The following is a 242,573-nucleotide window of genomic DNA, read 5'->3' as shown; positions in this document are numbered from 1 at the left end:
TCAGAAGATCTGAACCTTCTTAGTTACCAGTTTGCCACTCTCGTTCATTAAAATGTGTTTTTAGGTCAGGAGAGAAAGAGGTCAGCAGTGATGCACATTAGCTTTCAAATCGATTTCCAAGTAGAGTACATCATCGTCATTGTAGAAAATTAATGAATTGAAATAAATTCTTAATCCTAGATCCTCGCTGTCTGTGTAGAAGTTTGTGGCTGAAGGATAAAGAGCAGACAAAACAAATGATTTCATTCAATGTAACCCTTTCAGACTGGATCTGTCGCAGATGACAGCAAAATACCACACGCTCTTTGAACTACTGAAATTCTTTAATCATTTACGTCAAGGGTGGGAAAACTAAGTCCAGGGGACATAAGTGGCCCGTTAACTAAATCATATTGATAATCCTTATTAATGTTTTGTTTTCTCTGTCATTCTGGTGTCTCCCCATAGATGTTGAACTAAAAATAGTTATGTAAGGTTATTCATGTGGTGTTGGAAGATTTGTTGCTTTTCTGACGTATGTGTGTGTTTTCCGAGTTGGACGGTCATTTTTCCGATCATTCCAACCCCACATGAAAGCAGCATTTCCTTAAGTTTGCTTTTTTTTTTCCTTACAGGGACAACAACCCACTGGTGCAATTGGCTCTAAAATGAAAACAAAAGCCTCAGTATTCAAATAAAAGTTCCATAATGTTCTGTTATAATTTTCTTTTCAATCAAAATTAAAGCATATTTCCATCCAAATTTAATGTTATTCCTTTTTCCTATGAGGTATATTACCAAGACATGCATCAGCTTCTGGTCTGGTCCTTCTTTCGTGGCCCACAGGTCAAAAGGTTTGTCCCCCCCCCCCCTAGTTTACACAACTGACGTAATTCCAAGATATTCTGACATGATTTTACTGCGATTTTGTTGCATATTGGTCTGACTCTGCATCAGAATCAGTTCTTTTACGTTGATTGTGTAAACATTTCACTAAGCATATAAGCCCAAGGCTCCCAGCTTTAGAATCTGCTGGAATTACATTAATAGCATAAAGGGTTGAAGATTTATGGGAACTCAAAGGAATGTCAACACTGGAGGTGAAGTTCTGGTGTTAAAGGGTTCAAAATGGATCAAAGTCAACCAGCTAATGACTTACAATTATTTCTGCCAAAGGTGGATCTTTAAGCAATTAAGTTATAAAGTCATCATGCTCAAGGTGTGAACTATGAAGAATAGCACAGTCACTTTCAAACATACTGTACTTATGGTGTCAGCTGTGGATGCAGTTTTTTTAACGGAGAACAACTTCAAAGACAAAAGTTCCAACAAATTGGATTTGTCACAGGCTGCACAGTGGTGGAGTTTGCAGGTTCTTCCCATGCAGGCTTGGGTATTCATCAGGGGGTTCGGCTTCCTCCTACAGTACAAAAAGATGCTTCATAAGGTTAATTAGTATCTCTAAAATTGCCTGAAGGTGTGCATGTGAGATGGTGTGAACCCTGTATCAGACTGGCGATCTGTTCAGGGTGTACCATGTCTTTGACAAACAGTAGCTGCTTTCCGAACCAAACCCCGGTGACCCCGACAGTGATATAGTTTTGAAGATGGATGGATTTGTCACGGAGCAGTTTTGAAAATGCAAAATGTTACTCTAACCATGAGTCTTCTAGACAGCAAGTGAATGTGTGTTTGAAATTGAGTAACTGTTAGACCGGTATGACATGAAAATACAGCGTGGAGGATAAGTGTGCTTCATTTTTAATCCTGTTCTACATTTACTGCAGCCAGACAGTAAACAGAACCTCCTTTATTGTGATGCCTAACAGTTGTATAGCGCAAGAAATTACAGTATATTTCCCAAAAGACGTGTTTCATAGGTAAAGCCAATAAGCTGTTAAGAAAAGGCACAGACAGGTACAAGCAGGCAGCAGTCTACTTATTATCACTGCACCCCTCTATATAAACAAGTAGAGACTTATAGAAAATAGTTGTTTTTGTTTTATTTTGCAACATTTCTGTAGTGGACTGAAGAGTTTTGCGTAAATATGATTGTAGGGTTTACAAAGTGGGAAGAATAATAAACTGGTTAATTATTGTTAAGTTTTCTCCACAAATGACATTTAAGTCATCTTTGTTTTTATGCATGGAGACGAGGGTGGGTTCCACCTCTGAACAGCTTTCCAATCTATGGGAGTTGATCTGTATTTGTCATAGGGCCTAAGGGTACACCAGTTAGGCAGAGCAAGACTCCATCAGGACCCAAAGTACGACTTTTTTGCAGCATGAAATTACCCACATACAAAAATAAAGGCACAGCGATATGCAGGGGTGTCCTACCCTGTTCCTAGAGAGCCACTGCCCTGCTTGTTTTGCAGCTAACCCTGCTGTAACCCTTGTGCTATCCTAGGCACTTTAACATTGGGAGTTGGGTCATCTAGACCCACTAGACAGTGCTCTGAACCTTTTTTCTTCAATGATTTGTGATCTTCACTGGTGTCCATGGATTACATGAAATCTTTCCACCTTTATCCACCTTTGTCATGGTAGGGAGAACACGTCAATGTGAGGGTGGGGTCATCTAAGATAGCACAAGGATTACGGTAACTACTGATTAGCTGGTGTAGGTGACCCCAGTTTCTAATTGACTGAAAACGCCCAATCCGAGTAACCAACAGCAAGAAGGAGAGGACTGACTAAAAAACAAGTTAATAATCTTTATGTTTTTACAAAAAGGGGCTATAAGACAAGAAGCAAACTATTTTAATGGATTATAAAAGGAAGTATTAGATAACTAACATTAATATAAAAAACAAACCTGTCAGTTTGTTTGAGTTATCTTAAAGTCCCACTGCGATCATCTTTTGATCTATTTTAAAAGCGTTCCCAGTGGTCTTTTAATAATGATTATGCTATTTTTAGAAAAATTCATGTCTGTGTTGTTTTCTAAGACAAAGTTTTTGCAGAGTGACAGGAGTTCATCAAAAATATGCCTCTGAGTTGTTTACACGCTCACCCACTAGCTTACAGCCCCTCACACCCCCAACCTATCATTTGTGATGCAACAAAAATAGTGAGGAATATCAAAGCTCTCCAGCTGTACAGTTTTGAGCCCAATGACAGCTTGGACGAGGAAAACAAAGACGTACATAGATCCATTTGTCTACAAGTGGATGCATCAGAATGGAGCAGAGCAGAAAATGTTGCCCCACCCATTGTAGTTTCTACGTCACAGCTACAAACATTTTCAAACTGCGTTTTCTTGACTGCTGGTCATTGACAACAATTTGAAATACTTAGATTTTAAGCTTGATATGTCCTCCATCGTTAGAAAAATGCGACAAAAACACGTTAAAAACACAATTTTCATCGGAGTGGGTCTTTAATGTTATTTGTTGAGCTATTTATAGGATGTGTTGGAGTAATAAATTAATTATAATTTAATATAATTAATTAAATTATTAAATACAATTAAGTAGAATAATTCTAGCATTTCGTCATGAATAAACTAAATTGTTCATTTTTTATAATAAAGGTGTACATTTTACATTGGGGTTGGTGCAATATTTAGTTTATCAACCGAGTCCCCAATGCTTATTGACATGGCAGTGGTGGGTCGCTGTTCTCCTTTTTATAAGTGCTTCAATTTGGAAGTCAAAGGTTAAGAATAAGAAATGGCTCCACCCCTCTGAAGCCTATACACACCTACAAACCCTCTTTATTTCTACTTCAAGAGCTTAGGCTAACTTGTCAAAATAGATTTGAGATGTGATGCATTGTCAGCATTGTGCACATTACTTAACATAGAAAACATCAGAACATTTCCAGTTGCTCAACAATGACAATTCAGCACAGCAGAGCTTCACATGGAATCGTTTTTTCCCTGCTCCATCTTGAAGATGATGCAAAATGTCAGCAAACCTAAAGGAAAGTACCTCATGATTGTATTATGGACCATTAAAGATGAGAAATCAGCTGCGACGGTTCTCACAGAGGTTCTAAAGAACGCGCTTGGCAGAGGAGAATCAGAGCAGAACGTGGCAGCATGACAGTTTTTATTTCATGGCTGCTGGTTGCTCATCTTTGACCAGACATTTTGTGGTCGAGCATCAAATCCCAACATCGCCACAGTGATCCTGACGATTACGCCCAGATTAAACACCAGCTCACGGTCACACACACAATAAGGCACACAGATCTGCTGGATTGGCAGTGATCTGTCAGCTTTAGCGGGTGTACTGCTCCTGAAAGCTCCAGTCAGTTCTCTTCTGAGCTTAAAGCGCTCATTTGCCATCTTGTCCAAAGCAAGTTTAATGCCTGCAATTACAGGGGGTCTGCAAGCAGGCAGATTTGGAGCGAGGAGGCTTGGCAGGAGAGTTTGCCTCGCATCAGGGCCTTTTAACAGAGTAGTGATTTGCTGCTGCTGGTGCTGAAGCCGCCTGTGTCGGCTCATCAATGGAAAACTACCCTCTTTATGGTGGAGGCAGGCGGCACTAAGCCTAAACTGCGAAGAGAGACACAAAAAGTCTCTGGCTTTTTAACGAGTTGTTACTGGCTCTTTTACACACTGGAGGAATTTTTTGCATCTCTGCACTGCAAGCACAAACGGAAATCAAAGTGCTTTCAGGAACACTTTATTTTTGTGTGAAATGGGTTCTATTTTAATTGAACGTTACGACAGAGCAAAGTCAAGGGTGTGAATGAAGCAAATGAAGGGTACGGGCCTGTAAGACATCTGCAGCAGGGCCAACCGCAGCGTGTGATATGGTGCATTAATTATGCATGAAAGTCTAGGGAAAACTCTTTATCTCACCCAAATGTTACATTTTTCAGCTTTGATTTGACTTTGACTGTGTTTTTGAATTTATTATCACAAGATTAACTAAATAATCTTTAGACTCTGTGAAGTGTGAAAATCTCAGGCTGGAAAATTACATTAATCCATATCAGTGGCAGCATTCATCAGTAGAATGTCAATAAAGCTCAACAAAGAAACCAAGTTGAACTCATGCTAACTATTAATTAATAGTCTTCACATAAAGGCTTTCATTTCACAGAAATTCCGACAATGTTACATTATTTTCTTTTGACCAAATTAATGATTTACATTGAGCACTTCTCGCAACCAGATTATTGTAATCTTGTTAATGATAATCCGTTACTCCCCCACGCTGGTCTTGGAGTGCTATGTCAGAGCATCTTTGTGGAAGAACTGGCACTGAATGCAGCTGTAATCTTCGCTGTAGCTTCGCATCTAATGAAAAATATAAATGGGCAGCTGGCTGCAAAATAGCAGCGATTTGGCCCTGAAATGATTTCTTCACATTTAATTAAAAGAGCTGCAACACAGAGGCACTCTGGCACACACTCGCACACTCTTGTGCAACAGTAAATAATGTTTTTCAATTTTGCCTGTGCCTTCTAGCACTGTTGTCATAAAAGCCCTTTGCGTTGCAGGGATGAGTGATTAGCATAACAGTGCATTTTTGTGCTCTAGGAGGTTTCTGCACTTCGGTGTGGCTCCAGCTCTCAGTGTGATCCATTAAATGGCCTCTGAAGTCCTGGCTATTGATTAACGGGTGTCAGTGCCCTGTCGGGTTTGAAGGACGGGATTCTGTTCGGCAGAAAATCTGCTAAAGTCACACTCGCATCCCCCTCCCACCTCCTGGACTCAGTGCCACGGCTGCAGCCTGATCTTGGGGCCACGGGGGAAGGAGAATCAGCAGGGACAGGCGGCAAATAAGGTCATGAGGAGGACGGAAGAACTTGTGAAAGAAGGAAATTTAAGAAGAAGCAGAGATTGGGGACACATCAGTGCTTTGTGCTTCTTTGGATTTGTCTTATGTTTGAAAAAAATTATATTATTATGTGTCGCCTACCAAGAGACAAACTGTACTTCAGTTTGTCAAACTTTGGCCGAACAGCATCTCTATTCATTGCATAAAAAGTGTATTTACAGACCTATTTTCATTATTTTTACTTTCTTTGCAAGACAGGATTCTGTGAATTACCCAGTTCAATGAATATTGTGTTTATAACATGTTCTTGTGGCATTTTTCTCATAATGGAAGACAAATGTAGATAGAAAATTAAGCATGTAGCATAACGTTTTTGAGTTTTATATCATTGTAAATCAGGAGCAGACGAAAAAATTCTGTTGGAAAGAGCTTGCAGCAGTAACATACAGTAGGTGCTACACTCATCAGGCCATGCACAAACTTCCTGCATTCACTTGTAGATGACTATATATATATCCATGTCCGTCCTGTTCTCCCTCGTCCAAGCTGGCATCTGCCTCAAAACTGCACTGCATTTTTTTGCACCGGCTATGTTATGTTGTGTTTTTGAAGGCCTGTAAAATGGCGGGAGAAGGTAAATACACTTATGATGGAAGGGGGCGGGGTTGCTTCAAGTTAACGGTTCAGCCCACGATTTAGAGGTAAAATTTTTATCTACTTTTAACTTGTCCTGTCCAACAGCTGAGCAACACACTCATCTCAGGACAATCTAGAATCATCAATCAACCTGTGAAGCATGTTTCTAGACTGTGGGAGGAAGCCGGACTGCAGGGAGAAACCCCACACATGCACGATGAGATCAAGCAAAGTCCACACAGAAAGGACCCTGCTGGGATTCAAACCAAGGCCATCTTGATGTGAGGATAGGGCACTAACCATTCCACTAATGTGCTACCTACTGGTTAGCTTATTCCTCATTTTTTTCTGGTTATGATGATGAGACTTCAGCTATCAAGAACTGTATTTGTTTTGCACTGGATTCCACCAGATAAAAGAAAAAAAACACAATTTCTATATTTTGGAAAAACAGAAAACTTTGACTCAGTTTGGCCTTGGTAAACTTAACTGTAATTGGTTATGCTGCTGTGGACTTTGACTACCAGGGGGTAATTTTCAGATGCTCTAGGTTTTTTTCCTTAACAGGAGTTCCACTGTTTTTGTGTTTGTATTTCTTTTGCTTGTTTTCTCTGTCTCCTAACGTCTCATGACAGATGGTCACCCTTATTCAGTTTTCATCAAAGTTTTCCTTCCATTTATAGTACATAGTCATCCTAAGGCAAACTCAATGGTAATACACCTTGAATTCTTCAAAGAACCCAGTTTGTCACCTTTAATTTCAGTTAGGAACTTTTGGGAATTATCCAGAATAAATTGGAATAGAATCATTTGAAATTATTAGTAAAACATTTGATTACAATGGTAGCAAAAATATCGTTTTTTAGTTATTTTTTATTTTCTATGACTCGGCTCCTGAATTTACAAAGAAAAATTCAAACCTATTCAAATATATTTACATTTATAAATATTTTTTAACTACAAATCCTGCATTCCCACTGTTTTAAAACGGACATCTTGAATCTGACTGTGGCATCAAATGAGCCTGCAGAATTAGCCATTTTTTAGATGCAAACAAGGTGATTACATCCTTTTTTATCTTTTTTCAAACACTGTTGTGGTGCATGGCACAAATAAAAGCCCAGATCCAGTTCACCTCCCTGCACAGAGCCAGGCGGTTCTCAGTCCAGAGCTGGCTGCAGCAGTCCAGTCAAAATAATGAGCTATTTTTCTCACAGAGACACACTTACCCACCTCAGTTTGCAGGATGGTCCCTTTTATTTTGTTGTAGTTGTACCTGGCAGGAAATAACAGTTATTAGATGTAACTACTGTGAGTAGCCCTAAGAGCACTGATGTTAAGCACATTGCTATAGGCAATAGAAAATGAGTTCACTGACTCACATTAGCCAGGCTGAAATTAAAACCTGCATGTGGCTGCTGCAGGAGCGGCCACGTCTTGAACTCTTTCCAAACCAGGTAAGTGGCATTAATGGTTTCCTAAGTTTGTTATGTTCAACAGTCAAGTCCGTTTTTCTATGAATGTAATCAAAAGAGCAGTAATGGGTGTGAAGCACACGCCGTTTGCACCTGATTGCAAAGGATGTTAAATGAGGTGCAAATATCTCAGCTTTTTCCCGACAAAAACCACAGAGAGCACAAATACATTTTAAGCGAAAGGCATGAGATGAATAAAAAATCTGGGGCTTAATGTCTTATTGTTGTCTACACTAATAGTTCACAAACATGGTTGGTGCAGCATCACAATGTCCAGGAGAAGCCCAATACATTTAAATGTGAAATTTCCGACATTTAAATACTCAGCCTTCCAGATATTATGGTATGCAGTAGTTCAACTTTTTGATGTTCTGGTTATATTTTAGACTTAGCTATTACATAAAAGGTGGTAAAAGGTTTTAGACATGTATCATCTGAAAGATACAGTTTAGAACATCACAAAGAGATGTCACAACAACCAATTTGTGCCATCAGTTATTTTTGACCATGTTTTGTTGGGGTAGCTGGAGTGGTAAAGTGGAGCTGTATGCCTCAGTCTTTTGATGGATTGATAAAAAAGGATCTATGCTCTCATGGAATCTGGAAAAATGACAGGACACATTATTGAAATGCATTATGATCAACGCTGGCCTTTAGATTTTGTTGATTTTGAAGTTTTCCAACCAAGAATATGTTGTGGTTTTATCAAAAAGTCTTTTTAAGCTGCACTGGGCCACGATGTCTTCTAACACTTGTATTACAGCTGCCCTTACGGGTGGATATGGGCTTTCTGCAGATGAAAAGTGAGCAAAATCTTTATGAGTTTCATAGCTGGTCCGCACAAAATTCAAGGCTATAGACTGTTTTTTCTACGGCCATGCTGCGAGTCACAGGTCGTAGAAAACACTTACACAAGTTAGGATAAGTAATGCGACAGAAAGTGAGATGCAGTCATGCAGTCAGTCTTGTGGATATTTCATCTTTTTAACACCCATCCCCCAAAAACCCTGCAGACTGTGCAAGGAGTCCATGAATGCAGCCTGACTGTTAAGCTGCATTCTCACCGAACGCAATTTATGTGTCAAGGCCGTTTAGTTTCAATGTTAAGTCAACGTACAGATGGGACCCTGCAGAGTAATTTTAGCATCAGGCGCGTTGCAGCAGTCTGGCTACAGTACCCTTCAGGCATCATGGTGCAATTTGGGCGTTGCTACACGTCTAGAGTTCAAATATCTGAACTTTGTGGAAGAAGATGCGTTGTATCAACCAATCAGCAACTCAGCTTTGGCATGTTGATGACAGGATCTGCTGGTGAAGTCCAGAATCAACATAGAGGAGCAGCTGATCATTCACCTGAATTTTTCATTGAGACAACAATAAAAATATTTTTCGAATTTTTATTTTTATTTGTTTCCCTGTTCGGACTGATGCAAGACCCCAAGTTGTCAAACTGTGTCACAGAGAGACAGAAGTACCGCCGAAACCAGCCGTCATTCAGACTCTTGTAGTAGATGGTGAAGGTCACTGAAGGCCTACTGGGAGAGTCTCTGAATGATATCATGAACCCAGACATGAAGATGTGTTTACTGACGTTTTTGTAGAGCTCTTGAAAATAGATAAACCTAAAAATAAAATAAAATCATCTGTGTGTTCCATGCACTGTACATGAGATATACAATCAATGCTTTCATGTAGAGATGAGGTTAAAAACTTTGGCCCTTCATACATGCATCAGGAGGGTCAAGTTTATGAACACATTTTTGACCAAATGTCAAGCAACAAATTTGATGCGCGTCTATAGAAAGGTGGCAGACGGGAATTTGACATGCAAATTGGGTTTCAGGGATAATGCAGCAACAGAAAGGAGGAAATTAGACAATCAGTTTGGTGTGATCATCCGACAGGCCCTTAATATTTGTGCGTGGCCAGTAAGAAGCCAGGTAGCACATATTACTAATGACTTGCGTGCGGCGTAAAGCCACCACACGACAGGTTAATGTAAATGCAACTTACATTAGCCTTACGGATACATGACGATACACTCACATTCCATTTTCATGACGTCCATTAAGGGGCCGCACAAGCCTCAAGAGACACACCTGACAAGACACACCTGTGCTCCCTTAAGATGCAATATAATATAATCCTGGTTATTAAAAAAATAAATAATAGAAAAGGCCCTAAAGATTCTTAAAGAAGCCAACCGTAGGTTAGATGTTTTTTTTAGATAAATGGTGTGCTATAATATTGAATATGGGCACTAAATATGTTTTAAACATGTTCTCTCCATTCCTCAGTGAGCCTTTTTTGGCATTTTTGGTTTTATGTTTCTTCTGAAAGAAGGTTTAATTTCACAAATCCCCTATCTGTAACAGGCAAAGTTCTGCTTTTCCACTCTGAATAAACTGCAGTAGCAGCAGAACAAATAGCTTCTTCTTCTTTCTCTTTCGGCTTTTCCCATCAGGGGTCGCCACAGCGAATCATCCTTTTCCACCTCACTCTATCATGGACATCTTCTACCCTAACATTAGCCAACTTCATGTCCTCTGTTAAGACATCCATGTATCTCCTCTTTGGCCGTCCTCTTGCCCTCCTGCCAGGCAGCTCCATCTCCAACATCCTTCTACCAATATATCCACTATCCCTCCTCTGAACATGTCCAAACCATCTCAGTCTGGCTTCTCTGACTTTGTCGCTGACACAGGCAACATGAGCCGTCCCTCTGATGTACTCGTTCCTTATCCTGTCTAACCTGGTCACTCCTAAGGAGAACCTCAACATCTTCATCTCCGCTACCTCCATCTCAGCCTCTTGTCTCTGTCTCACTGCTACCGTCTCTAACCCATAGAGCAGAGCTGGTCTCACCACTGTCTTGTACACCTTTCCTTTGAGTCTTGCTGACACTCTTCTGTCACACAACACTCCTGACACTTTCCTCCAACCGCTCCAACCTGCCTGCACTCGCCTCTTCACCTCTTTTCCACACTCCCCATCACACTGAACTGTTGACCCCAAGTACTTAAACTCCTGCACCTTCTTCACCTCAGTCCCCTGTAACCTAACGCTTCTACCTTGATCCCTCTCGTTCAGACACATGTATTCTGTCTTACTACGACTGACCTTCATACCTCTTCTTTCCAGAGCAAACCTCCACCTCTCTAGCTGTTCCTCCACCTGCTCTCTACTCTCACTGCAAATTACAATGTCATCCGCAAACATCATTGTCCAGGGAGATTCCTGTCTTACCTCGTCTGTCAGCCTGTCCATCAGCATAGCAAACAAAAAAGGACTCAAAGCTGATCCTTGGTGTAGTCCCACCTCCACCTTGAACTCCTCTGTCTGACCTACAGCACATCTCACCACCGTCATACTTCTCTCATACATGTCCTGAACTACTCTGACATACTTTTCTGCCACTCCAGACGACCTCATACAGTACCACAGCTCCTCCCTCGGCACCCTGTCATACGCCTTCTCTAAATCTACGAACACACAATGCAGCTCCTTCTGACCTTCTCTGTACTTTTCCATCAACATTCTCAAAGCAAAAATGGCATCAGTGGTGCTCTTACGGGGCATGAAACCATACTGCTGCTCACAAATCTCCACCTTCTTCCTAAGCCTGGCTTCCACTACTCTTTCCCACAGCTTCATTGTGTGGCTCATCAACTTTATTCCTCTATAGTTGCTGCAGTTCTGCGTGTCACCCTTGTTCTTAAAGATTGGGACCAGAACGCTTCTCCTCCATTCCTCAGGCATCTTCTCACTCTCTAAAATCCTATTGAACAACCTTGTTAGAAATTCCACTGCTGTCTCTCCTAGGCACTTCCATACCTCCACAGGTACGTCATCAGGACCAACGGCCTTTCCGCTCTTCATCCTTTTCAGAGCCTTCCTAACCTCATCCTTTCCAATCTCTGCTACTTCCTGCTCCACAACAACCACATCTTCCTCCCTTCTTTCCCTGTCATTTTCCTCGTTCATCAGCTCCTCAAAATACTCCTTCCATCTTTTCTGTACACTCTCTTGGGTTGTTAGCACCTTTCCATCTCTGTCCTTAATCACCCTTATCTGTTGCACGTCCTTCCCATCTCTGTCTCTCTGTCTGGCTAGCCTGTACAAGTCCTTCTCTCCTTCCTTTGTGTCTAACCTGTCATATAGCTCATCGTAAGCTTTCTGTTTGGCCTTTGCCACCTCTCTCTTCACTTTACGCTGCGCTTCCTTGTACTCCTGTCTACCTTCCTCAGTCCTTTCTACATCCCACTTCCTTTTAGCCAACCTCTTCCTCTGGATGCATTCCTGTACTTCCTCATTCCACCACCAAGTCTCTTTACCGTCTTTCCTCTTTCCAGATGACACACCTAGCACCTTCCTACCTGTTTCCCTGATAATCTCTGCTGTAGTTTCCCAGTCCTCTGGAAGCTCATCCTGACCACCCAGGACCTGCCTCAACTTCTGCCTAAATTCCTCACAAGTTTCTTCATTCTGTAGCTTCCACCACTTGGTCTTCTTTTCTGTTTTCCCTCTCTTCTTCTTCCTGACCTCCAGAGTCATCTTACACACCACCATGCGGTGCTGTCTGGCTACACTCTCTCCTACCACCACTTTGCAGTCATTAACCTCTCTCAAATGACCTCGTCTACATAGGATGTAGTCCACCTGAGTACTCCTACCTCCACTTCTGTATGTCACTCTATGTTCCTCTCTCTTCTGGAAGTAAGTGTTGACTACAGCCATTTCCATCCTCTTCGCAAAGTCCACCACCATCTGTCCCTCCAGATTCCTTTCCTTCACACCAAACCTGCCCATCACCTCCTCATCGCCTCTGTTGCCCTCACCAACATGCCCATTAAAGTCTGCTCCAATAACAACTCTCTCTCCTCTGGGAAAACTCTCTATGACCTCATCCAACTCACTCCAGAATCTCTCCTTCACTTCTAACTCACAGCCAACCTGTGGCGCATACCCACTGACTACATTCACCATCACCCCTTCAATTTCTAACTTTAGGCTCATCATCCTGTCTGAGACTCTTTTCACCTCTAGAACACTGTTTACAAACTCCCCCTTCAGAATCACTCCTACCCCGTTTCTCTTCCTATCAACACCATGATAGAACAGTTTGTATCCTCCTCCAATACTACGTGCCTTGCTGCCCTTCCACTTTGTCTCCTGCACACACAGTACATCTACCTTCCTTCTCTCCATCATGTCTGCCAGCTCTCTGCCTTTCCCTGTCATTGTGCCAACGTTAAGAGTCCCTATTCTCAAACCTATGTTCCTGCCTTTTCCCTTCTCTCTCTGGCCACGGACCCTTCTGCCTCCCCTCTTTCTTCCACCAACAGTAGTCAAATTTCCACCGACACCCTGTAGGTTAACAGCATCGGTGGCGGTCGTTGTTAACCCGGGCCTCGACCGATCCGGTATGTCTAAAGTGTTGTGGATGATTCGCATGGTTTTTTTTGGCAATTTTTTACGCCGGATGCCCTTCCTGACGCAACCCTCTCTATTTATCCGGGCTTGGGACCGGCACAGAAGTTACTGGCTTGCAACCCCTGTGGCTAGATTCGCAGAACAAATAGCAGCAGAACAAATAGCTGCTATGCGTTTTGTCCTTGCAGTTGGACCACTGTTATCATGTAAATGTTCTTGCGCATTCACAAGATGTCACCCGCATAAAGACACAGTAGCTGGGCATTTTCCACCTTTCCTGTGAGATTCTGTTTCTGTGTGTGATTTGGTCTGTTCTGTGGAATCAACATGTTTAATATACATTGATTACCAGCTGCCTCTTTCAAATCATAACAAACGCGCGCTGAAATGCTTTTCGTATTGTATGAGAATTTCAGCAGACTTCAGAATTTACCACAATAATAGGAGAGTAAACAGAAACCAACCCAATGAACCACAGTATATAAAGACGTGTTGAACTTTCCGGCAAAAACACAGCAATGTTCAGTGTATGCAAGATGGTTTTGTCAAATTGATGCAGACTTAGCATTACCTAACGCCCTTTGTTTTTCATTCACAGTTACCATGTTAGCTTGCAGCACATATGATGCCTGAAATGTTTGGGTTTGTTTGTTTGGGTTTAAAGTATGAGTTGTTATTTTTAATTTGTAGGTTTCTAACTCTCTCTGCCACCGTGTGAAAAAACATGTGACATCGGCAAAGAGATTTAAAAAAAGTTGTCAGTAATGAGGCATTCAGCAAAAAGAGATAACAGCTGAGATCAGAACCATGTGGAACACCATAGGAGAGAAAGTAAATGCTGTATTCCTTATGCAGCAACTCATTTTAAAGCTACTTTCTGAAGAAGGGAGATAAAAAGTAACTCTGTTACATTACATCACCATTTTAGATCTAAACTAGTTTAGACAAGCAATTTAAAGGCCAAATTTTTAAAGCGTTCCCAGTGGGCTTTTGATCATGATTATGTCCTTTTTAGACTAAAGTTTAAATGCAGTTTTAAGCTTTATTCTCTTTTTATACTAAATGTCCTCCATCATTAGAAAAATGCCACCAGAACATGTTAGAAACACCAAAAACAGGATTTTTATCGGAAGGGGTTCATCATACAAACAAGTCAATAAACTTCTTTCTGAGCAGAGTTCTGCTTTAAAACAACACGATTTTAGTGCCAATTTCACTTTGTAAGGAGGTGTTTCTTGGTAAGGCAAATAAAAAAAAGTGTCTTTTCCAAAACATATATTTTGTTTAATTGTAAACTACTTGTGGTAGTCCAGGCACAGAGAAGATTTGAAATTGTAAGGCTGAGTTCATCTGGCAGGCCTTCATCATGCTGTCATGCCGCCTTAAGGTAAAACATCACAGAAAACACTGTAACACTGTCTGGTGTAGACTGTAAAAGTGGAACAAAATTCAAGCTGATGCAGCCTCAAAAAGACCATGTGTGGCTGCCAGGCTGTGTTTCAAAGCAGCGAGTTGGGTAGAAAAAAGGGGCCAGCAGAGATCATTAGCATGCTTGTGAATGGCATGGAAACAAAGAGCAGATTATGCATTTGCATGTTTGCTGATGAGATCGAGGGGTTTAGGTTCCTAGACCCGGCTTGAATCCTAAATCCCTCTGAGGGAAGGAAAAGGTCCAGGATTGAGGGGAGTATGGGGAGAAGCAGACCTTTTCGTATGGGGGGGAGTGTAATGCTGGGGTTTTGGGAGCAGATGTCCCAAACTGGTAAAGAAAAGAAAAGAATACCAAAGGGATTGGTAGAGTCCGAGCTTAACTTCTTTTCTCGATGAATCTGCGAAGTATCATTGTGAGGCATCGGGGCGGATCGCAACGCTGGGGCTGCCAGTCAAAGTTTTGAGAGGTTGTTTTCAGAGCCGCCTTTGTTGTGGCCTGTGGGGCCTGACAGCAACAAGATGCTGAAAGAGGAGGCTAGCTGGCTGACTTCAGGGACTCTCCTTTACATGTGGAGGGATTTACAGTTCACTGCAAAAGATGTAGTGAGACGGGGAACAAAAACAACTCCTCGCTGTGAGCAGCAGGGAGCCAGAATGTCGCCTTGTTACCGGGGTCTGCAGCGGCGATGGTGACAGTGATGTGGGTCACCGCAGGTTTTTAATTAAATGGGAAGAGGGGTTCTGACTGAAATTCAGCATGATCTCTCTTTTTTTTTATCGCCTGAAACTACCTGTATATTCAAAAATAAATGGCCTGCCAAGCATTTGATGGCTTGGCTAGAAATCCCAAACGCTTATACTGCCTTGGCTGCTTTCAAGTAATCATCCCCATGGTAACACCTGACACCAGCTATTCATCACGCAGCCAATATAAACTCCAGCATATTCACAACAAGCCGCGTAGTCAACTTTTTACATCAGCTGCTCTGACAAGTAGTGGATCACAGAGCATGTCAGTGCATGATGATGCATTCAAAAGCAAATCTTATTAAAGCTTTCCCGCCTGTGTGTGTCTTTGTGTGTGTGTGTGTGTGTGTGTGCGACTCAGGACGCGTCCATGCGCATTAAACTCCCCCATTATTAACTGTCAATCATCTCCTTTAATATGACAGGTAAAAGAGAATCAGTTAATGTGCAACTGCCTCTAATGGGCTACAATTCAGTCAGCTGACTGGGATGTGGAGTCAATAAGTGAGGCTGAGCAAGCACTGAGGCTGAAATGGAAGTTTGGAGGGGGTCAAAACTAAACTGACGGAGGATGTGCAAATGGCACAAATGGATCCTTTTCTAGTACTGCTGGGTTTGAACCATCTGTGAGTAAAACTGGTGTTTTTCCTTGCACAGGGCTAGAGGGCACGCATGACAGAAAGAAGGGAAAGTGAGCAAATACTATTGGGATGTTGACAGACACAGCTTCTCACCACTCCTTACCACAAAAGGTTATGTATACAGAAACACGTAGTGCACATACTGTTATTTTTTTAACAAAATAGATTTTTTATTGGAGTAAACTTTAATGTAAAGAAAACCATGTAGACTCACAACCTCAAATTTGTTTTTTATTTATTTATTGGAACATATGCTAAAAAAATCATCATAGATGATTTATAAAAACAAAACTGATGTTTTCACTGACAATATTTGCAATTAAATCACCAAATATGCTCATTTTAATGAATGAATTTCATGATGCTCGTTACAGATCTTAACCCTGTAAAGCCCACCGCCTCATTCAAATTTTTGAGATTTAAGATGCTTTTTAAAACCTTTGATGAAGTCAAAAAAACATTTACATTATCATTGGTTTTATGAGTTATAGATAATATTATTGATGAGACTTTAAGTGATTTTGTAAGATTTGCTTGCAGTAATGTTTAAAATGCAAAAATATTGACATCATTGTAAAAAAAAACACATTTTTTACCCATGCACTGTGAATAAATTGATGCACACATTTGTAACATGGTGTAACTGTATTTCAAAGAATTAATTATCAACTACTTTTGAATTCAGGTAAGCAGGTGATTGAAAGCAGGTAATTTGAAATAAGCAAAGGGAGACTCAATGCAGAGAAAATATATGTAGTTAATTCTCTGATAAATATGGCTAAATACATTATACACAAGTGTAAATATGCCAACAAAAAAAACAGTATTTTATGCTTTTCAGAAAGAAATGGTACTGCATGTAAACAGTATAAAATCCTCCACTAACAAAAAAGCTGTCAGAACAGTTGAAACATGGTCTCTTTTGAAACTTTATCAGATTCCTTTGCCTTTATTATTTGGTTGAATGCTATAAAGCATTCAACCCTTTGTTTTCCTGTTTCTCTTTATTGGTTGAATGCTATAAAGCATTCAACCCTTTGTTTTCCTGTTTCTCTTTATTGGTTGAATGCTGTAAAGCATTCAACCCTTTGTTTTCCTGTTTCTCTTTATTTGGTTGAATGCTGTAAAGCATTCAACCCTTTGTTTTCCTGTTTCTCTTTATTTTTTATTCTTTACGCCTATCTTCCGCCGTTTTTCGCCGCTTAACTCCTTCTACAATTTTTAACCGATTGTAACCATTCAACTTTTAAAATGTTCAGCTCTTTCTGCTTATTTGTGCTATGACTTTTGGTTTTTCAAATCCTTTTACTTTTTAAGATATTCCAGGTTTTCCGGGAATTTTTGCTCCATTGAAATACATGGAGAATTTTTCGTGCAGAAGTTCACAGTTAAACTCCTACAATTTTTCACCTATTTTAACCGTTCGACTATGAAAATGTTCAGCTCTTTCATCTTATTCTAGCTATGACATTTTGGTCCTTCAAATCTTTGAACTTTTCCAGATATTCCCGGATATTCCCAGATTTTCCAATTATTTTGCTCCATTGACCACACCTTTGCTTCTTTAAACAATTGTAACTTTAACATTCTTTTGGCTAGAGACACCGTTCAAATATTGAAATGTTCACAAGGTTTTGGACTTCAACATAAGGTTCAAAATTATTATGGGATGGCAACACCACCTACAGTTTGGCGGCCATTTTGTGCCAAAATGTGAGGCAATTTTAAACTTCTTCAAACTTTCACCTATTTTTACCATTCTACTATTACAATGTTCAACCTTTTCAGCTTATTCCTTTCAGCTATGACTTTTGGTCCTTCAAATCCTTGAACTTTTCCAGATATTCCCAGATATTCCCAGATTTTCCAATGTTTTTGCTCCATTGGCCACACCTTTGCTTCTTTAAACAATTGTAACTTTAACATTCTTTTGGCTAGAGACACCGTTCAAATATTGAAATGTTCACAAGGTTTTGGACTTCAACATAAGGTTCAAAATTATTATGGGATGGCAACACCACCTACAGTTTGGCGGCCATTTTGTGCCAAAATGTGAGGCAATTTTAAACTTCTTCAAACTTTCACGTATTTTAATCCTTCTACTATTACAATGTTCAACCCTTTCAGCTTATTCCTTTCAGCTACGACTTTTAGTCTTTCAAATCTTTGAACTTTTCAAGATATTCCAAGATTTTCCAGGATTTTTGCTCCATTAAAATGCATAGGGAATTCTTGTGCTTAACCTCTTTTACAGGTTTTTACTTTTTTTAACCATTTTACTTTTAAAATGTTGATCTCTTTCAGCTCAGTTCAGCCATTTATTTTACACATTAAGCTTTCTTTCAGCAATACAGCATTCAACCCTGCATTTTCTTCTGGAAATGCAGCTCCTTCTAGTTGGTTGAATGCTATAAAGCATTCAACCCTTTGTTTTCCTGTTTCTCTTTATTTATTGGTTGAATGCTATAAAGCATTCAACCCTTTGTTTTCCTGTTTCTCTTTATTTATTATTATTATTATTTATACTATCTTCCGCCGTTTTTTGACACTTAACTACTTCTACATTTTTTAACCTATTTTTACCATTCAACTTTTGAAATGTTCAGCTCTTTCAGCTTATTCTTGCTATGACTTTTGGTACTTCTAATCCTTGTACTTTTTAAGATATTCCAGTTTTTCCGGGAATTTTTGCCCTATTAAAATGCATTGGAAAGTTATGGTGCAAGAGGTTCCCGGATCGACACCCAGTTCGGACACTTGAAATCTTTCTACCATTCACCTTTTTAAATGTTCAACTCTTTCAACTTATTACAGATATTACTTTTGGTCATTCAAATCATTGAAATTTTTAAGATATTCCAGGATTTTGCAGGATTTTTGCTCCATTAAAATACATAGGGAATTCTTGTGCTTAACCTTTTTTAAAGGTTTTCACCTTTTTTAACCATTTTACTTTTAAAATGTTGAGCTCTTTCAGCTCAGTTCAGCCATTTCTTTTACAAATTAAGCTTTCTATCAGCAATACAGCATTCAACCCTGCATTTTCTTCTGGAAATGCAGCTCCTTCTAGTTGGTTGAATGCTGTAAAGCATTCAACCCTTTGTTTTCCTGTTTCTCTTTATTTATTATTATTATTATTTATACTATCTTCCGCCGTTTTTTGACACTTAACTACTTCTACAATTTTTAACCGATTTTTACCATTCAACTTTTAAAATGTTCAGCTTTTTCAGCTTATTATTGCTATGACTTTTGGTACTTCTAATCCTTCTACTTTTTAAGATATTCCAGTTTTTCCGGGAATTTTTGCCCTATTAAAATGCATTGGGAAGTTATGATACACGAGGCGCCCGGTTCGACACCCGGTTCGGACGCTTCAAAATTTTTTACCATTTTACTTTTAAAATGTTCAACTCTTTCAACTTATTACAGTTATTACTTTTGGTCATTCAAATCATTGAACTTTTTAAGATAATCCAGGATTTTCCAGGATTTTTGGCTCCATTAAAATACATAGAGAATCCTTGTGCTTAACTTCTTTTACAGGTTTTTACTTACTTTAACCATTGTATGAAACAGTTCAGCTCATTCCTTTCCTTCAAATCTTCAAATTTTCATTAATTCAGCCATTTTTTCAATAATTTCAGGCCTTGTTTAACCCCTTTTACAATTTTTTTACCTCCAAAATTTTTTTTTACCACCACTTTTGGTCCTTTAAATCCTGCGACTTTTCAAAAGTGAAGGCTCATGGGAAAGTGTTGATTCCCAAACCATGAGTTAGGTGGCTGTTACGAGAAGTGACTATCATGTTTTTGCACCACATAAGTTAGTGGTTTAATGAAAATAAATGCTGTATCACTCAGCTAGCTAGCTAGCTGATGATCAATATATCTCTCCATCACATGGATGTGTGTGCAAAAAGTAATGGCGCATGCATAGTTGAGAGAATAGATCTTGAAGCTCTGCATATGCCAGAATATCTCCTGCTGCAGGATGTGGCTACACTTTTACTGTCAAATGATTAGTGCTTTGTATTACAACATCAAGGTTTGACGTCATTGTGGGATGGAGACTGTTTGGCAGCCATTTTGCGTTTTTCAAATTTGAAACCTCTGTTTCTTTCAACCAATATAACTTCCACATACTTGTAGCTAGAGACACCGTTCAAACATTAAAATGATCACAAGGCTTTGGACTATTAAATACGTTTATAAATCATTATGGGATGTCGACACAACCTACTGTTGGTGGCCTTTTTATGACAAAATCTGAAGCAAATATTGCAATAAACTTCATCCATGGCTGGAACTGAACATATTGAAATTCACTGGGTCTGGACATATAAGGAATGTGGGCGTGGTTAGCCAACAAACTTCGTTGCTAAGGACGTCCAAAGGTTTACTTTTTCCGATTTGTCTGAAACTGACGTCGATTTGTTCGTCATCCCATGCCGACCCAAACGTAAAATGGTTGCTATGGAGATAAAATTAATAGAAAAGCCGCCATTTTGAAAAAATTGGATTTTCTGTCAACTTAAAACATGTAGCTTTTACCAATATGATACTCTTAAACAATGTGGTTTTTTGAGTCAGTTGATGATGCTGATGCTAGCACTTTCAGCCATTTTAGCATCATCTTCAAATTTTCAACAGTACATCCATTTTTTCAACAATTTCAGCTTTCATGCTTAACTCCGTCTACAAATTTTGACCTGTTTTGGTCATTCTACTTTTACAATGTTCACCTTTGACTTGTGGTCCTTTAACTTTTCAAAATATTTCAGGATTTTGCAGGCAGTTCAGCCATTTTTTTTGAACAATTTCAGCTTTCATGCTTAACTCCTTCTACAATGTTTGACCTATTTTAGACATTCTACTTTTACAATGTTCAGCTTTTTCATCATATTTCTGCTTTCATTCAGCAATACAGCATTCAACCCTGCATTTTCTTCTGGAAATGCAGCTCCTTCTAGTTGGTTGAATGCTGTAAAGCATTCAACCCTTTGTTTTCCTGTTTCTCTTTATTTATTATTCTTTACGCCTATCTTCCGCCGTTTTTCGCCGCTTAACTCCTTCTACAATTTTTAACCGATTGTAACCATTCAACTTTTAAAATGTTCAGCTCTTTCTGCTTATTTGTGCTATGACTTTTGGTTTTTCAAATCCTTTTACTTTTTAAGATATTCCCGGTTTTCCGGGAATTTTTGCTCCATTGAAATACATGGAGAATTTTTCGTGCAGAAGTTCACAGTTAAACTCCTTCTACAATTTTTCACCTATTTTAACCGTTCGACTATGGAAATGTTCAGCTCTTTCATCTTATTCTAGCTATGACATTTTGTTCTTCAAATCCTTGGACTTTTCCAGATATTCCCGGATATTCCCGGATTTTCCAATTATTTTGCTCCATTGACCACACCTTTGCTTTTTTAAACAATTGTAACTTTAACATTCTTTTGGCTAGAGACACCGTTCAAATATTGAAATATTCACAAGGCTTTGGACTTCAACATAAGGCTCAAAATTATTATGGGATGGCAACACCACCTACAGTTTGGCGGCCATTTTGTGCCAAAATGTGAGGCAATTTTAAACTTCTTCAAACTTTCACCTATTTTTACCATTCTACTATTACAATGTTCAACCCTTTCAGCTTATTCCATTCAGCTACGACTTTTAGTCTTTCAAATCTTTGAACTTTTCAAGATATTCCAAGATTTTCCAGGATTTTCCAAGATTTTTGCTTCATTTAAATACATGGAGAATCCTTGAAAACCTTTGTTGCTTTCAAGCATTATAACTTTAACATGCTTTCAGCTAGAGGCACCGTTCAAACATTGAAATGCTCACAAGGCTTTGGACTTCAACATACGTTTTGAAATTATTATGGGATGGCAACACTACCTACTGTTTGGTGGGCATTTTTTGACAAAATCTGAAGAAAATATTGCAATAAACTTCATCCATGGCTGGAACTGAACATATTGAAATTCACTGGATCTGGACATATAAGGAATGTGGGCGTGGTTAGCAAACAAAGTTCGTTGCTAAGGACGTCCAAAAGTTTACTTTTTCCGATTCATCTGAAACCGACGTTGATTTGTTCCTCATCTCCAGGCGACCCAAACATAAAATGGTTGCTATGGAGATAAAATCAATAGAAAAGCTGCCATTTTGAAAAGACTGGATTTTCTATCAACTTAGAACATGTAGCTTTGACCAATATGATACTCTCAAACAATGTGTTTTTTGGAGTCAGTTGATGATGCTGATTCCAATGCTAGCACTTTTGGCCATTTTAGCAACATCTTCAAATTTTCAAAAGTTCAGCCATTTTTTCAACAATTTCAGCTTTCATGCTTAACTCCTTCTACAAACTTTGACCTATTTTAGCCATTCTACTATTACAATGTTCAACTTTTTTAGCTTATTCCTGCTATGACTTTTTTTCTCAAATCTTTGAACTTTTAAATATATTCGAGGATTTTTGCTTCATTAAAATACATGGGAAATCTTATAGCTTAACTTCTTATACAGTTTTTTACCCACTTTGACCATTCTACGTTTAAAATGTTGAGCTCTTCCAGCTCTGTTCAGCCATTTCTTTAGCAAATTCAGCTTTCATTCAGCAATACAGCATTCAACCCTGCATTTTCTTCTGGAAATGCAGCTCCTTCTAGTTGGTTGAATGCTATAAAGCATTCAACCCTTTGTTTTCCTGTTTCTCTTTATTTCTTTATTATTATTTACACTATCTTCCGCTGTTTTTTGACACTTAACTACTTCTACAATTTTTAACCTATTTTAACCATTCAACTTTTAAAATGTTCAGCTCCTTCAGCTTATTCCAGCTATGACTTTTGGTTTTTCAAATCCTTGTACTTTTTAAGATATTCCAGGTTTTCCGGGAATTTTTGCTCCATTGAAATACATGGAGAATTTTTCGTTCAGAAGTTCACAGTTAAACTCCTTCTACAATTTTTCACCTATTTTAACCGTTCCACTATGAAAATGTTCAGCTCTTTCATATTATTCTAGCTATGACATTTTGGTCCTTCAAATCTTTGAACTTTTCCAGATATTCCCGGATATTCCCAGATTTTCCAATCTTTTTGCTCCATTGGCCACACCTTTGCTTCTTTAAACAATTGTAACTTTAACATTCTTTTGGCTAGAGACACAGTTCAAATATTGAAATGTTCACAAGGTTTTGGACTTCAACATAAGGTTCAAAATTATTATGGGATGGCAACACCACCTACAGTTTGGCGGCCATTTTGTGCCAAAATGTGAGGCAATTTTAAACTTCTTCAAACTTTCACCTATTTTTACCATTCTACTATTACAATGTTCAACCCTTTCAGCTTATTCCTTTCAGCTATGACTTTTGGTCCTTCAAATCCTTGAACTTTTCCAGATATTCCCGGATATTCCCAGATTTTCCAATGTTTTTGCTCCATTGGCCACACCTTTGCTTCTTTAAACAATTGTAACTTTAACATTCTTTTGGCTAGGGACACCGTTCAAATATTGAAATGTTCACAAGGTTTTGGACTTCAACATAAGGTTCAAAATTATTATGGGATGGCAACACCACCTACAGTTTGGCGGCCATTTTGTGCCAAAATGTAAGGCAATTTTAAACTTCTTCAAACTTTCACCTATTTTTACCATTCTACTATTACAATGTTCAACCCTTTCATCTTATTCCTTTCAGCTATGACCTTTGGTCCTTCAAATCTTTGAACTCTTCCAGATATTCCCGGATATTCCCAGATTTTCCAATGTTTTTGCTACATCGGCCACACCTTTGCTTCTTTAAACAATTGTAACTTTAACATTCTTTTGGATAGAGACACCGTTCAAATATTGAAATGTTCACAAGGTTTTGGACTTCAACATAAAGTTCAAAATTATTATGGGATGGCAACACCACCTACAGTTTGGCGGCCATTTTGTGCCAAAATGTGAGGCAATTTTAAACTTCTTCAAACTTTCACGTATTTTAATCCTTCTACTATTACAATGTTCAACCCTTTCAGCTTATTCCTTTCAGCTACGACTTTTAGTCTTTCAAATCTTTGAACTTTTCAAGATATTCCAAGATTTTCCAGGATTTTCCAAGATTTTTGCTTCATTTAAATACATGGAGAATCCTTGAAAACCTTTGTTGCTTTCAAGCATTATAACTTTAACATGCTTTCAGCTATAGGCACTGTTCAAACATAGAAATGTTCACAAGGCTTTGGACTTCAACATACGTTTTGAAATTATTATGGGATGGCAACACAACCTACTGTTTGGCGGCCATTTTGTGCCTAAACGTGAGGCGTTTTTAAACTTCTGTTTTTAACCATTTTACTATTGAAATGTTCAACTCTTATAGCTTATTCCTTTAAGTTATGAATTTTGGTCTTTCATATCCTTGAAATTTTCAAGATATTCCAGGAAATTCCAGGATTTTACAGGAGCTATGCTCCATTTAAATACAAGCATAATCATCGAAAACCTTTGTTTACTTTAACCATTGTAACTTCAACATGCTTTCAGCTAGAGACACCGTTCAAACATTGAAATTTTCACAAGGCTTTTGATTTCAGCATTGGTTTTGAACTTATTATGGGATGGCAACACTACCTACGGTTTAAATGCCATTTTGTGCCAAAATGTGAGGCAATTTTAAACTCCTTCAAACTTTCACCTATTTTAACCACTCTACTATTTCAATGTTCAACTCTTTCAGCTTTGGGCCATAAAATACGGTTAGAAATCATTATGGGATGTCGACACAACCTACTGTTTGGTGGCCATTTTATGACAAAATATGAAGCAAATATTGCAATAAACTTCATCCATGGCTGGAACAGAACATATTAAAATTCACTGGATCTGGACATATAAGGAATGTGGGCGTGCTGAGCAAACAAACTTCGTTGCTAAGGACGTCCAAAGGTTTACTTTTTCCGATTTGTCTGAAACTGACGTCGATTTGTTCGTCATACCCAGGCGACCCAAACGTAAAATGGTTGCTATGGAGATAAAATTAATAGAAAGCCGCCATTTTGAAAAGAGTGGATTTTCTATCAACTTAGAACATGTAGCTTTTACCAATATGATACTCTCAAACAACGTGTTTTTTGGAGTCAGTTGATAATGCTGATTCCAATGCTAGCACTTTTAGCCATATTAGCAACATCTTTACATTTTCAACAGTTCAGCCATTTTTTAACAATTTCAGATTTAATGCTTAACTCCTTCTACAAACTTTGACCTATTTTAACCCTTCTACTATTACAATGTTCAACATTTTCATCTTATTCCTGCTAGGACTTTTGCACCTTTAACTTTTCAAGGTTTTTCCAGTACAGTTAAGCCATTTCTTCAGCTAATTCAGCTTTCATTCAGCAGTACAGCATTCAACCCTGCATTTTCTTCTGGAAATGCAGCTTCTTCTAGTTATTATTATTATTATTTATACTATCTTCCGCCGTTTTTTGACACTTAACTACTTCTACAATTTTTAACCGATTGTAACCATTCAACTTTTAAAATGTTCAGCTTTTTCAGCTTATTATTGCTATGACTTTTGGTACTTCTAATCCTTGTACTTTTTAAGATATTCCAGTTTTTCCGGGAATTTTTGCCCTATTAAAATGCATTGGGAAGTTATGATGCACGAGGCGCCCGGTTCGACACCCGGTTCGGACGCTTCAAATTTTTTTACCATTTTACTTTTAAAATGTTCAACTCTTTCAACTTATTACAGTTATTACTTTTGGTCATTCAAATCATTGAACTTTTTAAGATATTCCAGGATTTTCCAGGATTTTTTGCTCCATTAAAATACATAGAGAATCCTTGTGCTAAACTTCTTTTACAGGTTTTTACTTATTTTAACCATTGTATGAAACAGTTCAGCTCATTCCTTTCCTTCAAATCTTCAAATTTTCATTAATTCAGCCATTTTTTAATAATTTCATGCCTTGTTTAACTCCTTTTACAATTTTTTTACCTCCAAAATTTTTTTTTACCACCACTTTTGGACCTTCAAATCCTGTGACTTTTCAAAAGTGAAGGCTCATGGGAAAGTGTTGATTCCCAAACCATGAGTTAGGTGGCTGTTACGAAAAGTGACTATGATGTTTTTGCACCACATAAGTTAGTGGTTCAATGAAATATAATGCTGTATCACTCAGCTAGCTAGCTGATGATCAATATATCTCTCCATTATAAATGGATGTGTGTGCAAAAACTAATGACACATGCATAATTGAGAGATTTGATCTTGAAGTTCTGGTTTCACCACAATGTGTCCTGTTGCATGATGTGGCTCCACTTTTACTGTCAAATGAATAGTGCTTTGGATTATAACATCAAGGTTTGAAGGCATTATGGGATGGAGACTGTTTGGCAGCCATTTTGTGTTTTTCAAATCTGAAAGCCTTTGATTCTTTAAACGAATATAACTTCAAAATACTTGCAGCTAGAGACACCGTTCAAACATTAAAATGATCACAAGGCTATGGACTATTAAATACGTTTAGAAATCATTATGGGATGTCGACACAACCTAATGTTGGTGGCCTTTTTATGACAAAATCTGAAGCAAATATTGCAATAAACTTAATCCATGGCTGGAACTGAACAAATTGAAATTCACTGGATCTGGACATATAAGGAATGTGGGCGTGGTTAGCCAACAAACTTCGTTGCTAAGGACGTCCAAAGGTTTACTTTTTCCGATTTGTCTGAAACTGACGTCGATTTGTTCGTCATCCCATGCCGACTCAAACGTAAAATGGTTGCTATGGAGATAGAATTAGTAGAAAAGCCGCCATTTTGAAAAAAGTGGATTTTCTGTCAACTTAGACATGTAGCTTTTACCAATATGATATTCTCAAAAAAAATTGTTTTTTTTTGAGTCAGTTGATGATGCTGATGCTAGCACTTTTAGCCATTTTAGCATCATCTTCAAATTTTCAACAGAACATCCATTTTTTCAACATTTCCAGCTTTCATGCTTAACTCCGTCTACAAATTTTTACCTGTTTTGGTCATTCTACTTTTACAATGTTCACCTTTGACTTGTGGTCCTTTAACTTTTCAAAATATTTCAGGATTTTGCAGGACAATTCAGCCATTTTTTTGAACAATTTCAGCTTTCATGCTTAACTCCTTCTACAATGTTTGACCTATTTTAGACATTCTACTTTTACAATGTTCAGCTTTTTCATCATATTTCTGCTTTCATTCAGCAATACAGCATTCAACCCTGCATTTTCTTCTGGAAATGCAGCTCCTTCTAGTTGGTTGAATGCTGTAAAGCATTCAACCCTTTGTTTTCCTGTTTCTCTTTATTTATTGGTTGAATGCTGTAAAGCATTCAACCCTTTGTTTTCCTGTTTCTCTTTATTTATTATTATTATAGTATCTTCCGCCGTTTTTTGGCGTTTAACTACTTCTACAATTTTTAACCTATTTTAACCATTCTACTTTTAAAATGTTCAGCTCTTTCATCTTATTTCTGCTATGACTTTTGGTTTTTCAAATCCTTTTACTTTTTAAGATATTCCAGGTTTTCCGGGAATTTTTGCTCCATTGAAATACATGGAGAATTTTTCGTTCAGAAGTTCACAGTTAAACTCCTTCTACAATTTTTCACCTATTTTAACCGTTCCACTATGAAAATGTTCAGCTCTTTCATCTTATTCTAGCTATGACATTTTGGTCCTTCAAATCTTTGAACTTTTCCAGATATTCCCGGTTATTCCCGGATTTTCCAATGTTTTTGCTCCATTGGCCACACCTTTGCTTCTTTAAACAATTGTAACTTTAACATTCTTTTGGCTAGAGACACCGTTCAAATATTGAAATGTTCACAAGGTTTTGGACTTCAACATAAGGTTCAAAATTATTATGGGATGGCAACACCACCTACAGTTTGGCGGCCATTTTGTGCCAAAATGTGAGGCAATTTTAAACTTCTTCAAACTTTCACCTATTTTTACCATTCTACTATTACAATGTTCAACCTTTTCAGCTTATTCCTTTCAGCTATGACTTTTGGTCCTTCAAATCCTTGAACTTTTCCAGATATTCCCGGATATTCCCAGATTTTCCAATGTTTTTGCTCCATTGGCCACACCTTTGCTTCTTTAAACAATTGTAACTTTAACATTCTTTTGGCTAGAGACACTGTTCAAATATTGAAATGTTCACAAGGTTTTGGACTTCAACATAAAGTTCAAAATTATTATGGGATGGCAACACCACCTACAGTTTGGCGGCCATTTTGTGCCAAAATGTGAGGCAATTTTAAACTTCTTCAAAATTTCACCTATTTTAATCCTTCTACTATTACAATGTTCAACCCTTTCAGCTTATTCCTTTCAGCTACGACTTTTAGTCTTTCAAATCTTTGAACTTTTCAAGATATTCCAAGATTTTCCAGGATTTTCCAAGATTTTTGCTTCATTTAAATACATGGAGAATCCTTGTAAACCTTTGTTGCTTTCAAGCATTATAACTTTAACAAGCTTTCAGCTAGAGGCACCGTTCAAACATTGAAATGCTCACAAGGCTTTGGACTTCAACATACGTTTTGAAATTATTATGGGATGGCAACACAACCTACTGTTTGGTGGGCATTTTTTGACAAAATCTGAAGCAAATGTTGCAATAAACTTCATCCATGGCTGGAACTGAATATATTGAAATTCACTGGATCTGGACATATAAGGAATGTGGGCGTGGTTAGCAAACAAAGCTCGTTGCTAAGGACGTCCAAAAATTTACTTTTTCCGATTCATCTGAAACCGACGTTGATTTGTTCCTCATCTCCAGGCGACCCAAACATAAAATGGTTGCTATGGAGATAAAATCAATAGAAAAGCCGCCATTTTGAAAAGAGTGGATTTTCTATCAACTTAGAACATGTAGCTTTTACCAATATAATACTCTCAAACAACGTGTTTTTTGGAGTCAGTTGATGATGCTGATTCCAATGCTAGTACTTTTAGCCATTTTAGCAACATCTTCAAATTTTCAACAATTCAGCCATTTTTTCAACAATTTCAGCTTTCATGCTTAAGACCTACAAATTTTGACCTATTTCAGCCATTCTACTATTACAATGTTCAACTTTTTCAGCTTATTCCTGCTAGGACTTTTGCACCTTTAACTTTTCATGGTTCTTCCAGTACAGTTGAGCCATTTCTTCAGCTAATTCAGCTTTCATTAAGCAGTACAGCATTCAACCCTGCATTTTCTTCTGGAAATGCAGCTCCTTCTAGTTATTATTATTATAGTATCTTCCGCCGTTTTTTGGCGTTTAACTACTTCTACAATTTTTAACCTATTTTAACCATTCTACTTTTAAAATGTTCATCTCTTTCATCTTATTTCTGCTATGACTTTTGGTTTTTCAAATCCTTTTACTTTTTAAGATATTCCAGGTTTTCCGGGAATTTTTGGTCCATTGAAATACATGGAGAATTTTTCGTTCAGAAGTTCACAGTTAAACTCCTTCTACAATTTTTCACCTATTTTAACCGTTCGACTATGAAAATGTTCAGCTCTTTCATCTTATTCTAGCTATGACATTTTGGTCCTTCAAATCTTTGAACTTTTCCAGATATTCCCGGATATTCCCAGATTTTCCAATCTTTTTGCTCCATTGGCCACACCTTTGCTTCTTTAAACAATTGTAACTTTAACATTCTTTTGGCTAGAGACACCGTTCAAATATTGAAATGTTCACAAGGTTTTGGACTTCAACATAAGGTTCAAAATTATTATGGGATGGCAACACCACCTACAGTTTGGCGGCCATTTTGTGCCAAAATGTGAGGCAATTTTAAACTTCTTCAAACTTTCACCTATTTTTACCATTCTACTATTACAATGTTCAACCTTTTCAGCTTATTCCTTTCAGCTATGACTTTTGGTCCTTCAAATCCTTGAACTTTTCCAGATATTCCCGGATATTCCCAGATTTTCCAATCTTTTTGCTCCATTGGCCACACCTTTGCTTCTTTAAACAATTGTAACTTTAACATTCTTTTGGCTAGAGACACCGTTCAAATATTGAAATGTTCACAAGGTTTTGGACTTCAACATAAAGTTCAAAATTATTATGGGATGGCAACACCACCTACAGTTTGGCGGCCATTTTGTGCCAAAATGTGAGGCAATTTTAAACTTCTTCAAACTTTCACGTATCTTAATCCTTCTACTATTACAATGTTCAACCCTTTCAGCTTATTCCTTTCAGCTACGACTTTTAGTCTTTCAAATCTTTGAACTTTTCAAGATATTCCAAGATTTTCCAGGATTTTCCAAGATTTTTGCTTCATTTAAATACATGGAGAATCCTTGAAAACCTTTGTTGCTTTCAAGCATTATAACTTTAACAAGCTTTCAGCTAGAGGCACCGTTCAAACATTGAAATGCTCACAAGGCTTTGGACTTCAACATACGTTTTGAAATTATTATGGGATGGCAACAAAACCTACTGTTTGGTGGGCATTTTTTGACAAAATCTGAAGCAAATGTTGCAATAAACTTCATCCATGGCTGGAACTGAACATATTGAAATTCACTGGATCTGGACATATAAGGAATGTGGGCGTGGTTAGCAAACAAAGCTCGTTGCTAAGGACGTCCAAAAGTTTACTTTTTCCGATTCATCTGAAACCGACGTTGATTTGTTCCTCATCTCCAGGCGACCCAAACGTAAAATGGTTGCTATGGAGATAAAATTAATAAAAAGCCGCCATTTTGAAAAAAATGGATTTTCTATCAACTTAGAACATGTAGGTTTTACCAATATGATACTCTCAAACAATGTGTTTTTTGGATTCAGTTGATGATGCTGATTCCAATGCTAGCACTTTTAGCCATTTTAGCAACTTCTTCAAATTTTCAACACTTCAGCCATTTTTTCAACAATTTCAGCTTTAATGCTTAACTCCTTCTACAAACTTTGACCTATTTCAGCCATTCTACTATTACAATGTTCAACTTTTTCATCTTATTCCTGCTAGGACTTTTGCACATTTAACTTTTCAAGGTTTTCCCAGTACAGTTAAGCCATTTCTTCAGCTAATTCAGCTTTCATTCAGCAGTACAGCATTCAACCCTGCATTTTTTTCTGGAAATGCAGCTCCTTCTAGTTGGTTGAATGCTGTAAAGCATTCAACCCTTTGTTTTCCTGTTTCTCTTTATTTATTATTATTATTATTTATACTATCTTCCGCCGTTTTTTGACACTTAACTACTTCTACAATTTTTAACCTATTTTTACCATTCAACTTTTAAAATGTTCAGCTCTTTCAGCTTATTATTGCTATGACTTTTGGTACTTCTAATCCTTGTACTTTTTAAGATATTCCAGTTTTTCCGGGAATTTTTGCCCTATTAAAATGCATTGGAAAGTTATGGTGCAAGAGGTTCCCGGATCGACACCCGGTTCGGACACTTGAAATTTTTCTACCATTCACCTTTTTAAATGTTCAACTCTTTCAACTTATTACAGATATTACTTTTGGTCATTCAAATCATTAAAATTTTTAAGATATTCCAAGATTTTGCAGGATTTTTGCTCCATTAAAATACATAGGGAATTCTTGTGCTTAACCTTTTTTACAGGTTTTCACCTTTTTTAACCATTTTACTTTTAAAATGTTGAGCTCTTTCAGCTCAGTTCAGCCATTTCTTTTACAAATTAAGCTTTCTTTCAGCAATACAGCATTCAACCCTGCATTTTCTTCTGGAAATGCAGCTCCTTCTAGTGTTACATTTGTTTTCTTCTTATGCTATCTTCCGCCGTTTTTCGGCACTTAACTCCTCCTACAATTTTTAACCTATTTTAACCGTTCAACTTTTAAAATGTTCAGCTCTTTCATCTTATTACTGCTATGACTTTTGGTTTTTCAAATCCTTGTACTTTTTAAGATATCTTAGGATATTTCAGGATTTTTTGCTTCATTGAAATACATTGAAAAAAATCTTTGCAAACCTTTGTTTCTTTCAACCATTATAACTTCAACATACTTGTAGCTAGAGACACCGTTCAAACATTAAAATGATCACAAGGTTTTGGACTATAAAATACACTTAGAAATCATTATGGGATGTCGACACAACTTACTGTTTGGTGGCCATTTCATGACAAAATCTGAAGCAAATATTGCAATAAACTTCATCCATGGCTGGAACTGAACATATTGAAATTCACTGGATCTGGACATATATGGAATGTGGGCGTGGTTAGCAAACAAACTTCGTTGCTAAGGACGTCCAAAGGTTTACTTTTTCCGATTTGTCTGAAACTGACGTCAATTTGTTTGTTATCCCCAGGCGACCCAAACATAAAATGGTTGATATGGTCATAAAATCAATAGAAGAGCCGCCATTTTGAAAAAATGGATTTTCTGTCAACTTAGAACATGTAGCTTTTACCAACATGATACTCTTAAACAATGTGATTTTTTGAGTCAGTTGATGATGCTGATGCTAGCACTTTTAGCCATTTTAGCATCATCTTTAAATTTTCAACAGTACATCCATTTTTTCAACAATTTTAACTTTCATGCTTAACTCTGTCTACAAATTTTGACCCGTTTTGGTCATTCTACTTTTACAATGTTCACCTTTGACTTTTGGCCCTTAAGTTTTCAAAATATTCCAGGATTTTCCAGGACATTTCAGCCATTTTTTCAACAATTTTAGCTTTCATGCTTAACTCCTTCTACAATGTTTGACCTATTTTAGACATTCTACTTTTACAATTTTCAGCTTTTTCATAATATTTCTACTTTCATTCAGAAATACAGCATTCAACCCTGCATTTTCTTCTGGAAATGCAGCTCCTTCTAGTTGGTTGAATGCTGTAAAGCATTCAACCCTTTGTTTTCCTGTTTCTCTTTATTTATTATTCTTTACGCCTATCTTCCGCCGTTTTTCGCCGCTTAACTCCTTCTACAATTTTTAACCGATTGTAACCATTCAACTTTTAAAATGTTCAGCTCTTTCTGCTTATTTGTGCTATGACTTTTGGTTTTTCAAATCCTTTTACTTTTTAAGATATTCCAGGTTTTCCGGGAATTTTTGCTCCATTGAAATACATGGAGAATTTTTCGTGCAGAAGTTCACAGTTAAACTCCTTCTACAATTTTTCACCTATTTTAACCGTTTGACTATGAAAATGTTCAGCTCTTTCATCTTATTCTAGCTATGACATTTTGTCCTTCAAATCCGTGAACTTTTCCAGATATTCCCGGATATTCCAATGTTTTTGCTCCGTTGACCACACCTTTGCTTCTTTAAACAATTGTAACTTTAACATTCTTTTGGCTAGAGACACCGTTCAAACATTGAAATGTTCACAAGGCTTTGGACTTCAACATAAGGTTCAAAATTATTATGGGATGGCAACACCACCTACAGTTTGGCGGCCATTTTGTGCCAAAATGTGAGGCAATTTTAAACTTCTTCAAACTTTCACCTATTTTTACCATTCTACTATTACAATGTTCAACCCTTTCAGCTTATTCCTTTCAGCTATGACTTTTGGTCCTTCAAATCCTTGAACTTTTCCAGATATTCCCGGATATTCCCAGATTTTCCAATCTTTTTGCTCCATTGGCCACACCTTTGCTTCTTTAAACAATTGTAACTTTAACATTCTTTTGGCTAGAGACACCGTTCAAATATTGAAATGTTCACAAGGTTTTGGACTTCAACATAAGGTTCAAAATTATTATGGGATGGCAACACCACCTACAGTTTGGCGGCCATTTTGTGCCAAAATGTGAGGCAATTTTAAACTTCTTCAAACTTTCACCTATTTTTACCATTCTACTATTACAATGTTCAACCCTTTCAGCTTATTCCATTCAGCTACGACTTTTAGTCTTTCAAATGTTGAACTTTTCAAGATATTCCAAGATTTTCCAGGATTTTCCAAGATTTTTGCTTCATTTAAATACATGGAGAATCCTTGAAAACCTTTGTTGCTTTCAAGCATTATAACTTTAACATGCTTTCAGCTAGAGGCACCGTTCAAACATTGAAATGCTCACAAGGCTTTGGACTTCAACATACGTTTTGAAATTATTATGGGATGGCAACACAACCTACTGTTTGGTGGGCATTTTTTGACAAAATCTGAAGAAAATAGTGCAATAAACTTCATCCATGGCTGGAACTGAACATATTGAAATTCACTGGATCTGGACATATAAGGAATGTGGGCGTGGTTAGCAAACAAACTTCGTTGCTAAGGACGTCCAAAAGTTTACTTTTTCCGATTCATCTGAAACCGACGTTGATTTGTTCCTCATCTCCAGGCGACCCAAAAATAAAATGGTTGCTATGGAGATAAAATCAATAGAAAAGCCGCCATTTTGAAAAGACTGGATTTTCTATCAACTTAGAACATGTAGCTTTGACCAATATGATACTTTCAAACAATGTGTTTTTTGGAGTCAGTTGATGATGCTGATTCCAATGCTAGTACTTTTAGCCATTTTAGCAACATCTTCAAATTTTCAAAAGTTCAGCCATTTTTTCAACAATTTCAGCTTTCATGCTTAACTCCTTCTACAAATTTTGACCTATTTTAGCCATTCTACTATTACAATGTTCAACTTTTTTAGCTTATTCCCGCTATGACTTTTTTTCTCAAATCTTTGAACTTTTAAAGATATTCGAGGATTTTTGCTTCATTAAAATACATGGGAAATCTTATAGCTTAACTTCTTATACAGTTTTTTACCCACTTTGACCATTCTACGTTTAAAATGTTGAGCTCTTCCAGCTTTGTTCAGCCATTTCTTTAGCAAATTCAGCTTTCATTCAGCAATACAGCATTCAACCCTGCATTTTCTTCTGGAAATGCAGCCTCTTCTAGTTATTTTTATTCTTTACACCTATCTTCCGCCGTTTTTCGCCGCTTAACTCCTTCTACAATTTTTGACCGATTGTAACCATTCAACTTTTAAAATGTTCAGCTCTTTCTGCATATTTGTGCTATGACTTTTGGTTTTTCAAATCCTTTTACTTTTTAAGATATTCCAGGTTTTCCGGGAATTTTTGCTCCATTGAAATACATGGAGAATTTTTCGTGCAGAGGTTCACAGCTAAACTCCTTCTACAATTTTTCACCTATTTTAACCGTTTGACTATGAAAATGTTCAGCTCTTTCATCTTATTCTAGCTATGACATTTTGTCCTTCAAATCCTTGAACTTTTCCAGATATTCCCAGATATTCCCGGATTTTCCAATTATTTTGCTCCATTTGCCACACCTTTGCTTCTTTAAACAATTGTAACTTTAACATTCTTTTGGCTAGAGACACCGTTCAAATATTGAAATGTTCACAAGGTTTTGGACTTCAACATAAGGTTCAAAATTATTATGGGATGGCAACACCACCTACAGTTTGGCGGCCATTTTGTGCCACAATGTGAGGCAATTTTAAACTTCTTCAAACTTTCACCTATTTTTACCATTCTACTATTACAATGTTCAACTGTTTCGGCTTATTCCTGCTAGAACTTTTGCACCTTTAACTTTTCATGGTTCTTCCAGTACAGTGCAGCCATTTCTTCAGCTAATTCAGCTTTCATTCAGCAGTACAGCATTCAACCCTGCATTTTCTTCTGGAAATGCAGCTCCTTCTAGTTTTGTTTCATTTTATTTTTTATTTTTTTTTTTTTTTTTTTTTTTTTTTTTTTTTTTTTACCTTGTCCTGTCCAACAGCTGGGCAAACAGATGAGAGCTGAGGGCCTCTTGGGTTGGACATATTTTACTTTAACAAGAGGGGTTATTAATCTTCAGACAAACCAAAGGTATGTCTGAATAAACCCCTTTTGTAATTGAGGCCAAACTTTATTAATTTCAAACATGTTTGAAGATCTTTGGTGTTGGACCGGACGGAAAAGGAAAGAGGGGAAGAAGAGAGAGGGACGTTAGAAAGAGGGGGGGAAGGAGGGTGATAGTAGGAGGGGAAGGGGGATAAGACCATGAAGCAGCATAGAGCAACAAGTTTACTGGTTGTTAATCACCATGGTAAGGCTCAAATGCAGTACAAAAAGGGCGGAGCCTGTCCACACACACACCCAAGTGTCAAACACACCTGCTAGTTGCAAAAATGTCCATCTGTCGACATGTACACAAAACAGATAGTGCTCACACGCATACTTATGCCTTAAAACCAACTAGTGTGAAACATTTCAGTCATTCAGTCACGCAAACCGCCAGTGCAAAGGTGAGCCAACACCCGTGCTCAGGTGAGTGCTCATGTTCTTCTAATATGGATGGTGGAATGTGTAAAGAAGTTTTGTTTCATTTTAGCTTAACCTGTTTTACATTGTTATTATTAGGGTTTTTTGATTTATTGTTCATTTTCCTGGCGGACGTGAAAATTGTATTTTGCATACAGTGTGGAGTTTTGTTTGGTACTTTTGTATGTGCAATATTGTTAATAAAGATTATTTAAAAAAATGAAATGACCAGCACAATCCCTTTTACTGCCCCTAGTGGACTGACGAAGAACTACAGGGCACAACAACTCGGACCAAGTTATATAAAATGGGATTTTAAGAAAAGTTCGGATCATGCTAGTGAGCTAAGAGTCTCGAAAATGCATACATACAAATGGTCATAGGCTGTAGGGTCAATTTTTTTAAGGGTTAAACACCAAAACAGCAAGATATTTTAAAAAGATTATTAAAATAAGCTGATTGAAATCAGTATTTTACTGTAATTACCTAAAAAGGTATTTCTACACAGCAAAAAGGGAAGAGGCTCTGTTTCTTGTAAAGGATGATAACAAAAAAATATTTAAAAAATACTTTAAACACAATGTTAAATAACCCTAACTAAAAAAAAAAAAAATCACAAAAAGTTGTCATATTACGACGGAGTTTTAGGGCCACCAAAAAAAAAGTAAAATTACGAGATTTTATCTCGTAAATTTAGGAGATAAAAGGTCGTAAATTTACGAGTTTTTATCTTGTAAATTTACGACTTAAAATCTCGTCAATTTGCGAGAAAAAAGTCGTAGATTAACAAAGAGAAATCACAGAAGTTGTCTGTTTATCGGAGCCTAGCTTGAAGATAAAATATGTGTAGCCTTTTGAGAAGCTTTATTTCCAGATTATTATAGGTTTAAAACAAAAAGATTCTGAACCTTTTGATGATTCAAAATCAGATTATTGTCAGTGGAGCCGTCTTTCCTGGGTTCAATGTCAGTAAAGCGGAGTTTCATCTGTAAAATAAGGAGCTCAGAGACACGTTTGGGTGTAGAGGACCACTCCAGCCTTTGTTCTCCTTTTCATTCACATAACCTGAAGTTTATTTGTCACTTTATGTCATGAACCTGTCATCGGAACGCCAATACGGAAGTAAACAGTGTTACATATGCCCCCTCCTCCAGATGAAACGTCCCGTTTTAGTATAAAACAATAAAGATGAATGAAAATAGTCTGTTATTTTAGCATTAGAACGTTGACAATGCCAAAAAAGTGCTCCTCCTCGGAAGGAAGCATCACACAGACGTAGAGATCTGGTCTTTGGTGGAGGAAGAAAGGATTCAAGGGAAAAGCTGTAGGGGTACCGACGGCTTCGGGCTGCAGAGATCCTGCAAACCACCCACCAATAAATAAAACTTTAATAAATCATTAAATCAAACAAATGAGCTTCCAGAACATTTGGAACGTTATCAATAAACATTAAGATCACCTGTTCAACTAAGTTTAGTTGTTCTGCTCTGTTGCTGCGCGACGTTCACCTGTTGCTCTGCATGCTTACCTCCACTTTAATCTCGTAAATTTACGAGATAAAATTTCGTAAATTTACTTTTTTTTTTTTTTGGTGGCCCTGATACTCCGTCATAATCTAAACTGCGAACATCATTAAAAGGTTTAAATATTATGGAGATATCTCTGTACATAGGAGACAAGGTAAAATAACTGTTCATCATCTGCACTATTTAGTCTATCTTCCGTTTACGATTGTATTGCACTCAACAGGGCAGAGCAATTTCTTTTTTCAGTGTACATCACAGATATTTTATGTGAAGACTTTAATAAACTGGAAAAACAAGAAAAATATTAATGTAAGTCAATGCAGAAATCTGCTGTTTGATCATATCAGCTTGGAAAAAATTTCAGCCCAAAGTTCTAGTAACTTTGAAAGAATTCAGTCTCTCTGGTCTCCCATAGCTAACTCCATGACTTAGGGGGTGGGGTGTCTGATCGTCGCTGCTCCTTGTCTGTCTGCCATGGTTTGGGGGTGGGAGTTGGGGCCCTCAGGTGCCCGGTGGGGGGCGGTGGGGACTCCGTTAGTTGGGGGGTCGGATCCGGTGTCTGGTTGGGGCGGGCTGGGGTGCTGCGCGGTCTTCCGGGCTCGGGTGTGGCGGGTGTATGATTGGTTGAGTGGTGGTCTGGCTTGACTTGGGGGGTGGTCTTTTTGCCTGTGCTGGGGTGCCTGGGGGCGGGGGCCTGGGCTTACTCTGGTGGGGTCTCTTTGAACACCGGGGGACAGTCTACCAGCTATCCCCAACTTACCCTCTTCCTCACATAAACTCTTATTAGGGTGATGGTGGAGGGTCAGCCTGCGATGCACTTTGGGGGTTGGAGCTACTTGTCAGTGGTCCCCCTCCCATGGTTGCCGTATGGAATAGCCCCCCCCCCCCCCCCCCCTCAGTTTTTAATGCCCCTTAGACGTTCCAAGCGCACCCCCTTGTTACTGTTAATTTGTTTAAATTAACCTTAACAATAAATACAACTACAACAATAAAGTTGTTAGTAGGCTGCTAGAAGTTTGAAGCTGGGGTAACTCTGGTGCACTGGGGTTCTGTCCTGTATTCTCGCCTACTACTACTCTCCTTCTCTCCGCTATTCTTGACCATTTATTTATCATATAGTTCTCCATGCCTCTGTTTGGTGCAGTGCGATTCATGTACTGTCCCTCTTTTCATCTCCCTTCCTGGGGAGTGGGAGTGCTTCCATATTCCGGTTGGCTCATCCGTGCTCCTGTACCTGACCGTGTACCTCATCTCTGCCTTGCCTCTACTACTGCTCCTACACATAAACCTGGCTGTGGATCCTGTCTCCGGCTCATCTCGCGCCCCCAGCCATCCCCTAACTTCATCTGGATAAAGATAATTTGCTAGACTTTAAATATGTAGTTGTTGAGTTAGATAAGTTAATTCTTCTCTATGAGTTCTGGTACATCGCCTGTCCCTCCTGGGGGAGGATCCCTCCTTCATGTGGACATCCCTGAGGTTTATTCTTTTTTTCCGGAATCCTTTTTTTTTTTTAGGAGTTTTTCCTTACCGCGTAGGAGGGTCTAATGGCAGGGGTGCCATTAAGAACACCTGATTGGAAGAAAAATGCGTCATATAAACAAGCCGGAATACTCTGCCCCGATCAGACTCGTTCGGATCAAAATTTCATTCCGATTGTGTGTCACTTCTGCTCTGGTTTAACGTCATGCACAGACGTCATGAATAGAGGCTCCAGAGAAAGCTTTGGAGCTCAATCAGGACCGACCGGCTGCTCTGCGGAGGCCCGGTGCGAAGCGCCGCTCTGCCCTCGCCCCACTGGCTCTTCGCCTCTCCCCTCCCTTACACCCCTCACGAGGGGGTTGCGGGGGAAGAGCGCTTCGTGCCCTGTGACGTCTGGACCCTGCGCGGGCTCGGGTGCCGGTGGACCGAGAGAACTGTATCTCTGAGCAGAGCAGCCGGGTTTATAACTTGTGTTTGAGGGGAGGGGAGGATGCTTTGTTACGTGTTCGTTTTGTTGATTTGTTTTGTTTGGAAGACTTCGGACTGCGATCTGACCCGCCGCTCTGGGTTAGTGGCACTAGACAGTGCTCAGGAGAACTGAAAAAAATTCTTACACAGCTGAGGAAGTTCAACTTGCCTCAAAGGCTGCAGATCTTTTTCAACAGGAAGGAAGTTTAGTTATAAAAAAAAGAAAAAAGATATCACAGAACACTGTGAGCTGAAATGTTTTTCAAATATGTTTGATGTGTTTCATCTTTTTTCAAAATGACCCCGTCTTACCAAGCGTTTCCTTTGCATTAAAAACACTGTATTTGTCAGTCACAGATCCTTCTAGTTGTCCCACTTAAAAGGATGAGGTGTTAAGTATTCATTATAGATAGGCCTACTCTTCAACATTAGCTACATTTCCACTGAATATGAAATTGCGCAAATTGGATTTGCAACAATTAATTTGCCTGATGGAAGCAGGAAAATCTCAAACAAATTTACATTTACCGAAAAAAGTTTTTGCAATGAAAACCCTTTTTTCAAACGAAATGAGTCACTTGACCAACAACAGGATTGGCAATGCGCTTCTTGGTATGGAAACTGGCCGCCTTGGGCACTGCACAGTGGTCTGCTGCACTAGAGGTCTCACAACATCGCACAGCTCATCCAAAGTTGAGCGTGTCATGAGGAATTGTTGGATCCACAGCTCCTCTGTAACATCACCAACCACGATTTCCCAAAATTACTTACGGTAATCTGTAACTGCTCCCGAGCTTGCCAGTCCATCTCCTGAATAAGACGCCGATGTCTCTTTTGCAAGAGGATGATGAGCGCTAGTGCCTCGGCAGAAATGTGTATATTGTTCACATCAGTTGCAATGTTTTTGAGTGACTTGTTGCGTGAGTGTGTTTGTGTTTTTTTGCATAATTATGATTTAATGGAAACAGTGTAACTGTGGAATTGTATTTTTTTTTTACATTTCTAAAGTTTCAATAAAGTTTTGCACACATGTGGGATGGAAAATGCAGCTTGTGACAGACAGAAAGTCTTCTTCTTTCTCTTTCGGCTTTTCCCATCAGGGGTCGCCACAGCGAATCATCCTTTTCCACCTCACTCTATCATGAACATCTTCTACCCTAACGTTAGCCAACTTCATGTCCTCTGTTAAGACATCCATATATCTCCTCTTTGGCCGTCCTCTTGCCCTCCGGCCAGGCAGCTCCATCTCCAACATCCTTCTACCAATATATCCACTATCCCTCCTCTGAACATGTCCAAACCATCTCAGTCTGGCTTCTCTGACTTTGTCGCTAACACAGGCAACATGAGCCGTCCCTCTGATGTACTCGTTCCTTATCCTGTCTAACCTGGTCACTCCTAAGGAGAACCTCAACATCTTCATCTCTGCTACCTCCATCTCAGCCTCTTGTCTCTGTCTCACTGCTACCGTCTCTAACCCATAGAGCAGAGCTGGTCTCACCACTGTCTTGTACACCTTTCCTTTGAGTCTTGCTGGCACTCTTCTGTCACACAACACTCCTGACACTTTCCTCCACCCGCTCCAACCTGCCTGCACTCGCCTCTTCACCTCTTTTCCACAATCCCCATCACACTGAACTGTTGACCCCAAGTACTTAAACTCCTGCACCTTCTTCACCTCAGCCCCCTGTAACCTAACGCTTCTACCTTGATCCCTCTCGTTCAGACACATGTATTCTGTCTTACTACGACTGACCTTCATGCCTCTTCTTTCCAGAGCAAACCTCCACCTCTCTAGCTGTTCCTCCACCTGCTCTCTACTCTCACTGCAAATTACAATGTCATCCGCAAACATCATTGTCCAGGGAGATTCCTGTCTTACCTCGTCTGTCAGCCTGTCCATCAGCATAGCAAACAAAAAAGGACTCAAAGCTGATCCTTGGTGTAGTCCCACCTCCACCTTGAACTCCTCTGTCTGACCTACAGCACATCTCACCACCGTCATACTTCTCTCATACATGTCCTGAACTACTCTGACATACTTCTCTGCCACTCCAGACAATCTCATACAGTACCACAGCTCCTCCCTCGGCACCCTGTCATACGCCTTCTCTAAATCTACGAACACACAATGCAGCTCCTTCTGACCTTCTCTGTACTTTTCCATCAACATTCTCAAAGCAAAAATGGCATCAGTGGTGCTCTTACGGGGCATGAAACCATACTGCTGCTCACAAATCTCCACCTTCTTCCTAAGCCTGGCTTCCACTACTCTTTCCCACAGCTTCATTGTGTGGCTCATCAACTTTATTCCTCTATAGTTGCTGCAGTTCTGCATGTCACCCTTGTTCTTAAAGATCGGGACCAGAACGCTTCTCCTCCATTCCTCAGGCATCTTCTCACTCTCTAAAATCCTATTGAACAACCTCGTTAGAAATTCCACTGCTGTCTCTCCTAAGCACTTCCATACCTCCACAGGTACGTCATCAGGACCAACGGCCTTTCCGCTCTTCATCCTTTTCAGAGCCTTCCTAACCTCATCCTTTCCAATCTCTGCTACTTCCTGCTCCACAACAACCACATCTTCCTCCCTTCTTTCCCTGTCATTTTCCACGTTCATCAGCTCCTCAAAATACTCCTTCCATCTTTTCTGTACACTCTCTTGGGTTGTTAGCACCTTTCCATCTCTGTCCTTAATCACCCTTATCTGTTGCACGTCCTTCCCATCTCTGTCTCTCTGTCTGGCTAGCCTGTACAAGTCCTTCTCTCCTTCCTTTGTGTCTAACCTGTCATAAAGCTCATCGTAAGCTTTCTGTTTGGCCTTTGCCACCTCTCTCTTCACTCTACGCTGCGCTTCCTTGTACTCCTGTCTACCTTCCTCAGTCCTTTCTACATCCCACTTCCTTTTAGCCAACCTCTTCCTCTGGACACATTCCTGTACTTCCTCATTCCACCACCAAGTCTCTTTACCGTCTTTCCTCTTTCCAGATGACACACCTAGCACCTTCCTACCTGTTTCCCTGATAATCTCTGCTGTAGTTTCCCAGTCCTCTGGAAGCTCATCCTGACCACCCAGGACCTGCCTCAACTTCTGCCTAAATTCCTCACAAGTTTCTTCATTCTGTAGCTTCCACCACTTGGTCTTCTTTTCTGTTTTCCCTATCTTCTTCTTCCTGACCTCCAGAGTCATCTTACACACCACCATGCGGTGCTGTCTGGCTACACTCTCTCCTACCACCACTTTGCAGTCATTAACCTCTCTCAAATGACCTCGTCTACATAGGATGTAGTCCACCTGAGTACTCCTACCTCCACTTCTGTATGTCACTCTATGTTCCTCTCTCTTCTGGAAGTAAGTGTTGACTACAGCCATTTCCATCCTCTTCGCAAAGTCCACCACCATCTGTCCCTCCAGATTCCTTTCCTTCACACCAAACCTGCCCATCACCTCCTCATCACCTCTGTTGCCCTCACCAACATGCCCATTAAAGTCTGCTCCAATAACAACTCTCTCTCCTCTGGGAAAACTCTCTATGACCTCATCCAACTCATTCCAGAATCTCTCCTTCACTTCTAACTCACAGCCAACCTGTGGCGCATACCCACTGACTACATTCACCATCACCCCTTCAATTTCTAACTTTAGGCTCATCATCCTGTCTGAGACTCTTTTCACCTCTAGAACACTGTTTACAAACTCCCCCTTCAGAATCACTCCTACCCCGTTTCTCTTCCTATCAACACCATGATAGAAAAGTTTGTATCCTCCTCCAATACTACGTGCCTTGCTGCCCTTCCACCTTGTCTCCTGCACACACAGTACATCTACCTTCCTTCTCTCCATCATGTCTGCCAGCTCTCTGCCTTTCCCTGTCATTGTGCCAACGTTAAGAGTCCCTATTCTCAAACCTATGTTCCTGCCTTTTCCCTTCTCTCTCTGGCAACGGACCCTTCTGCCTCCCCTCTTTCTTCCACCAACAGTAGTCAAATTTCCACCGACACCCTGTAGGTTAACAGCATCGGTGGCGGTCGTTGTTAACCCGGGCCTCGACCGATCCGGTATGTCTAAAGTGTTGTGGATGATTCGCATGGTTATTTTGGCAATTTTTACGCCGGATGCCCTTCCTGACGCAACCCTCTCTATTTATCCGGGCTTGGGACCGGCACAGAAGTTACTGGCTTGCAACCCCTGTGGCTAGATTGTGACAGACAGAAAGTAAAAAAGAAAATCCAGAAAAGCCCATGATTAGAAGAATGATTAGTAGATCCAAAAATGTTTCATTCTTAACGCTCTAAAGCATGATGCTTCCAACTCCATGCTTCACAGTTGACATGGTGCTCTTGGAATTAGTTTCTGGTAAACTTGATATGTTTAGGCTTAAATTGGGTAACTTTTGGAGCACGGCACCTTTGGAACACAACATAACAGTAACCTTTGGTCCTTTTGTCGCAGCTCCCTTCAAGTCATTGATCAGTTCCCCTGTTTGGTTCTAGGCTGTTGTGTCACCGTTCTCCAGATCATTTGTTCCCCACCTGGTGAGATCTTACATGGAGCCCCAGGTGGAGGGAGATTGTCATTGATCTTTCTTCCATTTTCTAATAATTGCCCCAACAGTTGATCTTTTCTCATCAAGTTGTTTGATTATTGTAAATAGGTTCATCCCAGTCTTGTTCATGTCTACAATTCTGACCCTGGTGTCCTTTGACAGCTCTTTAGTCTTGGTGTAGAAGTTGAAATCTAATTGTTTTAGGGAGTGGTTAGGTGTTTTTTTATACAAATAACCAGTTCAAACAGGCACCATTAATATGGAGGATAAAAGAGTTTGTGATGCTACATTCACACTGGACTTGGAAACACCTGTTCAAGCATTCACTTCCAATGAAAAGTCTATGTAAACGCAGGCATATGTGTGTTTCAGGCTTCTGCATTCAAAACTCTTGGTTTCTAATCCAGTTTTTAAGTTGGTATTCTGGTACTATGTACAAAATGCGTGGTCACTGTGGGCGCTTGAAAGTTAACCTAGGTCGAACATTGACCAATCAGGGACTTGGATTTGGTATTGGCATATGGATACCGTCATTTTTAAAATACATAAGTGCCAGCCATTTGAAAATTGATCAATGTGGGAAATTAAAAATTACGGTCACAAAATTTTATGACACAATGTCTTTCATATATCGGAACAGAGTTGTTCACACCAAGCCACTTACAACTGCAAGTACATGAGCTTGTTTAGGGTAGCGACAGTCCAGTGTGAACACTGTATACTAAAAGCGTGTTCAAAAATCCCTGTTCAGCACAGTCTTGTTTGTTTTTAGGAAAGAAGTACATATTTTCTGCACCGTTATGCAAATATATTTTTTAAAAACCAATAAGTATAAGTCCCTGAATTCTGTTTTTGTCTTGTCTCACACAGTGGAGGTGTATCTATGATGAACATCACAGATCTCTCTCATCTTTTTCAGTGGACAACTTGCAGAATCAGTGACTGACACTTCCTCCCCACTGTAATCACACACTTTTATGCATTAGAGGAATCAATGCAAGGGTCAGACTCATTATTGAGTCTACTTATAGAATAAGTAAAGCTGAATCTGATTTTCAGCTACTTTACATGTCTTTATATAATAAAGGAACCTTGCACTTTTAATTTTATTATTCAAAACTGCAGCTTAGTGACCATAACCAATTCTTTGTTTAAAATTGTAAAACATTCAGAGCCTTCAGGACATTGCAGATTGTACTCTTAGATTTTCTCATCTTGTGGTTTTTGAAATATCAAGCTTTTTTATGTCTATTAAAATTGAATGAAAAAAGCTTCAAAACCCTTTAAAAGATAAATGTATTGAGCTAAACCTTCAGAATACTTTCTGCAAGAAAGATTGCTTTAACTGAACAGTTCAGCTACTTTTGAAAATTCTTTGCAAATATTCTTTCCTATCTGAGAATTTTTTGTTGATGATTACTGATCTTTTAACCCAGCCACTGAAAGACGAAGGCGGGGTACATTCTGCACAGTTACTCAGTTCCATCCCAAAGCAGCACAAACTTAACCCTTGTGCTATCCTAGGCACTTTAACGTTGGGAGTTGGGTCATCTAGACCAGTGTTTTTCAACCAGTGTGCCGTGGCACACTAGTGTGCCGTGGGAGATGGTCAGGTGTGCCGTGGGAAATTACCCATTTTCACTGATCTAAAAGCATTTACCATCTCCAGGATATCAGTTCCTTGTTCATCCAAACAGCCCCTGATAAAACACTGAGTAGTTAGGAATATGAAAGATTGTAAAATACTTTTTTTCTTTGTGTTTATTTGATTGAATTAAATACATTTTGATAAGAATGACAGTACCGGGATTTAGCTGCAGCTATAGCTGTTTTCTGAAAAGTCTTGCCCCTTTTACTGTCTCCACCAATCATTCTTGGAGGCTTAATCACATGTCATCAGTCTGACCAATCAGAAGTGGTTAAAGTCTTCACTTCCTTGTTCTGATTCTGCTCATAAAGTCGCTTAGTTATAACAAAAACACCAGCTAAAGCTCGTCTTTAGCTGTGTAGCTTTCCGCTGGACTAACTTTTATTACATCTTTTAGAAAGAAAACAGCTGCAACTTCCAGCTTTTTCTGCCACAATTATCACAAAAATGCAAGTGAGATTGCAGAGGGGCTCCAGATCAATACAGACTATGAGTTTTTCCTTTTTTACATTTTTGGATGCTGGTGTGCCACTGGATTTTTGTCAAGGTTAAAGTGTGCCGTGGCTCAAAAAAGGTTGAAAAACACTGATCTAGACCCACTAGACAGTGCTGTGAACTTTTTTTCTTCAATGATTTGTGAACTTCAAAGGTGTCCATGGATTACATGAAATCTTTCCACCTTTATCCACCTTTGTCATGGTAGGGAGAACACGTCAATGTAAGGGTGGTGTCATCTAAGATAGCACAAGGGTTACAACCAGGCAAACTCTAAATTAAGTTAATTATTTTTAAGAGTGTGTGTGTTCAGACTGGACCCATTTGGTTTGCGTAACCCTTGTGCTATCTTAGATGACCCCACCCTTACAGTGACGCGTTCTCCCTACCTGACAAAGGTGGATAAAGGTGGAAAGATTTCATGTAATCCATGGACACCAGTGAGGTTCACAAATCATTGAAGAAAGAAGGTTCAGTGCACTGTCTAGTGGGTCTAGATGACCCAACTCCCAATGTTAAAGTGCGTAGGATAACACAAGGGTTAAAATGAATCAGAGTTCTTTTATGGAATCTGAAACAAATATTCAGTCTGAATATACCCAAGCCCACCCTGGTCCGGGACCAGGAACCGCTCTTTGAACCATCTCTCGAGGTGATCTTGGTTCGTTTCCAATTGAACTGATCTCTGAGTCGTTATGAGATCCTAACTCTGAATAGGTTCTGTGCTCGGAGCGGAACAACTAGACCAGGGGGCGGCAACCATTTTTACTCAAAGAGCCATTTGGGACCGCCTCTAATGAAAAAAAGCACCCGGAGCCACAACCCGTTTTGACATCATTATATATATTATGCATGTTTATATTATATCAAGGTTGATCTTCAAGGACATGATTGTAGATAGCGGTCCAGAAAAGACTAAAAAAAAAAGTCCTTCTTTCTTTCCATTGTCATGTTTATTAGTTACATGTTTATTTGAACATTATTGTTTATGTACTGATGATAAAAAACTACACAGTGAGATTACACAAAGATACTTTTGTATTAACAGATGAAGCCTTTTATTACAAAGACAGAAAGCAGCAACCATCGTATTTCATGCTCTGCTGTAAATCGTTCAATGCGGGGAGCGTGGCATATTTTGAGGCATTTGGCGCTGCTGGCTCCGTACGAAGCATGTGCCTCGCAGCTTCCTTGATGAGATCGTATTTATCGGGCGAGGAACTGCAGAGCTGATAGCAGGAGGAGAAACGCAGGGCGGCTTCAATAAACACTCCGGTTGTTGGTCTTCTGCCGGGGCCATCATGTGCCGTGGGGCAGAAAAAGACTTTCTGATGACAGAGAGTTTGCGCTCAGTGAATTTAAACACGCGTCTGCAGTGACGTATGTGTCAGAGGATGTCCGATTGGCCATTCTGCATGTCAATCAAGTCTCGTCCTTTTCGGTGAGGATTTTGATTGGCTGGTGGATTTTTGAGAAGTACTTTTTTTTAAAAATCTTCTCTGTCCCGCGATCTACCCTCATGTCCTTGAAGATTGATCGCGATCGGCGTAATGAGCACCCCCGCTCTGAAACATACATCAATGCGCATGCGTGTTTAAAAACACTAAGTGCAAACTCTCTGTCATCAGAGAGTTGCTCTCTGCCCCGCGGCACGTCAAGTTCCCGGCAGAAAACCACTCCGGATCCGGAGTGTTTGTTGAAGTCGCCCCGCGTGTGTCCTCCTGCCATCAGCTCTGCGGTTCTCGCCGATAAATACGAGCTCATTCATTAAGGAAGCTGTTTTTTACGTTGCACGCGCTTCGTATGGAGCCAGCAGCGCCTTCGAAATGCCATGAAAAATGAACAAACTAAAATAAAATTGAATTTTTATAAAATACTCATTATTTTCCAAAGTCACAGGGAGCCACAACAGAAGGATGAAAGAGCCACATGTGGCTCCGGAGCCATGGGTTGCCGACCCCTGAACTAGACCAAAACGGCCACCATAGCTTTTCTGGGATATTAAGTAAAGGAGCAACAATGGTACGCAGCAATTCCCTGAGATGTGGTCAGATGAATGCAGGCACAGTAAAACAACGATTAACGTGATACACATTACAACTCATATACATTTTGTACATTGTGTAACATTTTCATGATACACTTAAACTCTTATTAGTGTACTTTCTTAGCCATCGTCTGCTCAGTAGTAAACTTGCAGCATGACTCCACTGTACCAAAGTACCAAGTAAAAAGTGTTTTATCTGACGTTTATACAGACGTTCAAAATTGGTCTACAAAATTTAGGATGTAACCAGACTGGAAAAATCCTTTGTTCCAGATTGAGTCCTGAACCTTTGCTTTTGGTCTGTATTCGAGACCACCTCTAAAAATGGGTCAGAGAGTGGTCACTGGTCCCGGACCAGGGTCTGCTTGGGTGTATTAAGACTGAAAATTTGTTTTGGATTATTGGGGGAAACAAACTCTGGTTCACTTAAAGTGGACAAAACGTGTTCAGTCTGAATACACACTTAAAATTTGAACAAGTGAACTATCCTGACAAGGACTGCAACGTGCAGGACTTTCATTATTCTTTCTCTTGTTCCTTTGCCCCGCCCTCATAATTCCTAACAAATGAGCGAAGAGATCATTAGTAAAATTTGCTTGACGGCAGTCTGAATACAGACCAAACGGAAGGTTCAAGACTCGATCCGGACCAAATTAAGTGGACTTGGTCCGTACAACTGTCTTTTCCAGCCTGAATACACTAAGCATAATTTAGAATCTTATCCCATGTAACTTCTTAAGATACTTTATTGTTTCCAAAGTTACTAAAAAAAACCTGAGCATTTGCAACCTAAGCATCCATCATTTGAACCAAAAGTTATTTTACATGAAGCAGTACTGGATATCGTCATCCAATCAGCAATGTCTCATGTACTTACCTTCTCCGCTTTCTTATTGTGTTTCGTTTTTTTAACAGTTCATTTAGTTTTTTGAAATTAATTTATTTTTTCTGAAACGTTTTTTTATTTTGTTTTTTTGAATTTTTTTCTAAATATATATTTGCTTTGCTTTTTTAATTGTTTTCTTGCGTCAAGTAATTTGTTGATAACATATAAAATGTCTTCTAAACTTGACAAGCAGAAGTCAGCAGGAAAGCCCTCCACAGCTGCTTTTTTGGCAGATTAAAACTAATCATGTTCCACTATGCTTACATTTGGCCCAACCTTTGGGCAAGGTTTTGTTTACAGATTAATATGGACAAGGGTTAAATGCCTACAAAGCAGTTTCCACACAGCAGTATGTTCTGGTATTGACGTTTGTTGGAAGCGTCCGTTTAGCCCAAATTAAGCACAGCACTGTAGTCTTTGAACCTACTTGGCTGCATCAGGAATTCACTGGGCTGAATGTTAAAATCAGCATGCATTAATTGCGTGTGTGAACATATTATGCGCCTGCATTGTCGAGGGGAAAGCTGGAACATTGTTTGAAATATAGATTGGTTCCACAAAAATCAATCCACTGACTTTTCGGTGACCCTTTCCTTTTTTTTTTCCAGCAGGTAAAGGTTGAGCGTTGTGGTTCCTGGTGTGATGTTAAAAATGGATTCCTTGACATTTCATTGGCTACATAATGAGCAGGTTTAATCTTTTTCACTCAGCTTTCTTGTGGTTTAGTCAGTTCATTTGTCCACAACTTTGGTTGATTATGAAAAATTGCAAAAATTGCTTTCCCATCATTTTCACCTGCAGCTCGCATATATTGGCACTAATTATGCAGCTAAACTCATATGGTAAACATGTGCTAATGTAAGCATTGGGTGCAAGGCTCCACGTGGTTTTCTTTCCTTTCCTGCCTGTGTTTTATTTTCAAAGCCTGCAAAGTATTTCAAAGTAAGAATCTGGCATAAAACTGTCTGCTCTTTGCAGGGTTCATCAAGCTGAAATAGGGAAGTTCATTGTTTTTTCTTTCCTCCAGCTTCAAAGCGTGGAGCAGAAGAAAGCTGTGCTTCTGACTATGAGAGGTTCACTATCTGCGGACTGCAGATAATGAATTGGTGTCTGTTAGCTGGACGCCTGCGCCTGTCCGCAGAGAGTCGCCATCTCGCTCAATCGAAAAGCAGCACGCTCTTTAGTAAGGTAAATCCTGAATCCCTCCAGGTTTAATGTCTCCATCAAAAGAGGATCAAACACAAAGGATTAGAGCTACATAACAAAGGTAAAGTGTGGAGAGGAGTCTTCGCTAAACTCCAGAGCTCTTTTGATTCCGCTCGTCTTTGCCAAACCGTAGCTATGGCAACAGAGAAGAGGAAAGTGTGCAGCAATGATAAGAGTGCGACAGGGGGATGAAGAGGTTGACAGATCATTTTGGAAAAGCCTGACCCCTCTGCAGAAGGACTGTGGTCTTGTCTCGGAAATTAATACCATACGCAGATGGTGTGTTGAGATTGACAGTGTTGGACCCGGTTCTCTCTGGGAGAGCAATTTAACACGTATGATACTACAAAGTGTTAACTTCAGACGCGAGTGAGGGTATTTTCACAGGAAATTCCTGTGACTGTGGGTCTCTTCTTCGAGTCCTTTTGGATTTATCTCCTCTGCCAAGCGTACTCTGCTCCACATTGTTAGGAAAATTGGCACAAAACTTCTCCGCCACGCCATTAGCTTTGCTTTAGCGCGCCGCTTTGGTAAACGGACGCTCAGTGTAAAGGATTTCAGCTCAAAAAGGTACCAAATCACAAAAGGTGTCACATCCCCACACACTTGCCCTCTGCTCATTTGTTAAAGCCGCTCTTCTAGCAAACAGGATTTTGTGTAAACAAGTCAAGAAAAAAAAACTATAGAAAAACCACTGGGAATTCTCTATTTCCTCCCTTCATCTTTGAACACATGAAGGGAGAAGAAAAAAGCGAGAGGAAGAGCAACGTACAGTAGCAGGGCCTGCAGCCTGCCTCAGGGGCAGCAAGCCGGATACAGCTTATGATTTGACAAACAACGTTAGTCTTTGCACCACTGATGCAGACAGAGTGTACTTAATTAGCAAAAATGGACACTAATTGAGCCCCAGCTGTATGAGCAAAAAAAAAAAAAAACGATGAGAATCTCCCAGCACACACCAACCCAAGAGCTCAGAGTCTCTCTGATCCTCCTCTCCCGCATGAGCTCCGTCTGTTCACTCTCTGAGCGCAGTGGCTTGTTAGCACGCTGTGAGATTTGTAAGGATAATGAAAACTTGAGAGGAAAGCATAAAGGAGAGGGACTTCAGGAAACAACATCATGCCATGCAAGTGCTGCACTGGTCGGGGAAAAAAATAAAAAAAAACTTCCGTCCTTCTAAGCAGTAATTAATGATTCACATGCAAATGTTTTCGCCTGGCGCTGAAATGAAACATAACTGTTTTGCAGCATCATTTGCACATGATGTTTGGTGAAGGAGTGTCCAAAGGTAAATGAGATTTCAGGGTTTCTGCCACAGTGATGAAGCTGCTGTTGGTGAATAAATGAATCCAATAAACTTGAAGGTTGACTTTGCTGAAACATGCAAATGAGCTTTTAAAGATGCAAATGTAAATATTGCACACTAAAAGAAAATTGCAGCCAGAGGGCAGAAGTGGTAAGGCGGTATAAATATGTTGTTTTGTGTCCACAGGGAGCTTCGAGTTGTGTGGAAAAGCTTTAAATCGATTAATTTATTTGATTGGAGCACGCCGTTAGCTACAGAGGGTTTTATTTCTTTAGCATTGCATTAAGCAACCCATTTTCTTCTGGGTAGGACGATAACTGTGGGAATGTAAACCATGGATAGAAGTCTGATCATTCCAAAGACCCTTCCTGTTAATCGTCCATGTCATGCTGCACCGCACCAAACCATGCCAACTAAACCGATCATTATCGGAAACTGCAGCTCATTTGCATTTATCTGCAGCGTGACTTTTAAGACATGAGACGGGCATACATTTATTATGCATTTTCCTGTTAGAACAGGAATTTCCAATTAGTTATTAAAACCCCCAAAACCTGCCAGCCCTGTGTCATTAAACTAAATTAGACTAAATCAGTTGTTTAAAATGAATTATTCATGTCCACCATGTTGTTGTCTATTTAGCCAAATCTTCAAAACCAAGATTGTGGGAGGATTAACGCCTTAAGTTTGTTTTTAAAAGGTCTTTTACAGGTTTTGTTCAGTATTAGATCCCACATTTTTCTTTGTTAACATGTTGAAATGTTTCAGTTTTTCATGTTTATTTTTCCTGGTTCTTTTTATCACTGAGCTTTGACTCAACAGTTTCTTCTCGAGTCTGGGTCCTCCAAAAATCCTATTCTTGGCAAAATTATTCAACTTTATGCACCCAGCAGGAGATTTTTGCTGCAGTGGTATGTCTCCATAACTATTTTTTTTTCTATTTCAATTTTTCTTAAGGCCTTATATCATGCAAAATCAAATTTTGTTTTAGTTTTTTGGTGTATTATAATGGTAATTCCTCACATGGCAATCCCAAAGCGGTGTTTTGCTTCACTTATGCATATTTGAGCATTCTTCTAAAGCCCCGCTCTCTGAACAGCAGCCCCTCCCGATCCACGAAAATGAGTGGGTCCTCACATTGTGATGTTACAAAGTGGACGGGCCAAATCCTATAAAAATTATATGGAAAATATTCTTCTAGGCTCTTTTTTCATTCAAGTTTTAAGTTTCCTTCCTTCTGCTTTAGTTTTTCGAAACGAGATAAAAAAAACTAAGTCTTGCTGTCCTGTTCAGACACAAGATTCTGTTGGATCAAGCAGTTGCAACATCTAGCCTAAAGCTACGTTCACATTGTCCTCTGCAACTCATGTTCAAGCGACCACTTCCAATACAAGTCCATGTGAATGCACTTTTCGGGTTTCTGCTTTCAAAATTCTGGTGTTCACGAGTTGCTACACAAGTTTTTAACTTTGGTGAATGGTAAATGGCGTATACCTTCCTTGAAGGCCCAAAGCGCTTTACAGTCACAGACCCGTTCACCCAATCACACACCGGTGGCGGCTCCACTGCCGAACGCTAACCATCCACCAGAGGCAAGGTGGGGTTCAGTGTCTTGCCCAAAGACACTTCGACACATGGGCGGGTAGGGTAAGAATGGAACCTGCAATAATCCGATCAGAGGTCGACTGCCCTACCGCTGCTCCACAGCCGTCCCCGAAAACAAAGTTTTCAGGTTCTACATATAAAACAAGGGGCCATTGAACACACGTTGAAAGTTAAACCAGGTTAAACTTTGGCCAATCAGGGATTTATGGATGACGTTCCTTTTGATTCATGGAAGTGCCAACCGTTTGAACATTGATTGCGGAGGAGAAATGAATAATTGTAGTTTGTGCCCAGACAGAATTACATGACACCAAGTCTTTCACATATCAGAATAGAGCTATAAAAGAAAAAGTTAGGAGAAAGATTTCACACCAAGCCTCTTCCAACTGTGGCAGACATGCGCTAGTATCATAGTCTGTAAATGGAAATGGACACAGCCGGGTGTGACGTCACCCATAAAAAATGCCTTACCTCGGGCTCCAGTGAAATGAAGCCAATTAATTTGGAGCCAATCGACAGTGATTGGTCTGAGTCAACCTTTCTATGGCAACTACTGTCGCCAATCAGGAGTTAACTTGTTCAAAGTCCACACCCCTTCCACTGAAAGTGGCTCGGGAGAATCTGTCAATCAAATATTCGAGGTGGGGGCCAGCAGGCACCGCATGCTTTTACTGAGGCGTTTGATTGGGCAGTTTATAACTTGAAAGACTTGCGATAAAGAAAAACTATCATGGAAAAAAAATTAGGATTAGCAGGAAGATGTTGAGATGTTTGGAACGCGAAGAGGGAGGGATCAGTTTGTCCAGTTATATTTACAGTCAATGGCTAGTATTGCACGCATAGCGACTGTCACGTTTGAACACCATGTCCTGAACGCGCATTCAAGAATGTATTTTTAGCGAGTTCCTGAACGTCTGTCAAATGCTTGATGTAAAGGTAGCATCAGTCTGTCACATCTGGTTTTTGTAAAGCTGTCAAGACTTTACAAATGAGACTGTAGCTTCAAAAAGACAACGTTCTTTATTTGACAGCAACATTTCTGACTCCCACATATGTGTCTCTCTAAGAGAATGGTGGGAGAAAAAGGGGGAGTTGTCCAGTTTGAGTGTACACAGATGCAGGAGTAATTCAACAACCTAAAGTTTGCTTTTTGTTGGTTAAACATGTTTACATGTAAATCAGTCAAACAAACAGTTAACATTGATTTATCCTCACATCAGTAAATATTTTTTCCATTTCTTTGTCTAAAATTTCGTGGAGTTCCTTTTCATCAGCTTCTCCCTAATGTGAGACTGAACAGAGCTTGTGCTCGATGAAGCTTTTTCTCTTTTCCTACAGTTATTTCGCACAGGTTAGTTTATAGTTTTGAAGAGTTCAAACATTCCCTGCTGTGCGCTGCAGGGCTGCAAAAGGCTGTGACTGGTTAACCTGCATTTGACCCTTGTGTGTTTGACTGACAGCAAACGCAACACCTTTGATGAGACTCCTCCTTGCCGTCCTTACTGCTGCTGGGTGTGAGCCAAGTGTGTCGTAGTGCTTTTGTGCTGTGGTAAAGCCGGTTGAAATGCAGGACATAGTGGTTTATTTAGCCTTAACATGCAGACTAGCCCCTCATGCTAAAGCTAATAGAAGTGCACAGGGCTCTTTCACATTGAGATTATATGGGACTTGAGTTAAAAACAGCAGTGCATTTAGATAATTCACCCAGACATTTTTTTTTGTTTGGTGTGTTTCCCAGTTGAGCAGACCAAACTTGCTTGATTGTTATGCTGCTACAACAACTACTTTGCTTGGTGATGGTCTTTATTGTAACCTTTAGTTGATGTTGGTTTAACCCTCTAATTCTGAAGCTTTAGCTACCACTTCCAATAAAAAGTCTATGTCTTTAAAACATGCATTCAAAACTCTTGCGTTTACAACTAACTACGCAAGTTTCTACAACCTTTTTTGGGCTCTACGTCCAAAACTCTTAGCCATTGAATGTGTGTTGTCAGTAAAATCAAGTCGATCTTTGACCAACCAGGCACTCGGCTTTAATTGTGACACATGGATCCCATCCTTTTTAATTAATTGAACTGCAACCACTTAAAAAATGATCATGAAGGAGAAGTTAATAATTGCGGTTTGTGCCCGACTGGAAATATATGACACCTAGGCCTCTTCCAACTGCAGGTAGCAGACATGCGCTAGTAAACAGTACAAAAAGAAAAAGAAGTCCCTCCCTGCTTGTCCAGTGTGAACACCACGGGATATACTCCAAGAACCTGCATTCTGCACTAAACGCAGGTTTTTGAAGGCGCATCTCGGGCCCGTTGTGAACGTAGCTTTACTCTTCATCTGTTTACTCAAATACTGTAATTCCAGCAGAGTTGGAAAAGGAGGCCTCACGCTGACATGCAACACTTTACAGTAGTGGAGTGCTTGCACAATCAACATAAATCAGCATATTTTGTCGCAGAGAAAAGCAGCTTTGTGCTGTCACGCAAAACTTAACCAACATTAAGTGTTACATAATAGCGCAAAGCCAAAAAAAAAACAAAAAAAAAAAACGCTTTTCTTTGCATCAGAATCAGCTGATTCACATTGGTCGTGTGAAAAGTTGAAGAGTTACGGTAAGTTAGAGTGTGTTTAGTTGTCGCCAACGATATCTCCAGTATCAAAGGTTTTTTCTTTTTTTCTTTTTGGTAGTGCACTCCTTCAATAATCTGCTTCGTGTACCCAAAGCAGAATAAAGCTGGTATTTGCTGCCAGAGGATTTAAGTAGCAGATGAATGAACATGTTTTTAAGCCTTTTTGAAATGCAGTGGTTAAGCTTTTATTCGAGGTGTGTGTCTCAGAGCCGCAGTTGCCACTCAGAGGTCTGAGTTGGCCTTCCGTCTGCCAGAAACAAACCTTCTTACCGGCTGATTTCCATTTACACAAAAACAGCAGAGAGCTCTGTTTAATGTAACTACGGGAATATATTCCACTCATCCATGTGCAGGTTTCTGACAGATCTAAACAAGAAGTGGAAGTTTGGTGAAGTGAAGGGCACACTTGATTTAATTAGACGGAGCATTTTCCCCATTGCTGATGCATAATCCTCTTGTTTTTTCCTTTGCTCTGCCTTCAAATTATTTTCCATCATACAGTAATGAAAGTCGGTGCTGATTGCAGCCACACTGGTGGATCTGCTCATTTAAACACATTAACATAGTTTTCAACAACTAGATGAGCTCTTGACAAAAAAGGTTTGATTAGAAATGGTGGTTGGTTGGGAAATGAAGGTTGGAAGATCTCATTTAATTCCGCTTTGAAGTGTTTTAAATGACAATCAATGAGTGTGCGTCCCTAATGCCCAAAAAGGTCGCGTTCAACAGTTTATTTTTTTTATACGCATTTCCATATTTCAGCGATAAATGTCATAATCTTTTAATGCTGCCCTGTACACAGCAAGGTAATATTCCGCATTCTAGTCGACATACCAATACGGTAATCCATCCTAGCTTCTTCTTAGCAGGAAAACTAAACCCCATCTCTGGATTGTGGCATCAGTGTAAACGAAAGCCTCAACCCATAGTTGTGTGTCAAATGGTGTGTCAAAAGAAAAAAACGTTAAAAAGAGGATGCATTTTCTGTAAATTCTGTAAACCTCACATGGGCCAACCCAAACTTTCAAAATAGCTCATTATTTAATATATTACTCTGTCATTTAGTTTTAATATAATTTCCAACCCCTAAAGCCCTTTTAGCCTGCAGATAAATACATTTCTATTCTTAATGTTGGCCCATTTGGATAACAATGCTGTGTTATCATTTTGCCATCAAATGAATATTTATTATTTGAATTATTCTAATTTGGATGATCAGCATTCTCCTGATTTTTTGCATTTGTTTTCCTCACTTCATTTGAAATGAACGTCTGGTTTATTGTTTTTTTATAAATGCGTAATTAAACAGCCTAAACATGTATATTTGCATTGCTCAAAAAAGATGAAACAGAAGTGCAACAGATGTGTTTTCTTATCACCCCTCTATGATTATTTCAATGTAAATAAATTGTTGCCCAGTACTTATATGTCAGCAAAAAAAAGTCCGTCTAACCTGTTACATCAGAAGTGTGTCTTTTTTTGTTGTTGCAAAAGGTTTTTTAACTTTTTAATTAAAAGAAACAAAAATAATTGCTTTCTTCTTAGAGAATTACTTTCCGAAGGATGAAGGAAGGAAGTTCCTAAGTTATAGTCAGATGTTTTCAAGCATATTTTAAAAACATCAGTTAAGCAGAAATGCTGGGAAATGTCTCAGCGGAATATAATGTTTCCTTCTTTGAGTTTTTATTCGGTCTGTGCTCATTTTAGCCAACACCACCCTCAAAAGAGCAGCCTTTTATGTGAAGTTTGCAGAGCGTATGCTTCCGTGCTTTCTAATCAATACCAACCCTGCCACAACTGTGGAAGAATATTGGCAAAGTTGGCTGTGTTTTCTACTTACTCTAGGTTTGGAAATTTTACACACAAATTTGCCCTGTATTGTAGTACATTGTCAAAAGTAATTTAGTTTTTCTTTTTCTGCAATAGTACTATATTTGTATTCTATGCAGCAGCAGGACCTTAGGCTTTATTTTGCTGGCAAAAAAAAATATTCTTTCATTATCCTCCCATCTGTGAGTTTATGCCCAGCTCTTACAAACACAAGCTGCTGCTGACAGAAAAAAATACTTCAGAAACGAATCATGAAAGTATTCAAGCTACAGATCTTTAGATCACGTAAGGGCTACACAGATGCTGTGTATATTTATTGCTCTGTTGGGTCAAAAGGTCAAGACTGGTGTCACCAATGCCTGCCTGTCATTTCACATACACAGTTGTCCTTTTACTTCCATCAGGGTTAATCCAGATTATTCAAGGTAAGCATTTTTGATTGATGTAATGCCATGACGTTTCAAAGCCTTCAGTAATTTTGTTTTTACCTGAAAAGCTTTTTATGATAGTTCCATCTTCATTTTGATCTTTTAGAGTCTACCTCACATGTCATCAACTGGCACTGTTTTTATCTAGGTATAACCATATTTTTTTTATTAAAAATTACCTTAAACTGTACGCATGCCACTGGATTTAAGAAGATAATCCAACATTTGAAAAAAAAAACACTCCAGAGATTTTTTTTCAAAAAAAAAATACGCCTAGAGCAGATTAGATAGCACATTCATATTCTTGGAAGACAAGCATATAGAAAAATACCAGTATTGACTTGCAAAAACAAATAAAAAAAGACAAAATTATGATGTAGTGTTTCTTAAATGTATTTTGTAAAAATAAAGAATGTTAGCTTCCCTGGGAAAGTCTATGCCAGGGTACTGGCGAGGAGAGTCCATCCGATAGTCAAACCTCAGATCCAGGAACAACAGTGCGGTTTCCGTCCTGGTCGTGAAACAGTGGACCAGCTCTACACCCTCATAACCCTTGTGCTATCCTAGGCACTTTAACATTGGGAGTTGGGTCATCTAGACCCACTAGACAGTGCTCTGAACCTTATTTCTTTAATGATTTGTGAACCTCACTGGTGTCCATGGATTACATGAAATCTTTCCACCATTATCCACCTTTGTCATGGTAGGGAGAACACCTCAATGTAAGGGTGGGTCATCTAAGATAGCACAAAGGTTAAGGTGGTAAGGGAGTCCCCCGTGGTATCCTTTGAAGGGTGTTCAAGAGCTTGGTTCTCATAGGTCTCCTTAATGCACCCCGGCTGTTCCCGGTGCATGTTGGACTCCAGCAGGGCTGCCCTTTATCACCAGTTCTGTTCATAGTTTTTATGGACAGAATTTCTAGGTGCAGCCAGGGGCTGGAGGGGCTCTGGTTTGGGGACCACAGGATCTCCTGTTTGTTCTTTGCAGATGATGCTGTCCTGTTGGCTTCATCGAGCCGGGACCTCCAGCGTGCACTGGAATGGTTTGGGGCCGAGTGTGAAGCGCCTGGAATGAGGGTCAGCACCGCCAAGTCTAAGGCCATGGTTCTTGACCTAAGAAAGGTAGTATCCCTTCTCTGGGTGGGTGGAGTGCTCCTGCCCCAGGTGAAGGAGTTTAAATATCTTGGGATCTTGTTCACAAGTGAGGGAGATTGACAGGCGGATCGGAGCAGCGTCAGCAGGTATGAGGTTGCTGTACCGGTCCGTTGTTGTGAACAGAGAGCTGAGCCAGAAAGCAAAGCTCTCAATTTACGGATCGATCTTCGTTCCAATACTCACCTATGGTCATGAGCTCTGGGTTTGGGCATTTTTGCTTAGACTGCTGCACCCGCGACCCGTTTTTTTTGCCGTAAGATTACTGAGGATCTTTTTTTTTCTTTCAAATTCTGTTTCATCAGTAGTTTTTTTGGTTTCTTTGTTGTTTTTCGAACCCTGAATTTTAAAAGCAAATTGTACACCATGCTCACTACCTTTTTTTAACAGCAAATATGATATCACCAATTTCACAAAGTAAAAACCTACTAAATATGATCATTTTACAGAGATTATTTATAAATCTACTGGTTTGCAGTTCTAAACACCCATATGGTTCGAATGGACAAATTCCAGTAGCCGATGTTCAAAATCATCTCTTGGGGCACACTATGGTCAGGTTTAACCCTTGTGCTATCTTAGATGACCCCACCCTCACATTGACGTGTTATTCCTACCATGACAAAGGTGAATAAAGGTGGAAAGATTTCATGTAATCCATGGACACCAGTGAAGATCACAAATCATTGAAGAAAAAAGGGTTGAGAGCACTGACTAGTGGGTCTAGATTACCCAACTCCCAATGTTAAAGTGCCTAGGATAGCACAAGGGTTAAAGGAAGCTGTCTATAAGTGTGTTCTTCATGAAAGATCTCACCTTCAAGTTTGTCAGTTTTCTCTTCTAGATTGTTTTCAGCAACAACTTTAATCCTTATGCTATCCTAGGCACTTTAACATTGGGAGTTGGGTCATCTAGACCCACTAGACAGTGCTCTGAACCTTTTTTCTTCAATGATTTGTGATCTTCACTGGTGTCCATGGATTACATGAAATCTTTCCAACTTTATCCACCTTTGTCATGGTAGGGAGAACACGTCAATGTAAGGGTGGGGTCATCTAAGATAGCACAAGGGTTAAGATAACTTTTTACTTTAGAAAAGAAATCAGATAAATTGTACTACCAGTGTGATTTATTTGTGCTGGACCCAACACTTGCAGAAATTCATCCCAAATTCAAACTGAAATCCGTTCCAAAAACAAGTGGCTGTATAGCATTATTCATACAGCCAATCAGACGTTTGGTTTTTATTTGGCTTGTGTTTGGCTCAAATAAATGGACATGTCTGTCCAAATCTTTGACTGGTGGAGCCATCACCAACAGCTGCACAACTAGACCTATTTGGTTGAAGAAATGTACAAATTACAAGTACTACTTGTGTAAATATTTTTCTTTTTTAATAACCACTGAGTATAATCAATGGTGTCAATGATTCTGTGCTTTCAAAAAAGTAATTCACATTTTAGGGAATTCCAGTTTGCTAATGTACTCAAAATGAGCCAAAATATTGAATGTTACATGAATTAACAAAAGTTATTGTGCATAAACGCACCCAGAGTGGTTGTAGAAAGTTTTTAATTAATTTGTCATCATTATATTTTTAACTATATGGGTCTAAATGACTGGATGGTACTGCCGTTGGCTCTAAATAAGGCTAAAGACTCAAAGTTTTAATAAGTCATGTATCCTCGTGTAGAAATGAAAAAAAAAATGTCATGAGCAAACAGGATCAGAATTGGTAAACATTTATGACCAATTCGACTGCTGTTCTCTGGCATCTTTCTCAAAATTAAAACCTAAGAAATGGAGGAGAGCATCAGGGGGCAAAGCTTCTGTCCGTGCAGCTTTATTGAAAGATTGCTTGGTGTTTGCTTAACAACACAACTCTTGGACAGAAAGACATTTATAAGTCTGAAAAATACCTCAGGCTTCTTTCAAGAGACCTGGTGAGGATATGAATGAAGAGGCAGTCTTGGCATCAGCTGCAAGACACTGAATTTTTCATTTACAATTACATCTTTTTTTCCTCCCTAACTGTCTTCAGCATTGGTGTTTGTTTGTTGTGTATTTTATATGTGAAAAACACAGTTTTGACAATTACCTTACAGTTTTTCACTAGTGTACTTCCATTTAACCCAGAAGAACACAGACCCATTTTACCTTGAAGACCAACTCCAGTGTTTTTGGTTTTTTGACATGTTCTTGCAGCATTTTTGTCATGATGAAGGACAAATATAAAATAATTTAGGATTAAAAATGTGTTTCTGAGTAATACTTTATTCAAATTTTGGCTGAAAATGGCATAATCTTGGGAACGGTTTTACAATACATAAAAATATAGTTGGAGTGGGACTTTAAAGAAAATGTATCTGAAATAAACCAAAGACCAAGTGGACCACAGGAAACATTTCCAATGTTTTTAACTATTTTCACTGATGTTACCATAGGTTCTTATGGGTTAAAGACAAAGGAAAAGAAAGCCTCAATGTCTTGTTAACCTTCTTACCATTCTAGCACCAATGTACATACAGCTTCTTTCAGAAATTACAAAAAACAGAAGCTACCAAATGAGGTTTGGAAAATGATTAAAATTTAATTTGAGAATTTGAGGCAAAAAAATAGGAACCTGGGGTTGGGGCGGGGGGATGCCCGGAACTCCTGGGTGGTGATGGGGTGCTCGTCTGGGGCTGTGGGCGTCCTTCTCCGGTGGGGCCCTGCGTTGGGCGCTCCCGGCGCGGCGGGGGGGCTGCTCTCCTGGTTGGGCTGGGGCGGCACTCTCTTTCCCTCCGTGCCTCCCTGCTCTCTGGCTCTGGGGGCCTTGCGGCGGTCCTGCTGGCCCTGGCCTGGGTGGCGGGCTTGGTCGCCCGGGCGGCGGTTGTTCCCTGCCGGTTCCCGTGTGGCGTTGGGGGGATTTCGGCTGCCGCTGCTGCTGCGGTGGGGGTCTTGGGGTGGGGATGGCTGGGCACTCTCCCTCCTTCTTGTCACATTCCACCATCCATTTTAGAAGAACATAAACACTCACCTGAGCACAGGTGTTAGCTCACCTTTGCACTAACAGTTTGCATGATTGAATGACTGAAATATTTCACACTAGTTGGTTTTAAGGCATAAGTATGCGTGTGAACACTATCTGTTTTGTGTGCATGTTGACATGTGGACATTTTTGCAGCTAGCAGGTGTGTTTATAACATTTGAGTGTGTGTGTGGACAGGCCCCGCCCTTTTTGTACTACATTTGAACCTTACCATAATGATTAACAACCAGTAAACTTGTTGCTTTATGCTGCTTCATGGTCTTACCCCCCTTCCCCTCCTATTATCACCCTCCTACCCCCCCCTCTCTCTAACGTCCCTCTCTCTTCTTCCCCTCTTTCCTTTTCCGTCCGGTCCAACACCAAAGATTTTCAAACATGATTGAAATTAATAAAGTTTGGCCTCAATTACAAAAGGGGTTTATTCAGACATACCTTTGGTTTGTCTGAAGATTAATAACCCCTCTTGTTAAAGTAAAATATGTCCAACACAAGAGGCCCTCAGCTCTCATCTGTCTGCCTAGCTAACAGTTTTTTCTAAATAAACTTTAGGGCCCACGTCAGCACAGCACAGAACTAATGTGCTGCAAGTAACCCCTAAGAACCTGTTCACACTTGACAATCTGAATTGTTACCAAGGACATTTGACTACAAATTCTAGACTGAATCTTTTTAACCTTTTTTCTCAATTGAAAAAAATTCAACTCAGACATCATTCAGTTAGGTTTTAGACCCCCTTAACCAACCGTAACCTCCTAAACTGAACAGTCATAGGTCAGCAGTTTATTTTTTTCACAACTTAAAAATTAAATAAAGTAGAAAAGTGTTAGTCTCATCATTTGGTTAAAAAAAATGAACATTTTTGTTCAGGCTTTAAAATCCTGTGTGGGAACGTTTTTTGACTCAGGGGTCAAAAAAGGTTCTAAGTTTGAAAGAAGGGTCCGACCAGGACCAGACGCGTGGAGTGATTTAATAATCCACCTCATAAGAGAAAGAAATAACATTGAATCATTGAATTGTTAATAAATATGTATGTTTTAAAACAGAAGATCATGGAGTTTTTATGTTAAAACTGTGGCTTTCATTCTCATTTTAGTGTCAATTACACCAATAGGTTGATGTCCCTTTAGGAAAAACACAAACTCAGAGAAATGGCGTGTTGTGTCTGACTTGGAGAACACACATGCATGTCAGAAAAACAACAAATCTTTCAACACCACATGGATGCAGAACAACTTTCTGTTCCTAAACAAAGGTCAGGGGATTTGTAGTGCACCATCTATAGGGAGATACCAGAATTACAGGGAAAAGAAACAGTTGATGTTGTTGTTTCCCTTTCGGGTTTTCCCATCAGGGGTCGCCACAGCGAACGAGTCGCATGGTAAACTTGGCAATGTTTTACGCTGGAAGATTAAATAGTTTCACGGGCCGTTTAGTAGTTTGCCCATGCCTTCTTTAGTTGAACAAAGGGATTTTATGACACTTTGTTTCATAAAATTCATTTCACAATTGTATCACTTGTGTTGTTTTTCAAGATTAACACTAGAGAATAGTCCTAAAAATGATGATTTCCAGTAAACCTCACCTCAGCAGCCATCGTAGCTCCTTCAACAACAACAGACTGCTGGGTTTGTTGTTTTTCTTATGTGCTTTCTCCACATCTGACACTTCCTTTTTATGTAATCAAGAGTTTTTAAGAAGTGAATGAACGTATGTTTTGGTGGAAGGGTTGAAAAAGAGATGCCCCAGGGCTGACTTCAAACAAGACAGAATTTGCAGCTCAAGAGAAACTCTGTTGCTTTAAACCAGACATCTGTTCTCTGATTCTCAAGGAAGAAAGGAAGGCTGAAAGGAAGCAGTCTGGGCTTTGGTGCCAAGGAGCCTCTCGTGTAAATCTTTGCCAACTTATTTGTCACTGTGGCCTCACTGACCAAGCCAGCCAGCCCAGATAATGACACGGTCATCTGCCGGTTTGTTTCACAGCACGCAGCTGAAGCCTGATGACACGCTGAACATCAGATGGGGAGGATGGGGGGAGGCAGAGAGAATTCCTGAGTGGGCTCATCCCTGGCTGTTAACACCAAGAAGTCACTGAAAGTTTATTGCTTGTCCATTTGCAAGCTTTCCAAGAAATCCAAGAAATGGGGTTGGGGTCAACTGCTCCTTGTGTTTACATGGAGCAGATTGAGGGCCTTTTCACAAGACACCACATGTTCTGTGCCAGAGTGGAGGTGACCACAAATAAGGGATTGTTTGGTTGCCGTGAGGGCTGCACAGAGACACAGAGTGATTGGCAATCTCACCTCACAGCGAGTAGGCCTTGGTTTAAACCCTACCTCGGATCTTTCTGTGTGAAGTCTGCATAGACTTTATCTGGCTGCCCAAAATCGTGCTTCACAACTTAATTGGTGATTCTTAATTGCCCCTAGGAGCATATGTGATTTCACCACCTGTTCAGGGTGGATTTTTCCTTCACTCAACAGGAGCTGGTTTGGTTTCAGCACCCCCGTGACCCCAGAGGGGTTATGAAAATGGATGATTGGTTGCTCTGGGGGAATGCCTGGCCTGCCTGCAAAGGTGAGCCATAGCACAGTTTGTGCTGTCAGACAGAAAACATTGCGAAGTTGTCTGTCTTCAAGGGTTTATTCAGACTGGACATATTTGGTCCGCTTTAACCCTTGTGCTATCTTAGATGACCCCACCCTTACATTGACGTGTTCTCCCTACCATGACAAAGGTGGATAAAGGTGGAAAGATTTCATGTAATCCATGGACACCAGTGAAGATCACAAATCATTGAAGAAAAAAGGTTCAGAGCACTGTCTAGTGGGTCTAGATGACCCAACTCCCAACGTTAAAGTGCCTAGGATAGCACAAGGGTTACATGAACCAAAGTTTGTTTCCCTTGCAAATCTGAAACAAATTTCAATTTGAATAACCCCAAGCGGGCCCTTTCCGGCACCAGGAACTGCTCTCTGATCCATTTTTAGTCTCAGTTCGTTTCCAATTGGACTGAGTTTCGGTTCGCTCTGAGTTTCTCAGTCTGAATAGGTTCTGTGTTCGGAGTGAAACATCTGGACCAAAACGGCCCCCATATTCGGGCATTAGAGGATGCAAACGGAATAGGAAGGAAGCAACCATGACGATAAGCAACAGAAACCCATTGATAAAAACAGGTAATCACAGCAACAACCTTTAGTACTTTTTTGAAACACATTGCTTCTCACACTGTTTTCCTAATGATCCATATGTCATGAACACTTATCAGCGTACCTTCTTAGCCATTGTCTCCTCATTAACCACCACGAAGCATCCCTTCACCATACCGTACCAAGTAAAAAGTGTTGTACCTGAAATTGATCCAAACATTCAAAATTGGTCAGCGAAATATAAAGTTTAAATGGGAGAACAATCCTGATAAGGATTGTAAAGCGCAGGATTTCAATTTTTCTTTCTCTTGTAATTCCTGCACACGAACTGAAGACATTTTTAGTCACAAATGCATGGTTCAGGACTCAAAATCTGCAGTGTTATCTATTCTCATATGTCATTAAATAGTTAAAAAAGAAAACAACTGTATAATATAGCAAATGCTTGATGGGACAGACGTAAACCCCCCCTCCTACTTTATCAAAGTCTGTTGAACAAGCATGGCACGTAAAAAACATTTTGAGCAGAAAGTAATCAATAATTGTCAATACAGCAGAAAACAAATATGCTGTAAATAGACCCTAGGAACCTATTCACACCTGATATCTGTACTGTTCCCAAAAACATTTGACCAAAATGTCAAATTTGCTTGCTCAGAGTAATTTTTTTGTGCTGTGCTCAGGCATTATTTAAACAAGCAGTTTGACGGCGCCTTGTAGAGGCGGATCAAAGAATGGTTCTGTGGAGTATGAAACCAGTCTTATCACTATACATGCCGGGGTTCTCCAAAGCTTCACGGCAAAACTATAAAACACGTGCTAAGGGGCTGCACGGTGGCGTACCCTTGCCTGACAGTGAGAGGGCCCTGGTTTGAATCTCAGCTGGCTCCATTCTGTGTGGAGTCTGCATGTTCTCACCACGTATGTTTGGGTTTTCTCCAGCTGCCTCCCACAGTCCAAAAATCGTAGGCAAATTGCCCCTAGGTGTGTGAGCATGTGAGTGTTTGTGTGTGAGTGTTTGTGTGTCAGTGTGTGGCCCTACAACAGATGGATGGATGGATGGATGGATGGATGGATGGATGGATGGATGGATGGATGGATGGATGGATGGATGGATGGATGGATGGATGGATGGATGGATGGATGGATGGATGGATGGATGGATGGATGGATGGATGGATGGATGGATGGATGGATGGATGGATGGATGGATGGATCTGTGTTGAAAGTCAACAACTCAAAACAATCCTGACTGGAAAAAAAGTTTTTCCTGAAAACAAGTTCAAAAATATAGAATATTAGATGTTTCCCCTGTGTTATAAGTGAAAAAACCTGCCAATGGAACTAGGAGATTATATCCTATACAGATTTCTAGACTACAAACACTCACGTTTTGGGATATTGTTTAAGATTAATTTGTCATCAAAGTTAAAAACAAATCTGCATTTACCTTAAAACCTTTGTCCTACTGTTGAGAGTCAATTAGATCCTTTTGGTTTCCTTAAAACAAGAAATTATGTTTCTTGAAACAAGAGCACCCACTAGCCATAAATAAAACGTCTGCTTCAAAATATATAAAGTAAAATATATAAAGTTAAATAGATAAAGTAAAAGAAACTTGTTTATTCGAGATACTACCGAGATTTATTGTTTTTACATTTTATTGAAAAGATACTAGAAAGTTAGTTTTGTCTAATTTCAAGTGTGTAATAAGATATGTACTGGACAAAAATACTTGGTGAGTTTTTTTGCAGTGCAGCATGTTGCAACAGTAAACAACATATAGATAAACCAGTAAAAACCACCTCTTTACCTCTTCTTTTTCCGACATATTAGCCCTTCTTCTTTCCAATTCTTTCCATTTGGTCTAAAGCTAAACCAATCAGAACATTTCATGGTGCAACTGCATGAGAGGCTGAAAACAGTAATGCCTGAATTTATACCTGTATTGATGAATGAAAATTATGTGTGTAACCCTTGTGCTATCCTAGGCACTTTAACATTGGGAGTTGGGTCATCTAGACCAGTGTTTTTCAACCTTTTTTGAGCCACGGCACACTTTAACCTAGACAAAAATCCCGCGGCACACCAGCATCCAACAATAAAAAATAAAAAAAAGGAGAAACTCATGGTCTGAACTGATCTACAGACCCTCCGCAATCTCATGTGCATTTTTGTGATAATTGTGGCAGAAAAAGCTGGAAATTGCAGCTGTTTTATCTAAAAGATGTAATAAAAGTTAAGTTACAAGATTTAAAAACGGTTTGATGTGTGTTCGTTGTGGTTTCAAGACGTTTAACAAGGACGACTCATTGTGCGCTGAGACGCTGTCACTTTAACCCAATGCATCATGGGAGATGTAGTGCGAACAGCCGCGGAACGCAGACAGACTCGGTTCTCTGAGCTTCATTGTTTTCTTCACTTGTTCCACAGTCTGATACCGGATTCTGTGGAAAGCTGCACCGCTATTAAGCTGCAGAATCGGAACAAGGAAGTAAAGACTATAACCACTTCTTATTGGTCAGACTGATGACGTGTGATTAAGCCTCCAACAATGATTGGTGGAGACAGTTAAGGGGGCGGGACTTTTCCTAATACAGCTGTAGCTGCGGCTAAATCGCGATACCGTCCTTCTTCTCAAAATGTCTTTAATAGAATCAAATAGAAACAAAGAAAAAAGTATTTTACGATCACCCATGTTCCTAACTTCTCAGTGTTTTATCAGGGGCTGTTTGGATGAACAAAGAGCTGAAATCCTGGAAATGGTAAATGTTTTTAGATCAGTGAAAATGGGTACTTTCCCACAGTACACCTGACCATGCCGCAGCACACAGGTTGAAAAACACTGATCTAGACCCACTAGACAGTGCGCTGAACCTTTTTTCTTCAAAGATTTGTGATCTTCACTGGTGTCCATGGATTACATGAAATCTTTCCACCTTTATCCACCTTTGTCATGGTAGGGAGAACACGTCAATGTAAGGGTGGGGTCATCTAAGATAGCACAAGGTTTAAACGAGTTCTTGTGCCATTTTTCCCATAATGGAGGACACATACAGAAAGAAAATTTAATTTCTAAGTATTTCTTTATTCAAATCATTGTAAAAGAGGAGCAGACGAAAAAATGCAATTTGGAAAAGCCATTAGTTGTGACATATGTGCGGCATCGGCCGGCCACAAGCTCCCTCATCCACCTGTATGACTAGATCCATGTTCGTCTTTGTTTTTTCCTTGTCTGGGCTGGCATCTAGATGTCAACATTGCTCCAATATTGCCCTACTATTTTGTTGCACCAGTAAAGTTAAGCTGGAGGTTCTGAAGGGCTGTGGACTAGAGGGAGAGCTTGTAAACAAAGGGATGATGTGAAATGAGGGTAGGCTTACAGTCCTGCCCACAACTCAGAGGTGCATTTCTAATCAACTAGGTTTGGTATGGGTAGCCTGGTTTGAAGAAACTTCTTGAAGCTTATACAGTTTCTAAACATTGCGGAAATACAAGACAGTAGCATGAATATGTGTGTAAAAACTATTTGATCTTCAGATTTCAATCGCCCTCTTGTTCTTGAACTTTCCAAGTGGAGCTCAACACAACAAAGAACATGCTGCAGCTGCCTCAAATTCAAAGCGCCTCTAACAGAGATGTTCGTAACGGCGAAGAAGACGCCTGACTGGCTTAACAATAGACCACGTAAAGCCTGAAAAGACCCCAACTCTGAGACATAAATTAAGTGTCATCCTGCCTCTTCTCCTGTATACGTGTTAATTAACAATAACGCAGGAGCAACAAGATACATTATTAATGGTGGTTCCTGTGAGATAATTAAAAAGGAAGCTTTTAAGCACGTCTGCCCAAGCCGAGTGTGCACAGCGGGATTATTGTTGTGAAAAGAAATCCTCCTAAAATAGAGCCCTGAAAGGAGACCAGCAGCTGATCCCATGTGTGCTGTGGGCAAACAGGAGGCGATTGGGGGCCAACATTTTGTTTGCCGAGGTGAACAAATGGTGACAAACGATGGCAAATTGGAGTGAAGGCCCCCTGCCGAGCTATGGGCTGCACACCAGGGGCCCAAAGGAGCAGAGGTTCACGCTTTGTGGGAATAAAGATGCACATGTATGAAGTCACCGAAATGCAATAAAGTTGGAGGCGACTCTGCAAAAAACAGCCGCAAAACACAACAATGAGATGCAACGAGGAGGCATCGGAGGAGCACAAAGGCTCAATGAATGTGTAATCCAGTGGTTCTCATGAAAAGAGCTGAGCCTCGACTGAAACTGCATCTGGACTAATCCAGTGTGACATGCAGACAGATGGAAAAGAAGGTTTTCCATATATCTTTCAGCTTGTAGTCCAAATTTCCTCGCCTCCTCTGCAGAGTGAAGGAAGCTCTCTGCGGTGAAAAGGTTACTACAACAGGGGCCGGCTCCAGCCATGTACAAATAAAACTGTATTTCATTTAATTGGCTGGATCAGACAAAGGTTTTCTAATTTCCCCAGGGAATCGTAGGTTACCAACGTTTTACACCTGGATAAAGAAGAGAATGTGTGAGGAATCTAAAGTGCTCCCTTTTCTACGCTCCTCCCACGGAGTTCTCCGCACAAATTCACTGTTCTTTTCTTTTTGGAGTTAACCCCGATCAAACATTTGTCAACCTGATTTTGTCGGCCTCAGACCCACCGTGGCATGTGTTCTGGTGCGAAGCGAACACTCTTACAGCGTCTCCCTCCTCCACACAGGCTGGGCATTGTGTGCGGGCAAAGATGAGATTTGCATGCATGTTAAACTGGATTACACATGCAGGCTCTGGGAACCTGGACCCCTGCGGTCTCCCTTCAGTGTCTGGGCCCAAAACCAGAGACTTCTGCTTCTTCTTCTTCTTTCAGGCTCCTACTTCAAACACATCTCACAGCTTAATTGGCTCAGAAAGCCCCCTCCTCCCTAAAAAAGAAAACCCAAAGGTTAAAGTCATAGATATGGGAAACAGAAAGTTTCTGTTGTCTTTGCAGCTGTCTGCCGGGGCTCCACATCCATCAACAGTCCCATTCCTAACTTTAGGAGAAATGTGTGTGTGAAAGGGTTAATCTTCTAAGTGATGTGTTTAATCAAGAGTTTAATCCTTGATCTGAGGAGGCTGTGTTTGACAGGGCAGATAACAGCAGCCAAATCCTAAAATAGCTGATGATGCAACAACAATGTGCCAGGAGGTGCAAAAAGAAAATTAAAAAAAAGCATTTGATGAATTAATTCTCCTTTCATTTCTGTGTCAATACTCCGCTTGATCATCTCTGCGTACGATAGTGCTCTGCGGTCAAGTCTCTCCAGCATTCATCAGAGTATTTATAGTGCATTCGTTGACACCAAAACAGCACTAAAGCAGCTGCAAACAGACAATAAAACGTCTGGTCTGAAAGCACTGGTGTGTCATTACATTTATTCTTACGTGCATTAAAGTAAATCATCAAATACTGTCTTCTTTAAGCAGCTAAGCCCCGTGGAGCTTCTCCGCTCAGCAGGATTATAAATGAGATAGGATTTAATATTGATCCTCGGCTGACCTCCTATGAGGTTCTCATCATTTGATAATATTCTCCACGCATTCTGTTAATGAGATCAGTGGGCTCCCACTGATAAACTTTGACCTGTTGACGAAGGATCAGGTGTTTACTTGATAATTTTCCATCTTTCGCCGGCAATGGCTGGGCTCGGCGGCATATTGAGCCGTGCTGGGCGACGCCACCTTCAAAGGCCCAGACCGTGACGCATCGGGTAATTTTTTTGCCTCGCACTGGAACGAAAGCGGTTGATGAGCAAATTTAGTGTACGCACAGAGGCAGGAATAAAATCCTGCCTTCACAAAGCAACACCAGGTCCACCGGCGCGCCACTATACCCTAAATGAGCCTGATGATTATCAGAATATATTTCCATTGCTATTACCACGGACTCCAATCAGTGAGAGCGGCTGGCTTGGACTCAGCGTGAGAGCATGTCCCAGAGGCATTAATTCCTCTAAGGCATTTCAGTTCGGAGGTGGATGCCTAGTGTGGGTGGATGCAATTGATTCCGAGTTTCCGAGACACGCAAAATACAAAAGGGCAGCGATGAAGAGCTGAGGAAAGGTTGGGGGGACTCGTGATATGCATAACCCTTCAAGGGCCACATGTAATAAATCAAATCATTTACCTGCCTAGCGGCCGTGCTTTCTGAATCTGAGGAACGAGTCGTGAAAAATTGTGATTTGTATTCATCCATAGTGAGCCACACTCTCCCTGTCCCCTCTACTCCTTTTCCACTCCCCTGTCAGCTCATTAGTCGCCCAGCTCGATACTGCTTCAAGGTGTGAATCCAAACTCATCTAATTATGCCTGAACACACTCGATACAGATAAAGAAAAACTTTTTTTTATGCATAATTAGTTTGGAGAAGCGTGTGCAAAATCGTTTTACACACGAGTGCTGGACAGGAGCTACAAGCAGGCAATGACATGCAAAAGTCAGAGTCTTAGTCAGCAACCCTGCAGAAAGCTGTAAATCCTGGCAGGATACCAGACACGGCATCTATTTAGAAGATTTCTTATAAACAAGAAAAATTATGGACGAACAGGGGGCAACAAAGAAAGAATTATGGACTGAAGATAGCTGGGATGCATGATTTCATCCCTGATTCATGGCTAATAACTCATCTGTCCTCTGCAGCCTATTAACAAGCAACCTCAGTCCAGCTAATGCCATCAGGGAGAGAGGATGATGGCGGCTCCATGAGTAGAGCTGTTTCCTCATAAACCTTCATCTCTGTCAACACCATTTTAGCTTAACACTAGAAAACGGAGGGCAAAACGCAGGCTCTGACAAAAGTCTTGTATCTTTAATAAAGTAAATAGGCACATACATCCATCAGTCTGTCATGTGAGCACAGAAATGCAAAAGAAAAGGCTGGATTTGACGTTGAAACTGCGTATCAGGGCGGCACGTACAGCTGCACGCGCTTTTAAATGACCAAAAACAAGCAAAAGAGGCAGCTGTGTTCAGCCATTAAATCCCTTTTCATTTACATTTAAAATACAGTGTGTGATTGCACAACACAGCCTTGCAGCAGAAAGGGAAGCAGCCAGAAAATGGAATGAAATTTGTGTTGAGCACAAATTTCAAAGCTTGTATTTTTCAGCTTGAGGGCTCATTCCAAAAACACTTCTCTCTTTTGCAGAGGACGCTGCAATATTCACCTGGTGAATCTGAGATCTCAGTGCTGCACTTAAAAAAACCCAAGCATGGGAGCAAGATTAGCCCTGACAGAGGAAAACTTTTAGCAGGGCCAAATTGATGTTAATGCCCAAATACAAAATTAATGTAAAAAATTGTTGTTTTATAGATATAAATCTAAAAGAAAAAACAATTTACTTAATAAACATTGATGAGTGCATGGCTATAGGAAATGGACACATTGGAGATGGTACCATGGAACAGCAGAGTGTCAGTTAAACTTAAAACGTTTATGAGAAAAATACCATTGAAATACTTACACCTCACATATCACGTTTAAATTACGTAATTGGTGCACGAATAACTAATGAACTGCACATAAACAGCGCAAAAATCACGCACAATTCATGTTCTACATTAAATTTCATGTTCTTTACGTGGTTTATTCGTACTTCTTCTGTGGTTTTAACTTGGTTCATTCATGGTACATCTGTGAAAATTTCCTGTAGAGACCACAACATCTCACTTTTTCTATGTGTATTCATGTATGACCAATTGCAATATGCGCAAAATGAATGTTGTGGCTGTGTGACACGGCCTTAGGGAAGAATAGCTTCCAGGTGAAATGTAACAGTTTAGTTTCAAACTCCATGTATCAACAGTATTACCAAAATTCTCTTTATCAGTTAATTTTGTTCATATCTGTTTCATAGGACTGTTGCTTTTGGACTCATTATTTTATTTTTAGTTATTCTTTCATTGAAATAGTAGAAAACTGTAACACTTTCTAACATGTCTGAGAAGATTCTTTATCCAGGTCTTATGACAGGATTCTCTTTTTCAAGGCAGCTGGACTTTACAAGGATGATGTAAAAGAGGTTTTGTCGCTTGTTTGAGTAGCATTTTCACTGGTACTGGTGGTGCAGTGGTCAGCGCTCATGCCTCACAGTAAGGAGCCCCTGGTTCAAATCCACAATGGATTCTTTCTGTGTGGAGTTAGCGTGTTCTCCCTGTCGTGCGTGTATTTTCACCGGGTACTGTGGCTTCCTCCCACAGTCCAAGAACACACTCTATAGGTTGATTGTTATTTCTAAATTATCCCAGGGTGTGCATGTGAGAGTACATGTCCCTGCAACAGACCTGTTCAGGATCGACCCCACTTCTTTTTAACGGTAGGCTGAGTAGGCTTCAGCAACCCCATGAGATTTGGGATCTGAAGACGGATGGATGCTTTGAAGGTGTGACAAAAAGTTTAAGGGCTAGATGTGGTGTGAGTCACATGGCCCAGATTGCTGTTGTGTCTTCTTGGCCAAAACTGGGATGTTAACAGTAATGGTGGTGATGTGACAGGGAGCAGAGGTGGAGAAAGTGGAGGACTTTAAGTACGGAGAAACAGAAAATGTGAGAAAGAGGTGAGTGAAGCAGGTTGAAATGGGTGGAGGAAAGTTTCAGCTGTGATGAGAGACAAAATAGTGTCAGCAAGTTGTTGGTTTAGAGACTGAGAAAGAGACAGGAGGCAGAGCTGGAGGAGGTGTAGATGAAGATGTTGAGGTTATCTTTGGGAATGATCAAGGTGGAATCAGGAATAATTACATCGGAGGATCAGATCATGGTAGATGTTTTGGAGATAAATACAGGGCAGATGACGATGGTTTGGATACATTGAGAGGAGGGACAGTGATGATGCTGGTAAAAGACCGCTGAGGTTGGAGCTACCAGGAAAAAGGCCAAGAAAAAGACAGAAGAGGTTGTTCCCGCATGGAGTCAATGAGGACATGACAGTGGTTGATGTAGACTACTAGAATAGACACAGTTTTCTGTCTCCACTTAAAGTATATTACTTTTTCTTTAAAACCATCCAATAAAATATCATCTTCATTGCAAAAATGGCTTACAAAACCAATTGTTTTTTTTCCGGTTCCGTGTGTCTCTAAAATGCCATTACCTTCACCTCTCTGTTGCATGACTACGGCTCTGCATGTTTGTCTGTTAAGGTTTTCCAATATTGTTTTAAGCTGTTTTTCAGCTTTTTATTTGTCATTGTACCTTGCTTAGCCATAAATATTGAAAATGAAAAATAAGGCATGCAGGTTTAAATCCAGATTAAAAATACATTACTGTAAAACATAAGACGAGGAAATCATGGGTAAAAATCGTGCGGAGGTTCAAAGGGAGTATGTTCAAGCTTGACCCGAATCTCTACTCTGTTATTGCTCGAAATGTCAAGTACCTGAATTTGCTGATCAGGCCGTGCAAGTACTTGTATATATTATGTCCTTGAGCCTCAGAGATTAAAATTTCCATTTCAACCCAGAAGCTTCTAAAGTAAAAATACAAAATAAATACAAAAGCAAGCGACACATGCTGTGTGCAGAAGACTGTAAAGGTTAGTGGGCCTTATCTGCAATTATGCAAAGGCACAGAGACGAGCCGGAGCCTTGCTCATTGGTACAAAGAGAATCAACAATGCCTTCATGTAGCTTGCAGCGTCCTCCTCTGATTGGCTGACGTGCAGCGAGCGGCACATCCTAGAGGAGAACATGAGCAAGAACAGCTGACTGGACCCCTCGCACCTCGTCAGAACCTGAATTATGAATGCACGCCATTAAAATTTAAAGCCCCCCACATCGTAAAAAAGATAGAGAGGGCAAGCGAACAAGTTTTTTTTTACACCCAGTGATACCTCAGGAGTGTTTGTTTGGACAAGCTGAGCAGGAAAAGACCCAGAAAACAACAAGCTGGTTTAATTACATGCAAGGCCCTTGCTTTACTCTGCTGCAGGAAGGAGAAGAAAAAAAGCAAAAAAAAGAAAGAAGCAACAAATCTGCACAAGCTTTAGTTTCTTTGCTCCTGTCAGCTGCGCTGACGTGGAGCTGGTGAGATGTTGACAACTCCACTTCTGCACTCATTGTGTCAGTCGGCTCGCTTTCAAAGACAAGTTTGTTGTTTCTCGTTGGAGGAAGAAAGAAATCTGGGGACAACGAGAGAACATTCTGCCACACAGGTCACCAAAAAATACACTCTGATATTTATTAATCAACACCGCTGAGTATAAATAGTACTATTTAAAAATAATGTCTTTCATCCTCAATTAAACCTCCCAACATCTGACATGAGAGCAATGGTGCCCCCTTGTGCAAAATGTAATTAATAGTCTGATCTTGACATGTATGGGGATGGATATAAACCAACAATACAGGAAGCGCAACATTTCAAGTGACACACACGAGGGTAGGAATTCCATCTTCAGCCTCCAGCTCGTCTCTCGGCGTGCATCTCTATCCTCCGCTGTCGGAGCTCTGGCCACACTGCACCACCCTGGGCTCCACCAGGCGCTTGTACGACAGAGCCGTCATGACCTGCAGACGTGAGCAGAGGAGAAAGTTTGGAGAGCAGTAAGTGGTAAGTATGGGCTTTCTGAGACCTGCTGAGTTAAGGACTTTCCTGCCACAACCCCCTGCAGCTCTGTTGGGTAAAGTTCTGAACATGCAACTCCAGAGTTAATCTTTTTTGTTTGTCCTTTTAGGGCTACTGTAGGAGGAATACTAAAAACAAAAAAGCTACTGTAAGCTAAATTTTTCTAAGTAGATTACAAAGGAACAAGAACTTTTTTAAAACTGTTAAATGCTAAAACCTTTTGACTGGTGATCAGCTCAGTGTGAAACTACGTTCTCACCATCACCAATGTGCGTTCAAACAGCTACTTCTATTGAAAAACTATGCAAACCCGCTTCTATGCGTGTTTCAGGCTTCATCCTTTAAAACTCTCGTGTTCACGCGTAGTTTTGCAAGTTTCTACGACCAATTTTGGGCACAAAATAGAAAATGCACACCACTGAATGTGTGTTGAAAGCTAAACCAGGTTAAATTTTGGCCAGTCAGGGACTGGCTGGATTTTGGTAGTAATTTGTGCTATCTTAGATGACACCACCCTTGCATTGACGTGTTCTCCCTACCATGACAAAGGTGGATAAAGGTGGAAAGATTTCATGTAATCCATGGAGACCAGTGAAGATCACAAATTACTGAAGAAAAAAGGTTCAGAGCACTGTCTAGTGGGTCTAGATGACCCAACTCCCAACGTTAAAGTGCCCAGGATAGCACAAGGGTTACACTTGTGTTTTTTACTTGTCTTTTAATAAAAGTCTGCAGCCTCTGCACACTGCCAGTTAAATATGTTTTTTTGTGTTTTACACATTTCTTCTTTTTTTTTTTTGTAACCTATTGTGTTAAAGTCTAACTCTGATCATGTTGTTTTCAGCAAAAAAAAAAAAAAACTTGTTTTCTAGGACAGTTTCTGCAGAGCGGCAGCAGTTCATTGTAAATTGAATTGTGAGCAGAGCAATCCCCCACCCCCCCACACACACACACTTCCTGTCACCCATAAGTCTTTGTTTACATGCTTTTCTATTCGCTTACAGCCCCTCACACCCCCAACCTAACATTACAAGTGCACCAAAAATGGCAAGCAATATTGGAGTTATCCAGTTGTACAGTTTTGAGTCAGATTCCAGCTCAGACGAGGAAAACAAAGACGTACATGGATCTATTTGTCTACAAGTGGATGCATCAGAATGGGGCAGAGTAGGGAGCTTGTGCCCCGCCCAGCAAATTTTTTACGTCAGAATTAAAAGCTCTTTTTCAAGTTGCATTTTTTTTCATTTCAAGTAAAGAAATTCTCAGAAATGCAATTTTAAGCAAAAATTTCTTAACATATGTCCTCCATCCAATGAAAATGCTGCAAGGACGTGTTAAAAACACAATTTTCATTGAAGTGGGTCTTTAAAACCTTTTTGCTTTCTGCGACATACTTTAATTTTGTGTTTTTGTGTATGAAATGAATCACATTTTATACATTCTCTGCTTTCAAAATAACAACTCTGAAAAAAGACTGTAGTGAATCCAAAGAGCTGATTCTACTTACTGTGACCATTAGAAGGAGCACCAGCATCATGCCCAGCATTACGTACAAATTGTTGATTAACCCTCCTGCCCACAAAGGGCCCAAGATAGTGGCCAGGCCCCCAACTGAGCGCCGCACGCCTTGGCTGAACCCTTTCAATGAAGCATCACAAGACAGAAAGATTTAAGTATTTTAGTAGAACACAGCAAATTAGGAACACAGTCTATCTGTTTTTACATTTTTTTTGGTCACCATCATGCACACTGAGCAGCAATCTGTTGCTCTAAAATTGCTTACTCGTCCCAACAGCGTCAGCGTGAAAATGTGCTGACCTTGCGTCTTTTCTGCAGTGACTTTGGAGAAGAGCGACACCTGCGACACAGCCACGAAGGGAAGGCCCAGCAGCTGCAGAAACACCCCGATGATGAAGGCCGTCAGCTCCCACCCATACCCACCTGCCAAAGAAAACCACATGTCTGTTCCAGCAGCTTCTTCTCAGCCCTTATCGACACGACAACAAACTTTACCGACTCCCAAGCATCTGCAGTTGAAAACGCAAGCAATTTGGTGGTTTGAGGCACTTTCGTTCCAGATTTTTTAAACAATGACAGACCTGGCAAAACTGAGATCAGAGCTATAACTTGGAGCTTATGTCATGTAGCATGGCCAAACTTTAACTGTTCTTGACACGTTTCTTTACAATAACCACCTGGTAACCTGTCCTTACAGTGATGTTTCTCTGAAAGCAAAGCAGCCCTGCATCATGATGCTGCCACCTCCTACATTAGACTTCCCTGAGTGTTTTTCTTTTTTTTACCATAACATCATTGTAACCAAACCAGTTTAGGCATTTGAGGTAGAAGTTTGTTTTTGATATCTAAGCTAATATTAGACATTACTTTTGCTGAATTATTTAGGTATTCAAAATGCAACTTCAAGAAAAATGGCAGTTGTTCAGTTGCATAATATTTTCTGAAGGATATCATTCCGGTTTCATGAGACAGACTTTTACTTTTTAAGGTTGGTCACAATCCTATAACCGAACTTTGTTGGATTAAAAGGCAACTTTGGTTTAAAGACATATTTAGGAAAAAGATCAAATTCTTTACACATAAATACAAACAAACGGAAAAAGGTCGATAACTTTTGAAAAAATTGTAAAGATAAGAAATTTAAAAATGTTTAAAAGTGGGACATTTTGCCTTTTTTACAACACATCTTATTCAAGCCACTTGTAACATTATACTTAAAGGTGGCCATGCAAGAAGGCCATTTACTGTAAAGACTTTGGAAAGATTGAAGATTATAAAGTTTAGAAGATGGACAGATATTGTAAGGTATTGTGTAATACCATAGAACAAAGGTCTTCTTTCTCTGTCGGCTTTTCCCATCAGGGGTCGCCACAGCGAATCATCCTTTTCCACCTCACTCTATCATGAACATCTTCTACCCTAAGATTACCATAGAACAAAGGTATAATCCAAAAACTTGAGGTGTTTGAATAAGACAAACTGATGTATTTTTCCCAAAAAACGTAGACAACAGGACAAATAAACTGATTAAATTTACACCTTTGTCCAATAAAATGATTATTTAAACTTCATGCAAGGGCAGCAGATGTCTGTTAAAGGACAGAAAATGTGGCTTGGAGAATAAATGGAGGCATCCATAGAAACCTCTGTAACATTAGACTGCTTCACTATTGTGGATCAAGTGGAAGTAGCATCAATTATTACGTCCTCCAAATCCTCAACGTGTCTGTTAGACCCAATTCCCACTAGACGTTTTAAAGAAGCTTTTCCCCTAATTAATGATCCCATATTAACAATGATAAATACCTCTCTGGAAACGGGTTACGTGCCACAGTCTTTTAAATATGCAGTTGTTAAACCTCTTCTGAAAAAGCCCAGTTTGGATCCTAGCATCTTGGCCAACTATAGACCGATATCAAACCTGCCCTTTATTTCTAAAATCCTAGAAAGAGTTGTAGTTAAGCAGCTTTACTGCCACCTACAGGACAACAGCCACTTTGAAGACTTTCAGTCGGGATTTAGACCCGTCCACAGTACGGAAACTGCACTAGTTAGAGTCTCTAATGACTTGTTATTGGCCTCAGAAAAGGGACTAGTTTCTATTCTGGTCCTGTTGGACCTCAGTGCAGCCTTTGACACTATCGACCACAGTATTTTACTCCATAGACTAGAGCAGGACATAGGGATCAGAGGATCTGCTCTCCAGTGGTTTAAATCCTATCTGTCCGATAGGTATCAGTTCGTTAATGTAAATGGCCATTCCTCTCAGTGCACTCGAGTCAACTATGGAGTCCCACAGGGCTCAGTCTTCGGACCAATCCTGTTTACGCTTTATATGCTACCCCTAGGAAACATAATCAGGAAACACAGCATTAATTTTCATTGTTATGCCGACGATACGCAGTTGTATTTATCCATGAAGCCTAACCAGAATGACCAGATAGAGAAACTGAACGCCTGCATCAGTGACATCAAGACCTGTATGACAATTAATTACCTCCTCTTGAACCCAGAAAAAACTGAGGTCATTATACTTGGTCCTAAAAACCTCAGAGATTCTCTGTCTTCTCAGATAGTCTCCCTGGATGGCATAAGTATAGCCCCTAATTCCACAGTTAGAAACCTTGGGGTTTTATTTGACCAGGATTTATCATTTAAGGCTCACATATCTCAGGCGTGTAGAACTGCCTTTTTTCACCTGCGGAATATTGCTAAGATCAGAAATATACTTTCTAAGAGTGATGCTGAAAAACTCATCCATGCATTTGTTACGTCGAGGCTGGATTACTGTAACTCCTTGCTAGCAGCGTGTCCTAAGAGTTCCTTAAGAAGTCTCCAGCTTGTTCAGAACGCAGCAGCTATATTGTTAGCAGGAACTAGCAGAAGAGATCACATCACTCCTGTGTTAGTTTCGCTCCATTGGCTCCCAGTTGATTCTAGAATCAAGTTCAAGATCCTCCTGTTAACCTATAAGGCCTTACATGGACTGGCCCCGTCCTATATTACAGTTTTTCTCAGTCGCTTTAGTACAATTCTCAGATCAGAATGAAATTCCCAAAACTATTTGTTCAATCTTCACATCATGGTGTCACTTGTGCACATCATATAAGCCGTTTCTCACTTCTTTGAACAAGTTCCATTACTTTGGTACATCCATGCAAATGATTATGTACAATTCTCTGCTCTTTGCTACATTATCAATTGTTTATGTCATGTTGATCAAAATGTATTATATAGTTCACTGTGCAATAGTCTTACTCCTCAAAACTCCTAGTCATTAGTTCATCGTATAAGTCATTAACTACAAAATGGTTGACCAAGTTGTCATAATGTGACAAACATATTTCGCTGCATTGCAAGAGAGGATATTCGCTGTGATGTGGATGAGAATTTGTTGCCTAACATACAGGAACGACAAGAGGTGTAGGAAGACCACACCAATTCCTACTGCACTGCCTGTACTGTTGGACAGAATATTGTCCTATCTTTTTTTTCCCTTTGTGTTACTGTTTGCAGTGGGTTTTTTCTATGTTGGTATGGCATGGTCTGTCAACAAATTACAATATGAACAATAAAAGTGTAAATGTGAATCTTGTCCAGTCTCTCGCAATCAAACAAAAAAGGTGTAACTTACATTTTACAATTATTGTCATCAAAACTTTAGCCATAGTTTACATCAGAACCTCCCTCTAAAGTACACACTTATATTGACAACATGACTAAGTAATTTGACTGTCTTGTTCGTAGACAATGACACAAAGACTTGACATTCTGATGGCACTGACATGTTCAATGACATGAAGACTTAGTTTTGAGAGATGAACTAAAGATTTTGAGCAAGTTACAGGCTTTTGCAAGAAATCCATAGTGTTTTGCTGTTTGTACAAATTGTTTTGAGAAATGCACACACGTATTTGCAAACTTCAATTCTGATCTGAGAATTGTACTAAAGCGACTGAGAAAAACTGTAAGGACCTCATAGTCCCTTACCATCCAATAAGAACACTTCGCTCGCAAAATGCAGGACTGCTTGTGGTTCCTAGAATTAGTAAAAGTACGGTTGGAGGTAGAGCGTTTAGCCACCAAGCCCCTGTCTTATGGAATAAGCTCGCAGCTCATGTAAGAGAGGCCGATTCAGTTTCTACATTCAAAGTTAGACTGAAAACATTCCTCTTTGGACAGGCTTATTGTCAGACTAGTTAGTATTTAGAGATAATTTAACTTAATGTTAATTTGTTTAAATTGAACTTAACAGTAACTATTTGTTTTAAAAGGCTGCTAGAAGTTGAAGCTGGGGTAACTATGGTGCTCCGGGGTTCTGTCCTCTTTTCTCTTCTACTTCTACCCTTCCTCTCTTCTCCATTCTTGATCATTATTCATCATTTAGTTCTCCATGCCTCTGTCTGGTTCAGTGCGATTCATGTATTGTCCCTCTTTTCCTCTCCCCTCCTGGGGAGTGGGAGTGCTTCCAGACTCCAGTTGGCTCATCCGTGCTCCAGTTCCTGACCGTCTACCTCGCCTTTGCTCCCGCTCCTACACCTGGCTGTGGATCCTGCCTCTGGCTCATCTCTGGCTTGTCTCTGCTCTGTACCTGACCGAGTACCTCGTCTCTGCTCTGTACCTGACCGAGTACCTCGTCTCTGCTCCTGCTCCTACACCTGGATGTGGCTCCTGTCTCCGGCTCGACTTGACTGTCCCCACAACCACGGCTGGATGAAGCTCGTCTGCTGGACTTTTATATATATATATATATATATATGTAGTTGTAGATTTAGATAAGTTAATTCTTCTCTTAGAGTTCTGGTAAATCGCCTGTCTGTCCTGGGGGAGGATCCCTCCTTCATGTGGGCACCCCTGAGGTTTCTTCGTTTTTTCCGGAATCCGTTTTTTTTGGGAGTTTTTCCTTACCGCGAATAGGGGGTCTAAGGGCAGGGCAAGCAGTGGCGGTTTTTGATATGGGCGATGTGGGCGGTCGCCCAGGGCGGCACTTCATAGGGGGCGGCATTTGCCGTGCCTGAGGCGTTACACATAATGTGCTACATACTATATTCAAAGAGGAAGCTTTGAGCTTTTAATTTGAAATTGCTTCAGCAGCCGACACTTAATGCTTTTAGTTTGACACATCAGAGTCTTAAGAAGGTCTTCCTCCTATTTGCTCTTCACACTTATGGTGCAAAAAAAACAAAAAAAAAAACAAAACAAAAGAATATCTCAGAGTGAAACAACGTAAAACAGGCACATGAAAAGGAATTAGGCAGAACAAACACCCGTGCTCAACCCAATTTCGAAAAAAAGCAGGTAATGGAGATTATTTCCCACAATTCTTTGCTCCGACACAGCAGACCCGATGCGCACGTGACCACGCCCTCTGCTGCAAGACGCTTGCGGCCACACCTCTTTGCGGTAGCCTTTGGAACATAAGTCAAAAAACTCGAGAGGGGAGCGCAACTCACCGGTGGCTGGCTGAATCACACTAAGAGGTGATTGGGAGTCTTTTTCTATCTGACAATCAACTCTGGGCCGCAGCTGCGCCTCCCGTCATAGAGACGGAGCCGCGTGTGTCAGAGGGAAGGGGAGGGGGAGGGGGGATGAGATCAGACCATTTTTTTAGGATTGAGTTTTTTTGGAGGACTTCTGCTGTTGGTGTTGCACAAATTTAGGGAAATACCAAATATTTTTGGAGTAATCCCACTGATGAGTTCTAAGATTTAGTCTTTAATGTTTTATAAGACCTAGACATGTTAATCACAATAAGTTTTATTTTTTAGATCTAATCCCTCTGATATGTTTCACAAAGACACACACAGGACGTCACACATTAAGAAATTATTGCTAAAAATGAAGCAGGAGTCCAGCTCTAAAAAAAATGCTCTAAAAAATGACGAAAGAGCAAAAAAAAATGGAATTATTTGATATGTAATTTCTTATTAATATTTCCAGGCTTTCTTTGTTTTGTCCTGCAGCATGTTCATATTTGTATAATTTTGACAGAATATATTTATATGGAGAACAAAATATTACAAGTTATTTAAGGTTTAACTTGAGTTATGCTGGATTAATGTTCCTGTTTTTATTCATATTTTTGTTCAAAAAGTTCAGTTTAAAAGGTTTAAAAGTTTAGCTTTAGTGTGTTCAGTAAATGTTTATCTTCTTCGGCCCAAAACCTTAAGCGTGTTTTTAACTTAGGCCCCTGTGTGACTGAGTTTGACCCCCCTGTAATACGAGTCTAGAAAAGTCATGCATTTTTTGTGTAAAATGGCTAAATAGAAGATAGGGAACACAACAGGATGTTGTCAAATTTTGTATGTGTGCGGGGGGGGGGGGGGGGGGGGGGGGGGCGCTGGTGGGGTTACTCGCCCAGGGAGTAAGTTAGTGTAGAACCGCCACTGGATGCAAGTATAGCTTAGTCAGTTTGTTAGTTCATTTTAGTATTTTCCTATTGAACTCTTTGTATTTATGATCCTTTTGAGTTCATGTTTTACTTCGGAAACCCATCGAGACGACTGTTGTTGTGATTTTGGGCTATACAAATCAAATTGAATTGAATTGAATTGAGAACATCTAGAGACCAATTATGGTATTATATTCGGTCTGTAGCGTGGTCAGGAAAGACCATGAAGCTACGTTCACACCGCCCTCGGCAATGCAGGTTTAAGCGACCACTTTCAGTGAAAGAAGCACGCACTCAAGCTTCCACGTTCCAAACTCTCACGTTCATGCATGGCTACGCAAGTTTCTATGACTGTTTTTTGGGGTTCTACGCCATAAAATGCGTGTTGAAAGTCAAATCATGTCGAACTTCGACCAATCAGGGACCCAGATTTGGTAATGACGATGAATGATGCAACACATTCTCAATCCAACTTATCATATATGGATGCATAGGTAGGGACCCCCTCCCCGTCACATTTTGTAGCTTTGGGTGTGCCCAATTTAACGGTTTCCAACTTGCTGCCTGCTCTGACTTAATGAATTTGACTAAGTTTTAAAGTTTCTGACGTCTGCCTTCAAAATTGTAATAAAAGAAAAGAAAAATAAACGAAAGGTATTTTTCTATTTTCCTCAGATAATCTAAAAGAAGTGCTAAATGCGTTGCCTTTCACCTAAAATAGCCTACATTGTTATATGAAACAGAAATGAAATGGTTGAAAACATAAATCAATCAGCAGCGTTTTATATGTATTAAATTTATATATGTCTTACGTTTTACATTTATCTTCATATATTATATATATGAAGAGTGGGGATGAGAACGTGTTGAAATGGCGTCCCTTTTAATTCACGGAAGTGCCAACCATTTAAACCTTTAAATTTTTTGACAATGGAGGAGAAATAACTAATTGGGGCTTGTGGCCGGAATGAATTCTATGACACCAAGTCTTTCACATATCGAGATAGAGCTGTGAAAGAAAAAGCCTGGAGCAAGTTTAGCGAGATTTGCACCGCTTTGACATTTTGCACCAAACATCTTCCAACTGTAGGTGGCGGACAAGTGCAAACAGTAGAAAAAGGAAAAGAAGAAGCCCCTCCCTGCTTGTCCAGGTAACGTATCAAGAATGTACGTTTAGCGCGTTCAGGAATGTGCGTCACGTGCCTGATGTGTACGTAGCTTGAGGTATACACGGCTAGAGACTCCTTAAAAGATTGAATAAAATACTGTGAAGTTTTTAACAGTTTTAACTGCCTTGAAGTTTCTTAGCATCAAATTTGGAAAGGCATCAAGCAAAACGCAGAATATTATCAAACTATTCAGATAAATAGAAAAACCTTTATGTCATTCCTGAGGACCTTCGACCTTTATTTCTAAAAAATGTTTACGTTTTATTTCAAAAATGTCTATGTTATTCAAAGGTCTTATCTGACAATTTTTTATACCAACGATTTTATTTCCGACCAAGAATTAAGTAGAATTTGATCTAATATTTGTCTTACTTTTCTTGATTTAATCTTCTGGTTGTTTTTCTATTTAACCATCCTCTCAGATATTAATTTGAATGACTGTGTGACAGATCGTTCCTCAGTTTCCTCTCATCTGTCGGCTTCCTCCACAAACTGCCTGGCACCGCCACGCAGCCCCGTCTGAAAACCAAACCTCTGCCAAGCCTGGCTGCTGCTCCGTCTTTGTTCCCTGCTGCTCTGCCTCACAAACATCTTTCATACCAGCGTCGGATGAAAATGCAATTTAGCCAATTAACATCATTCCAAGAGGTCCATCAAAAAAGTGGCCCTTTCTCTTCAGCTTTGTTTGAGTCTAACTGTTACGAACAGCAAACAAATGCAGACTTTGCTTTAACAAATAGTGTTTTCTTGTAATTAGATTACTGTAATCCTTTTATCCGTGCTCAGGCTCTACCCAGCTGCAGCACCTGTCACTGTGAATCAGAGCAATTATTGTAAAGACCTGCAGCAGGCCAGCACGCAGCCTAAGGATGTCCCTGACAGATAGCACGCACTCCATCCACAATATGGTCCTGCACAGCGGCTTCAGCCACACAGGGGGAATTTGGCTTGCACTGCGAGCCACTCTGGAGTGTGAATCTGCGTTCTGGCGGGCGAGTTAGCACCTCGAGGGTTGCAAAGGAAAACCAGGCACCAGACACAGGCGAAGCAGCAGATGACCAGGCCTCCAGCCAGCACGGCGCGGTCCGCCACCTTCCCGCTCAGCCAGCGCACAAAGAAGAAGCCCAGGATGACCTCCACCCCACACAGGCTGTACATCAGGCTGTTGCCCAGCTCCCCGAAACTGAAGTAGCGCTGCGTCATTGGAGTCACCATGGTCTTGGAGAAAGAAAGAGAGGGTTAGAAGAAGTACCAGAAAGCATGCCAGCATTTTCTCAAACAGAAAAGGAAAAAAACACCCCCCCCCCCCCCCCCCCTTGCACTTTTCTTGCTCACTTGTTGCGTCAGATTTTCTTGAGGCAGTAGTTTGTTTCATTAAGTAAAAGACTACCCAGGCACTCATTGTGCATTCAGTTCTGTGTGTGGCACGGAAAGAAATGCTTGCAGACTCTGGCTGATGAACTCGGCGGCAGCTGCTCTCACCTCCAGCGCCGTCTGATTGAAGAGAGTGATGAACTGAGCCGTGAGGACAACAACCACCTCCTCTCTCAGGAACTCTGCACACACAGACAATCCAAGAGAACGTTTGACTCGGACCTTCACAGGCGTGACGAAATCCTTCTGCAAGACGTCGGTCTTGAAAAAACAATGAAAATGCATGAGAAAAATAGATTTTTTAATAAATAGGGAGGTTTGATAACAGCTTTTCATGGAACAAAAAAACCCCTTGTGGACTTTGAGGGGATGAAGACAAGCAGGGCTGGATGCTAAATTTGGAAGTCTACGGCAGATGGCCGAAGGAAAAGCTTGATATAACAGCGTGGGATCTACTGTGGTTTGGTTCTCTGCGCTAATATTTACTTGATTAAAATGTTTACCACATTAATATGTGTGGATCTTCTGTCCTGGCTCCAAATACATGTTGAAGTAGATTCAAAAGGAGCATTGCAGTGATTTTATTTGTGCAAGACTTTAAGTGGAAAACAAGAAAAGTTGGGGAAGAAAGGCGACTTGAGTGACTTTAACTGTGGCAAAGAGTGTGAGTAGAGGTATTTCAGAAACTGCTGATCTACTAAGAGGATTTTCACCCACAACCATCTAGGGTTTATAGAGAATAGTCTGAAAAAGAGATACACTTCCAGTGAGCAGCAATTCTATGAGCAGAAATGCCTTGTTAATGGTAGTGTCAGTTTTTTTTGCTTTCAACAACACGAAAGCATGGATCCATCCTGCTTTGTATCAATGGTTCATGCTGGTGGTAGTCTAATGGTGTGGGGGATGTTTTCTTGGCACACTTTGGGCCCCTTTGTACCAATCAGTTCCAACGCTACAGCCCACATGAGTCTTGTTGCTGACCATGGTCATCCCTTTATGACCACAATGTATCATCTGCTAATGGCTACGTCCAGCAGGATAACACACCATGTCATAAAGCTGGAATCATATCAGACTGGTTTCTTGAACAAGGCAATGAGTTCACTGGACTCAAATGGCCTACACCATTAACAGATCTCAACTCAACAGACCACCTTTGGTATGTGGTGGAACAGGACATTGGCATCATGGATGTTCAGCTGACAAATCTGCTGCAACTGCTTGATGTTGTCATGTCAAAGTGGACCAAACTCTCTGAGGGAAAGTTTCAAGTACCTTGTTGAATCAATGCCACCGAGGATTAAGGCAGTTCTGAGGGGCAAAAGTGGGTCCAACCCGGTACTTGCAAGGTGTACCTAACAACGTGGCCAGTAAGTGTACATCCCACTTAGTTTGGCACCATCAGTTGGTGATGGAGTTCTTGATCCAACGTACTTAACATCAAAGATCTAAAGTTTTTCTTTTTAACTCTTGTTGGATGTTAACCCATGGCAGTTTTGAGCCAAAAACATCACAAAAATTGAGATTGAACAGTTTCTATGTTTTATAGCAAAAGATCAGATATGTAGAGATAAACTAAAAATGTATAAACCCACAAACAAAGCAAAGACAAGGTCGAAACAATGTGAAAATCATCTAAAAACAGGCAAAGCCCTATTAAACTACACACAAAAAGTTTCAAGGATTTCTTTCCAAAGAGTATCACCAGTGATGTGTCATTACCTTTTCATGTTTGTTTTAGACCGAAAAATTCAAAGCTAAAATCTTTTTTAATTAATTTACAATAAATTTTGAATGATACAGCACCAGTGGGGGGTCAGTTTCATTCCTGCGTCATTCTAAAGAGTCACTGTGACTGGCAAACTCTCCGTTGAGTTCAGTGACTACTGAGGGTTGAGACAGAACATCAGAAAAAGCTGAAAGCAGGAGTCAGTTCACAGCTGAAAATAGAAATAAAAATGTATTCTACTGAGTTTGGCACCTGCTAGACTTTTGAAGGTTCTTGACAGGTTTACAAAAAAAAGTGCTGGAGAATCTTTACTTCAAGAGATGGAAAACTAAGCACACCGTAGCAGTGAACGGACACACTTATCAAATATGCCAGAGCAGACATCCTCCACTTCTGCTAAGTTTCTAGAATTGCAGAGTGTCTTTGTGACAAAAAAAAAAACAGGAATCAATGAGAGGAACGCTGCCCACATCACCAATTCCGTCTCCATTTCATCCGCAGGTCAACCGCAGCAAGCCGGTCAATAAACAAGGAGGTCTGTGAGCCGTCCTCTGCTTCATCTAAGAAGGGTGAGAAAATCGATGGAAGGCTTTGACGTGTGCACGCACTAAAAACTTTAGAACCGCTTCGCTTGCAGGGACTACCTGAACCCAAACTCCATGTCAACCTTCACCTATGCAGAGTGAACGAAAAATTATTTATCTCCATCAATGACATTGACCACTCACCTCTACTTTTCATTGAAACAGTGAAAAGCATCATGTTTTTGTTTTAACCAATGAGACAACAAAATTTAAACGCGTCACTTCTTTTCACTGTCCGTATTAGAAACAGACAAATAAATAAGCAATCATGAGGGCAACGCTAATGGAAAATTGGTGCTCAAACTACTGAGGAGAAATTAGCCTAAGATGATGAAGTCTCTTTGCTTTTGCATAGTCCTCTTATGTCCGTCCTGTTTATTCAGGCTTCAGCTGTCAGACACATTTGGCTCTGAAGTGCTCTGTCAGACAAAAAGGTACAGCGGCTGCATAATAAGTCTCCACACTTTGGTTTTCAAGCTTTTGAGTTCCTTCAGACCTGGCCCTTCATTCATCATTATCTGCTGCTCATCCAGCGCCTATACTTCAGATATCGCTTTCAGTTGTTCTTTTTTGGGTGAGGCACTGAGGCTAGCAGGCAGAAAAGGGCTTAATCGGTTTCAGTTTCTTAATTCAGATCAACACAAAACCACAACTGCAAACAAAATTGTGTTCATCAAAATGTGATGTTAAAAATTGACATTTGTGCTTTAAAATGTACTTATTTAAAGCTATTTTTGAAATACATTTGATTCATTTTTTTAAGTTTTTGTTAAAACACTGTTATAGTCCCACTCTGATCATCTTTTGATCTAATCTAAAAATGTTTCCAGTTGTCTTTTAATTATGAATATGCCTTTTATTTCGTTTAATTTCTGCAAAGCGGCAGTAGTTCATTAGAAATTTGCCTCTGAATTTTGAGCAAGACTGTTGGGGCGGACCAACCCCGCCCCCTTCCCCTCCCTGTTTCTCAGAGTCAAAAATGAGCTTTTTTTCAAACAACATTTTTTTTTCATCTACTCCTGAATCACCATAATTTTAACACTCAAAAACTCAGAAAAGCAATTTTGAGCTTAATTGTCCTAATACATGTTCTACATTATTATAGAAAGGCCACAAGAACGTGCTAAAAATACTAAAAACTCAATATTGATCAGAGTGGGTCTTTAAGGAAGTGCTATCTCTTGCAAATGGATGTAAATACAGCATTTTATTTAAAAAAAAAATAGAACATAATACAAAAACCCATGTTATAACTACTGACTAGGTACTGTTTTTTAGCATTTTCTTGCTAATCCTAATTTTTTTATTGATATTTTGGCTGTAGTGCAAGTTATTCAAGTTATGAACTGACCAATCAGAGGCCTCAATTAAAGTAGGGGGTCTCACATCAAACATTCAGAACCACACAAAAGATACCGGTTTAAAGTGAAAGGAATGCGGACTTCCAAAAAGCTCACTCCTGATTGGTGAAAGTGGTTGCCATGGAAATACTGACTCAGACCAATCACTTATGTACCGATTGGCGGTGTCCATATCGTGAAAAAAATGGTGACAGAATTGACTTCATTTGGTTGGAGCTGGAAGTAAGTCATTGTCTATCTGTGATGTCACACTTGCTTCAGTCCAGTTCTCTTTTGCAGTCAATGTTTTTACCAAAGGAATATTTCTAGGAATGATCATAAATGCCTTTAATGCCTTTATCTCTGCATTTTAGAGGTCAGTGGATGAACAAAATGTCAGTCAGTTTTGTGCATGAACATTATAAATAAGAGTCTGAGTTCCCCCAGATCTTAACCTTAAATGTCCACTTTATTTGGGCACTTTTGGGGATGAAGACTCACTTTAACTCCCTCCTGAAAAGTTGCGTCAGGAAAAATCCAACGACAACACATTGCTCACATGCAAACTTACTATGATGCAAATCCAATGTCAGACACTCGATGTGAGATGCATGTAGGCACACATGCGATAAGACACACACATGTGCAGGTCTGATCAATATGCAGGAAATCTGAGCTGACGTGCAGGAGTGTGCCACTGAAGGGGAATCAATGCAGCAGATACAGAACATGTGTATTGGCGGTGACACGTCTCGCTACACCGATCCCACAAATGAGCCGAAGAAGAGCTGAGTGTCATTGCCCAGGACAGCCAGTCAGCCCTCACTCACCTCTGCTGGCGCTGAAGTTTTTGAAGGGGTTCGCGACTCCGTGGAGAGAATGAGTCTCGGACAAGGAGGAGGAGGAGGAGGAGTCCCCCAGCTGGTCCAAGTTGACAGCTCTGTAGGTGTGTGCCAGCTGCTCATCACCCCTAATCAACGGCGCCTCCTCTTCCTCGTCCTCCTGTTTCATCTCCATCCGTAGGCCTTCCTCCTCTGATTTAATGGGAGGTACGTCCCAGTACAGAGCCAGGACGACAAACTGGAGCAGCAGCCACAACAGGCACATGAAGATCTGGTAGACAGACATGTTTTTATGACATGAATGCAAACAATGTGCAGGTCACACACAGAAAACTGAAAGTTTTCCTTTCATCGGCTCATCCAAGCTGCATCAAACCTTCAGGATTTTTACTAAAATGTCAGGAAAAAACTGACAAACACAAGTTATTGCAAGCTTGGGCTTAGACACAGGTTTTCATCCCTCTTCTGAGGAGAGTAAAAGAAGAGAGCCTACGAGAGTTCAAAGTGCAGAGCAACTATTTCTGACAGTTTTTCTTTTGTCTTTATCTGGCTGCTGTTACCCCGGGAGACGTGTACTTGTTCACAGCAAAAGGCCCCAGTTTGAAATCACACAGCCGCAGGAACAAGTTGAACGCCGGCCCTGGAGAAAGAGGAGGAAGGGGTTTAAAGATGTGAAGGCAGCCGCCTACACCTCAGCCAACATCTTACAAGACAACTCAGAATCCCTCCCAGAGTCGGATATTTTCAGAAGAAAAGGAGAAGCTGAAACTGACCGATGAGAAGGCCAGCCTGTCGACAGGCCATTACAGCTGCAAAGATACCCGCACGCTCCTCCGGCAGAGTGCTCCGAGTCAGGAAACCGAAGATGGAGGAGCCCGCTCCGGCGCCGATACCTGAGAGAGCAGCAACATTATTGTCATCCTTGAGCCATAAAGACCAAAATATCATTCATGAAACAGGTGCAGAAGATGCACAGCTATAAAAATGTTTAGAGAAAACTGAAAAGCTTGGTGGGAATAGTGAAAATGAAAAAAAAATCTTTTGAAGAGCAAGAGGCTGATTTGAAGGGATGGAGCCTGTTATCTGGAAACATCTCCATCCTTCTGTTTTAACTCTCCTCCCAGTTTTTCTCTGCGGGTCAGACCAACGAGGAATGTCAAACTGAGTGAAATACCACATCTGAGGGTCAGACGGATCTGGTTGAGTTCGATAATGCTGCACACTTCAATGGAAATTCTATTTATGACAGAACAGATAGATTCATACTGACATGATGATAGATGTCACTCGGCACAATGAAGTCTGAACATGACGGTGGACCAGAGCACAAAGCAAGGTCCATAAAGACATGGATGACAGAGTCTGGTGTGGATGAACTTGACTGGCCTGGACAGAGTCCTGACCTGAACCCAATAGAAAACCTTTTCGAGCAGAGACTGAGAGCCAGGCCTTCTCCACCAACATCAGTGTGTGACCTCACCAATGCGCTTTTGGAAGAATGGTGAAAAGTTCCTGTAAACACATTCTCAACCTTGTGGACAGCGTTTTCAGAAGATTTGAAGCTGTAATAGCCACTAAAGGTGGACCAACATCACATTGAACTCTATGGGTTAGGAATGGGATGGCACTTCAGTTTATATCAGAGTCAAGGCCGGTGAGCCAATACTTTTGGTTATGTAGTGTCACTAAAATATTCCAAAAACAGGTAACCAAAATGAAAATTTTCAGTTTTTCTAAACTCATCATCTACTGTGCAAAAAAAAAAAACATCAAAAGATTCAGAGAAACTGCAATTAGTCACTAATGATGACAGAGTCGGCTGAGGATAAATGAGTTCTGTACCAGAAAACATAGACGCAGATGTTAGATCCTGCAGCGTGAGCTCAACACTTTCTGTGCTCTGTACCACACACTGTATGACAACCATTATCTAAAGTCTCTGCATTATTCTAAAAGACAGAAATATTATATTTATATAAGTCATGTTGAGTTCTGATTTAGGAAAAAGCTTAAGTTTGCCTTACAGTTGCTTTAACTATACAGTCAGAGTTACTTCTGACAGACATTCCTTTGTTTCTAACCTTGTTACAGAACGGGTGTCAACTAATTAGCTGGTGGATGTGCGCCTGAATGAATCTTTTTAAATGTATCTCTGCTCTTTTTTTTAATTCAATATAGACTCATAAGACTTAAAGGTATTTTGTATTTTTTCCGTAAAAAAATGGGATCAAAATCCTGATCTTTCTGGAATTTGTGTTGTATGAGAACAGGATATTACATCCCTAAACAGATATTACATTTTAATATTAGGCTAATAAATGTATATTGGTTTTCTTGTTACTGAAATAATAGACATAAAGTTTCACAGATGAGAATATAGTTAGATGGTGTACTTATAGCGGGACAGCTGTCAGTTCTTTCTCCACTCAAATTTCTACCCCTATTTGCAGGAGCGGTTTTAGGTACGGTGAGTACGGGGGGCCACCCGGGGCGGCGATTTAAAGGGGGTGCCAGCTCAGCACTTGGGTCGGAAAAAAAATCTTCGCTGCTATGGTTTTTTTTATTATTTGTTATATCACAGCGTTTGGAATGGCCTGAAACCTGCAAATTTGCGCTCGCAGCAGCTGAGAAGACGCCGAAAAGTATGTGAAGAAAAACGGGAGGGATGGAGGGAATCGGTTCAATTGTGGGTCTCTCCCAAATTAAGTGGATAGATGGGGGAGGAGGGCGGGGAAATCTACTTCATATATTATACTCAAAGTCTACTATATTTCACCAGTGCTGCCAGGATGGCCGACTTCCTGCCCATTGTGGCAGTTTTGATTCTAAATTAGCAGGCAACACTTTTGGGCTCTTTGGGCGGGTGGGCATATTTTGGGCGGGCTTGGGTTCAGTTCAGTGGTTCCTTATTGAAACATATCTCAGCAGGAATGTGCAGTCAGGAGAGTCAAGTGCCTCACATGTAAACCCTCTTTGCCATCGTGAGAAACCAATGATATAATAAAATGTGACCACTAATCTGTTCTGTAAATGCAATTTATATGGATGACTTTTCATCATCTTTAGACTTAAAATCCCTGTATTTGGCGTTTCCAAAATTAGGTGAAACAGCTCATGGAGCCCAGCTTCGATTCCGCAATCCCTAATGAACCTGTGCTTTTAGTTTCTTTAGTGAATTATCAACTATTGTAGACATTTTTATTTGATGTCTTTATTTTCCATATAAAACGTATTCTATGTTTGCCTGTCGTTTATTCGGTGTTAGTATCTGTCATAAAGCTGAAATGAAAAGACAGACGGTGAAGTAGACGGTAAAACAGCTGAGCTTTTTGAGATTTTAATAAATAGGCTAAACAATAGATCATTTGTTTATGAATAAAACGTTTTAAATAGGATTTTAACTGTTAGTTTTGCCCAAAATTAGGAAAACACCAAATATTTTGGAGGAATTTTTATATTTAACCTTTATTTACCCAGGAAATGTCAATTGAGATTAAGGATCTCTTTTTCAAGGGAGACCTGGCTAGGGGGAAACAATAAATTATATTTACTATAAAAATTTAAACAAAAATCAGAGTTTATGTAAAACAGGTATGGTTAAAAGTGACTTTCTCCTCCATTCTCAGCCTGGATTTAAAAATATTCAGAGGAATGAGCTCTTTTAATTTCCAGCTTTTTTGGTAGTGTTCCATGTGGAGGGGGCAGAAAAGATAAAAGCCTTCTTTCCCAGGTCAGCACGGGCAAATGGAACAGCGAGCAACAAAAGGTCATTGGAACGCAGTCCAAATGATTCTACAGTCCTCAGCTTGATCGAGCTGCATATGAAGGAAGGTAAATGTCCAAGAAGAGATTTGTTAATAAAAAAAAATCAATTTCAAGTGAAAAGTTATTTAATTAGTTTTGTATGTCATACGAACACCCAAAAAAGTTTTTCAAAGCCATACATTAAACCTCATCCACCAAACATAAATTAACGGTTGATTAAAAACAATGCCAGGAGTCCAGCTCTGATAAAATATCACAAGAACAAAAAAAACTGAATGATTTGATTTGTTTTTTGCTGACAAGCATAAATGTCATTTTTATTTACAGGCTGTGTTTGTTCTGTTGTGCAGCAAGTTCATATTTGTATCATTTGGAAAGTTCATATTGTTATAGAGAAATATTATACGTTGTTCAATGTTTGATTTAATATTAATATTCCTGTCTGTTTTGGTTCAAATTTATGTTCAAAAAGTTAAGTTTTGAAGGTTTATAAGTTAAGTTTAGCTTTAGTTTGTTCAGTAAATATTCAGCATAAAGCGTAAAGCGTGTTTCAGATTTTGGCCCCCTATGCACACTGAGTTTGACATCCTTGTGACACAGGTACAGTAAACCCTTGTTTTTCGCAGGAACCCGTGACAGGCAAAATCCGCGAAGTAGAAACCTTTATTTTTTTACAATGAAATACTTTTTTATCATACATTAAAAAGAAATAACAAGCCATTTTACAGGCTCAATGATTTGAGAAGTAAAAGTACTGTAGAAACGTTTTTTCAACAAATAACTTCTGTACTGTACTGTCAAATAATATTTTAATCATCAAAGTGAACAGAAGGCTTCAAATTGCGGAAATTAGCCCCGCCCACCGCGACCCGAGTAATTGGATTAAACGGGAGAAATTTTAAAATGCAACACAATGTACATGCAACGATGTAAATCCGTGAAGTAGCGAAAACGTGAAAAGGAAACCGTGTTATAGCAAGGGATTACTGTATATAAAATTCATGCATTTTATTTTTTGTGTAAAATGGCCAAATAAAAATAGAGAACACAAAGCAATGTGTGTGTGGGGATAGGAGGGGTAAAGGGTAAGGGCACCTGAGGGGTTCTCGCCCGGGGAGTAAGTCAGTGTAGAACCGCCACTGACTATTCGTTCACATACAAGGACTGTTTTTTGCACCACAAGAATAGAAAAGTGCTCAGAAAAGAGCCGCACTAAGCATTATTTTCTAAAATCCTCCATGTAGTTTATCTGCTTGGTCTTTTCCTGCTCTGATATACTACAACACACAGTACAAGGCCATCAAGGCTGATGGCTGTTGGTTGAAACAAAACAAAATCACTGAATGATCCAATTTAACTGCATGTAGCTTCAATTGATGCAGCGTTCAAAACCTGACACTGGTTTTAGTGAATTCTACACCCAAGAGTGAGAAAAGATGTGTGTTAGTTGAGGAATTGTGCATCAAACAGACAGCTAAACTGGACCATAAAAACAGGCTGATGAAAAGATAAAACAACACCAATCCAGCCAACATTGTCAGTCATGCCTATCCGCTGGTCTAAGACACATTCTTGTAGCACTTCCCAACTTCACTAAGACCCGAAGTGTTTTACAGTCAGTCGTGTTTGCACACACATTCATATAGTGATGGTGGCAGAGCTGCCAAGCAAGGCTCATGTGCCTTGCCCAGGGACATTTTGACACATGGAACTGAACCTTTCCAATTAGAGGTTGTTCTACCTCATGAACTTTAACATTTTAACCTCAAAATATTACGCTTTTTAAAAGAAATTGAAGGTACTTTAGACTCATAAACAAAGTTAAGGAACATGCTTGAATATCAGTGTTTTTAACTGAATACAAACATATAAACTACTTTGAACACCATTAATGGCAAATATAGTACTTCTACAGAACCGTCTTAGAAGGCCCAAAGAGCTTTACAGCCACAATCCAGTTCACTCATGCACACACACATCCACACACTGATGAACACTGGCGCCAACCTATAGCCACCAGGAGCAATGGAGTGATATTTATGCCACCTGCCAACTGTGGGGTTCAGTGTCTTCACTTCGACACATGGGCAGGCAAGGCATGAACCAAACCTGCTATCTTCCAATCAGAGATCAATCACTCTATGAATGTATCGTGCATTACACATATTTCTGGCTGTTTTTTCATAGGATTTTTAATACTTTTTACTCTTGTTTTGTTATTATTATGTACAGAGACGTTTAAAGTTGCTGCAGTCTAAAAGAACTCATTGTAACTATGCCACTAATGGGCTGGCCCCACCACCGCCTGTCACGGCTTTAGGTTCTTTGCTTTTGTGTTCTAGTTATTTTTTGTTCTGTGGCGTTTTGAGTTTAACTTCCTGCTTTATTTTGTAGTATTTCCTGTTTTGCTGTTGTTTTTGAGCTTTACCTTTCCCCATCAGTCCTAAGTATTTCCACCTGTGTCTTGTTGTCTTGCTTGTATTTAAGTCTTGTCTTCCCTTCCTCCTGGGCTGGTCCATATTGTGTTGTTCCCTGGTTTTGAGTGTTGTGTAGGTTTGAGTTTCGAGTTTCCTAGCCTGCTAAGCAGTGGTTTTTGGCTTGTAGTCTTTTGTTAATATTAAAGCCCTGGTTTCCCCCGCTGCCTCCTCATCCTCTCTGCGCCTGGGTACTTCCCTCCTCTCCCGTAACACCGCCACACTAACAATCCAAACAGTGAACAAGCACATAAATTCCCAAAGACAAGTTTAATAAAAAAATACTATTGATACCCATGAAGGTCAAACAAAAAGGTATTCATTAGAAAAAACAAAGCATCCTGTTGCTCATGTTTTAGTAATGAATGAAAATTGCTAAGTCAAGGACTTCTACCACAGTGCAGGACTTCAATAAATAAAACTTGAGGTGTATTATTTATTTGAGCTGGAGTGAGTATTAAGAAGCTGAGGGAAACAGCAGTTTTCACAGGGAGGTTCAGTTTGCTGCGTCTGGTAAAGAGATATGGATCAACGGTTGATTATGATCTGCTGCAGCGATGGGGACAGATGAATGCTGAGGGTGCTGATGGTTTAGATCCCTCTGCCCGCTTTGAATAAAACTCAAAAACATTACCCATTTAGTGTTTCTTGACACAAACCAGAGGTGGACGTAGAGATTGAAAACCTACACCTCTACTGCACTGTTGCACACCTCATCACAGAAATGTCAGCTCTTCACTCCAAAAAACCTGCTGAATTTTTGTGCAGCTAAATATCTTACTTGGCCAACTCTAGGTAGGTCCTTTTGATAGGAAGGGATTATATTATGGGATGCATGAATCTGAAATACAACCTTGTTAAGGAAAGCACTTTCACTTGAGGGTGAGATGTGGGTGCCCTCGAGGCCACATGTGGCCCTCGGGGCTCTTTTTATCTATGTGTGTATTAAAGCCAACCCTAAATATAATTGTGTTGTCTTTTCACCAAAATAAGAGTCTTTGTAGCGCATAAACATTAAGCACATTAGAAATTTGCCTCTGTGTTGTGGGTGGGACCATTGGCGAGGAGCAACCCCGCTCCCATTTCCTTTCCCCATTGCTGAGAGCTTGGATCAGGGACCTTCCTGCCCACACAGCGCATTTTCTAAGCAGTAAATAAGATCTTTTTCAAACTGCTCTTGATTTACAACAATTTGACAAAAAAGAAACACTGAGAAATTCAATTTTAAGTTCAATTTTCTTTATTTGTGTCCTCCATCATCAGGAAAAACGCCAGGCTTTTCTTTTAAATTTGAACTGTTTTCTTTTTTGGTTTGTTTTAAATGCATTGAAAAAAAGCATGTATGTATCTCTGTCGCCTGCATTTCTAAATTAAGATGAGTTAAAGAGGATTTAAAGGACTTTACCACCACCTTACCCCCCACCCCTACCCCCCACTACTATATCAGAATTCACGTTTATTCACAATAACCTTTTAAACAATCCAAACTAGAGCTAGATTATTTGAAGCAGCCCACATGTGCCGAGTGATGACTTATTTATGACATGTATACACAGCAGTGTGTGTGTGTGTGTGTTTGTGCGCGTGTGTGTTTGTGTGCTACCTGCAACAAGCCGACTGCATAATAGCAGCCACTTTGAATACCCGAGGAAATACATGAAGTTGCCTGAGGAAAGACAAACAGAAACCTTAATTTGAAGTTTAAATTCAAAAATGCTTTCATATTAAACTCATAATTCTTTTTTTTTTCCCTCAACCGTGCGACTGCTCTGCTCACTACCATTCCATTTTACCCCCATCAGAAACAGTCACCATTTTTCTTTTATATTTCTTTTTTTTGCTGAAATAAGCTTTAACTGAATGGCTGAAACCATGTATTCAACATGTTTGTTGTTTACACGCTTCTTCATGCTTCCTGCTGTCAGACAGCCTAGTTTGATTCACTTTATGGCTTGAATACTCACCAGCAATCTCAAAGAGATTGGAGAAAAGGATGATAGATTTCGTGGTTTTGCTGCGATCTGACCAGAAGCCAAAAAGTGGGCCGGTGAGCAGCCCACTCAGACTGAAGGCTGACAGACCCAGTCCCAGAAAGTAAGGCGGAGCCTCCAAAATCTGCAAATACCTCCATATTGTAGGTAGGATGACGGCTAAAAAGCATAAGAAGATGAGTTTTAACTTTAGATAAGAGGAAGTTGTATTCCTGATTGTATGAACTTACCATACTCTATGCCGCTCAGCATGAAAATTAGTCCAATAGTAAAAAAAGTGAGGTTCCTTTTTCGAGTGTTATCCATTGTGCTAGTTTTCTTGCTGCCTTTCATACACTGATCTCATGCTTTTCACAAAAATGCTGTTCACAGGCCCTAATTAGATAACAGGAGCCTTAGAGTTTCCACTTAAAGCTGCTGCCCCAGGCAATTAAGAGGAATAAGCCGTACCATTGTGCAACTTCATAAACAGGGAACAAAAACCAAAAACGACTCTGCAAAAATTAGCAAATCCTGAAGTTCTGGATTAAACACCGAAGAATTATAGAGCTGAAAATACCATAGTCCAGTGTCAGAGTGGTCATCTCCTATTTATGCTATTTATGCATTTATGTTAACGCAAGAATTCTCTTTGAGTCCCCTCCAAAGTGTGCTGCCAAGCTGTGAGCCTCACGGTCAGCACAAGGTCTCAGGTTGCCAGGTGAGGCAACATATCCTTTGCTTTATACATTTTTAATCTTGTTTTCTTCAGTTTCATCAAAAGAAATGGATTCCACCACAACTCTGGAAGGAAATGTACAAAGCCCCTTTTCTTTTTGAGGTTATACAGATGAATAATGTTCTGCTTTTTACATAAAATGGGAATGTTATGGAGATGTGCCTGCAAACAACCGCTTGAACTGTTGTTTTTGTTTAAAAGGGAATTTTTTTCATGAAATTTCTTTAAAAAGACACCTGTTATACATGAAAGATTAAGTTAGAGGCATCCAAACAATCTTAACTATGAAACACGGAGGTGGTAGCATCATAGCTGCTTTGAACTTGCTTTTGAACTTTATAGATCTCAAATTAATGTAAGGCAGAATAATTATGTGGTCAGTACATCAATCAGTATGTAAAATCCTATGTTATGTTCACACCAGGCATGGCAACACGCTTTCAAGCAACCACTTCCAATAAAAACTCTATCTAAACGTGCGTAAATGAGCATTTCTGACTTCTGCGTTCAAAACTCTCGCATTAATGCATTAATGCAGAAAAACACACAGCCATTGATGCGCATTGTAAGTTAAACCAGTTGAACATTGACCAATCATGGACTCAGATGTGGTAGTGACGTATGGACGTATGGTGTCCCTTTTAATTCACGGAAGTGCCAACTATTGTAGCCACATTTCTTTCTTGTATCTGTAACAGAAATGTATTACTGTTAATACAAAAAAAGTAAAACAGAGGGCACTTTTTTATGAGGAAAAAGTGGAGGTGCTCAAGCACCCCTAGAGCCCTATGAGTGCACATGCCTGCATCATGCCCGGTGTTATGAAGCTTTATGAGTTAGTGTAGATGATTGCTCCAAATACACAATAATTATAAACATTGGTATAAAGTAACACCAAGACCAGTTTAACCATCAGCAGCCTGAAGTCCAAAAACTGACTGTGGTACATTGGGATTTCAAAGATGCTGTAATTAAACTTGAGCAACCTACTTCTAACCATGACCATTAGCCTCTTAGATGTATTTATAATAACGCTTTTTCTTCAAAGCTTGGACAAAAATGGCGCAAACCAACTGTGACTGTTTAAAAATGATTAAACTGAGGACCTTCAGTCAGGATTTGGAGAATTTCATGGTACTGAAAAAGCTCCAGTGAAGGCCACCACAAAAACTGTTTACTTTTAGATCATCAATGCATTTGACCTGAACATGTCATTGAAGCATTACGCTGGTTTAATAAAGTTGTGTTTATCTGATAGATTAGAGCAGTTTTTTTCAACCAGTGTGCCGTGGGAGGTGATCGGGTGTACTGTGGGAAAGTACCCATTTTCACTGATCTAAAAGCATTTACCATCTCCAGGATATCAGCTTTGTGTTCATCCAAACAGGCTCTGATAAAACACTGAGTAGTTAGGAATATGAAAGATTGTAAAATACTTTGAGTTTATTTGATTCTATTAAAGACACTTTGATAAGAATGACGGTACAGCGATTTAGCTGCAGCTACAGCTCTGCTTTCTGTATAGTCCCGCCCCTTTAACTGTCTCCACCAATCCTTCTTGGAGGTTTAATCACACGTCATCAGTCTGACCAATCAGAAGTGGTTAAAGGCTTCACTTTTTTGTTCTGATTCTGCTCAAAAAGTCTCTCAGTTCCAAAAAAAATACCAGCTAAATACTAAATACCATACTTAGCAAACAAACTCTAGAATCAAATGATAGGAAGTAATGGTAACCAACTGTCAGAGATGGGCGGGTTCCTCAAGAAGGGCAAACTTTATTTAGACACAAGAAATGTTTTAAAAGCTATTCAATTCTCTAATGTTGACTTGGGGTTCAGTGATAAAAAAAATAAGAGGGAAAGTCAAAATAAGGGACTTTTTGCAATACAAACTACTGCTTCATGGGGAGCAGGGAGCTGGAGCTCAACACAAACGTGCACACATGAATCCATACGGTAAAAAAGGAAAAACAAAACATTATGGTGAATTTTTATAAAGAGGACTGCGAAGTTACCAAAACAAACCAGGAGGGTGAAGAAGCTGAGGTGAGAACCACCATTGCCAACCCTCCACCGTCAACAAAAAACAGTAAACAAAACAGAACAGCACGTACCTGAATATCACACAAACACACAGAGCATAACAACCCAGCAGATTTGAGCCCAAGTGCTAGCAGAGGAAGCAGAATTGGGGAAAAGCTCAAGTGACAGAGCCCTCATTTATTAGGCCTGTTTACAAACCAAGAAGTACCAAAAAAACAACACCCAAACTGATAAAAAACCTATTACATGTCATTTTTATAAGTTTGCTGCAAGAAAATTGACCTTGTGTCTTTACTAGCTAACTTGAAGTTCATAGTTTATGCTTCCAGAGGTTTGGGGCTGCATGGAGGTGCAGTTGTTAGCGCCCTCACCTCACAGTGATTTGAACCCAGCTGGTTCAAATCCCAGCTGGGTCTCTTCTGTGTGGAGTTTGCATGTTCTTCCTTTGCATACACTGACCAAAAATGTAAACACAACACTTTTGTCATTGCTCCCATTTTTTATGGTATAAACTCAAAGGTGTGAAACATTTTCCACATACACAAAATAACCAGTTCTCTGAAATATTGTTCACAAATCTGTCTAAATCTTGGATAGTGAGCACTTCTCCTTTGCCAAGACAATCCATCCCACCTCGCAGGTGTGCCATATCAAGATGCTGATTGGACAGCATGATTATTGCACAGGTGTGCCTTAGACTGGCCACAAGAAAAGGCCACTCTGAAATCTTCAGTTGTATCACACAGCACAATGCTACAGATGTTGCAAGTTTTGAAGGAGCGTGCAATTGGCATGCTGATAGCAGGATTGTCCACCAGAACGGTTGCTAGGGAATTGAATGTCCATTTCTTCACCATAAGCCGTCTCCAAAGACGTTTCCGAGAATTTGGCAGCACATCCAACTGGCCTCACAACCGCAGACCACGTGTAACCACACCAGCCCAAGACCTCCACATCCAGCATGTCCACCTCCAAGATCGTCTAAGAACAGCCACTCGGACAGCTGCTGAAACAATCGGTTTGCATAACCACAGAATTTCTGCACAAACTGAACAGAAACCGTCTCAGGGGAGCTCATCTGCATGCTCGTCGTCCTCGTCTCGACCTCACTCCAGTTCGTCGTCGTAACCGACTTGAGTGGGCAAATGCTCACATGCGATGGCGTCTGGCACGTTGGAGACGTGTTCTCTTCACGGATGAATCCCGGTTTACACTGTTCAGGGCAGATGGCAGACAGCGTGTGTGGCGTCGTGTGGGTGAGCGGTTTTCTGATGTCAATGTTGTGGATCGAGTAGCCCATGGTGGTGGTGGGGTTATGGTATGGGCAGGTGTATGTTATGGGCGAAGAACACAGGTGCATTTCATTGATGGCATTTTGAATGCACAGAGATACCGTGACGAGATCCTGGGGCCCATTGTTGTGCCGTACATCCAAAAACATGCTTCATAGGTTAATTTGCCATGCAACAGACTGGCTACCCAGTCAGGGTGTACCCTGCCTTTGCCCAACAGTAGCTGTATTGGCTCCAGCAACCCCATGACTTGAAAGGGATTCATCAGGATCTGAAAATGGATGGATGCAGAATAGTCTGTTTCATAAACAAAAACAGGGAGCTTTACGGTCAAATTAGCTGGATTTTTAGGAACAATCAGAAACTAAAGGTGACTAAAGGACCAAAGTGTCTAATAGTGGATTAGACTGTTAGATCAGACTATTTTCCAACTCGTTCTCACTAGCTTCTTTAGGAACTTTGACTCTTTTGTCTCAACACAGGTGCCAACTTTTTTTTACATTCTGGTGAAGTTTCTTCATTTTTACCCTTGCATCACAGCAGCTCATTAAGCGGGGGATTGTATTTTTTTTTTTTAAAGGTTGTTGATGATTTTTAAACTTTAAAAATGCTATTTGTGTCACTACATCAATACAACTACAAGTTGTGGACAAGCCTGAAATAGATTGATATGTAAAAATCCACATGTTTTTGTTTTTTTGCTTGTTTGCTTTCTGATAACAGCATGGTGTAAGTCGTATGAAACCCTCTCAACAGAGTAGGAGGAAGGTGCAGGAACATCTCTGCCGGGTGTCATCAGGGAGTCTAAACTGAGTGCGACACCGCTGTTTGTTTTCATATGTGCTTCCTCCCTGTTTTTCAAGCTGCTGTTGAGTTCCTAGCCTTGGGCTTGTTGTGTCAGCCGGACTGTCAGCCTGTCAATATCTCCTTCTGTTTTTCAGCAGCCCATGAATTATAGAAGGCTTTCCCTAATTGTCTGAATAACACATAAATGTGACCAGCATCTTGCTCACATATTGCAGTTTTCAAACAGTTTCCAGAGTGATGGTAATAAAAAGGTCACAGGACTTCTTCTTTCACAAAATATTTTCATATTAAGCTGTGAAAGGAAGAATATCAATCAAAAAGGGAGTTCATCCTCTCCACACTTCAGCGTCCTACTTGCCTCACCTGCTGTGGTTTCTATAGAAACACATGAGGGTGGAAGATGTTGTTGCTCTCACCTTTGAGCTTTGGTAAACAGCAGCAGGCTCCCTCGTGAATAAAGTCCAATGTGGCGCATGCGACCCAAAAGCAGCACACCGCAGCCTGTTGGATACAGGAGCTGGTCAGCTTGTAGCCAAACAATATTTGACTTTCAGATAAAGAAGGGGGCCTGTCAGGTGGATTTGAAAGACCTGGGAGGTGACCGATAAAGGACTGGGCATGTTTTTAAACGCAGCTTCTCCCCGGGGGTCATTTAGCATCCCCATCAACATCAACCTGCACGGCGCTCGCAGGCGGCAGACACGGTAAGAGCAGGCAAATGAGTGGGCCAGACTTTGTAAAAACACTGTCAGGGGTTCATCATGACGGCAGTGTCAAACCGGCTGATACTGGAAACCGGGATTTTAGATTTAATCTCCAGAGAAATGATATGGGCAAATACAGTTTTTATCATCCGATGATTAAGAGCATGTAGAACGTGCTGGAACCTGATCACAATTAGATCTCAGTTGCGCCTCGAACACTAAAATCAGTCAGCTTAATAAAAACTGGTGAACAGCACTATACTTGTACTTTAAAAACCCACTCCAATGAAAATGGTGATTTGGACATGTTCTTGTTGCATTTTTCTCACGATGGAGGACAAACATTTATAAAGAAAATTAAGATTAAAATAGCATAAACTAAAAACTGTACGGCTGGATGGATCCAGTGTTCCTCGACATTTTTGTTGTACCGCTAATATTAGGTTGGGGGTGTGTGGGGCTGTAAGCTGTAAACAAATGGGTGACGGGGAGTGGTGTGTGTGTGGGGGGGGGGGGGGGGGTTGCTCCATGCCAACTCAGAGGGAAACTTCTGATGAAATACTGTAGCTCTGCAGAAAATGTCCTAAAAAACCACACAGATTTTTTTGGGTTATAAACGACACAACACTTAAAGATTCCTGGGAACGTTATTAAAATAGGTCAAAAAGAGATCAGTGTGAGTTCTTTGGGACATCACATGAAGTGCCCCACAGGTGGTTTTGACTTTTTTTGAAGGTCCACAGCTCAAACCTGCATCCTAAGACAGCAACACCTGATTGGGTCTTTTCCATGTTTGCACTGAAACAGCAAAAAAAAAAGAAGAAGAAAAAGAAGTGTTTAGGATTTTAAGCCTCTTCTAAATTAGATACTGACGTTTGAGCTGTTCAGATGGTCTTAAACTTCTTTATTTTCAATGTCCTACTGTGATGTTATTCATAAAAAAAATCATTTTTATCACAGTTAGAATGTTATTTTTCATTTTCATTTTGTTTGATAATTGCTTTTAGGAGAAGCACAATGATGACAAGTGTGTAAAAATGTGCTTCAAAAAAAGGAGCAAATTCTTCAGATTGGGCAACATGGCTGAATTTAAATAGATCTTTGTATGGTAGATGTGCTTTTACTTTTATAAAAAGCATTTTTTAACCATGACAAAGGCCTATTTCGGCCATGATTCATTAAAGTTTGTTTCTGTTTATGAAATTTTCCGTTTCATCCTGGATCCTCACATCCCTGGGGGTTCTTGTCTGCGTTCATGTGTGTGAACATGTGTGTGTGTGTGTGTGTGTTTGGGTGAGAGGCACAGGGAGCACTTCCACAGCTGCTCCATGCAGGAGCGGGACCACTGGGGGGAGGGGCACCAAGACCAGGGAGCTCGAACCCAGAAGCAATCATCGAGCATCGGGGAGGATCGAGCCATTCTGCTGGGCTTCACCATGATGGCCTTCTCCGTGCTCATGTTCTTTGTGGTCGGCATCACCGCGGTCAAACCGTTCATTAACAGGTAATCCCATTCAAAGCCAACGGTGACTTATTCTGATGTCACAAGTTCCTCTGTGGAATGACATACAGATTTAGCCACTCCCATTGGGTTTAAACATTTGCATAATGAGAAAGATTGTTTTTATTAAATTTATCCAAATGACAAACAAATAGAATTAGATAAATAGACAATCCAATGAAGGTCTTTGCCCTGCCCCCTTCAGAGTTGTTTTTTGTTTCTCTGAATCATTAGATAAAATTATGCACCGCAGATGATAAGATTAATTATGTATGCTCAGTTTTAATATTGAGAAGCAATATTTCAAAGTAATTAGCCCTTTTTTATGCACTCTTTTCTCAAATTGCACAGTTTTTGTCCATGTTGAGTTCTAACAACTCTCCAAAGCTACGTCCACACCGCCATCAGAGACATTGTTTACACGTCCAAAGAAAATTCTACGTAAACGCTCGTTTACAAAAGTTTCTTTAACCATTTTTGGGCTCTTCGTACAAGGAAAACCAGGTTGAACTTTGACCAATCAGGGACTCAGATTTAGTAGTGACGTGTGGACGGCGTCTTTTTTAATTCATGATAGTGCCAACATTTTGAAAATTGCTCATAGAGGAGAAATTAAAAATTAATAATTTAATAATTATTAATTTAATAATTGCACATAGACGAACGCAAGAAACACAAATGGATTACGTTTTCCGTAGGCATGTATCACAAAAGAACGTGATTTCATACATGGAAAATGCAGAAAATATACGTAGTGGCTGTGTGACACGACCTTTAGACATTCGACAAACCTGACATGATCTTCTTAAGTTCCTTGATTTTCTCACAAGCCTTTTCGAGGAAGTTCTGTTGTGGGTTTTTTAAGCATTTGTTACCTCCACTTCAGTTAGTTTGAGACCTGTGGCTGTAATCAGATTTGCAATAAACTCATTTTGTGGAAAAGGAAGTTATGACCAATAATTGAGAACAGCTTTCATCCACTGCATGACACTGTGTAGATGCTGTGCAGGTCTTTCAGAATCCATCCCCCAGTGCAGGAAGAAGCATGACCATCGGGCAAATACATCCACTGCAGATAAACCATTCAGCAGCCTGAATATGCATGTTGGTTTTTACCTGCAAACAATGAATGGTAATAAATCGAAATGTTGTTAATTTAAAATTTTCAGACACTCTTTGACTTTGCACACCTGCTTACATATTTCTTTATACATTTATAATTATTTATTTAATTAATGAAGGATGAAGCTTTAATGACATTGCTTATCTTCTCTTTTTAACATTGTGTTATTTATGATCTGTTGTGAGTAAAACATTGGTTCTAGAGATTCAAAGTCTTAATTCATGTTCCGTTAAAAAGAAAACAGCATTAGGGCTTTTAAGATGCAAGTTAACAAACAGGAATTTCTGACAAATGGTTATATTTTTGAAAAGTAAATAAAGTTAATACAAGTTCAGGTAATTTTTCATTTGAGCTTTCACACTTTATAAATTAAAATAGACATTTGGTCATTTTTAACATCTATTTCTTATGATAAATGTAAAATAAGATAATGAATACCTTAAACTTTTTGGCCATTTTAACCCAAAATGTGAAGCTTGCCTCGTATATAACGGAGGCATCAAAAAACATTGTTCTTATTTATCCAAACGCCTGTGCCATTCAGCTTTGTTTGAGATTAAAAATCAGTCAGAACCAAAAAAAAGAAACAGATTAAAAAAAAAAGGAAGAATAATAACAGGAAGAATTGCCCCGCCGAGCACAAGATCTGCTCATTAAAAATCCTTTTTGACCCATTTATTGAAGTAATTATAATTCTCACAAATGCAATCAGGGAAAAGTGTGCAGTAATTTACAACAATAACACTGACTGTGTGTTTTAACCCTGAACTCAAATCCAAACGTCGGCTGTACTGATGGGTATCTTACATTTGACTTGGACTAAGAGAAGCCTTTGATATTCGCATGCAAACGGGGACAGAATGACAAGTTTTTAAAAGCTGGACGACCAATTAAATTCAGTTGGATTTGGAGCATCTTTGAAGGTTTTAACATTCTGCAGTGGAGCTTTGCTCAGTCTGGTCGTGAAGGGGGGGTAAGGCACAGTCTGTACAGGTCGCCCCAGTAAACTACTTTTGAACTAAGTCAGTGCACCAGAAAAATACCTGAAAAAAGAGACACTATGGCTAGGTATTAAAATTTACTCAGAAATTGATCAAATATTTTATCCTTGCAATTGCTTTTAAAAGCTTACTTTTGGAGGTTTTATTTGGAGGCAAAAGGTAAAAACCTGATCCGATCCTAATTACCCAGAATGCCACAGCAGGGGTAAGTAAATATTTGATTTTTTTCTGCCATTTGATTTTTTTTTCTTCCAGTCACTGGGAGGAGAACAGCAGCTGTGTGCTACAGCAGACCGCCATCTTGGAGAGGTGGGTGGACTGCAGGGGTGTGAGCTCCATGCCCTGCCTAACGGTGACGGTTTACATCAACGGCTCTGTTGATGAGGTTTTTCTCCACTTGGACGAAGAGTCAGTCTTTCTACCGTCTGTAGTAAGTGCTTGCAACCATCCTGTTTTCCACTGCAGCCCCAGAAAGTTTACAATTGTTGACTCAAAATTTGAGTTTACAAAAATCCAAACTCACTGTGATCATGTAGGATAAGATAAAATATATATGGAGCTGTGAGATCTTCAAGATGTGACGTTAATGACAAAGTCAGCAGAGGGGATCAAACTCAGGTACATAGGGCGCTTTTCTGTTTTTTTTTAGCGTAAGGATGGAATGGTTAATGTTTTCTGCAGAAGAAAGACAGCAGGAGGTTTGGGTCTGGCATCCAGTTGGATTAGCTGGATGTTTTTTATGGGAGTTAGGGAACAGCTTAACATCCAGGCAGTCCAACCATGATGTAACAAAATTCTGTGGCTCAACATGAGAGTGGTTAGGGCGGAGCTACTGTTGAAACCCATTGATTGGCTGAAGGCCATTTGGATAAAAGAAAGCCCCAAGAAAGCAGCTGTATTCCTCTTCGCCGCCCGCAATCTTCTCTCAAACAACATTAAATGCTTTATATGTGCGAAGGACCAAAAGGCAAATGGAAATACATGAGCTGCTTAATGACCTCCACTGTTTTTGTTACTGCTGTTGGCTTCCCCCCAGATGCGCTGATGGTCCAGCTTTGAGTGGAAACGCTCACCTGAAATACCTGGACCATTCTAAACCGGACCGGACAGCTTAGTGGAAAAAGGCTTAAATGTTTCCTGGTTCCCAAAGAAAATGTCAGGTTTCCTACTGCTGTCAAATTTAACCATCTAGTATGGTGATGAAGATGTAACCCTTGTGCTGTCCTATGGGGTCAGGATGACCATTGATGTGTTCTCCCTACCATGACAAAGGTGGATAAAGGTGGAGAGGATTTCCTGTAATCCATGGACACCAGTGAAGATCACAAATCATTGAAGAAAAAAGGTTCAGTGCACTGTCTAGTGGGTCTAGATGACCCAACTCCCAATGTCAAAGTGCCTAGGATAGCACAAGAGATAATCAAAAATAGTTGATTTTTTTTTATCTGCTGGAAGTTCACCTCTTTCTTTTTCAATCAGACACTGAAATTCCGCTTTATTCTGACTGTATATGAGACCTGGCGTAGGCGAGTGTGATGCCATCCATAGAAAATGGTTCAGTTCCAGGTCCAATGAAATGAAGTCAAATCAGGATCAAAACAGTTGCCGTTTTGTTGTGATACAGCCGGTGATACACCATGTGGAAACCAAACGTCGTGGTTGGTCCGGATCGGTCTGAGTCATTGTTTCTGTGGAAACCACTTTGGTCAATCAGGAGTGAGCTTGTTGGAATTAGGTTGTTTAAATCAGGATTATGAAGAAAGTGGTAAAAAAAGGTTGCAGAGCAAGAATTGTTATTCTGACAAATAGAATGGCAGTAATACCTGTTTACTTCTTAATTCAAGTCTATGAGATTTTGGTCTCTTGGAGCCAGCAGGCATTTCCTGTTTGAAACGCTAGGGGGGAGGGGTCACTCAGTCCGGTTCTCTTATAAAGCCAATGATTCAGACACAGAATCAAGTGATGGTAACGCCTTTCTTCCTTTGCAGTGCTTTTACATACCAAACTGTCAGCTGAGCCATGAAGAACTCCACAAGGAAGTACAAATTGTAGAAAACAACCTGACAGGTCACCAGGGGAGCACGTTCCCGTGCTTCAGCAGCCAGAAACCATACCTCAGCCACGCCATCTTACGCAGGAAGTACACACTGAGCCGGACCCTGTTTTGCCTGCTCTGGCCCTGCCTGATGCTGGTGGGGGGAGTTGCGCTAGTAGGCCTGGTAAAGCTGACACAGTGGCTGGGCCGCCTGTCGTCTAGGGCGGGCAGCGAGGCGGCCAGGTGCCGGGGCCTAGCCGACACAGAGGGCGTTCTGTACAGGCTGCTGCAAGGCTCCAGCCCACAGTCTCCTACCTGATATGCCGCAAAAGCAACCAGGCCTGCACTGGACAAAGTTGTTTTGAGGAACACTAAAGTTTGAAGACTCAGGCTTTGCCCTCGTCACTTCTTCAGTGCAGCCTGATCCAAACACAGACCCAGCAGTGACTGACAACATGAAAGGTCAAAGGTTAAGTGAAGGTCTGGATATGATCCAAAACAAGATCTGCACAGATACTTCAGCCAAAAAGAACTTTTTGTAAAAAGTTGGATCTTTAAAAGACTAATAGACCTGCACTCCACCAAGGAAAATCATTGCAACTCTTCTAAATTGTCTGTTTTTTAGCTTCAATCCAGGACCTTGATTTTTTTATTTTTTTATTTTTCAAAAACTCATTTAAACTGGAATTTATGTTGTCAAGAACCATATCAGCCGGAAAAGCCTTTGCTCATGAACCGACGGTTTCAAACCAACCCCCATCCTGTTGTTTTAAATCAGCTTCAGTGAGGCTGATGATGAGAGGCCCTTAAAAGAACTTTCTTTCAAAGAACATCCAGCCCAGAAGAACCCACTTCAGGAGCAATCGGAGAGCAATTGAAACACAAAAAAGCGGTACAGTCCGACCTCTCTGATGAGCCGTCACCATCTTCTGTCAGAGCTCTGAGATAATGGAGTTACTTTAGTTCATGGAGAGGTCCTTTCTGACAACGATGGTTAAAAAAAAAACTTGAAATTTTTATTTTTATTTTGGGGATGAACTCTTGTGCTATGACCCCACCCTTACATTGACGTGTTCTCCCTACCATGACAAAGGTGGATAAAGGTGGAGAGGATTTCATGTAATCCATGGACACCAGTTAAGATCACAAATCATTGAAGAAAAAAGGTTCAGCGCACTGTCTAGTGGGTCTAGATGACCCAACTCCCAATGTTAAAGTGCCTAGGATAGCACAAGGGTTAAACAGTTGAGGCATGAAACCAAAACAGCAAATTAAAAAAAAAAGGTCTTTTGGGGAAAAAACTCGTATGTTGATTCAAAGAATATCAAAATCTTCACCTAACAACCATTAAAAATAAGAGTCCTCTACTGCTGAGTCTCATGTTTGGGTAAATATTGAATACTGTATTTGCTTCAGTAAATAGAATAAAGTTGGATTTTATTGGGGCTAAAAAGGCTCAGATATGATTGACAGATGCTTTATCCTCTAGTTCTTGAAAAAATGATGCATACCGTTGGATTTTTAAATGCACATTGGAGGACCCATTTTATATTTAGACCAGTTTTTCTCCTTTTAAGAAACATTTCTACTTTTTTCCCCTAATAGTGATTGTTTGACTGTTTTTCTTCACAAAGAGCAACATTTAATAACACTTTGAAAACGCTTTAAATTTGACAATAGAAATATTTTACAAATATTTCCTCCATCCAGATGCATTTTTAAAGAAAAATTCGGAACAAAAAAAGATTAAATCTAAAATTTGCTAAAGAATGCTTGATCATTGCTGTGAGCAATCAGGAGATGTCCTATCAGTGCCCTACCCGCCAATTTTAACTGCACCTTCTAGTACACGCACCCTTTAACCCACAACAACAATGTACACTCCAACACACATGAATACACACAAATACTCTCCTTGGGGACCCCTCTTCTCTTGGGCGTCCTCCCCCTGGGCAAGAGGGGGCGGCCCCTGCCTTGCTCTCTCCTGAACCTTGCGTTGGCTGGGTGAGTGGCTGCCTGGAGCGTGGTGTGGGTGTCCCTTGGGGGACCTTGGCTCGTGCCTGGGGTTAGGGTGGGGGGATGCTCAGAACTCCTGGGTGCTGGGCTGGGGGTGCTCTCCCGGGGTGGGACGTCTGGTTGGGCTGGAGCTTGCACTCTCTGTCCCCCTATGCCTCCCTGCTCGCTGGCATTGGGGGCCCCTGTGGCGGTCCTGCTGGCCATGGCCCGGGTGGCAGGCATGATTACCCGGCGGGCGGTTTTCCTCTATCTGCTACCATGCGGGTGTTGGGGGGTTCCTGGCTTCCACTGCTGCTTCGGAGGAACCCTTGATGTGGGGAGGACTGGGAACTCGCCCTCTTTCTTTTTACGTTCCATCATCCACCTCAGAAGAACATTAACACTCACTCGAGCACAGGTGTCAGCTCACGTTTTCACAAATAGTTTGTGTGACTGAATGCGTGTGTTAACGTTAGTTGAGTTACGGTATATCCATGTTTACTTGTTTGTATGAGAACATTTTTGGAGCAAACCGATATGTTTTTAACATTTGAGTGTGTGGACAGGCCCCGCCCCTTTTCAATTCCAGCAACTTGTTGATTTTGGATTCGTTGTGACCCCCCCCCCCCTTCTTTTCTGCCCAGTCGAACAAAAAACGGTTACAAATATTTTATAAAGTCTAGTCTAAATCACAGGAGGGGTTTATTCAAACATACACCTTGTGTGTCAAGATTCATAACCCCTGTTGTAACAGTAAAATATGTCCAACTCAACAGGCCTTCAGTTCTCATCTGTTGGAAAGGAAAAGGATAAAATAAATAAAGTCTCTAAGTCTGAAAAGGGAAGATGTCTTTATTCAACAGCAGAATAAATGAATGCATACACGGACGTATGAGAATGGTTAAACATGTTATTTTGAAGTAGTGTTACGATATATACACACATACATGATGAGGCTGCTGCTTTTGAAACCACGTGGAGCGGTCTCCACTCATGTTTTGTGCTTGCGGACTTCCACACGAGCGCTCGGAAAAGTCCTGGAGAACTTCCACCTGCGGCAGCTGGGAGGCCGGCTGCTCTGGACCGCCGTACGACGGCACAGCATGCTTCCTCCTTTTTTGGTTTTTCATACATATATAGGTTTACATTAAAGTACAAAAATATATTACCTCTGTAATGTCACTTTTTTTTTCTTTTTTTTTTTCAAAGGAAAACATTTGCACAAATAGAAGCGGCACCTTTAACTTTCATTACAACTTCTGTCCCCTCCAAAAGACGCAATTCTTCTTCTTACTTTACAGGATTTTCAAGTAAACACTGTCAGAAAGACTTGAGGAGTTCCTGCTTCAGTTCAGTGTGACAAAGGAAGCAAACACAACAAAAAACAAAGGAAAATGTCGCCTTTCGGTGAGTGGATTTCCAGTCGGGGTCCTGCCCGCTGCTCTGTATCCTGCACAGGAGCATTTGATGGGATCAGTTTCCAGGGTTTTTAGCAGAAAAACTCCCGTTTGACACAAAAAAAACAACATTTTTTTAAAGTCTCGACTAAGTGGACCTACTGAACAGGAACCTGTGCAGCGATCGCAACACCACAGGAAAGGCATAGATCTGGTGCGGAAGGTCAAGAAAAACATCACTTGGGTTAGTTTCCTTTTACATTGAGGACACAGGTCTGACTGAAAAGGACAGATCAAAGTTAGACACATGGCTTGGGTCGAAGCTACAAAGTTCGTAAGAAGTTCAAAGTCCTAAACGGGCTTCCTCACAGTTGCTTTTTGCTGGTTTAGAAGAGGTTCCTCGACCGGTTCGTCCGTGAACAGATTCTTCTCCGGCCGCACTCCGACCTCTACTTCACCCACAGTCGGAGTCGACGACTTGCATAGTGTGGCAGTGGGGGAAAAAAACAAAACAAAAAAGAGCGAAAGAAACACTACGCACGTGTTTTTTTTTTGGGATGTTTAAGCAATGAAAAAGAAAATCCCAGCTGGCTTCAGAGGCGTTTCCTCTGGGCCGTCCATGGATGATGGAGGCTTCAGCTGAGCACACAAACTAATACTGAAACAAACAAAAAATACTGCAGAGATCAGTGCTCGAGTACAAGCCTTGGAATTGTAGTGATTCTTCTTTAAACAAAGGGACTGCAGAGTAATGAGATTACACTTTGGCTCAGTAGAAAACGTAGGAACAGAATGCATACGAGGGAGAAGCTGCACAAAAGACAGTTTTCTGAGGAGACGTAGGGTTTTCTCTGGGTTCTTAAATATATTGGTTAGCTGTGTAACTAGAGTGTTGTGATGCCTTCATCGCGCTTAGTGTCTGCACATCTTCAAAACAGCTTGTAGTAGTAGGTTAAAACATGACTGGAGAAATATTTCAAAGTAGAAAATAATCTGTAGAGGTCCACTTCTTTTTGTTAGGTTCCTATGAGGTATAGCTTCATCTTTCTTTCTCAAAGTCATAAATGAATCCAGACCTTTTGAGGCTTTTTGGGGTGGCAGACAATTTTTTTTTTTTACTTTTTAAAAAAAAAATTTTCTAGAGTGCAGTTGTCGCCACGCTGCTTTAGTTCATAGCGTGCTGGCGGATTGTGTGGAAGATCCAGTCCATCTTGGTGGTCCAGCCGCCATGGTGGGCGTCGTTCATCTGCTTCATGAAGTAGTCCAGCGCCTCCTGCTCGGACTTGTCCAGCGCCAGGGTCTTCCTGATGTACGCGATGTCGTCGAAGGACTGCAGCTCCGGCATGCCGGAGCCCAGCATCATGGAGAACAGGTTGATGAAGAGGTTGGCGTGCTGGCGGATGGCCAAGTAAGCTTTGTAACACATTTCCTGAAACCTGAAACAAAACGGAGGGAAGTCATCTTGAACATTTTTTGAGATCTTCTAAGCCAGAGGTCTGCAACCTTCAACATTTTGGGTAAATTACTCACTGACCACAACCCAGTAGGAGGTGCTTATTTGCATTTATGGTCATTTTAGCATTGCGATAAATATAAATAAACTATTTTTTTTTTGCATAAATAAAGCATATACAAGACGATTTTTTTCAAAATATGAAATAGTTTGTAACTTTTGACACGACTTACTTTCAAAATAAAAGACACCCTGAGTCACATAGGATCATTTCAATGCAGTCAATGAATAATAGGTGGTGTGATGTCAAAAAATAAAACAGTTTTTTTAATTGCATGATGGAATGTTTTTTTATCCTTGTTGGTGTACCTCAGCCAAAAACTTTTAAATCTAATGAACTAAATCTAAATTAAAGCTAATTAAGTGGCCCTTACCGGATTTTTTGGATCACATGGACCGCTTAAAGTCCTGAAATTTTAATAAATAATAAAACCGTCCCTCTTATGAATTCTGCTTACTGACCTCAGATTGCTTTACTGCGATACATGGTGCCTAAAAATCAGTCAAAATGTTCGACTTTAGTGAGCTACGAAGCTGCACCACTTGATGGATTGTTGGAGCATCATGGGTACTGTAGTCAGGAGCCTGGCAGAGTGATGTCTGTTTCAACTGTTGATTGAGTTGACTCATCTGACTGTTTTGTTTCACTTAATGTGCAATATAGTCAGAAAAATACGTTACTTTTTAAAATGAAAAACATTGTATTCTTCTTTAACCAGACAGCTACAGAGAAGGGGGTCAAAGAGCCACATGTGGGTCCGGAGCCTCAGGTTGGTCCCTGTTCTTAGCCAAACATGCTGCTGCATCCATTTACCTTTCAAACTCCCTGGTTTTGGTGCACTCCTGGGTTCCTTTGCTGATGACAATCAAGAAGTCCTGTGTGAGCACAAACGGGACGCGCTCTCTCTTGTAGCCAAACTTCTTCTTTTTGTGGTCCAGGAAATGACCAAAGTCGATGTGAAACAGCTGAGAACCACACGGACACAGGAAATACAGATGGTTAAGGTATCAAAAACAAAAAGATGTTCTCTGCTTTTGGTTTTTGCTGTTACTTTGAGTTGGGTTTTTTCCAAGTAAAACCTGAAAGATGCGGATTTTTTAAAGTCTGCTGTCATCTGCAGCAGGATGACAAACATGACACCTCACCTCACATATATTCAAATGACAATCCATAAAAACAAACAGTTTTTATTTTTTTTACAAATATTTGTTGAAAAGAAGTATTTGTGGTTGTGTAAAAGACAATATTGGTCCATAAAAGTAATGGCTTTCTTTCTTGCTGGAGAAAGCTGGATGAGATCGACGACGACTCATTTATAATTCAAAAAAAAGAAAATACCATCAATTAACTGCCGCTGCAGAGCGTTTGGCAGATTCTGCGACTTTACTCTTGCTTTTAAATCCACATTGTTTCTCTGTTGGCGTTTCGTTCAGCTGTCTCGCAGCGGGATCTGAAGGGAGCGGGTTTTTTTAACGCTCTTCAAAGATCCTTTCTGCATTTAGAAGTTGTTTGGTGGAGCTGTGGTCAGAGAGCTCAGCACACGTCTTCTTCAGAAATCTAGACGGTTCAGTGCGTGTTTTCGTACCTGTCCATCTTCTTTGACCATGATATTGCTGTTGTGTCTGTCTCCTATACCGAGGATGAAGGTGGCCACACAGTAGCCTGCACAGGACCGCGTGAAGAGATCAATAGCCTGGTCGTACCTTAAACAAAAACAAAAAAAAACAAAAGATGAAAGGTTTTGTAGATTTCGCACGGGTCTCCGTTTCCTCGTACTCACATCTCTCCCTTGTTCTTATCTTTGATCCACTGGTGCAGTGTGTGGCTGTTGAACTGCAGCGCCCCCTTTAGACCTCCCTTGCACTGGATTTGCATGATGGTGTGAGAGTTCCTCACCACCTCGATTAAACCCACGCAGTCCCCGATGGACAGGCAGCCGTACGGAAGCATCCTGAGAGGAGAACACACTGACGTAATAGCAGCCTGGAGTAATACTGGCAAAAAAAAAAAAAAACGGCATTCTCCATCCTGCACTAGAGGATGCCAAGCAGAACATGAAAAGGTCCCGAGGTCTGTGCATGTGTACTTGCATCCCTGCTGTCATGAGGAACTGGGGGGCCTACCTGAGATCAAGGCCCTGGTTTTGCCAGATGTTCTCCATTATCCTAATGATCTGCAGCGTCAGCATGTCCTGCCTCAGATCTGTGGAGAAACAGGGAAGCGAATGAGCGCCGCTTTGATCAGCTGCGTGATGCATTATGAAGTGGGGCAATCAAGTGATCTGTGAGGCTGCGGCGCCACGCACAAGCTGCTGCTAGGAAGCTGCGTGTGGAGGAATAGGGTCGGCGCTGCAGGGGACCCAGCCCAAAAATACATAAATAGATAATAAATAAATAGATCAATAGATCTTACCGTCTCCATTTTTGAAAATGATCTCGTTGTTCTGAAAAAGCAGTTCTGACATCATGTCCGGGTTTTCCCAGTTCAACCAGAGAGGCCGCTTTGCCGAAGACATCATCCTGCACTCTTCCAGGCTGAAACAAAGAGGAAAACACCTTCAGATGCTGCTGACTGCAGCTAACAAGCCAAACCTCCACAGATCCATCATTCCTACGGAGAGACAGACTGCTTCTACCGAAAAACACGCCAACGGTTTTAATTCCAGGAGCTGAAAAGGCTCAGGGAGGACCTACAGAGGGAACATTTCAGAGAGCAGACAGAGGATGTACCGCAGGTTTCCCAGCTGATGTGCTGGATTGAGAGGTGAGGTGAAGCTTTGTAGTGCATCCATGTAGTCGGGCCTCCTCATCTGCTCAACCAGAAACTTCATTTGAACCTTCAAAAAAAAGAGAAGATGAAAGGCCTTCAGTGTGGTGTGTGGCATCTCCTACTCCTCTAATGCTTCCAATGAGGTAATCCTGCCAGCAGAGAGGTTTGGGAATGACGGCATGCACCATCTGGTGGTCATGTTGGGGAATCACAGCTTTTGTTTTGTTCAATCAAATGGAGGGGATGAGCAATTGAACATCTGTTGATTTCAATTTGATTGATGATCTTTAAAGAAATCACAGAGCCTGAATCATAACATGAGCAACAGCCGAATTAAAGCTGAGTGTCGATTGGCTGCTAGACAATCAGAGCAAAGCTCATTGGTGGATTAACTCGGGAGTTCTAGCTAAAGGAAATGGCAGGAAATTCAGTTAAAAAAAAAAAGAAAGAAAAAAAGCTGGGCATGGATCTTACTTCCTGCCAGAACGCTATCAACCCTCACTTGAAGCCAGACCTTGCGCTAGGCTTGGATGAGTTGAAAAAAAAAGTGCCAGCTTCAGTTATTGACTGCATATGAGAACTGGACTGAGACCCCTCCCTTCCAAACAGGAAGTGCTCACTGGCTCCAAGATGCCAAAATCCCATAGACTTCTATTGAGAAATAAATAGCTACTACTCAGTCATTATATTCTTGTTCTGACAGATTTTTTCATGGTATTTTTTCTGTAGTTATTCAAGATAGAAATTCACCAATCGGATGTCTCAATAAAAGTATGCGGTCTCATGTCGAACATTGACGATGTTTGACAGATTTTGTGTAGCCCGCTTTCAAGTGTGGACTTTCATCAAGCTCACTCCTTTTTGGCATAAGTTGTTGTCATAGAAACGATGGCTCAGACCAACTCGGACCAATCACTGCTTACTAACGTCATCTTGCTCCAACATGGAGGTGTTCGTTTTTGTGAAAAAATGGCAACTAAATCGACTTGATGGGTTGGGACCAGGAATAAAGCCATTTTCCATGGGTGAGACCCCACTCTTAGTTCTCATATGGTCAATGGCTTCGCAACGAGTCTCCAAACTCAGCAGCAACTGCTAACTACTCTGGTGCCATCTCCAAGTCTGGTAGTAAATAACAAGTTCACTTTAACCAAGTGTTTCTGCGTTTATTCACACTCCAATGATTTCTGGCTCTCCACAGAGATGACTGCACATCCACATGTCTCCACTTCTCCTGCCCTGAGTCAAATATTTGCTGCTTTGTGCTGAAGACCTGGTGAAATCAATGATGACATCGCCTCTCTGGACGATCAGAGAATCGTGATGGTTTCATACACCATCTAATGTCTGCAAACAGCCATTTACCTACAGCTGAGGTGAGCTCCTGCCCCGCCGGGCCTCTAACCCCACCACCATCGTGTCATAGAGAAGGTAGCTTTGTCTGTAGGAGTGATGGCTGGACTAATGTCAGACAGAGATATTGAACAACTTCCTCCTTAGGTTTTACAGAACGCGGCAAAAGCTGATGCTACAACAAAAGTGTCTGGAGATCCTGATCCTTTTAGCTTTGGCAGAAATGCCCACTAATGTTATCCGCTGTGTGACAGCAATGCTAAGACAATCCTGGCTGACCACACCAGAGGACGGCTGTTCATTTTGGAAGACTAACAACTGCAGGCTGGACTGTGTGCCATCACCATTCCAACAATATGTTTTCATTAGGATAATATCCTGGACTGCCACAGCGCCCCACAGTGGCTGGAGGACAACTGGTGGACAACTTTTAGCTCTGATTGGTGACCCACTATGATACTTTGATAGATCTGAGTTATCTTTTTACAGAAGAAATCTAATTCGGACGTTCGGACGTTTTTAATTAGGCTTGATACAAAATATTAAAGCGGTGCAAATCGTGCTCCAGGCTTTTTTTCCCCACAGCTCTATTCCGATATATGACATGTGAAAGACTCGGGTTGTGTCCGAATTCCCACCCTAACCCCCAACTACTAAAAACTATATAGTGCGACACTGTGTAGTGCCGTGAATTTTAAAAGCAATTCGGACACCATGCTCACTACTCACTACTTTTTTTTTTTTTTTTTAAACAGCGGATATGACGTCATCGATTTCACAAAGTTAAAATGGAATTACATGAGCATTTTGTGACGATTATTCCACTGTCCACTGTCATCTGAAGATAAAAAATGTTGATGGTTTATCAAAAAATACATTTAAATACATTTTTTTGGTTAGTTCAGACGCAATGCATCATGGTCTATATTGGCCGATCTAGTGAGCATCGATGAACACTGGTTTTTCACAGAGACTTCTGCGATTTGGGAACTGCACTACAAAAGCACTACAAAATGGCGAACGCACTATATAGTGGTTAGAGTGGGAATTCGAACAGACCCTTGGTGTCATAATTCCAGCCGAGCACAAACTGCAATTATTGATTTCCCCATCATGATCAGGTTTGACATGGTTGGCACTTCTGTGAGTTAAAGCGGACGCCATCTAAGCGTCACTACCAAATCCGAGTCCCCGAGTTCAACTGGCTTAACCTTTAACGCGCGTTCAGCACGTTGTACGTAGAGCCCGAAAACAGACTTAAAACTTAAAACTTGCGCAGCCGCGAGTGAACACAAGAGTTTTGAACACGGAAGCCCAAAAGGTGCATTTCTGCACGTCTACATAGACGTTTTCACTCCCATTCACACTGCGGGCAGTGTGAATGTAGCATAACAAGAATTCTCCCACTGCTGCCTTTCCAGCCCCATATGTTTGTCTTCCAGCACATGTTCCAGTCTTTATCATCCATCCATCCATCCGTTTCCTGTCCCATCAGAATAATCGATGCTCATCTCAACCGAGTGCGTTTCTGCTGGACTTTTTATTGGGACTTTTTCTTCTCAACTGCCACCTTTAAAAATTGCAATTAAAGTACAAAAAAACATAATAAATCCTTTGACAGCGACACCTAAATAAAACACCCTTTGACACACCATAACTCTTTGACTGATTATCCGACCGACAATAACTGATTCTGAGGTGGAGAAGCGTCATTTCTTTTCTGCTTTGCACCAAAAGTTGCTTTTCTCTACAACAGAATCAGCTAGAAATACGTTAAATGCGTAAACGGTTGAATAGTTTTGGAAGTCGAAAACATATCAAGCATTAATAAAGATCAGTGTTATTGTTTTTGTCTTTAATGTAGCACTTTGAGACTTCCTTGGTTCCAAATTAGCTCTATAAATAAGCCAAAAGGAATTTTCCTCCATTATAATTCCAACTATATGGAAACATTTACAATAATACTGATAAAAAGTCCTGAGAGAATTTAGTTACATCTGCCACCAACATCTAGAATACCAAAATGCTATATGAAACCCCTAAATGTCATCCTGCTGCCTTCTCACCGCCTCCAGCCAACCTAGAAAACCAAAGAAGGCAGAAAGGAGGCTTCTTCACCTTCTTCTGCAGAACCTGGCAACTCTGCAATCCGACACGAGCACGAGGCAGAAACGACACAATCTCTCCATCCGTCTGTTTGTTCTGTGTCACATCACTGAAGAAACCCCCTGAGTTTGGTATTCACACCGGAGCTCTGCAGAAACCTGCGCCGAGCTCCTTCCTGGTCAATTCTAACACTAATGACTGCAAATGTTACATTTCACTACCTCCAATGATCAGATGGAACTGCTGTCTAATTCTGTTTTAACCAATCATCACATTAATGGCGGAAATCCAAGCCCTCCTTAAAACAAAGGGTGGAGATGGACCGATCGAGAAGATGGACAGAACACAACATGTCTGACCCAACCATGCACTTCCTCCACTCCTTCCAGTGGTTTCCATCAAAATGACCGCAACAGTTTGCAGGTCATAGTAGATGTTGTGGGGCTTTGGCTGTTAGTAAACAGCGCAACAGAAAAATGAAAGCACATGCCCGGACTGCTTCACAGCGCCAGATAGGTGCAGATGCCAGACGCCACAAAGGCTCAGGTCAGCAGCTGCCAGGTGTCACGTTACCTTCTGCGCCTCATCTTTTTTCTCCTGTTTGAGGAGGTCGGTGAGATTGATTAGCTTCTCCATGGCCTCCACCTGCCGGCTCAGGTGCTTCAGGTACATGCCACAGGCCCGGCAGTAGGACTCCAGCAGCAGGCCGAACCGCTGGCTCACCGTCTTGTTGTGCATCTCTGATCTTCATACATAGAAACAAAGGAGGGAAAACAGAAGAGGATGTAAAACATGTCGAGCCTCTGAATAGAGTGAGGAACGTTCTCCAAAACCGTAATTAAAAGTTATAGACCCACCCCAAGGAAACTTGTATTTTCCGTGTTTTTAACATGTTCTTGTGGCATTTCTCTCATGATGGAGGACATGTATACAGAAAATTATGCTTACATTGCATTTCTGGGTTTAGTTGTGAATCAGGAGCAGATGAAAACATAAAGTTAGAAAAAAAGATTGTATTGCATCCACTTGCAGAAGACTCGCCATTTTTGTTGTGGGGGTGTGAGGGGCTGTATGCTAGAGGGAGAGCGTGTAACTGTAGCGCCAAAGGTCCCGCCCACTACTAAATAATAATAAACTACTGCTACTCAGCAGAAACCAAGGCCTATAAAACATCTGGGGTTTTTTTTTTATATTTTGGCTAAAAACAGCATAATCCTAATTAATAGACCACTGGGAACGCTTTCAACATAGATCAAAAAAAGATCGAAGTAGGACTTTAATCCAATTCCAGACTAGACTGGTTCAAACCAAACAGTTTTCCACATTTACACCTCCACTTTCCCCCTGGAGGAACTTTTAGGCAACTTACTTTAAATGCCAGAAGAAGAAATGTCCTATCCTTTGATTGGTTAAAGCCTTTTTCAACAGGAAACGTGCAAGTGGGTTATCAAGGTACTGCTCATATTTTAAAACCTGGACAAAGGTACAGAAAAGATGAAACCGATTAGTGTTTTTAGCTAAACACCAAAATACTCAATATTCCCATTTATAATGTCTTTCAGAAAAATCCTACCTGAACCAGCTGAATAAGATACTGAGAGAGTTTATCATCAGTCAGGTATTTCTCAAGGCACTTGACGGCAAACTCTCTGATCATAGGATCTGGGAAGTTGCAATCCAGCAGCTCCATGGCTTGTTCTGGCTTTATTGCAGGCCAGTCTTTCAGAAGGCAATACATCTACAAAACAAAAAGGAATCATTTAGAAAGCCTCAGTGTGCAAAACTCTTCCCACACGGGTTTACCACTGCCGAAACCTAAACTCACCTGAGCAACTTCATCCCTGGAGTTCCACTTCACAGCCAGGAGGATTTTGGGAAGGATCTCGGGTATATTGATGCAGGAATGCCTAAATAAATGGGAGAAAATGCATTTATTTCATTATTATTATTTAATAAAGGTCGCCAGGATGCATCTTTTCCATCAAAGTGCTTCCAGATTTCAGATTCTAGCACAGTGAAGACGTGTAGGCACGTGTTGCAGCAACAAGCATGTTCCTATTCACAGGTTCCACATGAAAACATGGAATCATAAGTCAGTAGTTGATAACTTCATAAAGTGGCACACTTACTTCCACTGAAAACGCTCATTCCCAACAGAAAACCGAATTTTGCACATTTATTTCAAATTAAAGTAAATTTTAAAAAAAGTAAGCTAGTCCGAAAGTCCTAAAGTATTTTAACCCACATTTTACGTCTGGGTGTAAAAAAAAATACACAATGGAGGGACAACTGTGTTATTCCATTGGCCAATTAAAAGTCCTAAAACAGGTTGAGTTCTCCTGCGAGTCTGCTGAAGCTAGTTTTTTATTGCAAATTAGGCATTTAAACGCTTGAAAATTCTAAATAAAAGTGGAATATTAGGCTTGCATGAGTCAGTGAGTCCAAAGACAAGCAGCATTTAAGTCAAGAGCTGTAGACGTAGTAAAAAAAAAGGACCATTTGCAGCATCTTATGTGTTAAATAAAGATTATTATTTTAAAAGAACTGACTTTAGAAGAGGAAGACGGGCAATTTAAAATCTTTTTTTGTTGTCACATTATATAGTGTCAGTGAAAGCTGCTGGGTGTAGAGCACACAGCAACACTCCCATCTGATGTTTCCAATTTGCAGCCTCATTTGTACCGAGGGGTTTTAATATCAACACTGAATACATATGCAGTCGGTCTGTTCGCGGTGGAGTTTATAAACACCAGCCAGAGTGTGGCAATGAAAACTGTGTTTGGAAATACACACTGGAAACACTGAGGCATCAGCCTGCAGTTCAAAATGAGTCACTGGGATACAAGCCATCCCTCTGCAGAGACTCGGACAACAAGCGGAGCTTCAAACCCCAGCCCGTGTGTCAGTGTGGCTCCTCACCTGTGCCTCCACAGGAAGTCCTTCTCCTGCTCAGTGATTTCTGACAGCGGGTCTCTGTTGCACACTTGCCGGAGCTGCTCGTTGTCGTTGTCGGTCAGGGGGTTGTCGCGCGCCAATCTGTTACTCTAAAGTCGAGCGATGACAGTGCAACGAGACAGATCGATGAGGAGTTTCATCAGCGGATAGTTTACACAGTTTTGCACCAGCAAAAAGGCGGGCCGAGGCGTTTGACACAGAACTGCAATGAGATCTCAGGACGTTCTCGTCTTACCAAGCCGGTGTGGCTGTAATTGAAACCCAGCTCTCTGGATATATTCCAGTTGGCGTGCTCCTCCACGTACGCCATATCTGGAAACTTGACGGGAGAGCTGAACTGTTCAAACTCCAGCTCCAGACACGGGGTTTCCTTCATGAGAGAAGAGGATGGGAGGGGGAAAGGTCACTAGGGGGGGGGATCACTGTGTTTACACAAAGATGCATGTGTCAACAAGTTATGCGTAGGATAAGAAGATAAGACGCTTAAAGCAAGGGAAGTCTAAGACCGGCTCGGAAACTGTCCCGGCTGCTGATGAATGTAAACGTTATGGTAACAAACAGAGAAACAGCAGTCTGGGTAGGAAAAGGGGGCAAATGAGGTGGAGCTTCACAAGCTGCTCTCATCTTTCATTTTCAGCTTTTCTTTGTACATGTCCTTCATCATCAGAAAAATGCCACAAGCACATGTTAAAAACACCAAAAACAGCATTTTTATCAGAGTGGGTCTTTAATGCACAACTCTGATCTGCTGCTCCAGATTTTCTTTGTGGATGACACTTTCTTTTGATTGTGAAATATCAGATTCTAGCGTGAACGGACCACATGTGTCGTAGAACAATGTCACACGACCAAAAGTGGCATTTGGGCTGGAAGTGCTGGGGGAGTAAATGAAAGAATCCATAGATTCATCGAGAAAGAGAAAAGCAAAAACAATCCTAAAACACTTCCCAATAACAGTGAAAAGTGCCACCTCCCTTTATTGACCAAGATCTTATTTTCTGTTCCATATTTTGATACAAACTTGGACTAAATGTTGCAATTTCCCATCGACTCCTACTGTGAGAAAATTGATTTGAAACTATTAATAAACCTATTTAGTGTCTGATTATAAAAATCCTATTAAAAAGTTTTGCTGTGTTTTCGTTTCTTTTACCAAGAGCTCAAATGTGTGAATTGTTAGAGGCGCTTTTATTTTATTTTATTTTTTGTATTGACAGGTGGGAGGTCTCAACAAAACTCCCACTTTACTTCCGCTTGTAGAGAAAAGTTGATCAATGTCTCCATTTAGAATCTAATGGATCCATCAAGGATCCATTCAGTGTATACTTGTTTGTGGTACAAACACATTAAAACTGTCCAGAAACCTTTCAGACGTTTAGGTGTGCGAGAAAGATTTGAAAGGAATTGAATTTGTTCTCACTTGAAGAGTTTAGATTGTCCTAAAGAAAATCAGATATAGCAAGAAAAAGAGAGGAAGATGCTCCTTTAGGCCTACAGTTCAAGACAGCACTTATAACCTGATATCAAGTAACTTATTTTTATTTTTTAAGATGTTCTACCAGCAAAGTTTTTTTTTCAATGTTCTCAGTTAATGAATTAAAGTTCACAGTTTTGATGCATTATTTTCCTTCCTTTTTCTAAGATAAAGTATGGACTCATGTGATTACAATTAAATTCTAAAAATGTTCAGAATTCACCATCGAGTTTCCCAATAACTTTCCATGATCCACTTGTATTCCCCAGAAGGATGAATAATTTGGATTTGATCGCTATGGTAACTGATCAGCACTAATAACATGCAACAGATTCATCTAGAAATAGTTCCACCTAACATCAAAACAGGATTTTACAGGAAGAATCAACACGTTTTTATGGATTTATAACAAGATATTCATTAAATGTTTAAATATTGAATTAAAAAAAAGAAGAGTAAAGAAATACATCTATAATCCATTCATTTCAATATTTCACTTTTATATTTTTCTGTAAAGAACAACTTTACCAAACACAAACTTGTCTTGTAGTTCAGGTGCCTGCCATTGTGTTCATTTAAATTATTATACAAATTAAAAAAAATTATTAGCCATTTATTCAATATAAGTCATTTCTCAGAGAAAATAAAATAAAGATAACATTGAGGTCAGGGTTCATTTTCTTAACCGGCACATGAATAATCCGGTTCCTCTAATGAGGCCAAAACAGATCAGAGTCCAGTTGTAAAACGCTGAGCAGCATTTTTACGCACAGATTAAAAGAATTCAAATGTGTCCTGAGACACGATGGTGACTTTGTGCTTTTGGCCTTAATGAGTTGATTGTTATCCGTTTTATTCTATTCATTGTCCTAGCTTTTATCATTAAAAACCCTGGCATTACAGATAAAGATACTTTATTGATCCCAGCTTGGGAAACTAAGTAGTTGCAGCGTCCCGCATGCAGGCTCAATTACAGATAAAGGGCCTGCCTGTTGACATTTCATCATGAGGGATGCGGGATGGCGGGTTGCTATGTTGACGCCTGTGCTTTCACCTTGTTGGGGTTGGAGCCTGTGACGCCGATGGGGTTGAGCAGGTCCTCCAGGCCATGTGGGACAGGCCACAGGTTGAGAGCCATTTTCCCTGCTACCAGCGTGTGGGTGTAGTCAAACAGGTTGATGTTGCCCCAGGCTAAGGGACAATGTTCCTGCAGGAAGACAGAGGCGGCATAATGACAATCATCAGAGAAACAATAGCTTGGGGCTGTGGAACAGATGGGCGCGGCACAGAGCTGAAGGAAGTCCCTCATTTAACATGTAAGCACTAAACGGCACTGGACCATGAAAGAAAGACAAAAGGCTAACCTCAGTTTTCCTTTTTGCCACTTCTTAAAAGTCTGCAAATATGCTGAGGTTTCTCTGGCCGACATTTTCATGGTTTTCTCACAAAACAGCATATAAACTAAGTGTGACGACAAGATTCTCCAACAAAAATGTTTTAAACTTCTAACATTTATGTCACAACGCTTCTCTAATTTAAGATAAATCAAAATAGATTCTATTTGTTCTAGCTGGAAGTAGCTCAACTATTGTTTGTTCTCTTTGTGCACAAACTGCTATCCTTACTTACAAAAAAAACTTTGTTCTTATAACAAATAAATCATATCCAAATATGTCGTATGGTATAAATAAATTGAGAATTAAGTTGTTTATCCTCTCTGTAGTATTCTACACTTGTTTTTTTATTAACATTAAATCTTTCATAGTTAATTGCAACGTTTAACGAGGCAAAAATTGGTTTTATGTGTAAAAGACTAAAGATTACTAGTTTGATTTAACATTGAGAGCTTTACAAGGAGTTGTCTATTTGTCTGTGTGTACGGAGAGGCGTATGCTAAGCTCCTCTATGGGCTAAGTAGCCCTTGAAGACTCACTCCAACCATATATGATCTATTGTAAGTGTTCCTAGTCGTCTTAATTATGTTTTTTTTTTTGTCAAAATCATTTTTGCTGAAATGCAGTAGTCTATTAGAAATTGGTGCAAAGCACCCCCGCCCCGCATGGTGTAATCCAATCTTGACTTTCATGGTAGTGAGTTTTTAAGAAACCCTAAAACCGCGTGTAACATTTGTATCATTTTTATCTGCTGAAAGAATTTCATCAAACAGAGTTTTGCATCTTTTACTGCTGTGCTACACCGCTGTAAGATCCTACTGATCGGCTCAACTGGTTCCACGTGAAAAACAAGCACAGGTGAAGGTATATGTTGGTGATCTTTGTGCCATATTAGAGCCAAAGTGATTTCTTTTTTTTTAAAGAAAAAGGAAAAATGATTTCTGGCTACATTAAGGCACCATTAATCCAGATTCTAGGCCTCAATGAAATAATTCTTTACTTCTGTACTTTTTCAGTTCTTCCTTGTATTGAAGATGTTAACTTAAAGACAAAAAAGTAAATATCTGCAAAAACTGCCCTGTATGTATTTATATCACAGCTTCTTTCTCAACAGCTCAGACATGTTGCAGTGCCCCCTCATCATGGCAGATGGAACCTACATGCCTGACACCTCACTGCATTTTCTGATTTTCCCATTATATATATATATATATATATATATATATATATATATATATATATATATATATATATATATATATATATATATATATCTTTTCAATCAGAGATAAAACAATTATACAGCTGTTATAACAACGGCTGCCCTCAGTCTCAGAATTGGACATTTCACAGCTAACCTCTTTGGCGCCCTTCCTTCCTTTCACAGAGCAGATAGAGAGGCAGAGTCGAGCAGCTCTGGGGATTTCTAGAATGTACATGTCGTAGCTCAGCCACTCGTTCCACCTGAAAACACCCAAAAGCGTTAACTCACACTTCTGTCAGACATCCAGATGGAGTCTAGTCCTGGCGTCTTTCATACCTTGGGTTTGAGCAGGGCACACGCAGGGTGTTGACGTTGTCACACAACTGCTCCCCACCGTGGTATATTCCAGTCCTGACATAGATCTAGAAGGAATATAGAATCCAAATCTAAGACAGTCAAACCAATGCTGGAGAGGTCAAACCCTACAGATGTGTGGCAGCTATACCTTGTCGATATCTCTGATGTTTACATTGACGTAGGTGGCGCAGAGTATCCGGATCTTCAGCATTCCGTTGATGGTCCAAAGATTCTTAGAAGAGGTTTCCCCGTTCATGTAGGACGTTGCCGTCGAGATGCGCCTTGCGTACGACGGCATGGTGAAGTTGTCTGAGGGCAGCTGGGAGTACAGGCTGTCTTTGGACATCAGCATCAGGTTGGGCATCCTTCCCAGCATGATACAACTGCGCACGTACTGTTAGGAACACCGGAACACTTTCAGAAATAACATTCCCGCCAGGTGACACTTTGAAGATCCCAACTTGTCACAATTTAGCATTAAAATGAACAGAATTACAGCATGAGAATTATTCAAAGAGGAGATTACACAACGGCAAACACAGATGCCCCTTTGGAAATTGGATCTCTGTTTGTGGAGGAGCGAGACGTGTTTGTGAGCAGCAGGTGGGAACACAAACACGTAGGCCGCCATCTACCCACCAAATCAGGCTGCCACCGTTTCTCTGCTTAAGACATCAGCTAAAAATGAAACCCGTAAGAACTGATGGGGGCATCAGTTTAACAGAAGATCATCAGAGATGTGGTCTGTGGACCACATGGTCTCACACTATTTTCTGTTTTGGGATCTGGGTTCTTGTGGGTTATACAATAGACAAACACATACATGTTTTTCCTTGAAAGAAATAACATCAGATAGAAACGTGCCCCCATAGTTTAACTGCATGTAGTTTCTGGATTAAGCCACGCCAAGTATTTCATTTTTCCACAAATGTACAAAAATTCCCACTCCAATCATCTTTTTATCTGTTTTAAAAGCATTCTCGTGGTCTTTTAATTATGCATATACCGTTGTTAGCCAAAAATCAAACCACCCGTGTTGTTTTCTAGGACAAAGTTTCTGCAGCAGTTCACAAGAAATTTGCCTCCGAGTTGTGCGCAAAACCGTTAGCGCAGAGCAACCCCGCCCCCCTTCCCCTCCCTGTTGCTGAGAGCTCAGAGCACGGAGCTTATGGCCCACCCAGCATGTTTTCTACAAAACAGATTCGCTATTTCTTACAGAATGTTTTCATCTGCTCCTGATTCACAATGATTTCAATTTAAAAAAAGCCATTTTGAACTTCATTTTCTTAACATATGTCCTCCGCCAACAGAAAACTTGCAAAAGACCAGGTAAAGAACACAATTTCCATCAGAGCCTTGCCAGTCTGGTCCAGTCATCAGATCTCAGTTTTGTATCCGTCTCTGTTTAGAGTCAACAGATCACTAACGGAGGAGGAGGTCCTATGGGTTGAAAGGCTTCCTGTAACAACATCCACTATTTTCACTTGTTTGATCTGCAGGAAGAACATTTCAAAGCAAGCGTTGTGCAGCTTGTAATTGTTGCTGATAAATAGCTTCGTCTAGCTTCATCTTATTGTGGCAAAAACGCTTGTCGAACGAATAAAAGTGTGGCTACTTTTAACATATTCATTCATATTCCTGGAAAGCTGTGAGGAAGTCGGAAAAATCTGTTCCATCTGTGTTGAGCAACCTTTGATCCAGATGAAATCTGTACATTTGTTCACTTTGGAGCCTCACACCACCCACAGCTCATCCTTCCTTCTCTCCATGTTTAAAGCGCATTTGCTGAAAGTGATGAGTAAAACTAGCTGCTCTGAGTGTTTTTATGATGGGATTGATTACAACGGGGTTACTGAACCACTACAACATACAGACCTATCCCAGAACTTGAGCATCTTTTCATTGGTTCAAACAGATCCTGTCAAACACTTTATCACCTACAATTGTTGCAGGATCGTCTTCCTCCTCTCACTCAGGAATGCACACGGGTGACACTTTACTGCAATAATGTTTTTATTATAGAGAACTATTTTATCCTGGACCAAATTACATCAGATTGAAGGTATGATCAGTCAATCCTGCATTAAAAACAAACCGCAAGTCTTTGTTTTTTTAAATCCTAAATGCAGTACTGATAAAAACATTTAGCCAGAGAAATATCAGATCAGTGGATTGTTCCTCTTTAAAGCAACATCAACACAGAACGCGATTCGCGTGTCATGGGCGTCCAGTTTCAATGTTAGGACCATGTATTGAGCGCTGGACGCGATGGTCAGGCAGCAGCGCCTTTCGGGCATTGCAGTGCATCGCTAATGTTTTCAGACTTCAAATATGTGAACTTTGGAGAAGTGAATGTGTCGTGTCAGCCAATCAGGGACTCCGCTTTGGCTGGGTGGAGTCCCAAACCATCTCAAAGGACAACCTGTTCTAATCCTGAACTTTGTGATATTTCTCTTATTTGCATCAAGACAAAAAATGAAAAAAAGATCCTCAAATTTAATTCTCATCTTTTTCTCTCCTCCGACTACTGCAGGACAGCAAGTCCTTAAACTGTGTCAGAGGGACGGACATAATGCTGAAAGCGACAATCATTCAGACGCAGCTCCTCCTGTAGATGGTGAACCTCACCGTACTGGGAGAACCTCTGAATGACCTCATGAACACCAGACCAGGAGACATGCCTATCTACGCTTTTGCAGAACTCTGTCAAATAAATGAACCTGATCTCCTTTAACATCATCCGTGTCTTCCATGCACTGACTGTTTATAAAATACAATCTATGCTTCCATGTAGCGATGAGGCTTTTGAAAGTAGCTTTTACCGGGAGCGTCACGTTTATGAAAACATTTTTGGACAAGCGTCGAGCAGCAAATGTGACGTGCATCAAAAAAAGGAGCAGAGGACTCGAATTTGACGTGCGAAGCGGCGCGTTCGGTGTGAACGCAGCATTAGAGGACTGACATCTAAACAGGAAAATTAGATTACCTTGTACTGACTCAGAGGATATTTCTCCAGCAGGTACTCGTCACAGCCACAGACTTTGAGGATGTACTTTCCCTGATACTCCTGGACGCACATCTTCAGCTGTTCCTGTGACAGCAGCATGCTCCGCGTCTTCTTACGGATGGCTTCGGCGATCACCTGCTCCGGCACACAGTCGTGGCTGATCTTCAAGGTGTACTTCTGTTTGTCGTTGCTGGGTGAAATAATCACCCAGATGACAACAATGATTTGACCTGAGGACAAAGGGAAAGAAACATCGGCAAAGACCGAGCAAATCAGAAACTTCCAACCAGTTGATTTGTGTTGTACATTAATGGCCAGAACTCTTTATATTTTTTGGTTAATGTGACTCACAGCCACGAATCTGTGCAACATTTCCATAGAAAAATATAAAAGTTGCCCAAAGCAGGAAAAAAAACAAAAAACAAAACATCACCTTTATCTAGCTTATTATAGATGTGCCTGGGAAGGTCTGTCGAGGATTCTACGTTTGGGGGGTAGACGTACAAAGCTCTGCTATGTGGGCCGTTATTGTCTCTGAGGTCCACCGCTTCTTTGCAAACGTTTAAAATGTTCCTTCTGAAGTCCTGTACTTCCGGGTCTTTTACCAAATCAAACTCACAGATAGGCATTCCAATAGCAAAACCTGTAAAAAATAAAAACAAAAATAAAACGAGGAAGTGAAATCCTTTCATCTATAACAGAGGAATGTTTTCATAACATGTAGCAATTAATACACTGTAAAAAAAATAAACGGTATGTGTTCAGGATTATTTAGATAGTGCTTGTAAGTAAAGACAAGGATACTTCCTGCTATGTTAGATTAAGGAGGGTGTGTATTAATTGGAAGATCAAACGCTGAATCATACCTATTTCCCTGCTGAGAATTTTCTCCTCTCTGTTGCCCACTGGCTCAATAACTTTGAGGAAGGCCTGGAAGAGCCTAAGATCACATAACCTCCTGGTCTCGTCGTAAAACTCCTCCCTCTCCGCCTCTTGGGTGACGCTGACGAAGATGTAGGAGCTTTCTTCTTGGAGCAAATGGTAAAGCGGGTACTTCCTGGCCTCCTTGAAGAGCTCGTGCTTGACGGTGACGAGCGTGGCTTCTCTGAGGCACTCCAGTGACAGAATCATGCCATTGGGCAAAAGGCAGTCCACCACAATGCTGGGGGGCATCAAGTGCATCCCCCATAATTCTCCTGAGGAGGGTCTGGGAGGCATGGTTATGTTCAGAACCTGGTAGAAACCAGATCGGTAGTGTCAACCAGCTGTGGGACCGAAAGAAGAACAGATGAAGGGTTTCTAAGCTGTATTTACAATCTAATCAACATTCAACTTCATTAAGTCAAAATAAAAGATCAATATTTTACATTTTTCAAGTTTTTAGGGACATTTTGCAGTTTTTTAGCAAAGGATTTGCTAAAAGTGCGACTCCAATCATCCTCTGATCTATTTTAAAAGCTTTTCCACTGCTCTTTTAATTAGAATTATGTTGTTTTCAGCCAATTGTTTTTTTAACTGTTGTTTTCTAGGACAGTTTGTATGGGGTGGCAGGGGGTTCATCTGAACTTGACTTCTGAACTGTGGGCAGCACAGTTGGCACCGAATAAGCCCACCTCATTTCCCGTCATCTCTTTGTTTACACTCTGGCCCGCTAGCCTACAGCCCCTCACACCTCCAACCTAACATCCCTGGTATAATCTTGGAGCTTTCCAACCGCACAGTTTTGAGCCAGATGCCAGCTCAGCTTAGGAAAACAAAGACGTACATGGATCTAGCCGTCTACCACCATGCATGGTAAATGCATGAATGGAGCGGCAACTGTAGCACCTACGTCATTTTGATTTGATTTGATTTGATTTGATATGGATGGATGGATGGATAGATGGATAGATGGATAGATAGATAGTCCATCGTGAGAAACAGCTCACAAAAACATAATAAAAACACAATTTTCTTTTAACCAGCCATAAATTCAAATTATAGCGCATTTAAATTCACTTTGGTGTACACTCGTTTAGTACTAACGCCTTAGATTATTAGGTGTGGCTAAGAAAGAGAGTTTATAGTTAATTTTAAACCAAATCTAATTGACGAAAAGGCGTGTTATGTGGTAAGAAAGTGCTAAAACATAATTTGAACGATGGGACATTAGCGTAAGAGTGAAATGATAACACTCCAGCGTTAACTGACCTTATCATGTAAACAAACCGGCTAGTTAGCAAAGCTATACCTCATTTGATACTAAGAGTTCAGTTTTCAGCTATTTTTTGCGGCGAATTCTCGAAGAATGAGTTTGAGTTGTGTTCGTCTTTGACGCTTTAACTTAAATTTTGATTTTCTTGCAAGCTAGGTCGGTATGCTAACTAAGTTCACCAACTAGCAGATCATGTCACCTGCAGACTTAATACCTCCCTTTGTGTACATAATCTGACGGTATTATAATCCACAATGAAGTCAACATCGTTTAGTTTTAGTGAGTGTGTCCATTAGTAAAAATAAATAAGATACATTACCTGGTTTAGTTAGCTAACCGCAACCGGTTAGCCACAAGCTAGTCACCCAGCACAGTCATTAGCAGCGGCTAGCTGAGGTAATCCCATCCGTGCACGCGATTACTCCATCGAAACAACAGTTTTTAGGCGTCGGGACGGTCCGGTTAAAACCCAGACCATGTGCCCTTAGCTCCCGGTAATGTTGTTAACGTGCTGCAGTGGGATACGACGTCCGCAATAGTTGGAGGTGTTCGTCATGATCGTGCCGCCTCGAAAACAAGCTGCTCCGTTTGATTTGATACCACGCTAGCTCCGCACGGAAAGCGAGTTTGCTGTCCTCGAACCGCCCCCGCTCACGCCGAGAGGTTAGCAGCTGGACAAGCAGTTAGTCCTCCCGATGAAGAAACCTGGGGAAGCCCGCACAACTGCGTCTTGAAGGGTCTACTTAATTGAGCGCAGGTACAACGGAGAACCGTGGTGCGCTCAGGCTTTAGCGGGACACAAAGAGGGGGTTTAAAGCTCCTTTGGACAAAAACAGGTTTTGTCCAAAGTTCTATTTATTCCACCCAAGACTTCTTCTTCCTCTTCTTCCTCTTGTTCTTCTTCTTCTTGTTCTTTTCCTTTCTGCTAGGGGTCGCCACAGCGAATAATCCGCCTCTATCTGTATCCTCCTTTTCCCTTACACTCCTCCCTGACTACAGCCTATAAACCTCCCCTTTGGTCTTACTTTAGGCCTTCTTCTTGGTGGAAACGTCCCTTTTACCATCACTGTCCGACCATCTCCATCTAACACGGTCTCTCATCATAGCTTTGCTTTCATTCCAGTTGACTCTATTGTCACAAATCACACCTATCCCCACCCAACCTGCTCATACGCTCATCTCCCTTCCTCCTTCACTTCCTCCTTCCATCCTCACCATGAGGGAACAGCTTGAACTCTGCTCCAAGTCTATAAGCTTTGTTGTTGTTGTTTTTTTCATCAGGATCTCTGTTTCTCTTCTTTTCATAGTTTCCCTGTCAGAGTCTCTACATTCTGAGTCAAACCTTCTTTCCTTTTTTTATCCATTAACACTCCTAATCTTTAGGAGTAATGATTAATTGACTTATCCAACCAGATCGATTTGTCTGAGGCAAGTTTTTAATCGAATTGAATCAACCTATGCCATTAAAAACCATAATAGATGCCATCATGGATACCGCATAGGCGGTCGACCCCTGATTGGAAGATTGCAGGTTCAATTCCTGCCTGTGTCAAAGTGTTCTTGGGCAATACAGGTTGTCGTGAGCGTTAGGCAGCGGAGCTGCCATCGGTGAGTGAATGTATGGATGGGTGAATAGAAATGTGATTATAGAACACATTGCACCTTTGAGGAAGGTAGAAAAGCACTATGCAAGCATACGCCAATTACCTTTTACCAGAAAATCCTTTCAAAATGAAATGAACGGATCTATAATTTTGGAAAATATTGATTTGAGGTCAGTGAATCGGATCGTTCTATATGAACCCATATTGACTATGAATCATGTCATCAACCACAAATTATGACATGAATTGAATAGTTATTCAAACGAATCATTACACCCCTAAAAATATATTTTAAAAATACTTTATTTATCCAAATCTGGCAAATTTGATTGTTGCAGCAGCTCAGTAGGCTTTAGTTTGTGCAAAAAAAAAAAAACAACAATGAGAAATTATAAAATAAATCAACAGTGGTAATGCAGCTCATGTCTGGCACAAGGATGGTGAGTTATATGGTCTTGTTGTGTGAGGCAGGAATGATCTCCTAGTGGTCGCTGTGGCGGCAAAGCTGCCTCAGCCTCTTGGAAAAAGCTGCTCCACTGTCTGTCTAGTATAGGAGGGAGAAGGTGTTCAGGATTATCCATGATAGATAAGAGTTTGTTTAAGTCCTCCTCCCTATCACTGCTTTAAAAGATTCTATTTTGCAGCCAATTACAGAGCCAGCCTTCCTGATCAGTTTTTTAAGTCTCTTTGGCCAAATCTGAACTTATTCCCTACCCCTCTGACTTGTAGGGGCATTTGAAGCTGTAGGTTTTGTTTTTTTTAAGGGGAGCCCCAGCAACTTGAGGTTAGGTGTCTCTCCGCCAGTAGGGTTATCCGCATTGAGGAGAAATGCATCTACTTTGCTCTACTGACTTTTTTTCTAGGAACCACCTACTGTATATCGAGTGTCAGGCACAGTGGTGGAAGTTTGATGGTCGAGCCAAGATCCCATGGCTAGACTATGATGAGGCATTTAAAGTCTGAATTAACTGTAAATGAAATGAACTATTAGCTCTGCTTCTGCTTTCTAATTCTCGCAATACTTTCAACAAGGCTGTGCATTAAAAATATTCTTAAACCTTGATGACCTGAGGCAACATTTTGAACTTAAATGCCAGAGGATCCTGCATAATAAATTGCGGAAAGCAGAAAACCACAACTCCAAGTCATTGCTGCTTAACATAAGATTTGGAATCTGTTTACCTTTTCAAATGTTGTGTCTGACAGGTAGAGAAGAATGTGATGATTTGATGGCAAATTCAGGCTGTATAAACCCAATTTTAAGTCCCACATTTCGAGAAAGTAGTGTTTTACATTTAATGTTAACAAAAAACGACAAAAGTAATTCACAATTTATCAAACCCATCGTTTAACCAGCAAATTGATGCAGTTCCATCCACTAAATAAGCTTTCATTTTTAGATTTAATGTCTGCTCCAGGTCCCAATACATTTGGGACAGGAGCAACAAATGGTTAAAAGACATAGAAAATAAATTAGTTTATTAATATCAGGTCTGTAACATGTTTTAGCTATGAACCTAAAGGGACACAGTCAAGGGAAAATGGGGATAGGTGTTGTAATGTGTGAAATAATCCTGAAATGATTACAAACAACAACGGTTTTGCATTTATCTCTGTAGTCCAAACCGCCATCACAAGATTCAGAGAACTGGAAGAACCTCTAAACAAAAGAGACAAGCCCTTGGACCTCCATTGGATGTCTTCACATGACAACCATCAGCATGCTTTTGTCAATGACAAAAGGCTTCAAGAGATATTTCCAGAAGCCACAGCCAGAAAAACACATTCCATGGTGCCAAATAAAGTTCCATCAAAAGAAACCTGAACACGGTCCAGAAGGGCTGTTGTGTTCCGTGTGTCTAGACTCTTTCAAAATGAACAGTTTTAATGCGGCAAATGGTCAAACAAGTCAGGACGTGACTTTCTTGTTGGTAATCACAGAAATGTTGTCCTCAGACAGTCCTCAGGGCTAAAGAGGAAGACCAATGAGGATCCATTTAGCTTAAGTTGACAGTATGGAGATGCATTAGTACACACAGTTTGGGTAGCTTTTAAAAAGAAACTCTTGTACAGTATCTAAAGGTTTTAGAACATGGGTTCTCTTTCAGATGGTGTCTATTTAAAGACCTGCTCTGATGAAAGTCCTGTTTTTGGTGTTTTAAACACGATCTTGTGGCATTTTTCTGAAGGAAGACACAAATAAAGGAAATTCATCTTAAGTTTGTATTTCTGAGTACTTTGTTATTCATGTCATTGTGAATCAGGAGCTGACAAAAGAAAATGCAGTTTGAGAAATGAGATCTTTTTTTGCTGGAAGCCTAACAGACTAGAATGGGACCTAATTCCAAAACCTAAAATATTACCGGTAACTCAGAACCACAAGATGCCGTAGAAATGGCTGAGGAAATGTTACACATTGGTAAACAAGCCGTCAGCTGCAGCTTTATTGAAACCTGTAGTGATGCAAACTTTTCAAAGTTCCCGTTACATCACAGACTTTGTTTGGTATAAAGTTAAATGAACATTTGTTATTGTCCTCAAACTCTTTCCAGTCCTTTAAATCCATGTGTTCTACGTCCTCAATCTGACTCTTTTGGCCTTGGAGGATTCACTTCACTTTCATTAACAAAGACATACCGACGGCACGTTGGCTGTCAGCTGTTCAAGTGTCTGAGTCAAGGGAGAAAGTTTGCCAGAGGTCAGGTTGCTTTGGTTGAAACAATCCCTTTCATGTTCCACGTCATTGGTGCAAGGCCGGCTCTTGCAGCTGCTGCTGCAAAAATATTTTACGTCTTGATCTTCCCTATCTCCTCACAAAGTCTGGAGAGGTACTGGGTGAGCTTGACCATCAGAATGATGAGGGCCCCCCCAAAGAGCATGCAGGAAGGCCACAGCAGTGAGTGGATGACCATGCTGTGGTTGTAGATTCGGGTCAGAAGGACGGTGTCCTGCTCCTCGCTGGGGTCGTAGTAACAGGTTACCTGCTTGTTCACCTTCAGGTGAAGGGAAATATTCACAATCATGTCCTTGATGGTCTGCATGGCTGTGCTGTCTTTCTGGCAGCGTGGCACGTAAACGCACTACAAGGAGATGAAGAGTCAAGGTCAGACAGAGCAAACAGTGGTGCGTTTTGTAGGCAAATTTTGGCAGATTTTCTTTTATTCCACAACACGGACCACAGTCGAACGCTCTGCGTGGTCAACATTTGAAACGCTTCAGTGCACCTCTGTGTTTTCGCTCTGGCGCGGTAACTCACTTCAGAGCTGGCATCCTGGGTCTCCTCGTTGTGAGATAAACGACAGACCCGGCCTGTGTTATTGACGCTCACATAGACCTGCAGGCAGGGGTATTTGGACACCCTCCAGCAGTCTGACCCGCAGTGGTAGGAACAGTTCATGTCTGCAGTGACCGTAGAGTTGAGTACAACACACACACCCTCCTCTGTCCACACACTGTAATGACATTGACATGAAGATCATATTTAGTAAAGACAAAAAAACTTCTTAACCCTTGTGCTATCCTAGGCACTTTAACGTTGGGAGTTGGGTCATCTAGACCCACTAGACAGTGCTATGAACCTTTTTTCTTCAATGATTTGTGAGCCTCACTGGTTTCCATGGATTACATGAAATCTTTCCACCTTTATCCACCTTTGTCATGGTAGGGAGAACACGTCAATGTAAGGGTGGGGTCATCTAAGATAGCACAAGGGTTTTAACTATCCAATCACTCTTTTTTGTTTTGAAACATAATAAAGGATCTGATATTCATTGGTCTAATTGATAACTACAAACAACTTCTAGCTAAAAATGCAATGAACTCTCTTAAAGTGTCATTTTTTTACTACAACAGTAAAAAAAAAGAAAACATACATGGACTCTAAGTAGCTTATAACTGCTTCTTAAAGATCCAGTCTGATGAAAATATGGGTTTCTTGTGTTTTTCATGTGGGAGAAAATAAAGAAAATTTGTCTTAAAATTGTGTTTGAGTTTTTCTACTTATTCATGGATTAAGAAGATTTAGTCGATGAGCCCTGCTCATCATCTGAAGCTGACATCTGACTCAAAACTGTACAGCTGGACAGCTCCAATATTAACTGCCATTTTTGTTGAACCTTTAAAGCTAATTTGGGGGTGTGAGGGGCTTTAAGCAATTGGGAGAGGGTGTGAACAGATGGATGATGGGGAAGGGGGCGGGTCTATTCTGCGCCAGTCCCACCCACAATTCAGAGGGGAATTTCTAATGAACTACTGCCGCTCCGCAGAAAGCATGTTCTAGAAAATGACACGAGTTTTTGAATTTTGCCTAAAAAACTGCATAATTATAATTAAAAGAACAATGGTAGTGATTTAAAAATAGATCCAAAGATGACCAGAGTGGGACTTTAAGGATTTAAGCGTTACATTTCTAGGAGATGGAACCAGACTGGTCAAATAAAACATTACGATTCACAGAAAACATTTGTCATCTGACTCCAATCCAAGATTGGAAGTTGCAGCAAATTTATCTCAAAATTACATGCGCAAATACAATAGACAATGTACAAAATACAAGAGAATTACCCGTCTCCCTGCAGGCCTTACAAAACAACGTTTTTGGCTGCCAAACCAAATGTAGCAGTAATTTTCCCAACTCACTGAAACAAGTTTGTGAAAAAGGATATCATCAACAACAAGGCCAAAACTTTATTGAACTGGATCACTGTTACAAAGAAAGAAAAAGTTTAATATTTTCCATATTAATGTAAGTTTGTTTAATCTAAGAACTACTTTAAGATATGTCTGCAAAATTTGGGCCTTAACAAAAGTTTAATGTACCGTAGATGTGACTCTCAAAAATCATCACAACCAGATCATTTTATGAGATTCTTCACAAAAACAATGCATTTCTATTACAGTTGTAACACTTAGAGCTGTGCAGCACTTTGAAAAACATGCACAGCGCCATGCGTTTGTACCTTTCAGCATAATAGCGCAAAATGGTGATACCCAGGACAAAATACATCATGAACGAAGACAAGATCATTCCAAGTCCCAGGAGGATGGCTCGATCTTCTCCGGCCTGCAGAGCTGTCACAGTCTTCTTTTTGTCCAATAGATCTACCTCACGAAACTTCTGGTAGATTGACCTGATGACAGAAGATGAGATGGAGTGGTGCAAATTGAGCGAAACCAGTGCAAAGGTCCAATGGCTCATTTACCTCACCGCATTCTAAGCACATATCTTTGGGTCTAAAAGTGACACCCCGTTACCTCCTTTCGTTTCCTCTTCCTGATTCTGCCGCATTTCTGACTCCAGCCACAAAAAACATCTTTCTTGATGGTCCAAGTCCTCCTCTGCTTGCTGAGGTGGAGCGATAAGACGGCTGAAAACTCCTGAAAGATCACAACCAGATTTATGCATAATCTCTGCACTTATTGAAGCACGAAGCCCCTTCCATTTTAAACACAATTTTACCTTTGGAGCATTTTTGCATTTTTTTTCCCCTAAATATATTCAGATCTTTAAAGTGTAAAGCTTCATCTAAGGACCGTGCAAACCGCACCTCCTCGTCACGGTGAGCTGGAGACAGGAAGCGTCCGCTAACACCAGACTCCAAGTAAACATTTGGTTTCAAACAAAGAGTTACTCTGAAAGGTAAACATCAGGACAGATAGCAGCAGATGAAAGGTTAATGTCAGGGAGGCCAGATGAAAAAACATACCTGCTGTTTTGTGAACACCTTTGCTGTCATCACAAAGTCATTGGGTTCAACAGCGGCACCATGCTTGCGTCTCATCCGGGCCCTCTGCAGGTCTGCAGAAAATGAAACATTGAATCTTCTGAAGCATGAATGAGGCAGCAAATGTGGATCTAAATCTACTTGGACATTTAATGTGACCTTCTAAAAAAAACGGTTTAAAGCTCGTCACTTTGTCCTGCACCCTTTTTGAAACTAAATTACTAAAATACCAACGTCTTTTTTTCTTTCTATTTTTCTCTGAAAGCTCCAAGTTCTTTGACAATACACTTTATGTTCAACTCAATCCATGATGTTTTACACAAATGTGCTTTCTCCTGACACCATTTCAAAGTAAAAACCACAACACATAGATCTATAGAAAGGTTTTTGAGATTGCTGCAGCATGACCTTATATTTTGTGTGGCACCCACTTCTTGGACGACAGTAAAGAGCCTTACATTCTGATTCAGTTATTAAAAATGGAAATAAAATTGTTTTATATGGTTTAAACATAGGTTTGTAAGTGTGGGAAAAGCAGAAACTAGCCTTAACCTGTAAGAACCCATGGTGACATCCGTGTGACAGAAAAATATCAGAAATTTGGTGGTTTGGGACCCAAAATGCAGGAGACCAAGTTTGGTGACAGAGACTTAAACATTTAATAAATAACCTAGAACACAGCAAAAACCCTGGGGAAACAAAGAGGGTGCCAGAGCAGAACAGATGACCCGACAGCGACCCAACAAAGGCTAATTGAGAGAAGTGAAAACAGCGGTGGATGATCAACATGAATCTGGAGGGACTGATAGGGGAAACAAAACAAACTATAGCATAGAATCCTTCCTGCTCACCATTTTTGTTTCACTACTAATGTTAGGTTGGGGGTGTGAGGGCTGTGAGCTAGCAGAGAGCTCTCAGTTATAGGTGAAGATAAGTGTGGGCACAGCTGGGTGTGACGTCACCCATTAAAATATGCCTCATCTCTGGCTCCAGCTAAATGAAGCCAATTCGGTCGCCATTTTTCCGCCATACAGGTGCTGCCATTTGACTGTAATTGGTCCAAGTCAGTCTGAGTCCACGTTTCTAGGGCAACTACTGCCGCCAATCATGAGCTCTTGTCTCTTACTGCACCCAGAGTGCAGGTGCTTATCCAAGCTTTCACCCAGATGTTGCCAATGAACAAATCAAAAAAGGCGAAAGGTGCAAAACTACGCTAAAATGTGGGAAAAAACTTCATCTTGGCTCCTACACATAGGGATAATGAGACATGAGGGAAGGCTTGCTCTACACCAACAATCCGGCCCACAACTCTGATTTTCTGATGAACTACTGCCGCTCTACAGAAACTATGTCCTAGAAAAACGATAGTTTTTATTTTGGTTGAAAACTGCAAAATTATAGTTAAAAGATTACTGGGAATGCTTTTAAAATAGATCAAAAGAAGATTGCAGTGGGACTTTAAATGTTCCAGTTTAGTCTGAAGACGTATTTATTCAGTATAATTCCTACGATTCACATAGTTTATAGTAGACAATACTAACACACTTCAAGTGTACTACTTTTTGCTAAGGGAAATGTTTTTAAAAAAAAAGCATTACTGATAAGACTAATAAATGTTTTTAAAATGTTTGAAAAACATTTTAACATTTCAAAACTATTATTAACTAATAATAGTTTTAATATGTTAAAAAATAAACTGTAAGGCAGGATAGAAGCATTATAGATTTTGAACTTCTGTTTTGAATAATCGCTCATGAAATAAAAGAGCCAGTACAGTACTAACTCCCATGATGCACCTGGCCCGCTCACCTTGTAGTAGGCGGCGTTTTGACCATGAACTGCAGCGCTGGATTGTTTATGCCTGGTTGCCGCAGGAAATGTTTATCTGGAAGTCACGTGGTCTGCACTTTTTTGATCAGATCATAATTAATCTAAAGAAAATCGTTTCATGCGTGTTTTTAGAATAAATCCCGCCCTGCCCACACCAGGCTAAAACCCATTTTGAAGCAGTCACGCGCGGCCCGTCGAAAATGCGCGTGTCCATCTTTAGCTGAAATCAATACAGATATGTGTGGAATTGGTGGTACCGAAGCGACTCTCGGCGCGGCTTTAGTCAAAAGCTGCTTTATAGCGTTGGGAGGATCTGAAAGTCGATGTGTGACTCGGGTGGAAATCCACTGGAAATGTTTCCACAGAGAACATTCTTGATTTCCCTCAGATGACCCAGCCGCCTCTGCTCTCAGCAGCTGGGAATGCGGGATAAGGAGGAAATGACTCATCTGAAAGGAACGTGCTGCTTAGTTTTCTCACATTAGTGCTGCTTTAACAATAATAATAATTATAATAAAAAGAAGCCTAATACAATGTTATGGTCGAAAACACCGTCAGTGTGTGTTTTTCCACACTCACAAATATTTCTTTGAACTGTTTAAAATTGCTTCGTTTGCCTTTTTAACAGATGAATCAAACATTTGACTGTAATACAAGAAGTGGGCGACCCAGAACATCTAAGGTCATGCTGCTCGAAACCTTGAGGGGGAAAAAGAAGTGATTTATGCATCACTGTACTGTTGTTTTTCTGTCAAAACTCCAACTCCAATTGTGTTTTGGTCTATTTTAAAAGCGATCACAGTGCTCTTTTAGTTATGATTACGCCGTTTTTAGCCAAAATTTAAAAACCTGTCGTTTTTATATGGACACAGTTTCTGCATAGAGTAAGCCTTCCCTAATTTCCCATTATCCCTATTTTTTGGAGGCAGGATGAAGTTTCTTTGTTTACTTTTTTGCATGTTTCACCTTTTGGATTTGTTAATTGTCACTACACCTGGGTGAAAGGTTAGACAGCACCTGCCTACCTGCATTGGAGGAGAAGAGATGTTTATTTTTGTTGATTGCTATTTTTCATTGTATTCACTAGTGGTGTGTACTGGCAAGAGTCTGACGCGATACAATATATATCGCGATACATCTCAAGTCTCGCTCGTTGTCATCTGGAGCCCACTACAAAGCACTACAATCTGCATTTTTTTCATGGTACTGGCAGCAACATGGCACAGAATTTCGGTTGTGTGCCGACCCCGAGCAAAAACTAAGGAGTGCGTGTCTCACAACAAAACGGCAAGGCTGACTGAACAAGCTGATCCTCGCGAGATCTTTTTGTTTTGGTGTGGTGTAGAGCTGCTCAAAGAGGCTCACTGTACGGTGCTGCCAACTAGCAGTCTGGGTTTAAGTGGAAAACAAGAGTCAGACGCTGAAGGATGCTGATAAATTATTAAATAAATACCGTCTTGACAGCATTTTAAATCCATACAAGTGTTGCCGAATAGATTTTTCCCTACACTCGTACACACAAATTGAACCCATCGGTCCAGGAGGCTTCAGTCACCTCTACACTGACTTTAAACTCTCTGACGCTAGCTGACAGCCCCTCACACCCCCAGTCCAACATTACTAGTGCAACAAAATGATGAACAATAATGAACCTATTCAGCCGTGCCGTTTGAGGCAGATCCCAGCTCGGGGGAGGAAAGCAAAGACCTACATGGATCTAATTGAGCTTGTGGCTTGCCGTAGTCGCTTCTACGTCACACCTACAAGCTTTTTCCAAGCTTAATGATTTGAATAAAAACTCACTAAAAATGCTATTTTAATATTATTTGTGTCCTTTATCATGAAAAAATACCACAAAAACATGTTAAAAACACAGTGGATCTTTCAGTTTACAATGTGGTAAATAAAAAGTAAACTTCATGTAGACTTCCTTACTTTTTTAGTATAGACTGGGAATACTTGTAGTAAACTTGAATAGACTAATTTTTGACAAGGATTCCTTTGGCAAGTATTGAAAGGCCCTGATAAAGTGTTCGCCCGAGGCACAGAACATTTTTAATCCGGCCCTGGGTGTGAGGGCTGAGCATGTGTCTGTTACTTATTGCATGTGAAATTTTCCCATGAAGGAGTCTTTTCTGAAAGACATATGGTGCCGGCGAGGGCAGACATGCTTCACCTTGACCATGTAGGGCTTCTTCCAGAGAAAAAACACAAAAATGTAAAAATGAGATTAGGGATTACCCTTATGTCATTTTTATGTCTTTTTTTGGTTTTGTTTTTTTGGTTTCTCTCTGCACAAAAACCTTGAATTATCACCACAGAGTCACTCAGTGTTGCTGTACGAAGTACTGCAGGGTGACAGTTTTGTGGAGTTGAAGAAAAACCCCAGATGAGGAACTGCTGACAAGAGCGGGAACATATTGTTCACATTTTCCTGTTGAACTTAGAGTCCGCTGGAACCTGAACAAAATATGAATTGAAGGATTCTGAATCCTTTCCGCAACTTTTCCAAACATAAATGAAAGGTTCCTTACGCTTACATTTTTTGGGGGCAAAATTTGCACATAAAAAAAATATTCTGACCCTTTTGGTGACTTCTTTGGTCTCCAGACACCCTTAACCCTTCTTTCACTTCTGCAAACACTCTGAGGCCAGAAAACGTGACAACGAGTATAACAGTATTTTATTTAACTCTTATACATCCATTATATTTATGAATACAGAGCTCTGTTTTAGATTTAGGACATCCCCTTCACCCCACAAAGCTCACCTTTGGTGCCAACCACAATAAGTAAAACAAAGTCATATGTAATTTTTTTTGTGATCTTATTTGCAGGATTGCAACAAACCCTGGCCTGCAGCTGAATCGGTCACATGTCTGAAGTGTAAAAGGCTGAAATTCTTCTGGAGTCCTCCTGTTCTGAACGTCAGACCCCGGGAGCACATGGCCTGGGTTATCTCCGGTCACAGCTTCTTCTCACTTTTAAATGACGGTAAAGCCCTGGATTTTGCAAGGCACTGGCACCCTCTGAACTAAAACAGTCGTAGCAAAACATACAATGTGTGAGATCCTACCTCTTGTCGTTGGGTTGTTAAAATAATCCGGACTTTGTGCTGGAACTGTCAGCAGCAGCTCTTCAGCCAGCTCTGAGCTGCAAAGGACGGCAGCTGGCTACCTCGTATTTAAACTCTTATTCCAAGTAAGTGGCATGCCTGCCATACCTGTGTCAGTAACACGAGTTCTCTGTACAATGTAGACCTGTTTCAAACCAGTTGAGCTCACACTTTTACTCATCCTATGAACAACTGGCCCTGATTGACTCTACTATGTTTTCAGCAGCCAGGCCTGCGCTTATGATTCAGGAATGCACCTTCCAGCACATTTTAAAAATGTTCAACGTGCAGGCATCTTGGAAGTGACACACTTTGACAACAAACAAGAAAGCAGTTAACTCGGTCTGGCCACCAGGTGTCACTGTTACCCCAGAAAGTGGGTCTTTTTCCTCCCTCGTCTAGCAGAAAGGGGTTTATTTTTGCAATATTTTGGAGCATTAAAAACATAACCACGACTGAAAAATAGGTGTGTTTTTGGTGTAGAATTTTTTGCTTTTGTTATGTTTAATTTGCTAAAAAAAACTGGTAAATGCATTTAGTCCAAATAGTAACAATAATTGTTTGGTTTTTATACTTCTAATTCAGTATCCATCAATCTATTCTCTAAACCCGTTTCATTCCTTTTAGGGTTACGGGGCTGCCGGAGCCTATGCTGGCCACTCGTGGGCAAAGGCAGGGTACACCCTGGACAGGTCACCATTCTGACACAGGGCCACATGCAGTCACACACCTATACACACTTGCAATCACACTGAAGGACAATCAGAGTCACTGGAGAAAACCATGGGGGGAACATGCAAAGTCCACACATTTTCCCGTTGATGATTCTATTTCAGGTCGCCCAGCCGGGACTTAAACAGGGACAGTCTTGCTGTTGGGCAGAGCGCTAACCACTGTGCCTCTGTGCAGTTTTCTAGTTCAATAAACATAAAATATGTAATTCTTCCTCTTTATGCTGTCTTGAGTGCCACACTAGGCTGTGATCACTGACAGTTTAACCTGAGCTTTGCATCCATCACAGTTGGGATTTTTCTAAATTGTCTTCTGATTCCGAAATTCAAATGTAAACCATAAGGTTACTAAGTGCTACATTTCATGTTTTGGCCTCTTTGAGTTAACCCCTCAACACCTGCGTTTATTTCCAGCTATGAAAGAAAATCACAGATGTTTTTGCTTAGGATATGCTAAATTAAGGTAATTTTGGAGCCAGATTTGTTTGATGCGTATTTGCATTCATAGGCGTCAGGGGGTTAATATGTACTGTTTTCTTTTTTTAGAATAAACATGAGTGTCAAACTCCAGGCCACAGCTTCCTGCTGGTTTTCCAGAAATTCTGCCTTATCTGCTGCTAATAACCTGGATCATGTTTGTTTCGCTAATAAGGACCTTCAATGGTAGGTTGGTTGAAAAACTGAAAGAGGCCTGGAGGCCTGGATTCTGACATTTATTCCTGCCAGAGTCTTTCCACATCCTGTTTCGTGTGTGAGATTAAAATGCGTCGGCCCGTTGCAGCAGCAGCTGATGATGAGGATGTTATAGTCCCTCCAACCACAACAAGAGGAAGAAATCCAGCAAGCTGTTTTTCACATTTCTCAGCTCTAAAGCTTTCCATAGATATCCAATGACATATATATAAAGAAAAAATACAGTTTAAATTGCATTTCTGAGTATTTTTTTATCCAAGTTGTTGTGGCTCAGCAGCAGATGGAAAAATGTCATTGGAAAAAGCTCGTAGCATGGATATAATCAACAAGCCACAAGCTCCCTGCTCTGCTCCATCCTGATGCATCCATTTCTAGACTCCTAGATCCGTGTCCATCTTCATTCATTTTCCTCGTCCGAGCTTGTATCTGGCTCAAAACTGTACGGCTGGATGTCTCCAATATTGCTCGCCCTTTTTGTTGCAACGGTAATTTTAGGTTGGGGTTGTGAAGGGCTCTAAGCCAGTGTTTTTCAACAAGTGTGCCGCGGCACACTAGTGTGCCGTGGGAGATGGTCAAGTGTGCCGTGGAAAATTGCCCTCATTAATTGATCTAAAAACATTTCCCATCTCCAGGAAATCAGCTTTTTGTTCATCCAAACAGGTCCTGATAAAACACTGAGTAGTTAGGAATATAAACGATCATAAAATACTTTTTTCGTTGTGTTTATTTGATTCTATTAAAGACATTTTGATAAGAATGACGGTAACGCGATTTAGCTGCATAACTGTTATCTGAAAAGTCCCGCAGCTTTTACTGTCTCCACGACTCCACCAATCATTCTTGAAGGCTTAATCACATGTCATCAGTCTGACCAATCAGAAGTGTTTAAAGTATTCACTTCCTTGTTCCAATTTAGCTCATAACTCACTCAGTTCCAACAAAAACATCAGCTAAAGCTCGTCTTTAGCGGTGTAGCTTTCCACAGAATCCGGTATCAGACCGTGGAACAAGTGAACAAAACCATGAAGCTCAGAGACACGAGTCTTTCTGCCGTTTTGTGGCAGTTTTCACACTACATCTCCCATGATGAATTGGCTTAAAGGGACAGCGCCTCAGTGTCCAATGAGTTGTCCTTGTTACATGTCTTGAAACCACAACGAACATACAGTTTGTATGTAACTTAAGTTTTATTACATCTTTTAGAAAAAACATCTGCAACTTCCTGCTTTTTCTGCCACAATTATCACAAATTGTGGCGGGGGGGGGGGGGGGGGGGGGGCTGTAGATCAATACAGACTGAGTTTCTGCTTTTTTTTTTTTTTGGGATGCTGGTGTGCCGCGGGATTTTTGTCAAGGTTAAAGTGTGCCGTGGCTCAAAAAAGGTTGAAAAACACTGCTCTAAGCTACCAAGAGAGCATGTAAACAGATGAATGATGGGAAGTAGGGGCAGGCTCAAAGTGTCAAAAGTCCCGCCCACAATTTGGAGTCAAATTTCTAATGAACTACTTCTGTTCAAGCAATGTCTTAGAAAACAACTGTTCTATTGTTTTTGTTTTGGCTAAAAACGGCATAATTACAATTAAAGAACACTAGGAACGCTTTGAAAATAGATCAAAAGATGATTGGTGTGGGACTTTACATTTTGATAGCATGTCTTCACAGATGCATGCAAATATCAGGGAATGAGTAAGACCGCTCCAAACGGCTTTTGTTTCATTATGACTAACCATGGAAAAAGGTGCAGACAGGCTGTCTTCAGGAATAACATTTGGCGGTGAAACAACAGAATCAAGCAGAGCACGAAAGGCAATGCTTCGCCGTTGTTTCACAGGAGCTAAAAATAGTTCTTGCTGAGCTGGCATCGAAGTGGAGCTGCAGTCCCTTTTTTTTTTCGCTCCCCTTTACTTCCTGTTTCTCCCCTACTTTCTTCATGCAAATGAAGCAGAAGATTTCCTTCGCTGCCAAAAAAGATTTAGTCTGACAAACTATACATTTGACACGTCATCCGTTTGGGATTCTGCAAATGAGAAACAGAAATAGGGAAACAGTGCCCCAAGAAGAACTGCATGCAGGCTAGGAGGCCGTGTTCCTTCTGCCTCTTTTGTGCATGCAACACACAAACATGGAGGTGACTGTGCTGTTACTAAGTCACTTGATAAGTCCTGAGCTTGTTTGTGTTCTGCAGATAAGCCTGCCGCCTCCCCCTGACAGCAAGCAGTGCAGTCTTAAACTCACATATAAAGAGGGAAACACAGCTAATCTCATTCATCGGAGACCTGCCACACTGCTCTGCCTAAAACAGACACCTTGGTGTGGGTCCAGAAGCCTGCGCATGCTGCGTACCTGCCCTTTTACAGTATAGAAGTGGACGGTGTGCGTGAATAGATGAGAGGGAAAAATGGATGTGTGTGATTTAGAGCAAAGGGGAGGAGGTGAGTCAATTCACAATATTTGTCTCAAGGGGGAACAACATGTTGCATAACGCCTGGCACAGCACATCAGAAATGAGCTTTTCTTCTCAGGCAGCCCGAACAGCCTCTGACTGTGGGAGTGGTGGCTCCACATGCTCCAAGGAGAGAGACATGCAGGAAAAGTGGGCAAGGAAACAGATCCCTTTGCGATTGCTTTCACTCGAATTCCTCCATCTTTGTGCCAGATGAACTTGGCGCAGTGTCACTACCAGTCTAACTGGGAGGGGTCCCCTTCTTGAGTTAGGAGCAACAAATAGCTCAGAGGAAATAACACTGGTCCTCACATGCAATGCCATACGAGGAGCCATTTCTCATCACTGCCTGCAGATGAGAAACGTCTGATTTAATGCTCGAGTAAGATACAGCTTCACTGTGAGTAGTTGGCTTTGACAAGATGTGCTGTGATGAATTGAAATACTGTGTTGAAGACACACTCCCATCTTCTTTTAATCCATTTTAAAATCGTTTCCCATTGGTCTTTAAATCAGTAATATGTCGTTTTTTTTATGACATAGTATCTGCAAAGCAACAGAAGTTCATTGGAAAATCCCCTTTGATTTCTGTCTGTTACAGCAGAGCAAGACCACACCCACCCCCACTCCCATTACTGGGAGCTTGGAGCAAGGAGTGTATTTTTAGCACAATTTCTACATCACAAATATAAACTTTTTTTCTAGACTTGTGGCCTTCCGATTGTAGTTTGTACGTAACAGCCTTTTTCTTTTTTTTCTTTTGTCTGGTCTTGATCTAAAATAATGTGAATAAAGAAATACTCAGAAATGTAATTTGGAGCTTTATTTTTATTATATGTCCTTCATCGTCAGGAAAATGCCACAAGCTCAGGGGCGGAGCTACCAGAGAGCAAGGGGAGGCGGCTGCCCCTCCCAGCAAAAAGCGTTACCCCACACTTGACCCCCCCCCCCCCAATTTTTAGATCAATATTTGCATCCTTATGGACAAAGATTAAGAAATCATCAATCGTACGCTTGTTTTGATGATGCTTCTTTAAGCATTGCAAAAATGACAAAAGCATCATTTTTACACGAAATATAAACAATAATAGTGATCAAATACATTTTTCTGATTCTTTTATTTGTAATGGCCTTCCACTTTGGTGTGCCACCCTTTCAAAGTCTTCTGTCGCCCCCCCTACAAAATGTTCTAGCTCCTCCTACTCAAGAACATCTTAAAAACACCAAAAGTAACATTTGCATCAGAGTGGATCTTTAAAATCAGATCAATATGTGGCAGCCAATTTCATAATGCAGCATTTCATTATATGTCAAAAATACCTGAATTACCTAAATTTGTACAGATGTGAATGGAGAGGTGTTTATTTTTGAACCATTAATTGTGGTGCAGCATGAACTCATTTCATTTTTGGGATAAAGTGAATGTTTTTTTTTTCATCAATCCTTAAAATTAAACCAAAAAATGTAAATTAATAAAATGCACATTAAGATGCTTGCAAGACGAAAAAAACCTGCAAAACATGCAGATAGGACAGATAGCAGTGATGATGTAAGCGTGTTGTTGACTTTCCTAGTCTGAATGACTGAGCAAATGATGTGGTGGTGGAGGGGAGGGGGCATCATTAATCCTCGGCGAGTGGTGACCTTCCAAGCGAAAAGGAGGCGTAGTGGGGGATGGGCACTGTTATGACTGGTACTTGGCAGCGTGACAAACTTCTCGCGGCCTTATTTATTTATTTGTTTGCGTCTCGTCGATCCGTTTCCACGAGGGGGGGAAAGAATTGTCGCTCCGCTCTGTTGTGTAACCAAGAAGAATTTTTTTTAAACCAACGACAGAGGACCGCCTTTAGAGATTCTGCTGAACAACCTGTTTTGGGGAAAAAAATAGGTTAGTTGCCATTTTAGCGTTATAGTCTATTATAGTCGCCGAAAGCGAATCACTGTCTCTATGTGCATAGCCAAACGTGCTCTTTAGTCAAGAAGACATACAATATAGGTTCTACCTTCGAAGAAACGGGTTATTTTTGTCTGTAAATTAAGCTATAGCGAGTCGCGCTTTGAAATAACCGTAGTTACAGGCGGCTCGCTTTCGCATGCCAGGTCACCACTGTACCGTCTGAAGCCTTTGCTGGCTTCTTACCGCCGGGCTTTAGCTTTAATAAATTTCACCTTTACCATAGTTAATATATGTCCCAAAACTTCAATTAACGCTATCAATTAAAGCGATAATATGATCTGACTGGGGCACGAGAGACGTGGAAGATATCACCCATTGAGAGGTTTTTATCCACGCAGGTATGAGATTGTAACTACACTGTCATTAGCTTAGCATGCTAGGTTTAGCTAGGTAGCTTGCTGGAAAGTGTGAAGTGGTGAACGCTTGGCGAGTTTACGGCACAATTATAGAGATAAGATGAGTTAAAATTGGCGTAAAACACGAGTGTAAAACAAACAAACTAATGTAAACATAACTGCTGATAATGTGGTGCGTTTCGGTGACCTGCATCACGCCAACCAAACTGTAGTCAGTCTCGCCTGACTGGCGTGTGAGCTGACGGCTACGGCCACCGCCATGCCTGAGTAAATCATGAGAGCACGAATGGTGGCCGGCAAGCTAACGCTTTCGGTCTGTCACGAATGAGCCGTCCCGCCTTTTATTACTGGTGAACTTTCACATACTTAGCAAGAGACGCGGGGTTTTCGAAATGTAGTGCATGCTGATCATGAGCTCAGATTAACGTGGTTGATGACACCTGTGCCCATTTATTTTTTGTTTTATTTTTACAATACTCACAGGCGTTTTGCTCAATCTGCCATTATAAGTGCATTAAATATTTGTTAAGGATTCATAAATAGGATGCTTTGGGAAAATCAGCCCGGCCCACAATTGGGCCAATGAGTTTACTAAGAAAGTAGTTACTAGTTAGTTAGTTACAATGAAAGTACTTTGGCTTGAAACCCTGTTATCCACAGTTCTGTTGACATTTTTCATCTTTTTGTACTACAACCCAGATTGTTTCAGTTTGATTCCGATCAAATAATTCGGTCTGTAAATGTCAAATCACTGCCAAATATATCTTAAAAGAAAACCGAAAATAATTTATAGTTGATATAATCCCTCTAAATCGGAATCTTTTAAGGTCCTTTACGTCAAATTGAACTTAAAAATAAATCAGACTGAATTATTTTAATTATTTTTTTTTTTTTTTAGATTAGATAAAGATGAAAATACTTAATTGATCCAAGCTTGGGAAATTCGGTTGTTGCAGCGACCGCGTACAGGCCTAAAAATCAGGGAAGCAATCAGTCAGATAACAACTTTTAGAAAACAACATATAGTGAGTTTATCTATGGCAAAAGGATAAGTTACAAAGTCCAATGGAGTAATCGCAAGTAGGTAATCTATAGATTACATGAAATGATATTTGGTGTAATCGGCTGTATTTATCAAGCAATGGAGGCAATTGAAGAGCGGAACAACCCCCTTAGAAATAATTAAATAAAGGAACAGGAAAGAAACCTCCAGCAAAACCAGTTAGGTCTAGGAGGACAGGAAAGAGAAACACAAGTCCAGATTACATTTTCGGCCGTACTGTGCTGCGTTAAACACGGCTGCACTGCAATGAGGTTGCTTTGCTTTCGGTTTTAGTGACCTCTCTGAAGGTTGACACAGCCGAGTTGGCGGGGCGCCGTTTGTGAGGTTAAAACAGGACACTTGAACAGCCGCATGATGCTGCACAAACACAGGATGCTGCAACAATGCTCAGTAAATTCTGTTTAAACAAATGTTACTGACGGTTATTTATCAGACTTTCTAAGTAGGTTAAAAAATGATTTATTAATATCTGATTATCTTTACTTTGAACATCAACATGGCTTCACTAAATGGATTTTCCTTTGTCATTTTTGTTTGTTCAGTTTGTTCAGCATTCAAATCATCAAATCAAACTTTACCCATATAGCACTCTTCCTATAAAACATAACACAAAGTGCTTAACATAAAAAAAAGTAAATAATATAAAAACAAGCACGAAAATTAAAGACCTACACACAACCCCCCTGATGGGTATAGACAATGGGAAATAGACAGAAAGGGGCTGCACGGTGGCGCAGTGGTTAGCGCTCTTGCCTCACAGCAAGAAGGCCCCTGGTTCAAGTCCCAGCTGGGGGACATGAAAAATACATCAATGGGGGACCTTTCTGTGTGGAGTTTGCATGTTCTCCCCGTGCATGCGTGGGTTTTCTCCGGGATCTCCGGCTTCCTCCCACTGTCCAAAAACATGCTCCATAGGTTAATTGGCAACTCTAAATTGTCCATAGGTGTGAGTGTGAGAGTGCATGGGTGTGTGATTGTGGATGTTCTACCCTGCGACAGACTGGCGACCTGTCCAGGGCATCCCCTGCCTACGCCCAAGTAGCCGGGATAGGCTCCGGCAGCCCCGTGACCCCGAAAGGGACAAAGCGGTACAGAAAAAAAAAATGAATGAATGAAATAGGCAGAAATCATCACAGGCGAGACAGCACTCAGTTTTGTCCGTCTGCATTATTAATCAGATGTGTACCGCAGACATAAGTGTAAGTGTGTCTGCTGTCTGTGATGCCAAAATGAAGGTAACTTTTTTGTTCACAGCATGGCTAACACCTACATAGTTTGACCAACACGGGTCTCGTGGTCACATCCTTTCAAGGTTAGCCCAGGTGTAGGTTTGGGAGACCCATTCAGATAAAAATTGTGTTTTTAACACGTTCTTGTAGCATTTTTCTGATGATGGGTGACATATATTAAAAAAAAATAGCTTAAAATTGAATTTCTGAGAAGTTCTTTGACACGTGACCCTAAATAAACAAACACCATTAGTTTGGAAAGCCTAAGGACAGGAATAAGAGAAATTTACGTCCATGTGTGTTCATGCTCACCCTTAACCACTCTGACACGTGGAGCTGTTTTAGTTACAACTTCTTTGTAAATCTGCTGATTCGCATTGATTGCGTAACGCTTGAATAGTTATTGTATGTCCAAGAGGGTGTGCTATTAATGTGTCGTCTGCAACCTCTCCAGTGTGTGCGGAGACCCTTAGGTGGTGTGCATTCATATCCTGATCTTTTCCTTGTCTTTTTAGGGCTTAAAGTCAGCAGAGCCATGACGCGTCTCTGAGGACATCTTGATCACATGGGTAAGTATGCCACTGTCAGAACACAACCTATCTGCTGTGTTGAATGGTTTTGATAAGCCGCAGGCTTAAGTTCTTACTGCAAACATGTAATGCTACATTCACACTAGGCATGTGTGATGCGTTTAAGAACGCTCATTTATGAATGGGCATTCAGCCCGTGATGTTCACACCGGACCACTGCGGAGCGACAGAGTATGGCTTCTTTCTCTTTTTGGTAAACAGTGTTTTTACTGTTAACCAGCGCCTGTCCGCCACCTACAGTTGGGAGAGGTTTGGTGCAAAATATCAAAATGGTGCAAATCTTGTGAATCTTGCTCCAGGTTTTTTCTCTCACAGTTCCATTCTGATATTTGAAAGGCTTGGTGTCATAGAATTCTGGCCGGGCCAAAAAAACACAATTATTAATCTCACAGAAGTTGGCACTTGTGTGTTTTGAACAGGACACCGTCCATACATCACTACCAGATTCCAGTCTCTGATTGGTCAGTTTAGTTGTTTGATGTGTTCGAGCAGTCAAAAGCTCAGCTGGTTAAGCTGGTTAGCGTGCATTCAGTGAACGCCGGTTTGTACGTAGAGCCCTAAAATGAATTTGAAAACTTGTGTAGCCACGCGTGAACGTGAAGGTTGTAACGCAGAAGCCAGAAGCACAGGTTTACAGGTGCTTACAGACTTTTGTTTGAAAGTGGCCGCTTGAACGCTGGTGTGAATGCAGCTGAATTTCACATATCAGTCCAACTTTCTCTGACAAATTGCACCGCAAATAAAATTATTAATGTTTACAAAAACATTTTCACAAAGTTTGGACAGGAAAGACCATGTGAAGACAAATAAACCACAGAAGAATATTTAACTGGAAAGCTTACCAGAGGTTTAGACGACAAACAAACAATCCCTACATGACTCCTACATTCTGCAGCGTCTTTTTCCATCCTTTGAAAGGCAGGAATCACAAAACTGCAGTTAGAATCCGTCCGTCCTGCACAATTGTAAAGAACAGACTGCCATTTTTAGTGAATTGTGTCCTTTGAACTAAAGAAGGAGACATAAATATGTCATGTAGCTTATTCAAAGTTACATCAGTCTGTAAATCATTTCAGTAACGATAACATTTATGTTTATTCATTTTGATTCTTCAAATTACTATTACATTTTGTGATAATTAGGGGACATCAGACTGCAGTTTTATTATAATCTTTCGAATAAATGACTAAGTTTAAAGCACATTTTCATAAAAATAAACATTTATTAAGGTATTTTTTGTATTTTCTTATGTGAAAACTCTTAAACTTTTATTATTAACTAATAATTTCTTTGGCAAAATTTGGTGCCTTTTTGCTCGTTTTTTCGGATAAAACTTAATTAAATGTTTTGTATAATTTGTCAGTTCTGAAGGCACGCATGCAAAAGCTTACAATCGAACAATAAAATCTATGTTCCAAATTTTTGGGGTTAGAAACTGAGATGGCTGCAGTTCTGAGCTTTTGCCCCGGGTCCCACAGTCGGTCCCTGGAAAGCGGGGTCAGCAGGGGTGGGGGTGGGGGGTGGCTGCCCTGCAGAGGGAGAGCCGTCACGGGTGCCGTTGTTGCATGGGCTCCATGGGCTGATGACGTTTATCTCATTTTCAGGGAGACAATAATATCAAGTATTAACAGTAGTAACGGTTAAACAGCCGTAACCCAGGTGCAGCTCCCGCTGCAGGACTGAAGTGCACCGGTAGAGACTGAATGATCTGGTCAACCCAGACGCGGCGATGTGCTGCCGGCGCCTCTGAAGAGCTCTCCAAAACATTTAAACCCAAGATACCCGCTCAAAATCATCCATGTTTTCCATGATGTGGCAAAGAATGAGGTCCAGAAAAACGTTGGCGGTTACTCCGCAGCTGGGACGTCAAGGCGCCAAGAGCAGGCGTCAAGTAAATTTGATGTGCCTTAAAAGAGAGGCAGGGGACGCAGATTTGACACTCAAATTGCGTCTGGTGTGAATGCAGCTTTAGGTTACTGTAGCATCGTTCTGTTCTTGAGCACAAAACGCTGGACCTGTTTGTAGAGGCGGGAGTGAGTGGGAAACGTCTTATGACGTCAGTTGTGGGACAATACATTGTTGCTTATGACCCAAAACTTACTGGTAAAACACGAAGGCCAAAGATAGTCTGTGAGACCTTTCAGGCCGTAACAAAGAAACCCACTAACATGAAAGCAAAACAATTCCATTTAGAGTTGAAATTGAAGAGCTATTGGATGTAAGCAGACCAGGAACATAAAGGTACCTGCTTGATAAAAAGGAGTAAACGCTGCCACCTACTGTACCTACTCTACCGTAACTGGGTTTAGGCATGAATGGCAGACGGAGTATTTTATTTGCAGACAGAGATGATGAGCAACAAAGGCCTTAATAGATTTTTGGAACAGTTTGCTACAGTTTCCTCTTAAAATGAAGAGCAAAACAGTCAACATTTTACGAGAATAAAGTGGGACATTTATTTAATAGTTGTTCAAATATGAATTTAGAAGCATTTAAGAGAATAAAGTTGAAAATCTATAATTCAAATGTTTATAACTTTATGATTTAAAAAAAGCAAACAAATGACTAAAAAAGTCACACTTTTATTATCCAAAAAAAGAGGTAATTTGTGATTTAAAAAGTTGTAATCTTACATGGAAAAAGTCTTGCTTTTTTGAAAATATACTGTTTCATTAAACTTTTAACTTTTAACTAAGAAAATGGCACCATACTTGTTTAATGCAGACGAATCAGTGACATGTCACTGACGCCACACTGCCTAAGAATCTCACTGAATCTGCTGTATTTTCTGTGTAACTATACAACTTTATTAAATGAAATTACAACTTTAGCTTAGAGAAAAAGAGACATTTTGGGATGAGGCTTTTACATTGAAAGTGTAGTATTGCAAATCGTGCTGGTTGGGAAAGCTCCATACAGAATGTGCTAAAATATAAAACAGTGGAAGTAACAGAGAAAACTGGGGTTTATGTTAGACTGCTGTGCTTCTCCTGGTTGTTCTGATGTCTCTTGATGTTAAAAGAAGACGTTTTTTTCTTCTTATGGTTGATTCCTTACAGTCTTTCTCTGAATAACCTCCAAGTTGAAAGTTGGCGAGTCTTTCTAACTTCATAAAAACTTGCCGTGCAAAGACATGATTAGCTAGTCTAGTCCAGTGGACGACCAACCCGCTCAAGTCATCCAGTCATGAATGGAAATGAAACAAATTGCACTTGTGCGATTGTTGACTGTCTTATTAGTATTTTTGAGCTGTAGAGGTTAGATGGACTTTCTGACCACCCTGTCAGGACTTGCTGAAGGGCTTCTGCTGATTTCCAGCTTGTTTGGTTCCGTTAGGCTTGGACCTCTGCCTCTGGCGTGCTTGCTAGAGAGGTGTTGACTTCTGCTGCAGGTTGGCAGTATGCAAACAGCAGAGGTTCTGTCCTTTTGTCCAGATCCGCTGTTTATTTACACAGGCCCTTTTTAAACAATGGTTGGTTTTGCATGAACAAATATGGAGGACGGACACAATTACTGTTGGGATTATTTCCAGATGTAGGTTAATGAATGGAAACTGGCGCCCCGCCTGAAGCCAGGAGACTTCTGCAGCCACCAGAAGCAGAGAGCAACAACACACTGCTGTTTCTGTTCAATCTGTTATTATTTTACATATTTCCTGTCTAATTCCTGTCGATATTGAATATTGTAAATAGCTTCCCCCTCTATTCTTTATCGACTGTGTAGAAACGTGATGACAGGAGCTCTGTTGTAAATGGAATAAATAAAGTATTCATTCTGATTCTGTCTAATCAGGTCATTTTTGGCTTTGCCTACATTTTATCTTCAAATGGTGGAGCTGATGGGCTTTTTGGTTTTGTAGCTAACCAATTGTTTAGTAAATAATAATGTGTGTGAGAGTTGAACATCCTTCCACTCCCCAGAATCTGTACTTTTTGTTTCTTTACATTAATAGATGTTTTGATGACATATATCAGGGGTGTCAAACTCATTTTCACCGAGGGCCACATCAGCATAGCGGCTGTCCTCAAAGGGCCAGATATAACTTATACATGTAACTAAATGTAATGAAAAATTAATGTAACTACTCCTTAATGTTAAGTAACTCATTATTTATTTATTATAACTTTTTAAAGTGCCAATTGCAGTTGCATAGAAAACATATGTTTGCTTGTTACTCTAACATAAATCCTTTTAAATTTGATTCTGTCAGGTTAGGTTATATGGACAGAGTTTAAGTCCTAATGTTGCCCAATCTGATATTTCAAGTCCAATTTCCCCTAGATATGAAAAAATACACACCAATTATTATTTTTTATTTTACGAAATTAAAAACTGTTATGCTCTTGTGAGCCACATAAAATGACATGGCAGGCCACATCTGGCCTTGAGTTTGACACATGTGACCAATATGAGGTCTAAAAATACATACCCGTATTTTCCGGACTATAAGTCGCCCTTTTTTCATAGTTTGGCAAGGGGTGCGACTTATACTCCGCAGCGACTTATATTAGAAATAAATTGAAATACATACATTGTTAACCCTCCTGTTATGTTCATTTGTGAGGAACAGAGATGATGTTCCTGGGTCAATTTGATGTATGAGGTATGTTAAGTGTTAAGAGTTTAAGTGACTCAGAGAATCAGCAAACCTTTTTTTACAGTAAGATCTTGAAGGCTAAAAACATAATATTCTATTGATGATCTATAATTTCATAGATTCAGAAATGCAATAAAAATGACTACATTCTACAAATACAGGATGAAAACAGAGTATTAGTTGGACAATGATGCTTCATGAAAGGAATAAATAAATAAGTATAAGAAAGAATTACTGTGAAATTATGAGATAAACAGTCTGCTATGATTGTGTCATATGAGGTTGTGGAACTTACTAGTTCTTGGTCTCAGATTTTGTCAAATAAATTTCCGTCAAAATGCGACTTATAGTCCAGTGCGACTTATCTGTGTTTCTTTCGACTTTATAATGCATTTTTGGGCTGGTGCGACTTATACTCCGGAGCGACTTATAGTCCGGAAAATACGGTACATGGAGTATATTGAAACTCTTTATTTTTTCATTTGTCTTTTGCAGGCTCCTATCCAGTGCTGACCCCATGGTTTAATCACCAGGACTAAAAATGAGCATTAGCAGCGATGAGGTCAACTTCCTGGTTTACCGATACCTGCAAGAGTCAGGTACACTGTGGCTGTGTCATGCCATACATGGGATTATGCTGGTTTACAGTTTTCTATCATAAATGTTGCCCCGTGATCATCTTTTGTTCTATTGTAAAAGGGTTCCCAGTGGTCTTTTTATTATGGTTCTGCCATATTTAGCCAAAATAAAAAAATCTGTGACATAGTTTCTACAGAGTAGCAGTAGTTTATTAGAAATTCAACACTGAGTTTTGGGCGGGACTGTTGAAGTGGAGCAAGCTCAATCCCACTCCCTTTAACGTTACTGAGAGCTCTTTGTTTACACTCTCTCCCGCTAGCTTACAGCCCTCTACCCAACATTAGCGGTGCAACAACAATGGTTCGTAATATTGGAGCTATGCAGCCGTACAGTTTTGAGTTCAGAGGAGGAGAACGAAGACGTACATGGATTTATTTGTCTACATCACAACGGAGCGGCGCAGGAAGCTTGTGGCCCGCCCAGCGTATTCTCTACATCACAAATAAGCTTTTTTTCAAATTACATTTATTTTTGTCTGTTCCTGATTCACAACAAAGAAATGAAAAAAAATACTTAAAACTGCAATTTTGGGCCTAATTGTCTTCATATATGTCCTACATCCTCAAAAAAATTCCCCAGAAACACCAGAAACACGATTTATTATTAGAGTGCCCAAGCTAATACATTTGCTACAAGTCAAAGATGATAAGTTGAATATTTTTACAGTAATTTTGTTGTGATGTGAAAAATACATCATGAGGGACTTAGTAGCTATAAATAGTATAATGGATGTTGTAGATGATCTTTTAGAAGAGTTTGCTAACTTCTTGTTGACTCTGCCGCTGCAGGCTTCTCTCACTCAGCCTTCACCTTTGGCATAGAGAGCCACATCAGCCAGTCCAACATCAATGGAGCGCTGGTGCCCCCTGCTGCCCTCATCTCCATCATTCAGAAGGGCCTGCAGTATGTGGAGGCTGAAGTCAGCATCAACGAGGTCAGTTTCCATCTTACGGTTGTGTGTGTGGAAGAATCGGGCTGTCACCTTTAGGTGTGCCTTCTCTACCACATGACGTCTTTCATCCGAGGATGTTGACTCTCTTCCGTGTAGGACGGGACCCTTTTTGATGGGCGGCCCATCGAGTCGCTGTCTCTCATCGATGCGGTGATGCCAGATGTCGTGCAGACGAGACAGCAGGCCTACAGAGACAAGCTGGCCCAGCAGCAAGCGGCCGCCGGCAGCAGCGCCGCAGCCCAAGGAAACGCCAAGAACGGAGAGGGGGCGGCAAACGGGGAGGAGAATGGCTCGCACGCTCTCGCCAGTAAGCAATTGGCTTTGTAAAAGCAAAGCTGCTGTGTGTTTAGGATGTAAAGCAGGACGCTGTTTTCCCTGGCGTCTTGTTTCATGTTCTTTACAAGTATAATCTAGATTTACATCTCCACCATGAGGCCAAGCTGTGGATGCAAAGCTAGTCTGAGAGAATTCAGTGTTCCAGTTGGAACCTGGATCTCTGAGATGAAACCCAACAGGAGCCACAAAAAACAACCTAAGATTCCAACTGCATATTTGGGTTCAGTAAAATTTGGTTTTCAGTCAAACTCCATTTGTGCTTTGACCATATCAGTCAAAAAAGGCGCCAAACCACAACTCAGTGAGAGCTGAGAGCGCCGCCATCCAAACCAAATGTACGTCCATTCATGTGTGTTACGACATCTATACAACTCCAAACAGTAGGGATGGGGAAAAGGCTCTGTGAAGCAGAAGAAAAACAACAACCTCGACAAAACAAACAACTGTGTCGAAAGCAAACAAGGTAGAAAGAAAAGGAGAGAAAATTTGACAGAAGAGTGTAAACTTTCTAAACTATATATAAAGATACACGTGCAGTAATGGCCTCATAAAAGTGTCCCAAAGCAGGACATAGTTGGAAGAGAGAGAACGGACTAACACCAAGTAATATGGATGCAGAAAATCCTGTCCGTGTTTCTAAAAATAATTGGGTTTTATTTTAGAACTAGGAGATTTCCTGATGACTAAATATGGAAAAAAACAATGTTTTAAATCATTTTATTTAAATATTTGCGTTTTGTTCTATTTATACAGCTTCAAAGTAAGAGAAACACAAAGTAAAAAATAATTAAAGGCCCACTCAAACTTCCAAGCGAGAGCTGGGAGATCCCACTGAATGATCCTGTCCAGCAGGGAGACTTCATCACTGGTGTGTCGGATCGCTGTGAGGGGAACACTGGAGTTAGAACCCATGTAACAGAAATAAACGCCAATACTAACCAACCGAATACTGAATGGATGGATATAAAGCACTAAAGGGGAATTAAAAAGAGAAATAAATAAAAAAACATTTAATACGTTTCAAAAACGTATAAATACATAATGTATAATAATGTAAATAGCAAATAGAATTTCTGCTAAAAGCCTGATTAAGAAGGTAGGTCTTGAGCCTTCCTTTAAAACCATGAACTGTCTGCAGCCCTGAGGCATTCTGGGACACTGTTCCACTGGCGAGGACCGTAATAACTAAATAAAGCCTTGCTGCAGGTTTTGGTTCTAAGTTTAGGACATACCAAGGGGTCTGAATCAGAGGACCTCAAGGTCTCATATTGGCAAATCATGTCAGGGAAACACCAGAGACTGTAAAAACAGTGATAAACAAATAAAAAGAACCTCAAAATCAATACTGAAAAGACGACTTCCTACCTTCAAATGAATGTGTTTACTTTATTAACTGCAACATATTTATCTCCTGTTGATGCTGCTGCAGATTTAAAAAAAAACAAACAATATTTTCTACACACAACTAATTGTTGTCAACCTGACCTCTATTTCAGCTTCTATGCAACACATTTAATCCATGTTTACTTGCACTTTCAGTTGATCTCTTAAGTCATAATTTGCTGCGGCGCAAAAATGTTTCAAGGTTTTTATGGTTCATGGATTTAGTGCAGTTGTTTTATTGCTTCCTCAAAGCGTGTCATTTCCTTTTGGTGTTTGTCTTGACTGAAATTCCCTCGTTGATCGGCCCTCTGTTTACTTAAACACTGTAAAAAACACAACAACAATATTTATCTGTTTAACCGGGGATCAACCATTAAAAAGACACGTCTGCAGGTCAGGTTTTAAGGGAATTCTGCCATATGAGGAGAGAATATATATGCATTCCTGCTTGTTACAAACTAGTCGAATGTGTAATCATCTGAATTTTGTCTTTTCTGTGTTGAGTTCTTCTCAAAAATCTGTTTTTCTTCTATACAACTTCACATTATTAAAAGAAAGTAGGTTAAGGTGTTCTGTGATTAAAAGAAAATCATATTTTCTGTCATTTCTGCTTTGAAAAAGCAAACTTTGATCAACATAGCTGTTTGTTAAACTAAAGGCAGTGGAAGCAGCTGTAGCTGTGTGATAGACAAAAATGGGTTCAAACCCAATTTATTTTTGAGAGGTTCATACATATGAGATGATGCGAGGGGTTGAAAGGTTGCAACTGGGGTATTTCAAGCATGAAGGGAGGTTTTAATGGAAAAACATGTCATTACAGGGAACAGAAAAGCAGTCAGGAGTTACTGAAGGTCAGAAAAGTTGAAACATTTTGTTGTGTCTCTCTCCCTGACGTGCAGATCACCACTCGGAGATGATGGAGGTGGACAGGGATGTGGAGATCCCACAAAACAAAGCCATGGTGTTGAGGGGCCACGAGTCGGAGGTCTTCATCTGTGCCTGGAACCCCGTGAACGACCTGCTCGCCTCAGGGTCAGCATCTACTTTAGTGACGGCAGATCTCTGCCAAAGCTGCTGAATGGATTCAGTCCAGAAAAAGCAGATCACGGTTCAATTCCCAACTGGACTTGATTCAGTGTTTTTTTTATTTCCACATTTCTATTTTCTATTGCTTGGAGTTTTCATGCAGTCGAGTTTTCACTCCAACAAGTTCTTAACATAATGTTTATATATTGCAGACAAATTCCTTTACATTAACCCTTAAACACCATAGATGTGCCTGGCAACACCTGAATAACACACGCTCTTTGACCTACTGCAACTCTTCAGCTTATTATTTCATCTCAGGTTTGCACTAATATGCAACATAAAGTGTTGCATATTAGTGCAAACAGCTGCTTTTCTCTGAAATATTCAATTTTTAAGAACTAATATTTTAGTTTGGACTCACAGTTCAAAAAGCAGGCTAAGTGAAAATAGATCTATTGACTCCACAAATCTACTTTGCACAAACTTTTATGCATTGTATTATACTAAATGAGTACAATGAAACAGATTATTTTACATTAACAGTTTCTTACGACGGAGAATTAAAGACACCATCATAGAAAAAAAATATATATATATATATATATATATATATATATATATATATATATATATGAGGAATGTAGTTGTAAAATTAAGAGTAAAAAAGTCCAAATTTTATGATAATAAAGTTGTAAATTTATTTAATAGTTGTTCAAATATGAATTCAGATGCATTTGAGAGAATAACTTTGTAAATTTATTATTCAAAAAGTCATAACTTTTGATTAAAAAACGCAAAAGTATGAATCCAAAAGTCATACTTTTATCTTTTCTTCTTGTCTTTGCAATTATGCAACTTTATTTTTATGAAATTACAACTTTAGTTTTGACAAAAGCACCACTATTTCCTTGCAAAATTACGACCTTTCAAATAATACATTAATGACTTTATTCTTGTTGAGTTTTTTCCCATAATTTTAAGACTTCCTACTCATATTTATTCATTTTCCTTCATGGCCCTAATGCTCCTGCAGTATCTAAAACAATAGAAGCTTTGTTGTCCTGAAGTCTCTCCACTTGCCGTTGGACGGCGTTGACTTCAACAGGTCTGGAGACTCAACAGCACGGATCTGGAACCTGAGCGAGAACAGCACCGGCGGGTCCACACAGCTGGTTCTGAGACACTGCATCCGAGAGGGGGGGCAGGACGTCCCCAGCAACAAAGATGTCACCTCACTGGACTGGAATGTGGGTGGATCCGTATCTCCCATCATTTTTCTCAGCTCCCTGTTTTGATAGTGAGCCATGGATTTAAACCTCTGTGTTTCCCAGAGTGAGGGAACGCTGCTGGCCACAGGCTCCTACGACGGCTTCGCCAGAATCTGGACGAAAGATGGTAGCACTCCACTCCTTCCTCTGCTCCTGTCTGACTTTGTTACCGTCTGTTCTCTTACGGAATGTTTTGTTTTCAGGTAACCTGGCCAGTACTTTGGGTCAGCACAAAGGCCCAATATTTGCTCTCAAGTGGAATAAAAAAGGAAACTTTATCCTGAGTGCAGGTGTTGACAAGGTAAGGTGGGGATTTCAGCCGTGCTTCTCATTTTGACAACCGCCTTCAGGTGGATGTCTGATGGTTTCCTCATTGAAGAATCAACTGACAGTTATGACTCACACGCACTTTTGGATTTCATTTAATGCTGTCATATTATTGTAACACTCAAATCATCTTTTGATCTGTTAAAGTTTTCCCCAGTGGTCTTTTGATTATGATTATAGCGTTTTTAGCCCATTTTTAGGACAGGGCCGCTGCAGAGCAGCAGAATTTTAGTAGAAATTTGCCGTTGTGTGTGGGGGGTGGGGGGCATTGGTGCAGAGAAAGCCCGCCCCCACTTCCTGCCACCCGTAACAGAGCTCTCTGTTTTCACACCCTCCCTCTAGCTTACAGCCCCCTCCAACCTAACATTACCAGTGCATTAAATATGGCGAGCAATGTTGGAGCCGTGGCGTTTTGAGCGTGATGCAGCTCAGACGTCATTTCTAGTCGTCTACAAGCGGATGCATCTGATTGGAGCAGAGCAGGGAGCTCATGCTCCGCCTAGCGTTTTTTCAAAACCACCAATCTGATCATTTTGTGTCTGCTTTTGATTCACTATGATTTGAATAGAGAAATACTTAGAAACACAAATTGAAGCTTAATTTTCTTCATTCGTGTCCTCCACTGGGAGTAAAATGCCTCAAGAACATGTGAAAAACAACACCAAAAACACCATTTTCATTAGTCTCTTTAAGGTCCTTTAAGATCAGAGACATTCTTTTGAAATACCATAACGTGCCAGCCCTGCCACCTATAGCTAAAGATGACAAGCCCCGTCGTCATCTTGTCTTCAAAAAGATCTCTGCTACTTTATACAGATTCTCAAATCCGTTTTCATCCAAGCTTTACTTCATGTTCCTAACAGAACAAACCTCTTGTCCCTTTTAGACAACAATCATCTGGGACGCTCACACTGGAGAAGCCAAGCAGCAGTTTCCTTTCCACTCGGGTGAGTGACAGCAGTCAGCCGCTTCCTTCCAGAAGACTTTTAAAGTGACAGTTAGTATTTATACAGATGTTGCCTTTGGCTGAGACGCCACTGAAGGGAAACAAAAGTCTGTGTTTGTCATCGAGTAGTTCCTTACCTCACGCCTGATACGTTTGATCTTCTACAGGCGTGTGGAAGAAATAAAAGCACACACCTGTCAGAACGGAGGTTTTACAGAAGGTCACACACAAGAGCCGGTTCATATGGTCTCCTAAAATTAGGTCAAGTGCCAGTTAGGCATTGTGGTCCTTCATTCCGTGAAAGGTGAGCCAATCCAAGGCACTTGATGGATTTATTCAGGGCTCTATCTGTCTGACAGCAGAGCATTCAGGTGTGAGTTACAGAAGCAAAGGAAAGATGTCAGCAGCCACCAAAAGAGACCTTTTACCCTTTCCCAAGTTAACCTTTCCTGGTGACCTCTCCCTGATTGACAGGCGGCAGCTGCTGCTGCTCAGAGAAGGAACGTTGTGGAAAGTTCTTCTCAGTACCAGACAGGGCAGTGCAGAGGAACCGCCAAAAGCTTAGAAAGTTCCAGCAGGCTTCAGTTTACATGTGAAGGCAATAAAATGGCTTCTTCTCAACTAACCACAGTTTCTGGATCATGCTGACTTTTGAGCCTAATACGGACACTTTACATCCACTGTCAAGCATGGTAGTGGAATTATCATGAATACCATATTTTGCTGCTGAATCACAAACTCTTTTGTGCTTTGGAGTGGAAACGCCACAGAAAAACAATCAGAACCACAAGAAATCTAGAAAACAAAGAATTAAATTGAAATTGAAGCTTTTTAGATCAACAAAGCAAAGTCTGAAGTTTTGTTTAGCATTAATGAACTGAAGCCCAAATAGATGCTGCCAAAGTAATAGTAAGGGACTCAAAGTATACCAAAGGTTTCTTTAACAGCCAAAGGAAATGAAGACACGATTGTGTTTTATTCTGTTTTTTCTGATTTGTTTCTCTTTTTTATCCTGACTGTAAAAAAGAACAATTTTTAGGAAGAGCTACTTGTTAGCTAAGTGTTTAAAACTCTGACTTGATCCGTAATTACATTTTCTGTGGGAGCTACCTACTTGTGATGGTGACAGTCTGTGTAGCCCCCCCCCCCCCCCCCCCCCCCCCCCCCCCCCCCCGCCCTGCCGCTGCAGCAGCAGCAGCAGCATCTCTGAGCTGTCCGGGTCTCTCAACAGCTCCTGCTCTGGACGTGGACTGGCAGAGCAACAACACATTCGCCTCCTGCAGCACCGACATGTGCATCCATGTGTGCAAGCTGGGTCAGGACAGACCTGTCAAGACCTTCCAGGGACACACGGTATGACAGCACTCACAACGCTCGCTCAGCAGGAAGTAGACAGAAGCGCTCCACTGCTCTGACGCCCAGCACCGCACTACAAGTGTTGGCACAGGATCACGCGTGTGTGCTTTTTCTCGATCTTCTTGATGCACTTTGATGAAAAATGAGACTAGGATCTCTTTGCTTTGACTTAAAAAGGTCTTGAAAATGATGTTATTGGGAGGAATATTGATCACTGGCTTAAAGGAAAATTAAACAGCCAGATGAGTCATTTGAATGAAGTTAAGATGCAACATCAAGTACTTGGAGTCAAAGGGCCCCTGGAGACTTTTCAGGGTTTTGTAGTTGGATCTTGACTCACTCCTTTGTTTGGGAAAACGTGACTAGTGCATACTAATATAGCTCTATTTTAGTTTGCTCGACAGCCCAAAGCATTTCCTAGTCACAGTCCCATTCACTGCTCTGCTGATTTACATGGCGCCGTCTTATAACCACCAGGAGCAACACGCCCAAGCACACTTTAACACTGGCAAAGCGAGAACCGAGCCAGCGGTTCTCCAACCAGAGAATCAGTGATTCTCCAGTCGACCGCTCTACCTTTGCACTTCGGCCATTAGAAGCACCTGCAATTAACGACTGCAGACAGTCAACATTTTCTGTCTCTACACTCAAAGTTATTAAAATAAATACTTGTGCTGTTGATTTGACACTTTCTTACCCTTTTTTTGTTGGATTTTCAGCTTAAAGGCCCGTCTCCGATCATCCTTTGATCTATTGTATAAGTGTTGCTAGTGGTCTTTTAATTACATGCTGTTTATTGCCAAAATCAAAAAGCCTGTCTCTGCAGAGCTACAGTAGTTCATTAGTTGTGGGCGGGCCGATTGTCCCAGATCAACCCCGCTCCACTTTCCCTCCCCGTTGCTGAGAGCTCTCTGTTTACACGCTCTCTCAGTAGCTTCCAGCCCCTCACAACCCTAACCGGTCCAATAGAAAGAGCGAGCCATATAGTAGCGGTCTAGCTGTGCAGTTTTGCGCCATATGCCAGCTCAAAACAAGGACGTCCATCACATGGATCTAGTCGTCTGCAGCTGGATGCATCAAAATAGCATTTTTTCCTGTTTTTTTTTTACAACGATTTGAATAAAGAAATACTCAGAAATGCAATTTTAATCTTAATTTTCTTTAAATGTCGGAAAAATGCTAGAAGAACACGTTAAAAACACCAAAAACCTCATTTTCATCTCTTTAATTGTTTTACTCAAGAATCCTATATTTCTGTTCATTTCTTTATACTAGTGGCTTAAAATGAAACACTTTTCAATCAGTAACCTATACCATATTTATTGCCAAATTGGCTGGAAAATGTGGGACGACCTTCATCTTCAGCCTGAGCTGTATCCAAAGGTTTTTCATGTTAATAATAAATAAATACCCAAATCATTTATACAAAAATGAAGATTCAAACAGACATTAGAATTTAAAATCCCGCTTTGTACAGCAGGATTTCTTTGTGTGAAAGAGCTTGTTTAGTGCAAAAACTGGATGTTTTAAAGCTTTTTATCCAAGCGGCTCCAGTTAGTTCTGTTGCTGGCATGTGCACAACAGGCAGTGGTACCAAGAACTCAGAACCAGAAAGAAAAGAGCGTCTACTTTTTGTAGGAACATTTCAGTAATGCATGTCACAATGTTGACATGTTTCTCCACGTTCATGTTTAGAACTCCTGAACAAAATGCAGTGTGACAGTAAGGGGGCAGGGAATCTCACAGACAGCCGTTTCGTTCCGTCTGGATGCAGAAATGCAGCAGTTCTGAGCTCTGTCCATATAGAAAAGTCCCAGAAGAGAATGTGAAGTTTCATATTCTATTAGCATTATCCTGGTGCTCTTCCTGTCTTCCTCAAAGGCCGTCTGGCTGGTGTTTGTGTGAACTGACAGGATTCAGAGGCGACAGCTCGGCTCCCTGAAGCGCATCAATACACAGTTCTGCTTCCTGACCACCTCACGCCTGCGGGGCGTGACCACTCCCATAAGTTCTATTCACAGCTCTGTCAGGAAGGCTTGGCGGGAGCCTTTAGGGCTGTGAATTACTGCGATCGCACCTCAGATTGATACAGTTCTGATCCGACTGGCCCAGCTATCCGGCAGCTTTTAGGCTGCAGCACATCAAAGACTAGTAGAGGGTGAAGCCGCCATATTTGCTCTGCAAGGCTTGTTTTTCAGCATTACAGTCGTTCATCTCTCCTTTATGTCATCTAATTAGCTTGACTAAACGTAACAGTTGTTGGTTTCAACTTAACTGATGGTCATCTTCATCATTGTTTATTTTTATTTAGCTGCTGTTTGGGTCAAAAAGTCGACACTGTCAACTCTAAAGCCCTGCTAGAGATTTTTTTAAACTGGATAAATTCTGTTGTTCATCCAACCGTTGCCTCCCTCTCTCTAGAATGAGGTCAACGCCATCAAGTGGGATCCCACCGGCAGCCTGCTGGCCTCCTGCTCCGACGACATGACCCTGAAGGTCAGTCCTCCCACACCGCGGTTCCGCCGAGCCGTTCCACCGAGCCGTTCCACTCATGTCTCCCTCCTGTCCGCCTGCAGATCTGGAGTATGAAGCAAGACTCGTGTGTTCATGACCTCCAGGCCCACAATAAAGAAATCTACACCATCAAGTGGAGCCCCACGGGCCCCGGGACCAACAACCCCAGTGCAAACCTGATGCTGGCCAGGTAAAGCCAGAGGAAAGGAGGCGCTTTCATCGTGGAACAGCAGCCCACATCTTTTTTGTTTTGTTTTTGTTTTTCTCACAGCGTACTTTGATGGCCACCTCCAAATGTCAAGTGGGGGCAGTAAAAATAAAAATGACAAATAAGAGATTTCTGAATAGATCAACAGCTGATGGCCCAAACACATGAAGCGCCAGGACAGAAAGTTCTGTCATATTTCTGTCTATCATTTTTGAAGTCGCCATGTCAATCATTTTCTGACCCTAAGGGTAAATGGAGACACCTGGAACTCTTGAATAAAATGTTGTTCATATTTTAGTCCAAAATGAAGGTGACATGAGAGCAAAGCACTGCAGAGAGAAATAGGAGCTCCGTCAAACATTTAGTCAATATCTTTGGAGTCCGGGGAGAAACGATTTTCACGAATCATTTCAAGCTACACATTTATCTTTAAATACGATTTTTTGGTTTTATTTTAAAGGATTGTAAATTTGAGGAAACAACAGGGTTTGCGTTGAATTACATGTTTTTTTTCTTTAAAAGGGTCGTTACACGAGTTTCCTGTCACATCCGGCCGACAGGAAGTGTTTCTTGACTGATGCCGCAGACCTGACTTTGGTTTTATGTTTCCTTTCCGCAGCGCGTCCTTCGATTCAACAGTGCGTTTGTGGGACGTGGAGCGGGGCGTGTGCATTCACACCCTCACCCGCCACCAGGAGCCGGTCTACAGCGTGGCCTTCAGTCCCGACGGCAAGCACCTCGCCAGCGGCTCCTTTGACAAGTGTGTCCACATCTGGAACACCCAGGTCTGCGTCGGACGGATTCACGGCGAAAAGAAGCGCTTCCTGTCTGGGCTGCTTCCAATTCTGCTGTTCCTTCTTTTTTGTCTTCAGACGGGGGCTTTAGTTCACAGCTACCGAGGGACAGGGGGGATCTTTGAGGTGTGCTGGAACGCCACGGGGGACAAAGTTGGAGCCAGCGCATCGGATGGATCGGTGAGTTTTCTCTCTGCAGCCTGTTGGAGTGTCCTGCTGGAAACACTGTTGACCTATGTCATTGGAAATGTTTGGATGTCTTCAAATTCCCTCACTACTCACTACTTAGTGCACTATATGTACAAAAATCTGGATGAAATGGTCATTTCCCACAATGCACTGAATTTGAATGGTTTGTCGTGTGGAAAAATGTATATGAATTTATTTATTATAAATCAATCAGCCAGTTTTCATCATCAGAACACAGTGGATTCATAAAACATCTTACTGATAAGGATATTAATTTGGAGAATGGGTGACGTAAAAGAAAGAGAGAAAGAAAAGTAGTGAACTTTTGTTTGAATTAGATTGAAATCCAGAGCATTGTGTAGTCGTTTAGGGGTTATGGAGCAGTGAGGGAATTCGGTCACACAGCCAGTTTTAAGACTTTTAAGACCAACTCCAATAAAAATCATGTTTTTTGTTCTTATGGCATTTTTCTGATGCTGGATGTTACGTCCCTCTTCTGGGAGGAGGGAGAAAATAGGTAACATAAAGAAAAAATTAATAACCGAGCGGGGTTCAAGTCTGCCACACAGCCGTTTATTCGGGCGACGCACATTAAAAACCAAGTAAACTAAAGGAAACTCACAAAAAAAACACCAAAGGTGGAATTAATGATAATGGTATTAATGATTAATGGTAGTTAAACTCTCAGGCTTTATAGCAAGAAAACTGTTACAGAAACGCCAAACACAAAATTATTCAAAATGCAAACAAAGACCACAAGAGTAAATGTAACAAAAGGACAAAACCAGAATCAAACTAAGAGGGAAACCAGAGGGTTTCGCAGGCTAAGGCCAGGCACACAGCAGGGGCAGGCTGGAGAAACAAATTCCTCTAAGGAATTCAGCTGCTACTGGAGCAAAGCTTTTAAAGCGTCCCTCCCAGCCAGGCGATTGGAAACAACCTCAATCAGCTCTGCAGGGGGGGCGGAGTCAGCATCTGTGCAGGAGCTGGAACTCAAACGTATGTACATAAACACGCACATGCAGACACGACCAGGGGTTGGAACAATGGAGGACATAAATGAAGAAAACTCTGCTAACATTGCATTGCTGAGTATTTCTTTAGTCAAATTGTTGTGAATCAGGAGCAGACGGACAGATGCCGTTTGAAAATGGTTGGATTTGTGGTGTAGAGAACGCGCTGGGAGAGCCGCAAGCTCCCTGCTCCATTCTGATGCAGCCACTGGTAGACGACTAGATCACTGGACGCCTCTCCTCGTCCAAACTAGCGTCTGGCTCAGAACTGTCCTGCTGGATGGCTCCACGATCACTCTCCATTTCTGTTGCATCGCTACTATTAGGTTGGGGGAGTGAGGGTCATTTTGGCTAAAAATGGCATAATCCTAGTTTAAAGACCTCTTTGAAAATAACCAAAAAGATGATCAGAGCGGGTCTTAAACGTGTGACAGCACAAGCTGAAATGACACAGAGTGCCACAAGATGGCGCCACAAGAACAGAAAACACAAACACTGCTGAACATACAGTAAGCCTATGTTTTCAGTTCAATCTTTTGCTTGTTCGTCCATTCAGATTTGAGGGATGAGGAATGCTGGCAGAAGGCTAATCACAAACAGGAACCAGTGTTTTCAGGCTCCGATTTTCTGTGATTTTCAATAATAGAAAGCATACTACAAGCGTCTTCAGCAATGGCAAAACAAATACAGGAAGAAAGAAAGGACAAAAAGAGGAAAGGTTTGCTCTTTTTTTTGCATCACTTCTTTTTCAGTTCATCTGCTTTTTACTGATACTTCAAAGTCATGCTGTCTGTCTGCGATGGGTTGATCCCTTTCAGAGAAACACACACATACGGAAGCTTCCTATGAGCTAGTTTGAATCTGAAGCGTCTGCTGGGCTGTGTAACATAAAATATGTAAATGAAGACGCACAAAGGGGCTCCAGGGCTCCAGACTAACTTTTTTCACGAGGAGCACTGTGGCCCCCAACTGAAAATTTTAGGGGCACAACCAGAAAATTTAGGGGCGCATACTGTAAATCAACATGCTAACCAGATCTACTAATTTCCACTGTATTATGAATAAATACTTTAAGAATAGATGCAGAAATTACAATGTGCTGTTTCAAATTCAGTGTCACATTTTATTCTGCACTTTTGAAGATGCAACAACGAGGTAAACTGACATCACCATCGCTGTCATGACAGTACAAATAGTAAACAAAATACCATACATTCAGAATAAAAAAAGTTTTGAGTAACAAAGTGATTACCGTAGTAACCTTTCGGTCATTTCACAGTTTCAAACAATACTTAAATGTATGTAAACATTAGGGGATGGAAATACATGTTGGCTACACCAAATAGGTGCAACCAAGATGCACAATAAGCGTGTTTGAGATCACCCAGGTGAACTCAACGCTGCGCAGATCATCTGGTGTGAGACGTATATTTTTGTTTTTGCTCCATCACCTGTCAATCAAAACAAAAATATCACGAGAAAGGGGCGGAAGCAAGACCCCAACTTGAGCGAACGCAGCTGGAAATTTAGTACTGAACTGACTGAAAGCTGCCGTACTGACTACAAAACAGTGCATTATGGGACATGTGTCCTGATGGGTTTTTGTAGTTCACTGATCAATTAAAATAATTTAAAATACCAACTGATTAAAAAAAGGCTACATCCAATACAAAACATTAAAATAATTATAAAAGATGTAATATCACAGATCATACTTAGGGGGAGAGGAATATTAAACTAAATTGAATGTTAAGGACAACTCCAACTTCCTGTTCTCCTTCAGTCTCGCTGCAGCTTCGCCTTTACCCCCCCCCCCCCCCCCCCCCCCCCCCCAGGGTGCTGGTTCATCTTAAACACGTCTGTCGTTGCATTTTCCACACGTTTTTAAATGTGTCTAAGAATAAATCTTGTTGTCGCTCACACGTGTTTAATGTTACAGCCCCGTTAGCTGTCACGCATGTACGTGTGGGACATTTATTCTCCTCAGCTGCCCCGACTCCCGCGGGACGGGAGCGGTGTGCTGCCGTAACAGCCGCGCATGAGAACCGTGGTTTGCTTCGCGAGTTTGAGACCCCTGCTGTACACTCTGGCACTGGGACACTAGCCGCAGGTCGGAAGAACGAATCAATAGTCCGCTTGCTCATAGCTCAGATGCACATATGAGGTTGTGATGATATTTGTCTCCGTTTCCTTCCCACGGATGTTTACGCGCACTCAATTGTCTCCAGGCCCCGCCCCCTCCACATATTTTAGCCACTTACAGTGGCTTTCCCTATTCTTCTCACACGCATTGGCCGCCTCAGGCATCACTCAATGACACGCGAGTGTGTGCTCGCGTGTGCTCTAGTCTCATGAGTATTCGCGCGAGTGTGTGTGTCTGTCTGCGCGTGTGTGCGCTCGCGTCTCATTGATTATTTCATTGCTCATTTCATAGATCATTGACGTGCCCCTTCCACGTTTAATGTATAAAAAATACGGAGGGTGGGGGAGGCAAATTTACTGGTAGCACATGTGCGACTGGATGTAAAATTCAGTGGCACACTCTCAAATTTTGGTCGCAAAATGCGACCAAATGGTCGCAGTCTGGAGCCCTGGGCTCTGTTTTTATTTATATCTAACTCCAAACAGGCACCATCCTCATAAATGCTTTTAAAACCACAATATGGAAGTTGTATTTGTTACTGAAACCTTTTTATCATTAAGACATGATAAAAAGGTTTTAGTAGCAACAATTACAGGAGATATCTGGAAAAAAATCAATCCTAGCTTTTTGAAAATAGTTTTTCTAAGAAATCGTCACAGTTAAAAAACACCTTTTTGACGCCAAAAAGTGTATCCTTTTCTGAGATTTTAAACAAACTAAACTGAACTAAAATGAGGTTTTTCTGAGACTCGCTTTTGCTTTAAAGTCATTGACTATTAGGGTTGGGCGATGTCCCTTAGATTGGCAGTTGACGATGTTTGCAGATGTTTCCCTATTGACTATTATATATAGAACTGGACCAATCGCGTGTGACGTCGCGCATAGAAAATGTCTTCCTTCCGGTTCCAACCAAATGAAGTCGCCATTTTTCTGCCATATGTCCGTCGCCATGTTGGAACCAGTCTACATTTCTATGGCAACCACTCTCTCCAATCAGGAGTGAGCACGTTAGAAGTTTCTAACTTCAATAACTTGCATTACAGCAAAAACATCATGAAAAAAGGGATAATAATAATATTAACCCTTGTGCTATCTTAGATGACCCCACCCTTACATTGACGTGTTCTCCCTACCATGACAAAGGTGGATAAAGGTGGAAAGATTTCATGTAATCCATGGACACCAGTGAAGATCACAAATCATTAAAGAAAAAAGGTTCAGAGCACTGTCTAGTGGGTCTAGATGACCCAACTCCCAATGTTAATGTGCCTAGGATAGAACAAGGGATGATGGATTGGAGTTTTCTGGACTTTTCCAGACGCTCAAAGTGCTTAAAATGTGTCCATTATTCAATCATTCCAGAGTTTCCCAAGGGACAGCGGCAGTTGACTGGGGGGAGTGGGGGGGGGGTCGATCCGCCGATCATTGGCCGACCTGCTCAACCACCTGAAGCACTGCCGCCCCAAATTATTAGCAAGAAGATGTTAATAAAAAGTATTAGAGCCAGAATGGTAATTCTGATGACTATGACTGAGTTATAGTAAATGTTTATTTATCATAAGTCTGTGGGGTTTTGGCTTTTTGGATCCAGCGGGTACTTCCTGTTTGGAATATGAGGTCAATAAGTCTAGTTTTCCTATAGAGTAGTGGATGTTGACGTCAGCCATCGTTATGGCTGCTTCTGTTGCATCAAAGGCTAAACCATGACAGGAAAGGAAGAAGCCGTCTGTTATTTCCAAACAGCTACAGAGTCTTGAGACTATTTCTGTCTTTTCTGCATTTGCTGTAGTCAGGTCAAAGGGCATGCTTCTCATAATACCGCGTGCACAGGAGTTACTTCCTCACTCAAACCACCCCTGTGAGGATCTGCCCTCTGGTTTAAAGCTCCGTTCCCTGCTTGCATGCAAATACGCATTATTTCTTTTCTTTGCTGAGGCTATTCAAATGCCCCATGCTCCAGTTAAAGCTCTGTATCTGTCCTTTTCACTCCCCAAACATGTGTTTCTTCCTGCCAAATCGTCTAGATGAACCAAAAGGACCCAAAAAGTGCACATCTAGATGCCGGTTTCACCAGGCAACAGTCCCACAACTCATGTTGCAGAGCATTTAGCCATCCAATACGAGGAACAGTTTCAGATTTCAGGATCAAATTCTTGGTCCTTTCTTTTTGTTGTCTGTCGAAATATTTGTGTGCATACAAACCAGTTTTTTCAACGCATTTAAATAGTTACAACTTAGTGGAGAGATTTTAAATAAAGACTGTTTTGCAGAAAGGAAAAGGTTCAGAGCAATAGTGTGGGACAATCGTGTCGTCAAATGGCTGCAACCGTCTTCTTTTTTTGTCGTCTTCCTGTTTTGTAGGTGTGCGTGCTAGACTTGAGGAAATGACGCTGGTGTGGGGGAGCCAGCCATGGACCGACTACGAATGTGTACATAGCCAAATGACTGTCTCTGCCTGTCTGCCACACTGCTGTAGTCCTCTCAGACGCCATGGTTCGCCGGAGCGCCCCCCGCCCGCCACCGCCCACCTCCATGCACTCATTGTCCGCTCAGCGTTTCTCCATTTCCAGCTGCCGCCCCACACACCTGCAGGAAGGGGAGCTCCGTCAAACCAAAACTTCAGGATTCTTCTAGCTTTGTCTCTGCTGTTGATGGGTGCACATTGCATATGTCAGCATTTGGTGTCCCGTGGACATTGTGCTGTTTATTTTTGGACTTCACCGCACCCTATAGCAGCCGTGTGGCATGCGTGGGGTGAGAGAGAAGAGCAGGGTGGATGAGAATATTCAAAGTGCTTCTCTGAGAGGTCTCTTTGTTCGCATGTCTGTGTTGTTACTCCTTTTTCTTTGGAATATGCAAATGTCCTGCTAGCAATTCTGTGAGCTTCAGGTGATCTGTGGCACAGCTAGCCAAGCCTGAGCTCTTCCTGCTTCTGTGGCGGCCTCCTCGTCCAGATGCTGCAGTCGCTGCAGATTATGCAGTCACTGTGGATCCTGCAGTCACTGCAGGATCTGCAGACACAGTAGATGCAGCATACGCTGCATCTACTGTGTCTGCAGATCCTGCAGTGACTGCAGATGCAGCATGCGCTACAGAGATGCCGCAGTTGCTGCTGTGGTCGACCCTTGTTTGTGTTTTAACACACACCAACTGTGGAGACTCTGAGAGCGGCGTGCTGGGAGTCCGTACGGCTGTTTTTGCCTCTTGGTTATAAAGCAGGATCACAGCAAAACACTCGAAAGAAGTAAACTGCAAAAGAGCAGAAGTTCACATGCAGGCGGCTTTGCTAGCAACTGTAATGATGCTTTAAATACAGGCTATAGTTCAAACCCAGAGCTGTGTTCAGTTTAGCCATCAGCCGATGTTTTGACAGTCGCCGGTTCGCCTAAATTGGATTAAAACTCCACGTCATTCATATTTACCGACAAGAATGCTAGCTGTTGCGTTTTGCTTTTGCTAAAGAGCTTCCGGCTAAAAACGTCAGCCGTTTGGCGTCTGCTTTACTGTCAGAATCTGGGAGCGTCGTACGGCCTGCAGTTTCTACGGCACATTTTCACAGAGCCTTGCAGTTTTGGTCCGGTTTTAGCAGGTTTCCGAATTTGAAAACTTGGCGCAGTAGCGCATCGACATGATCTCACACTTCGCTGGGATCGTCTGAGCAAGTCGTTCCAAAGCGCTCGGCTGCAGGCGCTTCAGCATCTCACCAACAGCATCAATCACTTAGACAATTATGGAAACTAGAGCAAAAGCCAAATATATAACCTTTGCAACCCTATTGTGATTTTTTTTTCTTTTCTTTTAATTGATCAAAACAGATGTGCAGCTTTCTGTCATTTTCCACAGTGATCCCTGGGATTTTCCTCACAGGAGGCGGTGTCCTGTCCAAACCGTCAGGTCAGATTAGCTAAACGTGTCTAGGTTGGAGGAGGAGGGGGGTCATTCCAGCATCGACATTTACGGTTTTTCCAGCAGATCAGTCCCGTACAGATGTTGCAGCTGCAAAACGGTGTTTTCTAATGTTGGTTTTTAAATGCTGAGCTTTTTACGCCACGTTTCGCTTTTCCGTTCCCCGACGTACTAACTTTTCTTCTATCTTTACTATGTTGGAGAGCCCTCAAAGGTTTTGTACGCGTCAAAACTTTTGTAATTTTGATTGATTTGTAGATACATACTATAAAACGAACAAAAAAAATGAAAAAAATAAATAAAAAAAGACGGGACAACTTTAATGGTTGGTGTATTATAACACAACATGTAAATACCAATCTTCAGATGTTTTTTTTGTCTCCCCCCTGGCCTACATTTGACTCAATTTGTCTCTCACTATGTGGACTGCAGCCTCCTGATCAGACTGTTGTAATATTACTCAGATCTCAAGGTCTAGAATAAAGTCTATTTTGATAATATCTGTGGTCTGTCCTCATTTCTTCTCGTTTTCTCTGTTGGCATTTTTAAAAACGACTCCCTGTACTGCTCTTGTCAAGATTCTAAAATAATTGCGACTTTATAACCCTTGTGCTATCTTAGATGACCCCACCCTCACATTGTCATGTTCTCCCTACCATGACAAAGGTGGATAAAGGTGGAAAGATTTCATGTAATCCAAGGACACCAGTGAAGATCACAAATCATTGAAGAAAAAAGGTTCAGGGCACTGTCTAGTGGGTCTAGATGACCCAACTCCCAACGTTAAAGTGCCTAGGATAGCACAAGGGTTAAACATGTCAGACTCTTTTCTAGTTGTGTTTTTTTTTTTTACTTATTCCATTCATATAAATGAAGGCTACAGTTCTTGAGTCTAGAAATGAAATGAGTCCCACTCCAATCAAAATTGTGTTTTTCCACATGTTCTTGAGGCTTTTTTTTCATGATGGAGGACATGTGTAAAGAAGATAACGGTAAGCTCAAAATTGAATTTTTGATGATTTCTTTATTCATATTGTGAATCAGAAGCAGATAAAAAAAGGTCGTTTGAAAACGCTTAAAGGTGTGTTTCCAAAAAACTCGTGCTGCTCTGCAGAAACTATGGAAACAACAGATTTTTTTTTCTTAAAACAGCATCATTGTAATTAAAAGACCCCTGGGAACACTTTTACAATAGATCAAAAGATGATCAGAGTGGGACTTTAAAGTTTAAAGGGAAAAAAATGCATCTTAGTTTCAAAACATCAATTTATTGAATAAAAGTGTAAATGTTCTGAGCCTAAAAAAATAAATATTATCTATGTGAAAAGAACATCAGCTCCTGTGATTAAAGTCTTACATGTTGAACATTTAGGCATAATAACAGAAATGTTAACTGAAGAAATAGGTTTTTGCTCTGCAGGCCGCCTGTAGCTTCAACCCGCAGGTTTCAGAGCAAACTAACAGTGTTGTGTTGGTTTGTGTGCCTCCATTCTTTTAGCAGGCGCCCCTCCAGTGTGGAGATAAATCCTAAAATACAAATTCATCTGGTAAAACAGAGAATTAATAACTGAAAGGCAATGGAGGGGTAATTAGGAAAAGATTCTTAATCCAGAACAACAAAATGAAAATACCCAAAACTTATTCTTATGGTAATTTATAACTAATTTAATTCAATTGTTTATTTTTGAAATTATTTTACTGCTTTTATGGTTTATGATTCGTACTTTTTTTTACCCTTTCTATCTTTTAATCTATACAGTGACTCTTTAAAGTGTTGGTGACAGCCTTTCCTTCCTTGTCATGTTTGTCATTTTTTCTTTTTTTAAACATGTCCTGTCCAACAATGAGGAGTTGAAGGCCTCTTGTGTTGGACACATTTAAGTGTTACAACAGGGGGATGTGGATCTTCTGACACACTAGGCGTGTATTTGTATCAATGCCTTTTGTAATTTAGACTAAACTTTATTTATATTGATTATATTTGTGTCCTTTTTTTTGTATGACTGGACAGAAAATAAAATTGAAAAGAAGGGAGGGATGTTGGAGACAAAGGGTAAGGGTACAGAAGATTGGGGGAAAAGGGTGAGTTAAGGAGTCTGGAGGATGATCATAGAGGTGGTGGTGGAAGGGGGGGGGGGGGTTATAATCAGTAAACAGCAAGATGCTGGAGGATTATCATCATTACTGTCTGGTGTAAGTGTTAGCCAAAAGGGGTTGGGCCTGTTCACGACATACTCAAGTGTTGCAAACATACCTGTTGTTCCAAAAACCTTCATGTCGACATGTACTCAACACAACTACAGTTCATACACACATACAATGCATACCGTGCAAACCAACACGTGTAGAGCATTAGGTTCTTCTATTATGAGACACGGTTGTGTTTTTTCCACATACCTGACATGTTCTGGTGGACACGATGAAGACGGAAGACATCCGCCAGAACATGTCAGGTATGTGGAAAAAACACAACCGTGTCTGATGATAGACGAACCTAAGAAGTCGGTTAACACACACAAACACCATGCACTTTGTTGAACATGTAAAGCATTTCAATCTGTCACGTTGGATGATGGAATGCAAAAAGAGGGAGAGTGCCCGGCCGTCCCCACACCAGGACCCCCGCTGAAGCAGCAGCGGTAGCCAGGGACCCCCTGACACCGGCAGAAAGAGGGACTCCCAACGCCAAAGAGCAGGGAGGCACAGGAGCACGGAGAGGGCAGGCCCCGGAGGAAACCCCCACCACCAGCCCCAGACGAGCAGCCCACCACCACCTGGGAGTTCTGGGCATCCCCCCTCCCCAACCCCAGGCACGAGCCAGAGTCCCCCAAGGGAGACCTACCCCAAGCTCCAGGCAACCATGTGGTAGTTTGTCCTTTTTATTTTTTATTTTTTTCAAATTTCTTTTTTTTTTTTTTTTAGTAGTTTGTCATTTGATCACTGTTGCTTTTAACCCTTGTGCTATCTTAGATGACCCCACCCTTAGGCACCCTTCTCCCTACCATCACAAAGGTGGATAAAGGTGGAAAGATTTCATGTAATCCATGGACACCAGTGAAGATCACAAATCATTGAAGGAAAAAGGTTCAGAGCATTGTCTAGTGGGTCTAGATGACCCAACTCCCAATGTTAAAGTACCGAGGATAGTACAAGGGTTACTCTGTTGTGTTTTATGAGTTTTTATAGCTTTAACCTGTTTGTTGAGGTCTTTTATGTCTAGCATGTGTTTTTACAGCATGTTGATAAAAGGTGCAATGCAAATAAATTGACTGAAAGGATTGGATGGTGGTGGGACTGTAAGCTATCAAGAGAGAGTATAAATAAAGGAGTAAAGGGAAATAAGACAGTCCCACCCACATCTCTGGTGAATTTCCAAGGAAAATTACACTTCTTTTTTTATATTTAGGCTAAAAAAGGCATATTCATAATTAAAAGACCACTGGGAATGCTTTGACAATAGATCAAAAGGTGCTTAGGGTGGGAATTTAAGCACGCTGGCCATCCCTGAACATCTATTTCCATTCATCAAGACTTGTTTGACCATGAATTCCAGTAGAGATTTTCTCAAAAAGTACTTAAATCTTTTAAGGAAAATAAAAAATCTAATAACGATTCCTCTAAAACAGGAGCCCAGCTGTCTCCGGTTCCAGAGGATGCCAGCCCTCAGCAGTTTGAAGCTGACCGGTGGACAAAGATTGCCTTTTAGTGGATGCTACATCCTGGAGCAGCTGCACACTAACCACATCATATCCCTGCTTTATGATCACATTTCTACAAACTTGATGAAATAAAAAGGCGCACAGATCACTGCCTTCAACTACAGCCTGCTATAGTTGGCTACGTTAAGGACAGAAGTCTGTAAAAGTGCTCTTCCTGGACTGAACTGCCTTCACCTCGTGAACCTACCAGAGCCGCCAGATCCCCCGCTTGAAGGTCAGCTTAGGAATGAGGATATGATCCTTCTCCTGTGCTCCATTGTGGAACGGCCTCCCTGACAATCTCATCGAGAAAACACAACGGGTGAGACCAGATGTGGTTGGAAAAGCCCGGAAGCCGAGAACGAAGATGAGTGGTTGAACGAAGAGTCATGGGTTGAGAAAACAAGAAAGAGTTTTGCTTTTTTTTTTTTTTATTAATCTCATTTCTCAAAGATGGTTATGCACTTCTGCGCTTATATCATGCAGGAATACAGGAGAGAGAGACGACAGACAAACTCCTGACAGTGAGCAGGTTCAAATCCCGGCTGGGACCTTTCTGTCTGGAGTTTGCATGTGTAGGTTTTCTCTTGGCACTACGACTTCCTCCCACCGTCCAAAAACTGCTTCACAGGTGAATTGGTGACTCTAAATTGCCCATAGGTGTGTGTGTGGGAATGATTGTGTGCTCTGTGACAGTCTGGCAACCTATCCAGGGATTACCCCACCTTCATCCAACAGTGGCCAGGACAGGCTCATCATCATCGTTCATTTTTTTATTACTTGCTGTATGGAAAGTGTAAACATTAAATATTCATATAAATAAAAACACCTCTGGAACTCCCTCCCTCTCAGCCTCAGATCTGCTGACTCAGTGTTTTCTTTTAACCCTTGTTCTATCCTAGGCACTTTAACATTGGGAGTTGGGTCATCTAGACCCACTAGACAGTGCACTGAACCTTTTTTCTTCAATGATTTGTGATCTTCACTGGTGTCCATGGATTAAATGAAATCTTTCCACCTTTATCCACCTTTGTCATGGTAGGGAGAACACGTCAATGTAAGGGTGGGGTCATCTAAGACAGCACAAGGGTTAAAAAGCAGCTTTTTAAAACAGCATTTTCTTAATTTTCTTTGTATTCTGTGTTTTACTGCGTTTTATTGTGTTTTACTGTGAAGCACTTTGTGATTTTTATCTCGAAAGGTGCTATACAAATAAAGTCTATTATTAAGAAAGGCAAATAAAAACCAGAACAGAAAATTGGTGAACACTAAATACAAACCATCAGGAAGAGGATGAGTGGGAAGTATGAGGAGGATGTGAAAAGCTCACAAAGAACAAGGAGGCTCCAAACACAGAGGACACAAAAAGCCACTGCGAGAAATCGAAACAGAAAGCAGATGTGAAAGAAAGAACAGAGGCTAAACACCAAAATGCAGAGCAAGCAAACACCCAAAATGAAAAAAGAAAACAATTTAAAGTTAAAAACTTGAAAAATAAAATCTGCAAATCACTTTATTTCTTCCTTTACGGTCTATTTACACCCACTGATGGCACAAGTGTCTTATGTCTGCAAAGTTTAGTTTTACTGGTGTTGTACCAGTTACTTTTGCTAGACACAGAGCTAATAGAGGGGTGGATGCTGTGTTTCCACAGGTCTGCATGCTCCTCACTCCCACCTGGAAAAGATTAAGGTGTGCAGCAGTTTTCTACAGACTGCAGCCGGACCAGTGATTAGACAAAGGACTTTATCATGTGTCTATAAACGGATTCCTGGTAAAGGCCGTGCCACACAGTCACTATGTACACTATTTTTCATTTTCCACAGATGAAATTTGGTTCTTCAGTGATTCATGCATGATATACATAATTCATAAGTGTTTCTCGCGCTGGTCAATGTGCGCAGACGTCGATCGAGGGTTCCGCCCCACAGGTCTTTATGTGAATTCAGTTCTGAGTGCATAATTGCGTGTGATTTTTGCGAGGTGCAAATTTGTGGCTTTCCACGACCGTTCCACGTATGTCTAACAGATTTTTCACGCATGTACTACCCATGTATACCTTTTATACCGTGTATACGGCACACATATCACATTAAAACTACACAATTGATGCACAAATCAGTAACGACTTGCATATAAACAGCGAAATAATCCTATGCAGTTCCTGTTTTCCATTGATTTACATGTTCTTTGCATGGTTTATTTATACTTCTTACATGTTTTTTTTTTAACATGGTTCATTTATGATACATCTGTGATAATTTCACATAAAGACCACAACTTTTCTCACTTAACCCACCCATATTCACGTATGACCAATTTTCATCCATGCAACATGCACAAAATGCACGCAGTGGCTGTGTGACACGATCTTAAGAAGGAATAAAACTCTGTCTTAGTGGTTGCTGTCAGTTCGCATTTTTTCCTACAAACTGCTGAATCATTGATCATTGCAAAATCCTTTCTTCTGCATCAGACAGCTGTCCATTGTGATATCCCGCAGGTGCATGTTAAAAGTTAAAAGTCCCATTAGTTGTCACGCACCTAGGTGTGTGAAACTTGTTCTCCGCATTTGACCCTTCCCTTGGGGGGAGCGGTGACCTGCAGACACAGCCGTGCTCAAGAACTATTTGGTGATTCTTAAGCACCATGCCCTTAAAGGGCTTATATCATACAAAATCAACTTTTTGATCTTTTAGGGGTCTTATAATGTTAATTCCTTATGAAAAAGAACCCCAAAGCAGCATTTTGATCCATTCACACATTTCCTCTAAAATCCTGCACTCAGAGCACCAGCCCCTCCCAATCCACTAAAAACGAGTGGGTCCTCACAGTCATACAGATGAAAGTGAGGAACAGCCCCTTCCAGGAAGAGTCTGTGCTGTCAGTACCGCCCCCGGGCTAACACACACACCCACTTTCTACCAGGAACCAGCGGTGATCAGCTAAATGGTTTCCTTTTATATGCACACCATGCACATCCATCTTTGCAAAAGTTTGAATGTTGTTCATTTTCGTGGGCGAGATGCTGACACGCTGCCAAGGCTGGCTCTAGGATGATGTCACGAAATGGGCGGCACCCACAAGGAGAGAAAGGCTGTGACTCAGAGATCGAGTCGTCTTACTTAAGGAAAGTAAAATAACTAATTTCCTTTAAAAAATGTAGTGTGCCAAAGGTAATATATTATTATATATGGATAAAGTTTACTCTGAAAGGCTCTAGAAAAGCATGAAATATAGGCCCTTTAACCCTTGTGCTATCCTAGGCACTTTAACATTGGGAGTTGGGTCATCTAGACCCACTAGACATTGCGCCAAACCTATTTTCTTAAATGATTTGTGAACCTCACTAGCCACAGGGGTTGCAAGCCAGTTGCCTCTGTGCCGGTCCCAAGCCCGGATAAATAGAGAGGGTTGCGTCAGGAAGGGCATCCGGCGTAAAAATTGCCAAAATAACCATGCGAATCATCCACACCACTTTAGACATACCGGATCGGTCGAGGCCCGGGTTAACAACGACCGCCACCGATGCTGTTAACCTACAGGATGTCGGTGGAAATTTGACTACTGTTGGTCGAAGAAAGAGGGGAGGCAGAAGGGTCCGTGGCCAGAGAGAGAAGGGAAAAGGCAGGAACATAGGTTTGAGAATAGGGACTCTTAACGTTGGCACAATGACAGGGAAAGGCAGAGAGCTGGCAGACATGATGGAGAGAAGGAAGGTAGATGTACTGTGTGTGCAGGAGACAAGGTGGAAGGGCAGCAAGGCACGTACTATTGGAGGGGGATACAAACTGTTCTATCATGGTGTTGATAGGAAGAGAAACGGGGTAGGAGTGATTCTGAAGGGGGAGTTTGTAAACAGGGTTCTAGAGGTGAAAAGAGTCTCAGACAGGATGATGAGCCTAAAGTTAGAAATCGAAGGGGTGATGGTGAATGTAGTCAGTGGGTATGCGCCACAGGTTGGCTGTGAGTTAGAAGTGAAGGAGAGATTCTGGAGTGAGTTGGATGAGGTCATAGAGAGTTTTCCCAGAGGAGAGAGAGTTGTTATTGGAGCAGACTTTAATGGGCATGTTGGTGAGGGCAATAGAGGTGATGAGGAGGTGATGGGCAGGTTTGGTGTTAAGGAAAGGAATCTGGAGGGACAGATGGTGGTGGACTTTGCGAAGAGGATGGAAATGGCTGTAGTCAACACTTACTTCCAGAAGAGAGAGGAACATAGAGTGACATACAGAAGTGGAGGTAGGAGTACTCAGGTGGACTACATCCTATGTAGACGAGGTCATTTGAGAGAGGTTAATGACTGCAAAGTGGTAGTAGGAGAGAGTGTAGCCAGACAGCACCGCATGGTGGTGTGTAAGATGACTCTGGAGGTCAGGAAGAAGAAGAGAGGGAAAACAGAAAAGAAGACCAAGTGGTGGAAGCTACAGAATGAAGAAACTTGTGAGGAATTTAGGCAGAAGTTGAGACAGGTCCTGGGTGGTCAGGATGAGCTTCCAGATGACTGGGAAACTACAGCAGAGATTATCAGGGAAACAGGTAGGAAGGTGCTTGGTGTGTCATCTGGAAAGAGGAAAGACGGTAAAGAGACTTGGTGGTGGAATGAGGAAGTACAGGAATGCGTCCAGAGGAAGAGGTTGGCTAAAAGGAAGTGGGATGTAGAAAGGACTGAGGAAGGTAGACAGGAGTACAAGGAAGCGCAGCGTAGAGTGAAGAGAGAGGTGGCAAAGGCCAAACAGAAAGCTTATGATGAGCTATATGACAGGTTAGACACAAAGGAAGGAGAGAAGGACTTGTACAGGCTAGCCAGACAGAGAGACAGAGATGGGAAGGACGTGCAACAGATAAGGGTGATTAAGGACAGATATGGAAAGGTGCTAACAACCCAGGAGAGTGTACAGAAAAGATGGAAGGAGTATTTTGAGGAGCTGATGAACGTGGAAAATGACAGGGAAAGAAGGGAGGAAGATGTGGTTGTTGTGGAGCAGGAAGTAGCAGAGATTGGAAAGGATGAGGTTAGGAAGGCTCTGAAAAGGATGAAGAGCGGAAAGGCCGTTGGTCCTGATGACGTACCTGTGGAGGTATGGAAGTGCTTAGGAGAGACAGCAGTGGAATTTCTAACGAGGTTGTTCAATAGGATTTTAGAGAGTGAGAAGATGCCCGAGGAATGGAGGACAAGCGTTCTGGTTCGGATCTTTAAGAACAAGGGTGACACGCAGAACTGCAGCAACTATAGAGGAATAAAGTTGATGAGCCACACAATGAAGCTGTGGGAAAGAGTAGTGGAAGCCAGGCTTAGGAAGAAGGTGGAGATCTGTGAGCAGCAGTATGGTTTCATGCCCCGTAAGAGCACCACTGATGCCATTTTTGCTTTGAGAATGTTGATGGAAAAGTACAGAGATGGTCAGAAGGAGCTGCATTGTGTGTTCGTAGATTTAGAGAAGGCGTATGACAGGGTGCCGAGGGAGGAGCTGTGGTACTGTATGAGGTCGTCTGGAGTGGCAGAGAAGTATGTCAGAGTAGTTCAGGACATGTATGAGAGAAGTATGACGGTGGTGAGATGTGCTGTAGGTCAGACAGAGGAGTTCAAGGTGGAGGTGGGACTACACCAAGGATCAGCTTTGAGTCCTTTTTTGTTTGCTATGCTGATGGACAGGCTGACAGACGAGGTAAGACAGGAATCTCCCTGGACAATGATGTTTGCAGATGACATTGTAATTTGCAGTGAGAGTAGAGAGCAGGTGGAGGAACAGCTAGAGAGGTGGAGGTTTGCTCTGGAAAGAAGAGGCATGAAGGTCAGTCATAGTAAGACAGAATACATGTGTCTGAACGAGAGGGATCAAGGTAGAAGCGTTAGGTTACAGGGGGCTGAGGTGAAGAAGGTGCAGGAGTTTAAGTACTTGGGGTCAACAGTTCAGTGTGATGGGGAGTGTGGAAAAGAGGTGAAAAGGCGAGTGCAGGCAGGTTGGAGCGGGTGGAGGAAAGTGTCAGGAGTGTTGTGTGACAGAAGAGTGCCAGCAAGACTCAAAGGAAAGGTGTACAAGACAGTGGTGAGACCAGCTCTGCTCTATGGGTTAGAGACGGTAGCAGTGAGACAGAGACAAGAGGCTGAGATGGAGGTAGCGGAGATGAAGATGTTGAGGTTCTCCTTAGGAGTGACCAGGTTGGACAGGATAAGGAACGAGAACATCAGAGGGACGGCTCATGTTGCCTGTGTTAGGGACAAAGTCAGAGAAGCCAGACTGAGATGGTTTGGACATGTTCAGAGGAGGGATAGTGGATATATTGGTAGAAGGATGTTGGAGATGGAGCTGCCTGGCAGGAGGGCAAGAGGACGGCCAAAGAGGAGATATATGGATGTCTTAACAGAGGACATGAAGTTGGCTGGTGTTAGGGTAGAAGATGTCCATGATAGAGTGAGGTGGAGGACGATGATTCGCTGTGGCGACCCCTGATGGGAAAAGCCGAAAGAGAAAGAAGAAGAAGATTTGTGAACCTCACTGGTGTCCATGGATTACATGAAATTTTTCCACCTTTATCCACCTTTGTCATGGTAGGGAGAACACGTCAATGTAAGGGTGGGGTCATCTAAGATAGCACACGGCTTAATGCTGAATGTTGAGCAGTGAGGCATTGGGTTGCACTTTTAGAGTTTTGTAATGACTTGTCCTGGATTTTAACTTATGACCTAGTCTCAAAGATGACACTCTACCATAAGGCCATTGAACAGGTTTAATCTAGAAATCAAGGAAAAACTGGTTCCAGCAACTAACGATGGTTGCAAAACCAGAGTTGGATTTCAGCTCAGCGGTTGTCAACATCACTGGCTTTCAAAGACATGGCAAACGGTCAGGTAATACAAACTTCTAGTTGTGAATACACCCACAAAGATGTTCTACAGGTTCTACGGTGTCAATCAAAGAACCACAACCCTATCTAATAATAACTGAAATAATTTTTCCACAGAGATACACAAGCTCCACTTTCAGAACTACAGAATGCAGAACCACAATGTTCCAAAAGTACTAATTCCATCCATCCATCCATCCACCCACCCAAACATCCATCCATCTATCCATCCACCCACCCACCCAAACATCCATCCATCCATCCACCCACCCAAACATCCATCCATCCATCCATCTATTCATCCATCCATCTTTTCATCCATCCATCCATCCATTCATCTTACTCCGTGACATGTTCGGACCAAGCATCACATGACTATATCAGCAATCGTTCACCGATTGTGTCTTACGTTTTTATTTAAAATGTTACCTAAATTTTCTTCCTCAACATTTCTTTCACTGTCATGTGTCTGGGTTAGCCTTGAAACTGTCATGTGCGGGAGGCTCGAGAGCCGGTAGGACCCAGGCGCAGAGACGGGAGGCAAACGGGTTCAAGGGCAAGGGGTTTAATTATAACAAAAAGCGCTGCAGAGCAGGATGACAAAACAAAAACTCACTGTGGCGGGGCATGAAACATGGCATGAACGGACGAAGACACATGAAGACGTTAAACACACGACCAGAAGTTAATGGACCAGCACAGGAGGAAGGCAGAGACAGAACTTATAAACAGACAGGGCAGACAAGACACAGGTGAACACAATCAGGGCAGATGGGGACCAAAGGAAGTAAAACTCAAGAAACAAGACAAGACAGGAAACCTTTCAAAATAAAACAGGAAATAGAACTTAACCATGACAGAACAAGACAGAAAGCAAAAAGCAATACAAAAGAAACTCAAACCATGACAGAAACCCTAAATTACAAACTCTCTACAAAGTAATTCTTTTGATCAGATGCTATTTTAACCCAATGCTAAACTAGTAATGATCAAGACTAAAAGCTTAAAAAAATGTTTCTTTGATTAAGCACAGTGTTAATGTAATGCTAAAGCTAACTGGCAAAGTTTAGAGAAGCTAATACTTCAAACCATAAACTGAATTTGAACTAAAGAAATTTTCCGTTGGTATAAGGGTTACAACAATTTAGGTTGTACCATGGACTGGGTGAAAACTCGATTCTGATTGGCTACTGGATGTGGATTAAAAAGTGATGGTGATAATACACACCTAAAAAAAAGTTCCAGTCACATAGCTTAAACGTTCTATAGTTTGAATGAATTTATTCAAAATGAATTTTAGGAAATTAAAATGATGCTGCAGTTCAGTGAAATCATCTTTTGGAGTTTAAAAATATTATTAAAAATTACTTTTAGATAACCTAAATTATCAATAATAATGTGTTTAGTTAATTTTTTTTAATTAAACCTACTTAAAAAAATAGTTTTACATGAAGAACACAACTTGAAAACTGTTTACAGTACGCTACCAAGTGCACTATGTGGTGCGTTTGCCATTTTAAGATGCTGTCCGAATCTACAATTCCAAAATCGAGGGCCCTAGAAATTTCCCAGAAGTCTCTGCCCAAAACCAGTGTGCTTTGATGCTCACTAGATTGGCGAATATAGACCAAAATGCATTGTGTTAGAAAAAATTTTTTGGAAAAAAAAAGAGTATTTTAATGTGTTCTTTATAAGCCATCCAAGTTTTTAATCATCAGAACACAGTGGATTCATAAATAGTCTTCATAAAATGAACGTATTTATCAGGATTTTACTTTGTAAAATCGGTGATGTCATATTTCTTTCTATTATCTATCTATCTATCTATCTATCTATCTATCTATCTATCTATCTATCTATCTATCTATCTATCTATCTATCTATCTATCTATCTATCTATCTATCTATCTATCTATCTATCTATCTATCTATCTATCTATCTATCTTTCTGTCTGTCTGTCTGTCTGTCTGTCTGTCTGTCTGTCTGTCTGTCTGTCTGTCTGTCTGTCTGTCTGTCTGTCTGTCTGTCTGTCTGTCTGTCTGTCTATCTATCTATCTATCTATCTATCTATCTATCTATCTATCTATCTATCTATCTATCTATCTATCTATCTATCTATCTATCTATATACCCAGGCTGTGTCCCACCAAAGTGGGGTAGCCTAGACAGGGCACACATTCTTAACTCCCTCCTTCTTTTCCCCAAACCCTCCTCCTGTATGCGTGTATGTGTGTGCGCGCGTGTGTGTGTGTTTGTGTGTATGTGACTGGTCTAAGGCCTGGTCTAAGCCACACCACACTGCACCAGGGTCAGCTGCACAGCCCAGTGTGGGCACCTCCACAGCAAGGCCTCAGCCAAGGCTGGTTTCCCCTTGCCACTTCATCCCAAGAACAGACCTCTACCACACCCATCCATTCATCCATACACAAACTCTCTCCACCCATCCCTGTCCTGAGCAGCCTCTCTCCCCTCCACCACAGTCATCCCTCTTGCATTTAGCGCTCTTTTTACACCCTCTGTCCATCCCATTTGCGGTCTTCCTCTCATTCTAACTCCACTCACATCAGATTCTATAAGCCAACTCTCGCATCACACCCGTTTTCTCTCGGATTACTGTACTTCATTTCTCACACAATCCATACGCGTCACACCACACATACTCCTCAAACATCTCATCTCAACTACATTCAGCTTCCTCTTTTCCTCCACTTTCAGACTCCATGTTTCAGCCCCATATAACGCTGCAGGCACCACCACACCCTCATACAATCTTCTTTTCGCATCCTTTCCCAGTGGCCTACATTCAAACACTCTCTTCATTCCCCCCCATATCTTTCGTACTTCGTTCATTCTAAACTCTACCTCTCCCCCTATTCCACCATCCACACAGACATACAACGCCAAATACTGAAAACACTTTACCTCTTCCAACAACTCCCCATTTAATGCCACATTCAATCTGTTCACCCTTTAACCTCGCACACCTCATCACCTTACTCTTTTCCACATTCACTCTCAACTTCCTTCTGTCGCACACCCTTCCAAACTCCTCAACCAGACGTGCCAAGCTCTCTGCTGAGTCAGCCACTAGTGCAGTATCATCTGCAAACAGCAACTGATTCACACTCCATTCGCTGCCGTCAGTATTCACCATGCTCACACCCGTACCTAACACCCTGTCATTCACCTCTTTTACCACACCATCCATATACACGTTAAACAACCACGGAGACATCCCGCATCCCTGACATCCCACTCTCACACACGCTCTACTGTTTCTATAGAAACTCTTCACACCTTCCAACAATCTACCATCAATAGTCATCATATAGTCCGAATAGCTTTTGAAATCCAGGACTCAAGATGGTCCCACACTATATAGTTTTTTAGTAGTTAGGAAGAAGGGAGGGAATTGGGACATAGCCTTAGTGATCTTCTCAAATGATCTTTTGGTTGGTGCATGCCAAAAACTAGACCCTTGTGAAACAGACTGAAATTCATTTTTCTCGAGGATGTCATTCATCTTTTGCCATATCCCTTCAGGGGTTGCCGCAGCAAAGCAGCTTTCACTGATCTGCAAAGGTGGTTTGGCAGATATTTTTAGATGCCCTTCCCACCAGGAGGAGCAAGGCTGTAGCACTAAGGGTCTTGCCCAAGGACCCCCTGAATGAAGTTTCCCAGGAATGGACCTTGGCTTCCCATGTGCCAGTCCCGCGATTACCCATCGGGACCCAATGAGTTATATCGCCCACTTGGGAAGCCTGGCTAACGGTGGCGGAGCGCGACGCCATCTTGGTGAGGTTGTCGGCACCCACATGACAATGATTTCTATAGCCTTTAGTGTCATCTAAGTAGCTTTTATATTATTTATACATATTCATATTTCTATATATTTATACATATATAGAAATATATAATATATATGTATATAATTTATACATAAACATCATTTGTTGTTGTTAAATAAGAGAAACAGTTAAAAGATCAAACTTTAATGAAAAATGCATAGTTGCACGATTTCTTACAAATAAAAAAAATGATTAAAAAGAATTTTTAGAAATCATTTTTAAACATGTAGAAGTTTTAGACCTCTTTGACATGTAATTTAAATTATTTAGAAAAGCCCAACAATAAGTCAATAGTAAGTCAATAATAACAATATATAAATAATTAAGTCAATAATAATAATAATAATGAATCCATTATGAATAATAATAATAAATCATTAGTAAGTCAATAATAATAAATGGCAATAAATCAATAATTTGTCAATAATAATCAATGAGTACACCTATCTGTATATCGTGCTTATAGTATTAATATATGTAAATTATGTCCATAATACTTACCTGTATAGTTATTGTACATACTATAGACCTTTATTCTGTACTTACTGCTTATTGCACTTCTGGTTAGATGCTAACTGCATTTCGTTGCCTTGTACCTACATGTGCAGTGACAATAAAGTTGAATCCAATCTAATCTAATCTAAATTTTCAGGTGACTCAGTGTCACTATTTTCCTCTTGTTTCCCTGTTTTCCAGTAAAACACCGGTTTCCTTTTAGATTATTCTCTTCACTGATTAAAGCCAGATGATAAAAGACAATGGAGACATTTTTACACACTAGTGACTGTTTTAACCCAAATTTCTGTCCTCTTTTCAAATGTTAATATAGATTTGAGTACAGATAAATACATTTTATAGAGATAAACCATTTGTGACTAAAGTTAGAAGTCTTTTATTTTTATTTTATTTTTATTCAACATAGTCTGACATTGACAAAAAACAAATGAATAAAATGTATTAATATTTAGGACCGCGTGGGAGGGTCTAAGGGCAGGGATGTCCAGTTTTGTTAAGTTATTTCAGTTTAGAATTTTTCTATTGAATTGTATGTATTCATGATCCTTTTTATTTTATGTTTTACCCTACATTTATCCGCACATATATTTTTTGCAATCTTTGTCAGTGTTATTTAGTTTTTTCTTTATCATTTTGGGGGAAAAGCTGTGATCCTTTTTGTTATTGTCATAAATTCGATTCACTTTGCCTTATTTCAATGAAAATATATATCTCTTACTATGTTAACCATATTTTTTTTAACTCGGAAATGTATTTTACAGATTAAATTCAGTCTATATTGTAATTGTAATGAGGCCGTTTTCTATTCTTCGCCGCATTTTTCCAGAAGGATGATTTTCGTCATCATCACCAGATTTCCTCTGAAATTCGAATAGAAGCTAACTTCAGCGTCGCGGCGACAGAAAGAGCGGGCTGCCCGTCGGGACCGAGGTAATGTAGTTTTCATCAAAGCACGATGAGAAGCCAAGTTGAGCCCCGGGAGCTGGTTGTCGGACTAGGAAAACCGACGGTGAGTTATCTCACCACACCGCAGTGGGGTTGTTTGTCCATTTGTTTACTTTCATAGTTGAAAAGAATTAACGACAGGCCAACTTCAACTTTGCCGCGTGGTGGAAGAGTCTAGCTAGCATGCTAGCTGGAACAGTGGTGTCATATGAGTGCTGGTTCTGGGTTGTGGTGCCTTTAGCGCCATTTTTAAAAGATGTCTGTTATGTTAGCAGTTAAGCTAGTCTTGATTGTTATGGCAACGGTGTTTCCTTATATGTTGCTTTGACATTGTTAGCTTGAACTTTTTTAATGTTGGTGAAAATGATACTGACTTCTTTATCTTTGTAACTGTTTTTAAAAGAATTTGGCTTTTGGTGGGTTTGGGTAATTTCTAGAGCTTTTATTCCCCGTGGTTTATTTTTCAAACTTTTTATTTACATTTTTATTTTCGATACACCTAGGCAACGCAAATAACTGTCTTGGGTTGGGGGAAAACAAATCCACGGTTGCCTCTGAGGACACCAAAACACCACCAGAGATCATTTGGAGAGTTCTGGTTCTCTTTGATTCAGAAGATAAGTTAAAGGAAGAAAAGAAAGCAAGTTAAAAATTTGAGAGGTCAGACTGGTTCAGGAATCAGAAAGAGATTTGGACCTAATTTTAAAAGTAGCTTTCAAGTATTTCTCGGTTATCCAACAAAATATGTCGGCAACTGATGTGGAAAAAGAAAAGTTTTAGATTAATTAGAAACTTCAGACTTTGGAACCATAAAATTACAAAAATTGTCTGATTGTAGTCATTGTCTTAAAGAGACATCACTAATCAACCCCTCTTTTTTAAATGTAATTTTATTCAATTTAAAAACAATTCTCCAGATGTTATTTGCTTTAGCAACTGTTACATTTACATGAGCTTTATTTTGAAAGTCCTCTCATTTTGGGTTGACAGCACATTACTTTATAGAATCTATCAGAGCTCCCCAATAGCATATTATTCCTTTTTAACCGTTTTAGCTTCTTGGCTTCAAATATCTTAATTTGCTTTTTCTTTGACTGCTGATATTTAAAAAACAGAAAAATTGATAAATAGGGTAAGTGACTGGTTCTTCCCACTCCACATTGCTTTGTGTAGCTTGAGGAGAACAGTCTCCAATGTCACCTGGGGGGTATTCCAGAAGGCATGTTGAAACCACGTTTAAACACGTTTTAACCCTGAACTCTCACTGAAATCCACCTGAACTTGCTTACTCTGGGTATGTCGATTCCAAAAGAGCGGATAGGAGTTAGCGTAATGGATCGCAGATTTTGATGCTGCTCCCGACACATAAGTGACCGCCAATCATTTGCCGGAAAAAATAAATAAACATTTGATGTGCGTGCAGACTGTTCATGGTCAAAATGGCATAATTCAGAGTTTAAAGATGAACACAGGACGTTTCTGGAAGAATGGGAAGATTCTTACTTTTTTACTGAATGGAATGGCAAGTCACTTCCTGATCTGACACAAATTGTCTCCTTTATTAACAAGTTGAAGCTTTTCAAAGTGCACATTCAAAACGGCCATCATTCCACTTTCCTTCTTTGCGGAGCTCACAGCAGAAAGCTCTAATCCAAATGAATAGAGTGCAGTATGTGATGCCGCTTGCTGGACTGAAACTTTACTTTGCGGTTTGAGGAGCTGCAGCAGAAACGACCGGCAGATCACTTTTCTCATCGACCCTTTAATGCAGAGACTGACTGCCTGAGATCCTCGCTTGTCACTGATGAGGGAGCGAGAGAACCGGAGATGATTGAGCTGAAATCTCTTTTGAAAGAAGGCCTGTTACGTTGTGGAGAACGGAAAAATCCCCGTGTGTCAAAGAGCTGCTCTCAAGCTGCTGTCGATGTTCTCCTCAATATATGTCTGCCAGTCCCTATTTATTACATTGAAACATGTGAAATTAAGGCACCGGTCCGTTCGGACCGACACCTACATAAAAGAACTGATCAGAGAGGCTCCGACTGAATATAAACCTGATCTGCAGAGGATTACAAGAAACAACAGATGCCAGAAATCCCACTGAGATGCTTGTGTGATTATTTTAATATTTCATCAATTATCTGTTTTTCATGCAAAAAGTCAATCATAAGAAAAGTTATAATAGTAAAACATTTTTACTGAAGGTCAAAATTTAATGTATGCTACACACATCTGAAAGGTAATGTATTTAATGTGTTTATTGTGAATATGAATTACTCAGGATGCTCTGTCCAGATATTTGAATAGTTGTTGGTGTGTCATTGAAAGAGGAATATTGATGAGTTATAAAGAATTACCAGTTAAATGCTGTTGGATGAATGGTGAATTATTCAGTTTTATAATCGTGAATCTGACTTCAGAGGAGTCAGTGCCTCACCAGCCATTAACCTTACCGCACATCACTGAGTAGTTATGTGTGTCAGGGAGAGGCAGAGAAAAGAGTGAGATAGAGACAGTGTGTGTGTGTGGGGGGGCTATCTGACCTCCAGAGTAGTCGTTGTGTTAACTCTGGCTAAGCTGCATTTGATGTGTGTATTGAGGGTGGACACAAGTACTTAGCTCGTGCTGGTTTGTGGCGCCTTCCATCTGTGAAACCTGGGTTCGATTCCGGGCTGCTCCCTGTTCCCTTCTCTGCTGCTGTATCGGTCCCAAGCCCGGTTGGATTGAGAGGGTTGCTACCCATGCGACTCATCCTTGAGGGAGGGTTGTTTCACTGTGGCGATCCCTGATGGGAAAAGCCGAAAGAGGGATTGAGATTGTGTTTATTTGCTGTACTGTTGTAGGGAGAGGAGTGTGTTATGGAAAATAATACGGCTTTAATTGCGTGTTTAGGTGTGTACGTCTTGGCAGGTCAGTGTGTGGTTTGGCTCTTTTACTCTCACAGTGAAAAAATTCGGCTCTTGGTGTCAAACTTGTTCGCCCCCCCTGGACTGAATCGTCTTCAAATGGACACGCCATGCTGCTTCACCTCTCTGCAACCAACTAACCCTCAACTAAACCTGCTCCAGACCAGGTTATGTTCAGAGCATGAGTTGCTATGGCAACTTGACATACCCTGAAATATACCTCAGTTTTTGGAACCGAAAGCTGAGGTTATCCACTTCCTTAGCTTCAAACTTACCGTGGTAACTCACATAAACTGCTTTTTTGAACCCTGACCTGAGCTCATTGACGTTATGTTGACTCAGAAAAGCTACATGAGCACGACGCCACAAAACCGGGTTCTCAGCTGACATTTGCCCTAGTTGGGAACTTTTCCAGGACCAAACCTAACCGCAGGCACACTTTCTATTGCATTGCATTTAACAGCACGCTTTTACAGTCCCTTTATGTTCTTAGACTGATGTTTATTTGCTGCTGCTTTCTACTGAAAGGGAGAGGGAACACTTTAACACTGCGTTTATCGCAGCAGGAAATGTGTTTTACAGATGCGTTGAGCTTTGAATACTTAAAATGTATAAGAACCAATCACAAGAGCACTACTGACAGGCATTATCTTCCATTAATCTTTGCAATAAAAACTGTACATCATATTATGGGCATAAATGGATGTGGGCTGGGAACCTGGTCGAGCCACTGTATTAAGTTGTGATTACTCTAGAGAGGATATGTAAGGGATAATGGAAGTGTGGATTATCAGAAATTGACACACGCCGGGGAAGTCTGAAATATCTGATGCGATGGTCTCTGATTGGTTTAGACAACAACATGGTCTGAATGTGCTGTTGAACCACAGGGTAGAGGGCTGCATTGGGATTGAGTCCCCGCTGGGTCCTGTGGGACCCAACGCAAATCTCGCGGGAGCGGACGGTTTGAATTTTGCTGCAGGCGGGAGCGGGCGGCTAAAAAAAACACAGCGGGATAGGGACCAGCCAAAAAGCAAAGCACAGACCGATTCACAGACTGGGAAGACGATGCGTCCGTTGCTTCAGTGCCAAAGCCGATCGATGATGAGATGGCTTAATATCTCAGCTCCCGCCTCTGAGAACCCAGACAGCGTGCTTCAATGATGGAAGTTCAACAAAGAGCGCTTCCCAGCGCTATCAAAGCTGGCAATTTCACCTATAGTATCCCCGCATCCAGTGCACCTTCCTTCAGAGTATCTCTAGGGTCTGTGGGCGCATCTTGGAGGAGAGACGCACGGGATTGGGACCGCAGTCAATCAGCAACATCCTCTTCCTCCACAGCAATATTTCAAAGTGATTCATTTGTTAAATTCATTTGTTAACATTGTTTATTTTATGTTATTTATTTATGTTGTTTTTTGAGCACAGCCCCTCGTTGCCAAGAGGCGTGATGATGCCAGTGTTATTGAGCAGGCCGCCTAAATTTGGATGTTTTTGTTCATATTTGTACTTTTCAAACAGAATACCTGCGACATTTGGCTAATAATTGTAGCCTATTTGATCATATTATGTACATTTTTTTTGCAAAGCAGTCTATTTTTATGTGCAAACTTTTTGATAAAAAGAAAATTATATTTGACTGTATTGTATGTTTTGTCTTTATTTACTTTATTTTTTTTTTACATGCAGGCCAGGGAAACAAAGCAAACAACCCCATGAATCTCTTTAATAACATCAATACAAATACGTGTTGTTGTTTTTTTCCTGCGGGACGGGAGAAGACACAAAATCAATGTATCTCTAATATTGTGCTGGAATAAATTCTCAGAGTTTTCCGGGAGCAAGCGGGAGTGTAACACATACGTAGCGGTAATGGTCAGATATTCGGCGGGCGAGGGGGGGGATGAAGAAAATAATCCAGCGCAGGGCTCTACCACAGGGTAAATGACTTGTTTTGTCAATTTGTCACACCATTGAGAAATGGGGTTACATTGCATGCACAATCAAAAAGGGCCATGTTCCGACTTGTGCAAAATGAAAATCAACTGCAGGTACCAGCTGCAGATCATCCTGCAGGGAAATGGGTGCAGACAGCATGCACGCTGGCTTCACGTTCAACAGGTTCTTTTAACATTTCCAAGAACAAAGCTTCTCTTGAAATGTTATTTTTGAAGAATCAACAGAAGGAATGGAGGGACACTTGTTTTGTCTGCTTTGTTTCTGTGTTTACTCTGTAATTAGCCTTTTTAAAAGAGCTTAATTCTGCTGGTGGATTTTCAAATGGTTGTCAGGACAAGCAAACTAGAGCATCAAGTTACCTTCGCACAATAGCATCTGCTATTAACACAAAAGCAAACAGAAGGGAGGACAATCCTGTGTCTGGTCGGTTTATAAAAACACTCCACTCATGCACTGACGCAATTTCGAAAAATGTTTTGCAAACTTCCAGAACCTCTTTTCTGACACGCAAGGCTTCCCTTTTTTCACTTTCAACCAAAAGCTTGAAATGGTTTAATAATGTGGTATTTGGTCATACTGGATTGATTCAGCATGATTTGATAAAAATAGCAAAGTAAAGTGTGGATATTAAAAAAAAAAAACATATTCATATACAAGAACATATTCAATACTAAACAAATGCAGCTGATTCAAAAAAGACATATTTCTGACCTAATAGGAGGAAACAAATTCATTGACTTGACTGATTTAGTATTTTTGAAGGTGAATATTGATTTGATTTGTGAATATTCTTTAATAAACACAGCTCTACTTTTCTTACAATGAGCTCTCATCATAGCCTCTAAAAAACTGGACATGCAAATGTTTGCTACAAGGAAGGAAGGTTTCACTCTTGCGCTTGGATTCCTGCTCGCTCATGCTTAACCCTCCATCCTTATCCTAGTGCCACAGCTTTCAGCAGCTGCTCTGTCGATGCAGAGAAGAGTTCATTGTCCAAACTTTTTCCTTTATCCAGGCAGAGACATTGAGTGAAAGGTTGGGCTTTTGTCTCGCCCCTCTTTCGGCTTTACTTCCACCTACATACCAGCAGGGAGGGGACAGGACGGAGGGTTGATGGGTGGGGCAGAGGGAGGGAGAGTCATTTGTCAGCAACTTACAGCAAACGCTCAGACCAGATGAGAAACGAGAAGAACCATCAGACAGACTACTGAAGAACAGCTTCTGACACTGTTTGCTCTTTCCTTGCCTGAGGATACAGGAAAAGTCGGTGAGAGCAGGAAGACTGAGCGTGCCTGCTTTACAGACAGACTTTTGTTTTTGTTGGTAAGTCTTAAATTTACCTAGCAGTGGTAGGATATTTCCTTCATATCATTCCCTCCTTCCTACTTTAGTAAATTTCCTCTTTAAACGTATTTATGCAAACTGCCCTTTTAAAAAGATGTTTGGTGTTGGTTTACTTTACGGCTCAGAGCCTTGGCTAAAGTGGAAAAGGATCCGTGTGCTCTGTGACACTGAGAACACGGTCAAAGAAGAATATATTGGTTATAATTTGAACTTTTAATACAGAACATACTTTAAAATTTGTGTGTCATCTAAAAAAAGGATCACAGCCTTGTGCATTTGCTTTATTTCTCTTTGACTATATTTTAGTTGTATGCTGCTTCCGGGGTCAGATAGAAGTCTAAGAGGCCTTAACAATTCTCTCCGAGAGGGCTCTTTAGGGCCGTGTGTGCACAAGCGGTGCAGCTAAAAGTCAAAACTATCCAAACCTGTTTAAACGGATTTGTGCGTGTGTAAAGATGTAAAGTTATCACATCCGGTATAAGCCTCTTCTTTTCTTTCGTATCCTCATCATAAAGACGTTTATTAATCTATTCCTCTAATGTCAGAACAACATTTTTTACGCTGGTGTGTGTCATTGTGTAGAGTTTCACTGCAGCAAGTGATGTCATGCTTTTAACTTTGTGTTATGCTTTTATATGAAAAGTGCTTTATAAATAAAGTTTGATTGATTTATTTGATGTTTGGCTTTAGCGGGAGGTGAAGCACAATGCTGGGTGTTACTTGTTGACCAGAGGTGGGGCAGAGCTTTTTTTTTCCGTCATGAAGCCTGAGACCCCATCTGACGTGTGCCCTGTCAAAAAAGAAAAAGAAAAAAACAAGCTCCCAGGGTGCAGTAGGCGTGGGGCCCTGTTGTGGCCCCCACCCCCTCCTCAGTTTTAGCTCCTGCCTGATCGGATGTAGCCTATTATGGTCTGACATTGTGCTATTCTGATGGCCTCTGTTTTGTCCCAGTGCTTTCTCTGACCCTCAGCGGTTTTTAGGCCTGTAAACCCTTCTATTATGGAGCAGCTTGGCTGTAGCATGTGCTGCGCTGGCATTTGCATTCAGTTCCCCCCCAGCCCCTCTCCCCCACCTACTAACTTGTCAGTTACCGCTGCTACACTACCACATGCCCGCCACCATGCTGCCAACCCTCAAGACGTTGTTTCCTGTTTTCTTTCAAATGTGGAAATATTTCTCTGAGCAGTTAGGAAGGTTTCCATCCCTCTGACATTTTACATTACTTACAATACTGCCTTTTTTTAAAAGTTGAAGCACATGGCAGTGATATGTACGGAGCCCGTGTCCTGACATTAAGATATAAAAATATATCTTGTTCCCACAGATTAATATCTTGTTCCCACAGGTTATTATGTCGTTCGCACGAAATACTATTCCGTTCCCACAAGATACTATTCCGTTCCCACAAGATACTATTGCGTTCCCTCAAAATACTATTCCGTTCCCTCGAAATGATTAACTCGTGCGAACACAATAATTATGTCGTTCGAACGCAATAATTAATCCGTTCGAACGCAATAATTATTCACGTCATAAGTCATTCATGCGGATATGCTCTCTGTACGCCGGCAAAAGAGACAGACAGACCAGCCAGTTGCCCAAATGCCGGCATACATGATCAGAGAGCTCTGCGGCGGAGCTAGCCTAGCAGGAGCTATCGTATGACAAAGCAGCCTAGTTATCATAAATCTTTTGATATTTTTCTTATATTCATTGAGACGGTAATAAAGTGATCATTTTTGTTTTTCATGTTCCTTTTTTGAACGAATATGGGTCACAGAGACACGGAAGTTACCGCTGAAAGCGGCTTTTGCCGGCGTACAAAGAGCATATCCGCGTGAATGACTTATGACGTGAATAATTATTGCGTTCGAACGGATTAATTATTGCGTTCGAACGACATAATTATTGTGTTCGCACGAGTTAATCATTTCGAGGGAACGGAATAGTATTTTGAGGGAACGCAATAGTATCTTGTGGGAACGGAATAGTATTTCGTGCGAACGACATAATAACCTGTGGGAACAAGATATTAATCTGTGGGAACAAGATATATTTTTATATCTTAATGTCAGGACACGGGCTCAGTAGATATGGATCAAATAAAATAAAAAAAAACTCTTTCTTTCCTAAAACCTTACATATCATTTTAAAGAAAACTATCATCATTTCTTTAGCTTTTTAACTCGTGTTAAAAATAAAACATGACTAATAAAACCCAACTGGAGAGTGACTACCATGTTGATCATCATCAATGACTAATAGCTTACCAGAACAGATTTCCTTGATACATTTTTTTTGCACTAATATAACAGAAAGAACCCAGCCGCTATTCAAAGCAGCGGGACACTGGTTTTTGTTTTGATTCCATGTAAAAATGAATCACCAGGAGGAAAAAATAAAAAAAAGTGTTCACAGAGATTTTGGTCACAGTGAGGTTGTGACTTCAAACTTGGAGCATTAAACCACACACAGCAAAATCCTTTTCAAGGCTGTTGCTGCCAAAAATGCTCTGCTGAGTGCGTTCTACTATTTGTTTTTATGAGAAGCTCCAGCTAGCGGTAGCTCACAAAACAGCTGCTATATTGTTCTGCAAACATTTTTACAGCTTGTATTTAGTTGAACTTTGTTAGAGCCAATCACCAAAGTTTTTAAACTAAAATAGTTTTTGTTAAATATATTCCATCATTTGTGTTAAAGAAAGTAAAAGCAGGGAGAAAAAAATCGATCAGAATTTAAAATCGAATTTGGAATGAATAAATTGGATTTTTATTTTTTTTTAATTTTTAGCCATATCGCCCACCGCTAACAAAAGGTCTTAAATGTTTTTAAAAAAAGAAAAGATCTATCTAAAGATTTTCCCCAAAAATAAGTGTCCACACTCAGCTCTACCAGTTCCTTTTAAAGCTTGTACTTTATTGGATTGTTATATTATTTATTTATTCCCTTGACTGATTTAAAAGTGAATGAAGAGCTAGACCACTATACAATCATAACAAAGTGTAATGGACTTTCTAAACTGCTTTCCTGTAGGAATCACCACAGTGAATCATCTGCCTCTATCTAACCCAATCCTCTGCATTCTCCTCACCCACATTTTTCCTCCATCATGTCTTCCTTCACTACATCCACATCTCCTTACTCGTAGCTCCAACCACTCTCCCTCCTCTCAATGTGTCCAAGACCCTGTCAAACATCTAAAACCCTGCATTTATCTTTAACTCATGTAAATGGTCCCTCTGTATTTTATGCAGAAGAAACTTAGCAAACCAAATATTTATCTGATGTTTTAATACATGGATGGGCCACAAAGTCCACCCTAATGCCTCTCTGTAAGTATCAGTGTGATGTGTGATAGTATCTGGATGACAGGGAATTCTTAGATTAGCATTTAGAGTTTCTAGTAAAGGGACACTTTGAAACAAGTTTAAACAGAAACTTGTTTTACTCTGTAGATTTAATTACACCAAACTGAAACTGAACATTGACAATACTGACTGGTGAGGGTGACTGATAAAGCCGCTTGGATAAGGGTTTCAAAGAAAGAAGACTTGTATGTCCCGATGTCATGTCTCGACTTCTAAATAATCACTGCACTGGATTATTAACAAACATAGATATCTGATAAGTTTGTTTTCAAAGTCCGTACACCTGAACTAGAATATAAATGATTACACAAGTGCTTCATTCCAGGATGTCCAATACATCCTCCTGAAAGTTCAGAACATAAAGTAAAAAGCTTGATGTTTTTTACTTTCTTGTATAATACATGTGGTGATCATTAGCAACTTTGAATTCCTCCTCTCATGAAATCTAGTGTTTAGCTAGTTATCTTGACCCCACTGTGTTGCTTTTACAAACACAGCAGAACCTGTTTGACACCCCGCGCCCTCCCTTAGCTTTCTTTTGTTCTTATCTTAATCTAAACAAAGATCCAGACACTGTGACAGCAGGACAGCCGCAGTAAGTTGGTCATTGGGTAAGATATTTTTAATACGGTGTCTGCTAATTCATTTGAAAAGCAATAACGTCTTTTCTTCAAACCTAAACGAAGCAACACTTTCACTTTTGCAAATGGACAAACAGAAAATGAACTTGACTTCATCTATCTTTTTATTTCTGCAGGTCTAAAAGCTTTTAGGGCAAAAGATGAATCTCAGACTGCCGAAGATCAACTCCGTCATAAAGGGAGAACGGTACTCTGGAAGTAGATTGACTCATTAACCACCTTTTATTCCTTCTGGAGGCTGCAGAAAGTCTATAATGGAAAACTCAAGTGCTGTAGTGAGACATTGTAACCCAACTCTCAACTCTCATCTAGTGTTCCCTGACTCTTAACCAAGCCTTCTGCCTCATTGATACCTTTCACCAAACTGGTTCGACAGACGGCAGTCAACCAGATCCCAGAATGGTTGGGGTTTCCCTCAGGATACGAAAATGTCATTTTGTGCAGCTGCTAGCCACATGCCTAGTCCTGTCGACAGTGATGGTTTGCTGGGAAGAGCTAGACAACAGGGTCGTCAGTCACGTCAAGTCGTACTCCTTCCGGTACCTGATCAACAGCTTTACCTACATCAACAAAAGCCTCACCATCCCACATAAGCAGGCCCGGAGCTTCAGTGACTTCCATTACCTGTTGGATCATCCGGACAAATGTGCTAACCAGGATGTCCTCCTCCTCCTGTTTGTCAAATCGTCGCCAAAGAACATTGAAAGACGAAATGCAATCAGATCCACGTGGGGCAATGAGAGCTACATACAAAACACTCTGGGGGTGACGGTCAGGGTACTGTTTGCCTTAGGAGCTCCTCCAACCAGGGAAAATGAGCCATTGTGGAGCAGGCAGAGTGGCGTCGGCTTCCAGGAACAGCTCGTTGAAGAGGATCTCCTCCACGGAGACTTGATCCAGAAAGACTTTGTGGACTCTTTTTACAATCTGACCCTGAAACTGATCCTACAGTTCCACTGGGTGCACAGCCACTGTGCACACGCCCGCTTCTTCATGACTGCCGACGATGACATCTTTGTCCACATGCCCAACTTGGTGAAGTACCTACAGGGGAAAAGTGCCAGGGGTGTCACTGATTTCTGGGTTGGACGTGTGCACAGGGGAGCCCCACCCGTTCGCAGCAAGTACAGCAAATACTACGTCGCCTTTGAAACGTACCCGTGGTTGTCCTACCCGGACTACACAGCTGGAGCTGCCTATGTGGTTTCTGGGGACGTAGCAGCCAAAATCTACCAAGCCACTCTGGCCCTGAATGCCTCGATTCACATAGATGATGTGTTCATGGGCATCTGCGCCAGCGTCGTGGGCCTGTCTCCTCAGGAACACCCGTATTTTGCAGGGGAAGGCAAGGCGCCTTACCACCCCTGTATCTACGACCAGATGTTAACCTCACATAGCCACGTGGATGACATTTACGATTTATGGAAGGCAGCGACGGACCCACGGGTAAAACAGGAGACCTCAGGGTGGTTTGGAAGGCTGTACTGTGCGGTGGTTAGGGTGTCTCTCCTCTGCAGGCCCTCCTTTGTGGGCACATACCCTTGCAAAGCTGCTCTATGGTAATACTCAGGTTTGTCAGCGTGAAACAAAGTAGGGAGAATAAATGCCAATTTATTAATAAATAATAAAATACAGATCACATAATTTAACGATTAGTAAGTTGACCTTTGTAAAAACATATATGAAATATTATTTATAGCTAGATTCCTGAATGTTATGGTTAAGTCTGAGTCTAAACAATCAAAATTAAAACAGATTTGATTAACATTTGAATTACTAGAACTTAAAAAGCTACCAAAAGTACAATGCGGATCTGTCTCTGTTTCTAGGACTGCTAATTATTAATCTATTGTTCTGTTTTGACTAAAATAATCTATAATTGAGGAGTACGAAGCAATTAATGAGAAAAGACTGATGGATGACTAGTCCTGTTAGATCAGAAGTTCATTTTTAGGAAATGGTTCATAAAGAATCGTTTTTTTTCCTGCTTAACCTGGAAAATGACAACCATTTGTATGTTTTTTGTTTTGTGTTTTATTTCTGCTATTACCTCAGTCCTTTCATTTGGACGTCAGCACTGAGTTTGTTAAAAAAAGAAGCCAAAGGTTTTGTTTTGTTTTTGTTTACATGTGCATTTATACGAGACTATCAGTCATTTTTATGCTACAGTTTGAGTTGATCTTGTGGTCCATAGAATGTGAAAAAGTTATTTGGAGAAGGACTGCCTTTTGTGTTAGGATCTATATATGAGTGCTACTTTGGATAGTTCTTCCCGTACCTGACTGGATCTTTATTGTTCAGATATTGAACAATTGGTGTTCTACAGCACCCATCTTTGTTTTGATGTTTTCATGTCTTGAATTTCAAAAAAAATTATCTAAGAAAAAAGACAGAATGTTGAATATCTTTATATTTTTTAAGTCCCCTCAATTTAATAAAATTGGCAGCGTTTTGTGTGCTTACACTTCAGTTTGGTGTCTTGTTTGTGTGATGACTGTTGACGGACAATATTGACAGCAACTCAGTTTGACTCCAGATTGCAACTTCCTCCTAATAGCACAATGTGTGCAGTCAGTAAAAAGTTTTACATGCAAATTCCTTTAAATTAAAAGCTTCTAGTTTATTAAATTAATTGGTGTTTTTTGCGAAAATGTATCCTACAAGAAGATGTTTCCACATTAGTTCAAAAAATGTCCACAGACTGGATTCCTTGGAGGAGAAGAAAAGAAATGCCAAATTGGACCTCTGTATGAATTCTAAAGATGTTTCACGCTTTGCTCCTGTCTACCAGATTTATTTACCTCCAAAATAAACCGTGTTCTTCAAGGCTGTTCAATCACTAAGACTTTTTACAAACGATCTTCTGTGTTTCCTTGTGTGGTGCCTTTCTACCTTCCTTGAAGGCCCAAAGGATTTAACAGTCAGTCACATCCACACACTGATGGCGGCTCCGCTGCCGAACACTGACGCCAGCCTTCCACCAGGGGCAATCTGGGGTTCAGTGTCTGGCCCAAGGACACTTCGATACATGGTCGGGGAAGGTGGAAATCCAATCTACAATCTTCCGATCAGAGGTCGACCGCCCTACCGCTGCACCACGGCTGCCCATGGTCTATTAGATTTAATAAACATAACTTTTTAGCATGGTGTGGGATATTTCGCCCTGCTAAGAAAAATACATCTTAAAATTTACTTACAACATATTTATTTGTTATGCAGTCTTGTTCTTAGAAATGGGATTATGTCCAGGTTTTATATTTTTAATGGAGGGTATGTTTAAACACATGCCCCCCCCCCCCCCCCCCCCCCAAATAGATCCTAGTTCAGTGCCACAACTATCTTTATTTCTAGAGACTAGAACGACGGAATTTAAGATTGTTTTCAAAACGATATGTAAATGAATGCTACAGTCCTGCTGTTCATAAATACATTTGTCAAATAGAACTTTCTAGTTTCCAAAAACACCAGGATGTTCTGGGACTCGCAGATCCAGAGTTTGAGTTGAAGCTCTGTGGTTTTTCAGGCTGCCACACGTTTTTGGAGCGTGGCCTCAACAATGAGCTGAAGGCCTTTTGTGATTGACAGGTTTTACTATTACAAAAAGAGGTTATGTGTCCTCAGATAACCAGGTTATATAAATTTGTTTTGTTTTTTTAAACAGAGAGAAGAGAGAGGGGAAAAAACGTGAAAGTGGGAGAGGAAAATAAAAATAAGAGAGAGAGGGGATACTAGTGCCAAGCTGCTAATTTGAGTAGGTTATGATTTTAAGCTTCGTAACATTTATGCTAGATCTGCAGAAAGGCAAATAAATGTTCATCCAAGGGTGAAAATCTGACACGGAGACAAGGAGAAGATAACTGTCCATCAATACACTGTGTGATAGGAGCCAAGGTGAACCATGTGATCATAGGGGGAACCAGATCCTCATCGGCCCGGCCCGACCCAGCCAGGTGAATGGGCCCCTCCGGCACCGGGTAGCGTGGCCTCTTCCAGTGGTGTGAGGATTATGAACTATGGTCTGGTTTTTGTCAGTGATGTGATGGTTTGGGTCATGTTCTGTTTTGGTTTTTAGTTCTTGCTTGTCAGGTCATCTGCTCAGCTCTGTTCTGCTGTGGCACTTCTTTGCATTGCCATGGCTCTTTGTCTTCAATTCAAGGAAATGTTTCCGTCACCAAGCCTGGTTTCCTGCACCAGTTCCTGACTAAGTGGGGGTTTTGGATTCTGTTTCTTAATCCAGACCTTTTTCCAACAATATGTCTTAACAGTGAGTCTGTTTTCACTTTCTGTCAGCCACTAATAAAGTTTTTAGGACTCTGATCAGACCTGTAGATTTCAGCATTAACATCATGTTTAGCAAGAATTGCAGCTGTCGCTTTATTGGATTCAGGGCAATCATCATATTGGATCTGAAACATGTTTAAATGTTGGCAGAGGAGAATATTATCATCATCATCTAGTCACGTCTTTAATGAGAAGCTCCATCTGAATTTCCTAACTTTAGTCTGCAAGAGCTGAAACCGATGTTGTAATTTGTTAAAACGTCGCTCTTGCTTTGCCTCATTCTGCTGTCCCTGTGTGAAGCTTAAAGACTCGCCACCCCTCCCTTTTCTTTTCTTTTTTTTTTTTTTGGTCTTTCAGTGCTTCCCACTCCAACTGACTGAGCGTTCGTCTTCTTCCATCGGTGGTTCAGCTTTTTTTCCGGTTCTCCTTCCTGTGTCTTTTTACTGGGTTCGACAGGTGAACGTTTACACACACAAAAAAAAGCAAAATAACTAAACTCAACTGAGCTAAATTTAGCCTCAACAAATCAAGGGGCTTACACACAGAAACAAGAATAGGGATCAAACCAAACCACCTTAAAACATTCACTGCTTCGTGTTTAGCATGATAGACTCGCCCACAGTGGACCATAATCCCTGAACCATTAAAATTAATAAGAGTAACGGGAGAAAGATGCTGATTGGTTGATCAGTTCAGATGAAATATTCCTGACAAAAGTCCAAGAGCATGTTTGTGCATGTGGATCTGTGTGTGTGAGCTGTTATGAGACATGCATGCTCAAAAATATCACACAGCCACCATTTTTTTTATGATTGCAACTTTTTATCTTCAATATTTTACAAAAAGCACATGTTTGTGCTTAGTTGCATGAGTCATTTTACAACGATAAAATACATTTCACAAAATGGAGTTCCTCTGTGAGGCAGTTACACATCTGAACTGGTTTTTGTTAAGCTTAAATTTAGTGACTGTTAAAACAACACCAATCTGTCATAGTGAGTCTATCCACATGCTAATCTGTCCAAGATAGAAAATATAAGTAAAGAGCTGTGTTAAAAAACTATAGCTATATAGATATATTTTTTAGACTTCCGATAGGGCCGGGAACAGATAGTGGGAACCTTTTTTTTTTTTTTTGCTCATCGTCTGCTGTGACATTTTTGCATCCATTTAGAAATATTCATGATGGGAATGTGTAGATATTTATTCTAAACAAGTTCTTTTACTGCAGCAGAGGATGTTCAGAACCCACACAATCATGCTTGGTGTTAAAACTTCCTGTTTTTTAGCTCTATTTGCATTTCAAGCTATGCACATGTGAAAAAACCCTTTGACTATATATCTGATAAGGTGCGGAGAAGGGCAGTAACAGGTTACTCTTTTAATAATGGATTAGATGTATCTGCGCTTTTCCAGACAAGCAAAGTGCTTACAATGTGTCCATTATTCATTCACTCCTCATGTATACTTGGTGATGACGGCGGCGTGGCTGCCAGTTCGCGCCTACGGTCCGTCTGACCATCACCGGGACATTCATACACATTCACACACCAGTGGACCAGTGGAGCTGCACTGGAGGCAGGGAGGATGAAGTGTCTTGCCCAAGGACAAGGAGGTTGAACCCCCGACCTTTCGATCATTGGTCGACCTGCTCAGCCTCCTGAGCCACTGTGGCCCTGTATTTGTATTTTTTTTTTTTAGCCCCACACTTTACTTTTCTCAAGTTTTGAACCCTTTGTTCTAAGCCTACACAATAAAAATGCCTGATCAGCATCTTCTATCCCGGTTCTGGAACCCAGAGCAATGTCTGCCTCTGCACATGACCTCACTGGAAAGGTGCAGCCACACTGAAGGATTCAGCAAACATTCATCTCAGAAGGATGACAATGTAAAGGGGAAGTAGCAGGGACGTGTGTTTAGGGTTTTCACAATAAAAGGAAAATAAAATCTTCATTTTTGTGCATCATTCATAAACCCACTTTTTCTTTTTCTTTTTTTTTTTTAAATTGAATCCTGTAAAACAGAGGCCGTTCCCAGTTAATTCAGAATTTTAACTGTTACTCAGTACTATGAGTACTTTTGTCCCAAGTTGCTTCTTTACTCTTAGTCCAATAATAATTTTGATTTTAACGATTCAATTCATATCATAATTTTCAGTCGGCGATCCAATTTACTGACCTAAAATCGATCCAGTGCAGGGGAAGTTTTCCAGTTTCCTTGTATTTTTTGCTAGATAATCAAGTGTAAATTAAATTTTTCTCAGGTCCTGAAATTCAAACGAAAAGACGACAGCTCAGCTGAACAAACCCGTCACTCGTCCAGCGCTCATTCATCTGCAGGCCCTCATCCCGAAACATGATATTGTCTGGATCAGCTATTCATCAAACAGCTGCTCTGTTTCCGTAGCAACCTGTTTAGAAAGGAAAGATGCTAAAGCATGACCACCTGCCTTCACGTGCTCTTACTCAACCACAAACTGCAGGTTTATATGACAGACAAAAGATCCAACTGCTGGTGACAGATGACGTTGCTCCTGAGAGGAAAAAAAAACAGGAAATTTCAGGTAAATGAGATGATTGCTGACACAGCTTTAAGTCACTTCCTAAAGGTTGTGCTGACGGCGTGTGGTAATGTTGATGGCTAGTAAAGAACTGATCCTTCTTGAGTCAGATTTACAATCAGTGCTGACCGCACGCTTATGGGAAACTTTGTTGGTCACGAAACAGCGTTTCTTTTTTAACCGCAGCACATGACAGTAAAAAAATTCAAACTGCATACGTTCTTCTAATCAATTCATTTTCATTCTGAACAACTAATGTGTTGTATTTTCAAGTGTAAATTTAAAAAAAAAATAAAATGGAGATTTTATTAATCTAATACTATATTTTATCTTCAATATTTTACAAAAAGCACATGTTCGTGCTTGGTTTCATGAGTCATTTTACAACGATAAAATACAATTAAAAGAACGGAGCTCCTCAGTGAGGCAATTACACATCTGAACTGAGTTGGGTTTTTGTCAAGCTGGAGTTTTTTTCCTCAAGAAATTAAGAAAAAATATATAATTTAGCCTACTCCCCCTGTGAACGCTGTTGGATCGATCAAAAAGAAAAAAAGGAAATACAAGCAGGCATATTTACTTTAGAATCTGAAAATGGACTTCACAAGACCCTTCCAGTAGCATCCGGTGGTAAGAAGCCTACCATTACAATGAGACAACTAACAGTGACATAGACTTGAGTGATGTTGTGTCCTCTCCAAAACTGTGCAGGGGAACTACGTGTTGAGCCAAAGCGGAAAGACGACATAACGTCTGAAATAAAGCTTACAAACAGATTTTTACCTCACAGTATACAATTACAGTATGAATTTAAAGAACAAAGAGAAATCGGATCAGTTTTGCAGAATAGGCATCATAATTTTGACATCAAAGCACAGGCAGAAAGAGAATCTGTGCCAAATGTCAGGGTCAGAGATGCACTACTGCTTGGAGTTGGCGCCATTAGTGGAGTAAGTCACAGAAGAATGCAAACTGCCATTGTTCCAGTGATCAAAGGACTCTTATCTCAAGTCAAAGTCAGACCTGGAGATACTTATTCATGCATTTGTCTCCAATAAGTTAGATTACTGTAACGGCCTGTTCACTGGCCTCCCTAAATGAGCTGTAAAACAGCTTCAGTACATCCAGAACCCTGCTGCTCAAGTCCTGACCAGAACCAGGAAGTACCATCTCATCAGTCCTGTGCTCAGGTCTCTGCACTGGCGTCCTGTAGCTCAAAGTACTCTACAGGAGCTCTGCTTGTTCACATTCTGAATTGTTTATTTCCATGGCCTTGCACCAAAGTAAATCTCTGACATGTTAGCGCCATATGAACCATCTCGGACTCTGACGACCTCAGGGACCAGCCTCCTGCGGGTGCCCAGAGTCAGGACTAAGTACATTTTAAAATGATTATGTATGTTTTTTAATCTTTGCATTGTTATGTATTGTGATTGTAATGCATTTTCCTTTTTTGTGAAGCACTTTGAATTACTTTATGTGAATTGTGCAATACAAATAAACTTGCCTTGCCGTACTCAGGGTCAAATTTTAGTTTTTTAATATTTGACTAAAAGCTCTTTTAACTTTTTCTTTTTTTTGTATAAGTTATTCTAATTTTTATTTGATTTTTAAATGTATTTTTGGAAGAAAATGATTGTGAATCTATTCTTTCTGATTTAATGTTTTTAGAGCAAGGCTATGTAAACTAACTTTAGTTCATGGGAGCAGCATTTGTACGAGAGTGAGGAGCACCCCCTGATGGTGCGGCGGGAAACTGCATGTCTCATCTAAGTGAGTTTTTGCCGCAGGTTTTTTTTCTCATAATTTATAAAAGAAATAATGTCGCACACATGACGATATATTGCCCCTCCAGAAAAATCAAATTCTTTAAAATGTATTAATTGCCTTTACTTATCATAAACCCCTGGTCGAAGGCCTATTTATATCTTCACAAACTTCATCAAGAAGATGAAGCTCTTTTGCTGATATCAGGCATGTAACCCTGTTAGTGAGCCTTTACTGTACTTGTTTATGATATGTGGCTCAGGTTACAATAGAAACTCTATCTTAGAATGAATGAAGAACATCTTAGACTAATGGGTTTAGCCTTCATGGGTAAGCATGGGTGTGAACTGGTCTGACAGCACATCCTACCATTTGCTTGCTCCAAAAAACATAAAGATTTCTGACACCACCTGCAGGGTTCTAAATTGAAGAGGATTTTGGCGTTCGGACAGGAGTTGACCTTCATCCACTGCAGCAGCAGTTTCCCAAAAATATGACAATCGGGCGAATCAAAGTAAGTAAGAGTTTTGTTGAGTCCGCTCATGTGTCCGGCCATCTGCCAATCAAAGTAGTGCGCCTTCTAAGATGGCACGGTTTGAGATGAACGAAAATAAAACCGTTCTGATTGATAGAGAAAAACTAAAGATCAACACCAATTTGTGTACACGTTTATTTTTGTGTTCAGTCAGAATTAGTTATTTAGTGGTCATTTCCAGTTGGCACATTTGGGGTTAACACAGGATGGGGTTGGACTCAGGTGATGTTAAGCCTGAAGAGCAGAATTCTACATCTGACTAATTCCAGCTGCTAGACAGGATACGTTTCTGCGCATGTTGGATGGAAAGAGTGAATAAAGTGTATAATTCTTGTTATTTGACATTAATGTTTAGTTTTGTGATATACTACAGTATAGACCAAAGGTTTGGACTGTACTGAATATGAAATCTATACCAGATTCATTCTCCAACTACAGTCAAATTTGGTCTAAAAACACAAACTCATATTTTCAGAACTACTTTGACATGTTTTACATTTCCATAATGCGCCGTAACACTTTCTGATCAGGGCTGTAATGAAATTAAATGTGTATTTCAAGCATAATTACTAACCCACATGTTTTTTAAGAATTTTATTAAAATTTTTCCCCAAATATTTTGTTTTTAAAAATTTGAGCATTTCCGTTGTTTAGTGTTTTTTTTAATCTATTCATGGCACAATTGTTAATTTTCCATTACCAGTTATCATCACTTGTGTCTCGGTAACTGAAAACATTTTTACAATTCCTAAATATTGGTGATACTGTGTGATTATTAAAAATTGTAAGTGGAAATGTGTGTTAATGTAGCTGCGAAGGGTCTCATCGTGCCAGACAAATACAGAGGGTTGTGTCAGGATGGGCATCCGACATGTGGCATCCATACCGGATCGGTTGAGCCCCGGGTTAACAAGGGTGCCGGGGAAATTGGACAAGGTGCGTTGAAGAAGAAGAGGAGGAAGACGCTTTCCTAGGCAGTGAAGAAATGAAGGTAGCCGGAGTTAGAGGAGAGGACACAGAAGACAGGGCCAGATGGAGGATGCTGATTGGCTGAAGGGAAATGTGTGTATGTACAAATGAATATATATATATATGTATATATATATATATATATATATGTATATATATATATATATATATATATATATATATATATATATATATATATATATATATATATATATATATATATGTATGTATGTATGTATGTATGTATGTATATATATATGTATATATATATATATATATGTGTATATATATATGTATATATATATATATATATATGTGTGTGTGTGTGTGTGTGTGTGTGTGTATGTATATGATGATTCTGAATTGTCCTGCAGGTGTGAGTGTGTGTAGTGTAAACTTTGAGAAGTTCAACATTTATTTTTGTTATTATGTATTTTTTTTCTTTTTAGACCCCAACCCGTCCCGGAAGATAGTCACTCTTACCAGAAAGTTCCACCAGTCTGCGGTTTATCACAATGAGGCCATCATCCTGCTGACCTTTGATCCTCACTTCACCAAACCTGAATGGTTGGTTTGCTTTTATTATTTCCTGAGGATTCCCCTGCCCTGCTGTTTACAGTAAAGCCTTAATTTATACACAGTTCACTGGTTAAATGTTTAGTTCTATAAACCACAGGGAAATGACTCTGGAAACAACGTTCTGAACGCTTCTCCTTACCAAGCGGCTGTTTTGTTTTTCCAGATTTCCCATGAGATTGTTCTATTTTTATCAGGCGGAAGCAGCAACAGAAAGTTAGATGGAGGCAGCAAGGATACACTACTGGGGTTAGATATACTTTTAGCAGGAAGTGGGTTAACAGATGGATGATGGAAAGTGGGGGCGGGCTTACTCTGCGCCCACAGCTCAGAGGCACATTTCTAATTAACTACTGCCACTCTACAGAAACTATGTCGTAGAAAACAACCTTTTTATAATATTTTTGGGAAAAAAGGCATAACACTTTTACAACAGATCAGATGATTGGAGTGGGACTTTAATATCTTTGAGCAATGCAACATATGGAGAACACACAGCCATAGATTTCTGGACTATTCCAGCGTCATCCTGAAGTAGAGCAGAGCTTTTTTAGTCTCACTTTGTAACACTAAACCAATTATTGCTTGTTAAAACATTATAGCTCATTTTAAAATACAGTATCATAGTCTAAGAAATAAGGAAAACGGCATGTCCAAAGTCTTTCTTTACATGCCACAAAAGACAAGTGTCCTATGATTGACACGCCTTCACCGCCTCAGGCTGGAAATTTATTGGAAAACTAACCTGCATCCAATTCAGGAGAAACCATTTCTCATGATTGTGTGAAAGAAAAAAAAAGATCAATTTTTAAATATTCTGGTTTTTATGGATTTATACACAAATCCTGTTTTGACCTAAGAATGTCTTTACTGCTTTGCATTTTAGCCGATTAATTCCACAGCACACTTGGCTTTGTGGAACTGGTGTATGTCAATTCAGGGTTTGATACCCAGGAGGGGCGCGATGAGCCTCGTGTCTCCTTGGGTGAGACGCTTCACGCTACTACTAAACTATGTGGCCACAAGGAGAGTCTGGGTGATTCACCTTTTTTACATCGGCACTTTCCTGAAATAAATATCCAATATAAACATTTAAAAATAAATAAATGAATCCACTGTGTTCTAAAGATGGAAACTTGGGATGATTTATAAAAAATAAAATTATACATTTTATCACATGACAGACTGTTCAAACAATACATTGTATTCGCAAACACGTCACTTGTTTCTCAGAGACTTCTGGTAAATTTTTCTAGCTCCACCTTTTAGAGATTGAGACATGCTGAGAAAATGGCAAACATGCTACACATCGCACTAAATGGTGAAGGAATTCTGACAACCAGGAAGCAACTGCTAATCTGTACATTTAGTGGAAACCTGCACATTAATGCCTTACAACACAAAAACAGCAATATCAGTTTATTAAGACATTCATACAATTTTCAGGAGGGAATCTGAAAAAAAATAAAATAAAGGAGGGGTGGTGCAATATACTCTGTTCAGGGTAAAAACCACATCAGCAAAATATGGCCAGTGAGGGATTCAGCTAGAGCAAGTTTGATTAAAAAAAATATGGTACATTTAAATTAAAACACATTCACAAAAGAACCAAAGCAAAGTGAATCTACAGTTTAACATGCCAAGTGCCTCTAAGAAGCAGACTCACGACAACATTGCACATACGTTAGCATAACGTAATTTGCAGACTTTATACAGCACCTAAACCTTTTAGTCCACAAGTTACTAAATGGTGAAGAACATCAAATATACGCATCTTAAGTGAACATGGAAAAAAATACCTGATAAGGACCTTAATGTTAACAGACCCCATGGCTTTGTAGCTCCAACCAGCCAGCCGACGAGGTTAGAACCTACAACTGTCCAAGTGAGTCACCTCTCTTAACACATACCAAAACTCTGATCCAGGGTTTCGCATTGAGAAGATTTCCCCCTCTCGAATAATAGAAGCACAATGCAAGTGGACAATCGCTATCACTGTGTTTAGAAAACAAAAAAGGAGAAATCTCAGAGCTCAAATCAGATCGGCCACATTCATGGGCATCTCCTCCACGGTCGTATTGTAAAATGTCTCAATGTCTCGAAGAATCCTCTTGTCCTCCTCAGTGACGAAGTTGATAGCAACTCCTTTTCTGCCAAAACGGCCACCGCGACCAATTCTGTGGAGGCAAGATACTCCAGATTAGTGTGCCGCGGACACTCAAGTCCAGACTCACAGGAGAAAAGCTGCTCACCTATGAATGTAGTTCTCCCGGTTAGTAGGAAGGTCATAGTTTATAACCAGGGAAACCTGCTGTACATCAATCCCACGAGCCTTAGGGAGCACACAGAATCCAGTTCATCACAAAAACGTTAAACCCCACAAATAAAGAAAGTGAATCCAGATAAACAAATGTTGCTCATTGTTAAGTAATGGATTTCTACAACAAGAATCCATTGTGGAGAACGAGCTAGGATCTCCCAAACGTTCCGACTGCTCCGTCATCAGGGACTCTCGCAGAAATAAAAACGTTTGGGGTTTTCTTTCTAGTCCATGAGGTGCACCATCCCACTCATTTCTTGGAAAAGATTTTGCAAAGAAGTCTCAAAAGCAAAATGGTGTAAAAGAGGCGGGACAGTGACACTGAGGGGGGGAGTTTGAGATGATCACACTTACCAGAAGATCAGTGGTGATGAGGACTCTGCTGGAGCCAGACCTGAACTCCCTCATGATCACATCACGCTCCTTCTGGTCCATGTCACCATGCTGTACAACAACAGAATGATTCGGTTCAGTTCAACCTTTATAGTTTCTGCTTGGCTGCACTTTTATCCAATTCATCAAGCTGTGGTACCAGAGCAGAGACGGTGAAGTCTCTAGCGTGCATCTTCTCGGTCAACCAGTCGACTTTTCTCCTAGTGTTGAGAAAGATGACCGCCTGAGTGATGGTGAGCGTTTCATACAGATCACAGAGCGTGTCTAGCTTCCATTCCTGTAGACACAGAAAAAAAAACGAGCAGTTATCCTTTGTAATAAAGCCCCACATGACCAGTTCAGAGTACAAGTTTGATAATGTAGCACTGGATCAAGAGACAAAGGAAAGTGGACATTAAGAAAGAGGTCCTTCCTGGTCTCATTTACGATGCAGTGCTCTGATCTCCTTCCCTGCTGAACCCATGCTGACACAGCCACACGAGCTAAACCGCTGCGGTTCCACTCCTGCAGTTCCAACAGGGTGCTTTGAAGAGAAGGGCAGATCTAGAACTCACAGATGTACAGTTCAACCAACCTCTCTCTCCACATTAATGTAGAACTGCTTGATACCCTCGAGGGTGAGCTCTTCTTTCTTCACCAAGATGCGAATGGGGTCTCGCATGAACTTCTTAGTGACCTCCAACACGTCGGCTGGCATGGTGGCTGAGAGCAGCACCACCTGGAAGGCAGGAACAAGTTACCTAAACAACCACCGCGAATAGTGTTTCTTTTGTGCGATTAACTGCAGGTTCAACTGTAGCACTGTGCCTTGAGACCGAGGCCAATGAACATTAAGAAAGAGGTTCCACCACATCTCACTTTCAGCACAGTGCTCAATAATGTCCTTCTGCGCTTTACTCTGCTGGCATCATCGCATGAAACAGAAAGCCTGGATCACACAACTATAGCAGATTTCAGGTGATGCAGAAGGACGGCACTTTGACCTAAAGCCCTCACCTCCCAAACAGACCCACCTGAATATTTGTGCTCAGTTTCTGGAAGATCTCATAGATCTGATCCTTGAACCCTCGACTCAACATTTCGTCGGCTTCATCCAGAACAAACATCTTAATCCATTTTGGGGCTGTGGAGAAAAATGGAAAAAAGGCCTTTAACATGCCACTAAAACTAACTGCTTAGAACGAGTGGTGCCGTACGTACACAGATGTCTCCTGTTCAGCATGTCAAACACACGGCCAGGTGTGCCCACCACTATGTGAGGGGCTTCAGCCTGAAGCTTCTGAATTTCACTACGGAGGTTGGTTCCTCCAATACAGGCGTGACACGTTGCTCCCATGTAGTCACCCAGAGCCAGGATGACCTTCTGGATCTAATGGAGAAATCATGGTACAGGAGGGTGAGCTGAACCCAAATGAGACGCGTCCAGACAGCTCTTCAGAACAACTTCAGAGTGATCAGTACAACAATAAAAGGACTCTCCATGTTTCAGTCAGTCCCGAAAGATGGTATGCCATCATATCACTCAAGTCCAAACATAAACAGCACACCACAACCAGATCAGTTTTATGATTGATGAAGCCATGGACAAAGACTACACCAATCGTGAGAAGATTTTAAAAAAAATGAATAAGAATTTTGACAAAACTGTAAAAGAGGGTACCTTCGAATCTGAACAGTGTCCTCAGCATGCTGTCTAGGTCTGAGACACTGTTGAGGTTTTCATGACCTCAGGAACAGCATACCTGCTGAGCCAGCTCTCTAGTGGGAGCCAAGACCAGAGCCTGAGTCTCCTTCTGCTCAATGTCCAGCTGCTGCAAGATAGAGATGGCAAACGTGGCGGTCTTGCCAGTGCCTGACTGGGCTTGGGCAATGACATCGTAGCCTAACATCAAGGAAACAAAGACTTCAGACTTCTGATAAACTCATCAGAAATCGCTGAACCGATAAAGATTTTTAAAACTAACTTATAAAATTGAGTGATCAGTAATAAAAAATGATATCCCCAGATGTTGGGTAAGTCCCGAAAGATGGTTAAGCATCATTTCACTCAAAAAAAAAAAAAAAAAAAAAAGGTTTTAATTTGTACTAGTTCACCTTTAATGCAAGGGATGATAGCCCGCTGCTGGATGGCAGAGGGTTTTTCAAAGCCATAAGCATAAATTCCCCTGAGAAGAGTCTCTTTCAGGTTCATATCATCAAAGTTGTCAGTGATTTCATTCCAGTTGCTCTGTGAGAAGAAGAAACACGTTTTAGATCCGGTTTTGTTGTCTACTGTAACCATCAAGCGGGTAAATTCAACTTTGTATTACCTCAATGATACCATCAGGCTCCATTCCATCTGGCCCCCCATGGTCTCTGTCTCTTGAGCTATTAAGAAGTTGTTGATTTCACTTGATTAAAATGTTTTATCACCGCAACTCGGTAAGGAAACACTACCATCGTGGCAGTAAAATAAAGACCGCCTGATATCTTAGAGAGCAGGTCTCTCCTCCGTTTAGGGAGCGGGTCGCAGTGGACCTGGTTACTCTCAGTGTCGCGTTTCACCGCGAACAACTTCGGTGGGCGCACGTGTCAGATTCAAAGAGCTGGCCAGCCCCCTCCAAAAATGTCCGTTTTATGTAACCAGGGACGGGCTCGCGGCTACCCTCGCAACCGCGGAGGCTGGGGTCAAAATTACGCGAATTACGGTTTGAAATGTGCCGAGCCACATTTACTCAGCATCTCCCAACATGGAGCTCTGCCTCATGTACTATATAGAGAAATACGTCGGTTAATTGGGCCCGTTCTGCCAGAGGTGGCGTCTCCACGGGACTAGGCCCAACTGCTACCTGAGCTTTATACCACCCGGCCACGCCACCCAACACTACCGTCATATGCTGATAAATTTTAACACTAAACGTCAAAGTCAATACAGTTGTTCCCGAATATATAAACCATTCGGAATAATGATACACATCTGGCTAGCTAACGCCACAAAAGCTAACTACTAGTTACTGGCAACCCAATAACCCTATTTTATGGCACACCCAACTAGTTAACTAATGTATTCTGCTATCTATAATACGTGACAAATGTTCCAACACTCAAATATCAAATAATATATGAAAAAAGTTATCAAATATAAACCATTACCTGTTGTAATCAGCAGAATCGCTAGACATGGTCCGTTACCAACTTCAGCATGCGACTGAAAAGATCGCTGATGGCGCTGCTAGCTGCCTTTATGCCGCCGGACTACGTTCGGTGGTACTCAAAACACTTAATATTGTTATTATAATGGTATAAGTTAATTAAATTTACTTTTACATCACAATAAATATCACACGTTTTGTTTTATGTGAAGAAAATATTTCTAATCAATAATTTAAAACAAAGGATTGGGAACTATTTTTCCATGCGACAAGATATTGCAGTATTAGAAGGTGCAAGGGCTCTTTCTACGGTGTCCCTGACAAGTCAAACTTCAGTCTGACAAGGTTGAGCATGATTTTTTTTTTTTTTTTGCGTGACATCAAGTGCGAACTTAGGACAATATGTTCAATGTCCACACAAAAAATCAAGAGATTAGCTTTGAAAAGCCCTACATATCGACATAAATAGATTTCAGAATAATTTGCTTCTGAGCTAAGCAAATTGCGTATTTTATAAACTTTGAGTGGATGGAAAGTTCATCACACGTTTTGATCCAAAATTCCAAGGAAAGGAAACCAGTTAAAAAGCACTATATTAAACCCTATTGCGTAAACTATGTTCATGATTTTGGCAAAGTCATAAATATTCATTGAGATGGTTTTTTCAGGCACCATTCAACAAATCCATAGAGGAAAGACACTGATTAAATCTCTCATTTGGACTGAGGAGGACTAGAAATACAAAAACCAAACCTCAATTGTGCTAGGTGTGTAATTGATAAAACAAAAACCCTCTATTGGAACGTTCCCCACCTAGTAAGGAATCTCTCTCTGTGAAAATGGAAAAACAAACACTAATTTTCCAATCTAAAAAAAAATCAGATGATATGACTTGAACTTTAAGTAAACCCCATCAAGTATTTCCAGAAATAAATTGTTACATTTTAACATCTCACTCATCTGCTGTTTTACAAATTCTTTTTAAAAGGCAAAAATCTCTGTTACTTCTTGTTATGTATATGTTCTTTTGGCACTGGATTTAAGCTGTGGTGAAAAAGCAGAATGTTTTCTTTCTTCCACCTTATTTTTAACCGGATATTGTAAAATCAGATCACAGGAAATTCGTGTAGCTATATTTGGTCAAAACAGAAGTTTAATCATGAGTACACACTCAGCTGCATGAACATGTGATGCTTAAATATTTTAGTGTACAATAGTGTAGTAGTTGGAGAAGAGTTCCTCTCCTTCTGCGATGTCCCTGAATGAAACCAGCACCACACAGCGTAAAGGCCTGCGCGCGTCCTGGCTGAAGTTGACATTAGGCAAAAACTGCCAAAGCTCGATGGGGAACCTGTCTGGCACGTCATACTCCTGGTAGCAAACATTTGCTGGCTTTGTGTTGGAGCAGTTGTTGACATACTGACCCACGGCGAGTGGGTTCCGTGGGCTGGCCGTGAGCCAGCTGGTGTCACTGGTCACCAGAGGACCAAGTCTGTCTCTTCCACTACAGGACTTGAACACCATCTTGGACATGCCTTTGTCACTTCCGTCAATCAGGACACCATCGATACATCTGAAAATGAAGGGGTTTCTGATGGACTGAAATAGAATGGGATCATATGGTTGGTAGACAGTACCGGGGTACATGGCAACTACAGTTCCTTTCGGAATAACCCCGTTAACGACAAATACCCCAGTTCCAGCTAAAGGCAGCGTGCTGGGCCTACGATCTATGCAGAATCCCAGAGTTTGGAACATTTCATTGTGTCCCAAAAATTCCTTATCCTTGGACGTTCGGTGTTCTCCATTATAACCCTTCAACAGGACAATGAAGAACTTCAGGAGGCTCTGTGTGATCTGTTCGGCTGAGATCAGGCTGTCTTCAGAGCGCTCCGTCACGTGACGTAGAGTTTTCTCATTTTTAGAAAGGTTAAACACAACCCAAGGCAAAAAACGGTGTCGGTACGATCTCCATTTCCTCTGAAACGTTTTAAGAGGCCCTGAAAACATCTAGGCACGCTCAAAAAAAGAAAAGAAAAAGACCAACCACTACAAACTCTGGCGTCACTTCCGAGAGGTTTGCTAGAAAATAAAAGTTGATTTTTGGAAAAAAAAAATCAAATACGCATCAAAACATTTAGAGTATAATATTTTTCGGGTATTTCGTTAGTTTGAAACGGTTTTAAATACGATATAAACAATTATAATTTACGAAATTGTATTATTTGATAAATAAAAAAGTATGTGCTTTTATTTTGAAGAACTTTTCCCTCTAACCAGTGACTGTAACTGATGTCATTTGTTGCTAGCTTCATGGGAGGAAGAGGAGTCAGTCAAAGACAAACATGGTAAGAACATGTTCTGTTTTCCTGCTTTGTTTCTAAAAGTATCCGCATTTTGTGTTAAACTTAGATTTATTTACTATTATGCGATTTAAAATGCGAGGGACAATGCTCCGTTAACTTAATTTTCGCTTTAAATAATGAATGCCAAACATAGTTTCTTACGTTAGGTAACTAGCTGGCAGGGCGGCTTTGCTAAGCTTGCTAGTCTTACAGCTAACTGTAGTGTAAAGCACACACAAAAAACATTTTTCATGTCGTAGTCTTGTTTGTGTGACCTGGCTTATTGTTGAGAGTGTTAAAAATGTGTAAATCTGTCAAATGTAAACACTACTACTGCACTTATATTCTTACTTTTAGTTATCTTTTAATAATAGGATTTTAATTTCGTATCAAGCTAATTTTTTAGCTTCACGCTTGTTTTTATCACGTGAGCTCTACTCTCGCACTTAAAAAATATTTCATTTTAGGCGGTTTAAAATAAAGACACAGAGTAGACTGTCACTTCCAAAAAAAAAAAAGAAAAAGAAAAAGAAAAGATGAGTGAAATGTTCCTGTTTGTCTTCTAGAACAAGCTGAAGTCCTCTCAAAAGGATAAAGTTCGACAGTTTGTGGTTTTCACACAGTCCAGTGACAAGACTGCATTGAGTTACTTGACTCAAAATGACTGGAAGTTAGATGTTGCCATTGATAAGTTTTTTCAAAATCCAGAGCTCTACCTTTCAAATCTAAAGGGCGGCTTTGACAAGAAGAAGCTTGAGCAGCTCTATAACAGATACAGAGGTATGGAAAGTCAAATGTTAAACTGGAGATTATAAATGAGTTAATCATGGTAATCTGCATGGTAAACAGGTGTTTGTGTTGTTATGCCTGTTTTTAGATCCTCATGATCCCAACAAAATAGGCATTGATGGGATTCAGCTCTTCTGCGATGACTTGGCGTTGGATCCTGCAAGCATAAGTGTTCTTCTCATAGCTTGGAAATTTCGAGCTGCAACTCAGTGCGAGTTCTCCAAACAAGAGTTCATGGATGGCATGACGGAACAGGGGTGAGAAGAGGTTTTCTTTGTTGTTGTGCGATGCACTTGGGGTATGATTGTTTGAAAAAGGTTGTTATAAGCACGTGGAAAAATATAATCGCTAAAAGAACGGCCTGTACTTTCACGCCACATTTGTGTCAGTAATTCTTTTGAAAACCAATAAGGGTTTTTGTGAAGTCATATGGTCTATGTTTGACTTTACATACCGACTCTCACCTCAAAAAACACATTTAGTTATAAATGTTAATATGCATTATTTATCAAATGTTTTTCAGGGATTTGTAAATGCAAACAAACTGTCATTTAAACTCTAAAGCAGGGTTTTTCATTCTGTCGATCACATGTGCACAGGTCGTGGGCCATCAAAAATAAATCAACAAAAAAGCAAAATACATTTAAAAAGAATTAGTCAACGAATAATCATCAAAAGTGAAGTACATCATTTGATTGACAGCACAACGGCCAATCGAACATCCACTGAGACACACGTCACTACTGTTTAACTACACCGAGTGCACATTCTGCCTGCCATCGGAGAGTGGGTTCCCCACTGAGGACCACTCTGGCCCACAGGAGCATTTATTGAGGCCCGGGCCAGCCCACGTGCCTATTCCATCTGAGACAAGACCGAGACGCCCCGTCTGACACAGCCGTCCTGCTACACTACAGCGTTTGCTGCTGGCTCCGTGGTTCCCGCCTGAGGGATCCGAGCCCACTCAGGCAGCAGTTTAGGCCGAACATACTGTCTATGTGCAGGTCTGTCTATATGCAGGTCTGTCTATATGCAGGTCTGTCTATATGCAGGTCTGTCTATATGCAGGTCTGTCTATATGCAGGTCTGTCTATATGCAGGTCTGTCTATATGCAGGTCTGTCTATATGCAGGTCTGTCTATATGCAGGTCTGTCTATATGCAGGTCTGTCTATATGCAGGTCTGTCTATATGCAGGTCTGTCTATATGCAGGTCTGTCTATATGCAGGTCTGTCTATATGCAGGTCTGTCTATATGCAGGTCTGTCTATATGCAGGTCTGTCTATATGCAGGTCTGTCTATGTGCAGGTCTTTTGAAACTTGCCATCGCAAAAGTAGCCCACATGCCAAACGGTGTGAGCACCCCTCTTCTAAAGTATTTAGTGAGATGCATTTTATTTAAAACATATGCATCTATTTTTTCAAATGTCCACTCCAAAACCAATTTGCTTTGGGAAAAACTGTTTTGCCTAAGCAAACTTGTGTTTTAAACTAAATAATTTTGATACATCTAGAATTCTCTGAATGCAAACAAGAAAAAATAGCTTTTAAGGAATGTTGATCTGTTGGTTAAAATCCACCAGCTTACTTGATTTTCTTTAGTTAATTTCTAGGTTTAAATCAAGCTTATTAAACTGATTTATGCGTAAACTGTCTATTAAATGACGGTCACCATGTTAACATCCATAAAAAATAAAATATGCTAATTTTATTCAGATTAAGCCAATAGTCTGAGTACGACAGCTGGATAAAGATGTTTTTGCATCATAAGTAATATTTCAAGTAAACCTTACAACATTTATCGTTTAAAATTAGCTTTGTTGTTGTTTTCTGGCAGTTATTAATTTCCCATCAGCTTACTGTTTGTTAAACAAAGTAATCGTTATTTGTATATCACCTAACAACACTGTAGGGTTGCCAAAGTGCTTTATTATAAAAAGAAAACTTAGTTTTTTTAATTTTAGGCTTGTCCATAAAATAAATAAGTATATTAAGTGGAAAAAAAAACCAAAAGCATAAAGTAATGTAGGGCAGAAAAATGCATTAAATACAAATAAAAAAAGGAATAAAACGGGTTAAAAAAAAACGATGCCACCAACTAGTGAGTATTAAAAGCCTTTCTAAATAGCTGATATTTGAAACAGTTTGAAGGGTCTGATTTTTTTAAAACATAATGAAATAAGGTCTTTTACCTTGATGGTGGTCGTTTTTTCAGTGCTAGACAGAAAATAAAGGTTCCACGTTCTGTTCTTAGAAGTGTGAAGAGAAATGGCTGCATTGCTTAAACACACATAAACATCCAGAATCAAAACATGCCAACACCCCACTACTTTTCAAGAAATAAATCAAACTCTACTTGACTATAATTAATAATCACCATAGTTAATAAATATAATGTGACCTAAGTATGTATTGTATGCATTACTGCAATAATCTGTATTTATGAGTAATTATACTGTTATGTTCTTCAATTTTCATTAATTTTTCTTTGTTTGTTTTTTAATCATTGCATTTCTTTATTTCTGACATGAGTTAAATATATCTGTGATTTTTTTTTTTGTCTTGTCTATAATTAATTCTTGAAATAAAGCACTAAATCAAATCAAACATGATCATTGCTATTTTGCAGCTCAGTCTGATCTAACAGATGAAGTCACAGAACGTTGGATCTTTCTTTTTAATAAAGAAAAACCATGAGGAACAAGACTAAATTAGCACAACATCAAATAAATAAAACTATAATTTTAAAATGCTCTCCTTTTTAAAGAATCGTTTTAACATTTCTCCTAAAGCCGTTTTATGGCGCAGTCTTCACACATGTATGTGTGTGTAATTAAACAATGAAAAAGCATAATAGCCGTGTTTCCATCACACACATGCGCAAAACTTGATCTGAATTCTAGAAATGTCCAAAAAACAACGTCGCTTATACACCGTTTCCATTTAGTCACAAACATGCGAATAAACACAAAGAAATTCACGCGATAAGCTATTCATAAACATGGCGACAGACTTTGATTTACAGCAGATACATTCACATTTCCTGGGGGAGGCCCCAGCGCTCATCATCTATTAAAGGAGACGTGGAGCGGCAAGCTCCTTACTCGTGGGAGCGGCTACAGATGAAGCGATTTTGGGGGATCATGGTTGGTGATTTTAAAGAGGAGCTGTGGCTCCAACGATTCTGCATGACACGCTAAACTTTAGCAGAACTGTGTGATGCTGTGGGGTGTCCTGTGGCGCCCGCTGTGCAGTGTCCAAGGCCGCCACTTCCTACCAAGAAGAGCGTTGTCAATCCTGTTGTTGGTCACGTGACTCATTTAATAAAAAAAATAAAATAAAAAATTCCTTTCCCGTTTTGCGAAATATGTCACTTTCAATACGTCTCAAAAACCAGCTCCTCCAAGTGCAAAACTTTTCTTCCTTAAATGCAAGTTATTTTTCTAAGTTGTCGTCTTTTCATCAGTTGAATTTATTATCGCAAATCCAACTTGGGGATGGAAATAAAGCTTATGATTGATAGGAAAACTCGGAAGTGCATCTGTTGTCATAAACTGATCTGTCTGAATGTTTAAAAACATAGAACATTTTCCACTATATGGTTGTACTAACAAACTGTGTTTTTTTTGAGTGATTGCTCCAAACTTTACTGAACTTTCTTTTTTTTAACAAGTGTAACTATGTAAAGGGGCTTAAATGTGGGGGCTGTGGTGCCTCGTCAGAGCGGTCCTCTGATTGGAGGTTTGGTTCCTGCCTTGTCTGCCCATATATCTGTTTCCTTGAACAAAAAACTGATGATTGCTCCTGGTGGTCTGGATAACACTTATTTTAAGCCTCCACCTAATGCATTTCCATAAAGATTATAAATAACAGAAAGTACAGAAGTATATACAAATACAGTAAACCCTTGTTTTTCGCGGGGGTTACGTTCCAGAAAGAACCCGTGATAGGCAAAATCCGTGAAGTAGAAACCTCTATTTTTTTTAACAATTATTATACAATTAAATACTCTATTATACATTGAAAAGAAAGAACAAACCATTTTACAGGCTCAAGCAATTGTTTCACAAATCAAAGTACTTTAAAAACGTTTATTTTTCAACAAATAACTTCTGTACTGTACTGTCAAATAATAATTTGAAACATCGCTGTAAACAGAAGGCTTCAAATCGCGGAGATTAGCCCCGCCCACCGCGACCCGAGAGTAATTAAATTAAACGGGAGAAAATTTAAAATGATCATGAAAAAAATACAAAGTACAAACGGACAAATAGTGGCTCAGGTGTATTTCAATGCTCTTCAGTCTGAGAAGCTGCAGTGTTTTCTCCTTCTCAAGCCCGCGGTGCAGCTGTGTGTGTTTGTTCGGGAGAAGAACATAGTGATTGACAGTTGGTGTTGCTCTTTTTCTATGGGTTTTAGAGAAACTTGAAATTGCAAGATGATTTGCATGTACGTAATTTGGAAAGCTGATTTACGTACGTGTACATATTAAACTGCAACATTATTGACGCACAGGTAGAGAAGAAGCGGAGTGACTTTTTTAGCCAATCAGAATGCAGAACACAATGCACGATGCAAATCCGTGAAGTAGCGAAACCGTGAAAAGTAAACCGCGTTATAGCAAGGGATCACTGTACTAATAAAATAGAGCAGTGAAGACAAAAGTTCCTTACAGAAATCTTTACAATTAAAAATACAATTTTGAATTTTAAATATTCATCAGTTCCATTTAAATCTAAACCTTTTTTTAATTTTAATTTTAAAGAATTTGTTGATATTATTTCCTTTTTTGCTCTTTTGTGTTTTTTGGTGAATGGTAATTGTATGATTTCAAACCCTCTTTTTTGCTTGTGAAGCAAAGCACTCACACGTCAATCTTACACAGATGTGACAGCATAGACAAGCTGAAGGCCCAGCTGCCAAAGATGGAGCAAGAATTGAAGGATCCGGGGAAATTCAAGGACTTTTACCAGTTTACATTTAACTTTGCTAAGAATCCAGGCCAGAAAGGTTTGGGTAAGACGCTTTTTGTTGTTGTTGTTATTGCTTGTTACCATTCTGAGTAATATTTCTTTAAATTCACTTGTTTTTTCTTGTCTCTCACAGATCTAGACATGGCAATCGCATATTGGAATTTAGTACTGCCAGGAAAATTCAAGTTTTTGGACTTGTGGAACCAATATTTAATTGTAAGTTTAAAAGAAAACAGCGTTTTTTTCGCTCACAGTATTTCAATTTCCACCTCTTCTTACAGGAACACCACAAACGATCGATTCCCAAGGACACTTGGAATCTCCTGCTGGACTTTAGCTCCATGATCACAGATGACATGTCGAATTATGACGAAGAAGGTTGGGAAAATTGCCATGTGTGTGTGGAATAAGGTTGTAGTTTAATTTTGGGTTCTCACTGTTTGCTTTCATTGACAGGAGCTTGGCCTGTACTTATCGATGACTTTGTGGAGTTTGCACGACCGCAAATCGGAACCAAGAGCACAACAGTTTAACAGCTGGACACACTTGCAGTGAACGGAGGACTAGTGGACCGTAATGAGATGGAACTTTGTTGCCTTCTCAACCCTCAGGACTGAAATATTTTATACTGCAGAGACTTTATTAAAAAAAAACAAAAGACACACATTTGTATGTATAAAGATAAAACCACAGATCTTTTGGTTGTTCACCTTTGAACTTCCTTTTATTGTGTTGAGATTTTGTGGCCGACAAATCCAGCCGACCCTGAGAGGACTCTAGTCTAGTTTTGATTGATGTTGTCTTGAAAGAGGAGTTACACAAACCCAAACTATAATGTTAATTTCAGTAGTCTTTCTAGGGATGTTATTTAAATGTTAAATTTTATGTCCATTTCTAATTTTATCTTAACTTTTCATTTGCGTGACAAGTCGATATAAATGCTTGGGTGGATTTTTTTTTTTTTTTGAATAATGCTGTTTAAACACGGACTCATAAAGAGAAAATAAATGTTTCACTTTACTATATTTCATTTTGCCTGAGTGAGGTTCTCTTACTAAAGAAAATATTAATGTAAACAATGTAAATAACTGTAGCTTTACTGCTACTATTGGTAATGTAGTACAAGTTGAGTCAAAGCGTTTTGAATTTACTGAGATACATTAAGTTTTAAGGGTCTAAATATTTGGGCTGAGCGACTTTTAGCTAAAGATTTTTTTCTTTAACTTTATTGAACACGGAAACATTTACAGACAAAAGAAACAAGCGCTTCTGGTGACGTAGCATCTGCGTGCTGACGACGGCACAAACCAACGCGGTTTCCATGGTAATTGACAGTTCACTGTAAACCGAAGAGACTCGCTTGCAGCTTTGGTTCGGGAACTAAAAGGACTATTTACCCTTTTCTTTAAGCTTTGTTGGAATTGTATAAAGTATCGCGATACTATGTCGAATTTTGTTGAGGCTGTCTTGGAAGAGATGAGCTGGGACAGACGCTATGCCGTCCCGGAACTCAACGAAGAGCACAAAGCCCTGATAGAAATGGTGAGTGGGACGGTTGCTATGGGAAACCCCACCGGTAAACTCTGATGGCAGCTTACTAACGTAAAAAATAAAAGAACGCGGACCTCATGTTAACTCATACCTTTAAACTCTTTCAACTATCAAAATGTTTTCAGTAAATGTGTGCTTGTAATTTGAATTTGTACAAAGCGTATCAAAGATGATTTTCAAACTATAAAAAAATGAAGGAAGTAATGTTCAAATCCTCCTATGAACATTATTATTATTTATATTATTATTGTTATTGTTGTTCTTCTTCTTCTTCTTCTTATTCAGGTTGAAAGGTATGTAACTATTCTGCAGACATTTGGACTTTCGAATTTTTGCTTTTTCACGAAAATAGGGATTTAAAAAACACTGAACACCAAAAACAGCATTTATACAAATTATCGCAGGTAGTAGAACTTTTTCTTTTTGGTTTTGCATGTTTTTATTTTAAAATGAGCATTTTTTTTAAAAAAAGCGATGTATTCAAATTTGATTGGTCATTGTTGTAAGTTCAATTATGCATCTAAAATTTCACATTTATTTATTAAGTTATGTTCATATCACAATCTTCAACTTTTAAATTTAAAGAACAAGTTTCTAGCAGTCAAAATAATTCCATAAACTAGCAGAACGTCATATTCACAAAAGGGGGAAAAATGTATTTACTGTGTTTCAAAAATGTGGAAAAACATTAACCAAGAATAACGACAAAGTAAAAGGATCCGGGCTGCTCCCTGTTCCCTTCTCTACTTCTGTGCCGGTCCCAAGCCCGGTTGCTTTGAGAAGGTTGCGTCAGGAAGGGCATCCAGCGTAAAACATTGATTGCCAAGTTTACCATGCGACTTGTTCGCTGTGGCGACCCCTGATGAGAAAAGCCGAAAGAGAAACAACAACGACAAAGTAAAAGGACATTAAAAAAAAAACCAACAATTGTAAATCATGAAATTCCTATACTAATTTATATTTTTTCTCTAAAATATGTTTTCTTATATATTTACTGGTTTATTTATGCATTAATGTAATTATTTTTCTGTTTTAGTCTTCCTCAAACACTATGAAAGAATTACAAGGTGTAACTGTATGATTTAAACACTCCTGGAAACACCAAGGCCATGTGATTCTTAGTATAAGTGGACCTGAATGAAACAGGAACAAGTTAAAACATCAAACTGAACTGTACAATTCCAAATACTGATTTAAAAAATGCCAGCAGTGCTGGGAATGTCTCTGACATTGTCCGTACTTTGATTGTGAAAATAATTTCAAAAATAGAGCAGTTTTCTTAAAACCGAATTAGTGGATGAAATGTCTTATTTGTAAATTAATTTCTTCTTTAAAAGATTTATAAAAAAGAAAAACAGCTGGCTGAAGTAAGTGCAAGAGCGGAAACTAAGAAGGAGCAGAGGAAAATGATGGAATTAAAACTCCAACATTCCAGACAGGAGCTGGAAAACACTGAGGTCAGTATGTTTTTATTATTCTTTACATCTTTGAAGGGCAGTCTTTGGCATTTTCATGCGACAAGGGTTTCAGATACAGAAAATGTGTGACTGCTTTGTTTTCCAAAATTATCTGCAGGCTCTGCTAAAGGCAAACGAAAAAGAGATCGAGTTCGAACAGCATCTAACCGCACTTGCAGAAAGAGAATCAGGTCATCTGGCTCAGCTGACTGCAAAGACTGAGAAAGAGCTGAGGTCTTCCAAAGAGAAAGCAGAAATGATAGAGGTCTGGGACTTACACATACCTTCAAAAAAACAAAAACAAAACAGTGAAATATGTGATAAAATGGCTTTTCAAATCCTTTGTGTGTGTGAAGGAAAACTTGTCTGAAGCCAAAGAGAAACTTGAGAAGTTTCGGCAGCAGATGCAGTGGGACCAGCAGACCATGGAAGCTTTCTTGGAGGAGTCTGCACAGAAAGAGGAGGACACAATGGCTATGGTCAAGAATTCCCAGCAAAATAAGCAGAAAGTTAAGGTACACAGAGAGAAATGGATGGCTTCCAAACTTGGGCAATTGCTGTTAAAACTGTATTTTTCTCAATGATGGCTCATTCTAATCTGACACTTATCTGTCCTGATACAGTCGCTCACCTTGGCCATAGAGAAGAAAAGGGTGGAACTTAATGAAAACCGCAAAGCCTATGAGAAGGAGCTGACAGAAACTACATCTGTACAGGTAATGGGAGAAAATATATGGAAACCTTCAGGCGTACACAAACACTTCCAATGAGTTTTATGGAAAAAGTGAATGTATAACAAAGTCTGCTTAATGTCTGAACATAAAGGTTCAGTGAAATAAAAAAAAACAGTAAATATAAAACTATAACTTTATTTCCAGCACCACTGGAAATACAGACAGGAATTTGTATAAAATTAGTACCAAAACATTGCATTTTAATTTTCACTCCATTCATTTGTATGGAAATATAACATGTTTTTTAGACAGGGATCGCCCATTCTGAAGGACTGTGACCTGCACATTATTTCCTAAAAAGAGAACACACTGGACATGAAGGGCTGCAAGTCAACTTAAATGAACATTTTGTCTTATTTTTGTCTTCTTATAACAATAGTTTTTTTTTTCTCCCACACTCCAAACAGGTAGCTTTAAAAACTATGAGAGACACTATGCAACAGGTTCATCTGGACAATCAGCAGCTCATCCAGAAGTGGGAAAACACAGTAAAGCAGATGAAGCGGCAGGATGCTGAGATGCAACAGTGCGCACTGGTAACACGGCGGGCCTCCAGTAGGGCCAACGGATTCTGAGTTCGAGCATGAAGTTCTCCAGCTCAAGCTTTACTTTTTCATTCTAGGAACTTGCGCAGGCTAACCAGGAGGTGAGGGAAAAGAATGCTGCCATTGCAGACCTGAATCAGTTGCTGCAAACGCTGCAAAACAACAACAAGGAAACAGAGAAAAAGATGGCTGTGACCAACAGACAGGCTGCGAAACTGCAGCAGGAACTAAGGGAGGAGGAGAATATCTGCGTGAAGCTGCAAGAACAGGTTACCTTCATAATGTGCACAGAATGTAAACTCATTCACGTTGAAGTCTTCTCGTAAATAATTCTTAAATGTGTTGCAGCTGGACAATTGCAAACGCGAACTGGACAATATAAATTCAGGTGTGAGGGTGCTGGCTGCCCACATCAGCAAATCCAAGAAAGAACTTCAAGAGAAGAAAGACAAGTTGGTCAAGTTCCTACATATCCTTTTGTATAAGTGTAGTTTTTTTCGGCACCATTGTATGGCTATATGTGTTGCAGAGTGCACACTGCTGAGGCCTACAATGCTGCACTGAGAGAGAAACTGGCCAAGGTTAGCCAGCTTGCTGAGCAGGACAGAGTTGCTGAGTTGGAGCAGATCCTTCGGGAAGGGGAAAAGGCCATCAAGGTGAATAAATCCCACCAACTCCTTGTGGTGGAGGTTCAGCTATTAGAGAGCTGTTAGTGTTCACAGAAGAGCAGCTGTTCCTTTTTTTGATTCCTACATGGCTTTGAAAACCCACTCCGATAAAAAACAGTTTTTGATGTGTTCTTGTGGCATTTTTCTGATGATGGAGGACATCATACATGTAAAGAAAATGAAGCTTAAAATTCTGTTTCTGGATATTTTATTTATTCAAATCACTGTGAATCAGGAGCAGACAAAAAATGCTGTTTGGAAAAGATTATTTTTGTGATGTAGAAAATACACTGGGTTGACCTTATCCATGTATGTTTTTGTTTTTCTTGTCTGAGCTAGCATCTGGCTCAAAATTCTACGTCTGAATTGCTCCAATATTGCTCGCCATTTCTGTTGCACTGCTTATGTCAGGTTGGGGTTGGGAGAGGCTGTAAGCTAGCAAAAAAGAGTGTAAAAAAAAGGGATGATGGGAAGCGGAGACAGGCTTACTCCAAGCCAGCGGTCCAACACACTACTCAGAAGTGTATTTCTAATAAACTCCCCATGCTCTTCAGAAACTTTGTCCTAGAAAACGACACAGTTTTACAAAGAATGTTGGCTAAAATTTCATAATCATAATTAAAACACCACTGGCAATTCTTTGAAAATAGATCAAAAATGGTCGGAGTGGGACTTTAATCATTTCATGGTGTTATGCACTTAACACGATGGGATTTTCAAAAGCTGTGAAAATGTATTTTTCTATTTCATAATCTTTTTAGGTACTCATTTACAGTATGAGAATTTTTTTCTTTTCAGAGACTGCCAAACATCCATTTTGTAGATCTTACAAACCTAACATATATTCATAATGTAGTTCTAGATTTTTCCTCAACCTTTTAGGAAATTGTGAGGAAACTGGATTTTCTAGAAAGGACTGTAAATAGGTAAATTAGGTTCGTTCCCCTTTTCAGTTTCCAACACACAGAAATAAAGAATAACGACTCAGAGACAGTTACTTATCTTTTGTAGATTTACTCCGCACAAGGACCACAGATTTGTACGCAGGGTTACAGACAGATGAACAAAGTGCATTCAAAGTCTGAACAAAGGGGTTCAGCAAAAGGCCTGGCATATATACCTTGCATTTGCATATTCAGAACCTCATTCGATGGATCATGGTGTGAAAAACACACCCACAGACTGTTGCAGGCTAGATGCTCGAAGGTCAGAGGACCTAAAGTGTCAGATCTCTTGCAGACATTTGCCAGAACACACAAAGATGAAAAAGGGAGGATGTTAAAGGAATGTTGCGAGACAATAGTCTTGGTTGTGCTCTGTCTGGAGTGTAATATAATTTTGAGATGATAATACATAGTAAATCGAGGTTAAGCCATTAATGTAATAAAAGGTAAAAGTTAGTTTAATAAAATGCAAAAGGGAGTGTCTAACTATTCTGTTTCTAATCATTCCTAACAGAAATGGTTGTAATTTTAGCCATTTTTGACCATTGTTTTAAACTTAGATCAAAAATATAAGGAGAAATTGGCTAATAAAAGTGCAAAATTTCTGATTTTAAGCATTTGTTATGTTTGATTTGGTTTGTTTTGAGTAAACTAGTGGCTTTTGTGGTTTAAAATGTTTTACAATTTTAGTTATTAAAGCTTTTTGAATACTGTTCAACCTTTCCAAAATTAGAAGTTTATATGAACATTGTCAAATGTGAAGTTTGAGCTTTGATCTTTGGTGATGGTGTAATCGCATACTCATGCCCTGCTACAGGAGGTTGATGTACAGCAGCGTTTTTTCATGGGGGAACTGTACCTTCAAAAGGAGCAACTGAAGGTTTTGAAGGGGAAGGAGAAGGAATCCATGGTGCTCATTTCAGGGGCTAAAGTCAACATGAACACCCTACAAAGCCGGCTTGGAAAACTCAAGACGGAAATGGAAGAGAAGGACAAGGTCTTAAGGAATCAGGCATGTGTCACAAAACCCATTTAACAATCCTAACTTGGTGCTTGTTAAGCAAATGAGATGTTTTCAAGTTGTCCGATTGTCTTCTACTATAGGAGAGCGAGCTACTAACGCTAAAAATAAAACTGGCTAGGCTGCAGGGCGACATTCCTGTGGACGAAAAAGAGATGCTGAAAGCAAAGCTTGCTGAGCTAACCAAAGATCTGGAGGAGAAGAAAGAGATGGACAGAATGATGAGCAAAGAGGTCAAGGAGGGCGAGGTCAGTTTGAAACTGTAAGATGCTGATCCCAAAATTAGAAGAAATATGTCTATGAAGACTCTCATTCATCCAGGTAGGATCCATCATAGTAGTAGGTTAAAAGGTTGTCATTTGGGAAAAAAAGATGACAACCTCTAAACCTACCTACTACTATGATGTAAGATGCTGAGTTTGCTCCCCATCATTGACATATTAACCAGCAGTAACGTTTTGTAAACCGTGCTTTGCAGCATCAAATCCGATGTTTTCGGAAGATCCTGGAGAAATCGGAGGCTCAGAGGAGAGAAATGCTGGAGAAGGCAGAGGAGCTCGGGATACTTTGTGATGGCAATGAGAAGGAGCTAAAGAGAGTTTCTCTGAGGAAGCAGGTAGCTCACAGAAATGCTATAATAATCTCACTCAAATTGCTTCTCTGATCTGAGGGCTATGTCCAACAGCCACTAGGTACACTCTAAAAAATGTCAGTACAGAAGAACACTGTAAAACTATGACAGTCGTTAAAATTACAGTTTAATTAACAGGTAACTTCCTTATCGTCATAAATGTTAAAAACAGTAATTTTTTATTTTGTTCTGTATAAAATACATATTTATCTAGTTAAAAAAAATCCACTGTACTTATACTGCCCAAGACATGTACATTTCCTTACTAAGGTCTTAACAGTAACTGCGTGTAAAATGTAAGGTTTTTAGTTCCAAGTCATCTAATATTATATCATAAAAATACTGTAATACAAATAATGGTCCACATGATATATTATATAACACTTTTTTGTTAAAACACAACATCTAACAATTAAATTTACCTATTTAATTTTTTAGAATTTGTCAAATACCATAACATATAACTGTGGGTTTTTCTGGAAGCCCTAGTACTATATGGGGCTGCAGCTGTGTGGCGTTTTATAAACCATGTCTGAATGCAGAGGTCTTTACGTACTGGTCAAATTTTTTAATTGATTTGGGACTTATGCTAAAGTTAAAACCAACATTTCTGTGCTCAAGCAAAGCTGGTTCCAACATACTCAGATTTCAGTATTGCCTTGGCCGGGACATTTATTGTACAATTACAAAAGAATTTTCAAAATAATTATTATAATTAGGTGTGATTCAAAACGGGAGGCCGGGTATAAACAGCAGAGGTCAACAGCTGAGATAAAACCTGAACTGGAAAGTTGTAACAGATGGAGTCACTTTCACTTTTTTTATTCTTACTTTTTTTGTTTTCAATCAGAACACGATCCTGGAGCAGAAAATGCTGCAGCTGGAGGTGAACCGTAAAAGGGAGCTGTTGCATAAAAAGGAGGACAGCGTGCAGTCCTTAGAGAAGAGGAAACTAGAGCTGCAGGCAGCCATGAAAGAGAGAGATGAGGAGATTAAAGTGTTCTTAAATCTGATCAAGAAGCAGCTCAAGAACAGTGAGAAGGAGAAGCACAAGCTGAAGTGAGGGGGTCCTGGATTCAGCTATGCTCTCAGCTTTTTTTTCTTCTGTGGGACCACTGGAACTGGCATTTCAGGCAGAACCTTGTTTCTTGCAGTATTGAACTCAATGAAAAACTTATGAAGATCGACCAGATAAAGCTCCGCTTCGAGATGTTGGCCCTTTCCATCGGGGCCCCTGAAGGCGAGGCTGAGAGAGTGCAGGCCCACTGCATCACAAAGGTGAGGAGCGTCACCTGTTGTGATGATCAACGTGTGGGATTGTGTCTGGTTCGCCGCAACAGCCCGAATCACCGCTGTTTGCTTGTGTCGCCAGGCCGCGCTCGAGAAGGAGGAGCTAAAGCAGCAAAAAAGCAGTCTGGACGCCGAAGTTGAGAAGATGGAGCTGGAAACTAAAGCTCTAGAGAACACGGTCAAGGTGTTCAACCACTTCAACTCCCATTTACGGAAATCCCTCCTTAAAGTTGACGAGTCAAGTATGTATCGACGGAAGTCCAAAACGACTCTCTCGACATCTGATTTCTGCAGCTGTGGTTTTGTGATTGTAAACTACCACTTATCAGAAGCCAGTGATGACTATTTGCAGGTCCAGAGTATCAAGAAAAACTCCAGCTGGAGGAGCAGCTGAAGGCCACGCAGAAGACCATCAGGTTCAAGAAACAGCAGATCCAAGAACTCCAACGTGACTTAGAGGTTTTTATTAGAAAATGTTCAGCATTTCTGTTCTACAAGGACAAATACACCTTTTGGGTAATTTGAGGTTTATGTTGGGCACATATATAACAAAAAAGGTCAATAATGACAATAAGTTGAGTTCTATGAACATTAAAGATCTTTCAAACTGTTTTTAAGAAAAACGCTTGCTGGGGTCGTCTTTCTACAACTTCTTTGGTGACAAAAGCACATGTAGGGTTTAAAACTGTCATTAACTTCAGTCACAAATACAGCTGCCACTGTGTGATGGGGAGGCATCGGCAGAATCTTCAAGATTTCATGGCACCGCCCAATTTTTGGGAAAATTGTTGGCGTAGTCTTGAATGTAGACGTCACCAGTCAGGCGGGGATGACACTATTATCAGGTTACAGCCTGACGGCCACAGAGCAGTGGCAGCCTGATCGCCGGCTGGCAGCAGCTCTGATTGGGCGATGTGTAAATGTCCCCAAACAGCGGCTGTCCATATCAAATGCCACTGGCTGTTGGCTGCCTGGTAGCCGGGGGTCTATAAAAAGCGGGACATTCCGCACCACTGGTCATTCGCAACTCAGATTCCTCTTCTTTGCCCTTCTCGTTCGCGTTGCTTTTCTTTCATGAGTAGTGCACCACGTAAAATGTTCTGTCTTCTTCGTCAAACCACAAGTCTCTGCTATCAACGCCGGGATGACTTTTGTGCAGCATCAATGCCGTCTCCCCATTTGGACTCACAGTGGCCGTGATCACCAGAATGACATCCAGTCATCGCCTGGCCCCTGGCCCATCTTAAGAGCCATTGTTGAGTGCACTTGCAGCGGGATGCTTGGAGGGGCGAAATACGCCAATCAGCAGAGGATTTTGGGGACCTTGGGGACTCTCCTATCAATCAATTATTGTGCTGCTGTCTTCTTGCCACTCACCTGTAACTGGACTGCCACCACGCAACCTCCACATGTGCCCAGGCGACCACTGACCCATGTCAAAAAAATCTTCCTGTCACCGTAAAATTTTACCTTTTTTTTAAAAACTTCCATGGCCGCCGCGCAGCATGTAAAAATGCGACTGCCGCCGTGCGTCCATCTGCAGAATTTACTGACAAACGTGCATTTAGGTCACCGCACCATGGTATTTTGGGATATGTGACAAGAAATGTTAAAATGCACATTTCAGTGTCCAGAAAAAGAGGCCGTCTGTGCATGTAACATAAAATAAAGTACAATGATTGCATTTGCCTTTGTGGATTATGGCATTGGTTTAAGAGCATTTCAATAAATTTACAGATTTCTGCAGAAAACAAATGTTTGTTTAGACACACATTTTAAACGTTTGATTGTTTTTAACATGAATTTTACCAATTACTAATTTTTTTTAAATTATTAAACCTAAAACGTTTAGAAATTGAATGTCATTTTTTTAAATGTAGAATTCTCCTAATTTGACGTTTTAGAAGCATCTGAGTGAGATTTATGTATTTTCATGTATCTGTTTTTTCTTGTCCATTTGCAGGACATGGACTGTTCCCTCAAACGTTTGCTGCAAGACAAGCAAGTGGAAAAAGCCAAGATAGATCACAAACAGTCTATCATCACTAAGCTCAAGAAGGAAATGGCTTCTATGCAAGAGAAAATAGAAAGAGCCACAAAAGAGGTTTGACTTACTCGTATATTTTATAAAACTGATTGTGAAGAATGCAAGCTAGTGTATGTGTTTATTAAAGATATTCTTTGTTGTGTTTTCCAGTGTTCAAAGCTGACCAAAAAGATCCGCTCACATAAGAAGACCAAAGCGGAGACTTTTGAAGAGAAAGACATCAGGCTGGTGGAGCTGAAGGAAGTGAACAAAAAAGTCAACAGGATGCTGAATGAAGCCATGGAGGACCAATCTGACCTCCGAGGAGTGCTGGAGAAACACTTCCAGAAGGTGATAACACATCATCTAAGGGGAAATGAGAAAAAAAAAACAAAGAATTTATTACAAAATGTTCAATTTCAGGCTGGTCGGCTTCTTCCACCTCCTCCCTCTGGGTCCACCAGTCACCGAAGCTCAGCTTCTCGCAGGTTAGACAGCAAATAAAGGCCCTGACTCCAGAATGAGTGATGGTGAATGATGGATATGAAGAAAGGAATTAACTCTGATTTAGTCTGAGAAGTGAACATGAAGAATGTGACTGCAGTTAAAAAATATGACTATGAATGAAAATATGAATTTGTAAAAAAAGTCTAAGCAATCTACTTAGAAAGAATAAATGTTAACTACACATATTAATGCATATAATAATGAGGAGGGGTGTGGCTATTCAATTCAAATTAATATACTAGCCATTTGGTCCAGTTTCACACAGACCTTAACCAGGAGAGAGATGTAAAGTTTCTCTTTATTGTTTAGAAAAATGCATTTTATTTATGTTTTTGGTAAAGATGACAGTGAAAAGACTTAATCAGGATACCTGTTCTTCCTTGACTGCAGGTCTTCTACGTCCTCAAGTATCAAAAGCCTGGGGGGCTTGAAAAGTGCCTCCGTCAAGGTGACGGCTTTGGATCTGCAGTTGGATTTGCCTGCAGCTTTCTCTCCAACCACCTCCCCGGAATGCTCCAGCGCTGCAAGCAGCAAGAAGTCCAGCAGGTCCAGTCTGCCTTTAAAGTGACCAATTCAAACAGGAATCTAGTTTGGCTTAGTTTGATCACTTTAGTCGCTGTTAACCTATTTCAAGTGTTTATAGTGGAAGCGTCCACACTGAAGCTCGTTTTCCTCCTGCCACATGTTTTAAAGGAATTTCATGTTCTGTCGCTGTTATGTTATTACTCTCATGATCTTAAAATTGAGAAATAGTCAATAAAAACTTTTTTTCTCCTACTTATAAAATAATGTGTTATGTAAATTATGTGGATTTACTTTTTGTTTTCTGGTAGAGAATTCCACACTAGAGTTCTGAAAGCAGGTTTCTTCCTCTTAACCCTTGTGCTATCCTAGGCACTTTAACATTGGGCGTTGGGTCATCTAGACCAGTGTTTTTCAACCAGTGTGCCGCGGCACACTAGTGTGCCGCGGCACACTAGTGTGCCGTGGGAGATGGTCAAGTGTGCCGTGGGAAATTACCCT

At 40.5% G+C, this 242,573-nt stretch overlaps 10 protein-coding genes and 4 non-coding genes across 18 annotated transcripts; 5 read left to right on the top strand and 9 right to left on the bottom strand.

Moving 5' to 3' along the window:
- Window positions 1-75,734: 75,734 nt before the first annotated feature.
- On the bottom strand, window positions 75,735-100,247 carry LOC105356178 (major facilitator superfamily domain-containing protein 8-like). Its single transcript, XM_011486398.3, has 11 exons — window positions 99,821-100,247; window positions 99,564-99,749; window positions 99,203-99,265; window positions 92,134-92,253; window positions 91,921-92,000; window positions 91,349-91,631; window positions 86,974-87,047; window positions 86,496-86,709; window positions 78,232-78,354; window positions 77,921-78,051; window positions 75,735-76,355 (listed from the first exon to the last, which is right to left on the bottom strand). The coding sequence occupies exons 1-11, from the start codon at window positions 99,921-99,923 to the stop codon at window positions 76,275-76,277; spliced, it is 1,458 nt and encodes a 485-aa protein (XP_011484700.2). The 5' UTR covers window positions 99,924-100,247; the 3' UTR covers window positions 75,735-76,274.
- Window positions 100,248-106,400: 6,153 nt separating this feature from the next.
- Window positions 106,401-111,888, top strand: LOC101165505 (calcium-activated potassium channel subunit beta-3-like). The gene is made up of 3 exons (XM_023964948.1): window positions 106,401-106,657; window positions 109,034-109,310; window positions 110,623-111,888. Exons 1-3 carry the CDS (start codon window positions 106,482-106,484, stop codon window positions 111,130-111,132), a joined length of 963 nt encoding a protein of 320 aa, XP_023820716.1. The 5' UTR covers window positions 106,401-106,481; the 3' UTR covers window positions 111,133-111,888.
- Window positions 111,889-113,640: 1,752 nt separating this feature from the next.
- LOC101168152 (phosphatidylinositol 4,5-bisphosphate 3-kinase catalytic subunit alpha isoform) lies at window positions 113,641-135,577 on the bottom strand. 2 transcript variants are annotated; one of them, XM_004078902.4, is made up of 21 exons: window positions 134,852-135,573; window positions 133,205-133,603; window positions 132,772-132,981; window positions 132,318-132,568; window positions 129,480-129,725; window positions 129,311-129,396; window positions 129,129-129,234; window positions 127,431-127,583; window positions 125,138-125,272; window positions 124,867-124,991; window positions 123,773-123,854; window positions 123,521-123,685; window positions 123,317-123,420; window positions 122,521-122,692; window positions 118,449-118,555; window positions 118,132-118,253; window positions 117,843-117,921; window positions 117,500-117,670; window positions 117,305-117,422; window positions 116,533-116,684; window positions 113,641-115,641 (listed from the first exon to the last, which is right to left on the bottom strand). In XM_004078902.4, exons 2-21 carry the CDS (start codon window positions 133,554-133,556, stop codon window positions 115,371-115,373), a joined length of 3,207 nt encoding a protein of 1,068 aa, XP_004078950.1. In that variant the 5' UTR covers window positions 133,557-133,603; window positions 134,852-135,573; the 3' UTR covers window positions 113,641-115,370. The 2 variants fall into 2 exon arrangements, with proteins under 2 accessions (XP_004078950.1, XP_020566523.1); XM_020710864.2 differs by having other exon boundaries at window positions 115,371-115,641; window positions 133,205-133,571; window positions 134,852-135,577.
- Window positions 135,578-137,598: 2,021 nt separating this feature from the next.
- LOC101165257 (calcium-activated potassium channel subunit beta-2) lies at window positions 137,599-147,086 on the bottom strand. The gene is made up of 6 exons (XM_004078956.4): window positions 146,765-147,086; window positions 141,842-141,933; window positions 141,390-141,512; window positions 141,095-141,265; window positions 139,393-139,588; window positions 137,599-139,216 (listed from the first exon to the last, which is right to left on the bottom strand). Exons 3-6 carry the CDS (start codon window positions 141,446-141,448, stop codon window positions 138,923-138,925), a joined length of 720 nt encoding a protein of 239 aa, XP_004079004.1. The 5' UTR covers window positions 141,449-141,512; window positions 141,842-141,933; window positions 146,765-147,086; the 3' UTR covers window positions 137,599-138,922.
- A 5,267-nt stretch (window positions 147,087-152,353) lies between these two features.
- LOC101165003 (F-box-like/WD repeat-containing protein TBL1XR1) lies at window positions 152,354-179,965 on the top strand. Of its 2 annotated transcripts, none has more exons than XM_023965075.1 (16): window positions 152,354-152,558; window positions 155,791-155,844; window positions 160,958-161,061; window positions 161,890-162,035; window positions 162,150-162,360; window positions 164,672-164,804; window positions 165,907-166,048; window positions 166,133-166,196; window positions 166,273-166,370; window positions 167,283-167,343; window positions 168,574-168,695; window positions 171,120-171,194; window positions 171,275-171,402; window positions 172,040-172,205; window positions 172,293-172,394; window positions 177,921-179,965. In XM_023965075.1, the coding sequence occupies exons 3-16, from the start codon at window positions 161,004-161,006 to the stop codon at window positions 177,945-177,947; spliced, it is 1,533 nt and encodes a 510-aa protein (XP_023820843.1). In that variant the 5' UTR covers window positions 152,354-152,558; window positions 155,791-155,844; window positions 160,958-161,003; the 3' UTR covers window positions 177,948-179,965. The 2 variants fall into 2 exon arrangements, with proteins under 2 accessions (XP_023820843.1, XP_023820842.1); XM_023965074.1 differs by lacking the exon at window positions 152,354-152,558 and adding an exon at window positions 152,602-152,965.
- Window positions 179,966-195,187: 15,222 nt separating this feature from the next.
- b3gnt5 (UDP-GlcNAc:betaGal beta-1,3-N-acetylglucosaminyltransferase 5) lies at window positions 195,188-208,363 on the top strand. 2 transcript variants are annotated; one of them, XM_023965320.1, is made up of 2 exons: window positions 195,188-195,383; window positions 205,654-208,363. In XM_023965320.1, the coding sequence occupies exon 2, from the start codon at window positions 205,937-205,939 to the stop codon at window positions 207,098-207,100; it is 1,164 nt and encodes a 387-aa protein (XP_023821088.1). In that variant the 5' UTR covers window positions 195,188-195,383; window positions 205,654-205,936; the 3' UTR covers window positions 207,101-208,363. The 2 variants fall into 2 exon arrangements, with proteins under 2 accessions (XP_023821088.1, XP_023821087.1); XM_023965319.1 differs by lacking the exon at window positions 195,188-195,383 and adding an exon at window positions 201,320-201,507.
- Window positions 208,364-217,348: 8,985 nt separating this feature from the next.
- eif4a2 (eukaryotic translation initiation factor 4A2) lies at window positions 217,349-222,142 on the bottom strand. The gene is made up of 11 exons (XM_004078901.4): window positions 222,071-222,142; window positions 221,248-221,305; window positions 221,033-221,165; window positions 220,681-220,820; window positions 220,139-220,307; window positions 219,952-220,061; window positions 219,513-219,656; window positions 219,078-219,215; window positions 218,900-218,989; window positions 218,478-218,557; window positions 217,349-218,402 (listed from the first exon to the last, which is right to left on the bottom strand). Exons 1-11 carry the CDS (start codon window positions 222,097-222,099, stop codon window positions 218,258-218,260), a joined length of 1,236 nt encoding a protein of 411 aa, XP_004078949.1. The 5' UTR covers window positions 222,100-222,142; the 3' UTR covers window positions 217,349-218,257.
- Window positions 219,294-219,476, bottom strand: LOC111949141. The gene has a single exon (XR_002875211.1). It is a non-coding gene; the product is annotated as a small nucleolar RNA SNORA81 (small nucleolar RNA).
- LOC111949142 lies at window positions 219,730-219,909 on the bottom strand. Its single transcript, XR_002875212.1, has one exon. It is a non-coding gene; the product is annotated as a small nucleolar RNA SNORA81 (small nucleolar RNA).
- LOC111949143 lies at window positions 220,387-220,462 on the bottom strand. The gene has a single exon (XR_002875213.1). It is a non-coding gene; the product is annotated as a small nucleolar RNA SNORD2 (small nucleolar RNA).
- On the bottom strand, window positions 220,913-220,987 carry LOC111949144. The gene has a single exon (XR_002875214.1). It is a non-coding gene; the product is annotated as a small nucleolar RNA SNORD2 (small nucleolar RNA).
- A 1,058-nt stretch (window positions 222,143-223,200) lies between the features above and the next one.
- Window positions 223,201-224,217, bottom strand: setd9 (SET domain containing 9). Its single transcript, XM_004078953.4, has one exon. The coding sequence runs from the start codon at window positions 224,077-224,079 to the stop codon at window positions 223,273-223,275; it is 807 nt and encodes a 268-aa protein (XP_004079001.1). The 5' UTR covers window positions 224,080-224,217; the 3' UTR covers window positions 223,201-223,272.
- Window positions 224,218-224,332: 115 nt separating this feature from the next.
- On the top strand, window positions 224,333-230,829 carry LOC101167649 (DCN1-like protein 1). The gene is made up of 7 exons (XM_004078900.4): window positions 224,333-224,417; window positions 224,981-225,194; window positions 225,292-225,460; window positions 230,089-230,219; window positions 230,310-230,392; window positions 230,458-230,554; window positions 230,633-230,829. Exons 1-7 carry the CDS (start codon window positions 224,415-224,417, stop codon window positions 230,707-230,709), a joined length of 774 nt encoding a protein of 257 aa, XP_004078948.1. The 5' UTR covers window positions 224,333-224,414; the 3' UTR covers window positions 230,710-230,829.
- Window positions 230,830-231,105: 276 nt separating this feature from the next.
- Window positions 231,106-242,327, top strand: LOC101164253 (coiled-coil domain-containing protein 39). 2 transcript variants are annotated; one of them, XM_004078952.4, is made up of 20 exons: window positions 231,236-231,718; window positions 233,065-233,184; window positions 233,303-233,449; window positions 233,541-233,699; window positions 233,808-233,900; window positions 234,326-234,454; window positions 234,541-234,732; window positions 234,812-234,915; window positions 234,993-235,119; window positions 236,893-237,087; window positions 237,180-237,344; window positions 237,575-237,712; window positions 238,578-238,786; window positions 238,882-239,005; window positions 239,100-239,259; window positions 239,370-239,476; window positions 240,981-241,121; window positions 241,215-241,394; window positions 241,467-241,531; window positions 241,941-242,327. In XM_004078952.4, the coding sequence occupies exons 1-20, from the start codon at window positions 231,620-231,622 to the stop codon at window positions 242,116-242,118; spliced, it is 2,832 nt and encodes a 943-aa protein (XP_004079000.1). In that variant the 5' UTR covers window positions 231,236-231,619; the 3' UTR covers window positions 242,119-242,327. The 2 variants fall into 2 exon arrangements, with proteins under 2 accessions (XP_020566522.1, XP_004079000.1); XM_020710863.2 differs by lacking the exons at window positions 241,215-241,394; window positions 241,467-241,531; window positions 241,941-242,327 and having other exon boundaries at window positions 231,106-231,718; window positions 239,354-239,476.
- Window positions 242,328-242,573: the final 246 nt, after the last annotated feature.

This window comes from Oryzias latipes, chromosome 17 (genome assembly GCF_002234675.1).
Source record: "Oryzias latipes chromosome 17, ASM223467v1".
NCBI classification, from domain to species: Eukaryota; Metazoa; Chordata; class Actinopteri; order Beloniformes; family Adrianichthyidae; genus Oryzias; species Oryzias latipes.
The sequence above is the reverse complement of the archived record's forward strand: the minus strand, read 5'-3'. Positions and strand labels throughout refer to the sequence as shown.

Excerpts from the sequence above, each read along its gene's own strand:
- LOC105356178 (XM_011486398.3), bottom strand. The coding sequence starts at position 99,923 with ATGAAAGGCAGCAAGAAAACTAGCACAATGGATAACACTCGAAAAAGG. Across the intron at positions 92,001-92,133 it reads ACAGGCTGGCCTTCTCATCG|GGCCGGCGTTCAACTTGTTC; the intron begins GTCAGTTTCAGC and ends CTCTTTCTCCAG. Across the intron at positions 86,710-86,973 it reads TCAATCAGACGGCGCTGGAG|ACCATGGTGACTCCAATGAC; the intron begins GTGAGAGCAGCT and ends TCTTTCTCCAAG.
- LOC101165505 (XM_023964948.1), top strand. The coding sequence starts at position 106,482 with ATGCAGGAGCGGGACCACTGGGGGGAGGGGCACCAAGACCAGGGAGCT. Across the intron at positions 106,658-109,033 it reads GTCAAACCGTTCATTAACAG|TCACTGGGAGGAGAACAGCA; the intron begins GTAATCCCATTC and ends TTTTTCTTCCAG. Across the intron at positions 109,311-110,622 it reads TCCAAACTCACTGTGATCAT|TCTATGAGATTTTGGTCTCT; the intron begins GTAGGATAAGAT and ends TCTTAATTCAAG.
- LOC101168152 (XM_020710864.2), bottom strand. The coding sequence starts at position 133,556 with ATGCCTCCCAGACCCTCCTCAGGAGAATTATGGGGGATGCACTTGATG. Across the intron at positions 129,235-129,310 it reads GTGCCCTGCTCAAACCCAAG|GTGGAACGAGTGGCTGAGCT; the intron begins GTATGAAAGACG and ends GGGTGTTTTCAG. Across the intron at positions 117,423-117,499 it reads GATAAGAACAAGGGAGAGAT|GTACGACCAGGCTATTGATC; the intron begins GTGAGTACGAGG and ends TTTTTGTTTAAG.
- LOC101165257 (XM_004078956.4), bottom strand. The coding sequence starts at position 141,448 with ATGTTTTTTGTGGCTGGAGTCAGAAATGCGGCAGAATCAGGAAGAGGA. Across the intron at positions 139,589-141,094 it reads TTGCGCTATTATGCTGAAAG|TGTGTGGACAGAGGAGGGTG; the intron begins GTACAAACGCAT and ends ATGTCATTACAG. Across the intron at positions 139,217-139,392 it reads CCCAGGATGCCAGCTCTGAA|TGCGTTTACGTGCCACGCTG; the intron begins GTGAGTTACCGC and ends ATCTCCTTGTAG.
- LOC101165003 (XM_023965075.1), top strand. The coding sequence starts at position 161,004 with ATGAGCATTAGCAGCGATGAGGTCAACTTCCTGGTTTACCGATACCTG. Across the intron at positions 161,062-161,889 it reads CCGATACCTGCAAGAGTCAG|GCTTCTCTCACTCAGCCTTC; the intron begins GTACACTGTGGC and ends CTGCCGCTGCAG. Across the intron at positions 162,036-162,149 it reads CTGAAGTCAGCATCAACGAG|GACGGGACCCTTTTTGATGG; the intron begins GTCAGTTTCCAT and ends TCTTCCGTGTAG.
- b3gnt5 (XM_023965320.1), top strand. The coding sequence starts at position 205,937 with ATGGTTGGGGTTTCCCTCAGGATACGAAAATGTCATTTTGTGCAGCTG.
- eif4a2 (XM_004078901.4), bottom strand. The coding sequence starts at position 222,099 with ATGTCTAGCGATTCTGCTGATTACAACAG. Across the intron at positions 221,306-222,070 it reads GATTCTGCTGATTACAACAG|CTCAAGAGACAGAGACCATG; the intron begins GTAATGGTTTAT and ends ACTTCTTAATAG. Across the intron at positions 218,558-218,899 it reads TCATCACCACTGATCTTCTG|GCTCGTGGGATTGATGTACA; the intron begins GTAAGTGTGATC and ends GTGCTCCCTAAG.
- setd9 (XM_004078953.4), bottom strand. The coding sequence starts at position 224,079 with ATGTTTTCAGGGCCTCTTAAAACGTTTCAGAGGAAATGGAGATCGTAC.
- LOC101167649 (XM_004078900.4), top strand. Across the intron at positions 225,195-225,291 it reads GCTCTATAACAGATACAGAG|ATCCTCATGATCCCAACAAA; the intron begins GTATGGAAAGTC and ends GCCTGTTTTTAG. Across the intron at positions 230,393-230,457 it reads TGTGGAACCAATATTTAATT|GAACACCACAAACGATCGAT; the intron begins GTAAGTTTAAAA and ends CTCTTCTTACAG.
- LOC101164253 (XM_004078952.4), top strand. The coding sequence starts at position 231,620 with ATGTCGAATTTTGTTGAGGCTGTCTTGGAAGAGATGAGCTGGGACAGA. Across the intron at positions 233,185-233,302 it reads AGGAGCTGGAAAACACTGAG|GCTCTGCTAAAGGCAAACGA; the intron begins GTCAGTATGTTT and ends AATTATCTGCAG. Across the intron at positions 239,260-239,369 it reads CCTTAAAGTTGACGAGTCAA|GTCCAGAGTATCAAGAAAAA; the intron begins GTATGTATCGAC and ends GACTATTTGCAG.